The sequence below is a fragment of the Stegodyphus dumicola genome, chromosome 2 (assembly GCF_044657685.1).
Source record: "Stegodyphus dumicola isolate Sdum_Otavi_A_Nest chromosome 2, ASM4465768v1".
Classification (NCBI taxonomy): Eukaryota; Metazoa; Arthropoda; class Arachnida; order Araneae; family Eresidae; genus Stegodyphus; species Stegodyphus dumicola.
Window position 1 is genome coordinate 174,685,841 of NC_140769.1, and position 288,358 is coordinate 174,974,198.

Genomic DNA, 288,358 nt, shown 5'->3' on the forward strand with positions numbered 1-288,358 from the left:
ATAATCACAGGGTATTTTGGTGCCCTATAAGACCATATATTTCAAACCTGGTGCCATGCTATCAGTGTCAGATTTTCAGTCATCTTGCCGTGGAATCTCTATGTATTTTCGGTATTGTGTAGTGAGGCATGGCAGAGGAAACTGCACAGCTCAGCCACTGTATGCTAACTGCAAAGGCGATAATACGATATTCTCTAACTCAGACAGAAATCTGAGAAGCAAGTTCAAGTCATCAAAGTTATTCAGAGAATTTCTTATGCAAAAGCTAAACGAATAATACCCAGCACTCAGCCGAGAGAAAATGGATCCTGTGCCAAAGCCGTTAAAAATACTTAACAAATAGCAACCTGAAAGCATACAGCAGAAAGATGTTCCTGGAGACATACAAAAAAAATACTAATCTTTTTAAGAATGCAAAAGACAAAACAAAACACTAAAACAACATAAGCTAGAAGAAGAGAGAAGGACTGATTACAAGCCTCGGTACATCTCCTTCCACGTCTAACAAAAAGTAGAAAAGAAGAAGTAAACAGTTTTAATGTTTCTATAATTTCTTAAAATCGTAGTGGTCTGAAAAAAAAAAAAAAAAAAAAAAAAAAAAAAAAAAAAAACAACTCTTGTTCATCTCAAAGGCCTAATCAGCGTGCACCGCCTAGTCTGTTTTGCAGCTGAAAAATGTTAAAAACCTAAACAAAAGAACGCAAGCGGCAAGTTCTTGAGTGACAACATAACTATATATAACTAAGGTGGGATACCTGAACATCTGAAGTGCATAAAAAGATATAAAAATATGTAATAATACACACAGGCAGAATCAGACTTATCGTAGCAATATGATTCCTGCCACACCTGAGCCGATCACCGTACAAACAATGGGTTTAGTGACAGTGAATATAGTAAATGTTCCTCTGGCCTACCAATCCCCACGTAAAAACACCACAAGTGACCAAATATGGAGGGAGAGTTTACTATATCATCTATAAGCAAACGTTTCTTCAGCGCAGATATAAATGCAGTAGTTACGTTTCCGTATATGCTAATGGTTGAAAAGCAGCCAATCATCTTAAGATTTCCTTTGTAACTTGTCATGCTGAGACTTACTATAAGGATGAAAAGAAATACAGCAAAGTCGATTGTGGAAATCACTCGACTTCCCCTCCTCCCTCCATCAGCATTATTATGAAAAGAAAAATCATGAGGCAGCTACTATGAGATGTTTACGTCAACAAGTTTCGTTAGAGTAAAATATGGGAAGGCTATTAAAAATAAAAGAAGGCGATATAAAATATGTAATAATTTTACATCACCATGAAGTAATACTTAATGCTTCATACATGAAGTAATTTTACATCACCTTAGAATTAATCACTCTCTAGTCACACGTAGTTACCTTTTAAAAGCAAACAGTGTACCTGTTTTCTCAAATTGTAACACTGTTATGTCAGTGTGTTACTTTTTAATAACGTGTGCATATTTTAACAGGTTTGGAATGAAGTATTTTCTCTGCTGAGACTTACTTCTTAAGCCTTTAATCTGGATAAAGGTGACATCCAATTTATTTCAGTACCTAAAAAGTATTTGGTTACATTATCTCATTTGATCTGGTTTTAAAGTAATTTGCATAAAAACATACTATGCATTTCAGTGTATTTCAAGTTTGGGGATTTTTATCTTTCTTATGTTCGAAATTCTTATCTCTGTTTTATGTAAGAGAGCTGGGGGCTCATTGTAACATTTTTGGTAAAATGTCTGTATTTTTAAGTATATTTACGATTCCTTGATTAGAACTGCTATTTTTTACAGGATAACCTGTCCATTGATCATATACATCAAAATAATTCGACAATTTTGTTCATTTTAGCAAAACTATTCGTCAGGTGCAATTTTCCCCCGGATTTGGGATAAATTGTAACTGACTTGGGACAAATAGTAACAATAAGAATGACAATGTTTAAAAACATTTGAGGATTATTGTTAGAGAAGATAATGGCTAGTTGAAGCATTTTTTGAAAAACAATATTTACACATTTAAATATATCTGCAACATTTTTATTATAACTACTAATTTTTATCAGATAACTATTAATTTATCATGTGCACAAAATAAATATTTGGAAATTTTGTTGATTTTAGTAAAAAAAGTGTTTTATAGAAATGATTCATCCGCTAGAATTTGCTCTAGACTTGGAGTAAATGGTAACAGACCTGGGCAAAGAGTAACATTAAAAACGACAATATTTAAGAAGTATTTCAAGAGTATTGACAATAACTGATATCAAGTGGTTTAAAGAAAACACAAAAAAATTTTTTAATCAATCACCATAAATGTCAATGTTTACTATAAATGCAGTTAACAGAGAAAAATGACAGATTGTTTCCTCTCACGCATTTAACTGTGTCCGCCTTATGCAAATTAAACACTGCGTCCACTGTTCTTTATGAGAACTTCTGCAGACATCTCCGAAAATTTAGCACAAATTCTTTTCTGTTTCAGATCTCTTTATTTTTTTTTGGGTATTGTCTTTAACAAATACTATATGTCAGATTCTTTTCTCACGTCTCCTCTTCGGTTGTATAACTCAGAACGGCAGATTTCCTTTTGTGTCAGCCTCATTTAGACACTTTCTGAGGTGAAGCATTAAGGAGAGGTTTAATCGTTGAAGATGATAAATTGATGTTTCAGTTTATTAAAGATGAAAGAAAACTAGATAGAATAAAGTAATTTACATGTTAGCCTTTAAAAAGGTAAGTTTGATTTCGAGAACGAAGATCTCGGGGCAAGTCGCAACATGCTACAACGTGCCCTGAGATTTTATTCCGACTTGCTCCATCATATGGTTTCGGATTTTTTTTTTTAATTTATGCAAAAATAATGCAGATAGTAAAAAAATAAAGCAGTGTTCTAAAATATAATACATAGTCAAAACAAATAGATTTAAAAAAAAAGATTAATTAACTTGATTTAAATCAAAATTAAAAAAGTATATTTTTCCTAGTAACTAGCTGAGACGGAGCACGTGAATACTGGCTCTCATTATCCAATTCTGTTGTGCACTGTCTGTGCTTATGTGATAGCACCAGGAAAATTCTAATGAAAAATCTTAAAAAAAACCACCGCCTAACATCAGTGTTATTACTTAATCTTACTACAACTAACAGCTAGCCCATAGCTCCTCTACCTATTCATCTCAACATTCATCATTATGTTGTTTGATTTCGTTTCATAAATCAGTTTTGCTTTAAAATGAAGAAATGTATTTAATTGGTGTTTTCGTTAGAAAATTTATCAATAATATTACTACTAAAGTGTTCATTTAGGATATGAATGTGTGGCCATGCTGTGCAGCATCTTAGCTATCGTTTTCTAGATTACTGTTCTACTTTCGCATTGATGACGAAGAATACAAGACATATATCTCCTTTATGTATGAAATAAAAGTGTTATCTCGGTTGTGTTTATTAGATATATTATGTATGAGATGTGTTTATAATCTGGCTGTGAATATAAAAAGGGAAATAAAGAGGGAATAATCTGAAAACGCTATTTTAAGATGAAAATTTTCTAAATATTTTGATCAAAGAAGAAATGGTCATAATATTATCTATATAGCTCATCAGTTACTAAAACAATGACATTTATGTTTAAATTATTAATTAGAGAGCATTAATTCCTTGTGAAAATTAATTGCATAGTGTCTGAAAACATGTTTTTAAATTAATTAGGAATTTCCTTTTGCACGAAAAAACATTGTGCTGACAGCACAAGTACATGCGCACATTAGAGTGGAGTGAAAAGAGAATTCTTTTTTGGAAATTGAGTTCGCCAATATGGTAAAACTTTGACATTTAGTAAAACATATCTGATAAATTAAATGTATGATAAGTTAAATTTGACTTTTGATGCCTCAATTTTTTTAAAACGTTTTTCACCTCTAATGAAATTACTACTTCATAGTTCGCATAATAATATTCTATATATATAGGCTTCGCAAAATATCTAACTTTTGGATTTTGTCTGTGGTAGTTACATGCAATCGACGTTATGGAAACATCAGCTCCAAGTGTCTTCTGTTACAGCACAGAAAAGAACATACTTTTCCAGACTGAGGATCGACGTTCAAAATCCTTAAGGTATGTATTCATATATCTATCGTGTTTATGGCACTATCCAAAGAACTACGCACAGGACATTTACAGTGGTTCAAAAACATGAAAACATTACTAGTGCCTTCGTTCTCCAAATAGAACTGATTCTGTCAGCGATCGTATTTTAGATGGCAATCCATAAGACGTAAAATTAAAGGTGTGCGAATAAGGTAACCTACAAAAAGTAATAAAATAGTGATGTAAGCATATTATTGAAGACGACCTTAAGTCTGATGAAGTTAGTAACAAAAAAGCAATAACAGGAGGCTGCCATCTTAAAATGAAAATTTTATTTTGTTCTGTCACGCAATTAAAGAAACTATCCTTTTTTAGATGATAATACCTGGCTTCATCGAACCAAAGAAATAGAGAATTTCTTGAAGATTGAGGATATCCCTCTAATGTAGTGTCCTACATGTTTCCTTCACTGATGGACGCACAATGGGAGCAAAGGAAGAAGATTTAATTCATGATCTGAACAAATGATGCAATAGTATGTCCTAAAGCTTCCTAAACCACTTATTAATAATTCCGTTATGGCATTATGATTGCTGCTTCACTGTTGGATATGGAAATACGAGGGTTGGAACTTTAATGGTGGTAACTATCTATTTACAAGGAATACAAAAGTGATTCATGTCACCATGTTTTACAGTTCTTCAATATAGTCGCCAGCATTGTGTACAACCCGTTTCCAAAGATGTGGAAGTCGCAGAATACCTGTAGCAGCTCCTGTTTTGTTGATAGTTTGAATGGACCGGTTTACTGCCGCAAGAATCTCAGGAACAGTTTGGAAGCGAGTGCCACGAAGTGGTTCCTTCATCTTAGGAATTAAGTTATAGTCCCAAGGGCTTAGATCTGGGGAGTATGGTGGATGGTAAAGCACTTCCCAGCCCCATCGCTTGAACAAATCAGTGACAGCTTGCGCTGCATGCGGCCAAGCATTGTCATGCAAAATGAGAGGAGCGCTCTGCAGAAATTGTCGCCGTTTTTTTCTCAAAGCTGGTCGGAGATTGTTCTCCAAAAATGAGCAGTAATACTGCGCAGTGACGGTCTGCTGTGGGGGAACGGTATGCGTTAGGATGACACCATCACAGTCGTACACGAGAATCACCATAACTTTCACATTGCTGGGGTTCTGACGAAATTTCGAACTTCGTGGTGACCTGTGATGACGCCATTCGTTTGATTGGCGTTTCAGTTCTGGCTGGTACAATCGGGCCCAAGTCTCATCCAGCGTAATGATACGGCGTAAAAAAGCATCTCCTTCGCGCTCATAGCGCTCCAGGTGGGTTCGGGCAGCATCGTATCGTAGCCATTTCTGCATTTTCGTCAATTGATGTGGAACCCATCGTGAAGCAATTTTTCTCATGGACAGGCGTTCCTTCAGAATGTGCAGCACAGTCGTATGCGCTAATCCTTTTTGTCCGACCAGCTGACGAATCGTTTGGCGGCAATCACTGTCCATTAGTGCGGAAACAGCTTGCACGTCTGCATCGCTGACACTCGGACGACCTGGCCGCAGCATGTCTGCCACGTTTTGGCGTCCTTCATTGAATGCTTTCACCCATCTTGCTACGGTTCTGTAAGGCAATGCAAATTCTCCGCAAGCCTCTTGAAGCCCTTGATGACACTGTCGTGCTGTACGACCTCTGGCACATTCACTTTTTATCCAGCATCGTTGTTCTTGTTTTGAAAACATCCTGACAACTCTTACTTTAGACCGCGAGCTAATACAATGATTCGTTCTTCGCGTCACTCCGCATGCGCGTGACGTAGGCAGGACGAGTCTTTTTACTGAGAGGTAAGGTAGGTATGTAATTTACGTGTGGTATACTCGATATTTTTTGGTTTTGTTGCGTAACGTTGTTTCAGCTGTGTTGCCACTATTAAAGTTCCAACCCTCGTATTTCGACATGGGATGTCATATTGCCTGGACATGGGTAAGTATAACTTTTATCGCTCAATGACCTAAGCCCAACACTAGCGTATAGTGTTTATGCAAAAAACATCATATTGTAAATATATCTGGGAATAACAAATCACACAAAATGAATTTGTAACTTAAGAAGAAAAGCTCTTAAGACATTACAAGTTTAACTCTATTTTAAAGACATAGTTATGATAAGTAAATTTAGTTTAATTAATTGAACTGTTTAAAAATAGGCCACCGACTATGATGTGACATACTGAAAGAAGAAGAAAAAGTAAACAGACTTATCAATAAATATAATACTGCTTCCAGATGAAATTATAAATACATAGCATGGAAAAAGTTAAATGGGTAAGAAAGCCATTCCGTGAGCATAAATACAAAAATTACCAGGAAATAATTTCAAGTAAAATAACAGAGAGAGAATTTTATGGCTCACATTATTTTTTCTTGAGGTGTAAGAAATGATAATTACCTAATTTAAGGTACTGATATAATTTCATATGATAAATAAAGTTTTTATTAATTAATAAAGTTTTTAATGGAATATTTAAAATAACATAACCATAAATTTTTTATAAACAGTTTTTAGAGACATTAGGTATATTTTTGGAAGCACGAAAGATGAAACATTAGCAACGACCTCGCCGGGAATCGAACCACGGACCTCTCAATTACGCGCTGAGGGTTCAGACCACCACACCAGGAAGGCATGCCAAGAAGGCGAAAGAAATATATACTCCCCCCGTTTTATAGGGCGACTGGGGCTTTTAGGGGACCCAGTCGCCAAATTCTGAGTGAGGATAATCATCATCCTCTTAGTTCGGGTGCCACTATAAAGATATTAGTTATTCTTTTGGGAGCAGACAAAATGAAAAATATGCAACGCTTTCGCAGGGAATCGAACCACGGACCTCTTAATTACGCGCTGAGCATGCAGACCACCATACCACGAAGATATGCCAAGGCGGGAGAAATACCTTATAAGTTATTAAAAATTTTAATATCCTGAAAAGTTATGATTAAACATTAGGACATAGGCTTATTAAATGAAACAAGCAATACGACGAGTTGTTCGTTTCTGTGATACTCTCGGTCCTTTAATTATATGTAGCGTTAATTATAACCCACAGTTAATTCTTTACTTCGAGACATAGAACACAGTTGTTCATGCTACGTATTATAAAATTGATGTTTCATATCGCAGATATTTTTCTTCCAGATTCTCAAAGACATCGGGCTCAAAGGGATTCAGGGAACATTTTGAGTAGCAAAGATGAACGTGTATGTATATGTGTATTTATTTATTAATAATTAAAAAGTAAACTGCAAATGAAAGTTCCATGAGTATGTCTATTATTAGACGAGACATTTATGTCCAAAATATAGGATACACTGAGGTGAATTAGCATCTGGACCATAAAACCCACTATTCGAACTATTTATAAATTGAGCTATATAATTTGCTCCCTTATGCCTGTTCTTTATTGACAATGCTAAGATGATATATTTGCTCACATACCTATTGGATGTTAAAATTCTTAATCGAATAGTTGATAAAGGCTCATGAATTAAGAAAAGAGATAAGCCTTTTTAGGAGACTTTATTTTAATTTAGTCCATACGGATAGAGCAGCTGGTACACTTGGAATTAGTCAGTGACTCTAACTTCGTTAACCATTCCGGAGACGACGCCTGCTTGGAGCTGTTTTTATAAGAAAGGGCAACGAAAGTACAGTGTAAATGGTGAAGACAGCTTAAAATACGACTAAAAGCATTCCGTTTTCATTGTTCCAACTGTTATGCTGAAGGAAGCAGTGCATGTTGTGTTCTTTTCATTAAAAATAGAGCTCTCCTTTTTGAGGTTCACGAAATACAATAGTGTTAAAAACCTACTGATGCGTTCATTTGAACATAGATAAATAGGTACATGGCAATAAACTATTACACATATATAAATTGCAATACTGTAAATGCAAAGAATATTACAGAATTATTATAGAATCAAAAATTTCAAAAAAAAATTAAAACATATGATAACATGGATTTGAATTTGCGTACTACGACCAGTTACACTAAGAGAAGGGGACGAACAGCCTTTGTGAGGTAATTATTCAATCAGATTCCTGAGAGATATATGAATTGAACAATTAAAAACTATACAAAAGTTATTCTATTAGCCATTAGACAGACTATGGTATAAACAATTTCATTCTTAATTTTAATATACTATACATATGCATGTGCCTATATATATTAGCAACAGTTAGGAAGTATGTTATATAAAAATAATAACTTCAGTCTAATGGGTTAAAACATGCTTCGGAAAACTAGGAATAAACTTGTAAATAATATATTTCAGGAAAATTTAATATAATTCCTAGTAAAAATATTTTGTAAAAAAATTTAAATAGAAATACGTGTTTTAATTTAAATATTAACTTCGAAATTACTTTATATGGCTGCAAAATATCTTAACTCTTTTTTTAAACTATTCCAATAATTTAAAAAGAAGTGCACAGAGCTGTATAGTAGGTTTGTTCAGGGAAATAACAATTTTTAACACAATCCCAAATAAGTGAATTATACAAAATTTTTTTCTTTGAAGACACATACCATATTTCTATTCATAACTACGATATAATAGTTGTCATTTACTCATATTTTTATAGACAGATGGTGCTGTAAAATAATATGTTCTTGCTCTTTCCTAGTTTTATTTAAAATGCATACCTTAACTTAACAAGGACTACATGACACTATTTTTTTTAAATGTCATTAGAACAGATGGTAGGAATCCATTGGAGACTTATAAAATGCACATTTTAAACTATTATTCTTCACAGATCACTGAGGTTTTTGAAAGATGACTTCAGTAACGTTTGCGTTTCTCCTGGCAGCAGTAATTGCTGTCAGCGGTAAAGTTCTTGGCCCAGGAACCAATAGCAGAAGAATTTCCTTTAGCAGAAGATCGGAAATTAGAGCAAGAGAAGATCTACCAGAAGGTAAATATATTTTAAACATTTAACTTCTTCATTTTATATTATACTGCTTCTGTCTTACTTCATTACTGTAGTTTGAAAATAAATGCCTACAAGGGAAAAAAATCCGATGTGTACACTACATGACTTCCTTCTACGGAATAATAAATTATACGCATTTCTCCTTGCATTTCATTTAAACTTATTGGATTGAATTAAATTTATTTCGTCAATAGCGTATAAACCACAATAGAATAAACGCACTCTAAAACTCACTATATTTATTTACTATAGCGACACTCCGGACATAGGTTCATTTAACAGCATTACATTTCATTCATTTTTTAACTCAGAATTCACAAAATTTGTATAATATTAAGAATTATCTAATCGTTGCCATATGTTTTATCTAAATACTATAATAAACCTAAAATGATGTATAAAAGAAATAAAGCAAACAACAACAGCCCCCCCAAAAAAAGAAATAGTTTTTCACAGACGATTCAGTATTTCTCATTCAATTAATTAAGTTTTCACTTCGCAACAAGGCGAAAATACATAACAGCTCAAAATATCTGTATTGAAAATTATAAAGTAAATCTTAAACACTTATTTCCTCGAATAAATTCCAGAATGGATTAAGCATGATTTAATTCGCAATAATAAAAGAATGTGTTATCCTTGCTATTGCAAAGCTTACTTTGTCTAGATTAGCAACAAATCTACTATTCTCCTGCTTCAAATGTAAACAAACGTTGCCGCCATTGCAAAAATAATTAGGCTTAGCGGCACTTAAATAACTTTTAAACTGTTAAATAATTCTAAAAATATTGCATGCATATTTACTAAAGATATAAAAACCTTCGCCGGAAGATAAGAATAATATTTATCTAAATTAATTTAAAAAGTTCTGTTCTTTGTTCCTAAGACACTATTCCTATTGGAAAAACGGTTAATTTCAGTAAGTTTTAAAAATGCGCATATTAACAAGACCTCGCAGTCTTATTAAAATATTAACTTAAAACAGTAAATTATTTATCGGTTATAGCCGAAACAATCAGCCATTTATTCGTGTTATCAACAAGAACTTTGACCAAGTGTGCACTACAGAGGGAGGAAAACATTGCATCTATTAAACCAGTGTGAAACAGCCAAGACTTGTATGCCAATCGAACTGACAGGCTAGAATTTGAATCAGCTGTCAGCCTTTGTTAATCACTAGATTGTCCAAGATTGTGACATGAGGGAAATTACGTTTGTAAGCTAGTAAGTAGTGATGCTGTTATTCCTCATTGAATAGTACCGCTAGTTTCGCGTGCTAACTCTTCTGTTTATTTGTGAATCTTTTATTTCGCTTTTGAGCAATATTGGAGATGTAACCAATTCCTAACACATTCTAAATTTTGTGTTTTTTTATAGCATCTTTTTTCTCATCTTCCATATAACGCAAAGGGCTACTATCTTGTTATATGAACAAAGACAACGAGAAAACCGCTTTTCGAATTATAATTGCAAAAATAGAAGGCGTAATTTGTGTAAATAAAATATCATTATTTCAATACTTTATTAAATTAGCTTTGTTTGTTAATACTGGTTAATTATTAGTTTGAAAGTGTTTACTATTTTATTTTGGGATCTTTCAGTTTTTTCTTTAAGTTTTATCAATTAGATTTATTTATTCATCTAGATATTTTATGTTGTGAGAGAAAATGTTTTCGACATCTAAAGTGGAATATCCTTCGAATAATGTATGAGATTCTGAAAGAGAGAACGATCTTGAACCTCAAAATGCAATAATGCTTAATTAAAAGCATTTCCAAGGAAATCAAAAATAAAGTTTTGCACATTTTAACCCAGGTTTATATAGGGTTAGTGCAAGTGAAATGTCAGCTTACATACTGCAAACTCCACAAGAATTGGTTCACTGATATCATGACGTATGACGTCACGTACGTCACAACGAACTCACGTGACGTCACGCATGAAGAAATGCCATTCACGACACAACATCACTACAAGAACATCACACGCAGATCTATATGTAACACTAAAGCTATTAATAGGTTAAAAGGCCATCGAAGAAGATCCTGTAAGTGTTACTCATAGAGAATATACAATTACGGTTGCTTTTATTCTAAGAATTGAAACTGAGATATTATGTAAGATTTGGGGCAAAACAAAATTAGCATGCGCACAAATTCTTAGAAGGTAGGAATTTGAAGAAGAAATCCTTTCTATTTGTCAGATTTTCATGACTCATCTCCCACTAATTAATACCTGACTATTGCTTCGCATCATAGACTTCTTTTGCCAAGAAATCTAGTTGCTGACAAAACGGTAACAAATGTGCATGAAAACAAGGAAGATCGCTTTGACTAAGCAAGTGCTAGAGATTGCTTTTACTTAGTGAAGACGAAATATACTTGCGCTATACCCCTGTAGTATATGGAAAAAGAGCATACACTAAAACATACACGTTACTTTTAAACTGCATTAATTCCATACAGTAAGTTTTAACTGTGATCATATATTGCTAAATTATTAAATTTAGCTTCTTTTCCTAAAATATCCATTAATTTATTAAATTCTAACGAAATAAGAAGTTAAGTCATTAAAATATTTTCAAATTCGAATTCAACTAGATTTTTTATTCTTTATATCATTATAAATGATTTTAAAAAAGTTGAAGAAATAAGTATTGTTTCATTATTTCTAACTTCTGCAGTCCTTACCTATTAGTTAAACATTTAATATCTAAGACTATTTCCTTTTACGTGTTCGTAAATAAAAATGTTATTATTCTCAATTCAGTTATGATACCTTTCAATTTGAATACATTAGTTCCTCTTTGAATGCATTAGTTCCTAACTCGTGATTGTAGAACCGATTATAGAAGAATTAAAATTGTTTAAACTGGACATAAAGTCTTCCATATGCCATCAGCATTCTATCTAGTAAAATAGGAATTTGTGTCGAAATACATTTTCCATGCAGCTTTCAAACATATGCTCAAGGATTTCAAAAATGAACTCTATGATCTGTTGCTTTTCATACAATAATATCTCAGATTGTTTATGTGCCTTGTTTAGCAGAAAATTGCTTAAAAAATAAATTTTTTACTTTAACTTACTTATGCTTAATTCATTTACAGTTTTTAGTGTGCAGGAATGATGATTAAAGAAATTACTAAATAATTTATTTTGATAACCCTGAATATGCATTCTCTTTGGTGGCAACAAAAGAGAGGTGAGAGAGAGACTTTGGTGTATTTCCTCTTGGAGATTCTTCTTCAAAGCTGAGAAGAGCTGAGGAAAGTTGCAATACCTCCTAAAAAACCACTAAAGACCCATGCCAACGACAGACGCAATTATGCACTCCTCCTTATGATAAAATTTGTTAACCTGTTCTGAAGGTATTGTCAGACAAGTGAGAAATGCACAACAACACACTACATCGTTTCAAAATGGATCCTCGTCATATTGCTCCTGTATAAAGTTAATAACACAGGTGCTTACATAATATTTCAGTCAATAATAATAATAATTAGGAAATTAAATCTTTAGTAGCCAATCAAAACTAAAGTTAATTCAAAACTAAATCATTCTTAACCTAAAATTCGAAGTACAATCTTGCGTTTCGTTTCAGATTTGATGTCTTGGTGTCGTTAACACTCTTTCTTTAAATATTTACAGAAAATATAAGACGTACATTTGGAGCTCTTAAAGAACGAGTACATATTTTCTGCCGGCTTACATGAGCGATATCAAGAATTATTTCTGAAGAAGTAAGAAGTGCGAACCGACCTCAATTGTATCTACTTCTTCATGAATTGGCTTTCATCATTAGCAACTATGGTGTTACAAAATGTGTTATCATTCACCTTATTTCATATATATATATATATATATATATAATTGGCGACTTCAAAATTAACATTCTAAATTTTGCGCTCTGTTTCCCCCTTAAAACTAATATTGACCAATCATAGCTTAGAATACTCTCTTCCCCTACTAAGTATAAATACTGAGTCACGAGCACTAACGCTTCCCCTATTTTCCTAATTTCTGCCATCAAATAACTCTGCGCCGCTTATGCCTTCCTGCCTGAAATGTAGCTTTTTATCTGTGTATATAAAAATGATTTGTGTTCAACTGTGATCAAAAAGTAATTTGTCTACCAAAGAAATAATTTTTTATGTACATCAAAATAAAGATGGTGATTCGCCGAAATTGGTTTTGTCAACGATTCGATTTGTTAACGAAAGTGGTTTATCAACGATTTTGATTCCTGCCTTATCCACCCAGCCAAGTCTACAGCCAGAAGTTAAAAGTTCCAAATTTATGACTGCGCACTTAGTATATTAGATACATAAAGTAAGAAATGTAAAATCATTTTTTGCAAAGACCAAAAATTTAAATCCATAAGTAATAAATTTCATAAAATCCTATAAATGTAAAAAATAATTTAATAAATGTTAAATTTAAAATACTTCAAACAAGTAATAACCTACTTAAAAAAATCAACGAAATTTCAAGAATAAAGAACAGAAAATAAGAGGAATTCAATCAACTTCAATGCCATTTCGTAGCAAGAACATAAATAAATTGAGATCTTTCTTTCATAAAAAGTTCTTCTTGCTTTATTGTATCCACAATTAGCCAATGAACCCAATCCAATGTACTTTATTTAAAATAGTTCACCGAAACTTCTCGTCACTTCCCTAATTTTTGTTTAAAGGTAATCAAAAATTACTTTTAAACAAAGACAAGTCTATCCAAAGAATTGAAACGGAAGTGAAATTATAAAATACTTTAGTGAAAAATTCAAATCAAACGTTTTGACTAAAGTATTTTATTATTTCACTATCGTTTTCAATTCGTTTTCGATTCCTTCAATATTTCGGATATTATACAAATGTTTAACTGCAGTAGCTGTCATTTTAAATCTAATGTTCAACCTAAGATGAGGACACAAAACTTCTTCCTAGAATCAATTAACATATTCAAAAGAAAAGAAAATTGATCTGGCAGTCGATTAACATTCACTTTAAGGGTAATGTAGATCATGAAAAAAATCTGATAGCCATTTTTCATAGAGGCTGAAAACACTTGTTTGAACATTTACACCATTTAGCTATTCGATGGGAAATCTGAAATTTTTCGGAGACATGTACTTGAAACCTAGGTTCGATCATTGAGACAGTGAAATTTTCACGAAGTTGAGATGTCAAAAATGACTTTTTCTTTTGAGTAGCCGAACCTTCTGTATGGGATATTATAAAGTTAAATCTTCTGACTTCGAAAACGTTTCCGAGTTACCGGAGAGGTAATGGACGGGAAAAGCTTAGCCAAAACTCTCGCCGGGCAATTGCTTCTCATCTAATTCTTGTTCCGTTTTCAGAAATTTCACAAGGTAAATTTCTCTGTTTTACTTGTTAAGGCTTCTTAGTGGCTCCAATAATTGATTGTACCTTTTTTCAATTTCCGAAGAATCTCAATTTCTGATATTCAAATCATTCATTCTATTTTTTGTTAGTTTCAAAATAGCAATAAAATTTAGCTTACGACACAGAGACAGAGCTTCATGAATTTTACTGAAATTCTCTTACTCGTACGAATCTTGCCCAAAGCAGATTTTTCGAGATAAATAACTTTGAGCAAAGTACCAAACTGCGTGCGTTTCCCAATTTCAGTCGAAATTCCCAACGCACGATTTTGTCAGAAAATTCACAATTCAGCTTATAAATAACCAGAAAAATTTACTTCAAATAATATAGATAATTTTTAGGGAATTCCTCATTAGCCATGTTCTTTAGCATTCAAAAGAAAAAAAAACGCTTTAGTGAACTTTTCGAAACATAATGAACCGACAAACCTATTATTTAGAGCGAAATATGACAAAATATATTCATCAATGTTTACTGATCATTTATCCTTATTTTCCACCATTATAGTTATCTGTTGTAAAAAGAAAAAGCGCTGAAAGAACTACAATAATCAGTATATTTATGGTTATAATTCTTTCTTTAAATGAAGTAGAAAATATTTTATACGTATCACTAACATTTTAATAAGCAATAGGCATGATGAAATAGATCTATTTGACTTATAAAAGTATAATCGAAACCTACTTTTTGGTCATATTCGATCAATATTTTAAGAATACTAATACGTTTTCTTTTATATTTAAAAAGTTTTTTTCCAAAGTGAACTACATCAGTATAATAAACATCATAAAATTGCAGTAGCTAGTAAGAGTTAAGTAATAAACAACCAGAAATTAGGACAATTTCAACGAAAATGACTGGTCACAAACCATTATCTCATTCGGAGAAAAATAAACATTATACATTGTGAATAATTATGTTCAAAATTCTGTGAATAACAAATTTAAAACTTCAATCAGTGAAAAATTCCCTTCTTCAGTGAAAATTGTACAGAATAAACTTGTTGAATGATTCAATGAAAAATTCGGAAGTAATTCACTAAAACATAACCTTCTTCAGTGAAAAATATAGAATATTCGTAGTCTTAAGTTGGCTCATGACGGTAGTGAATTCATTGCTGGGAAATAGCTAATGCAATGTGTGTTTATTTTACAGAATTACAAAGAGAGCTGGAAAGAGAGGATTTCTGTGAAGAAAAATTAGGATGTTTCAGTAACTCAGAGCCTTACAATCAGCCAATCAGCGAAAGACCTTCATTTGGCTTATACTTACCTGATTACGCAGCAGACATCGCAACTGAGTTCCGTCTCTTCTGCCCAGGACATACTGATGAGCCTGAGGTTATTATGTCGTCGACTTTTAATGACTGGAAAATAGCTGACAGCTGCTTCGATGCTTCTGCGAAAACAGTGTTCATTATTCATGGATTCAATGGTGGAAATGCAGAATGGCCTCTGGTTAGTATGAAACTGATATAAAAATGTGCTAAATTTTCAGTTTAAAAAACTCTACCATCAAAACTAAACTAATCTAGGAATTTTCCTCAGAGTAGGCTGAAGGAATCATGGAGTTAAGCTTCTGGGAATTTGCACTTAAGTAACTGGAATATATAATCACTTCAAAAATTCGAGAAACATGAAATACTAATTTTATTTAAATTCAAATTTTCAAAAAATAAAACCAAATAGATTTTAGTTTTCTGAAACATCTTCATCAGGGTATTGTTACTCCAATGGTAAAAGAAAACTACCTTATTTTTAATTTAATTCAGAAGATTAATTAACTAATTTAGAACACATTTTTAATTAAGAAAAAACAAATCAAATTGCAGATAACTAGTTCAACCTCGACAAACTGAAATTGGAATAAAATAGAATACAAAGGAAGGAAATTTGAAAGGATTCAGATTTTAACAGGAAGTTTAAAACTATTTATCAGTAGAGTTTAGCAAATGAGACCCCTCAAGCGGAACAGCGGAACGTTTTATAGAAAACTAGAAAAATTACACTTACACTGGACATGGAAACATGAAGCATTACTTTTATTTTGGATGTTTGGGAGTAAAAAAATGTATACTGCAATTCTATAAAATATTTAATATTTAATATTTTTAATTTGATATAGCATGAATTAAATGCATTTTATTTAAATCAATCTGATCAAAATAGAAAAATGAGTAATATCTTAGGTACGGCAACTATTGTTTTTTTAAATATCCTACTATGTTAATCATATTAAATTTAAAAGGGAAATTACTTATATTTTACTAAATGGCAACAGACTCAAATGAAAAGTGAAACAATGCAAAATCGCATTCATAAGTTCTCATCCATAAGCGTTTGGCTGATTTGGAAAACACTAGTTGTGCTTTCTATTCTTATTTAGTTTCAAAAAGAGACTTTTGTGACGTTGTCACGTTTCATTTGTTAGTTTAGATTTAAGTTAAGAATCTCTTAACGCCTACCAAACGTTTGGTCATTGTGAAAAGGCTGCAAAATACGCCAGACACTGAAAGCTCAATACAAAGTTATTTCAATACCTGAAAAAGACGGGTGTTTATCATGCAATTTGACTTTGTTTTAATTTAATGTGTTGTACTTTTGCCCCTTGTATTTTATTATATTTCATGATATGTGTTTTTATGCCTGTTTTTATATCTGATATTATTGTCTTAGTTTCATGTATTTGTTTCAGCTCTACCTGTCACCATTATATATATTTCCGTTCCATTTAATAATTTCATTTTGCTCAAAATTGCGAGTGGTAATTATTTATTTTTTATGTAACCTATGTTTTTCAAATCATAACCTTTCAGAATATGCGACAAAACCTCCATTACTACCACCAACATTCATTAAGCATTAAACTGATGATGCCGAAAGTTTTATCTTGCAAATTTCGCAAAATGTTCAAGAATGAATTTGGTAACTTTGGTCATTCTTTCTGCGCCTATTAGAGAAATATGTTAAGGTGACAGGAATTACAGGAATGCATTAAGGGGACAGGAGTTATTACAGGAATACATTATAAGCATGGAGAATACCCATTGATCACCATGGATAACCTGGTAACGTCCCTATATATTATTTAAGTAACAGCTGCAAAATTAAATATTGTTGTTTAAAGGAAAATCATTTTCATTCTGAATAACAAAGGATTAGTTAATAAATTTTTTAACCGGTCCATCAAAAACATTTAATAATTACATCTTAAGCTTATACATAAATTTCTGGAAATATTAGTTTTTACTGATCAAATGTGATGAATATTTTGTTTGAATGTTCGTGTTTCTGAATCAAACCTTTCACTTGGGAGCAATGCAGACTAAGACAATATAAAATCAAAGAAGCAAATCATTTACGGTACAGTAAGCAGCTTAGATTTATTATCTAAACTAGCGGAAGTATCCGATGCCAGTTAAGTGAGATTGAGAGTAATGCATCTAACAACAAAGAGAGCGATACCGCTGTAATCCTTCTCTAGGTGTAGCGATATAAGAAATACGACTCATAATCATACAGTTTTCAGTCTGATGCGGTATGGAACTCACATAAAAAATTTGATAGAAAAATGTTACGAGGTTACCCATGGTGATCGACTTCGAAAAATAAGCTAATTTTCTCTCATTATATCAGCAACAATGGCACGCAGTTTTTAATGATTTTCGTCTTTCTAACCAAATGGTCGTAAAAGCTAAAGTTCCATCCAATAATTCACCCAAATTGAATTTTATTCGATTAAATGTGGCAAAACATTTATCATTAACTGATCATAAATCAATAACGCGAACAAACAGACATTATTCTTTATATACATGGGTTTTGTAAAACTTAAACATTTTTAATTATCAAACTCTACAATTTGAAAGCGATCAGTAGCTACACTTTTTGGAATAAAACATTTTTTATCACCATCGCACGAGACTGTTGCCACTCAGAAAAATGAGTGCGGAAATTAGCGCTTTCAGAGTTTTTAATTAATATTTCGGCTGATTAAAGTCGTACGAAAAGAGGAATAGTCAAAATGGCTTCCCACGAATTTTTTAAATCGGGAATAATGTATTTAATGTTTGGAAATTCTATTTTTATTTCATCGTAAAACTTAGACATTTTTTATGAACGAACTCTAAGATTTGAAAATGAGCAGTGGCAACAACTTTCGAAAATAAAGCAGATTTTCATCTCCAGCTTGCGAGACTGTTGCCACTCGGAAAAATGAGGGCCAAAATTATCATTTTTCTGAGTTTTTAATCAAGATCTGTGATTTAAGCTACTTTTTTTTTTAAAAAAAGTGGACGTCGAACTTTTACAGAGCCCAGAAAAGAATTGTAGAAAAATTGGTAATGATAGCTACACTGGTGTGCAAAAATTAAGGACGAAGTCGAAAAATTAGCATATCAGCTGAACGAAGAGGCAGAGCGGACAGAAAGACCAATCAGGAGATTAAGTAAGGTGATGTACGGTAGCACATGCGCAGATATGCAGGTAGACGTAAAGGGGGAGTGTCTGAGTAGTATAAAGCATGTTGTCGGTGTAAGATCAGTATTTCTGGCAAAGAGATTGCACGCCGTATAGCAGTTAAAATCACACCGAATTGCCGCCTCAGCGAGAAATGGCGAATAATCAATCTGTTAGACGACATCTGGATGCTTTTACCCGAGGTCGAATCATTGGGAAGTTGGAGGAAGGCCGCAGTGTGACAAGTGTGGCTGCAGAGTTCGGAATTGCTCACAGCATCGTTTCACGACTTTGGAGACAATTTCAAACTACAGGAACAGCTATCCAGGGGTTTAGTAGTGGTCGTCCACGAGGAACCACACTCGCAGATGACCGGTATATTGCCTTACAGGCCAGAAGAAACAGGCGGCAGACAGCTTGAGAAATCGCTAGACACACGACACAGGCGACTGGACGACCGATATCGCGTTTTACCGTGGTTAGAAGACTGCACGGTGGTGGTCTGTTTGCACGACGCCCTGTACGGTGTGTACCTCTAACGCCTGCCCATCGGAGAAGGTGTTCTCTGTGGTGCCGGGAACACCGGAATTGAAGAGACAATGAATGGGGACGAGTACTCTTTACAGATGAGAGCAGATTCAGTCTGAGTAGCGATTCTCATCGCATACTCATCTGGAGAGAGCGGGGAAGCCGCAATCATCCCTCGAACATCATTGAAAGGGACAGGTATGGAGGTGGCAGTGTTCTCGTTTGGGGAGGCATCATGCTTGGTAGTCGTACAAACCTTCACATCTTCGACGCAGGTTCAGTCAACGGGACCCGTTATTGTAACGAGATTCTTCTTCCATATGGGCGTCTTTTTAGAGGTGCTATGGGTCCGCAGTTCCTTTTCATGGACGACAATGCACCATGTCATCGCACAGTAGCTGCCGAACAGCTCTTAGAAGGTGAGGATATTGAACGTATGGATTGGCCGGCACGATCTCCGGATCTCAATCCCATCGAGCATGTATGGGATTTTCTAGTAGACGCTTGGCAGCTCGTACCTTACCACCAGTAACGATTCCGGAGCTTCGATTGGCGCTGCAAGACGAATGGGCAGCAATGCCTCAACAACTCATTGACACCCTCATTCTCAACATAGGCAGACGCTGTGAAACCTGCCTAGCAGTCAGGGGAGATCATATCCCCTATTAAAGACCGGATGTTTCTTGCTGGACACCCATCACAGGGATGTTTCGGCCTTCAGTCCCATTGCGCTCCATGCTATTTTTTCAATAAGGCTTCTTTTTATCCCTCTGATTTCTCTTTTAGTAAGTGTTGCTTACATTACTCATGTCCTGACGTATTGGGGATCTTACGGTATTAAATGTGTTGATTTAGAAAGCTTTTGTACAAAGTTATATTGAAAAAACCGTCTCGTCCTTAATTTTTGCACACCAGTGTATAATAGTGACTGACTTAGAGGACAAACAGTTTCTTCTTTATTATACATACGTATGAGTACTTTCGTGTCTTAACTTACTTTAACTCAGGGAAGTAATTAGGCTTTCATTGATCAAAAAAGAATGTTGTCTAAACTTCTGGGTAAATAAGAATTTTGTTCCAGTTAAACTAATTGCGATAGATGAGTTGGGAATTATCTCCAATAGTTCAACGTCCCGGATTTATTTTCAAACACCTGTCGACTGCGATTATAAATAAATTATCGCGCGTTTGTATGACCTGCGAGCAACAAAATTTTTAAGTAATACTGAGTTTTACATAATGAGTAGAAGTTTTGTTTCTATTAAATTTCCGCTTGCTTAATAACATATCAAGTACAAGTAAACTAATCGTCCATAGAATTAATTTAGCAAAAGTTAGATCTTACAATTGAATTAACTAGTATATGAAATATCTCCAGTTTCTTTTAACTTGAAAATCAAAGCCATGAATTTTATTTTAACATTCATGAAGTGCTAAATATATTTTCAGGATGTCCGTTATGTTCTAAGTAAATATTATTGATATTTATTCATTTAACTGGGAGCTAAATATTGAGAGAGGTTTAAGTGTTAAATGCCTCTTGGTTATTTCTTATAACATCCATTATTAAAAATCAAATAAAATGGAATTATCTAATTTCTATCTCTTAAGTAACTCTGAGTGTCAGAAAACCGTTAAAGAATTAAAAATAAATTTAAATTCATTTTTAACATCTAACATACTGTATAGATGTATTGTTTGCTCTAGATTTAAATGGGATATTTGTGTTATATATTGTCTCGACGTGGAAAAGAATAAATATATTAAATTTTTATTGTTCATTTTCTTTTTGCTGTATGCTTTTATTTTTTGTTTTCTACGTAAGTTCTAAGTGAGTTTCATATCTGTTAAGTTAAAGGCATTTATTTGTATAATATCTATATTCTGATATTTAGATAAGCAATTCTATAATCCACTTTATTTGTCTTCTAGAGAATGAAAAATGCTCTTATCAACAAAGAAAATACCAACGTCTTTGTCGTTGATTGGTCAAATGGAGCTTCTCCATCCTGGTATTACGGAGTTCATACTTATGAAAAGGCTGTTGCTAATACTCGAATGGTTGGAGCTGACATTGGATATTTCATCCAACAACTGATGGTATGAATGTTTTTAGTTATAAATAAATTTAAAATCTTCAAAAGAATTTAAAATATTTAATAATCAACATTTTAACATCTGATATTAAATTGAGCGTAAGCTTTTAGAATTAATCATCTCGAATTCCTTAAAGCTCTAAAGTAGAAATCAAGCAACTATTACCATTTTGAACTGGTTGCATTCCATATATTTATTTTTGTAAGTATTATTCATATTTTTTTCAGTTTTATAAGTTATTTTTCTGTCTATATCATTCAAGTTTTAGCATATACGTAAATGCAACAGATATACAAATATATACATATAGTCTTTTACCTCAGTCCAATAAAATTTTACTAAAATTGCATTCTGAAACTTTTACATAAATGTAAAACCATTATGCATATTCATTATTCTATGCATAGTAATTATTTCATTCAACATTGTCATTATTTATTTATTTACTCTTATTCATGTTATTATTCATATGTTTCTACGCGTACATCTATTTGCCTATCCAAATGTACATATACACTAGAATTTAAAACAAAAAATGTTACATCAACCTTATCATTATATTACAAACTAATCACTATAATTAGATACACCAACTTAATCATAATAATTATTTCATTCAAAATCGTCATATTTTATTTATTTACTCTTACTCATGTTGTTATTCATATTTATTCGAAACTTTTGGTAAATCATTTTCACACGGATAAGCTCTTGAACAGCGTTTAGATTATGTTAGTTAGTATACTTTGTTAATAAAGGGGACTGGAATGCAACTATACTGATTGGCTTTGAAGCAGAGAATATTAGTGGATAGATGCAGGATTTCTCAACATTTTTTTATTCATGCACCTCTTTCACACTTTTTGTAGCTTTTTTATATTAATAAAGTAAAACTAAATACTTAACAGCGAAATACAGGCTGATTGCATCCCCCTGAAACTATGAAACTTCTTCCAGGGCTAGTTTCCTCCTGGTGAAAACCCAGATATAGAAGTCTGTTGTTTATTTTGAAGCCATTAGTTTAAAAACATCAGAAAACTCAGTTGCTATGCAATGTAATTTCTTATCAAACTCTTTTTCCTGAAATTCGTTACAATTTCAAATGATATTTAAGACTAAATTGAAATTTTAACTTACATAAAACCGTACTTTAAAGAGAAAACGAAAGATTAAAACAGTAGCGAAAACTGTAGAAGCACCATTGGTATGACGTGCTACAGGCTGTGAACCTTTAAATCATTCTTTTTTAACTAAACCTTATTTTTTATATCGAATACTTTTGGCACATAAAAAAATCAAGTTATCATCCTGATAATTTAGTGTTATTAAGTTTTTAAAGCATTATTTCTAGTTTTGCTTTCAGAAATAAATACTAATGGTTATTCAAAAATAAAATGTTTTGAATTAACCAACCTTTCCATTGTTCAAATAAATTAAGTTCCGCAGAAATATGATAAAAGAGAACGAAAACGTTCCTAAAATTTCATTTACACTTTTAAATGTATAACCAACAGAAATACGTATAAATACGTATTAAATGTATAACCAACAGAAATACGTATAAAATTTCATTTACACTTTTAAATGTATAACCAACAGAAATACGTATAACTTAACAACAGAAATACGTATAAAATAAAGTATAACCTTTAAAAATATAACTGATTTAAATTAAATTTCAGGACGCAACAAAAATCGATCCTAAATTGATTCATCTTGTTGGCCACAGTCTTGGTGCTCATACCGCAGGATATGCTGGTGAATGGGTTTTGCGCAATACAACAAAGTTAATTGGAAGAATATCAGGTAACATATAATTAAAGTTCATAATATATTTGTTTATATTAAAAACCTTTTCTTATCAGCTCTCAGTCTGATACATAATGATTTCGGGAAATTTTAGTGTCAGCAAGTATTCTTTCGTTATCAGCAAAATTAATGTTTTGATTCAAGTGTCTTGATTCAAGTGTCGCATACATGTCAAGCGACTTTTGACTTCAAATATACTGTCCAAATGTCATGGCAAAAATGCTTCGTGGCTTCTTTAACTGGTAAAATTAGAATGAACGTAATATATAATTTTATAGTAATATAGTACGCTTATAGAACTTAGTTCTATCATTCGAGAAGAAGACAAAATAAATTTTCTTATGGTTCCATACTTTTTTCTCTAAACTTTATTTTTCATCCAAAACGTTGAAATTAATTTTAGAGATGTTTATTTCGTATCAAAATATATTTTCAGATTTTAACATTTCAAATGAATAACTCTGATAGAACCGTAATATTTTTTGTGGCGAACTTTAGTAGCTCTTCTTTGCGTTAACCCCGCGACTGATCGATTCGCTGTGTTTAGTTTTTATTGTATGAAAGTTCAGAATTTTTAACTGAACGTTTTCTACACATAACAGTCATTCAATCTCTACATTTAGTGAGATACATTTTAATAAAAAATTCTCTCTGGACATTTAACATGAAACAAAAATAACGTTTAACTAATACAGGGCTATCAATAAGAACAGCTTCATTTTGCGAAAATGAATTTTGTCGAAAGTATAAAATTACAATCTTGAAACAGAACTCTGTGGGATTCAGGTAAGTGTTCTATAGTACATCCCCTTTGCAAACACATACAACATATGCCATTTTCATGTCCTGAACAGCTTCTAATTCCTTAAGTCCTGGACTTTTTTAATTTCACAAATAGTAAAATACGTGGTGACTAAAATCTATGTTTCGCCTCTAAAATTGCTCGGTATATATTTAAATGGGAACTTAAATTTCATTTTGTAACCATGCTTATCATACATTACATAAAAAGAAATATGTAATTAAGAAACACATATTACTTAATTATGCAATTTCGTTTACGGCGAAAAAATTAATTAAAAAAAGTTGAATGCAGTTTACTGAAACTTAAAAAAGAATATATCAGTAACATAAAAATAAAAGGCGTCTGACAGACCATGAAATTCGAAATTTTTAAATGTTTCATTTCATTCATGTGTCAGTAGACGTGGGTAATGACTGATGCACCTGTAAGTGCCAAAGCTTTCATTAGTCAAATTCAGCTCTTCAGTCTGAAGATGTGATCTCAATATTAAGTGGCATAGCGAGTGATAGTTTTTAAAAAATAAACAGAAATCGTTAGTGCTGTGAAATGAGATTTAGTATTGCACAAAAGTTAAGAATTTTTAATTGAACAATTTCTACGTATAAAACATTTGCGGTAAGTCTGGGTTTCATTATGAAAAGTACTTTTAAAACTGTACGAATTTTGATAAGTGATATGGCATACATCTTTTATCTTCAAAGTAAAAAAGAACTTGCGTGGAGCGTTTTGATACCTTGTAACTCTGTTGTGCTGTTCTATATAGGATAATAAAACAAAAAGCAGCATTAATGCAGAGTAAATAAAAAAGATAGAAACTTTAATGATAATCTGAAATAGATACTCTTTCTTCAGAAGCAAGAAACAATGCATTATGTGGTTTCTCGTTTTGTAGCTGCGCTTTTCTAAACTGCAGAATTAAGCTAAGAGGCAATGCTAGAATGCATAAATTGGGATGAACAAAATACTGGGCGAATTTCAAGGGATCTAGTATAGAACCTTTTTCTTCAGGAGCAACACAAATTGAAAGCAATCGAATTCTACCTGTGTTTTTACCTTTTTATACGATGGTGCAGGGTATGATACGAGGTAAAACTATACTAGATGCATTAAAACTCTTATTTTGTTGTGCAATATTGCGGAGTTTACAACCTTCTCTCCTGGCATTCGCGCAAAGTACTAAAGCATCAATACAAGAGATTTCAGTGACCCTCTTACGATGTAAGAGTTCAATGTATGACTCTCGTAGATTCCTTCAAACTTTACTTCATTTCTTTCAAAATTTGTGCTAAAAACATAAAAACTGTTATACAACTCAAATACCTTGGGTCACAAGAGATCATCATCTAAACTGACAACCACATATTAGATACTTTAAAGAAAAAAATTATAATTTGGTTTACAGTGTGTATGGAACCACAGCAGCATATTGGGTGTTATCCTTGATGCTCATGGTTTGATATCAGAAAGTATCAGAGAAAATAGAATTACGTGAAGCCTCAATGTATAGAACAAACATCTCATATGGAGAGTCATCTTAAATCCGTGAAACAGTCATTCCTCAGCCGTGCGTCCTGCTGAGGTACCACACTTCCCCTTCCAGTGCTCTGAATACCCATGCGGGTATTCCTTCTCAGCATTCTGCGGTCCAGACAGAATACATGTGCACTCTTATATTAAAAGTGAAGTTTACGCTATGAAATAATGAATTTATTCCTTACAGATAATAAATAAAGTATTTCTTTGCCCCTTACAAACATTATACCGCTGTTATATTTTAACCGGCTAAATTTGATATTATAACAGAATAACCAGCACCTGCTACATTAAAGGTCATCTAGTCCGATGGATCCAAAGGTGAGGTAGGAATAGGAAGTATATAATACATCCTGAATGGCAAAAACATAGTAAGCACGTGAACTGAAAACTGAACCATAATAACTCTTTAGCTGCCTTGAAAGCAGTACTACGCTTCTGCAACTCTAATGGTTCAACTCTCTTCAACATTTATATTTAATCTGGATCAAACCTGAAAGTAATTCAAAGAAATTGATGGAGAAATTCAATCGTTAGACTTACTCAAAAACTTTTCTTCTCTTTGAACCAAACCCTGAGACCGCAGCTGCTTTGGATACCGGCACATACCGGAATTTTGGGCCATGGCATAGCTGACCAGATTGCCAAATTAATGGCTACAGGCATTAATTTTAGCATCCTTAGTATAAAATTTCCAGCTTCTCATCTAAAATTTTCCCACGTCAAATTCTTTAATTGGTAGATCAGAGTGTCATTTCATTCTGAAAGTAAGTGAAGTTCTGAAAAGTGTCATCCCAGATATTCGCACTCGACCATCTATGAGCTATATTAATCGGTTTGGTTTCCTGAAAGTGATCTTTGCCTATGTGACGAGATTGGAGACCCCGATCAATAATGCACCTTTGCGTGCCCATTTAACACCCACTATCATTTCCTGGGGCCGATACCTGAGAGTTGTCGTGAATGATCAGCTAATACCTGAAAAACAGGCGTAAAGTATTCTATATTAAGACGTATACTTCCCTTGCTGTCATTGTCACAAGTAGGCAAAATTTATAAGTTAATATCAGCAGCCACACTGTAATATTTTGTAACTACTGAAGCCCCATGCAACACCCTCAGCTGTATCAATCTACGTACATTCTTAATTTAACTTTCTAAATTTTTCTTGCCTGATGTGTGATGCTTAATGATTTTGCTCATTTCAAATAAAGATGAGCTGTACTTGAACCTATAACCTACCTTTAATACTGATTTATGCCCTTCCAATGTACAATACAGTATTCGCAGTTTCCTCATCATGTAATTTTTCTGATTTTTACTGTCCTGCTTTCAGTATTCCACCTTTACATTCTAAATAACTCTAATTAATTTATTTTACTAATAATTTAATTATTTTTGTTCAATCGACGGTATTCAGCAGGCTATTGAGAGTCTAACGCAGTGAAACACCTGATCTGACAATGGCATAAAGGAAAAATAATCTGATTCTTTTACGGTAAAAACATATCAATTAAAATTTTAAGCTTCTTTTTGGCTCTTCTCTATAGATACATATTTTGAAACAATACGCTTCTAGCTCACACTTTGAAGATAATCATTCGATTCTCGACAGACATAACGCATCTGTCATATAAAGACAAAAATGTTTTCACAGTTAATTATCAATTATTTGCTTGAAATCTTTAAAATTTAGTGAGCTAGTTGATGATTAGTAAGAAATTATTCTGCAGTTTACAATGTAATTGCTTTTTAACTCATAGTACGTTCAAATCATAATTTAACTCAAATTAATTTATGCTAAATTACGCTTTAAGTTGTTTTATAACATCAAATAAAAAAATATACCAATATATTCGAAATAGAAATTTATAAATGTGTTTAATGAAAAAAAATTAAAATTAAATTCAAAATTACTTTATTTATTTTCATAAAATTTAGGTATTCCTTTTTATTTTATTTCGATGAAAACTTGAAATGTGTGCCTCAAGCATTTGTTATGTTATAATAGGTATATAACATTCTTTTAATTTTAAAAAGTTCAAAGCAGCAAACAGTATCCTATTTTTCAGGTCTTGATCCAGCTGGTCCATTGTTCAATGGCGTTCATCCACTTGTCAGATTAGGTAGAGAAGATGCAGAATTTGTGGACGTCATCCATACGAACTACGCACCAAATCGTTTTGAAGGTATTCGTAGATGTATTTCACATAAAACCTTTAAGTTCTATTTTAGTCTTTTTTAAGAAGCGATGATTGAATGTGAGAAATTTATTTTAGACCTTATTATCATTTCAGAAGCAATTAACTTCACTATGTAAATATTAAAACAATATACCAATACATGAATAATGAATGTAGAATTTCAATAACTAATGATACTTAAAACTCCTCAAAATTTATCTATCCATCATGTATAAGTACATCTCTCTCTCTCCCTCTGTATACATACATACAGATATCATCCATATATATATATGTAGACAAAATAGTAAAAAATTTAGAACCTAATTCAAAAATACATGAAAGAAATAAAATAAAAACCAGCAAAATATCAAAATTTCCCCATAGGGAATTTAAAATGGGTCATCAGCTAATATTGAGTGCACAGAAACACAATGGATTTCCTCGAGGAAGGGATTCAATTGAATCTGATCTACCTAACCTTGATAACTTTGGATCAGATTATGATTGTATTCCTTTTATTATTTTTAGCTGTTTTCTAAAATTCTTCTGCTTTGAAAATAAGTAGTTGATCTAATTTTATTATGAAATTTACTCGTTTTGATTTTATTTCTTTCATGTCCTTGTGAATGATATTCTAAATTTCTTACTTTTTTATCTATAATTCGTTAAATTTTCAGCAGCATATTGCATAGAAATAATATTGGGTTATTGTTTTTTTTTTAAAAATGTGATACTCTAGTATATATGTGCACATATATACTACTATATGTGATTAAAACAAAGTCATAGGTAACCGAAGAGGAGGAGGAATTTGAATGGCATAGTTGTATTGATCTATAATGACTAGGAAAATGGAGGCGAAGGCAACTTAAGTCTTCATTTTTATTTCAGCAAATTTGTGGCCGCAAACAAGTTGGCACATTAATTGTGCCTATTCGAAAAATTTACATTTTTGATAACTTTGTAGCAAGAAAGCAGCAGGATAAAGACAGCAGTGTACCTAGGTCAAAGCGTGGAAAATAAGTGCACAATGTTCAGGATAAAATCTTAAGTCAAACTTAGTTAGTTTTGGTTCTCAAAGCATTTTGATTGGGTAGTTAATATTGCTGTAAAATTATTAGTGGCTGCTTGAGTTTTAGTTCAGTTTACATCACCAGAATTACGTAAGAGTCACATGACATAGATTTTTCTCGAAATGAAGCAGTGCAAATAGAAGTTTCTATTTTTAGAATAGAGAAGGGAAATTAATTTACGCTGCTAATTTAATCTTTTACATATTATTTATATTCTTACACATATATATATATATATATATATGCCATAGGCTTCCAAAAGTTAAGCCACAATGCAAATTAGAAATTTTCAAAAGAGTATTTCAATTTCTGTGGCTGAAAATCCTTTCGGATATAGATTACAATATGTTATTTCGTATGTTAACATGCAATTCCGATTGATTGTAGGAAAATATGTTAGATAGGAATTCGTTAAGATCCAGCATTCTGAAAAGGTTTAGGAGATACGAAAATGCTGATACGAAATATTTATAACATTAGTAGGGTAATTTTTGATGGCGTTCGTATTTCCGTGGCTGGAAGAAGAGGAATAGCAGATTGTGAGCGCTAAGGCAAGACAGTCAATTTAAAATGTCGATGTTTTCTTTTGCGTTTGATCATTCTGTAATTTCTGAGAAGTAAAAACGATTCTAAACATGTCGAAGTGTTTTCGGCAAATTTGTGTCTGTCAACAAAGTATCTCTTCTAAACCATTTCCATATAGCCAACTTCGTTAACGAATATCTAAATGTATCCTAAATGTAACGAGTATGATAGTATGTTTCATATGGTGTAGCCACCGCATTTCTTCAGCTTTAATTCCATTGAAAATCTAAAGGTTGCCCTCAAATATGCAGTCTCTGCACGTTTTTTCATCCAGCTAGTTTCAGACATTTGGAAACAGCCATAAAGAAGGAATGCCATTGCTTGTATGAATGTGTTGGCCGATCAATTGACTGAAAGTGTGGACAGTCGCTATAGAATTTGTGTGAAGTTCCATGATTAATTTCATATATTTAATTAATGTAGGTTTCGTTTGTTTAAACATCAAGTTGGTCAATGACCTAAATATGACCTAATCATAAAATTCGCAAAATTAAATACACACACACACACACATATATATATATATATATGAGACTTACTAAACATTTTTAGATTATTAAGTTGGATTATTCTATTAGTGAAATTACGTTTATAATCTCAATTATTATCGTTTGACGAAACGCGCTGTAGGTATTAACTTGATTCGTGTCTTGAGCTGCTTGGTTTATCCGTCTCAAACATTGTGTTGAGCTATATACCATTTATTGCAATTTTTTGTACATATTTACTGTGTCTTTGAAATGTATTTACTTTTACAAGATTTCTTTTTAAAATTGTTTGTGCGTTAAAATTTCTTAATTTTTTCTCACCCATTTTGATTTTGAAGTCATTTCGACTTGTAATTTTACATTTAGTTTTTACGAGATAGCTTTTACTACTTTAATATTGTTTTTAGTTGTTGCATGAATTTGCATTTTTGCTAAGGAACTATACTGTCAATACTTTTTAGCATTAGCTTTTTAACATTCCTCTTATAAAATTTTTAAAAATTTTGCAGCTTAATGCGGAAAATTCTTGACCAATAAGGTCTTTCTAATTCATGTTGTCTTGCTGGTTTCGTATATATATATATATATATATATATATATATATACATACATACAAATATACATATATATACATATATATGTATATATGTATGTATATGTAATTGGTATATTAAATGAAAGTTTCAGCAGAAAGAATACTGTGCAATACATAGAAGATTTATTTGAATGTAATATATAATTGAAAGGGAATAAAAAATTACTGCTTTTGGTGTAACATAGAAGATTATATGTTGAAAGAAAACATGCTATAATAATGTCTAAAACGTATCCTAAATTATTAAAATGTATAATATTTATTTTCAGGCGCACAAAATGAAATTTTCGAAAGTAATTTTTTCAATGAAATTTAAATAAGGTTTTCTTTCTTTTCTTTCAACTTCAAGCATAAGACGTAGTTAATTTTGAAATGACATTTCAGTTTGAAGTTTTATATTTACTAATACTTAACTCAAATTTTATAATTATTTCAAATAATATATTTCATTGCATTTTGGAAAGGATGCAGTTTTTGTTCTCTTGTAGTAAATAGTTACGACTTAGGGAATAAGATCAAATATTTGTCTGTAAAAATCTATAGACACTTTTCATGTATAATAAACAGAAACTAGAATTTTTTCAAGTTTTCTGATAAAATTTAATTTGTGTAACCTTATTGACTTGAGAAAAATTAAGAAGACTGCATCAAATTTTAGCTTGAAAATTTTTTTTTTTTTTTTTTTTTTTTTTTTTTTTTTTTTAAGGTTACGGAATTAAAGAAACCGTAGGTCATTTCGATTTTTACCCTAATGGCGGAGAAGATCAAGCTGGTTGCATAACAGCGAGCGAAGCGTATCTTCAAGTCTTCTCCTCATGTAAGTAAATTTCTTAACATTGATGAAAAATTTGCATGTAAGCATTAGAAAATCACAATTTCAGCTGTATTCTGTCTTTTAAAATAGTTCTATTTACATCTTCCTAATTACTAAATTACTTCCTTGAGCAGGTCTCTTTTTAAAGTAATATACTAAAGACGTCAAAAAGTTATGTATCTGAGAATTAAAATACAACTTTGGAGAGAAAATTACTTAATTATGTTTTAGTATCATCTCCAATCATAGCAACACATTTTGTCCATTTTGATTCGAACGAGCGGATTTTCTCGGAATAAAAGACGCCATCATACAAGTATTTATCGAAATCGAATCTATCAAAATGAAAATTAGTCTTTAAGGATTACTAATTACTTTTCTTTAAATCTTGGTACAAACAGACTTTCCATGAGAACGCAGAATTAATAATGGAATACGTGGAATATGATTTGACAATTGTTGCAACTGTGGAGCAATCTAAGCAATAAGCAAAACCAGAAATGAAATTTTTTCATAAAAGCAAACACGAACTCAAAACTTATTACATAAGCTTTTAGTGGACATCAACGAGTTCAATTCGCATTCCAGTTACACACCATGGGAAAAGGCAAACAAACGCAGCTCGTATTACGTATCTTGGAAAAATGAATTGTTTAATCTCACAGCCTCCAAAGGATTTATGTGTAAAATATCAATACATTTACTAGCATAGTTAAAAAATGGTTTGGTTTATTCGATCATGGCAAATCAGACGAGGGCTATCTGACTAAAGGAAGGGATCCCTTCGTGGACCCTCCCTTTATCCACCTTTTTGAATCACGGGATGTGTCTTAACTTTTCTTTGCTCTCAGCTTTTTGTTAGAGCTTCAGAGAATGAATCTGATGTTGAAGAGTTTCATTCAAAAAGCACGAAATTCCTTTTCTTGGGCGGATAAAAAGGAATTTCGTGCCACCGGTTGAGAAACGCGACGTTACTTTTGTACATGTACGTATTACCAGACAAAATCCTTAATACGAATCTCTAGTCTTGTGGACTAACTCTCTCGTCACCGGATGTAGCAAGACAGCATTGCCAGTCTCGCATATTCTATAATCCAGTCCCATGGGTTATTGAAATGCTCGAGATTCAGCAAAGTCTGGATGTAACTGATCGCATAGCTTTGCTGTATCAGATCCTTTAATAAAACAGAAAATGCATATTATTATACAATCTTGCAAACTATTCCAGATAATGTCTGTCTACAGTATAGGCAAAGGCGCTAACCTTAGTTGCTATTGTCGCTAGTAGTATTTAAACTGGAAGTCGAAACGTGTGAAGCCTTTAGCTGTTACCTTTATTGTCAAATCATATCTTCAAATTTGACGATTCGTTATTTGATACGCTATACATATTTTCTTGCCTTGTAATACAGATGTATAGGATTATCAGTATCTCGTTTAAATGAGAATAAGTAAGTCCGTTGAATAATAAGAGCCCCCTTTTATTGAAAGTTAAGATATTCAGATCTTGTGCTCTAAGTCTCTTGACTATTAGATCAAACGGTACACACACACACACACACACAAAAAAAAAAAAAAAAAAAAAAAAAAATTCTGAAATGTTTCAGATTTTAAATTACGTGCAAAGGGGCGTTTTTTAACATTTTGTGTGTTACCTTTCTTTATTAAATATCATGTTCCTCGCACTTAAACCATAAGATCCAGTGCAACAGCAATATCGCAAAATAGTTTTAAAACGAGCATATCTTTAGAATTTCCGATACAGAGACTCACGCGCTGGAGATAAAAATGTTTTTTCTGCACAACGTTGCCATTGCTCGCTTTGAAATCCTTGAGTTTGTTAATCAAAAATTCGTCAAAGTTTTAAAAAATAGGAAATCGATCATAAAACAAATTTCAAATTTCAAATTTGGTCTTCCACATGCTCATATTCGTTGGAGGATTACGTTATTCAAAATTCGATGACTCTATGTACCGTTGTTTTATCACAATACGAGAAATATACATAAATTTATGCAGATTTTTCATTATTTAATTTCTACAAATATAATGCAGGATTCTAACATTTTGTGGCAACAGTTTGAAAAGTGAACCGACATTTATGAGTCCGACGCAAAATGCCAAAACGAAACTAATAGTCCTTCGGGATTCAAATCCCTTTGGACTAAAAACACTCTTCATTTATTGCTGTGCTATAAATTTTAATCTCTATTAATCTCAGAGGTATTCGGATCATATTAAGTAATATTTATTGCTTTTGATAGATTTATTTAAGGATTGGCGTGCCCTCTGATTTTGATGGATTTGAGAATAAAACTTATCATATTGCTGTTGTTTCGTTTTTTTCGCTGTTTCGACTTTGTTATTAAAGTTATTTTAATTAAAAATATTTGTTTTATAGTATACACTTCGAATCATAACTTAGAAGAAAAATTTGGCACAGCTATAAATATGTAAAATTACTACTTGGAATACATGATGGTATTAATTTTAATTATTGAATATGTATTTTATAAGTTATAATACGCATGTTTTAAATTTTATGAAGTGTAGCATTATCTTTATGATTCAGAAGTATTTGGAATAATATTTGATGATAAGGTTTCTTTCCGAGCTGGTTGAATACTCGCAAAATTCCGAAGGAGTACGTATCCAGTTCAATGCTTTGTTTGATTCAACAGACATCTCAAATCATCTCTTAAATAGTATGCAAAATGTTTCTTCCTAAACCTATGTTTTTATTTTAATAATCATCTGACAATTTATGCAAGGCATACTATAATAGCAAGAAAAATAAAACACAGTTTAAAATTGCTCGAATCTACAGTATGATGCACACTTAAAGAATAAAACTTTATATGATTTGTTTTCGTAATTTTTATAATTTTTATATATTTTGTATATATTTATATAACACAAAATAATATATTAATATATATATTTGTTTATATATACTTTGTATTGACTTCTAATTTTTAAATTTATTATAGTGTCATCTGATCCTCTGACATGCAGCCATTCGAGAGCCTATGAATTGTTTACTGCCAGCATAGAAGAGCCAGAGTGCAAATTCAAGTCAGTGCAGTGTGAAAATTTGGATCAAGTAGCGAGTGATACATGTGGTACATGCGAAGAGAACTGCGTTAGTATGGGTTATTACTCAGTCAATTCCAAGGCTCTTGCTCAAAAAGACAGTTCCATCATATTTTATCTTAAGACAACTGACAAAGATCCATACTGTTTGGAGAAGCAAAAGAAATAGATGTACATTTCAAATGTAAACAAAAATCAATAAAATAGCCAAATTTAATGATAAAATGCAAGCATTCAGACTAGCCTAAATGTTTACATTGGTATCGTGTATTCCGCAATTGGAAATTAGTGGACTATGTTATGCAGACTTGCTGTTTTAAACCATCAGTTAGTAGAACTCAAATAAATCTTAAACAATTAACTTTGACATAATTTATTTCTTTCTTTCTTACAAACATCATGTAATCTTAAGAACGGCGGTTCGCCAAAGACGGTGAAAACTCAAATTCCACCTTGCTTCATGAGGTTACGTTAATTTATTAAGGTAAAGCAGCTCGAGGGCTATCGACCTGGCAAGGAATGCCTTCGTGGAGGAACTTTTAAGGATGAATCGTATACATGTTATAGATGTGGAAAACCACGAAAACAACCATGCAGCCTGCCAGTTCCCCGAGATTCGATTACAAGTTCAACTACCAATGTTAGCGACTTTAACGTTAAGTCGCTGGTGGGCCCTTAGTCCATAAGAGTACACCTTATTAGAATATCAAAGCCGGTTGGAATTCCAACAGCTAGTAAGTTAAGCTCCAAACGTTTGCCAAAAAACCTAGCTTATTTTCATCTGCTCCGCTCCTCAACTTAGCGACTGAAATACAGTTTGCATAACATCAAATATATCCCCAGACTGAAAGCCTCAGGGGGGGGGGGTTAAAGAGTAAACTATTAATAATCAGAACTAAATACATATAACTAAAAATAATCAATTAAAATCTATAATGATTTAAATGGTAAAGAACATAGCTTCGCTCTTGGTCGCTTCATTTTTACCATTTGGATTGCCTAATTCCGGTACTCGAACTTTTCATCTATGCCGTGGATATACTTATAATTCTACCAAATTTACAGCTCAGCGAAAGTAAATTCTATTATTAATGAGGCTGTAGGGTTTATATTTATTTTAACTAACATTTATTTTAAGTTTAAACTATCTTTCCTGTCAAGCCTTACTTTCCCCTGGAACTGCCAATGCCAGAATATGTAAATTTTAGTAGAACGCGCAAGGATTCAAATTATCAGCGGAAGTATTATGATTTAAATAGAAAGGAAACAAGTTCGGTGTGTGATATTCTTACTTCACGAGCGCGGAGGTAGTTAGCGAGAAATTGAAGAACCCCGCGTTTCGGCCTATGTGCTTGGCGGGAAGTAGTGTTAATTGTTCAAGTGAGCTTCAAGTCTGCTGAATTAGCAGCGGTATTGTAAAACGCGGTGAGTTAGTTATTTTAGAGAGCCTTGTAGTTAGAGTCTTGTCTTTAGTTTCTTTTCAGGTTATTATTTTTATTAGACCGCCGAGTTGGCGCAGTCTGTGAGCGTCAAGAGCACGCAATTGTAATTTTTACGTTGAATAAAAAGGGACTTAAACCCTTCACAAGACTCTGTATTTTATCCAGTTTTCACAGTCACCTCTTGGTTGCGTGCAAGTTGGAGGCGCGCAACGTTACAAGGCTCATATCACGAACTTTCAGATATCGCTGCAACTTCATCACTTAGGTCTCTGCTACAACCTAGACAAATACTCACTACTCCATCCCTTCCAGAACAGATGGAACAGCCTGTACGAGTTCCTCTAACTACAAATATAGCTTAGCTTAAATTAGGTTACGAAAGCACTCAAAGCCACTCCTGTTGTAAAATGTCCTGGTGTTATAGCCTATAGGTCATTGCACTCACTTATTGCTGGTACCAATGGCTTAGGATTAAAACAAGATTCAATTTAGGTTATTAAAATGCCTTGTATGTTGGAATGAGTATTTCTTTAAGTGGTGTTTTATAGATTTAGTCCCAGCTTCCCAAAGTCCTCCAAAATGAGATGCAGAGGTGGATTAAATAGCCACATGAGATATATGGTGGTCTTGTCATTCATCCTCTTCCACAAAAAACGCTGTACTATGCGAAACATATGAAAGAAATCAATCTTCCAGTAACTGAGTTGCATTTTGTCCTTGAAATCTACGGCAGATAACGCATTAGTTTAAAAATTTTCTTGTGATGTCTTTAGCAGTCACAATCCAAAATCTATATCATATTACACAAATCAGTAGTTGAATACCTGCTTGAAGACACGTTTCATGATAATGCTCAATAATCAAATGCATAATATTATAATTCTTAGACAAAATTATAGGATGTTTCTGAGTATCCGGAATTGTTGCATTTTTGTGACTTCCGCTTATGATTATTCCTGCGGAATCTAAGAAAGGATTTAAAGATAAAAGCTTGCTCAACGTCTTCAAAAGTTGTTTAATTTTAAATAAAAAAATTCCTTCGAAAATTCAGATCTTTGTGCATTGCTAGCTCATTTATCTGTGCTTAAATCATATACCCCACGCTAATAATCTACAGAGTTTTAACCACGAAGAAAACTTAGAAAATACACAAGGCTTTTCAAAACTAGAAACATTTGAAATGAAATTCTTTTTAAAGTGCTTAAGGATCTGAACCTCTGCACAGCTGTCTCGAGTCTCTAATTTTGGGATAGGGAAGACTGAAAGGGTAATTTCGCTGTATACTACTTTTTCTCTTGTAAATTTAGATTTGAGAGATCTTCCTCGCTTTTTCCGGTTTAATAAGAATACCAAATGCAGGCACGCCATCTAATTTTAAAACGTCAGACCGCATCTACTCCTTCTCCACTTGCATATTATTTACATGCATAATAGATTTAACCTTAGATGAAGTGTTCACATTACTCGAAATAACCCATCTTAAGAGATATCTAACGCCTAAGAGTGTATCAAATAAGTCCACTCATGTAGATTGTTGGTTCCCCCCCGCTGTATCTCATCATATTTAATAATATACGAGTTATCCAATGTAGAATGCAGCAGTGTTTTAATAATTCCTATAGATAGTATAGTATTGGAACTATCCAATAGTAAGCACGGGGTTATAAATGACATTTTGCTAAAATGCGGAAAGAAATTTATCTGCGCTGTTCCATTAGTCTACGTTCCCAAAAATCCTAGACATGTGATAAAAATATTGGCATTTCTTCTCGATAACACTGATCGCTTTACACACTGTTCTGCAATAAAACACATTTAACGGCCAGGATCAAGCAATGCTCTACACAAGTGGAGCATTACTTGATCCTGGCCATCTGATCCCAGATTCCGGGATGCTAGATTATCTGGAACAAGTAATGCTTTACACCATATGAATTCAACATTTTAATAACAGAAGTATAATAATCACTCATGCTGAAAATTAAAATCTGATACGCAAAATTTGTACATAATAATCAAACATGCTTAAAATTAAAGTTTGATAAACAAGATTTAATTACCGGTCTAGAGCTCACGATATTCTCCCATAATTTAGCCACTTGAGTAATTGATTCCGTTCCAAGAAAACATTGCGAAGTCGAACTGTTCCCAACACTTTTACTCGATGTTAACTATTTCTGAATTTTCGAATTGCAGTAATGTAAGAGGACTTTTAAATCACTTTTTACATTTTGGATACTTCTACACTCCAAAGCTCTATAATTTGAAGTTAAGTAGTTAAAGCGCAGTTTGTTTTTCTTCACAAAATCAACACGATCATGATGGAATTTACGAAACGTGTACTGTGTGTGAATCTCTGAAGTTAACGAGGTAAATGTATCTCTCGCATTTTGTTTTTTTAACATCTTTTTGTTTACCAGCTTGCAGAGTTCTTGAGTGAGATTTTAAGAATTTCATCAGGTCATTAAGGCTCTACATGTTCTTTCCTACCACTCTCTCATAGACGAATCTTTTTTAAATCGTATTATTCACATAAAAATATTATTCGCGAATAGCTCTTCCTTGAAACCCGATGTCTTGAAGAACATACCCATTCTCTCACGGTAGCTTCGAAAGCGAATATTTGAGTGGGATTCTCAGTTTTTAAATTTGGTAAATATAAGAGTATGATTTATGATATGAGAGTAGTTCAAGAATGAAGATAGCATTTGTTTTTACGTGAAAATCTCTGATACAGTTAATTTGACACAATTTCAAAATTCCTATTTAAAGACTGAAAAATCCTTAGAGCTTCACCCTTTAAAGAACATTTTAAATATTGCACTTTTTGCGAGCCGAATAGTTTGTCATTATTCGTTATCATAGTTTTAAATAAATCACTAAATAATAATCGTTCTTCAGGACTACCACTAAATATATGAAGAGTTAACTTAAGTAAGTGCATGCTTTTTATTTTATAAGTTTTAGTATCCACACTAACATCTGTAACATTCTTAACATTATCTTTTAGCCTTAAAAATAACTCATCGTTAGTATCTAGCATGCATTGTTTGTTTTTCAATAAACGTCATCAATATCTTTATCTATTACAACTTACTTTTTTAAATTGTTGATAATTCTACAACTGTTGAATGCAGATTTCCTCAAAACATAAAACCCTTAACCAGAACATAAGAATTACGTAACTCAATCACTTTTATAGCAAGAGATACCTAAATTACCAACATATAATAAAAAACAGAGTTCACTGAGCTGGGTAATGGAGTAGATAAATGCATATATAAATAATGTGTGCTTGTGCCCTATATAAATAATGTGCCCTATATGACTTCATCAATATCTATCGCAACTTACTTTTTTAAACTCTTTATAATTCTACAAATGTGGCATGCAGATTTCCTAAAGCATCAAATTCTTAACCGGAACATAAGAGCAGAATAATGCAATCATATTTAAAGCAAAAAATACCCAATTTACCAATATATAAGAATAAAAAAGCAGAGCTCATTGAGCTGGGTAACAGAGTTGCTATACATATACACGTTTGGTGCGGCCGATGGCAACAAAAAGCGGAGGTGCATAGCCAGATGTTATAGAAGTCCCATATACAAAATTTCAAAGTTCTACGGCCAACCGTTTTTGAGTTTTGGAAGATACATATGTAAGTACATATAGCCGTCACAGAAAAACGCTATTCTGAATCCGTTTTGCAAACCATTTTGGAAAAGAGTGTCTTTTAGTCTGCTCGTATGCACAAATGTCATGCAAAAAAATCCTTCAAATAGATTTGAGAGTGGCCAAAACAGATACTATCGTTGAAATATGATACCCGAAATTTTTCTCGATTATAATACTTCCTTTACTTGTACAAGGAAGTAAAAATGAATTAATGTTGTAAGAGATCACTAGGTATTAACAACATAATGTTTATGAATTCTCTTTTTGATAAGAACCAAGCTATATGAAATTTGTAGAATTTATCGTATTATGAATAGTAATATGTTACTGAATTAAATTTGACTTTTCACAAGCTTTAAACTATAATTAGTAAAAATACTTTACAGATTGTCTAAAATTTTACCTCTTTATAATAAAGGATGTTGCACTATGCTATAACTTTAATTAAACATAGGTAAGAGCATGTGCGTCGGAAGTAGCTGTATGCTTAAGCGTTAATTTACTTGTAAAAACAGTGTGCGCAGTGGTAACTATATATAAAAATAAATTATTGATAAGTTTTCATGTCATTTGATTATTTATGTTTTTAAAGTTTTGGTCACATTTGAGCTTACAGTTAGATATTGATACAAGAGTCGCAAGTATGCAGCTGACTTACTTAAATTTAGGTTTAAGTTAACTGAAACCGTTCATATGATAGAGTCTATGACAAAGTCACCAAGCACTTCAAGCAAGTTGCAAGTTGCTTGTAGTTGTCGATAGGTTGCTTAGCAGTCCAATATCCCACGGCAAGTTGCTCGTTGCATTCCATGGCAAGTTGTTTATAATTCAACATTCGATTGAAAATTGCTTCCATGGCAAGTTGTAAGAAAGTTGCTTGGCAGTCCAACATTCCATGGTGAACAAAGAAACTAAATTCCAATTTATTAGCTAGTGAATGCCTCATTATGTTGTGTACGGTGATACATGACGTTGATTGTATTAAGCAAATCAAAATATCCCATGAATGCCGTTCATTTTTTAGTTGTTCTCTCTGGCTTTCACACCCAGTAAAATTGCATTGTAGATAAATGCGAAAACTATGGAAAAATTCACTAACTATAGATGAGTGCATTTTAAGAATTTGCTAAACATTGATATTACGAAACGAAATTAAAACAAATTAGTATCAATTAAAAGCATAACACACTATTGTAAAGAATAAAACATTAGAGATACAAGATTATAATTAAATCATCATTGTATTTATCTCTTTATTTACGTCATTTAATATTTTGCTCACTTTAAGTTCTTGAAATATTTTCATATATGCTAGTTTAATATCTATCACTGGATTATCGCAATTATATTAATTTATGTTAAACTAAAAGAAACGCAAAATTAATATATCCTGATTATAATATAAATCGCAAGATGGGTTATAAATAAAAGATAGATTAAACGAAAAAGTAAAACTAAACGGAAGTAATAATTAATACAGTACAGTTAGAAACAAAAACAAATACGAAAATCCATGAGATAAGTATTACAACATTACAATGTAAATGGCTTCAAGAATGTAGGTTTACTGCCGTAACTGGAAGTCCTGCAGACCCTATTAAGCAAATAGCGAGTTATCTCAACATCTTAAAAAACTCACAAAATACAAAAGAAGATTAAAATAGTATTTTGTTTAGGTCTTAAACTAAGCATATAGCCATACCATGTGCTTCATGATACTACTAACTAAAGATATATAACTTGTGAAATGTAGGTTTACTCTAATTACTCTCAGTCGTGCAGACCTTATTAATCAAATAGCGATATAAGGAATCTTAAGTTTTACTAACGTTTATTTTATTTTAAAACTTTACTGTCTTCGTTTATTTATCACTTCCGGCTAGAATAAACGCCTCATTCTGTTTATGCAAATTGTGTTTAAGTATTTAAGTTGTAGCTTTTCGCCAAAAGAGAAAGAGAGGAGCGAGCCTTCTCGCCACTTTATTTCACAGTTGCACTTTAAGTCAGTTGCTGTCCGCCTTTACGGCCAGGAGTTTAGTCCTCTTGTTATTGAAGATGTATTGTAGTTTTCCCGCATTCTGCGTACTTATTATGTAGTAATCTAAAAGACCAATCTTAGTGTTATTCATCTGTGCATTCGAGTTTAGCTCATATTTAAATTTAGTTAGCTAGTCTTATATTAAATCTATTACAGGAATTACATGACTCGACTCTGGCAGGGCATAGCGCCATCCGGAAAACAATCCAACGTGTACACGAAGTAGGTTATTTTCCTAAAATTGCAAAAGTTATCAAGGGTGCATGTCCAGGCCTCCCCAACATGCCAGTTAGTTAATTATGTTAATTTCTGCTCTGTCGTGTTTTCTAAATAGCATTCAATCAGAATTTAGAAAAAAAAAAAAACTTAATACCTCTAGAGTGGCGCCCTAGCTAAAAGGGTGCTGGATGATGATTCTCCACACCCAGGACTTGGCGATTGGGTCCCCCTAAATCTCCAGTCGCCCTTAAAAGGGGGAGTAAATAAGGTATTTCTCCCGCCATCGTGGTGTGGTGGATTGCACTCTGGGCGCTTATTCCAGAGATCCGTGGTTCGATTCCCGGCGGAATTGCTGCTAATTTTTCATCTTCCCTGCTTCCAAAAAAAAAAAAAAACTAGTATTTCTACAGTGGCGCCCGACTTAAAAGGATGTTGGATGATGGTTCTCCACATCCAGGGTTTGGCGATTGTGTCCCCTAAAACTCCAGTCGCCCTTTAAAAGGGGGAGTATATAAGGTATTTCTCCCGCCTTCTTAGCGTGCCTTAGTGGTATAGTGGTCTGCATGCTGTGCGCGTAATCCAGAGGCCCGTGGTCCTATTATTGGCGAAGGCGTTGATAATTTTTCACTTTTCCTGCTTCTAAAAAGTACGTTATGTCTCTACAGCGAGTTATCGCTAAATCTTAGTCACAAAAGATTAAAATAACATTTTTTTAGTCTTAACATATAGGCATAACATGTGCTGCAGACGAACCTTCTGCTGCTTGAGGATATGTAACTTGATACTACTAACAAAAGATATGTCACTTGTAGAATGCAGGTTTACTACTGTGACTGGAAGGTAAAATCGTGCAGACCCTTTTAAGCAAATAGCGAGGTTTCGCTAAATCTTAGTCAGAAAATACAAAAGAAGTTAAAAATAATATTTTTATTTTAGTCTTAAGCTGAACATATAGGTATAACATTTACTGCAGACAAACCTTCTGCTGCTTGAGGATATGTAACTTGATACTACTAACTAAAGATACGTAACTGTGGAATGCAGGTTTACTACTCTAACTACTCTCAGTCGTGCAGACTCTATTAAACAAATAACGAGTTATCGCTAAATCTTAGTCACAAAATACAAAAGAAGGGTAAAGTAACATTTTTATCTTAGTCTTAAGCTGAACATATAGGCATTACATGTGCTGCAGACGAACCTTCTGCTGCTTGAGGATATGTAACTTGATGCTAATAACTAAAGATATGTAACTTGTGGATATGCGGAAATTCAGAATATGTCATAAAAGTCCACTGCATCCTAAGACGAGTCGCTGCCCTCAGACCACCCAGAATGGAGGAAACATAACAGATAATGCGGAATAAAGATGTTTCTCTGCTAATCCCTCCTTCGATAGAATACATGGTAATAGGAGGTGAAAACATCCAGAAGAAGTGTATCAAATTTACTGCCGCAGGAATTATGAAAATAATCATCGGATGGAGTTGATTCTAAGAGCTCCGAAGTTCCACGTCTCTGCTTTTGATGGAAAAGGAAGGTGGGAACATCCCTTCCGTGGAACGCAGATTACTATGCAGGTCTTTATAAGTATATATAGATGAAACCTTCCTGACTACGTTTAACGGGCAAACTATCCCTGGTAATATCGTTAAGACTCTTTACAGCTTCGCAAGGTCGAATTTAAACGCAGAGTGTTTACTTAGCCCTGACACCAGAATGCGAAAAGCCCAAGTGACCAGATTAACACTTGCAACTTCTATTTGATATGACGAGACTGCCACATTGGCTGTTAGCCAAAACGCCAGAAATTGGGAAAAAAACCAGTTTCTCAACCACCGCCTTATGATCTGTAAAAAATTCTCCTTTTTAAAAAATTTCTTTCTCTCAAAAAAAAAAAAAAAAAAAAAAAAATAACCATTTGCCGAACGATCGCCAAATTGAAACAGCTGCGAAGGACAAAATGGCCCACCGGAAAATCCCTTATCAGAGTAGGCAAGAGAGTTGAAAATTTGTTAAAAGTTGCGTTTTTTCCAGTTCCTCCCTTTCACTTTCAACACAATGCAAAATGAAAGTTTCAGTTAAATAATTAACTGTATCTTAAAATCTGTTAGGGCTAGATTTTTGAGAGTGATCTTAAATTGAAGAGCTAATCTTTCTGCTTCTAGTGGTATAATTTAAGAATGGGTAAACTTAAGTTAAGTAATGCAAAATCAAGATTATTAAGTAGAAAAACACCTAATTCCATTGTATGTGTATGTATGTGATTATGGCAAAGCCTCAAGGGCTATCTGCCTAAAGGGAGGAATGCCTTCGTGGAGGACTTTCTAAGGGAAACTGGCTCGTATATACGTTACACATGGGGAAAACCACGAAAACGCCCATTCAGCCAGCCCGTTCGCGGGATTCGAACCTCCGACCGAACTACCAGTGTTCAGCGACTTTACCGCTCGGCCGCTGGTTGGCCCCTAATTCCATTGTGTGCTCAAGCTCATATTGAGTAACGAGTGAAAATGCGCGTACAAATTCTTTTGTACCAAAAACCCTAATTAAAATTAAACAGATTAGCACAGAGATTAAATAAATACACGTTGTGTAGCATTAATTTAGAATATTAATAAATTAATTTTTAATAAGTCATAATTTAAATAATAATCGGAATTTGCTACACAACAAAGGCATAAAAAACAACGAGCTTGACATTCCAAATTATTCCTTTCCTCATCCACGGTTTTAATTTCACAATGCTCAGAATGTCAGAATCGTGTAGTTTGTTACAATATATTCCAGCGGTCGTCAATCCTTAGAGCTTCACGGAGCACTACATATATAATTTTATATTTGGCTGACCAGTAATTGAATTAAATACCTTAAATCGGATCTTAAAAACAACATATTAATACGTAGAAACAATATTCAACTTTTCAATACATGTAATTCTAATTTTCATTTGTTAATATAATTTTTGAAACATTTGGTGTTCAGCAGCATGCCTTTATGCAAATTCAGGCTATGCACCTGATTATGAGAAACCATTAAAACACTATTAACATCTCACTGATGCACATATTTTGTTCACATTGAAAAATTATATGAAAAGTACAAACAACTCACCTTCTTGTAAAGAAAGCTTCACCATATCACTGAAAAGGAACTTCACGAAAAGCAAAAACAAACCGGCAAACGCAAATCAATATCAAGAAGCTGAAAGTGTTATACCGTCAATTTTTAATTATTGTAAACCAGAATGCAGATGGTTCTGCTAAAAATTCATCAAGTTACCAATTGACACGGAGAAAAACTGGGTTATCAACGACTACAATAGTATATGTTTGTAATTCAAAAGGAAACAGAATTCCAGTTCGCGCTATTATTGATAACAACAGCGTATCCATGGATGCCCGCTTTGACTTTCAAATGTCGCTAGATACACTAAATTCAGAAGGAATTTCGTTTAGTAGCTAAAATTAAAAAAAAAAGTATAATCCATATTCCATAAGAGGTTTTGTTACTCGCCATTTTTTAAACTGAATCTTCATAAAAATAATGTCCCGATTTTTCTGCGGACCATAGAAACGAAAGCAAAATATTATGACATTTAGTATGATAGTCCTTAAATAAATTAAATTTATGCTTAATTTATGAATTAAGGAGCATTGATAATAGTGAACATTATTTTCATTAGTCTCCAAATATGTCTCTTAATTAATTTAGGACTCGCCTCTTGCCGAGGACTCGTTTCTTTCCCGAATAGTGATTGCTGTTGCAGACTGAATTTGCACTTAGATTCGCATTTACGAAATTTATGAGATATGTGTCGGTGCATCTCACGGCTTCGTATTTCATATTTATCGAAAACACTTTCCAATCTTAGAGGCAGTGAAAAAGGTAAATTAGCTGACAAAAAATGTGCACATGCATCTTAGCTTGGCAGCTTAAAGAAATTCATGCTATAACAGGAAGCAATTTTGAAGGTTTTAAATTTTTATCCATGCCTTCTCGACTCTCTCTAAAGCTGTCAAATTATGAAGTTGAGTGACACGAAACCAACCTTACACTGCTGCAAATGAGGTGGTAAGGGTCATTTACTAAGTAACTTTAGAATAAGGCATGGAAAATAAGACTTGTAAGGTATTGAAAAGCTCCATTTCTTAAAGCACTTTAGATTTCTGCAATGAACTGGAAGATACTGGAACTAATATTACCATCATCCGGAAAGATATATGTCAACAGTCGGAAGAAGAATTCATCTGGGCCCCGCCCTGCATTAGCCTCCAGATTCTGTCCAGATTATGTATTAGGGAACTCATTTGCCAAATGATGTTGATGAGGAATTATCGTCCACCAACTTATAGTTCAGACGCCACTGTAGAGCCTTTAGGTTATTTTGAAGCAGAAGATGTCAAAAATGTGTGGTGCCTCGCTGGGACTCGAACCTGGACCAAAGAATATGTATCTTTAAGAAGGAAAACTTCTGCACAACAGGAGTATCGCAGTCCCAACATAGAGGGAAACAGCTGAGCATACGCGAACTGTCTGTCGTCAAACCCGGCGTCGAAATTCGGAGGTCACGTTTATCAAGAATCCATACAACGAATATCGTTTAAAATTTCTTTAAACTTTAAATGAAAATATTTTCTTTCACAAGTAAATTAATTAATTAGTCATTATGAGCAAAAAAAGTCTGAAAATCCGAGTTTAAATTACTGCGAAAAGTCAAAAAAGAAACGTTTTGTCAAAGAACCTTTCTTTTTAACAAGTGTTCTTCAATTTTCTGTACACATCGCCGAGGCGGGAAATTCTCGCCTCCAGGTTCCGTCGCCAAATGCCTTTGCGAATTTTCATTCCGCTTTTCAGCGCCGTAATAGCAAACTGGTTTACATTACGTCTATGGAACCTTTCCTTCTTTACATGACGTTCTTTGCCTGGACCTCTCGAATATGCGCCGTGTATGCTACCGTTATACCATGAAGGCATGCTGGAAGGAGTGAGAAAATGCCATATAATCTAATATCTCCAGCTTATTAAAATCAGATGGGCCAAAGACTGATTCTTAAGCTCCAAAATATCCAATTTCAACCTATCAGAGTTTTTCTTAATTTATTCATTTAACGAATTCTTGACATTATGGTTCAGGTATGTAGTATTTCAATAAAATTGGTTTGACCAAAATGTTTTCTAGCTACCTCTCTCTATACCTGTCAGACACTGTTTTAGAAATTTGTGTTCGCACTGGACTTCAGAGGGTTGGAATTCCCTTACCCTAACGTTAACAAAAACAACTCTCTAAAGGACGAAAGGTTTCATCAGGAATACCAGTTGATAGAAAGAGAAAATGATGCTTCTTTACCTCAGCTTTAAAGGTTTCTGAATTTAAATCTTCCCTTTGAGGCAGACACGTTATATTCACAGAATGTTATAAAAATATTTATGAAATGTATCTAAAAATTGCTGTGCATTAAGAGTCTTTGAATGGAAAGGAAGCTCTAGGTATAGACTAAAGTAAAAACAAGGGAAGCATTTAGTCATGGTTACAAACTGGTGGTACAGTTCGACTAAACAGACCAAGGGTAATTTCTTTGATTGCTCGAAAAGTAAATTTTGAAATTTGAATAAATCAGGGGAAGATCCTTTTTTTTTTTTTTTTTTTTTTTTTCATTTTTCATAGAACAAGTGTCTTATGAAGGAGGAAAAATGATGGAAACTTAACCGACGTTGAAATTGCTTTTCTAGAATGGTTTCAAGCTAAAAAGCAAAATAAAAAAAGGTTCTCTTTTACTGCTTTCTAAATGTAGGAAAAAACCTTATGTTAACTGAAATAAGACTCACAAACTGGAAATAGCGAAATCTAACATTTTTCATCAGAAATTGTGTGGTAAGAAGTAAAAAGCGGATTGTCATGCAACTGATAACTGAATCAAGACATTTAAATTGGGCTGCTAAATGAATACAAGCCACACAAAATTTATAATGTAGACGAAACTAAACTGCGTTATAGAGCATATATTAATATTTAAAAGTGGAACAGAAGTTGGTTTAAGAAGCTGAAAGAATAAATTATTGTGTTATTAACGTGCGGTACTAACACAAGAATTAAGGATACAGCACTGTTTATTGACAAAAGCAGAAAAATTCGAGATTTGAAAGGAAAAATATACTTTTAACTTACCATACCTGTAACAACAAAAATCACCTTTACTGATTTTCATTTGAAATCAGACAGCTAACTAAAAAGTGAAAAAATTATTAACTGACTAATTGTGCAGCAGGCACACCTCTGATCTCTTCCAGGAAAATATTAGTATCCCCTGTATTAATATCTTTCTGAAAATACAATTACTATCATTCTACCTTTAATTTTAGGGTATTATAAAAGTTTTCAAATGTCATTACAGGAAGATGTTTAGCAAATGATGAACAGAATTGCATTTTGTGAAAATGCAAACTCTCTGGAAAAACCTCGATAACTCTGTTAGAAGCTATGCATATTTTAGTCAATGCATGGTGTTAATCTCTTAAAATTAATTGAAAACTATTTTCTAAAATGTGGATTTTAGGCAGAAGAAGCCTCAGAGGAATTACAAACTATAGCTAATGTTTCAAACATCACTAAAAGAAGTTATTAAGATTCATCTTTAAATGTCAAAGTAGTGTCAGTGCACCACAATATTGAGACAACGTGTATACAAACTGACAATCAACGTATTAAAAGAACTGAAGAAACTGACAGTGAAAGTAATGCAGAGAAAAAGAGATATGTCATCCTCAATCGAATCTAGAAAAGCACTGCCAATTCTAAGAAATGTTCTTGAGCTGAAAGCTGCTGTTCAAAAAAAGGCTTCAGTTTTACGGAGCAATGTGAAACAAACACGGATAGAATAGTTGTTTATACGACATAAAATTCACGAAGAACGTGATTATAAAAAGTATTTTTATAAACAATTTAATCATAAATTTAAATTTGCTCAAATAGTATAATTTTAACACTAAGATTTCATTATTAATTTTGTGTTAATTTATGAATTTGTTAATTTTATTTGAACAGTTTAGAACTTATATAAAGGTTTGTAACACACAGATAGACGTCTTCTGAACTCAGTCGCTTAATAAATTCAAATACTTTTGGAACAGAAGTGATTTTAATAAAGGACACATACGGCTATGTCAACGACCAATGATTCCAAAATAAAGGTCAGGTACGGGCTTTTGTGAATACGGTGTATATATATATATATATATATATATATATGAATATATAATTACAAATCACTTGAAACTTGTTTAAAAATATGTAAAAAATGCTTGCGTATACGGATATATACTAAGTTTCAATTAATATCAACAATTTAATATAATTTTAGGTTAAAATATTTTTCAAAATTAAGTTTAAATTAAGATACGTATATATTTCTAAAACATGTCTGACATTTTCAAAACATTTGCTTTCTTTTGAATAATGGAATCTGTTTCAATAGGTTTAAAATAATGTAGTTGGAGAGGGAGACATAACTTGCCTTTTCCGAGGGAAAGGAATTTTCAGTACAATCACGAATAACTGAATAACTACGAAAGTCATTCTTTAAAGACTTCTAATTTCTTATTCGTTTGGATCAAATAATGGCTGTCTCTTCTTGATATGCCTGTAGACAGATGGTATTGCTTAATGCTATGCTTTTGCTATTTTAGAGGAGTTTTTAAAATAGTACTTCTTTTTCCAAAGAACGACATGACACTGGCTTTCATTTAAATGTCATATTAACAGGTGGTAGGATTCCACTGGAGACTTATAAAATGCCAGTTTTAAAATATTGTAACACACAGAACGTTGAAGTTGTTGAAAGATGGCTACAGTAACTTTGATTATTCTCCTGATAGCAATAATTGCTGTCAGTGGAAAAGTAGTAAACCCCGTCCCTCACAGGTTCCCCTTTGCAAAATTGGAAACAATTACGGCAAGAGAAGATCTACCAGAAGGTAAATACACTTAAAATATTCTAATTTTCCTGTTTGAATACGAGTATTCTTCCTTAGTTTAAAATGTCTTTAAGAATATGCATAATCATTTGAATAACATCAGTTAAATTTACCGATCACTGTACTCCCTCTGATAGTAGTATTATAACTGCACAGAGAAAGCATCAAATGCTATACAAAATGTCGTCTTCTTAATGACTCAGATATCTTTTTCCAGTTATTACAGTATTTTTCTCACTAAATTATTTACATTGTAGTTAGCATCCTTAATATGCCGTTCAAACGATATAGGAATGGACGATATCGGTTGGGGAAACCTACTGCGGTACCAAAGAGCCTGGATTCGATCTCGGAGAAGACATAGACGTAAATTCTGTATCCCAATCAATAGGAGGTAACGGTGACCGCCAGTTAGGTGTCTTCATAATTCATTCCAACGCTTCCGACTTTGTAGTGGTGGGAAAAATTCTTAATGTTATTTATCTGGAATTAAAAAATGAAATAACAAAATGAAACTTCAGTTTGAATTCCGTTTTCTAAGTCTTCATTCCTAAAATTACTGTACCAGACGAAAAATACGTTCAAATCCATCAAAAATTTTAAAATACAAGAACGATATTTTTGCCGCGATGTATTCCGCGGACACCAGGCAAAATATGTATAAGACCTTCGCTCAGTGACAGTTCAAAAAATTGTAACCATGATTTTGCGGCTTGTTACACATGCAGGTTACAACGCAACATCTTCTCAAATATTATAAAATGCTCAACCCTTCAAATATTATAGGAAGAAAAATTCTTTTAGCTGTATTCCGAAAGATACATTAGTCATGGAGATTTTGGTTTCTTTTCTTGATATAACCATTATTTCCGATTTAAAGAATATCTTAAAATTTCAGTGATAGGGAAATAAAAATGACCTTGAATTATGTTTTAAATATAAAGATTAATAAATAGATAATTAACTGGTTTAAAATTTTACGTGTCTCAGAGGTGACTGAGTTTAAGAAAAATAGTGGAATTTCATAGTTAACATGTTACATAAAGTTCCTGGCAAACAATTTAATCGCTTCAGCGGTTATAGCTTTGAACTCCGTATGATCAACTCCTGTTCTTGAACAATATGGAATGTTCAATGTCAATGGTGAAAATAAATATATTTTACAAATTAGGTTTTACATTTTGCACTAAATAAAAAGCATCATCTCTCAGAGGAGAAGAAAACATTAGTAACTATTTTTCATCTCTCCATGGTAATTCCAGTTTTTTCTCTACAAAAATTCTTCTTCAAATATTAAATTAGATTTAGTTGGATTCTTCAGTGTTCATCAAAATCCATCAACATCAATAAATAATTAAAAAAATACTCTAAATTTTCAGTAGATGTTTAAATGCTACCTTTCAGTTTTGGACTCTGCGCTTTATCTTTCTTAGATTTCAACTCTGTATTCATACTTATGTTTGAATTTTATACTCTTAGAATAAATTTTCAAAACATTATTTTATATAAAGAGCAATTCTTATGAGACATTATCTTAGAGTAAGTCGTTTATTTAAAAATCGTGTCAAATTAAGTTAGAATATTATTTAAGTTTAAAACTCAGTTTTCTAAAAAAACATTATATTTAATGACTAAACGAGGATAAGATTATTTCCTTGAAAACTGCTCTTTCTCTTTTAACACGAATGATACTTTGCACAGGCTGGGTGGCGATTCTATCAGATGCCAAAGCATTGTCGAAAAAATAGCAATGAAATATTATCCGTAACTGCATCTTTCATACTAATCTCTGATTCATGAAGATTCAGTTCATAATGTTTAGGTTAAACTAAATTAGAAGAGAATGGAACTCAGTCAATAGTACATAATGCACAACAGCTTTCTTCGAGCCATTTTTTTTTGCAGTAAGAGAGAGCTGAAGTAGCGGTTATTCGTCTGAAATATAACGTAGTAAAATAGTATTTATAAGCCAGCCCATTATTAATGAACGGAGCATTTTGTGACATTCATAGTACCTAAGTAAAATGTTTTCAACATGATTAAAGAACTATCAACTATGTAATGCAGTAAGCATTTTAATAAGGGAGCTTGACATAGTGGTTTTATGTTTTCTCGCAGTCGGTCAGAGAGTCTCGTTTAGTCTCACCAGTCATGAACACAATGCAAAACGTGATATACTTGATCACCAAATTTCGTCCCATTTTAAAGAATTACCATATTGCTTTCATATCCTCACTATAACCGATAATGCGAATTCATCAGAGATACGTAGCATTAGTGGCTTTCATAGTATAAGGCAGCGGTCTCAGACCTAAATTGCATACGGGACAAATGTGCAATCTAAAAGCAGCTAAACAAAATATTAACAAAAAAAAAAAAAAAAAAAAAAAAAAAAAAACATACATTTTGATTTTTAACAAAAGAATTAATTTTTTTTAAAAAACAAGAAAACTAAACATCTGAAGTTTCACTTACCCAATATTTTTCAAAACGTACATGAACATTAATAATAACATAAAAGAAAAAAGTTCAAATTTATATTTATTTCCTATCTGAAATCTAAAAGTTGGCTCCTGCAAAAAATATCTATTGATTACACTTTTTAACTCAAATGTATCTACAGCTAAATATTAAATTTCAGAGTAACATTTATTTATGACTCATATGTTTAATTACTCATTAAATAACTTGCTTTTAACCTTAATCGGAGAACCAGAAATTTTAGAATGCTGAAGCACTACCAACTAAATAGCAAACTAAATTCACTAACTGTACCAACATGGGTACTTCTTCCACCTAACTCTAATCATGAGACTATCGTATAAGCAGACAATGGCAAAGGCAAATCCCTAACCTACTCAGTCAATACGTACTTTTATGTCAATAGCAACTACGCACATGAAATCAATACGTTTATGTCTCTGAAACCATATGCACGGTAATCGCAACAAATCAGTAATTGAAATGTATTCGAAGGCCGCATAAAATTACTTCAAGAGCTGTATGCTTCCTGTGCGTTCCAAGGTTGAGATTATTAGTATAAGGTATGAATATCTTGACATCTTTTCTCACAAATTCTTTACCGCATTAACTGTGTTCAGATCAATCTGAACCAGCTTGGAATTCTTAAGTTAAAACTGGTTGCCGGTGATCCTAAGACGAACAATCTTTAACTGTAAATTCTGGTTCAATTATTCGTGATAAAGACTTTTCACAAACTTCTTCTTGAACAAAATTCATTGTAATTTCAAAGTATGGGAACGTTTGATCACGGCTGTCAATTTACCCACATTCGGGATTAATATCGTTGTAATGCTAAATTATATTTTTTTTATTTAGCTAAATTCGTTCTAAAATGAAATTTAAAGTTAGGTTTGTAAAGAGCATATTTTAACAATTATATATATATATATATATATATATATATATATATATATATTAAAAAGTATGTAAATGTTGTAAAAATATTTATAAAAAGAATTTAAAAATAAACTATTAATATAATGTAAACTCTTTCAATAAAATGTATGGATTTAATTTGCCTTAACTTTTAGTTACTGGCTTCATTTTGTTTAGATATCTCATACAATGCATCTCTGTCTTACAGAATTGCAGGAAGAGTTGGCACGAGGAGAGTTTTGCGATTTAAAGTTGGGCTGCTTCAGTGACACAGCGCCTTACAATGAGCCAAGCAGCGAAAGACCTTCGTATACCGTATACTTGCCTGACACCGCAGAAAATATTGCACCCGAGTTTCGTTTCTTTTGTCCAGGACACACTGATACTCCTCAGAAAATTATGACATCTAGTTTTGATGCCTGGAAAGTAGCTGACAGCGGCTTCGATGCTTCTGCAAAAACAGTATTTATTATTCATGGTTACATGGGTGGCAATGCAGATTGGCCTCTGGTTAGTAGATATTTGATATAGAAATTAGTTTATTAATTTAATAATCGAGGAACGTAATCCGTCAATATCCCTGACGGAGTACTAAAGGGATCATGAAGTAAACGCTCCGAAATTTACAAGACTTTAGAGAAGGCAATAGCATCAGCATGCTAATGATCGCTCCCTTTCCCTTTCCAAACCAAATTTGATACGCATTAATCATTCGACTCGAAGGACCGGGAATTTCACCCCTTACAACAACAACAACGCATTAATTGTAAATTGAGAGAGTAGCATTGTGTCAGATCCGTGCCGAATATCAAACACCAATATTTATATAGTATAAGTTTATTACAACGACATTATAATAAGTGTACAGTCTACGGGGAAAATGAGGTGATTCTGTGGGATTATTGGGATTGAGGCAAAATTCGCTAAGGCTGTTTATCTAAGGAAAGCGATGCCTTTGTGAAGAGCCTTTTAAGAGAAACTGACTCGTACTTATGTCAGAGAAAGGAGAATCACGAAAAGTCCATGCAACCAACTCGTTCGCAAGAATTTTTACCTATATAGAATTACCCATATTCAGCAGTCTTATTATTAATTCACCGGTGCGCCGATTCTACAGGGGAAAATAAGTATTCAAATTTCAAAATATGATTTTCGAAGAAAACATATATAAAGCATATGATGGGTTGTTTGAGTTCACAGCAGTGCTCGACAGATTTGTTTCAGTTTTATGTTTTAAGATATGGTTGTTTATCTATCATTATAACTGGAATAATTCATTTATTTGAAATGTGATTTGTCTAATACCAATCAGTGCATCAAGCATCAAGACCATCAATTCGCAAAGGATGAACTTTCCCTTTGCTTTGTAAACAATGGTTTTTCACAATTAATGTGTATTTGATCTATATTCTTTATTTAAAACTGTGCACGTTTTTCTAATTTCATAATATTTATTAATTTTTGTAAGAAACTATTTCGAGAAAGGTTGCTTCTTGTCTTGATTTTGACCTCCTCTGCATGTAGAGATCTGTGTTAATCGAGTTTTGGGGAACTCAACATTTAAAATCCATCTATATATAATCTCATTATTTAATGAAATTAAAAAAATTGAAGAAAGAAATGAGAAATTTTTATTGAAATTATCATTTTCAAATTGAAATATTTTAAATTATTATGGCAAATTATTTATTTAATACAGTTCATGTGCATAACTGTACATCATTTTAACATTTATCCCTTTAATTTTCATAAGTTTAATGTTAACTTCATTTGCATTCAGAATTAGTTGCTTGCGTGACAGCCTGCTAATTACCATCCAGAATGTTAGGAGGTCAAAGACTTTCCAAGTAAGGATTACTTTAATGTTTTAAGATGCCCCCTTTTATCAAGAAACGAGTGTATTTCGGTTTCACTTTTTCAAGTCAGAAGAACGTCTACATATACTTTTGTATAAAGCAAAATCTCCATCCTAAATTCGAACTGCACATTCATGAGTCCAGTAGGCGATAAACAAGAAGTTTTAGGTCTGATGCTCAACCAGAAGGTCACCTTCCTCCCACATATACTATACTTGAGGAAGAAGTACTCTGAAATACTGAAACTTAAGGTTCTAACGAACTTCTCCTAAAGTAAAGATTGCTGCAAATAAATTACCATATGTTAATAACATTAGCATGTTCTAACCTGGACTTTAGCTCAGTGATTTATAGTTATCTTCATTATCTTCTTTGCTATTCAATCTAGATCATGTTCATCATCATGCTTTGAGGATATGTTCCAAAGATTGGCCTTTTAGATCTTTACGTATGTAACGCAGAATGCGGGGAAAACTACATTATGTCTTCAATATCAAGAGGACTAAATCTTTAGCCTTAACCCTTTCCGGCACGCTACCTTTTAAAGTCGGAGTTTTGATAAAAAAAGGTAGGCAGTCTAATTAGGCCTAGAGGAGTACACAAGTAAAATTTTGTGAAGATAGCGCTTATCGTTTTAATTCTGTAGGTGTGCCCAAAGTGGCACACTGATTGAATAAAGCTTCAAAAGGATGCTGAAACGAGCATTGTTGTCAATGAACTGACCGATGATATGCGGAGAAACAAATAATACAGACTCTCAGTTGTCCTAGATTTTCAGTGAGCCCGGTCTGGGCACACCTAGGGTTAGCAGTTTGATTTTAGGCAAGATTTCAAGGTAAAACTTTAAAACTAATATAGAATAAGGAGATTAGCATACAGCCAAAACATAACATAGAAATTTCTTTTCAAACAATTCCTTTTATACCCTAAAAAAATCTGGAAGATTTCTTTGAAAAATGAGGGTCTTAAAAAACTAAACATGGCTAAAATATATGCACTGGTTTGTGATGAGCCGCCAACTACTATGCATAAAGAAGTTTCAGAGTAACCTATAGTAACCTATAAATCCTTTTTCATTCAAAGGAAAATTTTAGGTGGGTCCAGGCCGGACATACAGTGTCGCAAAGGGTTAAAGGCAGACAGCAACTGACGGAAAAGCGCGAGTGAAATAAGGTAGCTAGAAGTCTCCCTCTCTAACTTGGATAAAAACCACAACTTAAATACTTAAGCTAAATTTAACTATAAACTTAAGTACCCGTGAGTACAAGTTCCTTTACGTTTGGTTCCTACACATGTCTGGATAAAAGGTAACAATTTGGCCGGTATCACAGCAAAAAGTGGTGTGGAATTGTCTAGTCAGCTCCTTTCTTTTGGTGATATATGGGAGGTCATCAGGCAAAACATCTTGAATATATGGCAGCTACTCGGGGACGTTCAGTTTCATAACAAGCTGAATATGATAGAACCGAGAGTGTAATATTACGAGATTTTTGCCTCTTCATAGAATCTCTCAATCTCGAGTTAAATAGATTAATCTGCTCGACAACTCTAGTGCTCGCAATTACTTTGCAGAAGCAATATACTAAAGCAAGGCAAAACTTGCCATATCATTTAGATAAGTAAAACAAATTATTTTCTCTGTTAGGAAACTGCTAGAGTTAAAAGTTAGAAATTATACTCTAGGCTTAAACGTCATGGATCTGTGCTTGGTAAATACTTGTTAGTTGTTCTGTAATTTCAAATAAATTACTCAATAGTTTCATAACTTGAGACTAAAAGCTATGCCTACATGGAAACTGAATTTTTTTGTATCGTTGATTTTTACTAAATCACAAGTTTCATTTTGTTTATCCTAAGTATTCAGAAGATTTTTGCAGGTTCAAGAACATGCGCACGCGGTGATAAGTTAGTCAGAGATTAGTAAGAACATATACTAAGGACAAGCTGCGCATAATGAGCGTACATTAAGAGAATTTCTATTTTCCTTCAACTGGAAAACTAACTGGGAAACTTATGCTACTGCGTTTAAGGTGTGGATAATAGCATTATTATGTCTGTGTTTAGCAAATTTCTTGTGTAAAATATGTATTTCTCAAAAATATTAAGCTTATAATGGCTATTATTACCAAAAGCAGTTTACGCCCAAATGCACTTATTTTCGATTATGTTCCGGTTGCCTCTAATATTTTTCTATTATATTATTATTATTTTCTTCTTCTTCTTCTTATTATTATTTTCTATTATTGCCTCTAATATTCTATTATTAACATTTTTATTATAACATATTTGCAGAATAACAGAAAAATTTTTAATAGAAAAAATATAAGGAAATCTACATGCATTATTTATAATATCGTATGAAAATAAAGTATATTTAATGTTAAGTTTTGATTTGCCTTCAGACTGAAATGATTAATTGTACTATTTTTTGCCTTGATCTAAAAAAAGTGTAAACATTCACTATTTTTTTTATTTTACTTTACAATAAATATACATGCAAATATGGATGCAAATATTACTTAATCTATACTGTTTGTTTTGTAGAGAATGAAAGATGCCCTGATAAACAAAGAAAAATGCAATGTCTTCGTTGTCGATTGGTCAGACGGATCTTCTCCGTCTGTCTGGAGGTATGGCGTATTTACTTACGAGAAGGCTGTTGCCAATACACGAATGATTGGGGCTGAAGTCGGACTTTTTATCAAGCAACTGATGGTACAATTTTTATACGTTTTAAAGAAATTTTAAATGTTTATTTGAATATGCTGTACCTGTTACACTTCTTTTAGGATCCGAGATGGAAACTTGAGTAAAAATTCTGAATAAAAAGCACTTTTAAACTACCGCTTTTAAAACTATTCATATCAAAATTCCTAAACTTTAGAAACAAAAATTAAATTAATTAAAACCCATTTTAAAATACAGTATTAGTCGAAGATTTTGTAACACTGACGATACATTTACGTATCTAATCAGTTTCATCATCTTTTATCCGCATATTGATAATTCATATTTTCATCAGTTATGTAGTTCACATTCCTGGGTTTTGTCTCATATTTTCCAAATGCCTTTTTGAAACTTTTTCAAATATTTTTAACGTTCAGACAAAATTTGCCTCTTCTATTCTATTTGTATTATTACTTTAAACTTTTTTGTATTATTACTTTAACTAAGATCTATTTAACTAAGATTCTATTTGTATTATTACTTTAAACTTTTTTGTAGTTAATACTATGTCTTCATAAATTTAATTAATTTTTAGAAAACATATAGATATGTTACACAGATGCTTAATATATATATATATATATACCCAGAGCAGCGTAGTTATTACTTATTGATTCATACAGACATATATGAATTTACAAATAAGTACGTATATATGGATTTTGGTTTCACTAAATCTTATGACCTATTCATAAGGAAAAAAAAGCAATTTCTCTACTACACGAAAATAAACTTATTTAGTTATCTCTAGATTAATAGCAAAACATATATTTTGGTATATTTTTTGAAATAATATGCACAGACTCAAGTGTGTAAGCAGAAAGAAAAAGGCTAGAGGCGTTAAGTTATGATTAGTTAGGATATTTTGGTAACAAATGTGCTCCTATATTATTCTGATTTGTTTAAAATAACGTTAGTTTGTTTTTACCATTTTTCGTTAAGCCTGATATTATTTTAGAATCTAAAAGGAAACAATCAAATTAAAGGGAATAGTTTAAAGATTAAAATTTTGTTATACATATTTCTCTATTTAAGAAAAGAGTAGAGAAAGAACGTTTTTAAACAGTATAAAAATAGGGTATTATAAATATAATAGTGCTAAATAATAAAAAGTTCAATTATCCGTAAACATTTAAAATAATATTAGGCTATATACAATATTATTTATAAATTGATTTTTATTTTAAAACATTTCTAAGGAAAAAATTATATTCCTTTTACGAGCAATTTCTATTATTTACAAAAATTAATCTAATGTAACAAATCATGACGTACCGAATGTTCTGCGTCAGCCAAAGCAGGATATAGAACGTCAAAAAGGATATCTTTCTCCATATTACAAACAATGCAGATAATATAATCATAACAATTATAAGGCGAAGATATGCAGCACTTTGTATGAATATCGATTGCATTGACAAACAATGCAATCAATATTCATACAGAATACTGCATATCTTTGCCTTATAATTTGCCTTAGTTATCTAAGAAAACAAACTGCTATTTAAAAGGACTCCGCCGCGTTATTTCAAATAAACGAATTTCTAGTGTAATGCACACTGCAGGAAAAAAAAAAGACATTTCTAATTCTCCCGTTCTACTGAGCCAATTGACGAAACTCAGCTTGCGTTTTTCATGTCTCGAAAGCGACTTAGGATATGTATTAGATTTATACATAGCATTGTTCTGATATAGGTATTTTGATACAAAATCTGACATTTTTCCATATTTCGAGTTTGTGACTCAAATTATGACAAACTGCTAAGTTTTGTAAAGTCGCACGAGTAAGTTTTAAAAAATTAGCTCTCAAAATTTTAGCTACTCCATGTTATTTGAATTTGATATTTATTTATCTCTTTTTTTATTAAACTTATTTTATTCTTCCTTTCACATTTCAAAATTTAGGTTCATTCCAAATAAAATTCCCCCATTTAATATGATTAATTTTTAAAAACTTGTATTTTTAAATAATTTTTCGAAAAACGTTTTGAACTATAACCTATAATATTTTCCCATCTTCATAAATTAGATATATTTCTAAGCATACCTGCAAAAAGTTAGATATTTTTATCAAAATTTCCTAGGATATACTTGAATTTACATTTTGAAGTTTGGCATATTCGTTATAAGCGATAATAACGCCAAATGTATTTTACGAACTTTATTAAAATTATTTGAAAGTATGAACGATGACCATTTTTTCGCTCGTGTACAATGAAAAAAAGGAAAAAAAATAGGCTGCCATAAATTAAGAAGTTCGCCAAGTAAATTGTTCTTGACGAAAACTGAAAAAAAATGCACCAAGATAAATTTTTAAATTTCTTCATAAATTTCTCACCTAAAATTACAAAATTTTATATGGCAAGATTTGAGTCGTAGAATTGAAATATGGAAAAGAATTGGTGTTTATAACCAGAGGGCCATGTAAACTTTACATTTAACAAGCAAATAAGAAAGAATTATAATTATAAGAAAAACACTACATGGAAGAATTACATGTCAAAAGTAATAAAGGTAACATAAAGCAATTACTCTTGGATAAGAGGAAAAGTTATGTCCATGCAAAAATCTGTCGAATCTCTTTTTAACTAACGGTTCAGATGTTAGATGTTTCAATTTTTGTTGACTGTTGCCATTTAGCGTTAGGTTATAGATGCTATTTCAGAAAAAGTCCGATTTTGTATCAAAATAACTATGTTAGAATAATGGCTGTATATAAATGTAACATATCGAGCTTTCGAGGCAAGAGAAACGCATTTTGAATTTTGACAATCGGCTCAGTAGAACAGAAGATATAGAACTGCCCCCTTTTTTTTGCTCAGTGTACAGTATTAGCAAAGAACACACATGTTCAGGAAATCTTATTCAGATTATTATAAAATATAGCTAACACTAATTTTCTGATTCTTTGTCTAATTAAAATTTCAGGACGCAACAAAAATTGATCCTAAGCTGATACATGTTGTTGGTCACAGTCTTGGGGCTCATGTCTCAGGGTATGCTGGTGAATGGGTTCTACGCAATGAAACAAAGTTGATTGGAAGAATAACCGGTAAGGTATATTCAGTTGCCATATTCCACCAAAACTTATTAACAACAATAACCTGAATTTATCAACAATCTAATTTTGGATAAATTTTGTGCAGAAAGATTTTACAAAATTCGTTAAATAAAGCGTTAATGCACGAAAGTTAAGTGATATTTCTCACTTCAGTTTAAACAGAGCCATTTCCATTCATTAAGAGATCGAATTTTATTGTTATTCATCTAATTCTATTTGTAATTTATTGCTAATTTAGAGTTAAGTATTTCTGATTTATTGTTATTCAGCTAGTTTTGAATATAATTTGTGTTGAAAATTTCTGCAAAATTCGTTTGATATTGCCAAAAAGCATTAATACACAAGATTTAAGTAATATTTCTCACTTTAGTTTAAATAGCATTTTCGTACATAAAGAGATCAAACTTTACTATAATTCACCTAATTTAGGAACTCTTCTTAAAGTAAAATTTACTTTACTTTATCTACTTTCAGAAATTTAGTGCAAACTGCGTGCGAAATAGTACTTTTTCCCAAAATCTGGAATAAAACATATTTAATTTATAAACCAAAATAGTTAGTCTTTTTTATAATGAGTTCTATATACTTTTTTATAATAATTTAAATTTATATAATAGGTATTTTCTGTAAGAAATGATTGTAATATTTTACAACTGTTCTGGGTTCTTTAGAAATTATTAGGGATTTTATTGCTTGATGTTTTTATACACCAGAATAGTGAAAAGACTAATTTTTAGCATGTCAGATGAACGTCATCTCTGTTTACAGGCATGCGTAAAAGGATACAAAAAGAATCAAGATCTTAATTTTTATTATTATTGAACAATGAAATAAAATATTAGGAATCGCATAATATGCAACTAATCAAAGACTAAATATGGCTCTATATTTAAAACTGTTATTGAATCTGGCTCCGAGTGCTCGTTATCTACATATTTTCTGCAAATACTAAGGGATTGATCTCGTTCGTACACATCTCGAATTTTCTAATCTGTAATTATTTCATACGCCCCGTTTTATAAGGCACTGGACTTGTATGTGTTAGAGCGATATTTCATGCCAGTCATCATAATAAAACAGTGCGATTGATGCTATTCATTTTGAACTGGCACTGCACCTGATACTTTACTATATGAATTGCTAGTAGACTATGATATTTATCGTCAGGTCTCCTTGCCATGTGATGACAATTAAAACACATGAGAATCTTAAATATCAATAATAAATGAATTCGTGTCTCAGCTTTAGTGAGCGAACGATGGTATTTAACAAGACGAATCAGTTTTAATTAGACATCTTGATTGTTGAAGGAAATGGTATCTTGTGTGCAGAAGAAGTAGAAGGAAGTGATAGAAGAACAAAACAGAAAGGCAGAGCACGGTCTCCTACTGAAGTACCTCAGACATCAGCTTAAATACTAGTTTTTGCTTTATTTGCATAAAGCGCAATACTGAAAACTCATTCTGGTAAAAAATGTAGGTGGAAAACTAAGAAAGTAAAGGAAAGGTTTGTTCAGAAATAAAAATAACTATTATCAGAATAAAATAAACCTCTACAAAGTTCAGATCAGAATGAAGATCTAGGTAAAGAGTTTAAGACACTTTAAGGCGAAGGTCAACATGTATGTGTTATTTTCAACCAAATGTTCAAACGCATAAATCACAAATTCTCGCATTAAAACGTTTAGAACTACCGAATTCTCAAATGTGTATATCAGTCATTTTTACTATATAATGTTGTTTAAATTTTCTAAACTTTGATCTAAATTTATGAAGATCTTGACAGAAAATGATATCTATTGTAAATCTTAAAAATAAATCAAGAATTTACAGTTTTTTTGGAATGTAAGTTGTAAAACGAAAACTTCTGTAGGAAACGAAATGTTTTCCAATTTAAAACTATTCAATAAGCCTGAATTGCGCTCTCTACTTCACTGAATAACAGTAGTTCAACCCAGGCGAATGGATCGGCTCCTTGGATAATTTCCATGGCTTTTCCATGAGAACATGAATACTAGTCAGTTTTCCTAAAAACATTCTTCATGACAGCATCCCTTTTCATACATACGTAGCCCTCATACTTTGCCATACCCCAAACTTAAACCCTCCTTTGTCAGCAGAAACTGAAAGATTATTTGCAGACGTTTTAATGAAAAAATATAAAATACGAAATCAATCACGAAACTCCCTTAAAGAAATGCTCCTTTTGATGAAGAAAAAATTTAAACTTTCATCGGCTGCAAAACTTTTGTATCTTAATTGCATTGCTTACAAAATAACTAACTAAATAAATTAATTAAGTGAATAAATTAAGTGTCTAAGACTGTAATCCTTACTGATGATTATTGTGCAGTGTCTAAAACATTTCCTTTTATATTTGCCAACTATTCATTAATTTAGAAGTTTGACAGGGATTTTATTTATGATTATTGATAAGATTATAACATTGTGAAATGCCTTAAAAAGTGTAAACAAAAGTAAACCTAAATTTAGTTTTTTTTTTTTTTGTGTTTAACCTGGATTTATTTTGCAGAAATTAATAAGAAGCATTTTTGTAATATATTTGTCAAGATATTTGTAATATGTAATTAATATTTTTGTTAAAATACGAACCTCGCTATGAAATTCGCGCCCTTCAAAAGTCACGGTCTCTTGTTATTGATGAATTACATGCCAGTAGTTGTGAATTTATTAATAAAGTTATTACCTAACTTCACCCTTAATTCTCAGCCATTTGCTTTACTTTTAGAACGAATAGTCGCTGGCTTAATAAGAAATAATTTTATAGTGCATAACGCTTTGCTTTTTAAACGAAACCTTTTCCCTTTGATATGCTGTTGTTACAAATCTCACTTGTCTGACAAAAGTCAGCACAAGACGACGACAATCATCGTTACAAAGATTCAAATGCTCTTTTCGTTGGCAAAGCCTTGAGTACTATATTGGTGATAGTCCGACTTAGTTCCGCCCCCAATTTTGAGAGAGAACATCCCGGAGTCACGGGACCGAGAGTCTCCCATACCTTTTTTCCTACAATTAACCTCTTGAGATAACCTTCAATTCGCCGCATATTTAGAGTCCTCCCGTGCCACACAGACTTTTTATATTTACCAACATCCATGCGTTATCCGGGATTCGGACAAAGGCCTTCGGAACGGCAGTCAGCATCGCTAACCACTAGCGGTTCGGCAGGTTCCTCTGATATTTAAAATAAATTGTTTGCTAGCAATTTAAAATAATTACGTGTATACATTCCAACTAAAAGTCCAAAAACCTTGTTTAATATGTAAATTTAAATTTTCTTATTACGTTGCTTATCTGAATGTATTTTTGTGTAATGTATCGAATTTAATTTTTGTATGTATTTTAAATATATTTTTTAATATATTTTTTCTTGTGAAATTGCATGAATACCGTAAAATGAAGATATATTTAAACTGTTCTTTTATTTTCAGAATTTTTTACATTACATAGTGAAATTATCCTAATTATAAATAGTTTAAGCAGGAATGTTTTCCCCCTTTTCTCAGGTCTTGATCCAGCAGGGCCTCTGTTCAATGGCGTTCACCCACTTGTTCGATTAGGTAGAGAGGATGCCGAATTTGTTGACGTTATCCACACGAACTATGCTCCAAATCGCTTTGAAGGTATGCGTATATATGTAGTTCAATACAAAAACGAAACCCTGGAGAATGATTTTTGGAAATTTAAACTTTTCCTTTACAATTGTAATTTCGATTTTAGAGCTAAAGCAACTTGGTACTTTAAATATGCGAAATGTATTTTAGACAGTATGAACAAGTTTTAATGTTTAAATCTTAATTAAATAAATTAGGCATTTGGACAAACAATGCATTATTTATATATAAACATTAAAATACAGGATTTAACTAGTTTTATTTTAGAAAATTTCAAAATTTTCCTCTCTTATAAATGCGCACTCGTTCAAGCACAAACACACATATTGTCGCGTGCGTACGGTTTGTAATAGATTGAATGCACACAGGTCCGATGATAAGTTGATAAAATTTATTTTGTCAAAAGCAACACTTCAGATGTCTGGAACGTTCCACAAAAATAGTTCGGTTCTAGTGTAGAATTAGATGCCCCTTCGATTAGCGACTTTTTTTTTTTTTTTTTTTTTTTTTTAATTTCGCGATGAAATTTCATTGCTGGTTACCATGATAGTTTTATATCATGGTAACCAGAAAAAATAGTTTTAACTTTGTTTTAGCTTCTTGATTTTTTTAAAGTGAAAACAGATCGATGTGTACATGGACACAGCGTTCGTGCAATTCTTTGACTTCTTATTTTGGTTTTGTGTAGCGGCCATCTTGAGATTGCGCCTTCCTGGCGCCGATCTTGGCGTAAAAGAAGAATCGCCAAAAAATAAGGGGCACCCAATTGTAAATTCTTCTCAGTATCAATAGAGTACATTCAATAAGTAGTTACCTTTCAAACTGCTAAGAACTTTAAACGCAACGCAATCCAAAAGAGCTACTAAAACCCGGAGATACTTCCGTATTCCAAACTCACGCTAAATTAACAACTAACAATGACAACTCATCTAATCTCTCCTGTAATATATGGTTATCATCCTGCAGCCGGGAAATGTCTAGTACTTCTCGAAATTACTGGAATGCATATCAGGCCAGGTACGATACAGTTGCATATGAAATCAATTACAGTTATTCAATTACAATACCTATTACTGTGATACAGAGACCGTACCAAAATGTCACAAGATGGTTGCAAATTTTGGCGAAAAAAATTAGTCACCATTGCTACCTTGGCGATATCTCGCTAATTTGGCGAGATAGCCATTTACTCAGTGTTAAATCGATTTGCCTTGCTTTCTTATTTCCAGACAGAGCATCGTCTCTCTAGATTTTCATGTTACATTATAAAGAAAAATAGTACAATTTTACATATACTTTCACTAAAATTATCTATCTACGTACAAAATTCAGAACAGTATGAATACATATATATACAAATGTAATTTTAATTTTTAGTATAAATTGGTAAATTAAATAAAAGTTCCAGCAAGAATCGTTATCAAAAAATAAAATTTTCAGTAATTTAGCAAAAATAAACTTACTTCCATTGGCATTCTATCAAACTGTTATAATTATACGTTCGAAAAAAGACACGCTCTGGAAATGCCAGAATATATCTGAATTTTTTAAAACATCTGCCTAATAGGAAGACAAACATGCCAAAGCAAAACTTAGGTAAAATAACAACCATACCTTTGGCAACGATTTATGAAGAAATTTCTGTCGATTTCGAGGGCAATCCCTCTTTTTCCGGAGAAAAGAATTCAGCCGAAAAGATTTTTTTCTCCTGAAGAAGTGGGAACCTGTGTCTGATCGGCCCGAAATCGATAGAGTTTTATTTAAATCTATGCCAACATGAGGTTGCTTTTGTAAGTTTAAATAGCATTTAAATGTTTCTAGGCATAAATTAGAAGGCATATCACTTATAATATTAAACGTTAAACGTTAATATTTGAACTTTACAATACTATTAATAAAATTTGGCCAGTCTTCAGTATTATTCTCAAATGTGGATGTTCATCGTGTTTTCAAAGATAGAAATGTAGTTCCTATTCGTCTGTAGTAAACAGTAACTTCTCGCCCTTAAGAAACGAGATCATATATTTTGTCTCTCAAAATTGGGGACATTTATTCTTTCTTCATAATTAATTATGAATTTTTTACTTATAATAAACATGTTTGAGCTTTATAATTTAAGAAAAAAGAACATAATACGAGCATTTGTTACGGGATTCATTAGAACTAAATCTTTAATTATGGAAAAATTTAGAATATATTGCATTTCAGTTTGAAAATAAACTTTTTCTTCCTTTTCCTTGTAGGCTATGGAATCAAAGAAACATTAGGTCATTTTGATTTTTATCCTAATGGTGGAGAGGATCAAACTGGTTGTGTAACAGCAAGTGATGCGTACCTATCTTGTAAGTACTCATTTCGAACTTTTTTTAAAAAAAAGGATTTGAAAAGCAGATATATCTTCTTGTTACTTCTGCCATATCAAATAACAACCGCTCTGGGATACTTGTAAGTTTTCATTTGATATGTGACAAGAAATTTAATACACCTATGAAACAGTCAATAGAAATTTGGCTATTTAAAATGAAATCCAACTACACTGGGAACTATCTAATGGGCAAGAGTCAATGTTTACATAAGCATGATGTCCGTCAGCTCGTATTCAGTAACTCTGTTCTGACTGAGCTAAGTAATATATGGCATCAGAAACTTGGTTTATTACTTAAAATAACACTGCAAAATATCATAAAAAATCTGAAAGCTTTCAGATTTTATACTATGCTCAAACGGGCATTTTTTTAATGTTTTGTGTGTTATCTTTATTTATTAAATATTATGTTCTTCGCACTTAAACCATAAAATCTAATTCAACGGCAATATAGCAAAATAATTTAAAAAGTGCATATCATTTTAATTTCCAATACAGAGTATCGCGAGCTGGAGATAAAAAGTTTTATTGTTTTCCCCATACAGTTTTGCCATCGCTCACTTTGAAATCTTTGAGTTTCTTATTCAGAAACTCATAAATGCTTTGCAAAATATGAAATAGATAGTAAAACAAATTCCAAATTTGGGTTCCAGATGCCCATATTCGAGTGGAAAACGACGTTATTCAAGATTGGATGTCTCTAGGTAGAGTTGTTTTTTCACTGTGCGAGAAACAAATATACATTCATGCAGTTTCTTCATTATTTAATTTTTTAAATATAATGCAGGACTCTAATATTTGGTGGCAACAATTTGAAAAGTGAAAAGGCGTTTATAATGAACCAACGCAAAATGCCCAAAAAATTAATAATCCTTCTGGGCTAACGCCTTTTGATCTAAAAATTATAAATTACATTAGTTTGACGTGGTGTAAATTATATTAGCTAGCAATAAAAAAGATCTGCTAGAAATGAAATACGGATATAAATAATAAATATTTGCTTAAAATAGAATATAATCTTTAAATTACTAAGCAGTATGTATATTGATCAAAGTCACTCAAAGTGTCACTAAGTCACTAATTGCACTCGCTAAGTGCAATTTTATTTTAAAAGAATACATTTAAGATATTTTGTCATATCAAATGACAACTCCTCTGGGAACTGGCAATTTATTAAGCACGATGCGTTATAAATGCACAGGTTGAATAATACAGCAATAATATTATATAATGAAAACTCAGGAGGAAAAAAATACTACCTAGTTATAAACTATTTCTAATAGCATGCATAACAAACATAAACACAAGTATATTATCTACAGAAGCATAAAATTAAGAATATAAAGCTATTCTATATATCTGTGGACTTTTATTGTTAGCGATGCATTTATGTATATAATTATACCCAGGATACGTGAAAAGTTGACTATATTTTTTTTTTCTCGAAATACCGATTCTAGACACACGTACTTCCAATTATAACATTTTTCAAAGTAAGAAATGTTTCCTGAAAAACAGCTTTAATCCCGCGCTTCGAAGAGCTAATGGTAGATGGTAAACTAATATTCCGTTCGGTTCTCGTAAATAAGCATATAAAATTAATGAAACGCCTATTATAGCGTAATGAAATTAATATAAAATATTTCATACATTTAGGAGCAAAATCTGTGGGATATTCGAGAATGAATTTACTGACACGTACTTTTTCCTGACTCGTTCTTTATTCCTTTTCAATAGTTAATCTTAGGCAATACTGAAGAAACGTTTAGCTAATTTTAACAGGAATTCCAAAGGAAAACAAAAGATGCAATTTTTGTGATTAATGGTCACGTATTTGGTAGAAATTCTTTCTTTATTATATTCGTATCTCTCCTATGATGGTAATAATTACTAATTACAATTAGCTCAGGGTAGTTTGCGTGTGAAAATGCTGAAGCTTTAATAATACGTATCGAAGTATAATGAATTCTCTTGTGTCTTTATAATGAATGTTTTATTAAATGGATCTTTAGTTCGGAGGAAATGGCATGAAAGGTAGTATTTTGCATTTAGAGAAATATCTTTGCCAGGTATTGAAAACGCTTTTGTATTACTCTATCTGATTCTTGAAAATTTGAGAAACTTGAAGCGTATGGCTCTAGTCAAAACTTATGGACATAGCGACCTTTCTAGGACTAACTTGGATAACTTATTTTATGCCCGTAGAGATAAATCTGCCTAAGACGGTCGCGATTCTACCCGATTTTGATCTTTGCCAGAAATTATAATCTTAAGAGAACTGACTTCCAGAGACGTTCAGCATCTTTACATAACCCATAAAAGAGATATCTATGAAAGATCACTGCTTTTCAACTTTTATTACTAAGTAATCTATAAAAGATCATTGCTATTGCAATCGAAATCTATTGCAAGTTTTTCCCTCTCGTTTCATATTGTGACGTCGTGGATGCTTCAGTATCAACACTGGTAGTGGTTATCCATCACTTTTATTCACACAGCATAACACAGATACAATACTTAATTAATACATTTAGAAAACTATAGTGGATATCCGAGCTGGTGACACGATCAGAGACGTTAACGAAGATGGCACTCGTCATCACTGGACGAACTAAGTCTCCACAAATCAGCTCGTTGGCGGAGCTTCCCAAACTCTCTCTGACAGGCGTCTGACCAGAAGGCTCATCTCTTTACGCATGCGTATTACTCAGTTAAGTCGTTGCCATTCACAGTTCTTTAAAATAGGTGTTAAAATGAATTACAGTACTCGTAGTGTGAGGAGTTTGCTAACGACGTTCTCTCTAGTCAAGAGCATCATAGGTCTTTCTAGTCGAGAGTTCAGGAACGTTCTTTACAGACTAATTCCTTCCGCCTCCAGATTTTGTTTTCCTCGGACACAGAGGAAACAAAACTTTTTTTTAAGTTCCTACGGAATAAAATACAAGTTCAGGCAGGCGTTCGCTACTTCCGCCTCCAGGTTTTGTTTCTCCGGACACAGGAGAAGTAAACCTTCACAGTTCACAGTTTATGGTTTCAATAGATTGTTCAACATTTTACCAGTTAATTTTAAACCACACTGTTAAAAAGGCTCTCCACTCTCATTACCAGGCCATCATAAAAAATACATATAACAATACATATACAATATATGAAAAACCAACACAGAAATTTTGTCTTTATTAATAAAGTTAACAATTTACTATATAGTATGAATTTAAAAAAAAATACAATATACATAATCAAACAACAAGATAATTTAAAAGAAATGATAACTAGTCTATTTAACTGGCATGTACAGAGTTTCTACTTAAGCAGTCTACATTTAAGTTGTTACTTCCCTTTTTATGATGTATCGTAAAATTATAAGATTGCAAGGCTAAGGCCCAGCGTAATAATCGATCATTTCTACCTGCATTATTTTTTAGCCATACTAGGGGATTATGGTCCGTTTGAATGGAAAATTTAGTCTGCCCATCTATATACCCTTTCAATTTTTTTATTCCATACAGAATTGCGGCACACTCTTTTTCAGTGGGGGAATACTTCCGCTCACTATCTGTACATTTTTTACTGAGATACAATATGGGATGTTCTTTCCCTTTATCATCCTTCTGGGCTAAAACAACACCATATCCTTGATCTGATGCGTCTGTCTGTAGTATAAATGGTTTAGAAAAATCGGGTGCATGTAGCACAGGCCTACTAGATAGCTTTTCTTTTAAGGATTTGAATGATTCATTACATTCATCATTCCAAACAATTTTACCCTTTTTTTATTCCCTTTTAACAAATCTGTCAAAGGTGCGGCTATAGCAGAAAACATAGGTATATATTGTCTGTAGTATCCAGCTAACCCTAAGAAAGCTCTAATCTCAGTTTTAGTTGTGGGAACAGGAAAATTTTGAATCACTTCTATTTTTAGTTCTGCTGGAGAACGTTTTCCTCGACCTACTATGTGACCGAGATATTGCACTTCTTGTGCAATTGCACTTAGAGGGTTTAGTAGTTAAATTGGCTTTTCTTATTCTTTATAAAATTTCATGTAAATGTTGTAAATGTTCCTCCCACGTTTCAGAAAAAATAGCAATATCATCTAAATAAGGGGTCGCATATTTGTCACATCCGCACAATATTTCGCTCATCCTTTTACTAAAATAATAAGGAGCATTTTTAAGCCCAAATGGCATTCGCAAAGGCCTATATACGCCAAAATTTGTAGCAAATGCAGCAATTTTCTGAGCCGTAGGGGTCAGCGGAATTTGCCAATAACCTTTAGTTAAGTCTATCGAGGTGATAAATTTGGCTGCTGCAACAGTTTCAACACGTTGCTCTATATTGGGGATCGGATAGAACTCAATACGCGTTATTTCGTTTAACTTTCTGTAATCAATACACGGCCTAGGATCCCTACCTGGTGCTTCAACAAGGATCATGGGTGAAGTATACTCAGAGGGTCCTGGTTCAATAATCTTGTATTTTAACATTTTTTCAATCTCGACTTAAAGAATTTCGTTCTGTCGATTTGTCATTCTATAAGGCTTATGCTGTACGCATTTATCACATTAGTTCGATATCATGTTCGACTAAATTTGTTTTCCCTGGAATATTCGAAAATATAGCAGAAAACTTTACCAACAACTTTCCCAACTGCAGGATTTGTTCATAACTAAGTCTTTCTTTAAGATTATCTTTTGCTATTATTTCATTAAAATCAAACACACTAGGGTCGGTTAACATATAAGGAAAATCCTCCTCTAATTCAGAGAGTTCAACTATCTCCTCATTGTCAAAGAGCACCATATTCAAAAGTTCAGGTCTCTTATGATAAGGTTTTAACATATTGATGTGATACACTTTATTCCCTTCTTGATTCCCTTCAAAACTAACCACATAGTTTGTTTCTGATAATCTTTTCTCTATTTTTCCCGGCCCTTTCCATTGAGGAGCGAGTTTATGGGGTTGGTTCACTGCTAATACTAATACAGAATCTCCTTGCTGGAATTCCCTTTTCACGGCATTTTTGTCATACCATTTCTTCCTTTTGTCTCTCACCTCTTCCATTTTCTCTGTAGCTAATTCTCTACTTTTCTTTAACCTATTGATTAATTCGAAAACATATTCTATTACGGTATCTTCTTTTTACTGAGGATCTAACCATTTCTCATACAATAATGCGACAGGTGTTCTGAGGTTGGTCCCGTACACTAATTCAGCTGGACTAAATCCTGTACTATCATGCGTTACTGTCCGCAGAGCAAAGAGAGCGGCAGGTAATTGTACTTCCCAATTTGGGGCAGCTTCAATACATAATACCTTTAAGACCCTTTTTATTGACCTATGGAACCGTTCTACAGGATTGCTCTGGGGGTGGTAAACCGAACTTCTGGAAATTTTTATACCAAACCTCTTCAAAAATTCAACGGTTAAGCGACTCATGAAAGATTTCCCTTGATCAGTTTGAACCTCCCTTGGAAAGCCCATCCGACTAAATACCTGCAAGAGTGCACTTACAACAGATTTCGACGTTATATCCGGTACCGGGACGGTGTCAGGATATTTAGATGCTAAGCACGTAACTGTAATAAGATATTTATTATCGTCAGTAGATGTAGGCATAGGTCCGCAAGCATCTACATTAATCTTACTAAAGACTTCAGATATCACAGGTACTATTACCAACGTTGCTTTCTTTTTGTCACTTGCTTTTCCTACACGTTGACAGGAGTCACATGTTTTAACGAATTCCTCAATGTCTTTATAACAATTTGGCCAGAAAAAATGTCTTAGTAACCGGTCTTTTGTTTTCAGAACTCCTAAGTGACCTGAAGTTCCTTCATGACAAATTGCTTTAATTTGCTCTCTGAGGTTTTCTGGAACAACAATTAAATGTTCGTCTCCTCCTAACTTATTTACCTTCTTTTTTACTAAAACCCCATTTTTAATCCCATAACTTGTTTTACTTCCGCATTTTACTAGTTCTAATAAAGGCGCAAGTTCTTTACTTTTTTGTTGTTCATCAATAAAAGTACTTGAGTCTATTTGAATCGCAGGACTTGTGGGGACACAAAGGTCGACAGGAGCCAATACCTCTCTGTTTTCAGACTTCTCATGAGCATCGTCCTCCTCTTCCAATTCTAACTCATTCTGCTCAGAATTTTGATTAGTCTCACTTAAATTTTCCGCTTTCTTAAATTGCCGTGTTTAAGATCGAGTAACGACCGCATTAACATTCCCGACATACGACGAATAATTTTTCTCAGTTCCTCTGAGAAGAACCGCTGTCTGGTTGCCTAATATATATCGCCCTTGGTCTAAGTGGTCTCCTATAACAGCTGCTTTGGTGGTTACTGTACCCAAATCGCATTCAATATCTACTTCAGCAACAGGTAAACAAGTCTATGATCATCCAAAAAATGTCGAACCCACACGTGTTCTCCCTTCATTCGATCTATGTCTACATATTTCTGACAAATAATATCTACCGTTGCTCCTGTATCTCTTAGAACAGGTACTTCAAAATCATTTACTCTTCCATTTAATGTATAGGGATCTAACAGATTCTTCTCTGATCTCCCGCTTATCCGATACAAATCTGCCTTTTGAGTTTTTAAATTAGGGCACTGAGGACGTAAATGGTCAAAAGATCCACATTCATAGCACTGGAGTCTTTTTCTCCTATCAAAATTCGAGTCCCACTTTTTCCCAACATAGCGTGCATCATCATCTCTTTTAAATTGTGTGCCTTGAGGGTTTTTTCTATTTTTGAAAACGTTACCAGTGGACTGAAAAACACCCATTTGTCTACCTGATATTTTCGTTTTCATTTCACCCAATTTCGTTTTCCCAACCATCGTCTTTTTCGCATCTTCAGATTCCTCTATTTTACCCACCAACTGTTTTGGTGAAGTGATCGTGGCCCATTCATCTATAAAATGTTCCTTAAACTCCTTAGGCGTGCGCCTTTTAATCTGATCTACCAACATTAAATCCTTGAGTTGCTCAAATGTTTCGATTTTTAATCCCTTGAACCACCCATCTAAAAATGTTTTAATTTCGTGATAAAAATCGTACCACGTAGAATCCGGATTTTTCTGAGTCTTAACAAGAAGTTGCCGAAACTTCTCAGCACTTAACTTAAATCTTTTAAGTAGTAATTCTTTAATATGTTGGTAATCTCTAGCCTGTTCTTCAGGTTTCCTAGCAATTATATTATTTACCTCAACCGGAAGGACACCAATGAGATATGACACCCATTGATCCGTGGGCAATTTTAAAACTTTAGCTTGCCTCTCAAAAAGTTCTAAGAATAAACTGATATCATCAGTCTTTAAATTAAACTTGGGCATAAGTTTCTGAAAATTCTGATTAAATACCGTTTCACCTCTAGGTTTAGCAGATTCAGTGTTCTGTTTTGCTTTAAGGCATTCTAGTTCTAACTGTTGCTTTTCAATTTCTTTATTTTGTTGTAGTATCTGAAATTCCCTCTCCCTAGCTTCCTGTTCTAACTGTAGTTCTTTCGCTCTTGTTTGCTTCTCTAAGTTTTCCTTTTCTATCCTATCAGTCATAATACTTTCTAACAAATTTTTAACAAATTCTTCCTCATAATTTTTACTATTCGTTATTAAATGTTTTAAATCTATTACTTTCATATCTTCTAAAGCTATTTCCCCAAGTTCTGAAGCGACAAGGAATAGATCCCTTTTCTTAGCTTTTCCCAAAAATGCCATTTTCACAAAAGTAATTGCTCAAAACAAATAAGAACTCAAATAGTTATTCACAAATAATACACATAAAAATATATCAGACCACATAAAAATATATCATACACATAAAAAACACTTTCTTCTTTCTTACAAAATTAGGCAAATAAAAATAAAAGTTTAATAAAAACATTAATCATTTTGGATTTATTTCCATTCAAACATAAAACGAATAAACAACCTTACTGAATACTTCGTATAAAAAAAATAATAACAAATTCTTTTCATTTGGTACATCCAGACAGAAAAAAAACCAGAGTGGCGCCAATAAATATAAACACCTTTAATTAACTATCGTTTCAGATACTTCCGTTAGCAACCACATGGCCAACGCAAATACTACGTAAATTCGATAGGCGCAGGTTTAAATCAGAACACTATTAGAACTTTTCTTTACTGCTCAAAGCTTTAAAATGTAAAATGAAATGATAAAATTTAACATTCTACTTCTCAGAAAATACGCATCCTATTAAAATACAGCACTGGTGTGCTTTCATGAGAAAACAAAAGTAACAAGTTTTTAATATATTCAACAACTTATTTCTTTCATAAGAATTTAACATAAATTTTCTTCTAATGATTTAGAAATGAAAATTGCAATATTGCACTGATGTGCTTTCACATATACACAAAATAAACAGTTCAGATTCTATCACACCAATTTATAGCGAAACGTTAAACATAAATACACTGATGTGCTGTTTATTTACGGGAATGGATTTTTCCCATTATCATACAAAAGAAAAATATCTCGTTAGATATATAAATGCAACACTTTGATTGTTTTAAAAAACCTTATGCACTGACGTGCTATAAAATGCACTGATGTGCTACGTGTTAATGGGAAAATGTTTTCCCGAATATACCACAAAAGGAAAATATCTTGTTAGATATACTATAAACCAAACACATTGAGTGTTTAAAACTCTTATGCACTGATGTGCTACTTCTGCTTTGGGAATTGATTTCCCGAATAAGTAATAAATAACTACATTATACACTTCAGGCCTGGAAATGAATATTGTGGAGAACACATACCTGGTCTCTTGTCACACAAATCTCGGTGGAACCTCCAATTCGTTTATTTCTTTTCGTCTATGACGTCGTGGATGCTTCAGTATCAACACTGGTAGTGGTGATCCATCACTTTTATTCACACAACATAACACAGATACAACATTTAATTAATACATTTAGCTGGTGACACGATCAGAGACGTTAACGAAGATGGCACTCGTCATCACTGGACGAACAAAGTTTCCACAAATCAGCTCGCTGGCGGAGCTTCCCAAACTCTCTCTGACAGGCGTCTGACCAGAAGGCTCATCTCTTTACGCATGCGTATTACTCAGTTAAGTCGTTGCCATTCACAGTTCTTTAAAATAGGTGTTAAAATGAATTACAGTACTCGTAGTGTGAGGAGTTTGCTAACGACGTTCTCTCTAGTCAAGAGCATCATAGGTCTTTCTAGTAGAGAGTTCAGAAGCGTTCTTTACAATATCTTTTAATCTGAAATAATGTTTCATGAATAAATCAACTTTTCAAATAAATAAACTTAAAAGAAACTCAATAGAGGAAAACACGCTTAATAACTGAATGGCTTTAACTGACAAACTATAAGAAGATCGAGTTAACAAACCTCAACACCATCAGGAGTATCCTGAAAAAAGAGGTAACAATTCTGAAACTGTAAATCCTATTGTTTTCACTATCCGTGACTGCAACCTCAAAAGACACAGTTAGGGACAGAGATGAGAACACGTTATGATGAAGTATTAATTTTGAAAAGAGAATGAAATCTGTTCCTATTTAAGAGGTAATCTTATTTGAGCGATGCTCCTAAGCAGAATCTACATTAAATATTTATTGCTAGTTTCTGAGTAGTGCGTACATTTCAACAAAAAGAAAAATCCCTTTTGCACTTTTCAAAATATTTTTCTTTGAAAACGTGCAAGTAGTTACTTTTACAAAAACGGGCAAAATATATAACATTTTGTAACAGTGAATTTTAGAATAGGATATCGGTTTTTAAAGCATTGATCTCTTTCAAGGGACTTTTCCAGAAATAAGCAAATGTAAGAAATTTAGCTTACTTTTCTTTCAAGTTCATAAGCATTGCATTATATTTATACGATTTAAGAAATACTACACTTATTTAAAGTTTTCTATAATTTCGCGAAGTTTGAGCGAAATCGGTGAATCTCTGTAGCATCCTGATAAAAAATTCACCCTCTAAACAAATCTCTGTAGCATCCTGATAAAGAATTCACCCTCTAAACAAATCTCTGTAGCATCCTGATAAGGAATTCACCCTCATTAATAACGAGAAATACCTAATCTAATGAGTCATAAAGGTTGCTACATGAAGTTATTATATCCAACTTTCTAAATTCAAAGGAACGCAAAATGTGCAACACATTGCGTGAGAATCAGATACATAAAAACGTTCGACATCTGGTGCTTCGTTGTTCGCATTAACTACTGTAGAAATCTTACTTTTCGGATATGCTCAAATTCTCTTACGGGTTTCTTTTGTTTTCGACCTCATAGTCTAAGAAATTCATCAACAGCTAAGTCTGAATTGCGATTTTAAGTCGTTTTTTATTTCAAGGAAATCGGCAGAGGTGTTACCACTACATTACAAATGTATGCTTATTTGTTTTATAATATTTATGCATTTATTTAATTTTTTTCTACTTATTAAATATGTTCTACTTCCTCGTCATCCAGTAACATCTGCAATGGATATTTTATGTTGTACATAGACGAAGCTAAATTGACACATGTAGAAAAGTAAACATAGCTAAGGCAGACCTTCATATACTAACAAATCCTTGTCTCGATCCTCACATTTTTCTGCGTATCACTTAAAAAAAATGATGTTATTAAAAAGTGTTATCTTCACATGTATTATTTTTGAAGAGATAATATAACGAGTATAAAAAAATTAATTGCAACACTTGACACGCTATCCGGAATTCTAAAGATATGCTATTTTTAAGTATTTGCCATTGTGCTGTTCAATTTTATGTGGCGCAAGAAAGTAGTTTTCTTAAATAAAGCTAAAAATAAAACGTTAATAATAAAAGGATAAAACAAATGTGTAAGTTATCTTATTGGGAAACTGAACATTGATATGGTGACTTGAGAAAAAGACTCAACAATGGTGTGATTAAAAAAAATCAATGCCGACACCTAACATTTTATCAAGAATTCTAAACGTACGCTGCGTTCAAAATTGTTATGATTTTGCTGTTAAATTTTACGTCGCGTAAGTGCGAAGAAAACGATGTCTAAAAACGATGAAGTTAAAAAGACAAAAAAGTCTGTTCTATCAAAGTGAATCTAAGTAAACTGCAAGTTCAGCGAGATGGCAAAAATTTTAACCAACCTTCTGGTGCGATGTTAAAATCTAAATCATCACAGATGTTGTTCTGTTATTATGCTGTTTCTTTAAAATAGGATCATCAAAGTTATTATCCGCTGCCGGATTTGACTTGTAACCATGGGTATAAACAGGTACTGAAAAGAATCGAGTGGCTTAATTTTTTTTCTCACTTCATTTCCATTTAGCATATTTCGCATAGGAGGGTGCTGGCATGTCATTGAAATGCTTAGTTTAAAGTAGCAGGGTATAGGAAAAAAAGCATTAAATATTTTAGTTGTCATATATCGTAGACATGAATCAAAATAGGATGGCGTTAGTTTGAGTTACAAATAATCTCAAAAAGTCTCTGAGATTTCATTGCATTATTTATACAATTAAATATTAGATTACGCATTATAAATTATTTTCTTCTTTACTTTCTGAAACAATACGTATTAATTACTTCGCGAGCTAGTATTCTGCATCGCCATATTCAACAAAGAAGATAAATTTACTAATTAGATTAATTTGCCAAGACAGCTGCGACTTCTAATGAAAGAGAAAATATTGAAATCTTACTACAAACATCATTGAATAATTTGATACAACGATAGATCAGCTCAACAATTTTAGACAATTATTCTTTCGATGACAATTTCATCCTACTAATGCATCAAAGTGAAACGTTGTTTATTTATCTATCACTTAATCATTGAGACAGTAGAGTTGACAATCCACCACATTCACTACATTAAAAATAGCAGTGCCAAGCATTAAATACATTATTTTTGATTCCAAAAATTCATGAAAGCTATTCCGATCATTATCATCTGCGAACGACTTTAATCAACCGAGATAATAATTAAAAACTCTGAAAACGCTAATTTTCGCACCCATTTTTCCAAGTGGAAACAGTCTCGGGAGTCGCTGAAGATCAAAATATTTTATTTAAAAAAGTGTTGCCACTGCTCGCTTTCAAATCTTAGACTTTGTTAATAAAAAATTTATAAGTTTTACAAAATATGAAATAAAAATAGTATTGCGAAACTTTAAACATATTATTATTGTTATATCAGGTCATATTCTGACGTTGAAAAAAAGCAGGCGATTGAATGTTACATCATTGTAGGTCGAAAATATTTCGATAATGTCAGCATTTGAAACAAATAGCTGCTGTTAGCAACTCTTTGTTCCAGGTTAATATAATTGACGCGATATATTAATACCACGTTAATTCTTTTATTGGTATTGAGAAATTGCTGTTATATTACTTAAAATTTAAAATATGACGTCATATGTATTAATATGAAACGTCAAAAGTTTTTGTTTCCTGGTTTGACAATAAAAAAGTTATTATTGCTTCGGAAGAATTAACCGATTTTATTCCTACTGAAATGTTTCTACACATTTGCATTTCAGGAGTACATAGAACTTATAAATTCTGCTTTGGCCTGCAGCCCGTTAGACACGCTATAAATTGGATACATAACTGAGACTCGTGCGTGAAATTACAGTGTTAGTATAACACAATATTTATTATCCAAAAGGAATTATCGCATATATTAAATAAAACATTTCGCTTTGAATTTTTGCTAAACATCCATACAGTAAATGCGCCGCGAGATACGTGGACTTACGAAATGTTAATGTTTCAAATACATTGTTCAGGCATCGAAGGATACGAGGATAAATAATGTTATTTATATCTACATTTATTTATATGTAAAATATATAGTGCTATTTTAGATATTTTATATATATTAAACTTCCTTCTGAATATATAAATTAATGAATGATAGACTAGAAGAGAAACACGCTAATGTGACAATCAAAATCGTAAAAACAACCTTGTATTTAGCGTAGGTATAATGAAACACTCAATCGATTTCGAGGGCAGCTAAAGGTCCCTCCTCATCAGGAGAAAGAAATACGTAGAAAGAAGAAAATAAAGGAGAAGGAGTCACAGAAACAGAAACAGTGTTTCTATAACAATATTATTAAACAAATAATAATATTGTTCGTTTAATAATATTGTTATTGTGATAATATTGTAATAATGTTGTCTTATAATATTGTAATAATAATAATAATATTGTATTGTAACAATAATAATATTATTTGTTTAATAATATTATTCTATCAATGATAATATAATTTATTTAATAATATTGTATTGTATCAATAATAATATTGTTAATAATATTATTATATTGTATTGCAATATTATTACAATATAATAATATTGTATTGTAGTAATATTGTTAATATAATAATATTGTTAGTATAATAATATTGCTATTGTAATAATATTGTATTGTAATAATATTGTTAATGTAACAATATTGTTATTTTAATAATATTGTATTGTAATAATATTGTAATAATATTGCTAATTAAAATTCTTTTATAGTTTCTGTTAATGCTTTGACGTGCAGCCACTCGAGAGCCTATGAATTATTTACTGCCAGCATAGAAGAACCAGAATGCAAATTCAAGTCAGTGCAATGTGAAAATCTGGATCAAGTAGCAAATAGTACATGTGGTACGTGTGAAGAGAACTGTGTTAGTATGGGTTATTACTCAGTCAACAGCAAAGATCTTGCTCAAAAAGACAGTTCCATCATATTTTACCTTAAAACAACTGGTGAAGATCCTTACTGTTTGGAGAAACAAGCACAGACGTAAATGAAAACCAATAAAATAACTGTTAAGTTCAGATGAAATTGAAAAGTAATAAAATATTTGCAATTTAATTTGAATGATTTCATTTTGTTCTCAAGATGCTTATTTCTTTCACAAGCTTCTGTCAAATGCATTTTACATGTGTTAAACCTGAATGCATGAACCATGCGCTTTAATAATTGGAAAGTTTCAGCTCTTATTGCTCATTCACTTCATATGAAAATATTTCCTGAATGTCAAAAGTACATAACAGTGTCTTTCTTAAGGAATTATGCAATTTTGGTAGTTAAATCCTAGTAGCTTAACATCCATTATTTTATTAAAAAGGAATGATTAATATTTAGTCACATTAACGAAAATAGATGAAATACAGTTTTTTGTCATAAAGTTCAGAAAGGCAATTTGGATCATAATGGATGTCATTTTAAATATAAAAGAATTTGAAATTTTTACGAATTTCGATAAATATAGAAAGGTTTAAGAAAATCAAATTTATCACTAAATAAAGGCTTTGTAATAATTTTAGCTGAAAAATGATCCCAAATTAATGACCTCAGATGAGCAATCAAAATGCTGAATTTAATCAAAATTCAAGATTTTAAATGCTCAGAGAACAGATATTTGCCTTTTTTGCTTATTTCCTGGAGAGACATTGGATTTCTATTGGTTATTCATACACTATTATCAACCTATCATATTTAGAAGATAACAGTTTCTGGAGATTACTAAGGTAAGTTCAAAACGCGGTGAATTACGGACAATTCTCTAGTGTAAGAGCAGTAAAAAGGAGAAAAGTTTTAGAAGTTTGCAATAAAATCTTACGAAAACCCTTAGCTTCAAACCTTAGCAGGATATATTATTCCTCTAATACACAGCATTAGAATCTATAATTTTCTAGATTTCTTGTGTTTGCGTAAAATATTGAATAAATTTATTTTACTATATTCTACTACGCGACTTAAATGTAAAAAATCTGATGTATGACGTGACTTCCTTGTGCGGAATAACATACGCAATTTTCCTGCATTTTATTTAAACATATTGAATTAACAGTTAACGAATTTTGAATTAAATCTACTTCGGCGATAGCGCATAAACCACAATAAAATAAATGCATTCTAAAGTTCACTATATTTATTTACCATAGCGACACTTCGACACTCACATTGATTTTTAAACTCAGAGCGGACAAAAATTATATCATCTGCAAAATTGCCACCAGTTCTATTCAAATACAATAATAAATCTAAAACGATGTATGAAAGAAATTAAACAATTAAAAAAGAAACTTTTTCATAGACGATTCAGTGCCGCTTACCTAATGCGCATGCGCTACTAATTAATTCAATTCTCACTTTGCAGCAAGTCAAAAATACATAAACATTGAATATATTTTCATTAAAAATTGAAAAATATAGAAAAACATAAAACACCAAGTAGAGTTAAAACAATTAAAAAAGCAATTTTTATAATTAAAATTACATTTTCTACGTAAGAACAAGCTAATAACTTAAATGATAATTCCAGAATGAATTAACCATAATTTAATTCACAATAATAAAATAAGACACTAATTTGTTGTTGGGAAGCTTAGTTTCTCTGGATTGTCAACAAGTCCACTATTCTTCTATTTTTCAAATGCAAACACATATGGCTGCCATGCTAAACAAAAATTAGACTTTGCCGCACTTAAAAAACTTTTAAATTGTTGATAATTCCACGATTATAGCATTGAGGTTAAGGCATATAAAAACCTTAACCGCAAGATAAGAGCAACATACTTCAATCATTTTTAAACCAAAAATGCCGTTTATTACCGCCTAACCGTGGCCTTCCTTGTCCTATAGGCGTATACAACTGTCCATTCGACCTTTGGCTATAGCCTGATAAACGCGTACTTTCTGAAACTCTCCTGCTTTCAAACTTTACGGGGAGCTCAACCCAACTCTCCGGTTTTTGAATTCGTAAAAATCCTAGATGTGAGGTGATAACTTAGGTAGTATAATTTGAATGACTTCTTCATCGGGCTTTATCCCATAGAATAAATTTACCAATTATATTTTTCGTAATATAAATTTCATTAGTTCTTCGATCTTAATCGGGTAGCTGCTAAATAATTTAATTTCTAATTTCGCCTTTTCTTTCACCACGGGACACGTTTTTATCAGTTCGGTTTTAAATAATTCGAGTTTCTAACTCTCGTTGCCTCGTCCTTCGTCTTCGCCATAGCAAGTACAGCACTTGCTATGGCGAAAGTTTTGTATTTTCAGAACTATATAAAGCAACAGATGCGAGTCCAGACGTTCAAAAAAAAAAAAAAAAAAAAAAAAAATGTGATTACGGAACTTCATCGACCGACACTCCGATCGTATCCACGATGTGTCAAAACATTTAAAGTAACAACTGAAAGATGAAAGGATGTAAAAGGCACTTAATTTAAAACTAAGCAGAGCAGAATGCATACCTGATGCTTACAAATCAGCTAACCGCTTGCGGCGAGATAACGTAAACTTCAAATGTAAACTTCAAATGTAAGTCTAAATTCAAATAAGCTAGTAGCCAAAAGTTATAGAGATCAATTAACGCGAAGTTAACTTCAAAACTTAGCCGGTGTGTATATTCAACTACCAGCAGTTGTAATTCAATTTCGAAGATTATAAATCTTATCTAAGCTAGCAAACCTAGCAACGTGGCCTCGATATGCTGAATTCACTTTGTCTTACAATCCAAATCTTTAACTTAAACACACGCGAACTAATTTGCATTCCGGCCGGAAAACGAAAGTTAGAAATGACAGAAAAGCTCCAAAACATAAAATAATTACTTAATTTACATAAAGGAATCTTATACTTTGATAAATTACTACTACGACATTGGGGCCCACCAGCGGCTGAGCGAAAGTCGCTGAACACTGGTAGTTCGGTCCGAGGTTCGAATCCCGCGAACGGGGGCGTTTTCGTGGTTTTCCCCATATGTAACGTGTATACGAGTCAGTTTCCTTTAGAAAGTCTTCCACGAAGGCATCCCTCCCCTTAGGCAGATAGCCCTAGTGTGCTTTGCCATAATTAAGTACACCTACTACGACATTTTTGTAGAATACATACACTAAAATATATACATTTAACCCAAATGTTTTCGCCTATATGAGCTAGTATCTCCCCCATCTGAGGCTTTTTCACTACTGAGCTCTAAAACATAGTATTTGTGGATTTAAATATCCAAAAATCTGAAAAATTTGGACTTAATTTCAGAAAGAAAGATTTTGAATCCAAGAAACAATAAATAAAACGAAATGTCAAAGTACACTCAACAAAATAATATAATAGAATTCCCCTTTAATTGAATAATTTGGATAAATTTATTATTACTTAATAATTAGTAATTTTGAAAAATCTGCGGTTCTGAAATCTCATCGATTTTAGACAGATGCAAGTTGTTTTCAGCACATTTTATTTGTGAAAGTTGCAATAAATAAAGCAGAATCTAAGGAATGAGGTAATCCTTTCATGATACAGGTATTTTTTGAACATATAAAACTTAAAAAAAAAAGTAAAAAACGAGCAAAATGTTTTGGCTAAGAAAATTTTCAAATATAACATTAGGGCAACTTTTACATATTCGACACATATAAAAATATTGGTACTCTTCTGTTATCAAGACAGAATAAATATATATATACATTGTAAGCATATGTATATGCCTGTATGTGCTACACACACATACATACGTAAAGAATGTACACATGCATACATGAGCACCAACATTTATAAATTCATGCATATACACATACATTTCTGAATCCGGTCCTGATAACAGAAGAGTACCAAAATATTATTAAAAATTTTTAAAAATTTAGTTTATAGGCACTTAGAGGTGAATAGTAATATTTTGTAGATATTTCTTAGAAATGAATAATAAAAAACTGTAATCTTATATTTTTAATGAACGGTAGTAAACTGATATCTTATATTTTTAATGAACGGTAGTAAACTGATATCTTATATTTTTAATGAACGGTTTCTTAGTATTTTCAATTTAATGAAAATTTGTATATATTTGCAAATCCAATACAGCAATTCAGGTGTGTTTATTAGGATAAAAGACACATTCTTTGACATAAAAATTTAAACCATGAATATATCTGATAGCGTGCTTCGATCGATATGACAAACTGAATTTGAAGTATTGAAATTTTTCAAACAAGGAAAAAATTGTGATATGTGATTTGTTGACACGGTAAAAAACTAAATAAGCAAAATGCAGGAAAACTAAAAATTCATCTGAATACATTTTAAAAAGCAGCAGGTGCACACAGTAAAAGATAGTTAAAAGCAGATGTTAAAATGAAAACCATACAGAATAACACATTTTCAATACTACTTTCACTTACAAGATTAAATCGCAGAGGGATGGCAGTGTTGTTAACGTTGGTTACTTTGGTAATAATAATCAGTATTGTAAAAGGAAGAGCTATGCTGGATGCTGTCCGAGGTATGATTTAAAATATATAGTGATCTCACATTTAAGTGCATATATTAAGTACCAATTATTATATATATTATCAATATGCATATTTACTTTTAACATTGCTTGCATTCCATTATCTAGTATTCATGTTTAATTGATTACGTAGAAATGCAATAATACAATGTGAAGTTAAATGCATAATGAATTATATAATTAATCAAAAGTAAATAATGAAAATCCATGGAATGTAGAAAATTGTGTTCGTAAATGCTCAAGATACTTGAAAGAAACCGACAAAATGTCCGACTCTATGTCTTCTAGGAGAAACATGTGGAGTCTTGTTAATAAAAATATTCGCTAGCAACCCTAGAATAATATTAAGAATAATAGCAATAATAAAAATAGAAATGAATAACTTTATCATAGATTTTATAAAAATGCGTGCAGTTAGTGCTGATGTCATCGGATATTTAACTTTAGCGCCTGCAGCAAAGCAAACTTAGCTTCTGTTATGGCGTCACATGTTTGTCTAACACCAGGTTTTTCAAAAGAACAAAGCAAGAAGTGATATCTGAATTCCGAATATTCATGTTTTCCGGCAACCAGCCACAAGACAGAGCAGATTTCACGTTTCTGATCGTTTTACTTAAAACTATCATCCATTCTTTATCAAATCCATTGGCCTAATAGTAATCTCCAATTAACCAGGATGCGAAACGTATAGCAAAAGAAATTCAAAAGCAGAGTAAACAAACTTAGTCGAGAAAAAAAATCCAAAGGGTTTCAGATTTTAAATTATGTCCAAAGCGGCGTTTTTTTTTTTTAACTTTTTGTGTGTTACCTTTATTTATTAAATATCATGTTCTTCGCACTTAAACCACAAAATTCATTTCAAGTGCAATATCTCAAAATAATTTTAAATTGAGCATATCTTTAGAACTTCCGATACACAGTCTCACGCGCTGGAGATAAAAATATTTTTCCGTGCAGTTTTGCCATTGCTCGCTTTGAAATCCTTGAGTTTGTTAATCAGAAATTCGTTAAAGTTTTACAAAATATGAAACCGGTAATAAAACAAATTCCAAATTTCAAATTTGTGCTTCCAGACGCCCATATTCGCAGTAGGATTACGTTATTCAGAATTGAATGACTCTAGGTACCGTTGTTTAATATGAATGCAAGAAAAAGATATACGTTAATGCTGATTCTTCATTATTTAATTTCTTCAAATATAATACAGGGTGGCAACAGTTTGAAAAGTGAAATAGACATTCAGATTCGAAGCAAAATCGCAATGAGGTTAAAAGCGGTGGTCATTTTATTATGGAGACACCTAATAGGTGGCCAGAGATTGTCTATGACGTCGATGACCACCTATTACTCCTTATGAAGCGACACATAGAGTTTATATCCATGCTTTTTCTGGGATTCGAATGGTCCTTTGGTACAGCAGTCACTAACTACTTTCCTATCTGGGTGGCTTAAAATTAGTTTTAAAATATAAGCTCGTGAAATTTGCGAGCAATGCAAGAAACTGCGGTAAATTTTATGCAGGAATGCAGAATTTTGCTGAAATGCTTCTAAAGCAAAAAACAGGAAAATACGTTTCCTAGATAGTCGCAGCTGCCGAGGATTGCACGAAGCTGAGTCTTCGCAATTCTCTGGTGTTTTTTCAAAGCGAAAAACAGATTGCTATGTGCTTCGAAAGAAGAACAGCGCAAAAAACTTACAAAATGATTTGAAGGAGAATGAGCTTTGTCTTCAAATGTATCATGTAATCCTTAATTAATAATTCAAATTTTTATTTTAAATTTCTAAAATAACTTTTCTTTTCATTTGTTGATAAAATTTACAGATTTCTGATAAATACTCTAAAAAACAATTGAATTGCCTTTTTTTATTTCTCTGCTTACATTTTTTTTAAAAAAAGGCATTTGAAACTTTTAAATTCTCATTGCGTATGCTTTATAATAATCCTCTGCTTCTTTAATTGAAATCTGTGTTGCAACTAGCTGAGTTACTATTTGAATATTCATGCACAAAAACGAAACTGCATAAATACAATGCATACAAAGGAAAACTGATTTCAGATAAAATCATGTACAAACTATGTTAATTTTTTTATCTGATTCCAGGATCATATAAAGCAGAAAACGGTGTCATTTGCGAAGACAATCTGGGTTGCTTCGGTAATAAACCTCCGTATAATCATATGATGTTACCAGATCCTGCAGAAGAGATTGGTACAGAATTTCGACTTTTCCGTCTGAGACAGCAAGAAATTCCACTGTATATTACGAACAGAAATTTCTCATTATGGGCTGAGAATGAAAATACCTTTGAACAAAACTTAAGGACAGTATTCATCATACACGGTTTTAGAGATGGCAATGCAAAGTGGCCGCTAGTTAGTAAATATTTGCACTTCTATTTACTGATAATTCTTATGTATTGTTATTTAGTAAAAATAGAATGAAATGAATTATAATATCTAAAATATACAACATAGATACATTTTATAAATAAGTTAAATGTACAAGGAATCTAAAATACCAGAAAAAGTAAAAATTCATTAATTTGAAAAATGTAGACGGTAGTGGCATGAATTGATTTTCACATAAATGCACAGAAAGACATGGTTGTTTTTTAAACATTGAAATACTTTATTACAAGATGAAATACATCTTTATTTAAAATTACAAGGTACTTTTCTCTCCTTAATGCATGTCTTCAAAGTGTAATTGAAAGTACTCCCGATTGACAAATGAAAGGTTCGCAGTTTGAACTCTGGAGAAGGTATAAGGTATTTCTCCCGCCTTCTTAGCGTGTCTTCGTGGTGTAGTGGTCAGCACATTCGAATCGTATTCGAGAGGTCCGTAATTCGAGTCCTGGAGAGGGCATTGCTCATTTTCCCTCTCTTCTGCTTCGAAATAACCTAATGTCTCTATAGTCGAACTAAAAAAAGGTGGTGGATGATGATTCACCACCACGGGGATTTGGCTAGTGAGTACCCTAATCCCCAGTTGTCCTTTGAAAGGGAGTACATAAGGTATTTTCCTTATTTTTAGCGTGCCTTCTTGGTGTAGTGGTCAGCACTCTCGGCGCGTATTCGAGAGGTCCGTGGTTCGAATCCCCACGAGAGTATTGCTCATTTTTCATTTCTCCTGCTTTCAAAAAATACCTAATTTCTCTATAAAGGCACTGCGGATTTCTTCGGTTTTCTACCTCAGAAAATTTCCAGATGCTCTGCAGTGGCACCAGAACTAAAAGATGGTGTACGATAATTCGTCACTGTCAGTATTGGGCGGTTTCCCAATAGTCCCACCTTCTCAGTAGCTCTTTAAATAGGGAAGAATATAAGGTATATTTTCCTTCATTACCTTAAGCTTAGATAGGATTTTGGACAAGATTTTGGCTACTCAACTTAAAAACCTACTAGACCATCCTAGAGATAGTTATTGCCTTTCGTTTGACTATTGGATACCGCTGCCTTTTGGTTAACCTCTTTCGATTTGGAATTGTCTTGATTTGGATCGTACACTTTCTGTGATGACACATTTTTGGACCCTTCTACGTTGCCTCCTATTTCGCATTCTCTAGCACTACTCTTTTCACCTAATATTGACAAAAGCAGAATTACTTGCCGATTTGACGAAATTTGGAACGTTTTTATGGAACATTCTAAATTTTAACATTTTCGTTTCTTTTTTCTTTTTTCTAATTTTAAATTTCCTTGTTTCTACTTTTGGTATATTATGTTTGTATTTTGTATTACATGACAGTTTTGCTTATATGGCATTCGCTTTATTTGTGTCTGAAATATTTTGTCCCCAGGCTTTTTCATATGAAATAAAATTTACCTACTTATCATGTAAAACTAACATATCTGATTTTAAAAGTTGTAGGAGATTTAAAAATTTGTAGGAGATGTCAAATTTCCTATGTGCTGTACTACAGATTTGCTATATAGCACATAGGAAGAGCCATCTAAGTAAATAGGCTGAATATTTTGACTGAAGTACTATGACGTGTTAATTTACTTGAATCACATTATTATATTTAACATAATGTTGTACATAAAGAGGCAAGAAAATTGTAGAGTTATAGAAACATTTTTAAATGTTTTGAAATTTTACCAGCCCATGCTTTTTAAGGACAACAAGATCATTTAATGTACATACTTCCCATAGACACTTTTTTAATACCTTTTTTCGGAAAATACGTAAACATGCCCTCTGTCAAATTTTCAGTGTTATATCATTTTTTAAATGTGCTATTTCTAAAGTCATACTAAAATTCTTAGTTAGTATTTTAATAAATGGAATAGTAATGATCATCTGACTATTTCAAGTATTTTCAAAATATTTTTAGTAGTGCATAAGTATGTACTACATTTTAAGAGGAACAAAACTAAATTCTAGTATATAGTATCTTAATTACTTTAAAATTATTATAGAGATCTGCTTAAGTATAAATGTAAGTAACTATAAAATTCATTTATTTATCTTTCAGCTAATAAAGGATGCGTTATTAGAAAAAGGAAACTTCAATGTTTTCATAGTTGACTGGTCAAAAGGAGCAGCTGCGGAAACGTACACTTTTCATGACTATGATAAAGTTGTATCTAATACAAGGATAGTCGGAGCTGAAGTTGGACTTTTCATCCATTATTTAATGGTATGAATTTACATTAGTTGAACTATACATTTATTTGAATTAGTGTGTTTTATCTAACTTCAAAATTTTAAAAGTTTTCCTTTAGCATAAATATGAAACTTCTGCTGGAAATCTAAAATATTTTATGATTTTATATCGAATACTAGTTATTATGGTCATAATTTATAATATACCTTACAATAATTAATTCCCAGTTACTAAATTAAATAGAATGAAAAGAGGTTTTATTCGGGTAATAATATTTTAAATAAAATTATTACTCTTATTTGTCAGTCTACTTAGTACCAGTAAATTTCCATCAAAGTATATCAAGTAATATTCTTACCTGAAGATTGAACACATTTGGCTTTAAATACATTTACTTATTTTAGTATTGAATATACAACCTTTATGACAAAACAAAAGTACAGTTAAATCTATATGGACCATTCTTGCTTTAACGCTTTGCTAAGTCATTCTTGCTTGATTGATAACCGAGCATCACATATGAACATCATAAGCCTTATTATATCCTCTCTCCGTAAAGCAAGTTACACTTCATTCGTCAGTGTCATTTGCTATTCGTGTGTTAAATTCGAATACACGACACATTCTTCAATGCCAAAAGCATAGCTAAGTTATAGAGTTTGACTTGCTTTCGGACCATATACTTAGAAGATTCTAGCTAATTTGGTTGTTCTTGGCAACTAGAATACTGTAGCGACTAATCGCTTACTTCTAAAGCTGCAAGAAAGAGTCCAAAGAAGAGTTAAATTTCCCTTTTATTTTACGAAGCATTTACAGTTGATCCCTTTCCGACTTACAGGAAGCCTCCACTTGGGCTTTTAACTTAGGATGGAAAGTAAGAAACTAATCTAATGCTAACTAACTAAAAACTACTCGAAGCTGCACAGAAATAACTAACAGAGTTAGCCTTTATTTAAAGCTCACCGACGAATACTAGCAGGCACGTAACAATGCAGCCGAATGTGGTAAAATTTGGTTTAAAGCAACGACATGGCCAGAAGGCAGAACACGCTTTACTAAGAGCTTATATGATCTTCTACGGAAGTGACCGAGATTTCTCCTTAAATACTGGTTCTACCTTATTTACATAAAACGCGAATCTGAAAACTCCTTCTGGCAGGTGAGAAAGAAGAAAATAAGGACATCTGTTCAAAATTAAAAATAACTGTTAGAAAATTAAAATAACCCTTACGAACTACGATATCCAAATCCTAACAAACGTTAAGCGAATTATCGTTGCGTCTGAAACAACTACAGAAACTTGAAAAGATTTAAAACAACCTTTTTATACAACAAAGCTTAGAACTTAAAGGCAGTTCTCGTGTTTACAGAAACCAATTACCACTTATGGCGGTGCAACTGAAGCGATAGTCAAATTTAAATCAAAACGTAAACTTGCAGGCAAAGACGACAAAATTAAACTTAAATTGAAGTTAAGTTGAAACTCTATCCCGTGTAACAATTTAAATGTTGACAGCAAATAAAGCAACGCCGAATAATTACAAAATTAACCGGAATGGAAAACACCTGGTCTCACAGAGGCAGAAACACGCTCTGTCTTAAGGTCCAGAAATCACAGTTTAAACACACATTAACATTTCTAGAGAGAAACGGAAACGAGAAGTTGGAGTAAAAGCTGAAATTATAAATAACTGATTAATTTAAACAATAATTCTTAGAAATTGAACAACAATAAATTATTGCATTAATTGTTCATGTTTTATCCATTTTCCTATTTTTTAGAATGATTTAGCTGTCAGGTTTTAGGTTCAGCCTACACGGACATTCTCTTTCAGAAAAAATATCAGTACGATGGAAACTTTTTGTAGCATTCTGTAATTATGTGCATAAATTAATCCACTTTACGAGAAAGTATACTGCTTTCTATCAAAAATAAAATACACTTCGCCAATATTATAAAATTATTGTTATTTATAAAATTCGAGCTGAAGTTTGGAAAAAATTATTAAATAATAACAAAGTAGTAGTTATTTTAACAAACGGCTAATTAAGCTTTTCAAATTAAACAAAACTAAACTAATTGTATTCATAAAAATTCTTAAGTTGACAATTGTTCTTACACATTTATTCATCTTTTAGGATGTGAAAAATCTCGATCCTCAAAATATCCATATTATTGGCCACAGCCTTGGTTCACATATCTCAGGATTTGCCTCTAAGTGGATTCAACAAAATGACACAAAAGTTATTGGTGGGATAACAGGTAATAATATTTTTTAATTTAGTTCTTTATTCGATATTTATTTCTATATTAAATTTTTGTACGGTCCCCAATTTTGATATCATATTTTAAAATTAAATATCCGAGTCATTTGCTTATAGGAGCAACACTTCTTGGATTTGATTTCTTTTAAATTTCCTTAATATCGGGAAGTATAAAATGTAGGATTGCAAAGTTTTTACCGTATTGAATTTTCTTAATTTAAAAATGCAAAATATGAATATTTGCGACATTTAAAACATTTATGCATTGGAAGTGTACGTCTACAATCCACGCTTACGAAATTAAAAGATGTGTAATGACTTTAGTGGAACTGATGTATTAAGATACACAGTCTAAGTCGCAAGTGCTTTACGTATTTCACATTATAAATTCATTTAACAAAAGTGTTCACTTCATGGTTCAGTCCAGGATAATCCATATTTTCTTTCCCGAGCTCTTGGTAATGTCATAAACATACAACCGGACAAAACGTATTTTCCATCGCAATGTAGCCTTATAATTTCTAAACTTAGAAAAGTGATTTTCTAGAACAATCAGAAAAGATGGTAGTTTTTTATTCGAAGTTTGAATAAAATGGAATATTTAACACGAATTATTGGATTTTTATTAAGTGGGCAATTCCAGTTTGATTTTTCAAATCCTTCTAATCAGAGATAAAGTTTTTGAAGTAAGACGATATATTAATGCATACGACATGAAAAGTTTTCATATGTAGTATTATGAACAGAATATTTTCTTTCATTTGTAAAATTTTTCCAATATGTTCTTTGAGAAGTCATTTCCTTGTTTCCTTTTTCGTTTTCTGTATAAGCTTCTAATTGTCAATATTCTATTCCTAACAGCCTAGAATCCTGAAAGCCTGCCAGCAAATGACTTACAAGATTGATAATTTGATCTGGTGAAAATCCTGATCACATTTGATCACTAAAGACTTCAGAGGCTTGATGCTTAGTAACACGCTATCTTCTCCTTTCCAAAATTTAAATAAATAATCCTCTGGGGTTTAAGAATTAATTCATCCATTTTGAATTAATTCCAGTGGGAAAAATTGTGTTGGGTAACAAATATAGAAAATCAGAAATTACAAACTTAAAATCAGAAATTACAAACATTCTTCAGAAATTACAAACATAAAATAGCCTCCTAAAAATACAGAATAATTGCAAAAAAAATATAGAATAGCCTTCAGAAATCAATTCAGTTCGTGAACCAAGGTTTCCTGTATAAAAATTTTAATGTATAAAATAATCAAAAATTTATTATTCATTTATATTAGAAAATAATTAAACATTCAAATTACTGAATTTTTCCATTTCGCTTAAGCATTGATTAGTAACTTAGATTAAAATGAGCGTATCTAGAAAGTTACTATTAATTCAAATTAAATAAGGCTTGCTTTATAATAAATGCATAACATGCTTTTGAAATTCTGTTAAATAACGTAGTGTATGATGAACAGGTTTTGTACATCTTTTAGGCCTCGATCCAGCGTGTCCGTGCTTTTATGAATCTCCTCCAACTGCCAGACTTGATAGAACAGATGCTGAATTTGTTGACATTATTCATACAATTTATGCACTGAGTCCTGAGGAAGGTAAGTATGTTTATAACTTTAAATATATCGCTTAGTATTAATACATAAGTTAAATCGAATACAAAAATTTTAAATCACTTTCACACTAAATTTTCATACAAGAAATTGCAGTATTTTATTTAATTTTTGGGTAATATATAACAGCAATCAGGCATTTTCGTAAATCTAACATGTGTGAGGTAAGCTATGCTTGCTGATATCTAAAATGATTACAAAAAAATAAGAATAATACTGGTTATATAAGCCTCAAATTAGATTTTTTTCATATATTTCATCCCTTTCCTCACAAAATTATCTTTAAACCGTAGATGTTTGTAAATTTCACAGTTTTTCCTTTTTTCTGTAATAGGTACGTCTTCATAGATTATTTTGGATTAATGTAGCTAAAACAATTCCACTTACATTTGTATATTACTCTTAGATTTCGTTTCTGAGCAAGTTTTATTTGTAATTACAGTTGTAAAACAACTAACAAAGAAGGTCTTTAAACAAGAAATATTAAATGACAAAGACAACCAAATTAAAATAAAAAAAGAAATAAGTTATATTTGTCAAAATTACCCACAAAATTTCTACAACTAATGGGAAAATATTTGAAAACACTTTTTAGCCAAAATTCATGTTTAGATTTGTGAAATCCAAACACAGTTTTTGCATTGGTTTTCTTATAATGCCTTTTAGTTTGATTTCCAATTTATAAATAAGCCAGAAACGCAATGTTATGAAATGAAAAGACTTTTTTTTTTTTTTAAATGCACCATTAAAGAAGGACTTCAGAAACTATCTAGTGCTAGCTCCTACAGCACTAGGAATTAGGACTGGTACAGCAATATGGCGCAAGCAAAGAATCCTTTATTCAGCTCGCATTTCGTTGCTGAGGTGAACGAAGTTTTAGCTCCTAGGTTACCGCACTTCGCCACGATCACACTCTTATACTCAAAAAGTGCATTCTTTAAATCTAGGCAGGAGATATTAACTTGTTGACAGAATGCTAGGACAAAGATTAAGTAGTTCGAGCCTTGACGACACGAAATGAGTCTATCTTTGTGTTGTAAAAACTTCTTCTACTCTTTCTTAATAGCTATTTCAGTATCTCCTCGTGAAAACGCGATATCGCCAATCACCAGATTTGTTGGATACTTTATTATTTTGATTGGGACTGCAATATGTGCGAGTATTCATCGTTTGCGAGTCGCATTGTTTCCAAAACACATGTTTATTTTCTGGTCCTTTGACCAGCTGGAGCGATGGTTTTCATGATTTTTATTGTACAAGAATATGAGAACAGTTTAGTATATCTAAACTCGATATACATCCGTAATGGAAGTTAAAGATCTAAAATTCAGAATTACCTCTATTTTCAAAAGTAACGTAAATATTCTTCAAATGTTGATATTCTTCAATACAGACTCTCTTATAATTCTTTTAGGTGAAACTTTAGATTTAATTCCACTTCACCATGCACCCTGAGGTGGGGAGAGCCAGGAGGAATGGTCGCCATTAAATACCAAAAAAATCCCCAAAAAAGTTACTGAATTCCTCTGTTATGTCAGTTTCTCTAAAGTCGTTTCCATTTCACGCAGTTTTCCTGTCCCTACAACAAAATTAGCCGCATTATCACTAAAAATGTGTCAGGGTGAACCTAGAGGTGCAGCAAAACTCTGCACTAAAGTAATGAAAATACACTCTTCCACAAATATATATATATATATATATGCACCTAGAAGAAATTGAGCCACAATCACGAAATTCGGCAGGAATGCAGGGGCTGGTAAGAGATATGCAAATGATTTAAATTTCAACGCCAATGAGACAAGGGTTGGTGCGTTAAGTGCATATGAGATGCGCGGCTGTGAGAGTTCAAAAGCATGATTGGTCTTGCCGTAAAGCTATTCAAACGAATCTGTCAACTTGAATGGACGGTATTGCGACTAGAGATGCCTTTGAGAGCGCGGGCAGTACGAACAGTTGTCGGAGTTTGAGAAGAGGCGTATACTAGGCCTCAGAGAAGCAAGTTGGTCGAACAGGCGTAGCGGACGCCACCTCGTTCGGAGCGATATGGTAGTTGCTCTGTGTTGGCTACAATATATGACGGAAGGGATAGTCTACGGTCGCGGAAGGTCAGAGCGTCCCAGGAACACAAATGATCGCGAGGATGGCGCAATCATAACAGCGGGCACATTCGCGCCAACACCGTGGCTAGCATCGATTTACTGTCTTCCATGTATCCAGTGATATCAAGGAAACCCCTCGAAGACAATTGGCCGACGCTGATATGTGGTGCCGACTTCCATTAAGATGCCTACAACTGACTCCACATCATAGGCAGTGTCAGCTAGGTTTTTGCGAAACTCGGGCAAGCTGGAGTGTGGCCGAGTGAAGGAGTGTGATCTTCAGCGATGAATCCTGATTCAGTCTCAGTGCTGATGATCAACGCACACGCGTGTGAAGGCGGTCAGTGGTCTGATCCGGGATTTGTTGTCCAACGACATAAGGCGATTACACGAGGTGTGACAGCGTGGGGAGCGAGTTGTTGGGACATATGATCACTTATAGTCGTCCTTCAAGGCATTATTTTAACACCGGTTGTACTGCCTATTCTGTCAAGTCCCCCAGATACTGAGCGACTGTTTCAACAATGTCTTCAAGGATGTGACGTATTCCCGTAACCTGTCAGGTCATCATTACTCTTAGCAATAGGCATGTTTGGAACATGCTTGGAAGGCAACTGCAGCCGTCCCGGAATATTGGTGATTTGGTTGCCCAGCTGCAAACATGATGGTGTGATCTTTCGAAACTTAATTCGATGCTATGCTGAGATTCGGCTTGTATGGCTCCTAGAGGCGGCTATAGTACTTACTGATTTGTAATCTTTTTCATGCCATAACTTCTTAACAAAACGATCTTTTGTTCTGAATTTGTAATCATTAATTTGTCTCATACACTACATACAGGTTAAGTTTCGTGATAATAGTTCGTTTCTTTCTGGGTGCATATATTTTTGTGACACAGTGTATCTGCTGTATAGTTTGAGACTTTTCTGCACTGTTTTAGGCAGTCGTTATATCATTTTCATTTTATAAACACTTCGGTGAAGCAATGGTCTATCGACAAGCGATACGTAACTTGCATTTCGAATCCTGTCGACTCACTGTAGTAGGATAATTGGATATGTCACTATTAAAGACGAAATGTTTATCTGCATCATAATTATCTGGAGATGCTTTAATACGAAGATAGAAGGATGATATTCACAGCAGTTTTATCCAGGAAACGTTTAAATATCTTAACATTTTTTTAAAATTTTCTAAACTATAGAGGTTAATCCTTGGTAAGTTAATATTTCCTTCTCGTTACTATTATGTTTTTTATACCCAAATAAGGTGCTTTCAACAATTGTGTTATTATTTTCTTCATTGTCCCTTTCTTCGAAATCAGAATCAGAAGTTTTTAAATCCAGAGTAGTTTGCTGCTTATTCATTCGATTTCATTAATTTTGATCTTTTTTAAAGAAGATTCCCAGACTATCGATATTTATCTTAAATCGGGAAACATTATCAACAAATGAAAAGAACACACATTTAGTGATTATAATGAATATTTTAATTATTATATAAGGTTTACGTGATATACACACAAAAAACAACAAAACAAAAACACTTATATTTTTCAAATCTTTCTGTATTTTGTCATGCTAATCTACTCCCAAGTACACAGCAATATATTTTCTCTTAAAAAAATCAGACAGTCGCCAAGATTCGGCATCGCGCAAACCTCGGCAACAGCGGTTATCTACGAAACGCACTCCTCGTTGTTCCTTTTAAAAGTTTTTGGGCCAACTTCTGTATTTCTGCACAAACTTTACTGCACTTTCTTCCATCGCTGACAAACTTCACAATACCACACTTTAAAAATAATTTTAAGGCAAAAAAGGTTTCACGATTTTTTTTTTTTATAAAAACCGTTGAAACTTTCCATATACCAAATGAACACGTACAAAAATGGTAACGTTACTTCACTGAATAACTGTTATGCATGTAATTGCCTGAAGAAATGACATGGTGGTCAGAGTTTGGAAAGTTTTGAAAATTTGGCAGACGTCTACTAAATTGATTGCGATAACACATACGAACACCATTTACTACAGTTACAAACTGTATTTCAGAGGAACAAAATTAAGTCTTTTAAAAGAATGCGAACTAATCAATCTTCTAATTTGTGAATAAACTTGAAAACTTGTTCAAATGCTCATAGCTATCACTTTGTTTTCACTGAGTTTCTTCAGTTATTTTCCAGAGATTTTCCTCTATTTACCATTTAGGATAATTTGCTGCTTTTTTTATTTCCCAAGTATTAAAATTAAATGCCTAAAACAATGATAAGGACATTCAGATCATAATATCTCAATGTTATGATCTTGAAGGAGATATTGTCACCACTTGTCACCCGGGACCCTAATTGGGGCAAATCTCGATGTTCTGGCTAGTACCTGTACCTAGACAGACTCGACTGCTGAAATCAGACTTCACAGTGGCTAGAACCATCGTTTATACGGTGGTAGGTTCAGGCTCGGCAGGGCATATGATACTGTCTTGTCTGACTCTTAGTTATAGGAACGCTACATTGTCTAAATCAGCGGTTCTCAGCCGATGCTCTGCATACCAATGGTGGTACGCAAGAGAAAAATTGGTGGTTCGCAAAGAAACAAAGTATGTTTAACTGTTAAATTAAAAAATCTTGTGAAGAAAAATAACAATTGATAGAAAATTCCTGTGATTTAACTCTAACTCAAGATTTAAAAAATAACACACTTGTTAACTTTTGTCTGAACAAAAAAAAAAAAAAAAAAAATTAAAAGCATTTCAAATAAAGCTATTACATTTTTATCACCTTTTTGCACAACCTGTTTGTGTGAACAAGGATTTTCTTCCATGTTTCATTCGAAAAATAAATACAGAAGAAAAAGTGGATCTTAATTTACGGTTAAAACTAAGTGAAATAAGACCAAACATAACGAAATTGATCTGTCTTAAACAGGCCCAAATTTTACTCTAAATTTTAGAATTAAAGTACTGTAACTTGAATTTTGATAATTAAAATGGTAGCCAATTTTCAGTCTAATATTTTTATGTGTGTACATTTAATACAAATAGCCAATAAGTTGTGCAAATGACAAAATATTTTTTAAAATATTTTTATTGAGAAATTGAAAGATTATCATTGTAAAATGTAATGTTGCTACTTAAAGTTTTTCAGTTTTCGTTTAGGTGGTACTCGTTAGTCAAAAGGTAAGCGTTAATTTTACTCAGACCATGAGCATTTCTGTCTCCTAGGTTGATCGGGGTGTTATGCCTCCTTGCATCGTCTCTAGGGGTTCAGGCATTTTAACCAAGTAAGTCAACTTAAATGTTAGCCAAGTCTGGGAGCCTCTTCTCCCTAGTATACTGTCACCACTTGTGATGACTTAAAGGAATTTCCTCCAAATATCAGGGGAAATGTATAACATATTTCATCGACAAGTCATCCATTGATTTTTTTATATAATTTTATTTAAATGGAGTATTTTTTCATATACTAATAATAAAATGGTTACATTATGTAAAAGGGAAACTGGAATTAGAAGCAAAAATAAAGAATTGTTACTGAATCTGAAGTAGTAATATTGCTACTATTAATATTGTTGTTAATAATGTGAAATTTATGTTCATTTTTGCATTTCAAAACATCGCTATATTCAAGAGAAACTTTGAGTAGTTAAATATGAATACGAAATATACAATATAAAGTTTAGTAAGGTGTTAAAAATATAGTATAAAATTTAGAATTATATTACAAATAAATATAATACAAAATCTTATAAATATAATGTAAATTTTATTATAGTACAAAATCTTAGTTATAATACAAAAATAAAAAAAAATATTCAGAATACTGGAAATTATACAGAAAACATTTTACAGTGAGGATTATAATAGAAAATCTTAATTTATGGTTAGGTCATTAACGCAGTGTCTTAATGAGATTTCCATACAATCGAGAGATCAAGTTGTAAATCCGCTAAACGCTGAGATGAACTCCAAAGCTCAGAACTTGGGAACTTGGACTGACTGCTTTAGACTTTTTGTGGTTTTCCCCATATACAATGTGAAAACGAACTAGGTTTCTTGAAAATTAATTTGCAAAAAATGCCTCTCTTTAGGCATATAAATCTTTTGTACTTTGCTGTGATCCAAAATACTTAATCTTCTATTAATGAATGATGAAGATCCAGTACTTATTAATAGACACTTATATTAATATTTATAAGAATATGCGAATTTTGACATTATTTCCCATACCGTTATATTGCGATCACAGTATCCTTTGTAAAATCGGAGATTTTTAAAATCATCCGTTAACTTATTTGATTTCTCTGAATTTAATTTTCTCTAGTATTAACTTCTAGATAAAGCATATGTCTTGGAGCTAGAAATTGGCATAGTTGAAAATAGAGCTACTGTTAAGTTATATTATAATAATAGTACTGACACTGATAAAATAATTAAAATTTTATATGCCTAAAGTAAAATTATACGTATCTCAATGTTTAAAAGTATTCCGTTTAATTTTCTCTACAAAATTTTATCAACGAAAATGATTGTCACAGAAATTTTAATGAAATATTATTTTGTGTTAATCCTGTTAAAAGGTGGTTTTACATCGGCTTCTATGTAGCCATTAATTCAATTAATTTTTTAGCAAAAATTCTGCGAAATATTGTAGTAAAATGAACATCGTTAGAAATATTTTAATAATATGAACATCATTAGAAATATTTTAGTAAATCGTGTTACATTTTTTATTTGTAACTATCTCCTTCCCAGACTGTTGTTGTTATTACGCATAGATCTACCCGTTAGAATTTTGCAATTTAACAAACGTTTAATTTTTGTTGCTACCGACAGATGGCAGCATATCATTTTCTGTTATTAAAACGAGAAATTTAATTCGACTAAAATTTATTTTCCGCAACAAATTTTTCCGCAATTATCTAAATAAATACACAAATTTCAGATTTTCTTCCAATTATTACGAATTTGCATTATAATTATTGGAACATTTTTCATATAAAAATTATTTTAGCATTTATTTTCATTAAAACAAGAATAATATAATATTTTTTCATTGAAATTTACTCGAAAAATATTTTACAAAAAATTCCTTGTCCAAAACTACAAACTAGCAAAATAAAGCCTTAAATTGTAGATGTTTGAATTGGTAAATGAACTTTAACATACCGAAAAATTAATTTTTTTTTTTTTTTTTTTTTTTTTTTTGAAAATTTAAAGCGTAGCTTTTCACAGCTAGCCACAGATAACTTCTGAGTAAGTAATACGTTTGATACTGATAATTTATGTTCTTGGATCTCTTAGACGATGATGGAGATTTATTTTGATAAAAATAGACTACCTAATTTTATTCTCTAAAACGAGTGTAGAGTAATTTCACATAGAGGAAAGCTGACAAGATTTCTGGAATACGGAAGGTGGTAGTTTTTGAAAACTGTGCAAAATCGTCTGTTAATAAATTACAGTATTGATAATGAACGAATCTTTTTTCCAAATTAAAAAACTTCTTACAAGTACATTATATTAAACTTATTAGCTGAAATGCAGAAAAACTGTCATTTAAAAGTTTAATTTCGAATAATGACTTGAATAACGGTGCTGGAGTTTCTATACGACATCTTCTTTAAGACAAGATATTTTATACGCGATGTTTCTTTGCATTTCTTACTGGATATTATATTACTAGTAACGTAGCGGCGCAAAGACATTGCAGCCTTTAAACCCTTCCTTCTTCTTTTCGAAGGAAAGTTTTATTTTGAGTTCTGTGGAACTTCGAAGACAATATTTTCATTTCAAATACACTAAAATTGTTTACAAGACAAAAGTGTCCAAGAATACTTGTAACAAATACAATTAGATACCAGACCAAATAATTGCAAATGCCTTTCATGAAAGCATTTTAAATAAACATGCAAAATTTAATATTCTTATATTAGAAAATTTTAAACAATGAAGCTTTAAACTTCCTAGTACATACATGCTTTTAGTTGTGAGATGTCTTTATACAACGACTGGAACAGTCACCATATTGATGGTGCTTCCTATTTATATGCACAACTTCATGGTTTCGAAGTTGTAATATTAAAGCCCAACATAACCCCAACATAGTCCCAGTATTTTTATCCGACCACACTAAAGGATTGTGATCAGTTTGAATGATGAACGTATGGGGTCCGTCTAGGAAGAATTTTAACATTTGTACTGCAAAGACAATGGAAGCACACTCCCTTTCGATTATAATGCACTTCTGTTATGTAGGTGAAAACGTTTTGCTAAGAAACATTATTAGATGTTCTTTGCCCTTAGCATTTACCTGTAATAATATAGAGCACCAATACCAATATTTGAAGCATCGTACTGAATGATAAATAGCTAAGAAAAGTTCCGATTGTATGAAACTGGTTTTTCTGTTAACAGTCTTGAGTTCATCAAAAGCTTCTTAGCAAGCATTAGTCCAGTTTATAGTTCATTAGCAACATTTCCTTTTGAAAAACTTGTCCATGCTGCAGAAATCGTAGAACATTTAGAAATATACATTTGATATTATCCCGCAAGTCCGAAAAATGACTGGACCTGTATTTTCGTGATAGTTATAGTCCGTTATGGATATATTTTTACCTCTGGTCTTCTTTGACCTTGTCCTACTACATTACCTAGATATTTCACGGTCGTATGATCAAACTGACATTTCGAAAGCTTTGGTACACAGTTTAGAAACTTTTATCTTCTCCAAAATATCTTCGAGATGAAAAAATGTTCTTCCCAGTTTTGCATGAATACTGCGACATCGTCAATATAGCGTACAGCAAATTCTTCACAGCTTCTGAATAATCCTGCCATCAATTTCTTAAATCATATGGCGCGTTTTTTAGCCCTAATGGTAAACGTTAAGGGTTTAACCCTTTGAAGGTGCATGATGATGTTTTTTGAAAAAATAACTTTATACATAGATAATTAGCCCCTAACACACCGTTATTTCATGAAAAAAAAAAAAAAAAAAAAAAAAAAAAAAAAAAAAAAACGTAAACCTTTAAGGTAATTCATGGACGTGGTGGGGATACACCGCTTGTCCCAACGCGCATCTGGAGCAGTAAAATGGCATCTTTGCCTGAGCGTAAATTCTCCTAATCTTATCTAAAGTGCTAGTTTTAGCAACAAAATGAAAATGCAAGATATAACAAACGTTTTTGATTAATTATGTAGAATATATTGATCATATTCGTAAAATAAAAAATCTGTTCCCAAAAAAATACATAATTTAAAAAAATCTCTCTCTGTACGACTTTTTAGCTATTTTTTAATGATTTCATAATAGATTTGAAACAGAGATTTTCGCGCCAGTACTTTATTTAGTACAGGTTTGAGAAGGAAGATATTTAGAAAGATGTCATATGTTTATTTACATTTCATCTCTCTTTCCTCTTCTTAGGATACTTTTCTATTGTGGCCCACCAGCGGCCGAGCGATAAAGACGCTGAACACTGGTAGTTCGGTCCGAGGTTCGAATCGCGCGAACGGGCTGGCTGCATGGGTCTTTGCGTGGTTTTCCCCATGTGTAACGTGTGTACGAGCCAGTTTCCTTTAGAAATTCCTCCACGAAGGCATCTCTCCCTTTAGGCAGATAGCCCTCGTGTGCTTTGCCATGATTGAATAATCCTAATCCTATCCTTTTTCTATTGTGAACCAACCACACTCACATATCGATTCAGTATTCAATGACATTTCATGTTATACAGAGTTATATTTTCGTTTCTTTCGGAAATATACTAAATATTTTTCAAGTTTTAACATGATTTCAATTTATTAAAAAATTTTTAATTTCAATTTATTAAAAAATTTTTAATTTGCATTATCAACGTATAAAATGAGCATGATACTTGAACTTAAAAATATTTGAACGGTGCTGCCATCTTGTAGCAGCAATTCCTACATGCGCGGTTGGACGTATCTGTCCCACCTTTTAATTTCACCCATTCTTAATTTATATATATGAATTCAAATAATATTTTTTATTAGAAAAGGGAAACTTTCACATAAAAATATTCATTCTAACACCAAAAGTTCTTGTTTGGACGATTTAGATTGCATTAGAAATTAAGAAAAAAAAAAGCTGCTTCAAAATTAGACTAAAGAAATTTTTACATATTTCCATGAATGAATACTTGTGCTGACATCTGTTATACATTTAGAGAACTAAAAGGTGCATTTGTATGTATTTTAAATGGAATTTTGCAGCTTTCATCTGGGAGATAAAAACTGATAAAAAAGGTGGGACGCCTGGGGTCCCACGACTCGTAAAAGCGTTAAAATTTGTCCCAAAAGCAGAGATAATATTGCAAATTAATACATTATAGTATATAATTATATTTCCTGGACGCTGCACAACTGTTTAGAAATCTCTTTACTTGACATTTCTTTACTATCTATATCTTTTTCCTAGCCATGTAGTACTAGTCTTTAATATATTGACTTCTAAGACATATAATAGGTCTATGGGGCCCCACTGGAGGAGCTGATTCTAAGAAGGGCTCTGCGAAAGAAAAAGGCCTCTGGAAGCAGCTGCTCTAAAATATTACTTATGTCGTCTGAGAGCTAACATATTGCCTGTATCCATAAAACATAAGATGTTATCATCACTAGCCCTGCTTCGGACAGAAATTCTAAAACATTAAGAATTTTATCGAAGCTATTCAAAGTCTAATCTGGAATAAAATGAAAACTTATTACATCTGTATTCTTGTTATCATATCTTGAGCCAGTAAAGAATTCAAAGGCGTTATCTTTTGCAGTGCAAGTCGTTTATAAGAATGTGCTTTTGTTCCTTTTTTAAATGATAAGAAATCGGGAGACATGTTCATTTTTTCATATTTAATGCTCTTAGATTAAAGTTTTATTTTCAAAACAAATCTCGTTAAATAACTGAAGCACAGCTCTGATTTGAAATATTATTTTAATATTGCACTGCATTAATTAAATTGTTCCCACAGAGGCACGGAAATAATGTTAATATAATGCTGAAATGATAATGCTAAATATAAAGTGGGTCGTTATTGGGTTGTGTCGTATTTCACATGTCTGACAGTAACATCAGAACAAGCCCACAAAATTCATCGGGGCAAGGAGGGCAAGATTACGCCTGTTGTTGGCAATAGCCTTGAGCATAGTACGTGTGACTGTACGACTTCGCTCAGTTTCGTCCGCAATTTTGAAGGAGATAACCCCAAGAAGACGGATTGAGGGTATTCTTTCTTCCCATACCAGCAACCTCTATAAAATACTTTCGGCTTGCCGCATATTTAGAATGCCCTTATGCCGCGCATACACCAGACATTTGCAAGCATCCATGCTTTTCGAGATTCGAACCTGGCCTTTCGGTACGGCAATCAGAGTCGCTAACCACTATCTCTGCTAACCATGAAGTAAAGTACAAAAGTAATCATGCTGATATCAGATAAAAATCTTAACTACTCGTAGCATATGCAATTACGCATCGATGCCTCAGATCTTGGGAGCATTCTAGATAATGAGCTTATCTTACTAAGGTTTTAATTTTAACCAATAGTGCGTCCACTCATTGCTTGATTAATGCAATCATATTTTTCAACTTGTAAAAAAGGAAGTTAAAAAATAATTCATTTTAACGAACGAAGATCATAGAAGAGTAAAGATAAAAACAAAGAAATTTATTATACACTGACTAATCACTCGAGACCCTGTTAAACATCCGCAACTTCTTGAAGTAATGTAAATTCAAGCAGATGCTTTCACCCCTTATTTGGGAAAATTATATGAAAGAGAGTTATTTACAGCAGAGGTTTGCAAATATTCTTCATAATGGTTGCTTATAGTTTTCCAACGATTCTTACCCCCCCAAAAAAAGGTTTATACTCCCTTTAATTGTCCACAGTTGTCTCGTTAGTTTTGGAGTTTAGTGTCGCAATAGTCAATTTCTTTGTTATTGTTGCAGTTAATTTTAAGTACGAAGTTGTTCGTACTTGTCGCTCGTGTTTAAAGAGCTTTTGTATCTGTTGGCTAGACACTAGAGATAGCACATCAAAAACGAAAAGTGCTCTTTTAGCTTTGAGGTGCATTTTTGATACTATTACTACTTTTGCACCAAAAATGTTTGAATCAATATTTATACGTCTGAGGAGAGCTGAACCTCGATTTATTTCTCAACTCCTCTTCATCATAGTTATGCGATAATAAGGGACATGATTATTCCCCACGCCTGAGCGCTTGTTCTGAACATGTTTAGAAGTCCTGTGAGTTCATATAATTAGTCGTTACGCTGGAAGTCAGTGAATTATCCTACGTTGGAAGACAATGCCGTTTAGTTGGTTCTTTGTTGCATTATGAAGCATATAGTGAAGCATTGTAGCATCTGTGATGGCCTAGAATCGTTTTCATCTCGCAAGTGAATTCTCTTTTCGATTTGTGAGGATTTCAGTGTTCTCATCGCGTTTGAATGACAAATGTGTGAAGCTAATTATTGCGATCATTAATGCAGTGGGATAGTGGGGCGAACTAGTGGTCAGGATTTTAAGTATGATAAAGGCAAAATTTCTTTTCATGATGCTCGAGAAAGATTCTGGGTCTGTTGATTAAAACACAAAATGATACCTACCAAAGTACTCCTCAAATCTCTCTCTTTCTCAGTGCGAAAGCTGGTTTATCGCCTATTATATTACGGAAGAGAATACTTTTCACCTGTCTGAAGCTGTTTGCTGTTGAGAGAGAAAGTGAGGCTATCCTGCAGGTGAAATTTTCCTCTAAAAATGGCACCAAGAGCGAGGCTGGTGTTCGTCATTTCTCAGTTATTGACAATGCAGTTATTGCTCTAGATTAAACACTAAAGAAATCACCTTCCTTCTGAGTGAATGGTACCATTTTCATTTGTTAAAATATTACTCCGAAATGCTATATAAATTTTACGACATGCTCCTGCAGCTGTTTTATACAGTGGGTAAATATGAAACAAAGATGATCGAATAAGGGGGCTTTAATAAATATTTAAGATGTGTTATAATACCTAAAAGAGAAATCAAAAATAGTATAACGCTTCTAAATGCACTCACATATATTACCGCACTCTAGTATGTGAGCTATCCAAATTCTTTTCGGACGAAATCAGGTACTTCATCGAGTTTTTCTAACAAAGTGTCAGATGTTTTTTGATTACCAGATGTGTTCTTTGCTATGAAATGCACCAGATATTTCCATAATTTATTTCTTCACTATTTTATTTTAGGTTTTGGGCTCAAAGGTCCACTTGGGCATTTTGATTTTTACCCCAACGGTGGAGTAAACCAACCTGGTTGTAAAAGTGTAGAAGAGGCGGAATCAACTCTCTTCAATGAAATTTCAAGCAATCCTTTAAAATTATTTACTTTAATTAAGAAATTAAGCAGCGGAAAATCTCAAGAAAGTAAGTATGGAAGCTGAAATTCGATACCCAATTCCAGATTTTTTATTTAAAATTATTACTTACATATAATGAATTATTAACTATTAAATCCTTAATTTAAAGTTATTATTTATTTACGTTTGTTTACTTAGAGTTCTTTAAGTGTAAGAATTCCTAAATTGTAATCGAAAAACCCTCCAAAGAAAACACAAAACACGAAAGTCCCCTCCAAAGAAAACATGAAACGCGAAAGTCTATTTCTTCTATATCCAGATCCATTTCATATCAATTTTTTCTACCTGTTAGACTTGACCGCCATCTTACGTAATTTCGCAGTTACGTAACTACCAAATGTTGTAGCATTCATTCTGAAACTATCAGTTAGAATAATGGCCTCCATTAAAAATTCTTGTTTTCCCTGACCCCTACTGTTTTCATTTAAACAATATTTGTATGAGTAGTTTAGTCATTTGTTTATTACCGACAGTGTTCATTGTTTACTTACTTTTAAAAGGAATACGAAAGACGAAATCGAATACGCCGGAAACTTAAAACAACACTTTGGAAATTATTTAGAGGAAAATTAAAATATGTTACATTTGTATGTTTCTTTCCTGTCTTCATACATTTGTACGAAGGCAGAAAAACTATACGGACATTAGCTCAGGTTATAAATCGACCTACTTAGGAAGTGGAGAATTAACACGATAAAGTTCGTTTTGTTGAAATTACGAAAGATGTCGTAACATTGAAGGACATAATTATTACCAAGAGCAGACTTGTCCGATTTCAGAAATGAAAAAAATATTGTCGCACTAGAATTAAGAATATGGCTCAGAAGAGTATACTGTAGAGGTTTCGGATTATACAGGAAAAGAAAATTCTTTAGGAAAAAATCTGCAAGCCAAATATTAATATCACGGAAAGTTTATTTAAAGCTATTGCGTCTACACATCACCAAAGTTACGTGGCAAATATTGATACAAATACTATAAGATAATTTCCCGCACTTCTGGCAGAAAGAATGGAAGAGGGGGATATCTGCTTAAGGGAAATACTTAATGCAGCTGAAACTGCTGTATTATGGAACAGAATGTTAACACAGAAATTTATCTTGGAAGAGGAAATATCTATGTCTAAATTCAAGATTATAATTATGATGGGAGGACATCAGGGATCTTGAAACTTAAAGCCAGAGAAGAGCAATTTCTCTTCACAACCTTTCATCTTCAGGATCGACTTCCTCCCTTTCCCTAATAAAGAACCAATTAGCAATCACAAGACAGTTTTTTTTTCATATTTTTATATTTTATATCCAAGTAAAGTTTACTATGTGATGTTTCATTTATCGAATAATATTGCATAAATTATACTCACACACTTATATATGTATATAAATATGTAAAACATTTGTCATTAAGAAATTTAAAAATATAACTAATTTGAAAGGTCTTTGAAAAGTTAGTTCCAAAAAAAGTATTACATTTTTACTCTATAATTAATTTTTCAGTAGTATTTTGCGCAGAAATAATATTAAAATCTTTTCGCCTTAAAAACAGGCTTCTACAAAGTTTATATATGCATGTATATATATTTAAGAGCTGAGTATTTCAAATTAAGATGATGTAGATTATTAAAGTAGCGCAGTATGCTCCGAAATTAATTTATCAAGAGGCAAGAATTAAATCAAAATTAAATTACGAAACGTAAGTGCTGCTCTCCAAAGGAAATACTGAAAATGAAAGATAAACTTTTCAAAATACAAAAACAATTAAAAAAATAAAAGTATAAATTGTAAAGAATATAAAATTGTAAAAAAAATAGCTGAATGTGTATGTGTGCGTGTGTGTATATACACATACACGTGTATTATATATATAGTAGTATACACAGTAGGCGCCGCTTAAAGTGATCGGGGTTACTATTATCATTCAAATATTGTTATCGAGTTGCCAAATTTCCTCCTATTTGTATACGGAAACATGTAAAATACATCGGTGAGATTAATAAGCGAGTTAAGGAAGCAGAATATTACTTTATGATTTTCTGAAACTGAGTAATGTGTCCAAATAAAGTGATAAAATAAAGTGTCCAAATAAAGATATTGCCAAATAAGAGAGGCATGTAGCTAAATAAGGGGTTAATTAACCAGGCATCTTGATTCTGATTTAAGGCAACATTTGAAACTTAAAGTCGTATCTAATAAAATACAATAAAGAATTATTATAAGCATGCTAGTGTTTTAATAAATGATGAAATAAAGAAATTTAAAAATAAAAAATAAAAAAATAAAGTATCTTCAACTAACACGAATTGCACGAAATTTAATTGCTTGTGTGTTTATTGATATAAAAACTCCACAACCAAGTGTTAGAACCAGCATGCATGGCGTGGAGCCTAACTGTTAAGTGAACTGTTTCGCCAGATGGAAACTGAAAGAGAAAACGCGAAATCTGTATTTTAAAAGCTTATTTTTTCCACAGGTGTATTTGAACTTGTTTGTGAAGTTCCTAACGGATATACCTTTTTAGAGTAAAGTATTTAATTTCTTTTTCCCAGAATCTTCGTGAGAACTATACATTTAAGTTACGATTAAAAATAAAGTTAATAAATTCAACACATTAAAACACTTTTTGTAAAATGTATAATGAAAACTTTGCTAGCATTTAGTTCTGTAAATCGAAAATGTTCCACAACGTACGAATGTATTTATGCTTCAGTTTTCGTTTGAGATTATTTCAAGGAGCCAGCCAAAATATATATTCGGGGGATTTTCATTTCAAATACCTCTATTCGATGTTTCACAAACTATCATTATGCGCTTTTACGAAATATATGAAAAATTACTTTTTCCCACTTAAAAAATTCGGAGAAGATTATTGCTTTATTGAAAGAAGAAATGCAAAAGAAAGAAAAAAATCAGAACTGTTTTATGTCACTATTGTAGAAAGATCATAAGGCATTTATCCCGCCTATTTAGCTTGCCTTCGTGGTAATGGTCCGCACACTCCACACGTATTCGAGAGGTCTGAGGTTCGAGTCCCCAAGAAGACATTGTTCAATTTTCACAAATTTAAGCATCAAAATATCCTAATGTCTCTAGAGTGGCGCTCTAACTGAAAAAGTTGGTGGATGATGATTCTCCACCAACAGGATTTGGCGATTGGGTCTCCTAATCTCCAGTTGCCCTTTAAAAAGGGGGAGTATATAAGGTATTTCTCCCGCCTTCGTGGTGTAGTGGTCAGCACGTTCAGCGCGTATTCGGGAAGTTCGTGGTTCGAGTTCCGGCGAGGGTATTGCTAATTTTTCATCTTTCCTGCTTTCAAAAAAAAAATATCTAATGTCTCTACTGTGGCGCCAGAACTAAAAAAGGGTGTTGGATGATGATTCTTCACCAACAGGATTTGACGATTGGTCCCCTAATCCCCAGTTGCCCTTTAAAAGGGGGAACATACAAGGTATTTCTCCCGCCTTCTTGCTGTGTATTCGTAGTGTAATGATCAGCACACTCGACGCGTATTCGAGAGGTCTGAGCCCCAGCAAGGGCATTGCTCCTTTTTCGCAGCTATCAGCATTAAAATATCCTAATTTCTCTACAAGATTAATTATGAAATATTTTACAGGTCTAAGGTAGTTTACGGGATATTTTAACGCCTTGAAAGAGTTATTCGTCAGAAAAAACCATAATAGGCTTAACAGTCAAGTCTAAAAGCTGCCCATATAATGTAAGGCAAGCTATAAAACACCGGATTTTTATTTAACGTCTACGCTGTGATTTAATAAATGAAAATAACTATAGGCATGACAAACGTAAAAATGTCCAAAGTCTACTTGAATAAATTCTATTATATTATTATTCTATACGACTTTTTTATCTGAGCTTCGGCCGATTCAAAAATATCCTTTAGACTTGTAGGTAACCAATACTTGAAACACAACATTTATTTGACAAATGTTCGACATCTGTCCAACAGTAGCATCACTTGGTATTCAGTCAGAATTAAATTCAAAAGTATTAAAAATCTAAATTTATATTAAAACTTCCTTTAGCTGTATAATACTATTAAATAAATAATGCCATAACACACACATGCATACACCACAGACGCACATGCACACAAAATAAAGTGGAGGCTTAATCAATGAATGTAAAAATTATAGAGACAGTAACCTTGAATTTTTTTTTTTTTTTTTTATCTGAGCTCAATACTGTTAACGCAGATGTAATGTCATAATTGAAAGAATAAGCTCACTTAGATAATTTACATATTAAGGTTTGTTTGTTTGCATATTTTTACACCTTAAGCATTTGTAAAAACTACAGAACTAAAGCTGTTGCGCTCCAAGAACTCAAGGACAAAGAAACACTGAAGAGTTTCTTACTAAATAATTTTAACGCAAGAGTAGGAAAAATAACACTAGCAAGTTAATATAAAAAACTTAATTAATGTAAAGATATTTCTGTCAACTAGATTATTGAATTTTTTTATTACATTCCTTGTGCAGTAACTGTGTTTAGTCTTGAATTTTACGTATTTCCTATAATCGGATTTCCTAATATAAATATAAATCTCTCAGATTGCGGCATTTTCCGTTTTCATACAAATTACTGCTGCCATAAATATTTAAAAAACCTATGTTTTAAATTCTTGGTTTCTTCCTCTTTATCGATTTCTTTGCATGGCTGCTAAGGTACTGTAAGCCTGCTAAATTACCATCTCAGAACTACTTTTCTATCAGCATATCCTACATTTCCAGCTCTAAAATATTTATTCAAAACCTAATAAGGAGTTAAAAAGTAACCCTATTTCCTTAAGAGATGAATATCACGTTTCTGTACTATATAACCAGCCCATATGCACCTTATACTACAGCCCTTAACACACTTTAGACCCCCGCCCAGACTGTATAGTGGTTAGGGAAGCCGACTGTGATACCGAAGGGCTCGAGTTAGAATCCCAGAAAAGGCATAGATGCAATTGTATGCCTCCTCAATTGGAGGTAATGGTTACTCTTATTAGATGCCTCCGCAATAAAATGACCACCTCTTCTGGCCTTAGTAGTCTAAAAATAGCTAGTGCCTGCCGTAGAGAGACACCTGATACTAATTGATTGTTAAAAGGTATTTTGAGACAGAAGTGTGAATTAGCTATGCGTAATTATTTTTGAAAGAATAATGATATATTAATAATAATATGAATTTCTACCAACTGTGATATGCTTTCAATATTTTATTTTTATTTTTGCAGTTCCAAAGAGTATTTATGCCATACTGTGCAGCCATACAAGAGCTTACGAATTGTTCATTGCCAGTATAAAATATTCCAGTTGCAAATTCAAGTCAACACAATGCGATAATACAGAAAACATCGTTAGAGACAAATGGGGTGTTTGTGAAGATAATTGTGTTAGCATGGGCTTTTATTCAATCAATGACAAACAGCTAGCTAGGAAAGACACATCCATTGTTTTTTATCTCGAAACAACTGAAGACGCACCGTATTGCTATGAAAAGGAAGAATAAAAAGTGCGTAAATGTTCTTTTTATCAGAAGATAATAAAATATGTGAACTGATATCCAATGTGTACGCGATTTTGTTTCTGTAATGAATGTATGTCACAGTTTGCAAACAAGGAATACGTCTATAATGTAAATAAGTTTTTGGCATCGAATTTAACATATTCTTAGACAGAAAGGAGTATTTTAGAATACTGTGGAAAAATAGGAGACTTTACTATCCGAGTTTCAACACAATTCGTTGCTACTACAGTATTTTTATTTCAAATAATAGTTCATATGAGAGCCAGCATCCCTCAAAAAATAAGGCTTGATTTCTAAGTAATACTCATGTTCGACTTTCTCTTTTTATTAGAAAATGCCGATAATCTGTACGGTGTCGAATGAAGCTTTAAGTGTAAATTTCGAAGCCAATAAAATCTGTCTGTCATTTGTGACTGTTTTATCGGCTTTATGAATTCTATTAATGTAATTCTATTTTGAAATAAAATTTATTCGTGAAAACTACTTTTTAGGAAATAACGTAAAAAGAATGTATTAGAAATATTTCGAATAAAAAATAGTAGTTCGTTTGATTTGTTCTTTTAATGTGTAATAGTGTCTAATGCTATTATTAGATAACAAAACGCCCAAAAAGTAAAATAACTGCAAATGTAAAAATTAATGTTTGTATTAATAAGGCTTTGTACCTATGTTTATCTTTCTCTCAGGCTTCACAGTTTGGCTAATCTTTGGAATATGGTAACAGGTAGTTTGACGACAGTTTGGTAAGGCCATAAAGGTTACTAGGTTGGACTTAACAATAATCTGAGAAGTACACAGTTCGAATCACAGATTATTTTGTCTCAGAGAAATGAGAGATCATGAGACATGTCATGTGACATTTTCCGGAAAATTCCGATCGTGATTTCAGCTAATAAGCACTTGTTCTCACTCAATATCTCATTTCAGCAAGGCAAGTTTGTAAAGGAGGAAGATGCGTTTCTCTACGAGGACGAAATGAACGGACAGTGAAACCTTGATTCACGAATTTTATTTGTTCTTGGAGATTGTTTGTCAATCAAAACAGCTTTTCTCATAACAAATTTTAATTTATTAATCGTTCCTGGAAGCATATGATTGCTCATTCAACTCTTTCACAGCGAAGTAGCCCGAAACGTCCATTAAGCCATCTGGCGGGTCTCCCGAAATCCTGCATCCATTTCCTACATGGTGCTTTCTTCCATCGAATCAGCGCATTGTTTATTGATTTCGGGATTTGCTAAATGACATTCCAGTCATTTTTTTGCGACTAAAAGCAGCTTTATTATGTGAATGTATCTTCTGTCTTCTCTACTTCAACGTCTAACTCACAGTTGCAAGTGTGAGAGGGAATTGTGCACAGTGGGGAAAACCGCAAAATAATCTCCAAGAGAAGTAATCGTTTCACTTCAGTAGGTTATTCTTAACGCTGTAGTATTCCAATTGCCAGGGAAGAAGGAAATCCATTCCAACAAAAAATCGTATAGATGGGAGTTTCAGATGTTTGACAGATATAGATTTGGCCTCAACCGATGCAAAAAGTTAAAGTTTTATAACAGTATTTGGTGTCTAGCCTGATAATCCAAAACCAATGGAAATCAGTAAATATAAATAAAGTATGATCAGTATAATATTAAACAGATAAAATGGATCAAAATAATTTAATTTTACCGAACTAGTGCAATAGTTCGGTAAAATTATATATATGGAATGTCAATATCTCCAAATCCCGAGTGTACCGTATACTAGGATTAAACCAAGCATTTTTAAATGCGTGGAGATGGACGAAAACTTAACAAACAGTTGATCAGAATTTTTATAGGTAATGAATTTCGTATTTTTGTTTACAGTTTTTTTAATTTTGATGTCAATATTTATTAGTTATTTATTAAAGCCATTAATTTTGTCGTTTTCCATTAAAAAGTATTAATATTTCTTTCTCCTTTCGCCTTTAAAATCGTTAATGTATCTTTCTCCTTTTCCATTAATTTTTCCGTTCTGCTTCTCCTGACTGTCGGTGAGTTTTCCGTCATATATATTGGATAGCCGTTAAATATGCATGGATATGCTTCGCCTTTTAACATTGGACGCTCCATTTTTATCCGTGAATACATCATCACGCACAATTATATCTTCGCGAAAATTGTACTTTTTGATCTGTATGCGGTAAAATGTTTCATAGTATGTCAGCATATTAATTTAAATAAATTCGTCCTTAATTGAAAAATAATAAACAAAGTCATATTTCAGCAGTGAAATAGTTGCTAACATGTGATTTGCATTTATTTAGGAAATACGATTTTTTAAAATATATAAAATGCATAACTTAATAACTTACTTTATAAATTAGTTTCATTTTTAAATGTTTTGGTATAATATTTATAAAAAAATATTTTAAGAATTAATTATTTTAACGAAATTTTAACAATAATTTAAAATTAATTAAATTATTAAGTATTTTTAAAACTAATTAAATTTAATAATTCAAATATTTACATTAATTTTATATTTCATTAGACGAATCTACCTTAGATTAATATATTTAGATGAAAGAAAGTAATGAAACATTGCAAAATAAATCTTATGCGGACTTCAGATTCTTGAAAGGGCAGATTTTATTCTCTTTTCATTCTAAAAAGTAACGCTGATGAACCATGAAAAAGACGCTAAAACGACCACTTCTAAAAGCAGTCATATCATGCTGTTTCAGCGACGTCGACAAATTGCCAAGATGCAACGGCAAATATTTTGCGTCTTCGCAAGGTTATAAAGACGTCGTTACCATGACCACTTTGTACCATGACCACTTTGTACCATGACCACTTTGTACCATGACCACTTTGTAACCTCTCGGACCAGTCAGCAATGTCTTCACGACGTTGTCGTGCTACTTGGGGGGGGCGTAAGTGGAATATGATGAAGAAGGTGTTATTGTTTAAATGCGAAATTCCTTTGCATGAAAACACCATAATAAATAATTTCATTAGAAGGCATTTTGTTTTGGCTTTGTCTCTAAGCACCACTCTGATTAATCCTCTAAACGGCACGACTTACATATCTGGCACTTAATATATTTTGTAGCATTTAAAAATAAATATATAAGAGTCGTATTTTAAGAGATTCCAGGTCTAAAATGCAAGGGGTACTTCTGTATTTTAATTAAAATATATCTCATTTTCATAGATCATGAGGAAATTTGGGGTTTCAGAATAAAAACTTTTGTCGTCTGGAGAGAACTCACTGGGCATCTGCTTTACTCGAAATTTGTCTGATTAAAATTTAGTGTTGGTTATATTTTAGAAGGTTTCTAAACTGAGCCGTACATTGTCAGTAAAATTTCTTATGCTGTAGTTTGCTAATGTATTATCAGGATGATGCCGATACTTGAAAACTTTCCATCTTAATCCGTTTGGCTGAATTTACTAGATCACAGAATAAAATCATTTTTCCTTCTTCTTTAAAAGGCATTTCTAGAGTCGCCATTTGTTGCTGCTCCCGAGGTTTTTGTAGTTCTTTCTGGATGATGTAAGTTTTGTGGTTCTATAGTGACTTCTCAATACCTTCATTGTTAACTTATTCCTAGTTCACGGTTTTACCTATAGGCGAAATGTCATAAATACTAAAAAGCTGCCAAGTATTAAAGCGCTCAAAGTTTCTACCCTGTCATAATTTCTCCACCCAATCTGGCCATAATTTCTTCCAGGATAAATGCACGATCCAGCAAGTCACCAAGCGTCGTTAAGCAATCGAAAATATTAAAATGATTTTTCCAGAAAACCCTCAATATTAATTATACGGCATACAATGACATTTTAATGCACTCATACTTCGAAATACCATAACCATAATAAAACTATATGTCGTCGATTTGAGAATTCGTAAATCGTGACACTTTTCATCATCCAAGACATAGTCCAAATAATTTGTTCTTGAAGTTGCGCATTTGTTAACCAAGGTTTCACTTCTTACACATTTTGCTTTCTAAAGTTTCAATGGATTAAAAACGGCTTGTATGATCTAAAGATGGGATTTTTGACGGAACACTTGTCAATAATCAGAGTTCAGATTGTAAGCCCAATGTTATTATTTATGGTAGCAGATGAAAATAAAAAGTTTTCCTTGGCATAAACAAAAAGGCTATATGCTTGAATCAGAATTTAAAACAAATAAATAAGTTTCAGCAAATTAACATTAATATCTTAGTAACGAAAGAAATGTGATGCATGTTAAATAACCACAGTCTTTTTTTTAGTCGGCGAACAGACTGGAAAAACCAGTGCAGAGTGCAAATATTAAGTCATAAAATCAAGCAAATATCGCATGCAAACAAAAGCATTATTGACTATTCAGACGTCTCCATGCTCTTTCTTGAGTTTCATAACGCCATTTATGGGTGATCGCGGGTTAATTCGTCTATCTTGGCAAACAAGCAAGCAATGCTGGATGCATTTCACGTGCTTAAATGCATTCTAAGGTAAAAAGTTAAGAAATTATACCCTAAATAATCTACCTTAATTCCAATCACTATATCTTCATTGAGCACATGAGGAATACCATCAACAGTTAAGCACTATGAATATGTCATATTCATCTCTAATCAGAGAAGCATAATCAGATAAATTAATGCAGATATTATCTACCAGCATTAGTTATGTAATACCAACACACACGTTTTCTACTAATTAAACTCGACTTCTGTATTATCCGCATAGAGGGTAGAAAGTGGTATTGTCTAGTTTTCTGCAATTGCATTCTCAATGGACGGAGTATGACTGCGTATCTGATATACAGTCCACGTATCCAAAGGACCAGTAAATGTATTGCTTTTTGCTGTGCCCATTGTTTTAGTGAAAATAGGTCTTTACTACTTTACTACAAATATTCACCTCACTCTCCTAGAACAACAATGGAGATTTCTTACTAATAATTATACAGACGATACTTTAATACTCTTAATTATAACATAACTGGATTAAGTAGGATTTGTGCATGCTAAAAGACCTAATTTCTAGTCCATACATTCATTTCAGCATAGTTTGTCTGAAGCTGATAATGGAATAGCATTAAACGAAACATGAAATAATTTCTTATCATAAAATTTTATCATACTACTTAAAAAGGATTATGAGGTATTACTGATAAGGCACATGGGATTTTAAGAAATGTTTAAAAATTCTTTATTGTTTCTATGATTACTGAGAACGGTTATTAAAGCAGTAGCTTTGCGAAGTCCTATCAGTAAGTCATTATATTTAAACTGCAAAACGAGCAGCCCATAAATCTAACCCTTTGCCTGTCAAAGGTGCGAAATATTTCAAATCGTTACATGTGGTTCAACTGCAGATAAGAAAATACGTAAATACAGATTATTACTCTATTGCTGACAAACATTAGATAAAAAGGACAATTCACACTTTTTTATATTAAAACAGCTGATGATTTACTCTGATGACATAAAAATTAATAAATAAAAAGTGAAAATTATAATTTTAGAAAGTATACAGTAATTTAACTGAGGCTTCAAAGTAAGTAGTCTTTCCTGATACCATAAAAGAATAAAATACCAGTTTAAAAAGATGTAACTTGACAGCTAACCGAATTTTTTAAATGCATCTAGCATTTTAATTTTAAAGTGGAATTAGAAAGCGTTTTGCCAAAGCATTTTGTACCCTATTTAATCTAGAAAATTTCATAATGTGTTCTGAATGAAGTCAATGGTCACAATCTTCAATTGTGTATGGAGCTAATGCACGACCTGAAAGTAACTGGCAATTTTTTTTTTTTTTTTTTTTTTTTTAACAAAAGGAAAACAAAGGAACAAAATAAAAATAAATAGCTGAATTTTTAATTTCGGTTGCTAAATATTTAACAAAATATTCGTAAACAATGAAAATAATAAATCAAAGGCGAAAAGAAACCAAATTTATTATATTTACTTTTATCTGAAAATCAAAATTTTATCAATCAAATAAATTAAAATTTTTTATCAGTATTTGCAAGAAATTTCAGTCGGTTATACTTTGTAATTCCATAATTTATACTGATTTCTAATTATGAAATTTCCGAACTGATAAGATGATAAAAATGTTCTTATCTCTATCTTACTTCAAATAACTCTAATATGGTAAATTAACTACTAAATTTCTTACTTTGAAATTAAATTGAATATAAACAAAGTTATTACTTATTTTCTTAATTTCTTACGTTTTCAGAGAATGCATTCCGAGGGGGGGGGACAAAATTTGACAGCAAATAATAGCAACATATACTTTTTAGTTTAGTTATTAAACTTTTCTTCAACATATTCATAAAAAAAATTTGGGGTTTGTATAAAAATAATTTTAATTTTTTTTTTTTTTTTTTTTTTTTTTTTTTTTTTACTGAAGCTAGACACTTTATAGCATGTAGTCTTGGAAAGAATTGTCTTCATTTGTTGAAAATTATCAGAAAATTTGTTGGAAATTACTTTCATCTCCATTCACCACATATTGTAATTGCTAATCGGTCAATCGAACAGTTTTCAGCTGCGAAAAAAATATTTCACATATTAATGTACTCCTCAACAACATGAAAAAAAAATGCAGATTTTTTTATTGCAAATATTCTTAATTGATGATGTATATATTTTCACAAATGCCAATGAAAGTTAATTAAATCTGTCTTCAAATCTTTGAATAAGATCTATACGGTATTTTAAATTAATTAGCTCCATTTTTAGATTTTCTGGAGCATTAATCTGGTTTGTTTTGAGTGGTAAAAAATGCTATAAAATTAGACTCCAAAATCTTTAAATCTTTCTTCAAATTGTTATCGTAATAATGGTGATTTTCCTGCATATTTTTTAGATATTTTATTTGAATAACAGGACAGGATTTAAACTGTAGGAACTATGTAAAATTTTTCATTCTGTTTCGCATAAATGAAATGTGTGTTTCATGGCTAAAATTTAACTTTGAAAGCTTTAGTACAAACATATATATTGTATCAATGGTAAGATTATCCTTTCCTCGCAGCTCTTAAATTTATTAAGTTAAGTAAACAAGAAATGCTAAATCTCTGCAGTGATTAGGGGAGCCTACTACGGTATTGAAGGGTTCGGGTTCGAATCCCGGGGAAGTCATGGATGTTTGTAAATGTATAGTGTCTTTGCGGCATGAGGGCACTCTAAATACATGGCGAGCTGAAAGTCCTTGGTTTGGTGGAAAGGGAGAGGGGTGAGAGACCCCTAGACCATCCCCTGGGGTCTCTACCTCAAAACTAGATTGGCAAATAGATGTCCAACCTCTCTTCTGTGTAATATGGACATAAACAACAACAACAAATGCTAAATCTTCTATCCATGTATTATTATGTAGTTCGTCGATGGCTTATTCTGTTATTTCATGAAAGTTTTTATTTCATTTATTATATCAGAAAAAACATTTTAATACAGCTCCTCAAATTATGAATCTCACTTCATTAAAATAAATCATTTCTCCGTATCCACTTTCAATTTCTTCAAACAATGTAATTAATTCTTGATTATTCAGAGTTCGTTCACGGTAAAGTTTAGTTTTTATTTCTGTAAGGTTTATCTTAGGTTTTAACACTTATCTTTAGTTGAAGCTACTTTCGTCTCCCTTCTAATTTCAGCTTACAATTTCCTGCCAGAGTGTGTTTAAAATCGCGGTTAACGCAAATGAAGGAAGAGCGGTACTTAAGTCGAAGTTTCACTGACTTTGTTAGAGAGCCAAAGATTCTAACTGGCGCGCGTTTGCCTTTTGGCTACATTCTTTCTAAGCTATTACTACGCTGGGCCGTATTTCAGGCCCTTGATAGCTTCGCCGTTTAGTCAACATTTAAGGGATAACTTCTTTCGAATTTTGATAACTTCGGCTATATCCTTTTAGTTAGGCATTAGTTAATTTTGATTTCTTAGTACTTTTGAGTTCAAGCCCAAGTGGAGGCTTTTTTGTATGCTTTAAGATAGGAGCGGTCTGTAAATTCTTATTTTGAGAAATAAAGGATTTTGAGAAATAATTAACCCTACTTGAGTTTACGTTTCTGTCTCCTGAGCTAAAGCGTTTGTTCGCTTACTAGTTCTCCAGGTTCCACATACACAGCTATAGGAGAAGAGGTTGGAACCTCATATTTCAATCAAATTAATCATCTGTAAATTTTTGACAAAAACAGCTTAATTATTAAAATGTAATATATAGGGCAAAAACCAGTCTAAATTTTTTTTTCCTTTCACTGTAGATTTTTAATTTATAACTTTTCTAATTTTTACCAGTCCTGGCAGCTGTACCATCACTTGCAATCCAACTTTTTTTATGACATCTTAATTTATATTTATATTGCAGTTTGTATTTAAGATAAACTATAGTATACACCAGTTTTTAATTTTCCAATAATTTCGCATTTACTTCAAATTATCAGTAATAATGCCTCGTACGACACGTTCAGATTGTGCTGTATAGATGATGTCAGTACTCTCAACAAATGCTATTGAAAAAAATACTGCATATTTACAATCATCTCTGCAAATGAGTTTGCGTAACGCCTTATGATATAAGTTTTATGTAAGTGAATATTATAATGCAGAGAAAACATAACTTACAAATTGTCGTCGTCATGATCAGATGTTTTGTTGGAGCCCTTTATTTCTGAGGAATGAATCATAGGGCACTTCTAAAGTAATATAAAAAATATTTAAAAAAAATTAATGAAAAGATAATTGGAAATAATATGTTCCATTCAGAAAAGATTGCCTTGCTTTTAATTAAGAAAGGAATATCAAAACTTTTTATGCAATTCAAGAAGAGATATTATACCCCATTAACAATGTGTCTTGATTTTCATGCCTATCAAAGATTACTGAACAAATTTAAGAATATTTTGTATAAACTTTTACTGACGCAAGGTGTATAATAGGCTTAATAGGTTTATTTGTCATACAAGCATATTCAGTCGACAGATAGAACCAACGTATTTGGTAATTTTAATTTTTCGAGGTCAAAATCAAGAGATTTTGTTACTGCTTAACATTTTCAGATTTCATCGATGTATCAATAGATGGTAGGGGACATATTTCGAACAGATAAAAAGATCCGGTTCCAAGTTCGCTTTGTATTGTTTCTTGAATTTAATCGATTAACGTTGTTGATAAATAACGCGTAAATAACTTGATTAAAAATTATTGTTCAGCCTTAAAAATAGCCTTTTTAAAAGCGATTTTTAAGGTACAAATCTCTGACATAAAACTATGTCCTGCCGAATACGCTTGCGTGCGATAGCAAGCTAAAGATTCATGTAGCGTTCTCATTAATAGATGGCTCGCACTACTAACAAAATATGACGGCCGCGCTGAAAAATGTTTCCTGAATCAGATGTTAAGTATAAACAAGACATTAAGAATTAAAAAAAAATAATCGATTACTGATAATGATTAAATCAGATGATAAATGTAAATAAACATTAAGATTTTCCAAAAATAATCGACTACGCAAGATTTAATAAAACTGAGTGAAATTACAGTTGTTTAGTAAAAGTCTGATGCTTAATAAATACAAAAAAGGATGCTTAGTAAATTTAAGAATAAAATAAAATATTTAAAAAAGTTAATCTAAAAGCTATTTCTCTTAGTTTGGTTCGCACTAAAATGTATGAAATAAAATACTTAGATGACGTCTTGACTACAACACTCAAAATCTGCTCTTACTATCTTTGTATTTATGTTAAGTCAATAGTGCACAATATGACAAAAATCAAAAACAAATTCAAAATTGTTGATATGTTCGATGATATCGAGGTTGTTTTGTTCGAGTGGAGGACTACATGTATAATTAATTCGGTGGCTGTAAGTGTCGTCGAATTTTAGTGCGAGGAACATATATACATGCATACATATCAGATTATTCATTTGTTATTTATTTTTATAAATACTACATTAAGATAACATTGCATGGTACCAATTTGAGAAGTGATACGGACACAAAAATGATACGGGAAAAAAGTGAGTTCTGAGACAAATAACGCTTCTTGTGCTAATAATGCAGAATGTATATATATGTACTTACACTAAACCCTTGCAGTACGCGGACTTGCGGGAAGCGATTTTGCGGATACGCTTTTTTTAATTCTTTCTATTTAATTCCTCGAACGTGAATAACACTTCTTATGCTAATAATGCAGAATCTGTATGTATGTACTTAAAATAAACCCTTGCAGTACACGGACTTACGGAACGTGATTTTGTGTATACGCATATCTTAATGCTCTCCATTTAATTCGTCCAACGTGAGAATTTCATTTATACGCGGTACGTTGCAGAGCGTAGGCCACGTTGCGATAACAACATGCTGTTTATCAAATTTCAAACATACAACAAAATTTACTTTCCCATTGGGAACTACAGAAGCAAATGGGGCGACTGATCATAAGCCTACTTAAAATCAACCATTTTATTTACCGGTGTATACGCACTTTTTCTTTAAAGATTTCGTGTGTAAAACTGCTTGCATCTTATACAATGTTGACTCCAGCACCAAAGGAAACGCGAATGGTCGCCGAAACAGAGGGTGAAACATTGTCAATGATGCATACAAGGCCAGCGTGTTAACCCTTAGAATGCCAAGGTCTTCACTCACTTGTTTCTTTAAAAACTATACAGTATACTAACTATATACTAAGTGTATACTAACTATATACTAAGTGTATACTAACTATATACTAAGTGTATACTAACTATATACTAAGTGTATACTAACTATATATTAAGTGTATACTAACTATATACTAAGTGTATACTAAGACACCTTTAACAAAAGATAAAAAACACAAAATAATCCTTTTAGGACAAGACTGCCTGAAATAAAGTTGAGTTGATATAATGCACTTTGGAAAACCGCTATTGTATAGTTTAAGGGGTATATAGTGAACTCCAGCTAATGCATGGTAGTTCTGATAATGACGGCTCGTTGTATACTGAATAAGCGTTGATGATATGAACTTGGATAGAGAATCATGTAAACGAAAAATGCGTACTTGGTGAATGGTTCTGTTATTAGAAACAAAGCGTTAGATTTATTTTCTTTCATTTCAAATACAGGTTGCCAATTTTCAAAGAAAATTACCTTTCAAGCAAGCAGATATTAGGTTGAGGACTTCGTTCGTTTTTCAATGTCGTTGAAGCATCGTTTTAATTTGCGCAATGTAAAACTGCAGGGAGAAGCTAGCTCTGCAGATAAAGAAGCATCAAAAAAATTCAAACTTAAATTTTTTTAATTAATTAATGATAAGAGTAACAACTTATGAATGTGCGTGTGGACAAAGGAACTACATCACAAAGACACTAAAGTTTCCTTATATTTTAAAGCTTTTAAGAATAAATACACTTTGCTTTTTTATGAAAATGCATACACAGATTTAAATTGCAAGTCTCTGCTCATCTATCGTTTCAGAAAGCTCGAGCATTGCAGGAAAAAAATTGAACAACTGCTGGCTGTGTGAAAGTGGAGTACAAAATGCTCAGAAACAGTTAATACTTCCTCTTTAATGAGTGGTTTGAAAGTTAATTCAATAAAGAAGTAAAGCATTATTTAGAACAGCGGAACCTTAAACCCTAAATTTCTTGTAATTATCGATAATACTCCAGCATAATGTGCTAAAGCCTTCATAACTTTACATCCAATTTGTAGGTGTCGTAGTCGCCTTCCACGGAAGACCACGTCTTCAATCCCGCCGATATATCAAAGAATCATAAAAACTGTCAAAGCTTATTAGGCCAGGCATGTTTGCATCTCTGCAAATAAAGCATCATGAAAGAACGCACGACTAACTAACGATATTTTGGAAGCATTTCAACATAAGACACTGCATAGAAATGCTTTAGCTTCCACTAGAACATGTTAATTCATCAACAATGAATGCTTTTTGTCATCACTGGCTTTGACCAGAAGTTGTTAACAATTTTAAAGGATTAATTGAAAATGAAGCCAATAAAATCATACCAATGACAAAAGCAACCGACTGCGAAGGATTTTCAGAATGGAAGAAGAAGAAACAATGAGTTAGTCGGGAAATACGAACGTGGAATGCTAATGGTGAATTGGGTGATTTTATAACAACTGAAGGTAAACGCAGTAATAGTGAAGAAATTATTGAGAGATCCACAGGAACTCTCTGATTCTGCGATGGAGTTTGACCCAAATGAAGAAAAAAGAAAACACTTTATATTAAAAATAATTGCATCCTGTACCTACTTATTTAGAAGCAACATAAATTATTTCAATTAATATGTGTTAAATTTTTCTTTTTAACTACGATACTAATTAGGTTTGTATAAATTATACTTATTTTCTTAATCTTTATTATCTTAATCTTTATAATTTATCAACTCGATTGTTCCATAGAAAGTTAACTTTTCAAGAATGCGATTTTATCGTCCACGCAATGTGTTAACGACATAAACCGAGCATTCGCAAAGGTTTACTGTATGTTCTTCTCATGTGAAAAAACGACGGCATCTATAGCCACCGAATTTTTCATACACATAGTTCTCCTCTCGAACATGGGCAATTCGAAGTTCGAATTTGTTCATGTTTTTCTGGAAATTTAACGAATTTTTGTTTAACAAACTCAACAAAATAAGAGTTTATTAAAATAAAATTCTGACTTCGAATTTAAAGTTGCCACAACTTTGTGCATAGCACTTTTTAATAGAGTTTTACCTCCAGCGCGCCTGACTGTTGCCATTCGGCAAAATATAAGATATTTATCGTTCAGTTTTAATCCAAATATTCGTCTAACTGAAAGCAATGTGTTGACAGTGCCTCAAATAATATACTTAATATCATTATATACAGTTTGCTGTCATTCAGTAAAACGCAAGACATTTAACTTTCAGATTTAATCTTTCTGTTACGGAGTAGCAAACCAAAGGATTGAAAAAGAAACGCAGATCTGAAAAGTACTTTTTCTGCTCTTAAATCTGATTTATTTAAATAAAAGTACATTTAAAGGAGATGAATGTTTAGAAGTATTATGTATTTTTATGAAACTACTCTAGCATACTCTATACTTTTATATTTTTTATAATAAATCTTTCAGGTGGTTGCCGCTCGAGCAGCTAATTTTCGAAGAAGGAATACAACGAATGATATAAAGTGTATTGCTACCCCTATCATTTTATCGAAAATTCCAAATATACTTTTTTGTTAAATAACTTGTGATTTTGCTCATGAATTTTAAGTGGCCTAAATATGAAGACAAAAGAAGCAGGATGTGTTAACAGGATTGAGTCCAAGAGCAAATTGGTTACCTGTGATAATCAGCGAGAGCATAAAAAACCTTAGCAAATCCTCTGGTGACGTTAAAATGTGAATCATTGTAGATTTTTTCAAGAATTTTATTACTCGATATTTTTAGTTCTTCTCATAAATTTTAATAAATTTTACTATTCCCTTTACCTTTTTCTATGTAACTTTAGATGCTTCATACTATATGTTGACTATTGAAGAATTTTTAGCATGCTTTGAGTTTGACTTAGGTTCAAAATAAGAATTTGGCATCTGTAATATTTTTGTGATGATGATCTGTGATGTTATTCGGCATAAGTGATGCTAATTCTCTACTAAATGATATAAAATTTTAATTTTTGAAAAAGTATTCCTCAAGATATAACCTGTAACAATGCAATGTATTTTATATTTAAAAATAATAATTTAACTTTTCCTTAAAATGAGGAATTATTTGGAGGAAGAGAAGTAATCTTACTTTTACAACAAAGTGAAACATTTTAAGAGAAATTTAATGAAAAATGTTAATTAATATAAAATAGTAAATTAAAATAGAAAAGGATAGAATTGTTCAGTTAATAAAGGAGTCCATCGTAAAAACCAAAATTACAAAAAAAAAAATCAAAACTACTCTATATTGGAAGTGAGTAAAAATGCGCAAATTATAGCAAAATAATAACCAAAATAAAAAAGGTGTTTAGAAAAGTTATTGAGTAAAACAAAGAGATGAAAACCAAAGTAAAATGCAAAAGCAAAATGCTAAAAACAACCAAAGAACCTTAAACAGCTAATAAGAATAAAGTGAAAACATAAACCAGAACTGTATCATTCTTAACCTGACGTTCAAGTTATTAGAATCTGTATTTGATTCTCTAGTTTGTTGTTCTCCCAACCTGTCGCCGCTTATCTTTCTTTTATCAAATGTATTGTTTGCAAAGATGTATAAAAGCACAAACATAATTGATCAAGATAAGACGCTTGTATTTGTCAAGAATAAAGGATTATTAAGATTATGAAACTGGTTATGGCTTCTGTTACCTTCATAATGCACTTCAGTTCCTTCATAAAACATTTACGTCCCCATCGAAAATATATATAAACATAGAAATTCGAATTAAATTATCATATTTTGCAAGCATTATTGCATAATATATATGAATATATATATAAATAACAACTTGGAAAACAGAAATAAATTAAAATAAATTGACACAAAAATTTTAAAAAGGTCTTATATAATTAAATAATAGTTCATAATTCTTTGGCTTTTTTCAAGGAGCAGTCGAAGGAGTTATCAGTAGAGTCATGTTCCTTAATTATATCTGGATAAACTGCGCAACAAATGAAAGATATCCTTAAATTTAAAGGATTAAATGGGAACAATTCTTTGGTCATTTTCAAGGAGCAGCCGAAAGACTTATCAATAGAGTCCTGTTCCTTAATTATATCTGGATGAACAGCTCAACAAATCAAAGAGATCCTTAAATTTAAAATGATTAAATAAGAATACATTGATATAAAATTTAAAGTTTAAAATATTTTAAGAAACTTAAAACTTTTTATTTGCCACCAACCTATTTATGTAAATAAGGGAGGTAATGTTCTCAGTTAAAAAATTCGATAGTTATTTTTCAGTGAATAAGCTGGAATAAGAGTCACAGAAGATATTTTTAACATTTTTACAATAATATGTGTGTGTGATGGTTTTTTCGTCTACGACAATTCTTGTATCAAACTTCAAACATTCATTTTTTCCATATTTGAACTTTTTGAATACATATAAAGAGTTGATTACATTTTGGGTTAAATTGGATAACCGGAAGCGGTACTTAACTTGAAGTACTTAAACATTATTAATGGACAACCGGAAATGATCTACACTTGAAGCTCGTAATAGGTTTAATGAAAAACTATATTAAGAGATTATACTTTAAATTGAAAGAGATGCTTTTTAATTTTAGTTTTCAAGACATTTAAGAAGACAATATATTAGATTTTTGTTAAACTTGATGATTCGTATGTGATACGCTACTTGAAGCTTTAAGCAAATTTTGGTGAGAACATACGTTTTGGTACAATCCAAAACTTAACGAGCATTGCTGAAATATTGGAAATAAATAAGACAATAAAGAATGTTGTTTACAGAAACCTAACCATCGCCTGGATATAAGTGTTGATCAAACTGAATTTAGATTAGTTAGTAGTAGATACATAACATAGAAAAAAAAATTATCGCATTCATCATAACGGTTACAATCTTTCAGGAGAGATAGTGTACACTTAGAAGATGGAAAATAACGTAGCAGTGCGTGGTCAGAAATGATTTCCTGGCGTGGTTGTAACGACACAAAACACAAGAATGGAAGGACACGAAAAGGGTGAGAAAACATGTTGATTATGCCATACAGTTTCCACATTCTGAGGTCCCCTTACTTTACAACCTTAATGTACGTTTTCACCCGAATGCAACGTATCGTCAACATTGGATCGGCAGGGGTGGCTCGGTGCCAGTAAGATCACCAACCCTCACTCGAATTGATTACTTTCTGTTAGGAATACGTTTACATTAAGACAATGGTGTACGAAACCCCCGTTAATAGTGCTGAGGAACTAATTGCAAGCATGGTGACAGCTTAATATTATAGGAATACGCCTGGTATTTTCCAGAACATCTGATCTTCCATGTGCCTGAGATGTGAGGCGTATATCACGATCCGATGTCGTAATTTCAAACAGCTTCTTTAATGACGATCGTTGTCTGTTTTTGTTCTTATTTCTTGATATCTGCTGTACTAATCATAATAAACATGTTTTCTCTCTGCGTTCGTATCTTTCCTTTCTTGTGTTTTGTGTTGTTACTACCGCTATCGTCTAGCTGTGCTCTGTCTCTTCTGAAAATTTGTAACTGCTGTGCCAAAACACTTGAGTGCCTAATAAAATAAAAGTTTCAGTTTAGAAAAGGAGGGAAAGCAATCATTTGATTATGTTAGTATAAGTTAAAAAAAAGAACTATTTTTTACACATGGTCAACCATATTTAATGAAACATTATCCAAAGTTCTATTTTACGGACTATTATACTTTTTAGTTTGTATGGTTTACTTTACTACGGTAAAGCAAGATAGTTATCTGTTTAAGGGGTAGGGTAGCCTTCGATGTGACTTTCTAAGGAAAACTAGTTCTCCGGAACATAGGGAAAGCAATGACAATCAGCTCGTTTAGCACGCTATAGTCAGCCCGTTTACCTGGAAACGAACACAGTTTGCACTGTGAACGTTCAGCGACTTTGCCGCTCGGCCACCGACGGGCCTATCTGCTGGAATAACAAATTAAATTTTGCAGACGATTAACCAGAAGTGATATTTCGCTTAAAGCTTCTTGCTATTTTAAACATGGAACTGGAAGAAGGTCATGTGCTGTCCAAATTCTAGGTAGAATTTAATTAAAAAAATACTGTTATTAATGTCCCGTTAAATGCTACGAAACTAATTGATTAGGAAAAAAGTCTGAAAAGTTTCAGATTTTAACTGCTGCTCAAAAATGAAAAAAGTCATAAAAAAAAGGGTTTGTTGAGGATTTTATGTTCTCGCTGAGCTCACAGTCTACCAGACTGCTGTTGCCGTTTACATGAAAATGTAAGAAAACATAGGTGTTTAATTTAGAGATACCAGCCCTTTTAATGACTTTTAATAAAAGAGATTTTCATGGCATATTTTCTAAATTTATAACAATATCAAAGGTATTTTAATTTGATTCTTGAAACACTGAATTATATTACCACTTCACAGAAATATCAACAAAATTATGCTGTTTCTGTTGCAGTTCTTCCTAATTTAAAACATCTAAAAAATCGAACGTTTTCAAGTTTCATTAATAAACAAATTTCCTGTGATTAAGTTAAATAGTTTGTATAATCGTTATTTGTAATATTTAGCCAATTTATTCCGGAATACCAGCCCGATCGCGATGGTGGTTGGCGGTGTCATTGCTATATTACTGAGCCCGGGTTCGGATCTTGGAAGAGACATGGATATATAAAATTGTCGATTATCATTTATTTCAGCTTTAATATTCTGTAGTACCGTAGTTATAACACCTTAAGCAAAGTATTTGGTGACGAGACAGTCAAATTACCAATGAGCTCAGCCATTTTCGACTAAAAGTTATCTTGTAAATGTCCGATCACTATGGATTTTAAATAATAATAATAATACAATTCTGCAAAAGTCAATATTAAAATAGTGCTTAATCTTAATATAATTACATTGAAGCGTTGATATTAATAAAATTCTTTTTCACAAAAGAAAAAATTTGCAACCATGTTACAAATAAAAACCGAAGACAACATATTTCCACTACTACTACGAAAGATATGACGAACTACGAAAGATATGACTTAATACTATGAAAACCATGAAAATACTATAAACTATGAAAGATATGAAAATATTACTGTACAATATACTCATACTTAAATACTGTACTATTCATTTTATATATTTATTTGTGATTCTTTTATATCAAACGAGATAAACAATCAAACTAACTAAACATTTTACGTTTTTTATTTGTAAGAAGCTATCTTTAAAATTGATATGTCATATCATTCAAAGTTAAAAATAATACCCTTTCCTGCAATCAATAATCTTATTTCAATTGATGCCAGCATCTAGATTCTAGAATTTTTGATAAATCGGTTTAAGAGGCGTTTGCTTTCCACGTGACAGATGAGATTCTTCTGATTTTTCTCAGCATTATCAGTTTGCACCTGTTAAGAATCATCCGTTTATATATACAGGTTTTTCTCTTCAACATCAGATACATTCAATGGACTGCATTACGGAAAGATGATAGCATTTAGATTCGTTATTTTGCTAGCAGCGGTTGTTGCTGCCACTGCAATATTAGACAAGCTTCCAAAAATCCCAAAGCCAAAAATTCCTAAAATTCCAGAACTTCCAAAACCAAAAATTCCAAAAGGTACCAAACATTTTATTTTTATTACTTTTATTTTTAAATAGCTAAGTAACTTATTTTAAATACTTATATTTTACAGTTGTTAAGTGCCTTATTTTAATATGATTCTAAAACTGCTTGATATACTTTAATATCTTACCTAACTAATCATAATTTTGTACATAGTGTTTCATGTAGAGTTTTATAAATATCCTTATAATATTTATTTAAGAAGCTAAATTTTGAAGGAAAAAATTGATATATTCCACTTTTAAAAGTTAAAATATCTTCATGTGAAATAAATGGCAATTTTTGTCAAATTCTATTTGTTTTGACATTTCTCTCAAAATAATTTGTATGTTAAAATTCACACTATCACTGCAATCTCAAATAATTTATTAATACAATTTTCATTGCCTTATGGTTTTCGAAAGACATTTTCTCAGGTTTTAAATTGTAATTTGTAGCAGTGTGGAAAATTTTTAATAGTATTTGCTTGTCGTTATGTGTCTACTAGGTGAGAGCTGAAAATAGGTTTCAGCCGATTCTTCAAATTCGTCAATATCTTCCATTTCATATTTTACAGAAGAGCTTCTCAAATATTTTGAGTTGTAATAATAATACAATAAATGAGGCTTCATCCTTGCATAAGAAATGCTATCAGTGCTGCTAACAAAGTGCTAGCATAATACAAAATTCCGTTTAATATAATATTTCCATAACTCCGAAATTTTATATCTGTAGTATTCACATTATTATTTATAATTTGCATGAATAATTATTTGGACACTAAATGTTACTTAAGAATATATTACGTTATGCACATTAATATAAGTTTCAATTAACTTAATTATCTCATATTTTCATAAGTTTTATTTATACAAAATTACTTAGTTTCCTCTAGCAAACAAGGACGCTGTAAAGCTTGTGTCAGTTTTACAGCGTTTTAGTGCTAGTTCAGTGAACTGAAGTATTTTTATCAATATGTACATATTTCTATATACAAAATGAATTTTTGTACTGTAAACTAATTTCTACGTGTATTTGTTTTCATATGTTTGTGTATATCATGAGTATTTATTTATGCATAGATTTTCACAAAAGTTAACATGCTTCATCAAATAGAAGCTGATTGGTAACTATCAGCCCTGATTGGGAAATGGATAAGTAAATTCCGGACTGATTTTATTCCAAAAGCTACTTTACGGAGTTTTTTCTTCTTAGGGAGCATAAACTAGACCCAAAGTCTAAAATACAAGTATCGAGTTATCTCTAGGCCTTGTAAGTACCACACAGACAGGGAAGGGATGTAAAGTATCCTTTCATTAACTCAAATAAAGGTTAACATTCGGCACCAGTTCGTTACAGAAGCCAACTGTTTTGCCTTAAATCAAAGATAATAGATGAACTAAAACTAATGTAAATAACTTGAGCCTAATTGTTTCACACCTGAAATAATGCACAAGCTAGCTCTTACCTAAGGTCAGCATTACAAACTTAGTGGCAGAGTTCTAATCGGAATAGAATCAAATTAGCAGTGTAGCCTTCAAGCAGGCAAGACCACACTCAAATTCTATACTTTAAAACCTTTCTTTAAACAGTCTATTCTTTCTATCTAATTTCAATATCGCGCGAGATGAACATTTACATTCTGCAGGAAAATGAAAATGAGATTGATAAGAAATAATATTAACATCAAATAACTGGTTAGAATGATATCTTATAACCTCGCTGCATATTTAAATACAATCTTGTCAAAGCCTGTATCCTGTAGAAAGATTTTTTGTAATAGATTAAATAGACTACCAGAAAACGTCTATTTTTTGCTTCTCATCAATTTTGAGGATACGTTACTTTATCTAGACTTTACCAGGGACATGTTGTGTGCATGTATATCCAAAGGTTTGCGATTTACAGCCTATTACGGTGCCCAAACTATGCTCAGTATACACTTTCTAGGGATTCTGCTATCACTTCAAGAAAATAAAATGACAAAAAAGGTTGAATAAAAATAAGTAAATTCGGAACTAGAGTTTGAATAAAGATTTGCCGGTTTAAATTTAGTGTCTCCTCTAGCAGATGGCACTAGATCATTCTGCTTCCACTAGTTTCAAAGATATTGTAGCGGAAGATAGACAAATGATGAGGCTGAGAGGAGCATCTGCCTGTCACTCATATTTCGCTGCGAGCCGGGTTTAAAACGTCTTTCCTGAATGGATTGTGAATCTTCGTATGATAGACCAAAAATTAATTACGCAACATATGAGAAGCACGCAATGAAAAAAAAATGAGTGATATTTTGATAGAAGTTTTAACTTCACATTGTAACATTTAAAAACTTCAGATTTTTCTCATTCTCCTTTGGAGCGTTCTTATTTACATAAATCTATACACCCAAATTTATTATTTATCGCAGATCAGTAAATTTGAATAAATATCAATAATTACATTTAAAAAACTATTTCTACTTAAATGCACGAAATGTTCTGCAATACTAGTAATTTGTATGGCACTAACATTACTAACATTTATTTTCAGTTAAAGAAATTAAGGAAAAATTACTTGGAGAAGTTTGCTATGGAGATTTGGGTTGCTTCAGTATTAGACCACCATGGAATTTGCCAATCCTTGAAAGAGGTTTGGTAGGCCTACCAGATTCTCCAGAGAACGTTGGTACTGAGTTTCGTTTCTACTCTCCTAAGAACGTAGATGAGCCTCAATACATTTCAACCGCGAATTTCAGTTCCTGGGATGTAAAAAAAAGTGGCTTCAGTAGACTTGCAAAATCAATATTTATCATACATGGTTATAGGGATGGCAATTCACCGTGGCCTGTGGTTAGTGAACAAAATTCATTCATTTTAAAAAATTTTCTGAAATGCCTTTTTAATACAAGTACCCTCTGCATGAGACTTTCCTTTACTACATCCGTATATTATTTAGTAAAATAATCTAAATTTTTAGAAATGGTATTTTAAGTACTCTAAACTATGTCAAGTGCAAGTACACAGAAAGGAAAATAAAGTCATTAAAGTGAAGGAAGAAAAATCGCAAAATCTCGAAATAAAAATGCTGTGTGGAAATAAAATATGTTGTGAACTGCAAATTATGTAAAGTAAAATAAAACTAAAAATAATAAATCAAAATGCAAGGTAATCAAAACTACAAATTTCACCGTTGTTTTTCTCAAAGTAACGAAATGAAGATTTCAAGAGTCGGAATAAAAATAATATTATGCAACGTGTTTTTTAAAAAGTAACTGAATAGAAGCATTCCAGAAATTCAAATAAAACACTAATTTGTTTCTTCGTTGTATAATTTATTTATTCAGTAGCTTATTTGTCTTTCTAAAGACAGAATAGATAGTGGAAACGTTAAAAAACAAATGAAAATTATTTTACATTTTTTGAAATTTAGTAAGGTTAGTTTTTTTTTCAGCACCTGTTATTCTACTTACTGTTTGAAAGAAAAAGCGAGGCAGAATCAGGGAAGAAGTGTCCAAACAGATAAAGAGTAACATGTTCAGTCACATAATTAATATGTATAAAATAAGAGCAATTAAATCTTCATTGACTAAGTATGCAAAAATCAATATTGCTATCGCTGATTATAGAAGTCTAAACCTTCTTGTTGCTAGATGTAAAGGGCTTATAACTTCATTTTGATTTCCTTCTTCCTGAATTTCCTTTGTGCTTCTGAGCAGTTTCAAGTATCCATGTGCACTTCTGTTTGAGTGGGGAAATTTTGGAATCTTATACTTGCTTGCTCCCGAATTCACAATTGAAAACTTTCTCTGATTTTTTGGGACTATATCAGCTGGTATATCTGTTGATGTACCGTCAGAAACCTTATCTGATTCTTCTGATGCATTCTTCGATATCGTGCCTCGTCTTTCATAAGCTGTTTGCCGCGTGAGGTCTGCTTGTGAAATCGTACATTTCCCCCGTCGTTGCAAAACTCTCTCGGCACCTCATTCCTCGTTCAAGTGAGCTTCCAATACGCATTGCTGATCACTTGGTTGATCGCTTCATCTGCTGGAGCTTTTCACCTTTCCTTTTCATTTTCTGGGATATATCCTTTTAAATACATTTATTTTCAGGAACTAGCTTTCATTTGACTCGTCGCACTTTGATCTTTTTTTGTCTCATTCACCATACCCCGCCTCCTTCCTTTTTCTTTCTGCACCTTGCACGCCCTAAGACAATGGTAATTCTTTTCGTATATCCAGATGAATTTTCGTTTCTCGTCCTAGGTGATTCCTGCAAAACATGTTTTAGAAGATGCATATCAACGAATTCGTACAAGGGTTTTATATGATCCACATTAGCTTTAAAAGTTTCACCATATGGCTCATTCAGATAACTACAGTTTTCCTTATTAGCTCAGTCACATATGAGGAACGTGTTACTTAAACGTATTACTAAACTTTCCCATTGTACCTTCTGGGAAGCTTGAAAGAGAATGACCTGTATTCTCAGTCCCGAGGAGGGCACCACAGGAGATTGCGACATCCTTCGAACCCATGTGCCTTGCCATTTTCCTCTTTTTTTTTTATTTTTGCAGCCTTTTCTTCTTGTTGAACGATGTTTGGGTGCCCCTTTGATTATTTCCCGCAGAGGATGAAAAGGCCTTGATGGAGACAAAGGAGGCGGCCTGGTAGCGAAGCGGTTTCAAAGAGAGTCTTTTATTGTCATAATAAGATTTCTGTTTTCCCTAGCGATATCCAGATTTAAAACCGCTCCAACAATCAATTTCTGTAAGTCTGCCATCTTAAATTTTGCACATATCTTTTAAGACAAAAATAAATTTGCCTAAAGGCGTAATTAACTTTCTGCTAAGAAATAACTCAATTAGAGTTTCGCCGGAGGATCATATTTAGCCGTCGTCAAGACAAATGCAAGTTCATTGATGCAGCTATTCCAGCATTGATGATATTTTATTACATAGCCTGCAAATGATTTAAACTATGTCCATGCTTATCCGCTATGGTATATTATATAGCTGTCGACAAGGAATCATCTTGAAATTGTGTATGCTAAGTCCTGAAGAAATATCCTCGAAAATTTGATTAACAAAATGCTTACCATTATCCAAAATTAAGGTAAGTGGAACTCTATACTTTAATATAAATCTATATACAAGTGATTAGGAGCAAATACTATTTTAAAATTTTTACTACGTGGGTAGGAGCTAGTATGCAAACCCCTATGAATTCACTAGGGAAAGTATTGTATATACTATTCTATATGCTATATATATGTATCTGACCGGACTAAAATTAATATGGTAAACTAACTGACAAATGTCGCAGGATTTAACATATTGAGTTGAAAATTTTTACAGCTATGGAAAATAAACAGCCTCTCGAATTCCTTGAATTGTTTTTTTCTTACCTCAAGACGGCCTGAAATTAGCGCACCAAGAAATTTCTGCAAAATATTTAATCTTAAGCTGGCCGAAATAACCGATTTTAATTCGTATTATTATTCGTCACTTGAGTAAAATAAAAGATGGTCAGTATTCTCAAAGTTTGCAGTTCTGTCTCTAATAGCATTCCTATCTTAGTTTCCAAAATGGTCAGGATGTTTTAAGCATGCATAAATATTTTTAGACTTCGGATCTGTTTGCAGTTCCGCGATAGCTGTTTTCCGAGAATCTAAAATACTTTAAGTTAGCATTGCACATTTGACTTCACTCCAATAATTTAATTTTATTATTGACAGAGCGTCCGTTACCACATTTGTCTTTGCCAGGAGGATGCTTAATTATGAATTCGTATTCTTGCGATTTTAAGGTCCATGTTACGAGTCTTGATCAAAAATTCTTCCCGTAATGCAAACGAACCACGGCCGCATGATTTGTACAAACACTTGTGGGTGACGTCCCAAGATAAACTTGAAATTTCAGAACAGCCAAAAAAACTGCAAACGTTTTCTTCTCTATAGCTATATTGTTTTATTGAATCAACTACCACAAGTGACGACGTAATTAAAATAACAATGAAATTCAAGTGTAAAGCGTAGACCTTGTACTCAGAGATTTATTCAAATCTAAGATGTCTCAAACTCTGACCGGTGTAACAAATTTAAATATCGGCAGCAAAAGACGAATAATTTCAAAATTATCACAGCTGGCAGGAACTGTGTAACGTGGCCACGAGGTGCAGAAACACGCTGTCTTACAAACCAGAAACCTCAGCTTAAATATTCTCTAACTCAATTTGCATTCTGCTCAGGAAACGAAAAGAAGTAGTAAAGATCTGAACGAAAAGTAATAAAGATCTGAATTATAATAATTGGTTAATTTCAAATAGTCCCCCTGCAATGTTATTGAAACTGCTTTGGTTTTAGATATTTATATCAGTATCTACTATCCTTTTAGATATTTATATCCTATCTTTTAAATTATTAATTTATTTCTTAAAAAGTAAAAAATACTGTAATACGCTATGAGGCTAATAACAATAAAATAATTTATTATTATAACATTAATACATTTTACGAATTTGCTTACCCTAGGAAAATTTTTTATTGTAACTCTTAATGCAAATGCAAAATGCTGTGTGTGTGGAAGTCTCTTATCCCAAACGTTTTTCGTAATGTAATTATTATGCATTAATCGCTTAAAACTATTAATATATTTGTTCTTATTACAGAGACTCAAGAATGCTCTTATAAAAAGAGAGAAAGCCAATGTATTTGTAGTCAATTGGTCGAAAGGAGCAGGTGCACCACCATATATTTTACTTGAGTATCAAAAGGTTTCTGATAACACAAGGGTGGCAGGAGCAGAAGTTGGATATTTCATCCAAAAGTTAATTGTAAGAATATTTCTCTAGTCTCAAAGATTTCTTATGCACCTGTTAAGATTTAGATAGCGTTACTTCTCAACTGGCGCTATGCTTATACACTTTGACCAAAAACTTGCAAAAGACGAGTTAGATATCATATCTCATTTCAGATAGTGCTGCATTACCTGGCCTAAAATTATTTTCTAATATAACTCGATTTCTGTCGACTTTGATAAATTTATTTCTTAGTTTTATTGTATAGCGATTTGTCATGACTCATAAAATAACAATCACCATTTCATAATATGGGGCATCTTAAAGCAATCGTAATGTAAAAACTCTAAGCACATTTAAAATGTTAAGATGTTCTAATATGCAATAAATCAATAATTCGTATGGATAATATTTGGTTATTTGATAATATCGATTAATATACTTTTGTATTAATTTTATTAATTATTATTTTTAATAAAATAACAGGCAGCTACAAAGTTAAATCCTAAGAGAGTGCATGTTATTGGTCACAGCCTTGGAGCTCACGTAGCTGGTTATGCTGGAAAATGGTTCAAGAATAACTCCACAAAGAAAGTTGGAAGAATAACGGGTAACTCATACATATACGTATTATGCAAAATATGATAATCTGTTCTGCCACTCAAATGTATTTTGAACAAACCTTATCTGTTCTGAAATCTTTTTATAAAACTGGTTATTTCGACACGATTAGTAAGAGCTTGGTGTGTCCATATTCTGGCGCAAAACCTTAGAGGTTATACGCACACGATTAGAAAGAGAGATCATGAAATAATTTAATATGTATTAAGACGATATAAATTTGCAGTTTTCTGAAATGCTTGTATTCAAGTATTTAAAGACTGAAGATGCTTCATGTCCCATTCTTAACCATGTCACCATCTCATACGAGAGATGTCGAGTTGCATAAAATGTCAAATGATGAAAACGATACTTAGTAGCTGGAAATGTTTTTAAGAAATCTCTAAATTTTCGGCTTTCCAAAGTAAAACTTTTCTGAGAGATATTTTATTTCCCAGCACCAACATAGGTGAGTTATCTAAAAGGAAGACAAATTTGCTGTAAGACATTTTTATAGCCTCGAAATTTCACAACAAATTAATGAAAGTAGCAAAATGATTCCTTTTAACTTGCATCCACCGCAGTTTCAAGCGAGATAATTTCTAATTAACTTGTAATCCCAAAAAGGTTTTAGGCAAAAATTGTAACTGAAACACGTACTTTATTAATACATGATTATAGATTAAGATAGAATTGTATCACAAATAAATATCGAAAAAAGGAGTTATATAATAGAAAGTGTCATATCGCTGTCCTTTCCTGAAGGAGTGAGAAAAGTAAAGTGTAAAAGAAAAAGCGAGTTAACCAATTAAACTCCTTTGCAGGGTTTCCAGTTCATAATGTTTATCGTGCTATTGGCGACAGTCCATCACTGTTTGCATACCAACAAAATTAAGTAAGAAAGATTAGGAATTCATCCAACAGAGGAAACGATTAACATTCAATTTTGGAACACGTCAAGAGACACTATTTTGAAGCATCATATTTAAAGGAAAAAAAAATTGAATTAAAAAAACTATTTATGATAGTACAAACTTATTGACTTGATAAGTTTATATTATCATAAATATTGTTAATAATTGATACTTTTGACACTTTCTGATACTATTTGACACATTTTTCTTTCTCTGTGCTTTATAGCAGATAGTGAGTACCTTAAAATATCTTTAAATAGCGACCCCAGGACCCAGAGCCGGATTTACGTATAAGCTACACAAGCTAAAGCTTACCTCCCCGCAAAAAAATAAAATGTAGTATAAATAGCATTAAAATATTTTATAGTAGACTTATAAAGGGCCTCATATCTCAGATATCTTAGGGCCTTATCAAGTCAAAATCTGGCTCTGCCAGGATCCCCTAATACACTCATGTCCATAAATTAAGGATAATGCAAAATCAGGCAAAAGAAGAATTAGAAGCAAAACAAATTTGACTTATTTGTAAAGCTTATTTATTAAACAAAAGGTAAAGAGCAAAAAAAGATGCTATATGTTTGATATTATTAAAAAATAGCGATTTTGTCTCCTTGGAGCAAATTACAAAAAAAAAACCTATTTACAAAAAACCAATATTACATGGTTGGTATGATTGTTAATACATTGTATGTCTCCCAGACGATGCAATACAGTCCGTACAACGCCGAGGCATGCTGAGTATCAAATTATCGATCTGATCTTGGAGGATATTACACCACTCATAAAGCAATGCTCTCCGAAGTTCCGGTAGACATGTAGGAGGAGGTTGACGGGCTGCAACTCGTCGCCCAAGCATGTTACACACGTGCTCTACTAGATTCAAGTCCGGTGAGAATGCTGGCCAGTCCATACGGGTGATATCCTCCGATTAAAAGCATTCGCTTACGATGTTTGCACGGTGAGGACGGGCGTTGTCATACATAAACACAAATTGTGCGCCCATGGCGCCCCGAAACAAACGTACATGTTGTTCCAGAATGACGTCCCGATAGATTTGGCTTGTCATGATTCCAATTTGAACATGCAGGTCAGTTCTGGAACCCAGAATAATTCCAACTCAAACGAGCACTCCTGCACCACCGTAACGGTGTCGTTCAATGATGTTTTCTTGGTGGTAACGGGTACCTGCAGCTCTCCATATCAACGTCCGGCGACAATCAGACTGCAAGCTAAACCTGGACTCGTCGGAAAACATCATACAAGCCCACTGTTGCGGTGTCCACAATGCATGCTCTCTACTCCAGGCTAACCGCAGGCGACAGTGGGTTGCAGTAACTGGAGCGCATCTGACAGTTCTACGAGCATATAGACCAATCTGCCCTAAGCGTCTGTACACGGTCTGCCTTGAAATTGCTGTACCAGTGGCTGAAGAGAGCTGACGAGACAGGTCTGAGGCTGTGGTCCGCCTGTTTCTTTTGGCAGAAACTGCCAAGTACCGGTCCTCATTCGGCGTTGTAACTCTGGGGCGACCTGTGCTGTAACGTCTACTCACATTACCATCAACTTGGAATCGTTGCCAAAGCCTGGAGATGAAACTCTGGGCAATTCCAAGTTCGTCTGATATTTCCAGTTGGGTACGCCCACATTCCAGACGGCCGATAATTCTACCACGTAAAAAATCATCCAAATGCGTCCTTTGTGCCATAACTATTCGTTTATTGCACTGAAATGCTTATAAAGTGCCTGCGAACAATTTTACTTCTTTGCCTTTATTCCTTATACATCGCTCTCTTACACTCTCGTCATTGTGACGTACCATCGGTGTCATCTGGTTACTTCCGGAAATTTGCATATGATTCTTGAAGATGTGTGTAGTGATTTTACAAGTGATATATTTATTTTAGAGTTCGATTTCCGCGTGACTCCGAATTATCCTTAATTTATGGACATGAGTGTATTTGGGGAAATTTTGTGGGAGCCTATAAGCATTGCGCAAATCCGACACACGCGTGAGTAAAACCGTCAATTTTTTCACTTGCACTGTAATATACTATTGCAGTTTTAGGTCATTATCTTTAATTTATAATTTTAAGACATCGAACAATGTGAAAATTTTAAAGTAACAGACGAAATGACATGTCACGTGCAAAACAAGTAAAATGAACGTTTATAATATATAAAAAAAAATGCGTCGAAACATTTTATTTTTTTCTTTGTCTGTATTTTCTTATCTTTACCTATTTTCAGATACATTATGTAAAAATAATTGGTAATTATTATGATAAGTTAAAGCAATATCAAAACTGCTAAAATTTTTGCTGCAGGCCCCGCGACCCCACGGGGGTCGCTACTCACAACTTAAGAAACACTGTTTTACATCTATGTTTACTTTCCCAAAGGTTTGAAAAACCATAGGTTTGCGCTTCTAGCCATTAGCCTTGTTTAAGGCGACGTTTACGAGTCTGAGCTTTCTTGCCTGTTTTATCTTGTGAGCCCCGTTAAGGCTAACTTTACTGCATTCAATTTTAAGTTTATCGTTACTTTTTGAGTTAAGCTAGATGTGTTGGTTTTTATGTACGCCCAAGTTAGGCCAACTGAAAATTATATTGAGTTAATAAAGCGTTCTTTATACCATTCTTCTGATTGTTGGAAGAATTTGAGGATAGTTCCTCGCACAGTCTTTTAGGTCTCGTTAGTTTATGCTACCGAAGAAAACGAGAACACCCGTGTATTGTAACGTCTGAACACCCGTGTTGGGTGAAAGGAAACAGCAGTTGCCTTTTAAATATTTATTTAAAAAACTTAATAAGAATTTCTTGAATACTAATAAATAAAATAATCAAACCATTACAGCTATAATACAAACAATGGCCGCTGGATGCAGCCACGATGCTGGCTGCGTCTTCTTCCAAGTCTTTTACTGCATAAAAATCTCTCACAGAAAGGGCTTTCTTTCGTTTTGTTAAACGTCTCATCTGGAACCCAGAATAATTCCAACTCAAACGAGCACTCCTGCACCACCGTAACGGTGTCGTTCAATGATGTTTTCTTGGTGGTAACGGGTACCTGCAGCTCTCCATATCAACGTCCGGCGACAATCAGACTGCAAGCTAAACCTGGACTCGTCGGAAAACATCATACAAGCCCACTGTTGCGGTGTCCACAATGCATGCTCTCTACTCCAGGCTAACCGCAGGCGACAGTGGGTTGCAGTAACTGGAGCGCATCTGACAGTTCTACGAGCATATAGACCAATCTGCCCTAAGCGTCTGTACACGGTCTGCCTTGAAATTGCTGTACCAGTGGCTGAAGAGAGCTGACGAGACAGGTCTGAGGCTGTGGTCCGCCTGTTTCTTTTGGCAGAAACTGCCAAGTACCGGTCCTCATTCGGCGTTGTAACTCTGGGGCGACCTGTGCTGTAACGTCTACTCACATTACCATCAACTTGGAATCGTTGCCAAAGCCTGGAGATGAAACTCTGGGCAATTCCAAGTTCGTCTGATATTTCCAGTTGGGTACGCCCACATTCCAGACGGCCGATAATTCTACCACGTAAAAAATCATCCAAATGCGTCCTTTGTGCCATAACTATTCGTTTATTGCACTGAAATGCTTATAAAGTGCCTGCGAACAATTTTACTTCTTTGCCTTTATTCCTTATACATCGCTCTCTTACACTCTCGTCATTGTGACGTACCATCGGTGTCATCTGGTTACTTCCGGAAATTTGCATATGATTCTTGAAGATGTGTGTAGTGATTTTACAAGTGATATATTTATTTTAGAGTTCGATTTCCGCGTGACTCCGAATTATCCTTAATTTATGGACATGAGTGTATTTGGGGAAATTTTGTGGGAGCCTATAAGCATTGCGCAAATCCGACACACGCGTGAGTAAAACCGTCAATTTTTTCACTTGCACTGTAATATACTATTGCAGTTTTAGGTCATTATCTTTAATTTATAATTTTAAGACATCGAACAATGTGAAAATTTTAAAGTAACAGACGAAATGACATGTCACGTGCAAAACAAGTAAAATGAACGTTTATAATATATAAAAAAAAATGCGTCGAAACATTTTATTTTTTTCTTTGTCTGTATTTTCTTATCTTTACCTATTTTCAGATACATTATGTAAAAATAATTGGTAATTATTATGATAAGTTAAAGCAATATCAAAACTGCTAAAATTTTTGCTGCAGGCCCCGCGACCCCACGGGGGTCGCTACTCACAACTTAAGAAACACTGTTTTACATCTATGTTTACTTTCCCAAAGGTTTGAAAAACCATAGGTTTGCGCTTCTAGCCATTAGCCTTGTTTAAGGCGACGTTTACGAGTCTGAGCTTTCTTGCCTGTTTTATCTTGTGAGCCCCGTTAAGGCTAACTTTACTGCATTCAATTTTAAGTTTATCGTTACTTTTTGAGTTAAGCTAGATGTGTTGGTTTTTATGTACGCCCAAGTTAGGCCAACTGAAAATTATATTGAGTTAATAAAGCGTTCTTTATACCATTCTTCTGATTGTTGGAAGAATTTGAGGATAGTTCCTCGCACAGTCTTTTAGGTCTCGTTAGTTTATGCTACCGAAGAAAACGAGAACACCCGTGTATTGTAACGTCTGAACACCCGTGTTGGGTGAAAGGAAACAGCAGTTGCCTTTTAAATATTTATTTAAAAAACTTAATAAGAATTTCTTGAATACTAATAAATAAAATAATCAAACCATTACAGCTATAATACAAACAATGGCCGCTGGATGCAGCCACGATGCTGGCTGCGTCTTCTTCCAAGTCTTTTACTGCATAAAAATCTCTCACAGAAAGGGCTTTCTTTCGTTTTGTTAAACGTCTCATCAGAAATAGCTGGAATGGGGAATTAATAAATCCCTTATGTCCGGAAACCGCACCAGGGGATTTCCACAACACCTTTCCCCAGAATTCTAACTGACAATTAGTCTCTGGAAAAAAGAGAAAGTTCTTTTCATTAAGCAAATGTTCGACAGAGATGTGCATATGTCACATATATATTCATATATGTAATATGAAAACAGTAAGCTTAAATAACAGGTGTCGAGGAGGAAGCCAAATTAGTGTAATTTGTACTAATTTAAGAATAATAATTTAAAATTAAAATAAATTTCAAGCGTAATCAAATAATTCAGATAAGGCTATGTTGTACTAATAATAATGAGTACAAAATAGTACATGCAACTACCATGCAAAATTGATATAAGCGAACAATCTTTAAATATAAGTACTTTTGTGGTGAATTTAAATTAAAAATAAATTTAAAACCTAAAGCAACTAAAAAAATATTCGTATGAACTCAGATGAACAAAACAAAGTTCGATCGAAAACTTTGGTGTCCTCAGAAATGTAAAAGAAAATTAGTTTGTTTCTGAGCGAACAAATGCACAATTAAAAAATTTAATTAATTGATAGAAAAAATAATTAGGAATGAAATTGCACATATTTAGCCCAATCTGAACAGACTGCAATCAGTAAAAGACACTTTAATTAAATTTACAAGAGCAACAAATTAGAAAAAACGAAAGTACAATCACAAATAGAATAAAGAATGTGATATGAAGAAAACTTTTCCACTTTGAAAACTTGAAATATGTATGAAAACAAGATCTTATGATAGGAAAAATCGAAAAACTATCTGGCAGTAGAAGACTGTATCAAATAATACAGAGCTTGAATATATGAACTGCATATTAGAAGTCTGTTTGAATATACCAATAAAACAAAATCCATATTTAAATGAATAAAATTACATCATTAATTAATAATTAATAAAATTATACCGTTAATTAATAAAATTATACATTTCGACATTCTAACGGGTAACGAAGTAGTGAAACGTAACGATTCATGTATATAGGTAACTGAACTATAGGCATTCAGTGCCAAAATATCTGTACATAAAATAGTACAGATATGAAATTTGCATTTAGATTAAAAGCATTATGACTCTGTAACTCAATCATCAGTTTACGATCAGTTGCAGTTAAGACATTATTGAAACAGTATATTAATTGCTTATAAACCCTGATAATGTACTGCGTTATTAATGAATGGTTTTTGCAGCTTCATAGTTTTCTTATTTACAATGCAAAAATTGCCAGCAAACATAAATAAATTCATATTTTTAATTTCATCAGGTCTTGATCCAGCAGGTCCACGTTTCAACCGTGTTGATCCAATTGTTAGAATAGACAGAGAGGATGCAACATTTGTTGATATCATTCATACTAATTATGCACCAAATCGCTTCGAAGGTATGTAAGTTTCTCATGTTAATCTGAAAAAAAAAAAAAAAAAAAAAAAGAAATTTTCAATCTATCAGTTTCAGTTCTCTTTCCTAAATCACTCATTTTCTCAATCTAACATTAAACTGCAAAACAAATATATTGATGGGCCTATAATGTTATACCATATTTTCTACATAATCTTTTCTAAATTTTGTGATGAATTAAGGAGTAGTATTATCTGATGTTTGAATCTCCAATATCTCCTAGTTTAAATTTACTAAACTAAACCTAAATGGATTATTATAATGCCCTCCCCAAAGCTGCATGTAGAAATTTAATACTTCTAACGACGACTTCCGTATTGTCGCTGGCCACGGTTGAGACCTTGATTTCTCACCCTGGGCATAATGCCTCGAAAGATCAAACACTTCGAGTTTAAGTATTAAGATGTTAATGTCTTTCGGGCGACAAATTTTACTGCAGCATTTTTTAAATAAATGATTCTTATTATAAACAAGTCCGTAACAGAAACCGATGTAGAGTAATCGTATATTCAGCAATTTAGAATTATACGAAGAATTTAATCTTAGTGTGCATATAAGCAAATCCCTCTTCATAATCCCATAAAAATAAAATCATTTCTTTTGAGGGATATTTATATCATGGTATGAATTTTACTTTAATTTTTTAGGTCTTGGCATCAAAGAAACCATCGGGCATTTTGATTTCTATCCGAGTGGGGGAGAAGATCAGCCAGGATGTATAAAAGCTCGTGAGGCCAGAAAAAAAATCATTGGTGAACTCACCGATCCCAGTCAACTCTTTGACGTTATATGGAACATTAAGAGTGGGAAAAGCGAAAATAGTAAATATATCAACAATTCTTATAGACTCAAACATATGAAACCTATTCATCTCTGTTTACGTAAAAATTTTATGACTATTTTACACAGTTAATCTGTACAAATATCTTCAAATTTACATAATATTGCAGGATATTTTTGTCTCATTAATAGACGAAATTATTTTTGTCACATTTTTCGATTATCTTCTTAACTTTTTTTTAAGACAGCAATTTGTTTTTTAGCTTTTATTTCAAGCATATCAGACTGCATACATTTTATTAAATATACTATACTATATATATATTATTTTCTAAAATATATAAATATATATGATTTTCTAAAAATATATAAATATATATTATTTTCTAAAAAAATATATAAATATATATTATTTTCTAAAGATATACTATACTGGGCGATGTCTGAGAACAGAACCCGTCGGAAAATCGATGATTTGAAATTTCGAAATTTTCAGGTTTTTAGATTTCCAGTTTAAAACTAGTAAGATTACGTGCAGAAACACACAGTTTCAGAGCGACTTTGAGGCTGCTTAATTAATGTTTGAAATGCAAAGTGCTTTTTTAAATGTTCGATCTGATAGCGTTATTTAACTATAATTCTGCATCGTGATTTCCGTGATAAAAGATCTTTTCGCAAAATTTCCAGGGGTATTGATTTCCATTCTTCTTCCACTACTTTCCAGATTCTATCAATCATGATGTCCTTACCCTTAAAAATAGCTCTATCTAAGAGACAAAACCTTAAAAGTCCAAAGATTCTTAGGTATTGTCCATAGGTTGATAGTTGTTGAATATTATATTTCGCCGCCCAACTGTTATAGTAGTAGCGTCGTTGACCGCCGCGCCGAAGAGCCCGGTCTCCAATCCCGAAGAAGGCATGAAGTTTGTAAATGTATCGTGTCGGTGCGGCATGGCGGCACTCTAAATATGCTACGAGCCGAAAGTCCTCTCGTGTGGTTTGGTAGAAAGAGAGAGTGGTGGGAGACCTTTGGAGCCGTCCCGCCCCCGAGGTGCCCTTCATCAAAATTGAGGCAGAACTGAGTTAAATCTCACTATCACCTAAATGATGCTCAAGGCTGTTGCCAACGGGAGGCGTTATCTAGCGCTCTTTTCTACAAGAAATTTCGTGGTCTTGGGTTGACTACGTCAGGCAAGTGAGCATAAGCAACAACATATTATATTTCAGGACTTCGCAAGAATAAATTGAAAAGCTGTATACGCAATACCCGTATAAGTTTTAAATTTTTCAGTTCTACCTTTCGAAGAATGACTTATAGCTTTCTCAAAATGAAGTTTTGCTCCTTGAAACTCAATGTGATACAGAAATGGAATTTTTCCTTTAAATATCGGATGCCGAGTTTTCCATCCAGATCTTTGATTTTTTGAGTATTATCTGGACTGACAGATTTTGTTTCACAAAAATATCTCATCATCTTGGTGTTTTGATAATTTTTAATTTTATTCGAAATTTATTTTTGTTTTATTGTAAATACAGTAAAATGTAATGCATTTAATTACAGTTTATAATTTTCTTAGTTATGTACTCCCACAATATTGATCCTATTTTGTAATACTTTAGTTGTTTGTACAAAATGCTACAAATGTGAAAGAATTGCAAAGTTTTAACAGAGTTTTACAGTGAAGTTTTCTTTCGTGTTATATGCGCAGGCTACTGAGATGGCGGTCTTTATTGTACAGTCTTTCGTATCGTTTATGGATTTATTGCATTATTTGGGGTGATAATGATGCAGTGCTTATAAATTATAATGACTATTTCTATCTTATATTAATGAATAAGTACCTTATTTTTTATGCAAATCGAAAGGGGATTTTCTCTAAACGACGAGCATACTGTCGCCAGTCTTAGTCTCCGTGATTCAGTTCTGCATAATCTTGCCAAATCGCCATCCTCAGTTTTAGATTTAACAATGTAATCCCCTCATTTTCTTTCTGAAGCAAGTTCGATCTAGATGGTGAATTGAGATCATTTCATTTAAATTGAGATTTAGATCTTTCATACAAAAATCATCCCTGAGTTTTGGTATCAGTTGCATAATGCGAAAGATGGCCATTAAAAACTCTGAATAAGATATTTTAGCAAACTAAAATTCTAATTATTCTGCCTCACTATTTGGATAGCGTGGAAAGAATCTTCTCCTAATCAAACCATATAAAAACAAAAGTCATAAACTTATTTAAACAAAAAACTGTGGAAGACTAACTAATGGTAAAAAATAGGCAATAAATAGATTTAATCAAAATTGCTGTATATGGAAACCTAAATTTAAACTGGGAAAAGAAATCATACGGGGAATGTGTTATAGAATTATGAAGAACGTTTGAAACAAGGAATTATTTTTCAAAACATAAATGTGGGAAGAACTGAAGGAGATGAAAATTTTGAATTGAATTAAATGAAAGATTTTTATGCTTGCTAAGCTTTAGTTTTGTGTGCTGCTATATAAAGAAAACTAGTTTTTTTGCGGCTTATTTAAGTTGTAATTTTGTTTTACTTTTTTAATTTGTGAAAGGGAGCTCTGATCGGATGTAAAGCGGTCTCTAGATAGTATATAGAAATAATTTAAATTTTCCCCCCAGCCTCTCATTCTTAATTTCATTGTACGAGAATTCTGCGACAATCATAAGCTTCTTACTGAAAATTGTAATTGCATTGTGTTAACCAGACTTATACATTTTGTGTCTCATTTTCTAGAATAAATAGACTTTCTTGTTTTGCAGTCATTTAGATAAACCCATGCTTCTTCAAGGGTCACAATGTATTTCCATTTATCTCATGCGAAATAAATTTTATGCAGAGTTCTACCAAATTGTTCTGCGTTGTGCAAATATGCTTCGGCGAAAGGTCGTGAGAATCATGTGTTTTAGATTTTCTAAATTGTGAATCTTCGTTTCTTAATTTATTATTTTTTGTTATAGATGTGTTTAAACACTTTGCACTTTGATTTCTGTGTTGACGAATTCTCTCTTCTTATCAAAGATTTAACTTAGAATGTATTAGAAACAGTACACAACTTTTCGAGTATTCGTTTGGAGTCTTCTTTCTATGTAGAATTAGAACCTGAATAATGTTTCTCGTTCCGATTAAAAATGTTGCTTATTTTGAACTTAGAATTTCCAATAATGTGCATTTTACGACGTTTTTTTGAATTATGGAATAGGAATAATTCTCTTCGGAAAGCATATATCATTCAATTCAATTTATTCATTCCTGTTTACATATGACGTTTTGAAAATATTTCTCATTTTAAATAATAAGCTGTTAGGAGAAAGTTTTATTCCGAAACAGTTGCTTTCTTTTTAAATTTCCTTATAGAAACAGTTCTAAGAATGTGTAAACATATTCTGTAATTTTTGTATTTTCAAAATAACAGGTCTGAGAAGATGTAAAGATGTATTAAATGGGGTTTAGCTATAATTTTTTATGTATATAGTAAGTACTACCTAAATATAATAAATGATTAATATTCAAATTATTTATGAATATTATATACAATAATATAAAAATGAATAATTAATTTTAACTTAGTTAAGTGATTACTCTATAAATAACAATATATTAAACCATCGGCAGGCAAGCTATTCAAAAATCGGACTGTGCGAGTAAAACCCACCAAGGTGGCAATATTATTTTTGCTATTGAAATTAATTTTAATTATAATTCAATAAATAAATAAACCTTTTTAATTTTAAGCTAGAATGGAAAATGGAGTGGTATGAAATTTACTGTGATCTAAATGCTATTATTTCTCCCAAATTTGATAATGGTTATGTGATTATGATGATAAATACTTCCGCTGATAGAATTGCAGGAATTGTACTAGGAGACTCATACTACTGTACCTTCGAGGGTTCTTCAGCTTCTATCTTAGAAAATTAAAAGCAGTGTTAAATAAAGCAAAATGTTTTCAGTTCATCAAAAATAGCTTTGCTTTTACCTTCGCCTACCTGTGCTAGCTTTTATTCTCTTCCCGAATTTCACAAAATTGTCATTTTATTTCGCGCTACTGTTTTCAGTTAACGAACTTTTAATTCATGGATTTTAATTCAATATTCATTTTTTGCTCCTTAAGCAAATCAATTCTTGTTATCCAATTTTAATATCAAATTTAACACAGTAGAAGCAGGTGGTACCCGGTGGAAAAGCAAACTGGAAAATGTCAGCTGTGAGAAATTTACGACGCATTTTATGAAATAATGAATGACAACAATTTTAATAATGCAGTACAACACGAAGCAGAAAATTTCTAAGATAAAACTAGACATTTTAAAATTTATTTCTTTTGTGAAAATTTGACGCAATGTTCTTAACACAGTAAATCCTATCAGCAAACAACTTCAAGGTAAAACTGTGAGTATTATACTTGCTTTGGAATCCACTAAAGGAAAATAAATAGTTTTATTGCAGTAAAAATCAGATTCTAATCTCAGCATACACTTAAAATTCCAAATAAGTTTAGTGAAGATGTATATCAGGAAAGTGAATTTTATTCTGCAGATTAAAACAGAGTAAAGCAAAGCACACATCCGTTTCAGTATCAACAGCGCGATGAATCACTGAAAAAACATGAAGACAAATTTAGAATTATATATCTTATGAATTCTTAGATATTGCATGGACATGCTTAAATAAGCTACTAAAACTGCACAATGGTAGTTTTAGTTTCATAAACAGTTTAGCAGAAGCTGATAAAGAAGATCTAGGAAAAAACTATTACAGTTTTATCCTGGGCGGGGGGGGGGTAATCTAATGATATGTGCTTTTAAAGATGTTTAAATTTCAAACTCAAAATCCTTTCCAAATTCTGCACTTAATTGCGTTTATCTATTTATCTTTGCTAACTTACGTCTTTTGTTAAAAATACGATTGGCTTTGCCTGTTGGTATCCCTTACTAGTATGTCTCAAGAAAGATTTGTGAAACTTATATTAATAGCAGTTGAAAATTATGTTTATACTAAATTAGACATAAAAAAATTTACCTTCATTCATATAAAATATAGAAAAGTGAAAATTCAGATGCAAAAACGTTTATTGTTTGATTAATTAACTTTTTATACACTAATGTTTAATTTTTAAATTATATTTTTGACTAAAATACAGTTTAATTGTTTGAAATATGGTTTTGTTGTGTTGTTTGTTCTAATAAATTATCTTCTACCGTCAATAAAAAAAAAAAAAGGTAACATTGAAGGGCTTTTCCATTAATTCGCAGGTAGGCGCCAAAATATATATATATATATATGTGCAAGGTATAAAATATGAAAACAAATTTTTTAACAACATCCGCTTTCCGTTCAAGTGTATCACTTGAACACTAATCCTCATTATGTCTCCTGCAATATGGTTAGTTGTTGTACAATCACCATTTAAAATTTAAACAAAGGATTCAACTCACGTCATTCACATCGACGTTTTCCTGTCTTCCTGTCTCTGTGCTTCTCCATTATCATCCATTTTCTTTTTGAAAGGTGACAAGGTGTTTATTGAAGTGTGGGTGCTTATCGCGCCCATAGTGATGTGTAAAAGAGAGTATGCGTCCTAAAATCCAAAAGAAATAAAATTATGTGATAAATAAATCAACAGCTACATTTACTCTCCATCTCTCTATTACGCATCCCATCTGTATGCCAGCAACATTTATATTCATCTCAGCCATGACTAAAAAGTAACTCGTGTTTTTTCTCTCACGAATCCTAAAATATTGTTATCAAATGATCATCTACACTGAATTATTAAACAATTACGCACATATACATATAATATTATGCGTAAGAAAGACTATATATATATATATATATATGTGTGTGTGTGTGTATGTATATAAACATAAAGCCTCTAAAATTCTTCTGTATAATTATAAAGCTTGTAAAGTTAAAGGTAAATTGGAGTCAAAGCAAGGCAATTCCTCAACAATATTAATAAGTGCATCCTTTTATGAGGAATTGCCTTGCTTTGACTCCAATTCAATTTTAACTTAAGAAGCTTTGAGTTTATTTTCTATAATCCGGAAGCTATAGCGCAGGACGGGTATAATTTTTTTGTTTTATTTTTATTTCTTATTAGTTTTTTTATGTACTTATATATATATATATATATAAATAATTATTTATAATATATATAAATAATTATTTATATATATGCATATACACATATTTGTGTATATGTATCATGAAAGAGTATATTTTGTGTATACATATTTTATATATATATGTATACACAACATACACACTTTCTCACGCACACACACATATATTTATATGGAAAGAAAGAAAAGAAAGAGATAACTCTCATTTATTTAATCCGACTCGTTAGCTAATTTCAAATCCTTCATTCAACCAGAACGCGATTTGAGTTTCAGACCACTGAACTACACTGTATTTTCTTCTACTTAATCCATTTTTTTTCATCTTTTCAGTTTCCGAAGGTTTTAATGAATTTGGATGCAGCCATGTAAGAGCTTATAAACTATTCACTGCCAGCTTAGAAGAGCCAAAATGCAAATTTCAAGCTTTGCTGTGTGACAGTTGGAAAGATTTCCAAACTGGAGCGTGCGGTGCTTGTAAAGGAAGCAAGTGCGTGAATATGGGTTATTATGCTGCGAATAAGAAGATTTTGGCAAAGAAAGGCAAATCTCTGGTTTTCTACCTGGATACAAAGGGGAAAGATCCTTATTGTATGGAAAAGCCGTGAATTAACTTTGGAAAAGTTACAAAAGTTCTTTCTGTATAGAAAAAGCAGTCAGCTAAATTTATAAAAATCTTATAAATTTGGTGCAGAATAAAGTGTTTTTATTTATGTTATTGCGCATGTTTTTCTTATATACTGCAAATTTCTCTTATGCAATTTCACATTGTCACTCATTATCTGAATTAGATGATCATTAATTATCGTATCCCAATTGGACATAGCTATTCTATAATAGATACAGATTTAATATAATGAAAGGAAAATTTTTTCTCTCGTTAAAATGAAGGCATTGTGACAACCTTTAAATAAACACATCTAGGAACTGGATAATGAAATTTTAAGATTTGCATAAGGACTGTAATTCTTTATTAATACGTATAGGCTTTCCTTTAGACGCAAATTCTGCTGTTTCTTCATGCAAACGATTGACACAAGTCTTTTACAGTCTTTAAAATTATTCTTATCCTTTCTATTGCTATTTTACTTCATAGTAGTTGATGGAAGGGAGAACTTTGCAACTCTGCCCTGTATTATACCTCCGCAGGTACAATGATGTTGATTAGGATATCGTGGAGGACGCGAGTGATATTCAAACTTTGTGATTTTTAAGCCACTTTGTCTCCAGTTTTGCTCTATAAATTGCTATAATATCATCTTTTTACACAGCTTTTCATTTGAAATAAAATGTTTTAACAAACAAGCCTACTTGTTCCTTTAAAATACTCTAATAATCCTGACAGTTATATGTCCATCAAGAAATATCACTGTTTTCAGACACTTCCATGGCACTTATCAAACTTGCAAACTAATTTACTTCTTTGTTTTTCCGGGCATGAATCAATAGGGATCATGCGCCTGAGAAAACGATCTTAAAACTCTTTTAGAACTGGTAAAGACAATAAAGATTTAAAGGCAACAAAATGTCAAAAATACGAAACAAGAAAGGTTTTGCAATCTGTTCTGTCCGAGTTATTTGTTACATCGAAAATTGCGCCTATTAAAATTTCTTTACTTTTCTAGATAAACTGACAGAGCACTGGTTATTGCGCCCTTCGGTACATTAAAAAAAATTCTGATGCGGACACCACATGACTTTCTTATACAGCCTATTAAATTATGCACATTTTTAGATGCATTTCATTTAAATTTATTACCTCGAATTCCTTTAGAGATATATTTCTCATTCAATTAATTCAGTTCTTAATTCGCGGCAAGGCAAAAATACAAAAAACCTCCAAATATCTTCTTTAAAAATATAAAACACCAAATACAGTTAAAACAATTTTTACAATTAACAATTACAGTTTCTACAGATAAACACGCAATTCACTAAGCGGATAAGAAGGCAGATTTTTCAATGCACAAAACTAAAACAAATTTTTTTCTGGTCTCACAAGGCAAAAAGGCACGGAAGGGGCAGAAACTGAATTCAGTATTCTGCTATGTTCAAATGTAAACAAATATGCCTGCTCAGGCTTAGCCTCACTAAAACAACGTTTAAATTATTCATAATTCTACAATTATTGCATGCATATTAACTAAAAGCATAAAAACCTTAACCAAAACATAAGAACAGCATAATTCAGTCACTGTTAAAGCGAACACGGCAGAATTTATCAATATATAAGAATAAAAACTGAGCTTATAAAGCCAAGTAACAGAGCGTATGCGTATACATACTTTTGGTGTGGCCGATCGCAAGCAAGAAAGGAGGTGCACAACTACATATTTTAGCAGTCCTATATACAAAACTTCAAGGTTCTGAGGCTACTCGTGTTTGCGTTATGCCAGATATATACAAATATAATTGCCTGTACGTACGTGTACGTACAGACGTCGTTCAAAAGTCTCTTCTGAATGCATTTTTGATCCATTTCGGAACCCGTTTTGGAAAAAAGAGCCCTTTATTCTATCCGTACCTACAGATGTCACGCAAAAACATCGTTCAAATGGTTTTGAGAGCGATTGAAATGTATATTTTCTTTGAAATATGATACCGGAAAACTTTCGCGATTGCAATACTTCCTTCCTACTGTGCAAGGAAGTAATAACATGTCTACTTCAGTCTATTTTAATGAATATTGCAATATTAGGATTTTGACACCACAGATATGGGGAAATCATTGGGGAACATTTTAATTTTAAGAATTACCTAATGCTTATGACAAGAATCGTTGGAGCTAATAGACCCTAGAATAGTTTTCTCCAAAAGCTCTCTGAGAGAAACTTATGCGTATAAGTTTACGAGGGCAAGTTATTAAAGCTCTCTAGTTGGAAATTTCGCTCTATCTCTTTTCATTTTCGATTTGCATTGCCTATCTTCCTAATTTCGTCACTAGAGGCGCTGCTGTCATTTGCATTAGGTTGGGCGTAGTCGTTTCACTATACCGTTACCTCACTTGCATAGCTGTAGCTCTCTCCGTTCGCAAGAATTTCACGTTATAGGGACTTCTCTATGCACCGTGTATATTTAAGTGTGTGTGTAAGATATGAAACATAAAATAAAAATTTAATTTGGCTACATGTGCTTTTTGGAATCTAAACTGCATCACTCGAACACTAACACGCATTATGTCTCCAGCAATGCGGTTAGCTCTTGTACAATCACCATTCAAAATTTAAACAAAATATTCAACTCTGCGAATAAAGTTGCTAAATTTGCTAAATAGAGATGTGATAAAGAAAATATATGTCCTAAAAAACTGTCCGTCAAAAGTAAAATTATGTTATGGATTTATAGCTGCTTAAATACTATAGGCCTGAACTCCAGTGGGTACCTGCCCACAATGGAATACTGGGTAATGAAATTGCAGATGCAATAGCCAAAAGAGCAGCAACTGACCCCCACGTTCGCACACTTGACGTGCCTCTCCCGGGTTCGTTCTTAAAAGCTGAGCTCGAGAGAGAATTACTTAAACGTTGGCAACATCTGTGGGAGACAGAAACCACCGGCAGAAGAGTTTACGGATTTTTTCCAAAAGTCTGCCGGCTTCTAAAATCTGGCTCGTCTCACTTCACTCAGTATCTAACAGGACATGGTCCCTTCATGACTTACCTGCATCGCTTCAGACGACGCGAAAACGAGCATTGCTCATGCGGGATGGTAGGAGATCCGGACCACTATCTGTTCGCTTGCAGAGAGACCGCTAAATATCATCTTAGGCAACCAGTAGCAAACCACATCCATGCATGGGCCGAAGCTACTTCAAAAAATCGCAATGCATTGAAACGCATATGCGATTGCATAAACATTGCACGCATAATCTCAGACAGGCTGGAGTAATTCTCAGCCACCATCCTCGTCACCAGCACAGCCCCTGTATGCTCTGTACCTGTAGCGAACTAATTTTATCTTAAGTTAGCTTATTCGGCTTTTCTTATTCCCTGTATATATTTATATTCTTGAACTGTAAACCTTGAATTATGAACCTTGAACTATGTATTTTGCCTTATTTTATGTATTGTTTCCACTGTTTTGCCTTTTTTTTATTTTATGCATTGTTTTACTTTCTAGTTTTTTACTTCTTATTACTTTTAGTATTTGTAACCACCTATCCATTACTCTGTAAATATGTAACTGGAATTGTTCTTCACGCCCGCAATGCACCCTTCTTCCATCATACACTATCGTCTTCGTCCAGCATTTGTTTGCACTGCCCCCAGCAGTCGTCTTGAGCACAATATGTATTTATAAGTGTGTCTTTTGTTCAAGTTATTTCCGTCAGCGGGGTTACCTGGCCGATATGCTAACCACCCAGTGGACCGGCTGCCTCGCTGTCGGTGGAAAGAAAGAAAGAAAGAAAGCTGCTTCTGGTTTCTGAAGTCCACCTGTCTGTTATGCATCCCATGTATATGCCGTCAGTGCTTATAGCCATTTCAGCCAATCCTGAAAAATAACTGATGTCTTCTCTCTCACGCATCCAAAAATATTTCTATAAAGTCATCGTCTACACTGAATTATTTCATATACATATACATACATATATACACATATATATATATGTAGAATTTGACTTAATTCACAGCATGAGAGCACGAAGTAATATTTAAATGGTTTCTTTAATAGAAAGAAATAAAAGTAAATAAAGATGAAGTTAACGGTATGCAGGATTAACATAATGATGTAGTCCTTTTACACCTAAAGGCATAACATCAAAAGCACAATCTAAATTCATAAACTCTTGAAGACGTGTGAGCCGTCTGCTCACGTCTGCCCTCTGCTCTCGACCAGGTCTCGGCGCTGTCTGGGATGATTCTTACTGCGCTGGGTGATGCTATACTGATGACGTCATAATCCTGGTATTCTAATTCAGCATTGGACGTTGATGACTCCCACAGCTTCGGCCAGCCTGAAGAGGCATCGTCCTCGATGTTTGTTGAATGGACATCACCATCATGTACCTGCAAAGAGAATAAAAAAAAAAAAGAAAAAAAAAGAAAAAAGAAAAAAAAAACAGTATCAGGTCCTTAGGTTTTGAGCTGATACAAGCATTAAATCAATTTGACTATGGCTTCATATGGTCAGCCGCAGTAGATGTCAAATTTGGTCCTTCATGGCATCCTACTTTCTCGACTTCATATCTGTCATTTGATCGAACAGCTATGATTTTATACGGTCCATGAAACTTAGGTCGTAGTTTCAAACCAGTCCCATATTGAGTTCTCTGAATGGCTACCAAGTCGCCAATCTTGTATAGTTTCGGTTTCTTACGTTTCTTGTTGAATTGTTTACGATTCTCTTCTTGAATCCTCAAAATGTTGTTTTTCGCATCTTCTCTCATTTCATCACGTTCTTGCATCAATTGTTTTAGATATTCTTCATTCAATATCTCACTAATTCTCAAATCTTCTTTATTCTTCATTTTCGTGCCTACGAGAAGCTCAAACGGTGAATATTTCGTACTTCTCGTAGTTGTACTGTTGATTATTCTCTGAACATCTGGAACATACTTAAACCATCTCGTTGAATCTTCATGTGATAATTTTGACAAAACAGGAATAAAAATTCTATGTATTCGCTCAATTTGTCCGTTACCTCTTGGAATACCAATAGTAATTTTGACATGTTCTATACCTTCTTCAGTACAATAAGCTGAAAATTCTTTCGATGTAAAGGCACTACCTCGATCTGAAATGATTCTGGTTGGATTTCCAAATACAGTCTGTTGTTGCTTCAATTTTGAAATAACTTCTTGCTTAGTTGGTGATTTCACTGGATAGAATCAAGTAAATTTCGTAAAAGCGTCTACAACAGTTAGAATGTGTTGGTATCTCTTGTTCGTCAATGGAAGAGGTCCAATAAAGTCGATATGATACGTACTCAAGGGAACGTTTTCTTTTGGTACAGGATGAAAAATCCTTCTGCTTTTCCTTGCTTCTTGTTGTACAGTATACATTCTATACAGTTAGCAATTACTTTTTCAACTTTGCATTTCAATCTGGGAATATAGAATTCTTGCTCTACAGCATTCACGGTTTTATCTACAGCAAAGTGACCTTTTTTATGTACCTTCTGTATGATTTCATTCTGTAGGGATTCTGGCACTACTAGAAGATCTTTACCATTTTCAAATTTGTGCAAAATATCATTTCTCACGAAGAATCCATTTTCTTCTCCCTTCTCAACTATATTCTTGATTAACTTCACATGTTCATCTTCATTCTGTTGTTGTACTAACCGAATCTTCTCAGTTACATCGGATGTGTATGATGTTAAAATTAGAGCATTTCTACTTAGAGCATCAGCATGTTTCATTTGGCTTCATCGAATTCTTCAATAAACATTGCCCATCTCGCAATTTTAGGAGTTAAATCTTTCTTATCTAAAGTTTTCTGAAAAGCGCTACAATCAGTTACAATTTTGAATTTGGAGCCTAACAAATAGTTTCGAAATTTCTTCAGGGCTTCTATAACTGCAAGGGCTTCTAATTTATAACTACAGAGTTTCTCTTGCTGTGGTGAAGTCTTCTTACTCATATACTGGATTGGGTGATAATTACCATCATCAGACAATTGGAGTAATACCGCACCAAAGCCTTGACTACTAGCATCAGTATGAAGTTCTAATGGATATCCTTGCCTAAATATGTGTAGAACAGGTGCCTGAGAGAGAATTTCTTTCAATCTGCAAAAAGCTTCCTGTTGTTCGGAATTTAACTTAAAACCAATACCTTTTCTAAGTAAGTCACTAAGAGGTTTAGCTATTTTAGCATACTGAGGAATGAATTTACGAAAATATCCCGTTAGTCCTAAAAAGCTTTGTAGTTGTTTACAGTTACGCGGTTGTGGAAAGTTTCGAACAGCAACAGTTTTGGAAGACGATGGTCGAATAATTCCGTTTTCAATTACATGTCCCAAAAATTCAATTTTACGTTTTAAGAATTGGCACTTTTTGAAATTTATTTGTAACCCATACTCCGAAGCAGTTTTGAATACTCTTTCTAATTTGTCTAAAATTCAACTTCATCATTAGCCGGTATGACTATATCATCCATATAAATAATTAGTACACCTTCATTTAACAAGTCACGAAATACTGAATAAATATATCTTTGAAAAACATTTGGACTAATACATAAACCAAAAGGAGCTTTAAGAAATTCGTAGATACCATTATGTGTTACAAAAGCGGTATATTTGGTGCAATTTTCGTCTATGTCTACATGGAAAAAGCCATTTTTCAAATCTAGTGTCGTGAAGACTTTTGACTGTTCTAAGCGATCAAGTACTTCCGGAATTAAAGGCAGTGGAAATTTGTCTTTAATAATCTTCTTATTTAATTTCCGATAGTCTATGCATAAACGTTTCGAATTATCACGCTTGTTACACAAAACAATAGGCGCCGAATAATTAGAATTGCTAGGCTTTATTATGCCCTATTTTAACCATTCCTTAATTTGATCGTCAACAACTTTTTGTTCCGCGAAAGACATGTATCTTCTATTTTGACAGACAGGAATAGCATCGCATAAATTTATTTGCATTTTGAAGTCAGATTGTCTATTTTTCCGAGGCTGGTACGAATTAATTAAATTACACAGTCTTTCTTTATGTTCTGCATTTGAAATATGCGATAAATCAATCTCGTTGACAGAAATAGCATTCACCAGATGTGAAAGGTAATTAAACGTCGAGCTACTTCTGCTTTCGGGACTTTTGTTTACATTAACAGAGACGCCAGACGATTGCGAAGGATCATAAACATTCTTCAATGACATAGCAATATTCAAATTTCCCATAACGCAACGAACGTTAGAATTTCGATATGACTCAGCAGTTATCAAGTTTACATTACTTTTATTCCGACGAGAAATTATTCTGAAGGCCATTCTCGGTAAAAGAGAAGTTAAACTGACTCGATACATCTAAACCTAATACAATTTGATTACATAATGACTTAACAACATAAATTTTCTTACGAAGTGAAAAACTATCAATTGAAATATCAGAAATGAAAAAGCCGATGGGGTACGTTTGCTTTGATTCAATTCCGTTTAATGTGATATCGCTACAATTTAAATTAGGAGAACCAATCTGCTTGTGTAACTCTACGCTGCATATCGTTACATCTGAACCAGTGTCAACTAAACTAGCAACTAAATGATTATTTATTTCTACAGTCTTCATAATTCTATCCTTGTCGGAAATTCGTTGTAATAAAGCTGCTTGTTGTGTCTCGGGGTTCCGCTCTGGACAGTCCGTTGAATAATGCCCGAACTTCTTACATTTTATACAGTTTACACAATGCTTTGAATAATGCCCAAATTCCTAGCAATTAAAACATTTTACCTTATTAACGTTAGATTGATTTCGGTTAGATGAGGCAGGCTTACTTCTATCTTTAACTTGAGTGTCTACTTTCGGTTTCGGATTTTTAAACTTATCATTGTCCGATCTCATTTTATCATAAATTTTAAGCCTTTGTTTAAATTCAGATATTGTTTCGCAAACATATAATATAGTTTTCCTAACCATCGAATCGGGAATACCATCAATAACATATTTAATTAATGAAGCATCTTCAATGTTACCTCGCGAACACATTTCTTTCATTTTCAAAAAATAGTCATCTAAAGGTTCATTAGGCATTAATTTACGTTTATGTTCATAACGTTTATATAACATTTCATGCAACTCAGAAGAATTAAAAGCTTTACCATATTCAGATTTCAAAAGCTTTTTTAACTTACACCAATCATTAACTTTAGGTTCACTCTGAATAAATAGCTTCGCTTTACCTTTTAATGATCTTTTAGCAAAAACTAATTTATGCAAATCACTTAATTTCAAAGAATTTATAACGTCTTCAAATTAATCAATCCATTTATCAACATTTTCATATGCATTACCAGAAAAAGGATTAACAATACTTTCAATATCAGAAAAACTAAGATGAGGTTTAAAATGATCTTGAATTGGAAGCTGCATACTGTTATTTACTTGAGACTCGTTAAAACCAGGATTGCCTCTTTGATTATCATCAAGCATTACTTCAGAAATTTTATTAATAGTTTCATCTTCAATATCGCTATTTTCTTCATGCAAAATATTTTCAAATAGTACAGATAAATCACATAGGAAAGAGACATTTCGGGTTACGACTTCCGATTTCAAACCTTCTCAATTTATGCACAATACATTGCAAACTTTAATTAACTCATTCAAAGTAAAACTATTCTGCACTGTATCTATTTTCTTATTAAATTCTTCAGAATATGGTTTAAATATAAAGCCAGAAAATTCACGTAATCTTTTCCGGTTATTTCGGTCTCCATCAGTATTAAAAATAAGCTTATGCAAACTTTTGATTTCAGAACTTTTACTGTTCTTTAAAGCTGCTTCCAATTCTGGAATTTCTACTAACTTCATATTGGAAAGAAAGTTTTGTACTCACCCGACAGATGATCGTCGTCAATTGGGTAATCCACACCTTATACGAGTAATCCAATAAATCGAATAACTTGTGAGAACAGTTCACTCAGTTCACAGTTCAAAGCACAGTTCTACTACTCGCACATTTTGGAATTCGAGGCCCCACGTTGGGCGCCATGTTTTTTGTAGTATTTGACTTAATTCACAGCATGAGAGCACGAAGTAATATTTAAATGGTTTATTTAATAGAAAGAAATAAAAGTAAATAAAGATGAAGTTAACGGTATGCAGGATTAACATAATGATGTAGTCCTTTTACACCTAAAGACACAATCTAAATTCATAAACTCTTGAAGACGTGTGAGCCGTCTGCTCACGTCTGCCCTCCTCTCTCGACCAGGTCTCAGCGCTGTCTGGGATGATTCTTACTGCGCTGGGTGATGTTATACTGATGACGTCATAATCCTGGTATTCTAATTCAGCATTGGATGTTGATGACTCCCATATATATATATATATATATATATATATCATTTATAGATATATGATATATATAACATACACATGTACTCTTTCTCATGCACACGCTCACATACATTTCTATACATAGAGAGAAAGAGATAACTCGCATTTTGATTACAAAAAATGCGACCTGCTAGCTGCTTTTAGATCGTGCCTTCAGTCAGCAATGGATTTGAGTTTCTACCACTGATCTACCTTTTGTATCATTTATAGCAGCGGTGCCCAACCTTGTGCTCGCCAATCGTTTTGTATGTGCTCGAACTATGAACAAAAAATATTTTATCAATAACCATTCATTTATATATTTCTTAATTGTTAAAATATGCATTTATAGTCATAAGAGATATCTTGCAAGATGTTATAAAATAAATGATTGCTGACTGATGGACATGGATTGATAGCGAACGTGGAATCTTATTGCTTCATTCGATGTTAGATGGCTCAGCAGGGAAAAAGTACTTCAACGATTTGTAAAACTTCTTTTGACAATAATGCAGTTTTTAGAATCCGGAAACGAAAGTTATAAAGAATTGGAAAATAATAGTTGGTTATCCGATTTGTATATTTTCACGGATATAACAGCTAAACTGAACAAACTAAACGAAGATCAACAGGGAAATGAAAAAACCCTTTTGTAATTGACTGGGACTGTAACTGCTTTTTAGATAATGTTAAATTTGTAGATAAATCTGATGAAAGAAACAGATTTTACCAATTTTAAGAATTTATCAAGCCATATTAATAACCACAAGGCAGAACAGAAGATTGAAACAGAGAAATAGTCGGTAAAACTAAATGCACTGAAAAATAATTTTGAACTCCGCTTCTCTGATATTCATAAAGTTCAACCAATATTATTATTCATATCAAAACCATTTTCCGAAATTAATATTTCAGATTTATCACATAAGAATGGAAATATGTTTAACAAAAATGTTGATGTTTCGGAAATGTGCTCTCGATAGGCCAAAATGTGCTCGCGAAAAGCCAAAGGTTAGGCACCACTGATTTATAGATTTGTAATATACAAGTATAGAATACATTTATAGATATGTAATATACTTATATATGTAACATACACATGTACTATTTTTCACGCACACACTCGTACACATTTATATACATAGAGAGAAAGAGATAACTCTCATTTTGATTTAAAAAAAAATACGATCCCCTAGCTGCTTTTAGATCCTGCATTCAGCCAGCACGCGATCTGAGTTTCAGGCCACTGACCTACACTGTATTTTCTTGTATTTTCTTGCGTCTAATCTAGTTTCTTTTTCATCTTTTCAGTTTCCGATGGTTTTAATGAATTTGTATTCAACCATGTCAGAGCTTATAAACTTATTCACTTCCAAGCTTAGAAGAGCCAAAGTGAAAATTTCAAGCTTTTGCTGTGTGACAATTGAAAAGAATTCCAAACTGAGTCCTACGGTGCTTGCAAATGAAGCAAGTGTGTGAATATGGGTTATTATGCAAGTGTGTGAATATGGGTAATAAGAAGTCTCTTGCAAGGAAAGGCAAGTCTCTAATTTTCTACTTGGATGCAAAGGGAAAAGATCCTTATTGTATGGAAAAGCCGTGATGAAAATTTAGAAAACTCATAGATGTTCTTTCTGTGCAGAAAAGAAGGAAGGAAGTATTTTGAAACTCTGCCGTCTCTCATATTTCACGCAGATTAAGTGGTGTTAAAATAGAAGATCGTGCAGGTATTGCAAATGATATTCAAACCAAACGTCGTGAGTTTCAAATCACGTTTTCGCCAGTTTTTCTCTATAGATTGATATACTGTTACCCGGCTGCACAGCCCCTGCTTTGAAATAAAATATTTTAACAAACAGGTCGACTTGTTTCTTTAAAATATACTACTAATCCCTTAGAGTGATATGGCCAACAAAAATTATAAATGCTCTGAGAACTTCCTGCGTCGAATTGAATACAAACTCATTCAATTTTACGCCATTATGGACATCACTGACTACAGATTATGCTCCTGAAAAGAATTCTTTCATGTATAAAACTTTCAGAAGTAGTGAAGACAATAAATATGGAAACACAACGCATTTTTTAATGTGTAACAAGTTCAAGATCGTTTTTTATAAAAGAATTTACTGCAACTGCTTAGCATAAACACTAACACTACGAAGTTTCTAATAGGCAACCTGCAGTAAAACACAATGAGCTTTAGAGTTACTTCTTGTAGAGTCGGTATTTCATGTTTATTGAATACAATTCTTTTGAACGTTCTAAAATCCTTATAGATAATGTTCTGTTACATCCAAAACTACGCCTAACAGAATTTCTTTACTTTTCTAGATAAACAGACAGAGCATTAGCTATTGCGCCATTCGATGCATTAAAAAAATCTCTTATTTTGGTTAAAAGGCTAACCAGTCAGATGAGAACCAAAAATATTCTATTTATTACGACATATCTTAAATACAACTCTCAATGTTTTAAGACATTGGATCTGAAAATGCTCATTTCATTCTCTACTGATGTTGACGAAATTCAAAGTCATTCAGAGTTTTTTACCAAATATTCATAAGTTTGCTTGAAATCTGGAGTGCTGTATTAGTCATTTCCCTAGTTTCAATGACTAATCCATGATTATTGCTTCTGTTGGAACAAGATATATTACTCTAATAATTTAATACAACAAAGAACATGTTTGTATTAACATAATGCGTGAGTTTTATGAGCAAATCTAGCTTCATATGCTTCTTTAATATGTGGGTAGTTCAATCGGACTTTTAGCAAGCTTTTACCCTAGCCGTCAATTAAAAAAATCAAAATTTATATAAGAAAATCATTTCAGAAAAGTGTAGCATTTTTCAATGCATTTGAATTTATTTAGATTGATTAAACCTTTTTTCATTAAAGGTTTTAAATTGAATTTGTGTTCCTTGGAAATGGTATATGGAAAGTTTTCTTATTATAAATTTTTAGTTTATTACTTTGCAGCTTTAGCGTAAGTCATAGGCTTTTTAATTTACTTTTAATTACTTTATTTTGAATTTAGTATTACACACACATATCATTTTAAAGAGAATGTATTACTGAAATCAATACAAAACACAAAATTCAATTATTTGCAATACAAAAAAAGTTAAGCGATAATAGTTATCGATATACATTAGATAGTGATGATTGCAGTTAGTTATCAGTACTTAGTAGGATAACCTTTATTTTTGATTAAAGCTTCACATCAACGTTTCATTGAGCTGACAAGAGTTTTAAGCTCTTCTTTCGTTATTACACGATGCCAGGAAACAATTATAGCCTCAATTAGTTCCCTTTTATTTGATGGGCGCCTCATTCGGACAAGAGTTTTCAAACGGTGTCACAAATTTTCGAAAGGATTGAGGTCAACACTGTTTCCTGGCCATGACAACAATTTAATTTTCTTTGTACGAAACCACTCTTTCGATATTTTGGCCGTGTGGCAAGTAGCAGAATCCTGCTGAAAAGTAAACGGAGCATTGTTGGAAAGAGATCTCTGATGGAAGAAGTTTTGGTTCTAGAATAGTGTCAATATATTTCTGGCATTCAGTGTCCATCGATGACATGAAGGCGACCAATACGATCTGCTAACATGCATGACCAAATTATAACACTAACTGGGTTCTTCACAGTTGCTTGAATGTAGTCAGGATGTAGCTCTTCTCCTATTCTACGTCTTACATATTTTCGCCCATCAATACCGAATAACTCATCACTCCATATAACTTGTGACCACTGATCATCTATCCAATTATTGTGTTCCTTTGCCCACTGTAGTCTTTTTTTTTCGTTGCTGAAAATTAAGATAAGGCTTTTTTCGTGGAATTCTACTTCTCAGTCCAACATCTGTTAATCTTTTCCTGATTGTTCTTGAACTGACAGAAACACCAGCATCATTCAGATCACTTCTGATGGCCGCTGATGACATTTTTCTATCTTGGATACATAGTCGTTTTATTCTTCTGTCATCAATAGATGTGGTGCACCTTTTTCGGTCTTTTCCTTCTTTGTTTTGTATTGAATTTGTCTCCTGATATCGTAAACAAAACTTTCGGACTCCAGATGTAGTCACTGAACCACCCACCTGTCTTACAATTTCAGCATAGGAAAGACCACTTTCTCGTAACACAATAATATTACATCTCTTTCTAGCTGTCCAATCTACTCTTTTATTAGATATCTTTGCTTCTTCACAAAATATTAAAAAATTGTACAAAAATTCCTTCTTGTAATTGCAGTGTATAAGAAACAGGTTCTCCTTCTACAGAACAAAGCAAAATAATGAATTGGTTCAAGTATAAGCATGATCTCAGCTTCTACTGGCAGTTACTAACATTTGATTGGTTCTCAGAACAAGAACAGTGATTGGCCAGGAAAGCTAGTCATTACAAACCATTTCATAACTAGTACATATAACGTTTTTGTATTGCAAATAATTGAATTTTGTATTTTGTATTGAATTCAGTAATAAATTCTCTTTAAAATGATATATACAAGTTTGCATTTTTCGAAACGTAACATTTTCTATAAGCATACAAAGTTCAAAAACAAAAAAATTTCCAAAAGTATCCACAATTTTGGCCACCACTATATATAGGTAATGACTCGTAGATAATATATATATGTATGATGGTGTGTGTGTGTGTGTACGAGTCATTTTGTTTCCATTCTTTTGAATGTAAATGTTGTACCATTTTAAATGCTTCAATAATACCACAGATCCAGAATAAGACGAGACAACTGGTGATACCGCGGACTGTGGCAGAGCTTTTCATGTCGGTTGCACCAGCCAATATTTGCACCTCGGCACCAGAGAGCCAGCGTGGGCCCTAGAAAATCGTCATTAATCTAGCTAGCTAGTGTAAGGAGCAATTAACAGGTAAAATAATTTGTGGTCCATGTGCTTATATGGAACCAAACCTTATAAGGTATTTCTCCTACTTCCCTAGCGTCCTTTGTGGTGCAACGGTTGCACGCTGGGCCGATTCCAGAGGTCCGTGGTTCGATTCCCGGCGAAAATGTTGTTAATTTTTCATCTCTCCGGCCTCCAAAAAAATCCTAATGACTCTACAACCTAACCTCACGAAATGAATAAGCGAACACGTGAAACTCGCTACGATACGAACTCCATGGGAATGAGAATGGGGAATTAAAAAGTAAAGAACTCATTCAACTTTAAAATTATACATACGTTTGGGGACTTCTGTAAAATTTTGCATCAAGTTACTTTACCGATCGTAGATACTAACCTTTGAGATAAGTCAAATAAAGTTCTGGCTCAAATTACCTTTCCGTACCCTACTTGCTACACATTGGAATGTCTAAAATCAAAGTATGTAAGACTTTGTATCATATCCCAAGCTTGTTCATATATGCCTTAAGTTGCAATGACTAACAAATGTACATGTGCCTTGTTCAGAGTTCAACCTTTGTTTTCAGTTCACAATAATCAATCTCGAATAAATTTGGTGCGATAATAACTCGTCGAATGTACGAAGAGACTTAAACTCTATTTGACTGCACAATGTTGGTGTTAACTCGTCAAGCTTACGGAGAGAAGCAAAATTTTTCGATTGATCGATGATCTCTCTCAGACTACTTTTGATTACTTTTATTTTCGAAAACATGCCCTATAAACGTAAACTTTGATGAGTTAAATGCGTCCATGCGATGAAAGTTACTTTTTTTTTCTTCTTTTCAGTTTGCCATTTTTTCTCTTCGCCTTCTTGAATTATATTAAGTAAATATACTGATGACACTACTAATGCTGGAAATAATAGCTAAAGCAATAACTAAATCGAACAATAACTAGTGGAGACAACTTACGTCTTAAACCTCATTCTGCTCATAATTTCTTAAAACTAACATTCACAAACATTTTCTAAGACAGTTCGCAAAACGCAGAACATAAATTTGATCATAATAATAAGGGTTGTAACATCCTATTGACTGCATTATTGGAATCTTAAAATTAAATATTTTAAATATGTAAAAATAAAATCTTATCTGTTTTCCAAATTAAAAGCCTTAAAACTTACGATTCGATTTTAAATTATTTTAAATTGCTTTACAACTCGTTGCCATCCTCAGCCAAAAAAAGTTAATTAATTAATCACTTGAATTTTCTCCATTGCTTTCAGATACTGAGTTATCATTTTTGGTTTTAATAGTTCATGTAAAATTTTAAAATAAACATGCCAGAAGAGCGAAAAAATCAACCAAAAAGGTTGAACCATTTTAGAACTTCAAGCAAGTTTCAGTTTTTACAGGTGAAGTTATCCGGAACAAATCAGGATATATTCATTAATTTATATCCCAAATATAAATAGCAGATATTAAAGCAAAAGGATGACAACACTTAAACGTAAACATTGATCAGTTGAGTGCGTCCACAGCAGACACATTTTTTTCTTTGCTTTTTCTAATATAATTACTTTAGAAATTTCAAAATTAAAATTATTAACTTAATTAGACTTCAATAAAAGTCTCGCAGTATGCTTTGAAATTAACTGTATCATTTTATTTATACTAAATATTTTAATAACAATACATATGATTTAATTATTATCTCTTAATTATATGTACGTAAGATAAAAATTATGCAAGTGTAAATCATACTTTAAATTTACAATAGCCTCTTAATTCCTCTTTTTAATATGTGAACATCCCCTATTTATTCTAAAAGAGAATAATTTTTTTAACTTCGTTATATCTGTAACTTAATTCCACATTATGTCATCTTAATGTTGTGCACAGCGTATAGCTCTCAGCCAATAAGATTAAAGAAAATTTTTACTGCTAAAGCAACTGCAAACAGCTAAACATCCTCTTTTGACATTTTGTCTCCGCTTTGCTTAATGCTAGTCAACGTGTTCCACAGAGCTTTCATTACTAAGATTCATTGCTTTTTATACAATGCTAGTTTAAAAAATAGTAAAATATCATGATATAAAAATAAGCTACTGAAAAACTAAAGGTAGAATTATAAAAGGGTAGTTTTTGTTAAATATGCTAAGTGAAATCCACTAAATGTATTTTATTGGAAGATCAAGGTGAATGACATAACGTAGTCCAATGGGCTTCATCATTGCTACAAAGAAATATGCAACTTTTGCTCACATTCTTTCTCGACTAATGGTAATGAGTGTTAAAGTGTCCTTCAGAATCTAATTTCAAGGACTATACGAGTAGTCGGATAAAGGTTTCACGTGAGGAACGTCTTGTTTAAGAAAATATTTGTTGGACTGGGAAGAAGTAATGTACAACTGGGTGAATGGAAGCAGAACTGATATTGCTAAAAGTCGACTAAAAAGGACAAAAAGTTAACAAAGACGAAAACGTTGCCACAAACATAATGTGAAGAATATAGAAACAGTTTAAGAACACTGGTGATGTATGCATAAGCAGAACAATGACAAAGGCATATCAAACAGACTCTCTGAACCGTTATTTGGCATCAACTGCTAAAAGAAACAGACATGTGACGTCAGGTCACATTGCAGAGCAGTTCAGTGCGGTATGCATTTCTTGTAATTGGCCACGTGAGGGCCCCACGTTTATAGAAGGTTAATTTCTAGGTCCGAATGGTCTCGCAGTCTCCAAGTTTATGCAGTACAACACACTTAGAGTGCTTTTGACGGGTGACAACCTAAATTCAGAAAAAGTAAATTGCATTAATAATAAGGTATCATTGACAATGTAAGTGTCCCAAAACTAAAATTAAAATCACTAAATCAGATAGACAGATAAAGGTTCTTGATAATCTGACTTTACAAACGTAATTTTTTTTAGAAATACTAAAATAGGTCTACTCACAGCTCTTAACTTCCTTAATCGTCAGCAAATCAAAAACCGTTAATATATTTTGAAAGAAGAAAATATGTAAATAATTGACCTATTCACTGCATTTCTCGAGTGAAATGACTAATTGGGTTATTGTTATTAGTGTAAATGTCAGTACAACTTTCAAACAGAAGATCGTAAATAATGCTGAATACAACAAGATTTATTGAAATTACATTCCAAAATCGTCTTCCTTTCGCTTTGTTATAGTTTCAATTTCAATTTTGTTACTTCAAGACAGTGTGGGTGGCTGGTAATTGGATTCTCGTAAAGCTTAGTTCCGCTTGTTAGTTGAGGGGTCCACTTTTCTCACGTTATGTGTAGAGGTGTTTTTCGGACTGCATTGTCAGATCTTCTGGAGTTTGATTCGTCATGGATGTGTCATTTTCTCAGTTTAGATAACGTAAAATTCCGGGATTGGTAAGATTTAATTTTATGATTTTTGAAAGCCTATGAACTCACAGAGGCGGAGAAACCGAGATTTCCTAGGTGCTTGCACGAGGCTAGAGTTGATGATTCCTGATTTCGATTTTCAAGCGAAGAATAAAAGGAGAAAGGAGTGGGGCTTGACCTCTGCTGGTCTTGCTCTCGCGACCGTCGGCTATTGCGTCGTATTTGGAGTCTGATTTGAGTCCTGCGATGTGAAGTTAAGCTGAAAAAAAAAAGATCGGGACGTCTGCCCTGTTGCGGCCTTGCCTTGCAGCGAGTGGCGTGTACCAGCGGGCTGCGGCTATGGATTCCCGGCTTTGATCAGATGAGAAATTACATTTAAAAATAGGCGCTAGAACTCATCGCAAAAATTTATAGCATCGTCGTTTCTCCATTATAATTTTCCGAGAATTGTAAATATGTATTCTCAGGGCGATGCAGATTCTCAGGGTGATGCAGTGCCTTTCCTGTTTGGGTCCTTTCAAGGCGTTTTTTCCTGGTTGATTGAAGCGTTCCTGATAAAGACTGTTCCGGATTTAAAAGAAGCATCCCAATACCTGTGTCTTCCTTGGGTCTTGATTTTGTTGAACAGTTAGCGTTCCTGATTAAGAGTGTTCCTGATTTAAAAAAAAAAAGTGCCTGATACCAGTACTTTCATCGGGTTTTGACTTGGTTGAATTGTTCCTGAATGTAGTGTGCATGTAGTTCCTGAATGTAGTGAATGTTTTGTGGATTTCTTCGAATGGTCAACGAAATGAGTTGGACGATCTGTTGAACTCTTTAAAACTCCGTATTTATCCGTCGATAATGACACGCGAGAAAATAGGAGTTTGATGATAAACTTCACCCTGTGAGTGAATTTTTCTGTCTTTTCTATTTAAACTGTTACCGAGTAATGATACTTATATTAATATACGTGTAAACGAAGTGAATAGAAGAATTAAATAATGAGTAGTTATATTAAATTACCTGTAATATTAAAATACCTGTTATTTAAATATACCTGTAAACGAATAATTAGAAAATGTGTACAACCACCTAAATTGTGAGTTATGTAATGTTAAAAAAATAGTACACCTACACTTAACATGAGTGTAAGATTTGAAATGATATATATGTTAATTTACATCTTAAGGTTAATTGGTAGGGGACTGATCAGTTTACCTAGTTATCATATGTTTGAATATTCTAGAAATTAATAAATGTGTTTGATATATATTCTATGTTTCATTTGTTTAATTTAGTGTATAAGTTACTGTGGTCTGTCATGTCCCTCCATTTGTTTGAGCCGGGAGGCTTTTAAGAAACATGGAGTTTAATTGAATTTTGGGTTATTAATATTTCCTTTTGCGTAGGTTACTCAAAACGCGAACCTAAAAGTTAAATTGTACTGCCACTATACGAATGTTCATATGAATATATATTTTTGAGTTAGTGTGTCCGGCACCTTGAGATAAGATGAATCAAAGTTAAGAGTTTTAAAAAGGTATTAAAACACTTAATTTTCAGATACATAACACAATAAATCTGAAAACATCAGTGAAAGGTTTTTGTAAAAAGGGGTGGAATCATGGTATGAACAGGAATCATTTAAATGACCGCACTGACTTACACAATTTTTAAGTGCGTCTGTGAATGCTGAAATATATGGAGGTGAGGTTCACAAACCTCATTTCAAGTTGCTTAGCAGTGCAATCGATTATGACTTTCTCCTAATGGATGTTAATGCTCACTCCTATTGCTTTGCACTAGATCATCTTGAGGGTGAAGGAATCCAACGAAGGGGTCACCATATTCTCCAGATTTAAAACCAACAGGATATGTGAAAATCCTAGACAGACGGTTCTACACAGACGGTTCAAAGCAGGAGAATGGTGTAGGCAGTGCTTTTGTGCACTATGAGAATGGCAAAACTGTACACGACTGGCAAGGACAACTTCGCACTCACAATAGCATCTTCCAGGCGGAAGTACTGGGAATTACGGCAGCAGTGCAACATCTCATAGATTGCCAGATCCCACGAGCAAATATCTATACCGATAGCCTTTCAACTTTACTTGCACTTGAGAACCATCATCATGTCTCACCTCTCATACTCAGTCTCCAACATCTCCTTATACAACACCCTCATTACCATTTCAATCTAGTCTGGGTTAAAGCCCATGCGAATAATGAGGGCAACGAGGCTGCTGACACGTTGGCCAAAGATGCAATTTCCATCACCGTACCTGCGCCCTGCTCTTATCTAAAGGGCCTCCTACGAGAGCAAGGAATGCACCAATGGCAACGTGAGTGTACCAAATGCGAGACAGGCAGACGGACTTTCACCTACCTCCCGAAAGTTTCCGCCGATCGACTCTTTGCCGTAGCACCTCTCACCTACTTCATCACGGGTCACGGCCCGTTTCCCAGCTATTACAATCGCCACGGCATCTCAAATACAGATATCTGTGTCTGTGGATCAGAAGGGTCACCAGAACATTACGTATTTGAATGTCCTTTGACGGCTGCACACCATCTTCCGCTACCTACAAATAATAGGAACGCCTATCACCGGTTCCTTATAACGCATAGAGGAGCGGTTAATTCAATCTCCAGCATCATGAATACCATCGCGGCATTGGGCACAGACCTTTGCCTACTGTGCTAAAATGACGCTATGGTGTACTGACGATAAGCTCTAAGACTAGTCCAGTGAATTTTACAATATCTGGGCTTCACCACAACTGTGTGTTTAAGCTCCCCTGCCCACAATCTAAAGTGGCAATACTAACAATTCGCAAATATGTGGCATCTCCTTAGAGAGATGTGTTATGCCTCCATAATGATACGTGTGTAATCCCTTCAACAGCATGTGAACAACATCTTCTTACGAAGTGTTAGTGAACGCTTGTGTGCCTCACGGTGCACACATTGCTGGGGCACTGCCCAATAATTAGTGCTACAACATTCTCGTGCCTTTTATCAGTGTTTTTATCTATGTTCTTAGCGATGCTACAATAATCAACGCCTTAGCAATCTAACCGCACTCTTCTTCTGCACACATGAGTATTCATGAACTCATCATTCATCATTCAAGATGTACTTGTACTTATATCCAACAGAACTGCCTTACACTAACATTGTGCACCTGTTCTTTGTGCTCTCTGTTTATGCATTTTACGCATTGTGCTTTGTGTATTGTTGCCTATGCATTTTTATGTTTTTTTTTAATGCGTCTTATTATCCAAGTATTTTTAGTTTAACTACCTACTATCTGTAACACCACAGCTTTCCTCTTCAAACTGTAATACAATCCTACTAATGCCCTTGTAAGGCCATGTACTTCCCTTTGACAACCTCAATAATCTCCTGGTGCAGCCTCGTGTGGTTCCAGGAAGCTTTTGCCGTAGTTAGAGGAGGGTTTGGAACACATGCCTGTTTACCTCTGTTAGACACCAGGCGTTCCAGTCCTCCGTAAATCACCTACCTACCTATTCACGTAAAGCAGAGTGCAGAGTGGCCAATATTTTAAAGCTGCTTTCCCGCATGACTTAAAAAAGGTGTACCAAGGACTTACCATTTGATTTAATATGATAAAGCCTACATACACACCGTGAAACAAAATATGCTAATTTTAACCTCCTTTACAATTTTTTTACTAAAACTGCATAAGCATTCAGTTAAAAATTACACATTAATACATATCCAAATAATATTATACATGGAAGACTTTTTGTGAAACGCTAGGTCGTATTCACGTTACGCAAGCAAAGACCTAAGGAAACCAACCATGTAAGCAGCACATTTGCCTGGAATCGAGCCCTGGTGGAACTAACAGTGGATTTAACCGCTGGGCAACTGTTGGAGCAAACGCCAATTACTCAAGTATGCTATAAGGTAAACTGCAGTCTGCTATACTTTATTATGAAATCATTTCAAACTGCATAATAGTGTTATAATTTCCTTATACATCAACAAGTTAGAGTTATAATTTCCTTATACATCTCGAAAGATGCTCGAAAGCATCTTTCTTTGTGCTCCGTAGCACTATTTTTTGTTTGGACTCATTTTCCCTCTTTCTTATAAAAAAAACAACCGTATCACTCTCAAAGTTGTTATTAATTTATTATTTCTAACTCAGCTTATCTCAATAAAACTTCAAATAGCTTTTAATTCATTAACCCTTCAATGACAATAGTAATAATATTAGTAAAAAATATGAATAGGAAATATACTTGAGTGTTACGCCTCTTAATTTCGGGACTGACAGATCATTACCATAATAATTTGACGATAAATTTCAGGCCTAAATGTAGTTAAGTAGTTGCTTATTTCCTTTTAAAACTACTTTTAGATAATTTATTGCATTTCAAATTATTTTTGTATCATTATCTTCATTTGAAATACGATATAATTATTGCTTTCGGCTAACATTAGTCTATTAAAAACTAACGGAGCATATGAATGGAACAAGTATACTTACTCTTCATTTCAAAATTTATTAGTCACTACATACAGGATTTATTTGACTTAAATCTCAAAGGGTTTATTTTTTTGAACTTAATTATTAATCTTTCTATTATTTTTCCATACAATATGGAGCTGACTCTTTGGTTCTCAAATATAATTTTACAGATCCTTTCATTCCAAGTCCGTACCCATGCCTATCAGCGTAATATCCCATGTTGATGCAAGTATAGGTTTCACACGTGCCGCAGTCACCATCTACATACGCATCCCAACTGTTACAAACCAAGGACTGGAATTTGCGTTCGGGTTCTTCTAAGCTGGTGATGAAATATTCGTATGCTCTACCGTGACTGCAAGACATATCTTGGGCGTTCTTCTCCACTGAAAGACGCAAAAGTGAGAAAGATTAAAATAAAATAATATTGAGAAACTTAATAAACATCTTCACGGCAAGACATTTTTTTTTTTTTTTTTTTTTGTTTCCACCAGAATTCATATTACATTCAGACTGCCATTATCAGTAATCACGCCTAACTGCTGTACATGGTAATTAGTAATTAATTCTTCATGGCTTTCAAGAATTTATAATACAGTACATGCATAGAAAAATTGGGCAAATCAGAACATAAAGAATGTTTCTATATTTAGTATGTACTGTGCAGATACATAATATGTACATCACTGATACGTGGCAAATATCAAACCAAAATTTACCCTCCTCCCCGTACATCACGATTGATACCAGTGACTGCATGCGGGATTCCGTCTCTTTGTCATGTGAAATAACTTGGCAAAAGGAACATACAATCTTTAATTGAAAGTCACATGGAAAAGTCACCTGAGCTTGGGTCAGAGTGAGGAGATTACGGAAGAAGAAGGAAGACATCTCGAGGAGGAGGACTATTCCAACGCCCATAGATGTTCAGTATTTAACAGAGCGCATAATTCTCCTCGAAAGTTTGGAGGGCAGGATACATCTTGTACTGAAGATGAATGTTTTTCTGTTAACGTGACATTAACAGCTGTTGTAGTATATCTGAGTGCACGCGAAAATGTTTGTCCTTCAACGAAAAATAATCCTCAGCGGCTATATCTAAAATTATATATTATGGATTTTTACGAAAAATGCATTTCTATTATACCATAAAATTTTGAAATCACGGAGTGAATTGTAAATCACCGTATGTTTTTAATATTAAAAAAACTAATTGTGGTGTTACGTCTTATTAAAACTGCAGTGTTTACGTGGAACCGGTACGTAAGTGAAGCGAATCATCCAAAATCTATGGACGAAGCGGACAATTAGCCCCTTCCAAACCGAATCCTCCCTCATTTTATGAATTCCAGGAAATTAATAAGATGAGAGTTTATAAAAAAAATTCTCTTCGCTTCTTAGAGCCCCTCCATGTCATTGTGAATGATTGGTCATTTGCTCATCTGGTCAAATTAAATTTGAAATGTTAGTGTATAAGTGCAAACTGAACAGTTCCTTACTGTGTCATCCGAAAGTAATTTGAAACTCAGTCAGCGCATTTGCTTAAAATTTCAGAATGAAACCTTTTAGGCTAGTGTTACCTAGAAATGGTAAATCTTTTTTAAACGTTGATGGATATCAGCATCGTATGCGTAGAATATACGAAGACTGCTGTATAAAATTCTAAGCCGAACAAACCAATTCTAAATACCTAATATTAGAGCAAAAGGAACAATTTATGTGTGCAAAAAATCAGTTAGAAAAGTTCAATGCAAGCATAGGAAATTTTTTTCCAAACCGTTTACCAGGACTCAGTATTCAAGAGGATAGATATTATTTGCTGAAATTCGGAAGCAGAAAAATGCAAAGATAAAAAATATATGCTAAGAAAGAAAAAAAATACATTTACATCATGTCCGTTACATTGCCGGTAATTTTATTAATATCGCTTTTACGCGCGATGTTGAATTTGATTTATCAATAATGCTTTTATTTATTCACAACAATTTAATATAGGTTTAATTATCTGCTTTGCTCAACTTTGATATTTCTTTCAAAAATTATTGTATAAACATGAAACCATTTTCTTGTATCAGCGTTTGTATCTTCCTCGACGGGAACTTGAAATTTGGTTTGTTTCATTTCTCATTAAATTTTCTTGTTACTGTTAGCTTCATTCATTATCTTATACTACAGGTCCACTGATCCTGATAGAAGGATTGATATTGTTCATCAAGTACAGATTGCTAATTCTGCATTTATTTGGGTTGTCGAACCAGAGTCAAATCATCACCTATGAGCAGCTCATTTTGTTGATACTATGGATATTTCGTTTTAGTCGATTTATAAATTTTTTTTGTGATTCAGCCTGCATCCTCCGATTTAACTATCTTAAACAGTAGAAGTGAAAATATTAAAGGACAGATAACGAAATTAGCTTGTGCTGTTGCAGAAGGAATCGATAATCGGTGCTCTCTTAGCAGTGTTAGAAAAGTTTGAAAATCAATTCGAAGAATTAAAGCATGAATATTATCTTATTATTCCTGCAGAAGAGTTAGAAGAAATAGAGTAAAATCTTTGAAGCATTAACGAAGCTTTCAGCAATTAGAAGCAAGCCTTGAATCTTTTCTTTAAAAAAAAGAGTAATTCTTCTAGTGAATTACTTCGACCTGTTAGATTGCCAGCCATTCTAATACCAATATTTGCGCAAAAATTTGAAGACAGGAATTTACTTAAATATCAGTTTAAGGAGTTAATAGCTCAACCAAAGTTTAATTGAAAGTCAAAAGTTAGATTACTTGCACGCATCTCTAAAAGATAATGCAAAATACTTAAAAACTTCCGAGTTTCGTCCGCAAAATCCGCTTCCGTTGGTGAACTGGCTGTTTCACATTACTAACATGTCTTGTAATCGAAACAATGGCACGTTTAAAATAAATAACAAACAATTAATGATTGTTACGAGTGATGTTGGTAATAACGTTGGTAGCTTCTCACAGTTTGAACTTGCTCCATATATTAGAGAATAGTTAATGAATTAATAGATACAAAATGTTTAGACGTATCTCGAAATTAAATTTTTCATAAAATGTAATCTTTTTTTTACATTTGGGAAAATTGAAACTAAGATATATAAAACTTGGAACTTAAAGGTTGCTGCTATCAATGCAGACGTTTGATATGCAATGCAGACGTTAGCTGCTACATTAGCAGCTATGAATTTGCGATTCGTGGAGTTCTTAGTAACATATGGTTTTTAAAACGACCAATATTATGGCTTTGTCAAAAGTTTTAATATTATTTATAATTAATTATGACTTTTATTAATCTATGTATGCAAAGCCTACATTTAATTCCACATTTCTAGCAAAACTAAAGACTCACTATTTTCAAAAGATGATTGATTATTTATCTGCTTAAATTTGAAATGTTTTAATATTCAGATTAACAACTCAAAAGTTACTTAATAGCTGCAAAATTTTAAGAACATTAATAAGTAAACTTTAATAATATTTTACCTTGGAGAACTACACTTCCTGTCGTAGCATATTTATAAACCAAAGCCCAACCGTTTATGTAGCTGAGGGCTTCCCCTACAACCCCAAGCGTAGCCTCTAATGCTGTTTCACAACCAGGCTGATCTTCGCCTCCATTCGGATAAAAATCTACATGTTCAATAGCTTCTTCTAGTCCATAACCTATAAAAGAAATTACACAATGATAGTTTATTTTAAATCTGATTAAATTTGCTTTTAAATAATAGTACAAACGTATCTTTTCAACTTTGGTGACGTTTACTTTTTGTTTTCCTCCCAGTCATGCAAATATACATACGTGTATAGACAAAAATGTTTAATCAAAAATAAATAACAATTAATTATTTAAAAATTAGTTAGATATTATACATAAACTATTAGTACTCTATCAAGATTTAATCGAAAATTCGCATGCTTAGATCAAAAGATGAATAAGAATATTTATGCTTTATTCTTATATATTTATGCTATATGGAACAAAATAACATTTGAGTTAAAAAGTTTGAATATTTAAATTTTATTTACGATTTACCTTCAATAAAATTTGTACAGGAATCAGTCTCCAAAATGAGACTTTAAATTAAGATTGTCTCATTTTCATCTCCCAAAACGAGGTGTTTTGCTTAGTAATTTAAATAAGATATATGATTTTATCCCCTAAGGGACTTGTATAAGGATTTGAAGTTTTATACGTTTTTATTATTTACTTAGTAAAGCTGCCGATGGCTGAAAACCTACCTATTATTATTTTATTCTTAAACTGGAATTATGTGTCTATCTACATAATTTCTCAAGATAGTCCAGCAATATTTTCTAGGAGCTTCTGTAATGGTAATACATTAATTTCTTAAATGGTTTACAGTAATAATTAATAAAATAATGCAATTGCATTGCAGCAAATGCTTTTTTTACAGTAAATTAAATAGAGTTAAATACTCGACAGTGCTTCAGTCAGAAATCTAGAACTTCTATCTTAAAATAAAGCCTTAAATTGTGCACTTAGCAGTCCGCATGTATTTTGAGAGAGAGGGAATAAAAAAATAAAGGTCTTGTTGTATGAGTAGTACGGAACATGTGACAATTGAGCAGGTATGTTTTCTCTTGCTGCTGGATTGCATGTAATTGTCTTCCAAGCTTGGTTGCACTACAACATTTGCATTCATGAAATAAAATATATGGGCAAGAAAAGCTATAAAAAAGTAATTTTAGTGGAAATTGAGAAAGAAATCTTCGAGGAGCACAAGAGAGTTATGCAAATAGCTGACAACACACGATTTTGTAATAAAAGTTCGCCGACAGTTTGGGAATATTGAAAACGAAAGAAGTAAAGTATGTGCATGAACGAGAAAGAACGAGCAGGAAATACTGTTAGTGAGAACTTTATATTCAAGCAGAGAAAAGATTTGTATCTCTATCTCCAAAATAAACTATTACGTATGTAGAGTCATTAGAATTTTTTGAAGCAGGAGACGTGAAAAATGTGCAGTGCCCTCCACGGAACTCATACCCCCGACTTCTCAATTACGCGTCGATTACCCTTTATTCTAACTCAAAATAACTAACGAATGATCCGCCCGAAAAGGCTTAAGATGAGCCTCAACTTAGGCTTTAACTCGGGGCTTAAGATAAGCCTCAACTTAGGCTTTAACTCAAGATAGAAAATAAGAAACAAAACTAATACTAATACAATAAAACCAACCGAAGCTGCACAGAATTAACTAACAGAGTTAACCCTTATTGAAGATTACGAGCGAATACTAGCAGACACGTAATTATATGGCCGAGTAGTAGCAAGATTAGACTAGCAGCAATAACGTTGCCGGAAGGCAGGCAAGCGCTTCTAAGCTTTTGTAATAAAGTGACCGAGGCCTTCAACATAAACACTTGTTTCTACCTCTTTTACGTAAAACGCAATTTTAAATATTCATCTGGTAAGAAGACTTAAGTGGAAAATGAGAAGTAAAGGAAAAGTTTTTTCCCCCTCAAAATATAGAAAATTAAAATAAAACCTACACCTTATATACTCTTCCTTCTAAAGGACCACTGGGGATTAGATGACTCCTGGTTGTGACGAATTTTCATCCACTACCATTTAGTTCGGGCCACGTTTAGAGCCATTTTTTCTAAACAGGAGAGGTTAAAAATGTGCAGCCCCTCCTGGGACTCTAACCCTGGACCTTTCGAATGCGCGTCAAGTATGCTTCCAATTACATTACGAAGGCATGCGGAAAAGAGGGAGAAAATACATATAAGTACACTGTTAGAAAACAAAAACATCTTCAGGGAAATCAGGGGTTGTTTGATAACTCTAAAAGAAAAAGCGGCATCCACTGTTTTGTGAAGTTAAAAAGTTTTGATGCTACGACAGCTGAGGCATTCTCCGCCAATATTCAGAAGCTCATGTTTTACAAGTGTTATTTACCAAAACAAAATTTTAATTGAGATGAGAGATAGCTATTATCGAAATATATGCTATGATGCCCTATTTTGCAGTAGAAGAGAATGCAATGTTTTGACATAAGTCTATGAAGGCCGTCTCACTCTTCCGTTGGATAATAATACAACCAGAGATTTCAAAGTCAACCCCTTCAACTGTATAAACAGTAAATCTACGAACCTTCAATGGGTGCAAAGTGTGCAGAAATGCCAGTCAGTTGTCATATGGGGGTTCAACAGCAAGACTTGGATCGCTCGTATCTTGTTCGCTGAGTGAATTAATGAGACGTTTGATTCTGCAGTGAAGAAATAGCTTTCAGAAAGGAATCTGCTAATCGATAATTTGTTAGATATGGTAATGTTCCCATTGAGTCTCAAAGACTTAAAGAAAGTTTCTAGAAATTCGATTTCATTTTTTTCGTTCTTCACAACGCCACTTCACTACACCAACATGTGAATCGGCAGATCGTTTCGAAGTTTTAAAACATTTACAGCAAAGCTGTACTTCAACAATATTCGAGGTGACCTCAAAGACAAACTTAATTACCACAGAACGTTATAAAGTCATTTATACAGCAAGAATAACATCAAGATCAACAAAAGGCCTGAGATGAAATTACCAAAAGAACCCTCAAATTTGCTTCGAGAAAACTGTCGTTTTATTATGTTCCAGGGCATGATTTTAAGATATTTGCTTATGAATAGAAGCAGCTAGTTATAATGAAATTGCATTTTCGGAGAAGACTATTAATTAGGTATAAATAAGAATGATATTCAAGTGGTGGTGGAAGGACGAGATAAGGAGCTAAGCACCAATGAACCTATGGATCTGCATCGCAAGGAGATATTATCTGAGAAGCAGGCGAAGAAAGACGAAGAAATCCCGCGAAATCCTTCAAAGGAGGTAAAACGAAACTGCCATTGGATAGGTTTCTAGTTAAAGTACAGCACGAGAAGAATAACATTTCAGTGAGCAAGTTGATAGCAATGTTTTTGTTAGTAAACCATAATTTTGTTTTTTGGTAAATTAATTTGTTTCATGTATTTTTCCTTTATATGTTATATTAATAATTTTATATGTATATTTTTGGGATGTGGAATGAATCATCTGAATTTCCAATGCTTCTTAAGCAGAAATTTGCTTTACTATAAGAAAGCTTTGTATTACAGGCTTGTTTTAGGGATGACTTCACTCGTGAAAGAAGGAACCACTCGCATATTTCATGTTAAAAATGTTAAAAATCCTTTAATCATGTTTAAAAATTCAAATTTACAGGTACTACTATTAAATGCATCTAACAAGTGTTTAAAAACACAGAGAGAACAATATGAAGCTACTGTGCAGAATTAAGCGTATTATTAGAATTAAGCGTATTATTAAGAATTGTTGAGAAAGAGTTTCAGGTAAAAATAAATATTTTATTATTATGATACTAGAAAAGAAGCAAACAAATATACCTGATAAGCGATGTCCTGCCCAGTTTGTATGTATGACGTCAACGAAACTGGCGTCACCTTTATCTAATCTCACAATCCTTTCTACTCCATTAAAAAAGGGTCCTGCTGGATCCAAACCTACCAAAAAAATACATAAATGCACACATATCTGTACGTGTGTCTATACATATACCTACCTATCTAGCTATATATATATATGTAAAATTTTCGGGAACATAGAAAAGTAATCAGCTTGCAGTCATCGTGGCTGGGAGTGTAAAGCGGTATCCAAATGACTTTGCTCAAACTCACCATTGAAAACCAGATGGTCGTTTTGTCGTACAAATGCCATTTGATAGTTAAACAAACATAACTATGGGCAGTTCCAAAGCTTCAAAATTCTTAAATCAGCTTTGAAGACGTCTGGAAACCAATCGAACAATGAAAGCGTTCTGTACTGGTTGTATGCATGAATATGAATGTTTGAGTCCTGTGGTTAAGAATGAAGGGGAAGCTAGTTCGGAGGCAGTTTACTATCTATCTTATCACAGGATCTACAGACCTGACAAGAACACCACTCGACTGAGTAGGGTGTTCAATGCTATTGCAAAAATTAGTAGTAATCAGTGCCTCAATGACATTCTTCTGAAGGAAGGTGACATACAAGAAGACCTTTTCTCTATCAGGTTAAGGTTTAAAAAGCATCTTTATGTGTTTATTTGGTTTCGACAATTGAAACTGGCAAGTATCAAGTCGCTCTCCTAAAAACTAAAATTGACTTGCTCCAAGTTGATCTTTAAAGAATTCGTTAGACGAAGGGTATTGACTCTCCATAGAGGCCTGCTCTCTTCAGACGATTACGTATGGATCAGAATGTTCTCCTTTCTTAGCTCAGTGTGCACTTCTCCAAATAGCTTTTATTAAAAAGACTTTCCTATATTCTCATCCGTAGTTTTAACCAACTTCTACATTGACGATATCTTGTTGGGCATTTCAGATTTTACTTAAGTCTTCAGAGAGAGTTCACCTGATTGCTTGAACATGGGGAAACTACACAAAGAGCACGGCAATAAGCCTGAATTAAATCAAGGGGAGTTTGAAAATTATTTTACAACACACACAGCCATTTTTATATTTCAAGATGTCCATCGAACCTGGCAGCACGTACACCAGAGCAGTAGTGTTGTCATATATAGATGGCATTTACCATCCTCTAGAGATTAGTTAGAACAGTCATTACCAGAGCTAAATTATTTATGTAATGGCTGTGGTTACTTTTAATTAATTGGCACAAAACACTTCAAGAACCAACATTTCTTGAATGGCATAGCTTTGTCTGGTTCCCATAATCGTAAGCAACTATATTAAAAAAAATTATCATTCAGTTGTTTCACGATTGCTCTCAGTCTGCGTATGGCAGCAGCGGCTTAACTTCAAGCTATTTCGAACGAAAAGCCTGTATATAGACATATTTTGTGCAGCAAATTGTGGGTTGTTCCAATCAAGACAATGCGGATTCTCAAACGTGAATTGTTAGTTTGCTTTCTTCTATCCCAACTGGTTATAAGGACTCTGTCATTACTGAAATTACGATTTGACCACGTTTATATATGTTTCCAATATCGTTTTAAGTTGATCAATGTATATCCTCATTGAATTAAGACATTTGTAAGCAACAGCGTTTCAAGTATTCAGCATCTCACAGAGAACACCGAGCTCATGGAGGCTTGTACCCTCTGAGAATAATTCTGCAGATATAATCTCATTTGAACTGGATACTAGGAGCATATCATAGTTTGCTGAGCTTTTACAACAACCAACAGTTTTTACAACAACAGATATGTGAGCTAAAGTTAGACATGACAAGTTTTACAGATGATCTTTACATAAATGAATCCCGACCTTCTGTGAACACTGTATTGATTTTGATTGTAAGTAATGATGTCTTAGGCAATCTCATGAATTTTGCAAATAATTATTTGAAATTAATCTGAGCTTCAAGCTTTGCTTTCATGTTTATACGTAACACAGGAAACCTACTTGACCAGCACAGAGAACCACTAACATCAGAAGAACTAAATAACTTTCAAGATGTTATATTTATTAGAGTTCAATTTTGTGTTTTCTCGTTGTAAATTGTATCCCTTAAAACAGGAAAATCTCTCATGTCAAAAAATAAGTTGAGATTTCTTTATTTCGTTTTAGATAAAAATTGTTTCATCCTCAGACAAAGTTTGAGTCAGACACATTTGTGCTATGATCAGATCTATAGTTTTGACAGCTGGCCAAAAACTAACGAAACGTATCCTGAAATATTATCATAGAAAGTACTTACACGTAGGTTACCCGATAAGCGCAGTTATACAGCTAGAATATTTAGACCAAGGATGGCGAACCGTTTTCGATTAGTGTGCCGGTTAAATTACGTTTAATTATTTTCAGGTGTCCAGTGTGCCATTTGTCATATTTCTTTCTAAAATTCATCTTTATCCCCTTGACATGCCCTGCTTTGATTTCAGGCTATCGACTGTGACAAATTTTCAGACTGTTATACTTTCAGCCCATTATATTTTGTAACTATATTTGCTGTTCAGTTATTACTTTGCATGAAATTTGAATTAAATAAACAGTATTTTAAAAATAAATATTTCAGTTTAATATTAAGATAATGTAAAAATATACTAAATCTGACACCCATTTATTGTAAGTGAAAAAATAAAATAAATGTTATTAATGTTAGACGTTTTTTATGTTTTTATAGTATGAAAAATTAGATGTATCAATACAATTCAAAATATATTATTAATTGTCTATATTTTTCACTTAAAATTATATTCTCTTTAAGACACTTCACTTAATACACTTTCCGCTTTTCAAAATGCATTAATTTAAAATGGATTCATAAGCAAATACTACAATATTACATTCAAAACCTACGTGCATTTAATCCCATTTAATGCGACATCTGTTGTCTATTCTTATTAGCCATGCTATTTATATTTTGATCATAACTTGTTGTCTTTAATTACACACAAGTTTCACTTAAATCTGAATCAAAGTGGTTCCTTTCAGTAGATTTTATAGAGTTCATTGATAAAAACAGCTGCCCGCAAAATCCCAAATATTGTAAACTGTGCTATTGCAAATTTTGTCATGGCCGAAAACTGTTGTGAGAAAACATACCTCGTTAAAGGATTAAGTTTTCTGACTTTTCGATGCAATATTTGGAATTCGCACAGTCCACTTCTTCTAATGCTTCATCAAGATTGAAAAATTTGTTCACCCATGTAGAATGACCTCGAATTTTTGTCAGTTTCATTTCCAAATTGTAAGTATAAAACAACTAAAAAATCGTCACTTTAAGATCACCTATTTTCGCAAAGTGAAATCTTAAAAAACAAATTGCAGTGTTTTAAAATAATCAAATATCTCTTAAATGTATTTTGTCTGTATTCGGACGATAGTTTAGCATCAAAATTTAACATTAATTCTAAGTGTATTCTAAGCGAAGGGAAATATTTCACCTTCTTTGTTTCAATATCTTTAAAAAAATGGGTCAGATTTGCGCTCTGAAGATCTTATGATCTCAAACAATCTATTCGGAATTTGTTTTTTGCCTTGCAGTTTATAATTTATACCATTACATAGTGCTGTTAAATGGCTGAAAACCATTAAATCACACATCCAAATAGGATCAATGATCTCTGGGAATTTTTGCTCCTTTTCCATTGTAAAAAAATAGAATTTCATCCAAAGCTTGACAAATATGCGAAGAACGTATCCTTCGGAATACGTATATCATACGTATTCCGAAGAACGGAATATGTATGTACAAACCCATTACATATTCCTACCATAGTGAAATCGCATAGTATTCACCAATAAATTCCGCTTCAGTTTGGAGCAGATGACCATCGGTTACGCGTAGGAAGAGACCGGGACTAGCGGCTCCAATCAGCTCTAGTTTTACAAAGGAAAAAAGCTATTACTTCTGCCGTGATGGTGTGAAGTGTTGTCTCATATGACAGCAAGTTGAGCCTAATCATCCTGCTTACAACTTTAACAATTTAACTATATATTGATGAGATCTGTGGCCATTTGCATTGCTCTTCATGGCAAGCCATCCAAGAGGATCCAACAGGATAATGCTAGACATTGTACAACTCGGTTATCTCTGCTTTTTACTTTACTCCCCCGACAAAGCAGTTGGTTTACTTAAAGGATGATGCTTATCAGTCTGCTAAGACCTGCCAGCGATTTTAATTTAATTCAGAAGTCCGGAGACACGTCTGATGGGAGCTGCCTTTATAGCATCAAAAGGTAACGAAAGTAAAGCGTAAGGACTGAAATTAGCCATGCAGTTAAAAGTATTCTATTTTGATTGTACAACTCTTAAGCTGAAAGGGTAGTGCATGTGCTGGTTTTTGGTTTAAACACAGCGTTGTCGTTTTCGGGGTTCTAGAAATACAATAGTGTTACAAACATATTCATATTCTGATCTGAAAACAGAAATATGGCAATAAACTATTATACATATAAAAACAAAATAACACTTTACAATATATAACGCTATTCATTGGATAAGCATTTGAAAATATTACGCACTTCTGTATACCAAAATACTGTTGCATCTGTACACAGATATAGCAATGCGATACAATTATAGCATTAGTACAATACTATGATACACCATTATATTCCAACACTAATGCACTTTTCAAATCTATTCTTCATTTAATACTGTTACGCCGAATTTACATTGAAGATATAAGTTTGAAAAGAACTTCAAAAAACGTCTGGTGCGCTAATATAATATAGCACTGTTTTGAAAAATATGCATATTGTGTATCTTTCAAGTTCATGGCATTTCTTTCGTCTGGCAACTTGGCAATTGGTCCACTAGAGTTAACGGTTCTGAACTGTTGCTGTCCTTAGCTATGGTAGGGTGCTGTCTAGTTATTTAGTCGTTTGAATATCCCAAGAGATATTTCAGTGAATTTCCAGATACATCTGAACTCGTATTTTGTTTGTTTCCAGCTGATAGAATGCGAAGATGATAAATGCTTCTTTCTGGGCAGTCAAAACTATAACGATCCCTCCAAGTATACACTGCAAAGTGTCCAGGAAGCCGAAGCGAAGCAGCTCATGTAATGGACATGGCAATAGTGGCTGCTTTCATGTGCAGCTTGGGAATGACATGTAAAGTATTTGCCGCGGTTGCCAGTTCGGCAATTTTGTCTGCATTTTCATTGCCGTCCACTCCATTGTGTGCAAAGACCCTCTCGAGCTTTGGTCTGATATTTGCCGGCAAGGAGAGTAGCAATAAAGTCTTATAGACGGCTTGCTTGCCAATAGTCCAAAAGTCCAATAGACGGCTGCTGGAAAAAGTTGTAACAAAGATGGTTGATTTCCTTTGACCTTCCAGCACGCGCGTTTGCGAAAAATTCTGTTTTTAATGCCCATTTTTCGAATATCGAAGCTGAGACATCTGAAGATCATCTCTATTCCTCCTTTCTACCCTTCCCCACATCATGGAATGTAACAACAGTATGTCATTTTACTTTTCTTTATTTTTGGGGGGCCTTTGTACTACGTGGCAGCTTTTCGGTAAAAGTTACGACAAGCGCGTGGTCGTGGGTGAAAATTCGAAAAATATTTTTTCTCAAATATTTTGTAATGTTGTGTTATTAATGCCGTGTATTATTTTAATTTTTATGCATTTGACTCTAATTTTTATATCGGTTTTCATGGCAAAAAATATGTGCATTTTACTCGCATTCTTGAAGAATTATCTGATGAGGAAACGTAAGACAAGGAAAGCTTTGGATGGGAGAACGATAGCGATTTTCATTCCTTATTTTCTTTTATTTCGATTCTTTAGAAAAAAATTAAAAATATTATAGTTTAAAGTGCGTTTTTGTAATTAGTAAGAAGTAAATTTCCTTGCAGAAGTAAGTAATGCTAAACTTACTTTTTTATCCTACCAAGGTGAGTGTGTTTTCCTTTTTTATTTGTCTATACTTGCCTTTGATGAATAATTAGCTTCGATTTTAAAATGTAATTATTAAATAATAAATTTAAATTTTTCTATAATGAAATACATCATTGCATTTCCATCTATTAATAAAAAAACTTAAAAATAATTTACTTATATTTGAATGTGATATCATTTGCATTTTGAAATAATAAGGTTAATATTTTATTTCTTAACAAATTTATTATCAATATTCACTCATTTCTGTCATTTTTCGTGCCAAACACGGTAAAATAACGGATGTCGTAAAAAGTATGACTCGCGCGTGCTCATGTCAAATTGCCAAGCGCGCGTGCTGGAAGGTTAAATAATTTAAATTATTATAAGATATCTGTCTACTAGGCATCTGTGATGACATCTGTCTACTAAGTTTGAGGAAATGATTGACTTATTTTTCCAAACTATTTACTTATTTTGTTTCAGAAAATAAAATAAAATTATATTTAAGTTCTTTTTTTAATTATATTATGCGCTAAGCATTTTTTAGAATAATTATTAAACGTTAAAATAAACTGACATATCGAAATTTTACTGTAATATTATTTATACCAATAGCCTTAAATATGTTACAGCTATTATGCAAATCGGAAATCGAAATCACTATTAACCATCTTCTCTGAGACGACCGTTTCTACAGAAGTTAATATTATCTAGAATAGCGAATGCCGGTTTAGAGAAGGCTGATTACACATTTAAATATTAAAACAGTGTTCGTTATTGTGAAATTCCTTTATTTTTCGTATTAAATATTACTTTTCAGTAGGAATATAATGATGTTTTCCCTAATACTAAGATTCACATTTAGAGCTAAATCTCACAAAAAAAAACTAATATTTTCCTTGATTTTTTTCAACATTTAAAGGTAGATTTTATTTCATAAGATTTTATTCTCAGTTCTTATATATGAACGTTATTAAAGAATTTTAAGTCGTCAGTGATTACTGTTAACTAAGCCTAAGAATTTATAAATTTTGTTTCTCTTTGCAAATATGTTTCTCAAGTATATACTGTTTCATTATACTATTTGTCTGCATCATATGTAATTATTTTTTTTTATAAATCTTGTTTCTTTTGATAGATATAAGTGTGTAAGTAAACAAGCAATTTGAAATTAAATGTAGAAAAAAACCTTACCCGTAATTCGATCAATTATTGTCTTCTGCCTGTCGCGAAGCCATTTTCCAGCATATCCCGATGCATGTGCGCCAAGACTATGGCCAATGATATGCACGAGATCTGGATATAAATTTACAGTATCCTAAATACATTGTTTAAAATTAGTAACCTGTAAGCATAGTTACTGTATTTTAGAATAATAACAAAAATACAAATCACTATCAGTAATGAATAATAAGAAATGTTAATAATTTGCTTCGTAACATACTGTGTAAACAGGCTAAAATATTTTCTGTTAAATTTGTAAATGACTCAATGTAAATGAAAATATCTTTGAAAATATCTGCATATGAGGTGCATGACATCGTGGTACAGATTATAGAAAGTGCGTAGTTACTGAATGCATAAACAAACGCATTCGAAGCACCAGCTAGTTTTTTAAGCTAATATTCTCATGGAACCAATCTAGTACTTATAAAATTTAATTCATCAATTACCAGTAAAAGTAACTTCTTCTTTCAACATTTATGATAAAAACTGTAAACCCAAACGTAAGACTATAAAAAACATATTACACTTCGCATCTCGCGTACATTAGAGACATTGTAGATAAGACATTATATAATCTAGAACGTAAGAAGGCCTGCTCATAATAAGTGACATAACTATGTAGCACTAGAAGTAACTAAAAATGGAAACATCAAACATTTTAAAATAAGTTGCAAGGTTGTTTATTATTTTGCTTGTACTTCGCACGTTTTAACTCAGTCTTCTTAGGTAATATAAATATATTTAAAGTGTTAAACAGAAGTCGAACGATTTACTTAAATACCAGCTAGTTTTTAAGCTAATATTTTCATGGAACCAATCTAATACTGATAGAATTAATTTGATCAATTACCAGTCAAAGTAGCTTCTTCTTTAATGCCAATGGCCTGATGCTAAATCCAATGCAGAGGAAATGTTTGCATTTGTTCATTGATCTAATACAGCATCAATTCTAGGAATAGGCTCAGAATCAGTTTTTATAATTTGATTAAGCTTTTTGTAATCAGTACACAATCTAGTTTTTGCCTGTTCATCACGCTTATAAGCTAAAGTTACAGCAGCAGCATAAGGGCTATAAGAAGGTTTAATGATTCCAGCATTTAACAACTCATGTATTTGTTTTTTAATTTCACTATTATCTTTAGGATATATATGGTATATAGGCTATTGGTAATTCAGAAGTTAATACAACTCTGGGGGGGGTATCTTTATACAACCAATATCATATTTACTTTTAGCAAATATATGATTATAACTATTCAACAATTTTCGTAATTTACTATCAGAATTTTCACTATGTTCAAAATAATTACCAGAACTTTTAGTACTAATATCACTTTTACATACAAAATTTTCACTATTTTCAAAATATTTACTAAGTTGTTTAGCATTGATATCATTTTTACATACAAAATTATTTTGAAAAAACTTACATAATTTAACATTTTTACTCACCTGCTTTCCAAACTGATAAACTTTAATTATGAAAATTCAATTGTAATTTGAACAATGAAACACAACATAAGGATAATAATAAATAGTTCAAATTAGAATTTACCGCATAAAATATTATATCATTAGTGAGTTTGCCTATTTTACATGATATTTTAATAGTTTTTCCTACATGAATCTGACTAGATAGAGAAAATAACTTACTACTATATTTATCTTCGATTTCTTTAAAAGTTTTATCAATACCCTTAAAAATATTAAATGGCAAAACATTTACCTGAGAGCCAGTATCGATGATGCTGGGAAAATTTAGTTGCCCAATTCGGGCATTAAAATCATTTTTTCTGTTCACTTTTGGACATTGTATTATAATAATTTAAAGCCGGATTTTTGTTGATAACTAAGCGGCCTGTACAGATATTGAAAAGGCCGGGAAGGCCCTTGTTGATAACTTACCGGCCTGTACGGATATAGAAAAGGCAGGGGCCTATACTGATTTGATTGCAAAAACCGGGTAAAATACTTGGGTACAGTTTGCCTCTGAGCAATAATTACAGATTCTTCGTGAAACTGCCATTTAATATTTTTAAGGGTATTGAAATAAGCCATAAGCTAAAGTTACAGCAGCAGCATAAGGGCTATAAGAAGGTTTAATGATTCCAGCATTTAACAACCCATGTATTTGTTTTTTAATTTCGCTATTATCTTTAGGATCTATATAGTCTATAGGCTATTGGTAAATTGAATAAAAAAGAAATTGGGAAAAGTTTTCAAGCAATTTCAATCTATTCTCTGGGTATATTTAGTTTCTAGATAGTGAGCAGCATCCGCTGTCATTCCGGGAGACCTTGATTGAGGGCCTCAACTGCTGTAGCATCATTTAACTTCAAACTAAATGCAAATCTTAATTTGTTGCGAAAATAGAGGTCAACATTATTAAATGTTACCTAGGTGATAGACACAAAATCATTAAAGGTCACTGTCTCTGCGCTGGAAAAGTACGTCTGGAAATTGTCTTTTACTACTTCCCAATCTTTCTCTAGACATTCTCGCAAGAAGTATGCCAGGGCTTCTCCTCTTAAGCATTACGAAAAGATGAAGGTTTTACTTTATCCTGGATATTTTTGGCAGTACATTTTTGCTCAAACAGCAGAAGGTAATTGTCTATAGGAAAATTACTTTTTGATCCGTCAAAGATTGGAAAGTGAAATTTTGCTGCGTCGACAGTGCCTATTGATGCCTGCGTATTTGACATCATTGTTTTGGATCTTGTATTCATTTTTTAAGCACCAAGAAATATTTTACACAAAATTTAATTTGGAAACACCAGTCTTGAATATGAAATCAACGCTAAAAAGTTTTCGCATTACACCCAAATATTAATCTGAACCACGGTACACTTTGAGAAACACTTCATTGCGTAGCCGAAAGCAAAGCACAGGGAGTAAGTAGATGATTGACGCACTGTCCTTGAAACACATTTCAGTAGATGTTGAATTTAGAAGCGCATTAAAATAATCCAAAGGAGCTCTTTCCCACGCAGAATGTCCTGATGGCTAATTAATAAAGCTGTGATATTTCGGCAGTCGTGGCACATGAATCGAGGCTTGCCATCAAAGTCCAGGCATTTTCTATAGCATAGTGTTAAGGCGGTATCCAAAGAAGACACAGGATTTCCCTTTTTACGATTCCATAGCTTTATTTCAGTTTCAGAAGCCAGATCAATATTCGTTACTAAATAAGATTACTTTAACTTTATTGCATCGTAGAGGAAAGGAAGATGGGAGCAGTAGCATAGGTTTTAACACCACAGCGAGAGGAAAGCTTCTGTTCATAAAATGGCGCGCATTCGTTATTTATACTAGCTGTTACGTAATAGGCTAAAATGTTCTCGAAGGTACTGGTCTAGGGGCAGATCCTAAATTGCAGAAAGTTAATTAGAGGTTGCCTGTTCGCGTAGAGCAAAGCCATCGTATTTTTTATATTTTAAATACATACAATTTATTTATTAATTATATATATATAATTCAATATAATCTTATTAAGAGAATAATGATCTCAAATTTAAACATTAATGCCGCGGTTTGAAAAGCTTTAAGAATGAGTTCCTATATATTATCGGAAGCGAACCATAAGAATAGCTGCCATTAAAAATACTCGAAGAATTTTGGAAAGACTTTTGCCTCTTTGACTTTACAGTGTCTGTTATTGATTTTATTGCTTGATAATATAAATTGGTAAATATGCGGCAGTAAAAATCTAACAGCAAATTCTAAGAACATCCATTTCAATTCGGTTAATATTTGCATGTATCTAGGAATATCACCTGCGAGATGTAGAACACAAAATTCTCCATAAGTTTATTCTCACAGTGAGTATAATAAAATCGTCACACAGATCCTAAAATGTTGCTCATATTGAGATTATTTTGTTTGACCGTGCTCAGGATATTCAAATATTTATTCATAAATAATACATAATTAACATAAAAACAAATTAACGTAAATTACGAAAGTTTAGTTTTAAAGTAACAGGATTGTTGACGTTCAGCAGCTTTCTCTGCTTCATTCTCTGATTTGAAATTTCGAGCATTCTTCGAGTGAAATTTCGAGCAGTTCTGATTTGAAATTTCTGTTGTTTTAAAGCAAATCTTCTTCTCAGAATTTTCTGTCAAAACAGCTTCAAGAAGCTTCGGTCTTTGAGAGCACAAAATGCATGCACAAAGTTCTAAAATTACTACGCTACCTTTCGGGGTAAAGTATGAATAGGATTATATATAAATTTAGAACAGCACAAAAAAAAAACTGGGAAGATAATTGAATGAATACGAAAACTACCTAATTCTCGACTGAAGGTCACGAATACTGTTTTTCTGCCCTTTAAAACAGCTTTCTTATTTATTTATTTTTTTTTTTATAAAAGACGTTCTTTCATTTTGATATGCATGAGTTTTATAAGAAATTCGCCAAAGTTCATTTTTGTTATCATTTTGAAATTTTAAAATTTTGGTATAATAAGGCATCTTTACTCTTGACAACTTTTTTCCAGTTTTTGCTCTTTAGAATGTTTAGGTCATATTGAACACAATCGGTCCATCTCACAGGGGGTCTACCCCAAAGTCTGGTTCCCATGGGTTTTGCCAGAAAGATTTTCTTACAGAAAGATTCTTCGTGAATTCTGGCCAGATGACCAGAAAATTTAAGAATCTGTAGTATGAACACTTTTGCTACATCAGGTTGTACAGCTCTAAATTTGGTCTCTTCCACTATCCATTCACAAGGCACCAAGTATGCAACACCCAAGCTTCCTCATCATGTAAAGTTGTTGCTCAAACTTCCGAAGCATAAAGCTGAATAGATCTTATACGATACTTGTAAAGAAGTAATTGAGTTCTTAACTTGATAAAGTCGGATTTTAAATAGCTCTTCAGGCCATGGAAACATCTATTTTAAGCAGAAATTCTTTTAAGCATTTCAGAAATTATCTTATTTTTACAACTCATCTCCGCTCTCAGGTAAGTGAAACTCTAGAATTTTTCAAATCTATAGTTATTAATTTATAAATGATTAAGTGGTAAGTCAAATTTTAAACAAGGCATATATTTAGTTTTACTTTCTTTAATAGGAAGGTTAAATCCTTTTGCAATTTTTTCCAATGTCATGAATGCCTGTCTAAGAGCAGGAACATTAAGGGCAACAGCCAAATATCAACTGCATAAGCTAGTAATTGAATAAACTTATTAGAAATATTTCCTCTAGTACTGATTCTAGAATCTCTAATAACTTTGAGTGCAATATTAATCAGAAGATATGCCAGAGTATCCCCTATCTCACTCCATTCTTAGCCTAAGGTTGTTCCGTAAAGTACCTTGTAAACGAAATTGTATCTTGGTTTCCATAGGAATGGAAGTCACCAGTGTAACAAGTTTTTCTGGAATATTTAGTTCCCGCATTGTCTCAGTAAGTAATTCTCTATTAATACAATCATAATAAGTTTCGAAACTGGTAAAATGATTGTGTGTTTCTTTTCCACCACTTCTGCATTTTTCAAAAGCCTTAGATTGAAAATCTGCTCCATAATCGATCTTTCTTTAATAAAGCCGCATTTACAATCGCCGGTTGTTTCTCATAATTCCAGAAGAGTTGAATTAAGTCCCTGATTTGTAGAACGCAACAATGGCCTGCAACTTTTAATAGTTCTGAAGAAATATTGTCTGGCCAACAGATTTATTGGTTTTTAACTTCTTTGTAGCATGATTTTCCTCTTTCAGAGAAGGGACTCAATAGGCCCTAAGTTTCTGCTTATTATTTCACTATTTTCTTTATGCAGATCGGAATTCAGCCGCTCATCTAGATGCTTCCTCCACCTCCGTAGAATGTCACTTAAAATAGAACCGACTTTCCCTCTAGAATGTGTTGTCCTAGCGTTAAAATTTCTCCGTCCATGATTCATTTAATGAGAGAAAGCTCTGCTTTCCTCTACTCCTCTATTAAAGTTTGACATCTCATAGAATATTTTCATGAAGGTTCTTTTTATCACGGTGGATCATTTTAACACATTTATATTCGTCAACAACTGATCTAGTACGTTTCCTTTTAAGCATATTCTTATATGCCTTAGTTTTAAGGTCATGGCAGCCCTATACCTTGATCGGTGTCCGCCGATAACATCGCGGCAAAAACATCGTGGACGAAAACGTCGCGGAGAAAACAACGCAAGACGAAAACGTCGTGCTACATAACATCGTGGGAGAAAACATCGCAGTTCTAAAACATCGTGGTACAAAACATCGTCGTAGAAAATAAAGCGGTTCAAAAACATCGCAGTTCAAAAACATCTTCGTCGAAAATATCGTGGTAAAAAATAAAGTATCTACAAATCATCGCATGACGATAACATCGCAGACATGCTTTTTTCAGGTTTTAATAATTGTAAATGGATATTCCCATAATGATTTGTGAGCGCAAGGTGTAAAGAAGGATAAATTTTACTTTCACATATTTTATTAACTAATAAATTTTTGCTGAAAACGTAAGAAGGAAACTTAAGCATAGAAAATTAAATGTAACTTATAGATTACACTTTTCATGAAATACGAGTATTACCAGTAAAAACTTTATAAAAATGATTTATTAATGGCCTTTTTTAGTTAACTATGTCGGTTTAAAATTCTATTAAGTGCTATAAGTTGCATTAATTTTTTATGCTTAAGTTTCCTTTTTATTTTCTCAGCAAAAATTTATTAATTAATAAAAAATATGAAAGTAAAATTATCCTTCTTTCCATCTTGCGCTCACAAATCATTATGGGAATATCCATTTACACTTATTAACGCATGCCTGAAAAAAGCATGTCTGCGATGTTATCGTCATGCGATGATTTGTAGATACTTTATTTTTTATCACGATATTTTCGACGACGATGTTTTTAAACTGCGATGTTTTTGAACCGCTTTATTTTCGACGACGATGTTTTGTACCACGATGTTTTGGAACTGCGATGTTTTCTCTTTGCGATGTTTTTTCCCACGATGTTTCGTAGCACGACCTTTTCGCCTTGCCTTGTTTTCTCCGCGACATTTTCGTCTGCGATGTTTTTGCTGCGATGTTTTCGGCTGTAACCACCTTGATCAAACCAGCCGTCACTCATTCCCTTCTTTGCTCCAAGATTCTATTACCAGTTTCAGTCATAATAATTTTTAACGGATTCCATTTCTTAGCTATATACTCCAGTTCTTCCAGTTTGAGGATTTTTAATTGTGTTTCCTACTCATTCTGGTATTTCTGCTTTATAGGTTTTCATTTAAGAGTTAGCAGTTAAATTTCTCTCATCTAATTCTTCATCCCTGATTTTTACGGGCATTAGGGATAAGCCTGTTGTCTACAAAATGCAAGATCGTCGAGGCTGCAGTTCTATCAAGAATAAACACTCATAGAAGAAAGGAATATGATAATTCCCCATCAGTTCTGTTTTCACAGCTGCTTTTCCACTAAATATCAGCTCTACCAATTATTTGAAAACATTGCTAAACACCTTCTATAGAAAAATTTACAGCAGGACATTTCCTATATATAACCAAAACTTTTGATAGGTTCTAACTGGAAAGCCTCAGAAATCAGGTTTCCCAGAGGACATTACGAACATCATTATATGCTGCCTGACAGATAGAAACTTGGTGGTTTGCTTCTCAAACACATACTCCTCCCTCCGTGCTATCGTAGTCGGTGTATCTAGATATAGCTTCCTGTAAGCTGTACTTTTCAATTTGTATGTGAACGACATTCCACAAAACTACCACGCACTAGCCCTTTTACAAAGTGCGTTTCTTCGTCTAGCATTACAAGCATTACAATGCCACATCGAGGCACTTGAAACCTGACTAATTAGATGGAAAGTCGAAACCAATGCAGACAAATCCACAGATGATTTCTTTACAAGGAAAAGTAAGATTGATGGAAATATAAAAATGTATGATTCCTCTCTGTCCTGAGCTAGGCCTACCTCGGGCTAATCCTTTACAAAAATCTCACATGCTGTCCAAGCATAATGTCTCTTATCCTGGACATTCGGGAGTATAAAGCTAAACTTGACCCGTAACTGCCTGGAACGACGTTTCATCTGTAGAAAATAAGCTACACATTTTCAGAAACATATTACGTTTCCTGCTCAGTTATGCCTGCTCTGTTTTGGGGTTTTGGCCCCTGTCTGAGATTAGTTTTGCCTGCCCTGTGCTCAGTTATGCCTACTTTCTTGCAAAACCACCCGGAAGCAATTTCAGACTGTACAAAATTGCATTATAAGACAAATTGCCCGCTGATCTTAGTTTGTCAAGAATAATGTAATCAATGAAGAAATGGGCATAGCATAGTTTCTTGTACTAATTTTCATCATTTCTAAGTCATTGACTGAGTCAGAATTCGCTTCAGTGTATGACCTGACATACAGTACGTCTGAGGCATGTCTAGTGTCAATTGAGACATGGTCACACATTCCATGTCACACACACTTCTGATTGAAAGTGCCACAATGACCACTATTATATTATGCTCCGTAGCAAAAAATATCAGTTTCTGTCCATTATCATTTTAGTCGTAATGTAGGCTATGTCCACCAATGATAGCATTATTATTATTATTCATTTATGGAGAGAAGAATGGTAGTTATTACAGAAAAATAATTAAAAAAAAGAATTGTCCTTGAAGCTCAAACAAACGTATCAAAATTGGGTGAAAGAAATGTATAAACAGAAGGTATTTGATTAGTGTATCTATATTGCAAGAAAATTGGCCAGCCTGATATCAAAACGAAAGTATTCGGTCGGAAACAAAACCAAAAATTAATTTATAGATTTAATCTAATGCCATTATTTTAATAAGTCTATTTCAAATTCCCTAGACTGAGCAGATTATATTGCATTAATGGTGAGAAATTTTATAATAGTTCTAGAATATAATATTTAAATCTATAATAATTAATAAAATAGATTTTTATCATATAATTGTGATTATGATATAGTCATAGAAACGAAAAGCTGATTAGTACAAAATTCGGTTCACATCCTTTTGAAGTAGATCTGTTTGCACAAGGGATTAATATCTTTCACAATTCAGTCTAATTTATTCTTATACATAACTTTGAAGTTATGTGTAAGAATGTAAAAGAATATTTGCCCAATGAATTTTGTTTCCAGTATCACTCTACCTCTGTTTCATAACATTTTAAAAATTTAACAGATTATATAAACGATCTAAGATATGAATAACAAAAAATATTAACTGGATGACACTTTAGTCTTTTTGTGTGTGTGTGTGTGTATGAGAGTGTGTAATATAATATTACGATTTTTCGTAAAGAGATAAACATTGAGAAACCAAAGATTTCGTTCCTTCTTCGGCTTGTGAACGAAATTGAGTTGCATTGGGCCTCCTGGGCTAAACCCTATCCCAGTCTAACAAGTAGATCGGTTTCCAAATATTGCCGATCGTAGAAATTCTTCTTTAGTCATAAGGTAGCCAAAGAACCTTAAATATCATCTATTTTCTTGCAGTATCGCGTAGAAAGATTTTTTTTTTGCTCTCGATCCCCACCTGTAGCGAGTGGTTAAGACTACCGAACACTGGGAGTTCGATTCTAATTGGATGGTAATCGAATGGGCTTAGTTTTCATGGTTTTTTAAAATGTGTAATATGAGTGTGATCTATTTCCATTTATTTCTTTTCGCTTCTTGAAAGAACAAATTAACTACGTGGTTACATAAAAATTTTGGTACTAGAGGTTTAATCATTTATGAACGGAAAATAAATTCAAGTATTGTGATTCTGTAATTTTATAGAAGACTGAAGATATGAGATTTAATTCTCTCTATATTACAATGGAAAATTGAGTAGCTAAAACTTACCATCATTCGTTTTATGAAAAGACCAACTTCAGCACCTACTACTCGTATATTTGCAACTGCCTGCTCATACCAAGGCCCATCACCCTCTGACTAGTCGACAATGAAAACGTTACATTTCGTTTTATTCAACAAGGCGTTTTTCAGCCTCTGTGAAAGAAAAATGTGAGTTAAATCCTACCCATGAAAGTTACTTAATATATTATCATAAAATGAAAAAATGTAGGATTTTGCCTATGTTTAACTGTATTTACTGTATGTAACAATACAGCTGCAGATACAGCATTTTTTATTTATTTATTTTGTTACAAAAAATAAATAATGTTTTGGTGAATATGTTATTTGCGAAAAGGTTCAATTTTATTTTTGAAATAAATGTTACCGAAAATCTGTATTTATAGACATCCATAAATATGTACGCAGGAATGAATAACACATATTTTCATAATTTGAAAATTTCCAAATGAATTTTTATTCTGAAATGAATTAAATTTTTAGGAGCCCAAATATTATATACTTTTGTCACCTTTTTAAACTCGTATAGGTTTTCAGCACAGAATGTAGTGAACATTAATTTCAAAGTTAAATATGGAACTTTTTAACTTAAAAATAATCCGTAATTTAGTAGAAATAAACATACAGCAGTATAGCTTTCAGGACAATGAAAATTTGTGCAAACTAAAAATAAAAATTACAATAAGTTTATTCTATGGTTGTAGTTCATTTTAAAGATATGAATATGAGTATTTGAAAATAGTATTCGATCACTGTAAATAACGACATAGCAAATTATAAGCTCTTGCCATTCTATTAAAAGGTGAGTATTAATATAAAATATTAAAAATTTCAGATAGCAAATTATAATGATGAGGAAAATAAAAATTAATTAACTGATAATTGTTATGTATATAAAATTTATTGAATTAAGAATATGAATAAAAAATTCTGTATTAGAATAAAGAATATCCATACTTTGTAATACTATAAGAATTTCATATTTTGTAAAACTTACATACATAAAAATAACACATATGCATAAATTATATGCATAAAATATAGTTATATAAATAAATTCCGCATTGGTTTGGAAGAGCAACAAGCCTGCTGAAATCTGAAATTGGGCAAATATTAATCTCAGTTTGGTGTAGTTTGAACACCACTCTTTCGATTACGCTTTAACGAACAGATTTTCTATTCTTTTGGAGCGGATGAAAGGAATACTGGAGTATCTTGAGCTATTTTTATTTCTATAAACGGAAATAAATAAAATCACAACTAGAACTCAAATACTAAAGATATACTCAAATTTCGAAGCTGTTGAGGAAAGGACATCTAAAAAATATTCAGTGGAAAAATTAAAACTTCAGTTCTCAGAAATGGCTCTTTAGTCCAAAGGAGCGTTAGCTCAGAAGCGCTATTTAGCCTCTAAACGGCATTTTGTGGCGTTTCACTATAAATGGCGAATCACTTTTTAAATTGTTGCAACCAAATATTATCGCCCTACATTTTATTTAAAGAAATTAAATAATAAAGAATCTGAATGAATGTATGTATATTTCTCACATTGTGAAAAAAAAAAACAACGGTACCAAGGGCCATCAAATTTTGAATAACATTATCCTCCACTCGAATATGGGCACCTGGACGCTCGAATTTCGGATTTCGAATTTATTTTAATATTTATTCCATAGTTTGTAGAACTTAAGCGAACTTTTGTTTAAAAAACTAAATGGTCTAAAGGCGAGAAAAACTTAATGGTAATAAAAGAAAACTTAATGGTAACACTGTACGGAGTAAAATATTTTTATCTCCAGCTCGCGAGACTGTGTAACGGAAATTATAAAGATATGCTTTTTTAAAATATTTTGTGATACTGCTGTTGAGCTTATGTGGTTTAAGCACGAATAACATGATATTAATAGACAAAATGAACACACAAAACGTCAGAAAACGCCCTTTTGGGGGTAAGTCCAAAGGGACAATTTGCCCCGAAGGACTATTAATTTGGTTTTGGCATTTTGCGTTGTTTCACTTTTCAAATTGTTGTCACCAAATATTATCGCACTGTATTATATTTAAAGAAATTAAATGATGAAGAATGTGCATATATGTGTGTATGTTTCTCGCATTGTGATAAAACAACGGTACCAAGAGCCATCAAAATTTGAATAACATAATCCTCCTGCAAATATGGGCATCTGGAAGCCCACATTTAAAATTTTTTGTTTGGAATTTGTTTTATTTTCGATTTCATATTTTGTATAACTTGAACTAATTTTTGATTAACAAACTCAAGGATTTCAAAGTGAGCTATGACAACACTGTAGGAAATAAAACATTTTTATCTCCAGAACGTGAGATTGCCTATCGAAAATTCTAAAAATATGCCGTGTTGAAATATTTTTAGCACAATGTGGTGTTACTCCAAATGCTTTCGAAACGTGCATGTGCCTGTAAATGAAAAAAACGCCCGATTGGGCGTGAAGCTTTAATTTTGTTTTCTAGTAATGGACCACTTACCTTAATAAATTTAACAGAATCATGGTTTAATGAAAATCAGGAGGACAGTACGCTAGAAGGTTGAGACTTCCTGACCTGAACTGTAAAAAAGCCCTTAACACTCAGTGGCGCCTTAACCTCTGGAAATGTTCCACGGCGCGACCAGGCAGTAACTGATCACCGAAGAAACTAAGGCAACGTCAGACCACGTGAGTACCCCTAAGCCGACCAACGGAGGCAATCCCTCGAGGACAACCATTACAATATCTACCATGTAGCAATCACTCAGCCCCAAATAGACTTGACAGTACCGTTCTGCCTGGCGCGTTTGAACTGATCACCGAAGAAACGTAGACTCTACTCCTGCGAAGACAAATTAGTACTCCAGGAGCTGAGGCTGTGGAAGTACAGGTCTTAGCCAGAACGCCGAGGGTTGCCTCCAGTCACACCCCAGGGAGGTGAAAAATCCTTTCGATGACTTTTGGTGTGGAATTTACCTGTGGGATTATCAGGCTTGAATAATGTAAATGAGGCGGAATTTATCTATAGAATTACTAAGCGAAGATCTTTGGAGATGAAGACGTCTTCAGGCAAAGGCATGAAATATGATGGCATAAATGTGAACTAAAAGTTATTGAAAGGAAAAAAAATGACAAAACAATAAACTGTTAAATAAATAAGTCGAATAAATTTATTTACCGGTTGCCATTTTGAATTGCCTCCATTATAGCCATGAATGAGGGAAAATGTTTTCCAACCGCGGAAGAAGCCACTTTTCTTCACATCCCAGGAGGAAAAATTCATATTAGTGACATATTGCGGAATATCTTTATTCTTTGGACTGAAAAATCTAAACTCTGTGCCAATTTCTTCTCTACTGTCTGGTTCTGCACTAAAAAAACTCTCCAGTCGATAATAATCGAATGGATAACCAGTATCGAATGTCTCCAACTCTCCCATGTCAACAACACTTCGCCCCTTTTTCCATGTCGTGCAAAAACAGCTAAATAAATAAACACCAAAAAATACAACATACTATCACATTTAGAGTTCTTATATCAATTCTTAATTAAATTTAAGAGACTTTGAAAATGCTACGACATGCTATGAAAACGATAATGACATCATTAATTTCATTAGTTCATTAGGTATGATTATTGTTATATTTCGCATGATGTGTATTCCACACGATCTAGCGTTGATTGCACAAATTTCAATAACATGTTTACTTCAAATAGTTGTAAATTCAGATATGCTAGCAGAAAATGTACAAAGTGATATGAAATGGTTTGAGGTTTACAATTTCAGAAATGGCTACTTGAGAGTGGAAATAGATATTAAAATTCGCTAGGAAGCACTCTTTACTGCAAATAAAGGCGTCTGGTAGTTGAAAGCAATGTTTGTTTTTATAATATCCTACACTTAACTTCTAATGCAAACATTTTTTTTAGTTTCGATTATTCCATCATAATCCAGTATTATTTTGAGAATCATCATTAGCCATTGGTTTAATGACGTTAAAATGTAAACCAACCAGGAAACTGAACCATATATAGAACGCCGCTTCCATAGACAATAAATAATTAAAGCAGCTGGAAGTTAAACAGAACTTCGAGGAAATACGTAGAAATTAATCAATTTAAAAGAAGATACAGTGACACTGTGTCTTAGTTTCATTTGATTCTTTCCTAAGTATTTCGTAGAAGAAAACAACTGAACAAAAAATATTAGAGGAAAAGAAATATTTTAGAAGTACATGTGAACTAAGATCATTCAAAATAATAAAATTTTCATTCAAAACTGAATAAAAATAAATACAAATTAGGGATAAATTTGTGCAATGAATTACAACAGAATAAAAACGTTCATTAAAATTTAAATAAGCTATCATACTGAGTTCTTAAACTCTCTGGAAAATTTACTAATTTAAGGTAAAGTGTCCTTCTTAATATTCGTAAGTATATGAAGCTCTTTTATAAATTACACAATTAAAAGCTGAGCATTCTTTACGGTTTAATCACGCTTTTTCATACAGGAACATTGAAGAGATCGCAACAGAATAGTTTTTTTTCATTATCATACTCCATTTTTTATGTAATAATAAAGCTTAACATACCAGGGATTTCATAGAGGGAACATAGTTAACACAAAATGAACTGTAAAAATTTTCCTCTAAATTTTTAAAGTTGACAATATTTTTATAATCAAATAGGAAAATTTATAATACCTGTTACTGTATCTTCAATTGCTTTTCCATTAACAGTAGCTATAAAATACAACACAATGCCCCATACAAATCCAACCATCTTTCTAGATTATCATTTGTTAAAGATGTGAATCAAGAAGGAACAACTGAGTTTTTATTATAAATAAAGAATTAAACCAGCTGCTATTTCACATATGAAAGTGACATTTCATCAGTTTCATTTGTAAAACAAGTGCAGGAGAAATATTTCTTACCAGATTTTTGGAATTTGTAACAAAAAAATATTCAAGGTTTAACAAAGTCGTGCAAAAATCGAAACCCTTGTAACCAACAGCCAATCATATTAGCAGTCAATATATGTTAAAATCTTTTTTCAGGAAATGATATGCAGTACATTTTCACAAACAGAACAATACATTTGCTCGAAGCTTGCTTCTCCCTTGTAGATTATAGATGAAAAAAAACAACTCTCCACATTGTGAGAAAAAATATTAGCCTCTCCATTAATATGTGCTCCATATTAATAAATAGATGCATTGTCTTATGCTTCGCATTAATTTTGAGATTAAAACTCTGAGCTAAAGATATGGATCCTAAAATGGATTAGAGTTCCGTAATGATTTCCAAGATAGTATATACATAGCTCTTTGAATAATCGAAGTATTTAAATTCTCGTATTTTAATACTGCACGTTTCCCATTACTTTTGCCAAATGAAGAAAAGACAAAATATATAAAGCACAGGTATGTAGAATATAAAGTCATAAATATCTTTTTAATTATATTAAAAGGCACAAACATTGATAAAGTATTTAGTAATATGCAAATTATTTTTTATCCGCAAAGTTTATTAAAAGTAAATGTTAGATACTTATTTAAAAATCTTACTCTACGTAGACGCATCAGTTCAGAGAATGTTCAGCACACGTGTGGGATTAACTCAGTATTAAATAATGAAGAACCTGTATGTATTCATGTTCTTCACATTGTGGAAAAATGGCTGTATCTAAATAACCAAATTTTGAACACATATTGATAAATTAATTGTGTGTTTCATATTTTGGGTGAATTTAACAACATTTTGATAACAATCTCAACGACGTAAAGTCATATGGGGGCAATTGATAATGTGCAAGCTATTTATATTAAAAAGACTAAAAGACTTGGTCGTTTTAGCATTTCTTTCATAGTTCATCATCGTTACTTTTAGAATGAAAAGAGATTAAATCTGCCCTTTCAAGAATCTAAAGTCCGCATAAGATTTATTTTGCAATGTTACATTACTTTATTTTATCTAAATATATTAATCTAAGGTATATTCATCTAATAAAATATAAATTTAATATAAATACTTTAGATTTATTAAATTTAATTAGTACTAAAAATACGTGCTAAATAATTGTTTAGAATTTTGTTAAAATAATTAATACTTAAAATATTTTTTTACAAATGTTATAGCAAAATATTTAAAAATGAAACTATCTATAAAGTAAGTTATTATGTTATGTATTTTATATATTTTAAAAAATCATATTTCCAAAATCAATGCAAATCGCATGTTAGCAATTATTTCACTACTGAAATATGCCTTTATTTAGTATTTGAATTAATATGCTGACATAATATGAAACATTTTAGCGCATACAGTGCAAAAAGTACAATATTGGCTAAGATGTGATTGTGCATGAAGATATATTCAAGGATAAAAATGGGGCGATTTTAAGAATTCCGAGAAAACAACTAATGTTTTATTACTCTTTACTCGTAAACGTGCTGAAACACACAATGGAATCGGGTGAATTTCTAAGTAATAAACTTGATTTTATAGTACTTAAGTTTAACCATCATGAATTTATACCACTAGAAGCAGAAAAAATAGCTCCTTAATTTAAGATCACTTTCAAGATTCTAGCTTTAACATACTTAGATATGGTAATTTATTTAACGAAAATTAACAGTTTCCATTGTGTGAAAAGTTTTGGGGGTTGAAATTGTAAAAAACGATAAAAAACACAGTTTTTAACAAGATTTTTGGACGCTGCTAGGTGATTTCCGGCGGGGTGAATTTATATTTGCCAGCTCGACCTCGCAAATGTTCCAGGCTTGGCGAGAATTTGGCGCAGTTTAAATTTGAGTTTAGTTCAACGCCGCGGAAATGAGAAATTTTACATAGCGTGAGGCGGTGGTTGTAAAAACTGATTTTGTGACAATTTTGAGCGTGTATTGGCGGCGATGGTAACTTTGCTTAAACGGGATGATTTCCGGGTGACATTTTGCACACTTTTTACTAGCTCTCGCATGATGTACACGACGAAAAGATAAGGGCAAAACAAAACATGTCTAATTCTATGGAAATCAGACTGGATATGCCTTCGACTTTTTGGGAGTTTGAGATGCTTCTCGCCGAATTTATGGGGGCCGTTCGCCCAAGTGGCTGTGCAGGTCCTTTTGGACATTTATCTACTTTCGTGAACTGTGAAGGAAAGATAAAAAATTTATAATCTACTTGACCACTCAAATCTTTGCCTATAATTATGGTTCTGATTAGCTAAATTCTTCAACTGGTTGCAGATTCACTTTTCAATCACTTTACATCTACAATGGTCCTTAACAGTTAAAATCTTTTTTTCGACTCAACCGTTAAATATCTGTTTTTAATTTTCGAATGGGCTCCTTATGAGGTTTCTTTAATATCCAAGAAATGTGAGCGGTGGAATGTCACTTGTCCCAGAAGAGGTCCAAAGGAGGTTCTGATCTTCAGTGTGTTTTCTGCTGAGCGTCTTCAATAACTGAGGTAGAACCGTGCCTGCCGCATGTCCTTAAAGCTACCTGTCATCGAAGCTGTCCTTAAAGTTGCAGGTCATATAAGCGGTACTCTAGAACTTTCGGTTCTTCTCATCAGGCTTCTGTACAGTAATTCTGCTCCTGGCTTAAAGTTGTTCCTGCTTCTAGCTGCCCCGTGTTTCAAGTAATCGAATCAGTTAAGTCAAATCTTTACGAAAATTCTAGTTTCTTAAATCCTAATTAATTAATTCTCATCTTAATTTCTTCTGAAAGTCTGATTTCCATAGAATTAGACATGTTTTGTTTTGTTCATTACTACTTATACGCGTTCAATAAATTATTATGTAGGAAGTATTAAGTAATTTCCTTTATTAGCTTTAACCATCAATTAGTTTGCCACTATTATAGAGCTGTAGGTGGATCAAAATGAATAATTTTCTAATCCAAAACCTTAATTATTACCCAATTTGTTTTAATGCTTAAGAGCTAACTATACCTAAAGAAATGTTAATTATTTATTTCAAGTTATTTAATTATTAAGGCTTAGAAAATTGACACGACTTTCAAGTACCACTGATAAAGTAATATTTATTAAAAATTAAATTCGTGCAATAGTATGAACCTTCTAGGAACTTTGTTAAATGCTATGTTTTGATTGGTTTTTATGTGCAATATGTTGGAAAATAATTTGTTCTACTAACGTGAAAATTGTTAAACTAAATAGAGTTAAAGGTTGCAAACCCAAATTATATATATATCCTCCATTTTTGTTATTTCATCTGGATGGAAAATTTTTATATATATATATATATATTATATTTATGATTTAAATAGGTTAAATGTTTATGAAGTACTCTCCCATTGATTAATAAATATCAAGTTTTCCTTGAAATAACAATTCTATGTTTTATTTAATCATTACTCATGTTGCTCTCTAGTCACCTACACGGAGTTGTAGCGGTTCTTCCACACAATTCTGTTTAGTTAGGGTAGGATTTTAGGAAAATTTAATTTGGGGTTGTGGTGCCCCTCTTTAAAAGGCACCATAACACTAACTACTTACTTCAACTGCCTTCAGCGAGTGAAGTTCCATTGCTATAGACTCCTGTTTGGAAGCCTCTGAATTGAAACTTTCATGAGAATGCTAAATTTGTGCTTATTTTGTTTGTGAATATCTACTCTACAAGAAATGCTACAATGCTAATCACGAATATAGTGTTGCTTTACGGTGATTAAAAAGTTATGTGATGGTGTTCTGCAATCTCTGTGGTTCCAGCGGTGCATTACTTGGATACCCTGATTAACTTTGTGCTTCCGTTATAACGTGCTAAGTGCTATATCGTATATCATTCATTTTAATCGATTATTGTATTCATATTGAAAGGTTGGTTCTCAGAATTAATTCGTATAAAACCAAAATTAACATACAAGTGTAAGGCATATTCTGGTTTTGCTGAAAATGCAATCAGTACAGAAGCAACAATTCAAGCTCTTACGGCATGTTCATTTGTTTCAAAATACAAAGAAATTATTGGACTGGTACCAGTACTCAGTACGACTGAAGATGAATTAGATATATGTAATAATAAGAACCAATACATTAAAATTAATAATAATGCACATTCTATAGTACGTTGTCTTTTGTATAATCATTCATTTCATAAACAGGTTAATGATTTTAAATAGAAAGAAAAGGTTAATGATTTTAAATAGTTTATGAAATAAATGATCGCAAAAATAGTGTTAAGGAAACATTAGCATTACTATGAAATATTGTAATCTATAATTACGTGATATTTAATTGTGTAATATTAAAAAAACACTAAATATTTTTTATTGATTTCAAATTGCAGTTTTATTACTTTTCGTTTGGCATCTGTTCTTCCAAACACTGTGTAATTTGCGTTTTTTTAAATATTGCCGTTATGTATGTTTATTAGATTAGTTCAATAAATGAATGTTTGAAATTAGGTTTTATTTTTTATTGCAATAAAGTATACTCTATTGCCGTTATGTATGTTTATTAGATGATCTCAATAAATGAATGTTGGAAATTAGGTTTTATTTTTTATTAAATTTAAGTATATTCTATTTTATTCGCTTACATTTTATGTGCTTGTGATGACAAAGAAATTCATAATAAATTGAAACAAAAAGTTTCATCGTGTGCTATTTAACAAAGAGTTTACTTAGCTTACCATCGTATACTATATTATTTAAATTATTTCTGTACAGTAACAAAAAGAAAGTTATTGATTATAATAAGTGCATGAAATAATCATTGTAATCTACCACTATTCTAAAATGTAGAAACTAAAAATAAGTAAATACACAAAATAACATATTATCGAAAGAAATGGTGTTAAGAAACATCAGCATTACTAATAAATACTGCAATCCATAATTATTGCACTTTTAATTCCTTACTATTCAAAATGTACAAATAATTTTTTATTAATTGGAAATTTTAGTTCTGTTACCTCCTTTCTGCTATTCATACTTTCAAACAATGCTAGTTCATGTTTTTTCTTAAATAGTGTTGCCAAGGTATGTTGTTTGTTAGATTATTATTCCATTTTAGATATGAATATGGGAATTTTTTTCTGGTTATTAGATTTGGGTATATTTTTGTATGAAATATTTTGATCACATTTATTAACTACTTCATAGAGCGTTTCATTTGTATATATTGGAGATATAGAAGATAATGGCTATATTTTTTACTACGAAACGCGAATAAATTTATACTTGAGTTCAGGTAAAATATTGATTATATTACCTAAAAACCGTTTCCTAATTTGTCATGACAGGAGCAATTTTCAATGTCTCTGAGATTTAACAGAAATAAATGTGATAATGCTGTTATAATCAGAAACGCTTATATTTTACCCACATATATATCTTTACTTTTATTTATCTCTGATTGAGTTTTTTTTTTTTAACCTAAAACCTACTATTAATGATATATATTTATAATAACCAACTTCTTAATTACTCTCACTTACATACTAAAGGGTTAAGGAAAAAAGTGATGAAATAGCAAATAATCGTAACTTGGAACTTAACTTACGTAAAAAATATAGTTTAAAGTACTGAAAATAATTAAGGCTATTATTAATTATTCATATATATTCTAAAGAGAAAAAATTATTTTCTTCGGTTATTTAGGAAATGATAAAATATTTAAAATTTAGAAAAATAAAAAAGAATACAAAATTAAAAAAAAAAAGAAAAATACATTAATTATTAAGCTTATTTTTCTGCATAAATCAATATGTAACGCAAGGACATAATAACGACGTTTTTACAACTGTTGCAAAAAGGTTAGATTTTGCGAACATTTAGGCGTCGTTAAGAAGTTGTGATACGATGCTTTCACAACCGACATATAACTTATGAAAGACGCAATAACGACGTCTGTGCGACAAAAACCTCATTTGCAACGGTTGCAAAACAGTGAAGTTTCGTGGACATCTGGACAATTTAAAGACGAGATTTTGCAACGACATCCGCGACGAGTTTGCAACGTTCGTTACGACGTTGCTGTACTACTTGGGTTTACCTTTTCTGTCATTACTATTGTAGTGTTATGTTTTGTGACTTTTGGGTAAAAGTATTGTAGATGTGGGTTATTCTTTTAATTCATCACTGTCTAGTTTGCTGTTACAAATCAAACGTAATTAAAACCCATAAAACTTTGTGCTTAACTAAATACATTAAATAAATTAGTTTTAATTTCGTATTGCATTTTCATGCTAGATTATAACTAAGTCAAGTAATACCTAATTAAGCAAGAAATACTCTATGGCATTATTTATTTTCCTTTCGATCTAAAAATGCATGCATAAAATATCTTAATTCACTTGAACATAAAATTTTCACAACTTAAATCGATAAATTGCTTCAACTGCAATTTTGTTAACAGACAGATATCCTGAGAGAGAGTTCGAAAGTTCCGGATAACAATAAGGGGGAGAGGGTTTCGTGCCCAGAAAGAGTTTTAAAGGGCTCTCATTTTCTAGGTCATACGCGTCCAGGTTTGCATAAAATCCCATCCTTATGCACGCGTTGTTTTCGCAAGATCCGCAGAAACCTTGAAAATAGGATTCCCAGCTGTAGCAGGACAAAGATTCTAATTTGCAGTCTGGATCTTCTATAGTGGCAATGAAATAATCACAGGCTCTGTAATGGCTACATATTAGATCTCCCATATTCTCAAGCACTAAAAGAAAGTACAAAAATTAAATTTACGATAAATATTATTAAAAATATTATAAATAATTGTAATTTCCAGTATCAAACTTAACACAGAATTTCTGTTTTCCATTCAATCCATTTTGTTTTCAGTTTTTAAGCTGCGCTGTTAAAAGCAGTAGGCAATAAATATTCCGATTTTAAACAAATAGTTATTTAACTAGTGATTTCCTTTGTTCGTCTTTTCTTTGTAGTACAATTGCGAAGCGGCTGAGCAGTGAGATAGCTTCTCCGCAAAACAGGCGAGCTTAGGGTTGCTAGAAAGTGGAAACCAGGTTTGCAAGATTTCGCTCGAAATCCCGATTTGGAGGCAAAATTGGCGATATGTCAGAGACGAAGTGAGAAAATTCTAGAACGCATTCTTAGCGGTTCCCTGGAAAATATTCTCGAAGGTAGGTTAAAGCTATAGATATCCTGCTTGTATGGAGAGAAAGTATGTCTTGAGTTCAGAGGTTAGCTTGAGTGCGGAGCTGTACTTTAGTGCTTCGCCGTGCCTTCGCCGTTATAGCTTGAAGGCTGTATTGCTGATTGTTTAGAGCGTTTATTGTAGTTTATCGACGAATATAAAATGATTTTCCTGCATAACCAGCAGCCGAGCTGCAAAATCACTGAACACTGGTACTTCGATCTGAGGTTCTAATTCCGCGAACGGGATGACTGCATGTGCGTTTTCGTGGTTTTTCCTATATGTAACATGTATATGACGCAGTTCCCCTTAGAACGTCCTCCACGAAGGCATCACTTCCCTTAGGAAGATAGCCCCGCTTTCGTGGAGGACGTTGGGGCTTTGCCTTAATCACATAAACCGAACCACATAAACCTATTCGATGTAATAGTGCTAACTGGCGAATAAGTTGTGTTTTGATTCTTCATCAAGTGTTATCCACGAACCCGTAGAACGCAGCAGTATGTTTTATACAGCTGATGTTCGTTATGATGCAAAAGGAAAAAGAACATTATTTGCAGTAGTTGCTTGGTTTGTCAACCGATTTGCTTATTTAGGAGTGTATGCTTGATCCTTTTCGATCAACTCTTTCATCATCATTTTATACTCTGATCATCATTATAAAATGGTAGCTACATTGGACGAAGGTTATAATTAACGTCAACTCCATTTAGATAACTCCAATCCTTCAGAAGTATTTGTCAATCTGAAAAATAACCTAGGATCGTTTTCTGCCGCCTGGACCTTTGTAATGATTAAAAAGATAGCTGCTACAGATGATAATCACTTTATTTCATGCCCCACTTCATTCCCCTTTTACGTGTTTTGCTTTAAAAGAAACATGAGAATTAAGGCTAACTGACAGTCTCACATGTGGAGGAGAAATTAATTGCTATGCGGTAATAGCGACACGCGATACGATCGCAAATGGGAAGGCTTGACAACGGCCTTGAAATTCCTATTTTAAGGAACAGACTGTAGTGCCAATTAAGATACGAATCATATTTGTTAAGACCTTTTAGTAAATAAAAATAATAGTGAAACAAAGCCGGTGAAAAAGACTAATGTTGGAAAAATAACAATTATGATACATCAAATTTTTAAGCTTTGAAAGTTTTAATAATAATTTTTAGTCTTTAGCACATTGTATAAATAATATTTTAAAGTAAGGCAAATTCAGTAAATAAGTTATTAATTATAAAATAAAGAAAAATAAAAAAAATTAAAGCTACCAGATTTTTATATTACTTGCAAAGGAGCGTTTTTTAATGTTTTTTGTGCTACCTTTATTTATTAAATATCACGTTATTCGCCCTTAAACCATAAAATTCAATTCAGCAGCAATATCACAAAATAATTCTAAAATGAACATATCTTTAAATTTTTCGAAACACTATCTCTCGCTCAGGAGATAAAAATGTTTTTTTCCCGTACAGTGTTGCCATTGCTCGCTTTGAAATCGTTGAGTTTCTTAATTAACCCTAAAAACTCATTAAAACTTTACAAAATATGAAATCTATAATAAAACAAATTCCAAATTTGGGCTTTCAGATGCCTGTATTCGGATGGAGACGTGCGTTATTCAAAATCTGATGGCTCTAGGTACCGTTATTTTATCACAATGCGAGAAATATACATGCCTTATGCAGATTCTTCATTATTAAATTTCTTTAAATGTAATGCTGGGCTCTAATATTTGGTAGCAAGAATTTGAAAAGGGGAAAGTCGCTTACAGAGAATCAACGCAAAATGTGTAAACGAAATTACGATTTTTTTTAAACTCTAATTTTTTAGAACTCCGCAAAGTGTACCACGAGACTTACACAAGTAAGTAATACCACTAACAAAATAAACAAATGTACAGTAGTACTGCAAATGAGTAAAAATAATAAATAAATAAAATCTAAAAGGTTTCAAATTTAATTTATGTCCAAAGGGGCGTGTTTTTACGTTTTTTGTGTTACCTTTATTTATTAAATATCATGTTCCTTGAACTTAAACCATAAAATTCAGTTGAACAGCAATGTCGCAAAATAATTTTAAAATGAGCATATCTTTAGAATTTCCGATACACAGTTCCGCGCACCGTTGTTTTATCACAATGCGAGAAACATACATACATTTATGCAGATTATTCATTATTTAATTTGTTCAAATATAATACAAGACTCTAAATTTAGTGGCAACAATTTGAATAGTGATACGCCGTTCATAGGGTTTCGACACGAAATCGAAAAACGACAACAGTAGTTCTTCAGGGACAAAGCCTCCTTTGGACTAAATAAAATACTAAAGAAAGAAAAATAAAAGGAAATAAAAAGTAATAAAGTAATGATAACTCAATAGTCAAAATTTATAATAAAATTTCGAAAAGCAGAAACTGTCTCTTTAGTGCGAAAAAGTTCAGAAAAAATTGGAGGCCAAGATACAGACAGGTGCTTCAAAGTTGCCTGAATATCTTCCTCTCCCTTACATGACGAATGCACTCAAGAAGAATAAGCTTGACATCTTCATTGCTGATGCTGCAGCTTCGCAAAACACTTGAGGCCAGTCCAGATAGATTTAAACAGATTTTAAAATACACTGTTTCGGGTATTTAAGAGAGAGAGTCCTACATTTTGTGTCCAGGACATCTCGACAGTAAAATGTGTATGTGTGAGAGGTGAGGGGGGTTCGTCTGGGATCACCCTGAGATATGACAAGCTTAGCTCAGGGTAATGTGGTTTCGTAAATACGGAGATGATTACTAAATTTCTTTTGCCTGGTGAACGTAACTGCAGTTGATTAATTTATGTTAATTAAAAACTTCCAGCGTACCATCCAGGTTTCCTGTGAGTCGATATGATTTTCCTATGCTTGTATATATTGAAAATTTACACAGTAGGATATATAGCTTATCCTCTTTCCCTACACTGGGGTATTTTATTTCTCTGCTTGTATGGTGTTCTGCAGTCTGCTATAACGTTAAACATCCTAATTTCACTAGTATAAGGACGTTAGGAAAAAAGTGCTTACCTACTCCTTTTCTTAATTTATACAGGACGTGCATTTTCACTTTTCTAAAATATGCAGAACTTTTAAAATCATATGCTTGCAAAGCAAAACATTTTCTTAAGGAATTTCTTTTGATACCTATTATCATTGTAAATTTATAAAACTGATAAAAGTTTAAAATATTTTAAAGCAGTGCTTGCATTCGAAACTGAATGCATCAAACCGTTTCGTAAATTTGGTCTTTCACTTTCTTGTAAATTTAACCGAATCATATATACATAACATTCAGCATATCAATCAAATATTCAGCGTTCCTAATACCCATAAAAAACTTTCGATTCAGTGCTTAATATCCTGGCACTCTGGAAGTTATGTAATTACCTAAAACAGTAAAAAAACAAGTTCTTTATCAATTTTCTAATACAAGGTGCTAGTAGCGTTCATAGCGTTATTTGACTTGCGCAGTACAATGACGTACTGCATGAATGCGCGCAAGCTTGTGCCGCTTTCGTATACTAATATGCTGCCATTTTAAGTGTGACAATGGTATGGATCGGTGGAGTGCACAGCATCGTGCCTTTGCTATTGAAAGTTATTTCAAGAATAACTACTCTGTTATTGCAACCCAGCGTCTATTTAGGCAACATTTCAACTTGGGACATCATGAGAAAGTTCCAGATGGACGGACCATTGCAACAGACACTTCCAGGTAGAGTAATTTCCCGTTTTGGTGACATTTCCTGGCCGCCTCGCTCACCTGATCTTTCATGTGCAGACGTTTTCCTTTGGGGCCACCTGAAGCACGAAGTTTTCCGAATACGTTGTGCCACCATTCCTGAGTTGAAGGATCGCATCAGAACTGCCGTCGGCAATGTTCCAGGGATTCGTTACACCGAGTTATGGCAAGCTTCCGACCCCGCCTAGATGAATGAATTGTGCAGTGGGGGCATCAAGTGACAGGCATTATATTCAAAAAGTAATCCACGCAATGGACAATAACTTACACATTAGTAAATGGCATACCTTTAACTATTAATTGACTTAAGTGGTATTAAATATATTACAGCTACTGGCTTATGGTGTGTTTTTAATATACTACTATGAACGCTGCCGCACCCTGTATATGTCGTTTCCTAAAGCCCTATCGAAGAAAATGCCATCAATATCATTAATCCAAAGGGGCAGTTTGCCGAGAGGGACTATTAATTTCGTTTTGGCATATTGCGTCGATTCATGATAAGCGTTGTTTCACTTTTCAAATTGTTGCCACCAAATATTATCTTCCTGTATTATATTTAAAGAAATTAAATAATGAAAAATCTGATGAATAGGTGTACGCGTCTCACATTGTGATAAAACAACGATACCTAGAGCCATCAAAATTTTAATTAGGAAATCTTTCATAGAATATAGGCATGTGGAAGCCCTAATTTGAATTTGAAATTTGTTTTATTATCGATTTCATATTTTTTAATACTTCAACGAATTTTTATTAAAAAACTAAATGATTTCAAAGAGAGCAATGGTAGCACTGAAAGACAAAATTATCTCGACCGCGCGAGAATCTATATCGGAAATTCTAGGGATACGCTCCTTTTAAAATTATTATTTTGCGACATTCCTATTAAACTGCATTTTATGATTTGAGTAAGGGGAACATGATATTTAATAAATAAAGGTAATACACAAAAACGCCCCTCTGGACGTAATTTAAAACCATTCGGTTTTTTTTTTTGTTTTGTTTTACGATTAATTTTAAAGTAACTTTTTAATATTAATAATCTGGAAATTCCTTGACATTGCTGCATTTTGTATGGACACACAAACCTGTTTTTCTGCTCTCTTTTTCTGTTCGATTATGCAGTCCCTGTTCAACGCATTTGAGTGTAGGTATAAAAGTAGCTTTCGCAACACAGTTAAAAAGCATTTTTTTATGCGATGAATAGAAACCGCATAATCGCACAATCAAAATTCCGGTTTTTGTACTTCTAAAGAATTTCACTTTAAAAAGAATTTAAACTGCAAAATTCATTTTCAACGTTGGGATTGGCCGGGATTTGAACCCGGGACCTCGTGCACCCGAAGCACGAATCATACCCCTACACAACCAAGCCACACTAGCATCAGTCCATTTCATGATAAATTTATAAATTCAAATATTTTGCTAACATCTTGAATAAAATATAAGAGATTCATTCAATCATATATTAACTGAATTGTTTTCAGTGAGTAACATTGTTTTTATCAATATAATAACGATGCTCTTACGCATCGTTGATTTATTCAGTGATGCAGCATAAAATACAATGAAATGTTGGACTGCATGTAACTGCAGTCAAGTTATAAATCACTCTAATTACATGAGGACAGTTTTCATATTCCTCTTCATGCATACTATTCACATTTAGCCTTGTCCAAACTTTCTTATTTTTGTTTGAAATGTATCAGAACTTTCAAATAATTCTACAATTCAGAAACAAGCATCTTCTGTTAGACGCAAAGGCTAATTAAACAGGAATGACAGGCGATACGGTTGCGCAATGTAATTTTTTAACAAATATTTAAGGACTCAGATGATTTTTGTGAATATAAACGTTTCTATGAAATCTAGGCCGGTAACGAAATCGGTATTCTGAATAATTTTGGTTGCAGAGAAATAGAACTGTAATTTTTTTAACAGATATTGTGCAGCAGAAGATTTATGTGTTTATTTTTCTCTCCACATATATCATGCTCCTTAGAAAAACATTTTAAGGCTCTCTTAGTTCTATATATATTAAACCAGGTTAGCAAAGAATACTGTATATACCCAGGAATTCACATCTGGAATGGAACTTTTAAGTAACAAACTGTGAAATTTATTCATAGCAGAAAAAAATAATAGGAAAGTTAAACTTCTGTAAAACTACGAGAAATTCTATAGCTAATCGATGGTTCGTAAGGAATGGCAGCGAGTTCTTATAATATCTCAAAATGAGAGGAAGCTTTTTATTATGTTGAAATAAAACATTTTAAACCTCTTGGTTTATAATGATAAGTGAAAAGTCTCAGCTACTTGCTAGTTACCCAGCTTTAAATAGTTGTTCAGTTCTTGATCAAGAACTGAGTTGGAACAATAGACCTAAAGTGCAAGGAAAACGAAAGACTAAAATAAAGGCAACTTCTTTTTCGTCAAATTTGAGAATTTGAAATGTTGTAAAAGGCAAGCAGATGAATATTTGCGATGCATAGTAGTACTGAAGTCAAATATATGATTATGATATGATGTGTATTATATGATTATGTAAATATATGATTATGAAATATATGAAATTCTTATGACTGTCACGTCAATTATATCGAAAGAAGTTAAAATGTTTGATTGAGAAGCCTTTGCTTTAACATTTTAAAATCTCGTATCTACTGAAATTACAGTTCAGCAACTGATATACATCGATCAGAATGCGATGAAATATCCAAAATCTATTTTGTATCTCGTTGCATTTGTAGTTTAAAATTGAAGAAATGCAAACAGCATTTCCAAAAATAGGACTTGTTCCCTTTTTATCTTATAAAATGAGCTGTAGAGAGACATTTCCATTTATTGCTAATGTGAACAGTAAATGATGTATACTTACTAGCCTCATATGCGGCCAATCGATTGAAACTGTTATTTTAAAAGAGGAAGAGAAAAAGTCTGATGTGGCCAGCACACGATCGTTATCAACGAATAACAGAAACCTTTAGTAGCTTTCAGTAAACTATCACTTTCATTTGATCGTTTGGGGGGTAAATAAATTCTAATTTGTTTATAAACTTCATAGCTCAATCATAATTATATACACTATTCAATTTTATTATTCTGTTCTCCCATATAATGTACAATAATAATTTTATAAACTCATGTACATATCATCTCCCATATTTTGATTTAAAAATATCGCATCGATCGTAGTGTATATATGCTCTGGTAATATAGTGTTTCGGATTCACAAATCAATGACTAAAAAAATTAGAACATTTTTAAAAGCAGTATACCTTTAGAATTCATGATAGAGTGTTCGTGTTGCCATATATTTCCTTAAAAATAATTCATTGCAATAACAGTTGATGGTAGCGTCTTTTTATTTGAAAAGTGATTCGAGACAAAAACGAAACGAACGCAAAATTGAGGACTGAAGCTAATGCATTTATTTAATTGCTGAGCTCGTCTTCATAAATGAGATTATTCTTGCTGCCTTCATAAATGAGATTATTATTATACTGCTTGCTTGTATAATTCCAAGCATGCATTTAATTGCCTAATTTACAGCTGCCTAATTTTACCCAAAATTTAATCATCTCTTTATACGAACGCAAAAGCCTAATAATATATTATAATAAAATAATATATTATAATAAAAGGAAAATATTAATTTTTGCAAGTTTTATATATGAAATATCGCCGACGAAAAAATCGTCACATACATGCAAATACACAGACATCATTGTAGAAAACCGTAAACGCGTGTTCATATATTTTTACGTGTTACGTGTTACTTTAACACGTTAAGGGAACCCTAATTCCTGGTTATTCACTGAAAACTAACTTTAACTGAATTTTTGGACCGAAAACATTAACCTTTCTTACCCATGTCAACAGGTTCAGTTAGTGTAATTTCATTGTGTTCAGCACATAAAATTTTATAACGATATTTAATGTGTTTAATAACAAACCGATATTACTTCTTTTTTAATTGCATTAATGTAATCAGTCATTCCAATCGAATGATTCTAGACATTAGATCAGGAGTTTTCAACGGGCTCTTTAGTCATCCCTCATGGTCCATGAAATTTTAATGGGGATCAGTGATGATGAAGAGATCGACTGGGGGTCGATGGTTTAATATGCAAAGGCAATTGTTCGGTATAATGAAAATCTCACTGATTTGTAAATAATTAACTATATTGAAAATTACCAATTAATTGTTTATTAATATAAGGCCATATTATGTAGTCAAGAGGAAATCATATAAAATATATAATCAATAACTAATAGGAAAATATGCAAAAGTTAATTAATAATATACTAAAAATCAATAAAAGTTTGTCAATGTGCAAATTTTGTATGTAAAATATGCTACATATAAAAATTAAGCGCTGGAACATAAAACATACCCAAAAGAAAAAATACGAAAAAAGCAAGACTTATATATTGTTCTTTACAAGCCTCTTGCAAAAAGACTTATGTATTGTTATATAGAAGCCTTTTGCAAAAAGACTTATACACACTTAGACAAAGAAAACGACACACAAAAAAGGAGTTATCCGAATGGGACGAAAATCAGCAGAAGTCATGTACATGTACAGAAAAACAAATGATTAAAGTTTGAGAAAAATTTGATGATTTATTGAAGTGATAGAGCTTTACAAAGTGAAAAAGTCAGTAACGCGTTTGTCCACCTCTGGCCCTTATGCAAGCAGTTATTCGGCTTGGCATCGTTTGATAAAGGTTGCGGATGTCCTCCTGAGGGATATCGTGCCAAATTCTGTCCAACTGGTGCGTTAGATCCTCAACATCCCGAGCTGGTTGGAAGGCACTGCATATAATGCTCCAAACGTGCTCAATAGGAAATAGATCCGGCGACCTTGCTGGCCAAGGTAATGTTCGGCAAGCATTAAGGCAAGGAGCAGAAACATGTGCAGTGTGGGAGCGCGCATTATCTTGCTGAAATGTAAGCCCAGGGTGGCGTGACATGAAGGGCAACACAACAGGCTTTAGAATTTCATCGACGTATCGCTGTGCTGTAAGGTTGCGACGGATTTCAACCAAAGGGGTCCTACTATGAAATGAAATGGCACCCCAGATCATTACTCCTGGTTGTCGGCCATTCTGCTGGAAGACAGGTTGGTATCACACCGCTGTCCGGGGCGTCTCCAGACTTGCCTTCGCTGGTCATTGGGGATCAGTTCAAAGCGGGTCTCATCATTGAAGACTATTCTACTCCAGTCAGTGACATTCCAGTGCAAATGAGCGCGACACCACTGCAAACGGGCTTGACGTGACCTCAGCCCTCTTTCTGTGAGCCGTCTATGAATGGTCCGTGAGAGCACTGAAGCACTAGTTGCACGTATAAGTGATGATAATGATGCATCTGGGGCTGTGAGTGCCGCTCTGACGACTGTTCGGTCTTCACGTTCTGTCGTTTCTCTAGGCCTACCGCTTCCTTCTTGACGCTGTGGGCTGCCATGGTTCACCCATTCCTGCCAACATCATCTGACAGTGGTATCGCCCCTGCTCAAATGTCGAGCTATTCGTCGATAAGACCACCCGGATTCTTTGAGAAAACTACACGACCTTCTTCAAATTCTGACATCTGCGCATATCGTTCGCGCACCTGTGTGCGAAGCATAGTTACTGTCTACCAGAGTACACGGAATGAAATTCGTGAAGAGTTTATGACCTGGAATCCTAATTTCTCCTCTTAAATAACCTGCCAGTTGCGCAGATCAGATGCGCTGTAGCAACAACCGTTCATTCATTGGCAGTCAAAATGTAAAATTTTGCATTTTCTCTCGAAACCTGTATGCATATCAATTTGTGTCCAATTTGCTTTATATCTTCTCGGTGCGTCGTTTCTTTTGTCTAAGAGTGTATATTGTTATATACAAGCCTCTTACAAAATTTAGAAGATTTTAATGTTCGCTTCTAGGACATTGAAAATTTGAATATGCCAGCATGGCTCATAGAACCCCTGAGCTGTGATAAATTTAATCTTGATATTATGATGTAAGAACAGTTGGTTTCATTGAAGAAGGATGTTCAAGTACAAGCCTTATTCAAAACACATGCATACTTATGTATATATACTGCAACTGATTGCTATTAAAAGGAATGTCTCTGAAACTTCAATACCGGCGAAGGGCTGTATGTATGGGTATCCGAAGGAAACATCGTTTCAAATACATCGGGGACGAAAACGTCGCGGAGAAAACATAGCATGGTGAAAACATCGTCGTTCAAAACATCGTGGAAGAAAAGAAAGCAAAGAGCAAATACCGCAGTTCTAAAACATCATAGTATAAAACATTGTCATCAAAAAAGTAAAGCAGTTCAAAAACTTCGCAGTTTAAAACAATGTCGTCGAAAATATCGTGGTGAAAAATAAAGCACATGAAAATCATCATACTACGATAACGTCGCATACATGCGTTTTAAGGCTTTAAAAATGATTTGTGAGCGCAAGAAGGAATGAGGGATTTCTTTATTTTTATATTCTTGAATTAATTAAAAGAGTTTTGCTGAAAAAATAAGAAGAAAATATAAGAATCAAAAACAGAAATTGAGTAGAAAAGTAATTCTAGATATAGAGGATAAAAGAATTTTAAACTTTTACAGTTAACTAACAAAGGTCGTTAATTAATTATTATTTTTTATAAAGTTTTGCTGGTAATTTTTCATGAGAAATACAGTCTAAGAAAGATTAGACAAAATAAGATGAGTAACTGCATATAATATATATAACCTCTATATAATTGTTTAATTATCGTATTATAAAATTATGTTAACTGAAGTAGCATTAATTTTCTACTCATTTTTAGTTTTTGAATGCTTCAGTGTCCTTTTTTATTATAAGCAAAAAATTATTAGTTAATTCAAAAATATAAAAGTAAAAATATTCCTCGTTCATTCTTGCCCTCACAAATCATTATCTGAACATGCATTTACAAGTCTGAAAAACACATGTCTGCAATATTATCATCATGCTATAATTTGCGGTTGTTTTATTTTTACCGCAATATTTTCATAGATGATATTTTAAATCCGTGAAGTATTTCAATCAGTTTATTTTGGACGACGATGTTGTAGAACTGCTATTCTCTTTGCTTTCTTTTCTCTCACGATGTTTTGCCCGACGACGTTTTCGCTTTGCGTTGTTTTCTCCGCGTCGTTATCATGCGCGATGTTTCCGCCTGTAACCATCTGCACGGCTTTCTCCATGTGTAAGGTGGATATGAGCCAGGTCTTAAAAGGCCCTTCATGAAGGCATCCCTCCCTAAGGGCAGATAACCCTCGTATTCATTGCCATATCAAATTTAATTATTTTGTTCAAATAGGTATTTTAAAATATTTCATGGAAAATTATTTTTCACATGTTCGTTTTTGCTTATAATTCAGTAAATTTAGGGTACAAAGCTTTGCTTGAATAATATTTAATTTTTTTGAAGAATTAAAATAACTCAGCATGTAAATAAAGTACTCTAAACTTTCATGGTTAAGGCCCACCTGCGGCCGAATCTTAAAGTCCTGAAACCTGATAGTTCAAATCTAAGTTCAAATCTAGGCGAATATTCCAACTGCAAGGGAATTTTCGTGGTTTGCCTCAGGTGTAAGGAGTACAAGCCAATTTCTCTAAAATATTCCTTTATTAAAGTATCTCTTCCTTTGGCGGATAACTTTGTATGTGTTACCATAATCCAAAATTTTGAAAAATGAAAAATATCTCTGCATTATAAATTTAGGAACAAAGAAATTAGGCATAAGTGAATAAAATTTATCATATATATATGAGTAGATATTCAAAGTACCTGAAAAATGCAATCTGTCAGCATTAACTTCTTGTATTAAATTAACGCTGTTCTTATAACTCACAAAATCTGGTATAATCTCAACTGTAGCATTTGAACAAAAAGGCTGCTTTTGGCCTCCGTTGGGATAAAAGTCTATATGACCAATTGGTTCTTTTAATCCGAAGCCTAAAGAAAAATTTAAAATAAATATTTGTTTTAAACAAGTTGATTTACACATATAGTTAGTTACCTTTGGTATTTTATCATAAACATTTTATTAACAAAAATTGTTACGTTATCCTTATACTATTAAATTCATACACAATGGACTACAATAATATAATATTTTGTTAGGATAATAGAAAAGCACAAGCATACATTACACTCATTAAACTATATGAAATCTGCTAAATTATTATTATAATAAGTCCCGAATTTCAGTAAAGACAAAGGGACTGTAAAAGTTTTATGAATATTATCATTACGAAAACTTTGGCACAGCAAAGGAATGACTAGAATTTGGTAACTAAGTTGTTAATTTTTGATGAGTTCTCCGGATGTTACACATGGCAATTTTATCAGGGTTATTTAAAATGTTATCACCTTAAGCTTGGAGGTGATCTGTAGAAGAACGTTTTAGGTAAAAACACTGTGTGAGGGATTATAACAAAATGATTGGAGTGCCAGTATTTCCCAAGTCATACATATTGTTGTTAGTTAAGCTAACAACAATATGTATGACTTGGGAAATATAAACCGATGTAGATAGTCAGGGAATGGCCCATAGCTAATCAAGAAATGCGTGATACTTGCGTCTTTGGAGTTTTACTTGCGGAAAATAAGTTCTCCTCATAGCGTCTGAAGTTTACCAGATATTTTGCCTTTGCATCATAAGAAGTAGGGAGAGTTTCAAAGTGGAAGCCCAGATGGTTAGAAAAGCTCATCAGTCATCTTATTGGCTAAAATACGCAAATGTCCTGCTACCTATCCTAAATATGGACAACAAAGGCAATTCCAAAGCACTGCAAGAAGCTGGCTATTGATTTTCTGTACATGTTAACTATTGAAATTTTGGTTTAACAATTACTGCGATACTAGATGCTGAATCTATATATAAGGAGTGTTCAAATGAAAAGGTACAAAATTTCATAACAAATAAACGGGTTGAAATTTGAGTGTGCCGCTTTCGCCTAACGTAGTGAGACATCAAAGGACGCGAAGGTAGTGTCCGGCATGGTTGTGCCCATGCGTTAGGCTTCTGCACATGACGCATGAAAGAAGCAGGCAGTTGTGCCCTTCATCCAATTGATGCAGCAGTGCGTGTGAGAACATCATGCCCTTTACATTGCAAAATTCGATGTTTGAAGAACAGCGAGGTTTTATTAGATTTCTGACTGTGGAAGGGTTAAACCGGCCGATATTCATCGCCAGTGGTGGCTTTATACGGGGGAGACTTTGCGTCCGAAAAATCAGTGAGAAAGTGGAGAACCAATTTTCGTGAAGGCCTAGAGTGTTTAAGTGATGAACCGAGACCAGGTGAGGCAAACACGGCAATCACGGCCGAACTCATTGACAAGGTGAACAACGTAGTGGGAAGTGACATCTCAAAGGGCAACGTTTCAACTCTGACGACGGACTCGAGAACTGGCTCCTGTCACATCTACAGGAATTCTGGCGAAAGGGTATCCTTGGCTAGTAAAACAGTGAGATTGTTGCGATCAGGCCTCTGGTGATTACTCGTCAATAAGGACTTCAATACATCCATAGCGTCGTTTCGTACCTTTTCATTTGAACGCCCCTAATATATATGTGGCTTTGATTTTTTATTGTATTATGTGCATTAGTGATAGCCTCTGAAATTTCTAAAAGTTTGCACTGAAAGATATGTACACTGAATTTACGCTGCTAAGCAAAAGAAAGATTATAATTTGAAAACCACAAACTGCACTTCCAGTCCCAGCATTTGATCTTTATTCTTATTTTTATTATATACTGCAGTATGAGTGGCAGTTGATGCTTTTTTGAAGGTGTCTTCGAAATTATTGGAGTAGGTAGGATGTGGTGATAAAAGTGCTGAGCGCTTTTCAAAGGCCGAATGAATAAATAGGTGTTGCCAGATTTCAGCATTCTGGATGACAGAGAACGACACGGTATATAACTGAAGATTTCAGAACTGCTAATTACAAAAGTGAAATGGCAGTGAGAATTTAAAGTGCAGAGGTGCCACCTCTTTGTGCAATCACTTCAAGAGCCTTTGTAAAAACAATTTAATTTTCTTTCCATGAAAGTGTTAGACTAAGTTATCTGATAGAAGCATATTCTACTACGTTTACCTCTACATACACATAACATAATATGAGACGTGAAAGTTGTCAATACAAGAGTAGTTGTTCTGGCAAATAAATGAACTAATTTATGAAATTTTCTGTTGATTCTTCAAATGTGCAGAAGCCAAGAGAGTGTATTATCCACTGTTATGCCTAAATACTCTAATTCATTTACTATTCTGATTGCTGAGTTTCTTTATTTTGATGCGGGGAATTCGTATTTCAGAGCGTTCATCCCAGAACGTAATGGCTTGTTCCTTCTTAATAGTTAATTTTAACTTATGGCCTTTCCCCAGTTTATAAAGTCTTTTTCTGCTTTTCCTTTCAAATGCTTCCTGCAGAATTCGAAATGTCAGAAGCATACGTCTGTAGGCGTAATTCTTATGGAAGAGTTTCAGAAGTGCGTTGTAAATTAGATTCCAGAGAAACGGACCAAATCAGGAATAATTCTGTGAGTAGACTTGAGTGGATTTCGCTTTGACTACTCTTGGATTCACAGCTATACAAACCCTTCTTTTATTTAGGTAACTATATATAAGGTAGAAAATTTATTTAGAGTATTTAATTTGAGTAAGTGCAAACAGTGTTTTCGATACTAATAGAAATCACTATCGCAAAAACGGTAACTATCATTTACCATTTTTATGATTTAATTGTCTGTGCCTTCTGAGTCTGGTGTCTTTCTAGTGCCAAGTTTTGAAATTGCGTATTGGATTTCTAACAAGCAAGTGTCCGGTTCTGTTCTGTCATTTGGGTGTACAGTTGGTTCTATGAAAAAAGTCCTTAAATTTGATTTGTTAAGCTATGATTTACAAAACCAGCTACATTGTTTTCGGTCGAGATGAGTAATCTGAAGCCATATCACAGATTATTATTTAGGTTATATTGCGGGAGTTGATGTTGAACGCGACTCATTATAATGCACTCAGAGACTTTAATAAGTGCTCGAAGTGAGCATATTGGTCTAAGAGCTGTTGGAATGACCAGATCTTTGTCGTATGTGAGAAAAAGGCAACTTTGGCGATATTCATTCCACGAAGGAAGTGAAGGTAAAGTGTGAACAGAAGTCCTGGGCATATATCATTTACCATTTTTGCGATTTCATTGTGTTGGCCGTCTGGGAATACAGGAAGATCTGCGAAAAAATTCCCAACTCCATACAAGACTTGAATGGATCAAAGCGCATGCCGGCCACCACGGCAATGAGTTGGCTGACCATCTAGCCAAAGAAGCTGTCACAGAAGCAACATCTCAACAAATCAACATCCCATGGCCAGTGTCTTACCTGAAAAGAACATTGCGCTTAAAGGCAATCGGGAAATGGCAGCAGACATGGGATAACAGCGATACCGGCCGACGGACTTATTACCATGTCAGCTATGTGGACACTACCAAAAATTTTGCAAACATGCAATTGGTAAGATACATTACGGGTCACGGACCATTTCCCGAGTACTTTAACAAACGCGGGATAAGTAACACTAGCCAGTGCGCCTGTGGACAGACTGGCTCTCCGGAGCATTATCTAACCTCCTGTTCCCTTACAGAAGGGCTACACATCAACCTTCCGTCGACCAATCGACAAGCGTTCTGTAAGTTTTTGATAAAACAGAGGCACTTGGTTAGAAAAATAGGGCTTTTAATGGATAAACTGGCCGATCTTAACACAGACCTGCGCCATACTTAGCCATATAGACGAATAGTAATTCAGTATCTAGCACCAACTACCAACACCACAAAATAATTGTGAATTATCGTAAGGAGTGTCCAACACTCCTAGTAATATAGCAAGAATAAACTATTTAATCAATTTGCATTATGCCAACCAAACGAATTATGTCTATTATCTGTACCGCAATATGTAAATAAGGACCATCTGTACCTGTTTATAAATGTATCTTAAGTACCATCACCATGTAGTTATGTTTTATGTATGTATATGTATAATGCACCCAATGCTTCTATACTCAATGTAATTATGCGCCTTGTACTTGTATATATATGTTCTAGTATAAATGTTACTGTATTGATCATTAACTGTATTAATCATTGCTGCATTATTGTATTAATATTATTTAGCATCATCAAATTAATAGCACCATTTGAACCTTATTACGTACTTTCAAGTCTACGAGACTAAGGTACTATGTGCATTAAGATTGTGAGCCCAATGATTACTATGTGCCTAATAATATGTATATATATCCTCGTATATATGATAATGTAACCATGCATCCGAATATAACATCACGCAACATGAACTTTACCGCATAGTGTTAATCTAAAGTCTTAATTCTAAAAACCCCATTGCATTAACTAACTTCTATAGCATTATTATTATATATATATTTGTTTATATGTTATGTATCGTCTGTATATGTACCATGTATATAATGCTTATAAATCCAATGATTACTGCGTGCCTAATAATTGTGTATACGTGTTTTAGTATGTATATAACTGCATCCATGGCTCCGCGCATATCATCCTGTAGTATGGCACTGTACCACATAGCGTTAAACTAGGATCTTACACTAAAACTTACAGCACCAATGAATTGTTCCAGCATTGTACTAATCTTATGTATTATGTACGTATATGCATAGTGCATCTAATAATTATGTATCTTATGTTAAGTATGCACCTAAAAATATTTGTATATTTTTATATATATAGTATTAACAAGTAGAAATATTACTGTATTCATGCGTCAGTATTTAACACTGTGTAACATGAAGCCGTTTCGCATAGTGTTAAACTAGAATTTTACTATAAAATTAACTGCATTTATTACTTTCCATAGCACTGTATTATGAACCATCTGTTTATATATGTATATGTATACCATGTACCTAATGTCTGAGAATATAGTGATTATTATGTGCCTAAAAGTTGTGTATATGTATATTAGTATATATATTAGTTTATCCATCCAATCGCCTACAGCATCATGTAACATGTAAAAATAACAGCACCAATTACTTGCCCTAGCATTGTATTAAGAAACTAATATATGAATATGTATATGTATTATGCGCCTATTGTATATGTACCCAATGACAATTATGCACCCTATAATTGCGTATAAATGCATTATTTTTAAAATACTATAAAATTAATTGCATCAATTATCCTAAACGGCACTCTACAATGTACCATCTGCTTATGTACATAAATGTGCCATGTACCTATTGATTATGAAATCGAATGATATAAGCGTTGTAAATAGGTAAGCGTTGTAAATAGCATTGTAAATAGGAAAACAGTATAGCATTGTAAATAGGAAGCTGTACCCATGCACCAGCATACATTTCTACGTAACGTGACACAGTAAAGCAAAATATCAACGTTCTGTCCTATTATGAAATTAAATAAGCACCTATTACTAGTTATAACATTATTTTATGGATCTAGAGTTTCAGTATATGAAGTAAGTACGAAATGTTTATGTCACCAATGACTATTGTGTACCAAAATATAAGCGTATATACCCTTTTGTCTACATGTAATTGTGTATGTCCTTGTTTATATGTAATTGTACCCATGTATCTACTAGTGTTATCACATATCTTGGCACTGTATAGTTAATATACATCTATTACGCACTGAATAATCATGTACCTAATGTGTCTGTATATATGTATATGAATTTATGTTCTGTATATATGATAATGTAACTACGCATCTGCACATTTTATCCTGTAACACGGCACAAATCGCAAAGAACTAACTAGAGCCCCACTCTAAAATTAATTGCACCAAAGACACTGTACTACACAATACTAATCTAGGGTCTAACTTTTAATTCACTGTACTAATTACTTATTCCAGCATAACATTGCGCACCTAATATTTCAGTATGTACATGTCTTCTGTAATCTAATGATAATGCTTCAAAGGGTCATAGTGTACTCAACATATGAGTACACACGTTATGTATATATGCTACCGTATCCATGCTTTTGCATACACGTTGTAACATGGCAATGTATTATCCAGTGTCTAACATTAATTAGCTTTAACGCCACTGTATGAAGTACCAAATTTGTATGTATGTTTATATATTAGTATATTAGCACAATGAACACGTATGGTTATCTAGATAAAGGTGGACGTCGCGCTATACCGATTAACCGTATTGGTAGAGGGGTGGTGCCCACGTCCTCCGTCGCATGTCGCATGTGTTGGCCGTCTAGGATCGGTATCGCTCTGGTGGCAAGACTTGAATTTGTGTATTGGATTTCTGATAGGCTAAAATTCTTTTCTGTTCTGGGTAAAAGGTTTGTTCTACGTCACAAGACTTCTTTCCTGATTTCTGTATGAAGCTGAATGTCTTAGGCAAGGGGTATCTATTTGAAATAAATTCTCAAGTTCTATCAAGAGAACCCGCATGCTTGAAGTTTCCCGTAGACTGATATTTGCAGCACAAAAAATGTTTTATGAACAGTCTGAAATACAGTCTAGAATTTAATTTGATTATCAGTGCAGAATTTGATCTACGAACGTTTTTTCGCTCCCGTAATTTTCAGTTTATAGAGAGAAAGTTCACTTTATATACTTGGAAGAGGGCTTACTCTTTTTCCATTTTCCCTTATTGGCATCTCTTCAGTACAACTTCATGGAATGATGTTCGGTTTGGTGCTTCCACCTACTGTTAAAAAATGAACTGATGTTGGGTCTATAAGCGATACATTTTTGTTTTCTCACAAAGTTCTCAGTTCTGTACTTTGAGATATATACTATGTTTTTGAATTATCTTTAATAGTAGTTACATCTTTGGCATGTTCTTACTTATTCTTAAGAAAGAGATCTTTTAGAATAATCATCATACCTCCTTACAATACTAATTATAAAGGTGTCTAGAAAACGATACTCTTTTGTGCCTTCTATTCTTTTTGTGCCTTCTAATAATTGGATACGTATTATAATAAGTCATTCAGTTTTGTCATCCAGTTTTTGCCTCTTCTGCTTTAGCATATACACACATGCCAGACTACTAAATGCTTGCAAATGAGCTAATGATGTTTTCTTTCGTCTGAAAAGCAATTCTTTCGTTGGTAATCTATTTTGCAGGTAGTTTCTTATCGTAACATCTTCACTTCAATACTTGTTTGGAAGGTAAGTGTCTTTTAGCATTGCTCTCGTTATTTCTATGAATGATTCTTTATTCCAACGATTCTAATTTATCGGTAAAAATAAGAAGCAGTTTTCTCATATATTCTACTGTTTTTCTTTAGCAAAGTTATAATGTTTTGGCTTATATATTTAAATCCTCCATCAGATCTTTGTCATTTTGAGGCTTTCCCCAACTGTATTAATCCTTATTTGAAATATAGATATACATTATTGTATATAAATATACATTATTTAATTTTTTATGCCTCAGGAGTTAGACTGTACAATATCCACTGAAATCATATGTTATTGCTGTTAGTTTATATAGATTGGACCACCTGAAGTTACAGTTAGCATTGATGCGCGGAGATCAACATGTACTCAGTTGAAGTTTTCGTGAATTTGACTTCCTGGAAAATGGTTCTGTTCATGTTTCAGTTGCGCTACAATCCTCGCAATTCAGTATACTGTAACACCGGGCAATATTCACATCTACAGTCATAGTTTATAGATTTTTATAATGTCTGCAGGATATCAATAACGTAATTTTATATGCCAGTCATGAATACATTTTAAATTGATTAGTTTCTTGGTCTCATTCCTTAACAAGATATAAACCTTCTTGATTAATTTTCATTATTCAATCAAACTGATACATCTTAATTGTGTCTTTAAGATAGAATTATTTGAGGTTCTCAAAGCAATAAAGTGGTTCCTTGATAGAAACTAAAGAACGGTTTAAAGCATACTAAGCTTGTCTAGTAATTTAGCTATTAAAGGGAGTGCCTCTGAAAACGCTCTGGTCAGGGGACTTCAGCAAGATAGTCTCATCTCCCATCAATGAATCAAAGTGCACGTAAGAAATGGGGAAATTAAAGGAAGGATATGTTGAAAAAGAAGACGTACCTTCTTTATCAACATGCACGTTCCCGACTACTGGTACTACAATGCGGATGTTGGCTTTAGGCCATTCACACAAAGTATTACTGTTAATTTAGAATTTTATTCTAAGAAGCATATTGCTTGGCCTTACATATATTTAATCTTTATCATATTTCTTATTTATCTATATTTTAAATCACCGGTAATTTATGTTTATTCTGTAAGTTCTCCATTCGTATACTTTGTTGAAATGTGATCTTGTAAATATGCAAATATTTCGGTAAATTATTATTCTGATATTTGTATATATTTTGTAAAATTTTCCTGTAATACCTATCGCAATGTGTGTTTATATAAAACCAATGTAAATCTATGATTTCTATACCTCAACTTTTATGATTATGATCTTCCCTTCAGCTGTGGCAAAACATAGTTTTATTTCCGTTTGAGCCCTAAATGTAGTTCCTATGAAATAGGTTTTATTTTCCAGTTCTTTAAAGTTAGTCTTCGAAGAAACCTTACCAATTGTTTATCACTTCTAAATATTAATTTTGATTATGAATCTTTATTTTTTATTAATTTATTCAATATTAGCTTACATGTGATCTTTTCTCATGGTTTATGAAACAGAACCACCTGAAAACAATACGAAACTGCATTCTTATGACATGATTAATTTAATTCCTTGCAAATCTTCCAGAAGACATTTATAGTTTCTTGACTAGAATTTTGCATATCAAAAGAATTGTGTGATCATTAACAAAAAAATGCAATTACCATTGTGTAGGATGACCGTATACGTGATGCAAAGGAATTAGACGTTATACTATTTCAAAGGTTTGCACTCATGGAGCTGGATGCCATTTAACAATTATATAGCACTGCAGATTATTCATAAAATTTTCTTCTATGCTTGTTTCCTTTTCTAGAACTTTCTAGACGTACCAAAATTTGAGCATGTATTACATTTTTTAAGCCAGGTCAGCACTTAACAAATGTTAGGCAAATCTTTGTTTTTATACCTCCAGCTGCAAAATTACAATTCATTTAGTATGCAATATTCTCCTAAATTAATCAAAAGGCTACACAGTACTTGTTACTCTATCTGTATTTGATAAATTCATTTAGATTTCACATGTTACTTCTTGGACTTCAATCGAAGAATGCTGAATTATTTTCAAGAAAACGAGGTTTAGACCACATATTGTCCGAATATCAGCCAAACTGTGCTCACAGGAGCAAAGGAGGAGTTTTGCAAGAACATCTTCTCTTTTAGGCAGAAATCGTTCTAGCAAGTTATAAAATTATTTGCACGCATTACGGTGCGTACTTCCGTAATTCAGTGATCACCAATTGGTCAATAATTTAAAACACTCTATTATGTTACCATTTCAAGCTATTAAAATGAGTAAAAATAAATACAAACGAGCATTTGTAACAAAAAGCGTAATTTCATTTGACATATAAAAAAAGGAAATCTAGCGATTACAATAATTAAAATTCCAGATATGAAAATCGAGTATTTGGAGTTTTTCTCCTTGTTAAAAGACAGAATAGAACTGCCGTACCTGCTAAGCGTTTTCCATCTGCATTAGTATGTATAACATCAACGAATCCAGCATCACGTTTATCTAACCTTACAGCTTTCTTTACTCCATTGAAATAAGGGCCTGCAGGATCCAAGCCTAAGGGTATAATATTCAGATATCCAAATGATTTTACTATATTTTACATAATAAATTACATTTTTGTGTAGAAGTCATAATCTGAATTCAGTAATTTATTAATGTTGTAAGTTGTAATCATAATGAACATCTTCAAATGACCAAATGTCTGTAATAGTGGTCTTCTTAGAAAAATGTTGATAATTTATAGAAAAAATGGTGATACCGTTTCCGGTGATAATTGATTTGCATAGTTAATATTCTTATGAGATAGAGAGTGCGTTGGTCATCTTAGGGCCATGGTCGCTACGAAAGAGTTCAGAGTTTATAGAAGATGTTAATACCTTTTATTTCACATTACATATTATGCTTGCATTTTGTAGTATTATAATATGTTTGAATCCCAGAAGATTACATTGTATGATGTTTATGAGATAATGAGTGTGTCTCAGAAACAAAAACAAAGTGTACCATCGTGTTTTTGAATTTCTACCTTCTAAGTAAAATTATTTAAAGAAATGTTCCTTTAAATGTTATTCTGCAGGTTAAAAGCAAGTATACTTAACTTACCTGTAATTCGACCAATCAGCTTGTTCTGTCTTTCTCGAAACCATTTGCCAGCATATCCCGCTGCATGTGCACCAAGACCATGTCCGATTATATGGACAAACTCTGGATACAAGTTCGAGGCATTCTAAAACACAATAATTATATATTATACATCTGTATAGATGTCTACTAAGTTTAGAAAAACAGCAAAAATTGAAATGTTCTACATTAACCCTTCGTTGCTTGCGAACTTAATCAATTCTTTCTTCCCAAATACGCGAGATGCTTCTCAGTCTAAATTTGTAAAGCGAGCTGTGTACCTTTGCTAAGCTTATTGATTACCATTAAAAGGTTAAAGCAGGGGTAGCCAACTTCTGTACTAATTTGATCAAATTCTTAATGATATGAGTTTTTAATTAACACATGGATTAACATGATGTTTTAATAATAATATTTATTAATTGAAACCTAGCTGTAGAAAAAACACAGAATAAATTATTTTATTATCTTATCATTAATAGGAAATCTGCATCTGAATGTCTTCAACAAGACATTAATAATTTGGTGTGTATTGAAACAAAGATGTTGATATTGAATCTTCAGTATAAGAGTCAGTAAATAGGGATAAGCATTTAGCCTTCGTGAACTTTAAATATGAAAACGTCGACTGATATAAGCATGTAAAACTAAAAATAAGAGTAGATACATTTGCTACATTTGGTGACATTGGATAAATTTCTCGAATGATGTATTTCCAAAAATCTTACTCAAGGTATTTGGATAGTGTCGTTTTTATTTTTCAGCACTACATCATGCAATGTTGAAAAATGGAAATGAATATTACTTCAAACGAATGAATAACACTTCAAATATTAATTTGTATTAATATGAAATTGAACATTTGAAAATAAAAACAAATAATCCTTTAAATAGGAATTTTTACGACATTATGTCTTACCCTTACGTCCTTTTGAAAAGGAAAAGACAAATACAGCACAATAACCTTTGCAGAAACATGACATTTGATCTCGGATATTTTAATCTTCTCTTCAAATTCTGCAAAGTGTTTTTCAATGTTATGGTTACATTTTAATGTTTTGTAGGTTATTAGAGATATCTGGAAAGTGATTCAGTGGGATTCAATATAGAATGTCATTCAAATTGTTTTGTTGAAGATATGCTATTAGCATAATCAGTTTTCGTTTATATGCAACAATGCTATTTAATCATTATCTTATTTTTCTTTGCTATTGGAAATAGCTAATTGGAATAACTTAATTTAGGTGTTAAATCTGTAAGGAATGCTAAATCACTGTCTCAAGTTTCATTTTTTAATTTGCAAATTTTTGTTCTTGCAGCTCAAGGATGTTTTTCTATCTCAATTAATAAATCACAAAATCATTGCAGGCTTTTATTTGTATGCGGCCAATTTACATCACACAATGTTTGGACATAAACATAATCTATACTACCAAATAAACATAATCAATACTACTAAATAAACATAATCAATACTACTAAATAAACATAATCAATACTACTAAATAAACATAATCTATACTATTAAAATCTGTGTGCGTATGTCTGTTTGTTTCTAGCATTATCTCCTCCGGAAAGGTGAGTAATTGAGTTTCAAGAAAGGTAAATTCGGATTTCAAAAATTCGTGCGAAGACATTTCGTCCATTCAGATCTTCGTACGACTTTAATCAGCCCAGATATTAATTAAAAACTCTGAAAACGCTAATTTTCGCACTCATGTTTCTGAGTGGCAACAGTCTCTCGAGCTGGCGATAAAAAGGCTTTATTTTAAAAAGTGTTGCCACTGCTTATTTTCAAATCGTAGAGTTTGTTAATCAAAAATATGTAAGTTATACAAGGTATGAAATACAATTGTCGAAGCCAAATATTAAACATATTGTTATTACATACGGTCTTATTCTGACGTTGAATAAAGTATGCGACTGCATATGACGTCATTGCATGTCGAACATTTTTCGTTAATGTCAGCATTTTAAATATTTAGCTGCTAACTGGAAACGTTTTTGTTTCAGGTTATTATAACTGGCACGATATGCTAGTGTCATGTAAATTGTTTTTATTATTACTGAGAAACCGTTGTTATATTGCATTAAATTTAAATCATGACATCATGCGCATATCTTATTAGGTATTTATCCCGCCTTCTTGGCATGCTGGCGCGCATTCAAGATATCCGTGGTTCGATTCCCGGCGAAGGTGTTGCAAATTTGTCACTTTTCTTGCTTCATACAAATACCTAATGTCTCTACAAGCTGAAGTGTTAAAAGCTTTTGTTTCCTGGTTCGGCGACAAAAATTATTATCGATTTCGTTGTTGCTTGGAAAGAATGAATTTCGTTTATAGTGAAATGTTTTTATACATTTTTACTTTATTGTGCGAAGTGAACGAAGTATTGTAATCACGAAATATTCCAAGTACCATATTTCAACGAAAACATCCGGTTTGACAGCTATTGATGCAATTTAACGATGGTTTTGCGTAATATCTGTACATAGGGACAGAATAAAGGACTCTTTTTCCACCAAACGAATTATAAAACTGATTTAAATGGGTTCAGAAGAGACTTTTTCCTGTACGTACGTATGTATTTCGCATAACTCAAAACCGAGTAGCTTCAGAACGTTGAAATTTTGTATATAGGACTGCTATAACACATAGATGTGCACCTCCCTTTTCTGTTTCAATCGGCCGCACCTAAACTATATATATATATATGCCCGCTCCCTCAATAAGCTCAATATTTTTATTCTTATATGTTGTTAAATTGTGCATTTTTTGCTTTAGACGTTGTTTTTATCTTCCGGTTAAGGTTTTTATGCCTTTAGTTAATCTGCATCCAATATTTGTAGAATTATCAACAATTTAAGAACTGTTTAAAGTGCAAGTAATCCGAATTATTTTTACCCTAGCAGGCATATTTTTTTTTTTTTTTTTTTTTTTTTACATTTGAAACTTAGCAGAGTAGTGAATTAATTCTTTCTGCACCTTCAGTGTCTTTTTGCGGAGTAGGACCAAACGGAAACTTTTAGTTTTATGAACCTAAAAATCTGGCTTCTTTCCTGCTGGCCGAATTACTTGTTTTTCCATAGAAACTGTAATTTTGATTGTCAATTTTTTTTACATTCTTTTAACTGTATTTGATATTTTAAGGTTTTCTATATCTTTCACTTTTTAATGCAAATATTTTGAGTTTTTATGTATTTTTTGCCTTGCCGAGAAGTGAGAACTGAAATAATTGAATGAGAAATATATCTCTAAACAAATTCGAGGAAATATGTTAAAATGAAATGCAGGAAAAAACGCGTATAATTTAATATTCCGTACAAAGAAGTCATGTAGTGTACACCTCAGCCTTTTTTTCAAGTGTGCACAAAACTTGTAAATTTTGCTTTGGTCGCACATAGCTTATATGGCGAACTTGACTGCTAGTATTATAATAACGACCGAAATAATTGCAACTGAATTACCCTGATGTTCTTATTGGAGAACTGATTTTCATCACAGAATTTTTTAAAAACATCGTATTATCGATTGAATGTCTTTTAACAAGTAGTTCTTGCACTGTGATTCTTGATCTGAAGTTTATTTTATGTAAATGTTTCTTTTGCTGAAAGAAATATATAATCTGATTAGAGGATCTAGGACAGAAATAAAGCCACAGTAAAAATGCTTATTTCCTTATATGGATAAATATCTTTCCTTTTTTTAGTATTTGAACTTTCTTTCTTTAGTTTTTGGCTGGCATTTTTTACCACATTTCTTTTATTATTTTCACGAACTTTCCATCCTTTTGGAACCTATATCCGTTTTGTCACATTCGTCAATTTCTCTGTAATTGATCGCCAATCAATCTTTGCACCACTTTTATACCATGTTTCCAAATTTAAAATTCTTATACTTTACTTGGAAGACATCTTACTAGTAGAGATTAAGCATTATAGGATTGGATTGGATTGGCAGATCAAGGAGGGATTGATTGAGCGATTTATGTTATGACCGGCAATTTTATTCATAGTTTTACAATTACTGGCCATAATTAGAGAAGCTCTTCTTAGAATAAAATATGTTCGTCTTGAGAGATTTATTTGCACTTTTATAGGTAACTAACTTTCTATTGAAATATTTATTAATAATGATGATAATAATAATAATTTTAAAATATTTCACCGAAGTAATGGTTTCATAATTTTATAAAAGTTACAAAATTTTAAAATTATGTAAGTTACTTTTCTAATGAAAATATCTGGCAGATATACCTTGTATTAAAATAATGTAAACTTACGACTAAGCGTTGCATAAAAAGTCCAACTTCAGCTCCTACTACACGTATATTTGCAACCGACTGTGGGTATGCTTCCCCACTGCCGTCAAACCAACCGACGATGAACACATTACAGTCCATATTATTCAACAGCGCATTCTTTAGCCTCTGAAAAACAAAATTTTAATTGCATGGTATGAATTGAATGAAAATACGCAATAATGTAACTTGCAGTCTTAAAATATATTTCGGAATTTTACCGTAGAACAAGTTTTGGATATTTGATTATACTGATTCGTGTTACTGAGCTTTAAACGTTAATAAAAAAACGACAAAAAAAACTATTTTCGCACTCTCACTAAGCTTTTCACTCCAATAGTTTAAATACTCTCTTTCATCTTAATGCATTTACACCCTGGGAAGGAAACGCAGGGGCAGGCATAAGAGAAAGCAGAAAAGGCTCACAAATTAAAATAACTATTAAAAAATAAATAAAACCCTACAATATAACGTTCATGAATGTGAAGTAGGTTCCCTTAGTAAATCCTCCACGAAGATTATTTTACAAGTTCCACCTAATTCCCATTTAGAAAACCGTTATTAACTAGCCCTCAGCAATAAGTGAATAAATAAGCTGCCGAAAACGAAAGAGGTTTTGAAGCAACAATTGATCATGCATATATATGCACATTTGTAGAAATCCCAGCATTTGGACTCATTCTTACTAATTGAGATTCATATAACACTTATAAATTACATAAATTATTGTAAATAAAATCAAGGCAAATAAGAAACAATAAAAAATTAGTTTATAAACACAAAAAACTAATATAATTGTTATATGTTTGTAATTCTTCTCCAAGGCGTAATTTCATCTGATTGATAAAAAAGGATTTTTAAGCATTATAAATAAAAGAAATATAAAAAAAGTAAAAATTTCCTGATTAATAAATGTGCTGTAAATTTTGCTGAGGAACTGTATAATTTAACGCGTAAAATATCATATGAAAAAATATATGAGAAAAAGATCTTATAAATGAAAACTGCAATTCAGAAATCAATAAATGTTTGATAAATTTCGGTTTATTTACCAGTTGCCATTCTGAGTTTCCTCCCAAGTAGTCGTGTATTATAATATATGTCTCCAAACGATTGCAGAAGCCACTTTCTTTTACATTCCATGCGGAGAAATTCATATTAGAAATGCTCTGTGGAATATATTTATTGGTCGAGCTGAAAAAACGGAACTTTGTATTTATCTTTCCTCTGCTGTGCGGTGGCAGACTATACCATCTTTCTATTTGAGGATAATCAAATGGTGATCCAGTCCTGAAAATACCAAGCTCTCCCTTATCAACAGCATTTCGGTTTGGTGGTTCACTTCGGACAATAATGCCTAAATAATCAAAAACATACAAAAAGCATAAATAGCACGTGTTATATGTAAAAGTATAATCAGAATTTGAGTTTTCGTAATTATGTTTTATAGAATTTCTTCATTGGAAGCTATAAAACACCCTTTCTACTTTGCAGAGAAATCAGAGTTTGAAATCTATGGAATCATATATTCACGTAAGGATAAGTCACATTTATTTGTGAAAATATTAGCTGGATGTTAAGCAAATAAAGAGAAAAAAAATTTTTTTTTTTGGTTTCGGAACATCATAAAGCAAATGTGTAGAGTACGAGATTTTTTTTTAAATAAACTGTTGTCTTGGCGCTGTCCTGATCACACCAGAAGTGAAAAATACTGTGTTGCCTAAGCTATCTATAATTTCCCAAATGTCATTAAATTGATTCGTATAGATGCAAGCAGTATCTTTTCAGCTGCTTTTCTGGACAGGTAATATAGATATAATAATGTTATAATCTATTTATATAACGAAAAATGTCTGTGTATTTGTTTATTCGTGATTAACTCAGCTACTACAATCGTCACCAAACTTTCTACCATTCGTTTCTGGGTACTGGAAAAGGTCGAAGTCAAGCGTTTTCCAAGAAAAGTGAAAATCAGGGATATTAATTAAGAACTCTGAAAACGCTAATTTTCGCCCTCATTTTTCCGAATGCCAACAGTTTCGCATGCCAATACCAATGAGGTAAAATGTCGGAATCCCTATGGTAATCAAACCATCTACCTCTATATCAGAAGAGTAATGATAAGCAGGGCTGAGGAAAACCAGAAAAGAGGGGAGGGAGGAGAGGAGGAAAGACTACATGGCTGGTGAGTTCACGGTACAACATGAGATAGTCGTTCCGAGACGGTGAGTGTTGGGAGAAATCACAGCTGAGTAAAAAAGAGGATAAAGAATCATTGGCAATGACAAATCTGAGAAGAATAAGGGTGGTAGGATGAAAGAGAAGATTGAGAAAGAGCAGGTAACGTACTGGAGGCGGTGCTGGTGACAAGAAAAGTTCGGGTTCCACGATCATCTCCTGTGGCGCCATCTATCTGCGTGAATGGAAGCTTACCGGAAAGTCGATATTGGGGTTAGCTGGTCAGTGATGGAGTCGTCATCTAGTGGTGGTTTCTGCAGAGATTAATCTTCTTCAGCAAATATGTTTATTGTCATCACTGCTTGGAAACCAAATCTGAGTTTATCGGAGGCTGACTTTGCTTTCTGTATCTTTTCGATAAGAGAAATCACAGTTTTTAAAAAGTTCATGATTTTCCATCTTGCATCCAGGTGAGGGCTTCATTAAAATCTTCAAGTGGTGGTTTAATGTTTCTTCTGATTTTATCACTGTAAGAAATTTCTGGAAGGGATCGTTGAACTGCATTCATCTCTTTGGTTGAAATACCAGGAAAACTTTCAGTATTCAGTTCAGGAACTTTTTGCGTGGGAGTTTGTTTTCTTCTGCTCTGCGGGCTGCCTCTTTTGCTCAAATCTTTTCTTGTAGGCGCTACACCCACGGTAGCTGCTGACATGGTCGGATGCGTAAAAAATACACTTTGGCTTTTCTTCCATTTTGAGGTTACACTGGGTGGTTCGGTGCCGTTCGCCGCACTTATAGCATCTTAGAGGTTTATGGCAGCAGTCTTGTGAGTGCCGGAATTCCTAACATCGGAAGCACTATATTCGGCGTTTTCTAAGCGAGAACTTTTCAATGTTAACATTGAAGCTGAACATTCTGTTTACCAGATGGATAGCATGATCTTCTGCACTGTTCTTTAATTCTAATAGGTAAATGGGTAGTTTCTCAACAGTTTCTTGACATTTACGAGTAAATTAGTTGACTTTTATTATTGAAAACTTACGTCTCGCAAGTTCATTGAACATGATTTCTTCCTTCACTGAGGCTGGGATTCCCTTAAAGGATTACACGTAGCGGCTTTTTGCCTACTAGGAGAAAAGAGTAAAACGATATGCTCTTGTCCACAAGTATTTTACACATTTTTCTATAGTCCGTAGTGTTTTTTGTGTAGATAAAGATGTTTTTTGCCTTCAATGCTGATTCAAACTCCTCGGAACAGTTTTCCTGGACAATTTCCAACCAGTCTACGCCATCATGAGGACAATGGGGGGAGGAATTTCTTCGTAGTTAGCTCTTCCTTCATTCTCTGTTGGTTGCTCTGCAAGGGTTTATAATCTGTTTTGATGTGGAATATCCATAGGTTTGGGCTCTTCTGGGATTTTAGCAACTTGTTTAGGCTTAATCCATTCATTCTTTGGGTTTTCCTTCGTCTGTTGATTTTCTGGATTATTTTCAGTCGAGGAGTTGTCGTTACGAACTCGTTTTCTCATGGTTTCCGTTGGTGACATCTTGGGTGGATTGAATCCGATCGATTTGAGGTTTCCCATAAAATTATCCACTCCTTGTTGCAATATCATGTTCCTCAAAAATTATTCGGTTTTCTGATTTGTCTCAACCTGGTAAACTTCAGTCTTATTTCCGAATTCGTTGTCTGATACATCAGTCACAATGCATTAGATGCAACAGCTTCAGTTTTATCCTTTGTATACTTCTTTACTTTAGCTTTCTTAACCGGTTTGGGAGTTCGAAAAAGTTCTTGAGTCTCTTTATAAATACATGCTGGTAATCCGATAGCAAAAGAAACATCCGATTCCGCATAGTTGCTCTCCTCCTGTAAGCTCAGTCGTCCACTAAAAGAGTAACTCATAGTGATACCCGAGGGTAGCACTGAGCTAAGAAAATTCTAACAAAATTCGATTGCAATATGCATCCGCTATTTAGTTTCGCATGCTGGAGATAAAAGTCTGCTTTATTTTGAGAAGCGTTGCCACTGCTCGTTTTAAAATCGCAGAGTTTGCTAATAAAAAATTTCGAAGTTTTACAATGAAATAAAAATAGTACTGCCAAACATTAAATACGTTATTCCCAATTCCAAAAATTCGTGCGAAACCATTGCGACTGTTCCTATCTTCGTATGACTTTAATTTGCCAAGATATTAATTAAAAACTCAGAAAACACTAATTTTCACCCTCATTTTTCCGAGTGGCAACAGTCTCGCGTGTTGGAGATAAAAATGCTTCATTTTAAAATGTGTTGCTACAGCTCGCTTTTAGATCGTCGAGTTTGATAATGGAAAATTTCTAAGTTTTACAAAACATAAAGATATATATAAAAGAATGTCTGTTCATGTATTTGTTTGTTTAATTTCTGATCAATTAAGATAATTTTTTTTGCCTCATTTAATCGATTAAAATTAAATAAAAGTGAAATATTGGATGGAGCTAGAGCTTTTGCGAACATTCGATTAGAAAGATTAAATCATTAAAAACTGAGTGCCATTGCTGCTGATAATGAGAGAGAATTAGTTTATTTTCCTATTGAAAAATTTCATATCGCATCAGACTAAAAAATGTATCACTATGAATCGTATTTTTTGCATCGTTATTAGAGAAGGCTTACAGCATTATCGTTCTCTCCGTTGCTAGATATATTACTCTCAATCTATATTAATTGATACCTTGTACCTCCGCTAGTAAATTATAAAAGGAACAACTCTATAGTACATAATATCTCTCACGAACAGGTTGTATCCAGTGTTTGTTAAGTTTGTGGAACTGCTTGTAGAGAAGTTTTATTTGACATGCAAAAATTATTAACTACCTTTGGTGGACGTAACGTTTTCAAACTAATATCTACTAGACACATACATATTTACTTCAGTAGTCTTGATATTTCTAGAAGGTCTTTTTGGTACCAGTAAAAGCTAGATGTCGCATCTTTGAGATAGTGTGAATTGTCCAAAAATATCAATTGCATAAAACTGTTTTGATAAGAGAGGATAAAGGGTTCTATAGGTGAGAAATCTGACACCGTTTGGGCTCCGCTTTGATATATTTTAGAAAAAAATTATATTTAGATTTTTAACTGTTAAATTAATTAATTAATGTTGACCTTATACTGTCAGTCAGTCATGACAGTTAATGTTGAATTAGACTGCAAATACAATTAGATTGTACACATAGTACAGTATTGATACATATATATAATATATAAAAACTTAAATTTTTTAATAGTCAAAAGTAATTACGTAAAAATGCCGAATCAAGGGACTGGGGATGAAAATAATAATAAGATTTTACCTTTATTATTATTTTCATTGTACAAATAAATGGCTTGGAATACACAAAATGTAATACTTTTTTAAAACAGGCATTGCAATATGTACTACAAAAAATATTTCATTTTTATCATATAAATAACATTTTCTTAAATGATTGAATCTTTGAAATTTCACTGCAAAGAAATTCTTTCAAAAAGCATTGAATGATTGTAAATCAAATGGAAAATAAAATTGTAATAGCATTTCAAATGTTTCTTTAGCTTATGTTTTGATGTAAATTGGCTTACATACTTAATCACCTGTAATTCATTTCCAGGTAATTCATTTCCAATCATAATTAGAAAGAACTTTAGAATTGTTGCTTTCGTGCATTGCTTCAATTAAATTTCTGTTGAAGTGGAAACCGTAAATACGCTTTTCTTCACTTTTGTGCTTGTTATTGTTTTTAACGATTCAAATACTTATATTTCAGAAGATATTTGATTAAAATACTTATATTTGATAAGTGTTTTAAATGTTCCTTTGTTTGTTAATGGCAATACTTTTTATGAACCTTTTCTGTGAGTATTAAAAGAGGTGAATTTAAGAAAGTGAATTTCTTTAAAAACAATCAAAGTCTTGAGAAATTGGAATTTTTAAAGAAAATAACAGTAAATTAGTTAAAACTACCTAAATTAAAATGTTTTAGAATTAAAAGCAAATCTAAAATGATGTTAAGACATCATATAATAAGCATAAACTGCCTGGCTGAGAAAACGCTATACTAAAAAAATTATTGGAAATGTGCTGTACATTTCTATGTACGATGTACGCTTTCTAGTATTCTGCAAGATTTAATTTTTAAAGATATAAAACAATGTGACACTTAAATGCGCAGGAAATTAAGAAATTAAGAAATCTTCAGCATTTCGGACAACGTACTCTTGAATACGTCTATGCGTCAAACCAATAAATGTCCGAAAAATGTTCTGTGGTAACGTGCATAGTGCTTTGCTGATGTAATTCCACAGTTTACTTTCGTTTTTTTGGAGGAGAAGGAGAATTCAATCGAAGTCTGATAGTGACCAACAAATCCTTGATTGGCGAGAGGTAAGGGAATAATAAGCGGAAACAAACGTTCATAAAAATGGCATGTCACTCAACGTTTCGAAGGCTAAACAAGTGAAACACGAATTTACTTGCTATCAAATATGCCTTTAAGGGAGTATTGTGAAAATTTTGATTTCATCCAATACGCAAATCAATTAGTAAGGCTACACATACACACACGCCCTATATATATATGTGTATTGTAAGGTTTATCCTAAGTTTTTAACAGTTATCTTTAGTTAAAGCTAATTTCAGCTTACAATTTCCTACCAGAATGTGTTTTTAGGATTGCGGTTAATGCAAATGAATAAGAGGGGTATTTAAGTACCACTTACTTCGTTAGAGAGCCAGAGTTTCTGACTAGCGCGAGTTTGCCTTTTGGCTACGTCTGTCTCTAAGCTATTACTAAGCTCGGCCGTATATCAGACCCTTGCTAGTTTATTCGATAATTAGGGGCCAACTACCTAGACTTTTGATAGCTTCCTTTTAGTTAAGGAACTTTTAAGTCTTATTTCTTATTACTTTCAGTTCAAGCCCAAGTGGAGGCTTTGCTGTACGCTTTGAGAAAAGAGCCAACTGTTATGTTTTTATTTCGAGAAATAAAGGGTAATTAATCCTTCTTGAGTTTTACCTTTCTGTTTCTGAACTAAAGCGATTATTTGCTTATCTGTTAACGAGGTTCCTACACATTTAGCTCTTAGATGAAAGATTGGAACCCCACAATATCATGCACATTATTTGCATATTTTCAATTAGTACTAATTAATTTTACAACATATTCCCCCTAATCATATTTTATGAAAGTTCGAATTTACTGATTGCGTTTTTTCAGAAAAATTTATATTCTATTACTGGGCATTCAAAATACGCAGCAAAACGCATGCCTGGTCTAATAAAGCTAAACAGTATTACAGTCTTATAAACCATTGAAATAAGAGAACGAGACCATATTAATAAAAATATACGACCAAAAGGAAAACTGGATAATAATTCAGGAAATAAGAAATTAAAATAACCGTAATGGAAAATAAACGGTAGTTGAACTGAAAACAAATTAATAGGAAAAAGAAAAGTTAAATAGCAGAAAAGAGTAACAACACACTGATAGAAAAATGCCATTACAATAAACACTTTTATCGAAAAATACAATTATACTAAATTCGACTTCATTTAAAATTGAAAAGTGACATTTATGCACTTGAAGTGTGCACAAAGATTTCTAAGAAAGATACAAAAGCTGTAAAATCTTTTTAATTTAAAAATTTTCATAATTATTTGCTTTTTTTCAATGCGGTTAAAATTTAGGTTAAAACAGAATTAAAATATTTCACCAAATAAAAATCAATTTCCGCATTTCAAATTACATAATGTTTAAATGAATAATTATATGTTTGCATTTAAAAGAAAAATTTCATTTTACCTGATGTTGGGTTTTCAATCGCTTTCACATTAATACAAATAATCCAAGTGAACACAGCTTGCAGTAAAAGATGAGCCATTTTTCAAGTTTCTTCAGCTAATTTCTAAGGGAAGATAACTTATAAAACATATATAGAAAGGAAAAAAAAGACCCTTAAAGGTTTTTCTCTATTTGAACACAAACAGAAACGTCAGACCTATGGCAACATTTTGTCGGAATATAAAAGTTTGTTACAGCTGTTTAACAATCCATTTTGTTTCAATGGATGTTAGGAATCCTTTTATAAAAAATGTGACAAACATATGGTATAATGACACGTAACTAAAATACTATGTTTTTATAACGTTAAAGAGGAGAAAGTATGGTCCATATCAGCTCTAGAGGAAACATTTAAAAGTGCATTAACATAGTGCTTCACAGTGCAAATCTTTTAAGCGAAAGATTGAGATCCCAGCAAAGAAATACTATATAACGTAGATAGAATAGATTTTCTTGCAGTAATAAAAAGATTGGTTAAAAACTAGTTTTAAATCTGACTTTAAAATAGTCTGTTAGTTTTTAAGACAAGTGTTAAATTTCAAAGTGCTGAATTAATTTTAAGTAAAATTTATATTAAAAAAGAAATTGTAGTCATTTAGATTTTTACAGGTAAATTAGTTTGACTGGTTTGATAATCTTTGATAATCAAGAAGCTTGTAAATTATTGAAGAAATTACACACGCTGTCTTTGAAAACAAGCCAGATTCATTCACCTCCGAAAATAAATCCTTGCATAAAATTTTTAATTCTAATTTGGAAATTTTAGGCTCCCATTCCCAATTTATCAATTTAACCTTTTTGACCTCCGCTTTATGCGTATTACTTCCGAAGTAGGTACATTCGCTTTGGCTTGTACTCCGCCATTTCTTTTCCGGTCTACTTCCTTTTGTATCCACGGACTTGCTGTCCATTATTTTCGCGCCGCTGATTGCTTTATTATGCGCAACATTTTCCTTGCATATCACCTGTTCGCCTTGTTTTCTATTTTTTCCGATCGCCAGCATCTTCTTGCCGATACTTTTGCACCTGCGAGCTATCCGTTGCTTATGTTAACTTCTACTTAGATCTTCTTTCGTCTGTTTCGTAGCTGAGACCTGTTCTGTTGTTTTACTGTTCCTTTTCCTTATTTATACTAACAAGAGGACCCTCTTTTACAAACTCCTCAACAGACTTTCTTCAGCATCCCTCTGCGGAATATTTGATTGCGTTCCAGACACTAACTTCTGCCTGAACACCCATTTCCTTGAAAAGGGACGTACCATTTCTATTGTCTCTTTAAGTAGTCCATATTTTTGAAATTGTCTGTTCCTCCCAATCCTGAAGTACCACTAAATTTTCCTTATTGTTCACAACTAAATATTGACCTCTCAAATTTCGGATGAAATTTCTGTATCTCCTCTTCATCCGGAAAATGAAGGCGCATATTGCAATTTTAATAATTTATCTCTGACTTTTAAACTGGTTTCATACGCCGTAATTGGTACTTAATTACTTTCCTCTGGCTTTGTTTTAGATTTTCAGTACCTCATCTACTAGATTTTGAATATTATTCTGCTTCAATTCTGCGAATCTTTTCTGTTTTTAAAGTAAATTATCTAGAGATATTACGATAATATATCGATATTATATTATATTTATAGCAGGAGACTGGATACAGTTAGTCTACGTGTGAGAGAGCTGCTAATCCGTAATGAAACAGTACAAAGTAACGACTGTGCATGAATTGCAAGACCTAGATAAGACGTAGTGGGTGGCGGTAAAATGTGAGTGGTTCTTGTTGTTCATCAAACGTATCCGCAACATCCTGGTGCTTACATGGTTCACAGATAAAGCTTGGTTTCACTTGTCTAGATATGTGAATTCCCAGAATAATTGGTCAACTGAAAACCCACATGCGATGATGGAGATGCTATTCCATTCACACAAAGTAGGAGTCTGGGGCGCTCTGTCCGCCACTCTCATCGGGAAACCAATATTTATCGAAAGAAAAATGAACAACGAGTTATACATGCACATTTTTAATGAATTTGTATAGCAGCTTGAGGACGTGGAACTGACTAAGGGGTGTTACCAGCATGATGATGCCACATGCAACACGTCAAACAACGTATGGATTTGATTAGGAATTTCTTTGGGTATCGCATTATTTCCAAAGATTTGTGGCGTCCGAAGTCACAAGACCTGTCGTCCCCAGATTTCTTCTCATGGGATTTTCTGAAGCGTCGTATCTATTATGATAAACCACGGACATTGGACGAATTAAAAACCAGCATTTCTAGGGAAATTTCAAACATATGGCAATTAGAATTTTTAACAACGTTTTATAGGCGCAGTCAATGGCTCCTTGTATAGCATTTCGCGGTTTTCAGTTATCAGGTTCAATGTTCCGTCTTACTTTCTTTGGGAACATGCAAGGACCTGACTCGGAACAGAGAGCTTACTAAAGCTATGTTCAATAACTTTAGTAAGTAGGAAGGGAAGTAGACAGGATACACAAGAAGGGTATACAAAACCCTTTATTTTTCTCTCCTCACAATAATTTCCGTACTTCGGAATACAAAGACCCACTACTTGTGGTCTAAACATAAGTATATAAAAATATAACTAAACTCTAACTTAACTTTGAAATAATAAACGTGGAAGATTGGCCTTATATTAACAGGAAGCCGTATGTAGTACAGAGAACTGTTAACACTACAATACGTTTAAAATTATCAAGAGGATTAAACCTCTGGCCTGGAAGGCAACCAGCAACTGAGTAAAACTTCTAAGGTAAGCGGCCTGCTTCGACTAACTCCTTCCTCTCTCTCGCTTGGCAGAAAGCCACAACTTAAGTACTTGGCGTTCGCCAGACAAATTTTGCATAAATAAGTTAACGCTTTTAATTCTGGCCGGAAGTAGAAAATTAGAAGTGATAGTAAAGATTTAAAATAAAATAAACGTTAGTAAAACTTAAGATCCTTACATACCTCCCGCCAGATTTAATTAGTTTGAAACTGAGGTCTAAAACGACCTTGTTGAAAACTTTTAGCTCTAGAATCTAACGCGAGGCCAATCTTTTACAAACATTTCTCACTAAAAACTAGAAATTTTAAAAAAAAAGAAATTTGTTTTTACAATAGCAGCTCCAAGGACACGCAATTTTTTCATTTGTACTGCATCTAAACAGGAGCTTTTTATTCAAATCTGGTTCCTTCCAGAGATCTGGAAGGAAAACTAGTTTAATGAAATGTTACACAATGAAATGGCAAGTAACATGCATATCTATATTTCTCTTAACATTCTTATTTCATTCATGACTATTTTAATTATCTCTCCCCCTGCTCTCTGACATGTGTTGTAAAAGAACACCAAACACGAATGTGTTTATGTATACGTGTTCAACACTTCCTCCTACAATCAAAACACTAACGTGTTAAAATTCAACATACCAAGATCTCGTAACACACCCTAACGTCAACTCCAAACCCTTAGGTACTATTCTGAAAGTGGCTAACTCTGAAGTGTAGCGTCAGAGAGCCTAACTACATTCATTCAACCTTTAACACATATTCACCATGATTTGGTCTTTTTACAGTCACACGAATAAAAAAAAATTTAACATTACTTTCACTTTTACCATATCACGGTATTTCTTAACATTTAAAATAACAGTTCACATTGTATATAAGAACATATTAACATGCCGTTAATTTTACGCATTTGAAAACATACATTAGTAGTACATTGTTAACTTCTATTCTTTTCAAAGCAATTATTATATTCTACATTGAAATAATACATTTCAAAAAGTCTTTCAGACTAAAACTTCTTTCTTGCCAGAATCTTTTAAATAAAATTTTATACAATAACTTTTACAATATTCAAGTATTTACACATTCCTGTTATATATTAATTTTAGTTTTACTCACGAGTAATTGAAAAACATAATACCAAAATAGGTAACAATTCATTTCTCGCCCTTTTGGCGATAAAGGTAGACCTCGCATGAGGTAAAACTTCTTGAAATCTGCCACTTGCAGTAAGAATGAAAGATTAACTTAAGTTTGCAAAATAACATAAAATTTTACTTATCTTTGTGATATTCGGACATTCTTTTCTGAGCCCAGTCCTGGAAGGTAGCGTAGATTCTCGTTTGATTTATCCTCCTTCGTGTGCGGGCTCGCCCTTCAGAGCCTTCCTCTAGAAGCTTTCTTTTTTCTCCAGTTCGGTCACCCTTGAATACCTTCTTTTTCGCCTCTGCCTGTGGTCTTGGCCGTTTGATGGCAGCTGGTCTTGGCGGAACCGGGAAACTTCTTTCACGTTCCTGCTTGGACCTCGTTGCTGGCCGTTCAAATTTTCCTTGTAACTTTTCCTCCGCCGCTGGTGGCCCTTCCGCAGTTCGGCGACATTTGCTGCGGAGAGTCCTGTCGGATGAGTAGATCTTCCGTTTTAGAGCCGGGTTATAGTTGCCGTCATTTCTCCTGGCTCTCTTTGCATACGTCATCCTTCTCCCTTCTTCATTCTGGGGGTGTTCGTAAGCTCTCTTTTCTGGACGGTGGAACGGCTTCTTTTTCTTGTTACCTTCACTTTTCCCGCGGGGAAACTTTCTTTTCACTTGTTCCTGCCTCTTAATGGCTTGCCTTTGTACTTGTCGTTGTTCCACCTCTGGAGCTTGTGCCTGCCGTGTCTGCCGTGCCTGCCGTGCCGGATCCTGCAAAAGATCTGTAAATATTTGCATTTTATTACGATCATAGTAGGGTTTGATTTGATCAATGTTTGCGGAGAAGGTTTCACCATTCCTGGCTTTTAACAATACTACAGCGTGAGTTATTTTTTCTATGACATATGGTCCTTCAAATCGTGGAAAAAATTTGGCAGTTTTATCTTCTGGTGCTGAAGAAAGTGAATGCTTAATTTTTAACACTTCATCCCCTACTTTATAAGTTACTCCCCGTCGTTTCAAGTTATAATACAGCTTTTGTTTTCTCTGTGCTACTTCAGTATTCTTTTTTGCTTCTTTAATTAGTTTTTCTATATCACCCATTTTAAATTCTGGGGCTCTTTGTTGCACATAAAATAATTTATCTAATAGCGTTATAATCTTTCTGCCTAAAAATAACTCAGCAGGAGTTTTGCCCGTTGTATCATGTTTTGCGGTCCTAAGGGCGAAAGCAAATTCATTGACATAGTTATCCCAGCTTTTATGAAAATTTTTAGCATAACTACGGATAATTTTCACTATATTTCTATTGACCCGTTCCGCTATATTTGATTGCGGCCGATACGGGACCATTTTTAAATGACGTATGCCCAGTTTTTGGAACATGTCTTCAAATACATTACTTACAAATTGAGGACCATTATCCGATATAACTTTTAGGGGCGCCCCGTATTTTAAAATATATTTATTTAAAATAGAATCAGTGACTAATTTCGTGGAGGCTCGTTTTAAGGGAACAATTTCGGTCCACTTACTAAAATGATCAACCATAACAAGGAGATAGCGACTTTTATTTAACTGACTTTTTGGGAAAGGGCCCAATAAATCGATGCCAATTATTTCATTTGGAAATTCGGATTTAATACTATTTAGAAACCCGGCCGGGCGGAAATTAATATAATTAACTGCTTGACATGTTGGGCAGGACTGGACATACGCCCTTGTTAACTTTTGCAGTTCAGGAAAATAGACTGCCTCGCGTACGCGTTGGATAGTTTTTCGAATACCAGCATGAGAAGCTAAAGGGCTGTCATGGAGCTCCTGCAGGATATTTAATCTAAGACTAGCTGGGATAACAGGTCGAAATTCGTTGTTGGAATTCGTAGTTTTTGTATAAATAAATAACCATCTATTAGTTCGTAATGGGCCGCCCTATTTCTTATCGCCACAATATCTTGGTGGCTAAATTTTCAGGATCCTTCAAATACTCATAAATGCTTCCAAACTCAGGATCCTTACCCAGTTCGGTTATTACAGCTTCTCGGGAATTTATTGTACATGCTGTAAGCATTGCCATCTTTACGGTATTGCCTTGTTCGTCTATTTTAATCCTTGATAGGGCATCTGCTACGATATTTTCCTTTCCAGGGGTATGCTTGATTACCAGATTATATTCTTGCAGCTTGAGTGCCCATCTTATTAACCTTGGGGATAAATTTTCCCCTGAGTACAATCTAGTTACCGCCGCATGATCAGAGTATACTGTTATCGGCGCCTTTCCAAAATAGACTCGGAACTTTTGCACTGCTAACAGAACTGCAAGTGCCTCTCTCTCTCGGTCGCGGAATAGTTTCTTTGTGTTTGATTTAAAGTTCGGCTAAAAAATGCCACGGGCTGCTGATTTTGCGAAAGTACCGCTCCTACCGCCTAATCCGAAGCATCCGCTGAAATTTCTAAATTCTCATCCTTTTCAGGAAATTTCAACACAGGGGCTTGCGTTAATGCTTGTTTTAATTTTTCGAAAGCACTATTGGCTTCGGCCGTCTACGAGAATCTTGCCTTTTTCCTTTTTAATTTTAACAATGGCTCAGCGATAGCCGCAAAATCTTTTATAAAGGACCTATAATATGAACAAAGTCCTAGAAAAGAAGAGAGCTTCTTTGCCGTGTTTGGAGTCGGATACTTTTGTACAGCGATTATTTTTGATTCCTCTGTCTCGATTCCGTTCTGAGATATTTTGTAACCTAAATATTTTAATTCAGGGGCTGCAAATTTGCACTTTTCGACATTAACTTTTAGACAGGCCTCATTTAATGAAGAAAACACCTGTCTTAAATCCTGTACATGTTGGTCGAGATTATCACTAGTAATAATGATATCGTCTAAATAGATAAATGTGGACTTTCCAAGAACAGGCCTTAACACAATGTCCATACATCGCTGAAATGTTGCCGGTGCCCCTGAAAGGCCAAACGGCATACGCAGGAATGCCTAAGTGCCAGACTTGGTTATAAAATCAGTCTTAGGCACGTCCTCAGGCCTAACCCCTATTTGAAAATAACCAGTCGTTAAGTCTAAAGTCGTCATATATTTGGTGGATGTTATGTTCCTTAGAATTTCTTCAATAATAGGTAACGGATATACCGGATATTTAGTTATGGAGTTTAATTTACGGTAGTCAATTGCGAATCTCCACCTTTTTGGATGTGTCAATGGATAGTCATTATTTTTCTTACATAAAACCACCGGGCTAACATAACTACTTGAGATGGGCGTTATGATCTTTTTACGTAGCATATCGGTGATATGCCATTCTATAATTTTTCCTTATTCTTATCATACCGGTATGCTTTGTGGCGAACTGGCATTGAATCTCCGGTGTCAATACTATGGTTAGTAACCTGAGTAAATCCTGGAATATCACTAAATAACGAAGCAAATTCACTTACCACTTGTCGGATTCTTCGTTGCTCTTCATTGGGCAGGTGGTCAAGGTTTAACATCGGCGGTTCAGCCTTTTCTTCTCGAACTGGTTTCATTGTCAGCTTAAGGGACGCTTCATTAAAATCTAGCGTTGCTTGTGTCTCTGAAAGAAAATCTATTCCTAAGATAATATGTGCTTGTAGATTCTTTACTATGAAAAACATAACCTTTACTTGTTCGTCCTTGATACGGACATACAGCGGTAATTTACCTATACACTTACATCTTTCTCCTTGCGCAGCTAACGCTGTCGTATTATCCGAATTATATATACGATATTTACGAAAATACTTCCTAAAAAAATCTTCTGCCACACAGGAACACTGCGCGCCTGTATCCAGGAGTGCGGTGGCTGGGATATTATTCACCAACACTTCAATCTTCGGAAGAGTCAAATTTTTCACCATTACTGTATTTAACTTGAAGGAAGAGGGGTTTTCGTGGCCTTCGGATTTCCGCACCCTCCCGTCAGCAGAAATCCGTTTTAGTTTAAATTATTTTTCATTTTCGTGCTTTCCTTCTTTTTCCACTGGCCTTGAGACTTTTTTCCTGGATTGCTATTGAACTGTCGACGTTCGCCGGCTGTTTTTGAATGCTCGGGTTTCCTTGCCCACTGATTCGCTTTGCTTCCGTAGCCGTGTGCTTGAGTTTGCTGTAGTCTTGGCGCACCAAATTGGTTTCGCTGTTGATATTGGCGTTTTCTTTCAATGTACTCCGTTCTTCTACTTTCAAACTGGATTGCTAGGTCAAATAACTTTTCCAGTGTAGTCGGATTTCTTAATTCAATAAAGTCTTGCACTTGGGGAAGTAACCTCGGCAAAATCACTTGAATTATCTCAGGATCCGGACGGTTTCCATACAAGAGTTTGAAGACGTGAATTTTTCTTAAAATAAAGCTTGAGAGATTTTCGATTCTTTGTTGATATATGCTGAAAAGTTCCGTTTCTAATTTCGGACGACCCCTTACGACAGGGAAGGCTTTTACTTGGGCAGTCTTGAAATTTTCGTAAGTATAGGTGCGACTTCCTGCTTGACCCAAGAGACTTCTGCCTATACATTTGAACCAGTTAAGGGCTTGGCCCCTCAAAGCGCTGGTAGCTAAGGTAACTTTTTGAAACTCGTGCACGGGGTAGAGCATGAAGTGGTCATCCAATTTTTCCAAAAAATTGGTTACCGGTGAGTTTCAAGTAAAAGTTGCTTCTGGTTTCATCAAAGCGCGCATGGTCTGGACAATGTAACCAAATCCTTCCAGGGCGGCAGCTGGCATTTCTGGATTCTGAGCCGCTTCTGCCGGCAGGACAGGTTCTTCTTGAAACTCGGCCATGGTTATTCTTTTTCGTTGGGCGCCACTATCCGGTTCAATGTTCCGTCTTACTTTCTTTGGGAACATGCAAGGACCTGACTCGGAACAGAGAGCTTACTAAAGCTATGTTCAATAACTGTGGGAAGTAGACAGGATACACAAGAAGGGTATACAAAACCCTTTGTTTTTCTCTCTTTACAATAATTTCCGTACTTCGTAATACAAAGACCCACTACTTGTGGTCTAAACGTAAGAATATAAAAATATAACTAAACTCTAACTTAACTTTGAAATAATAAACGTGGAAGATTGGACTTATATTAACAGGAAGCCGTATGTAGTACAGAGAACTGTTAACACTACAATACGTTTAAAATTATCAAGAGGATTAAACCTCTGGCCTGGAAGGCAACCAGCAACTGAGTAAAACTTCTAAGGTAAGCGGCCTGCTTCGACTAACTCCTTCCCCTCTCTCGCTTGGCAAAAAGCCACAACTTAAGTACTTGGCGTTCGCCAGACAAATTTTGCATAAATAAGTTAACGCTTTTAATTCTGGCCGGAAGTAGAAAATAAGAAGTGATAGTAAAGATTTAAAATAAAATAAACGTTAGTAAAACTTAAGATCCTTACACAGTATTTCTTATTTCATTCCAATTTTCAGATCAAACAACGGGGCAGACCACTAAATTTTCCTTCTTCCTGAATCTTTTCCCGCAAACTGCATTAAAATCGGATACATTGCAATAAACCTCAGTCCAATGAAATGGGTCAGTTCTAAACGAATCACCCTATATATCCTAATCTCTTTATGTCCTAAATCAATTTTTAATAACTTATTGATGTAGTGTGTACGATAGGATTGCACGATGAGCTGTAATATATAAACTCCAAATCGTTTGGAAAAATTCAATTGCTCATCTTCTCTACCTGTCTTTGAAAACTCTTATAAAGCTTGCAGTTTATTTTTATTTAATCTTTTAGGCTAGTTAGCTTAGGAAAGCATTACCAGTTAATCCATGGTATATCGCCGATGTCTTGATACTTTTACGAGTATCTATATATATAGAATGGCTGATATCGAGATATAGATATTTAGAAACGGTATGACTAATTCAACTTCGAGATGAAAACACTAGCTGTATGGCTAGATTTCTTTACTAACATTATGCGGACGAGGAAGAAGAAATTATATAGAAGTATGGTATTAAACAGACGAAATTGACACGTTGGGTACCTATAATACTATCATGATAACAAAAAATCCAAATGCCACCAAATGGCAGTATCTTTTCGAACTCTGCTGAAGGATCTTATAGAACCTATGTAATACAATGGATGTTCAGATGGACAACCATACTTAATATTATTCCATTTCTTTATTAAATAAAGATATCTTGAGATCGGTCGCGGACACTTAGCCGACGGGACACTTAACCGATACAGTTAGCCGACAAGACATTTAGCCGACAGAGACACTTAGCCGAAAGAGACACTTAGCCGACATGGACATTTAGCCGACACGGACACTTAGCCAACAGGACATTTAGCCGATAAGACATTTCGCCGACACTCGCACTTAGCCGACAAGGACAGTTACTTGACAGGACATAGAGCCGAAATTCTTTTTTCCTTTCGAAAATTAATTCATATTCCCTGACGAGAAATTTCAGCGCTTTTTCAGTTATATACACCAAATAGCACGATACATATCAAACAATGCTAAATTAACACAATAAAATTACAAGCACAATATGAGATCTTCAAGAATCGAAAAATGAATTTTAGTGATAGGTGAAAAATAACTTAAATATTGAACTTATGCATAAGTCGAGAAATTTTGTAATTCATAGCAGTTTAAATAATTATTGGTTAAGTGTCAGCTGAACTTCACTGTCGGCTTAGTGTCTTGTTGACTAAATGTCTTGACAGTTAAGTGTCCCGTAGCTAAATGTCCTGAGGAGTAACTCTCTGTGTCCGCCAAATGTCCTGTAGGCTAATTGTCCGTGTCGGCTAAATATCCTGTCAGCTAAGTGTCCGTGTCGGCAAAATGTCTTGTCGGCTAAATGACCTGTCGGGTAAGTGTCCGTGTCAGCTAAATGTCCTGTCGGCTAAGTGTTCGTGTCGGCTAAATGTCTTGTCGGCTAAGCGTCCATGTCGGATAAATGACCTGTCGGCTAAGTGTCCGTGTCGGCTAAATGTCCTGTCGACTAAATGGTTGTCGGCTATGTGTCAAGGACCCTCTTGAGATATCTAACCCTTAAAATTCGTAAAATTATGAATGCACTCTCTGCTTTGGGGAACGATATTTGTCTACAAGCTTAAAATATGGATGTAATAATAGTATAATGTACTATTTACCTCTTCTTTTAGAACCATACCTAGTAACGTTCTTTTATGAGCATCATGTATGAAAATTTTATATTAAAATACACATTTGTTTGGTATAATGTTCCATTTTATGTATGTTTGATGGAATTTTAAGGACTCCATTAAACCTGCACTTAATGAATTTATTTTTAATCTTCTTACATTTTATTTTAATTTTAGCTTTTTTAATACATGTGTAGATATGTTTAAAATTTTTACATTTCAATTAAGTATTTCAATATGAATAATGCTAAAATGTTATTATTGTAATAGAAAGAAAAGAGAAAAAATCCAATTACTGATGGTGCCGGACAATATCAGTTAAAAAGACTGGTAAAAACAAGTCTCCTCATTCATCTCTGCAAGGGTATTGGGGATTACTTCAGTTTCCTGACGAAAAATTCCAAATGATTTTACAAACTGAAGTCCAAGTTTACATTACTATCACATATACCAGTGTTTTCCAAAAAATGCCCTCACCCCACAAGGGGGTAATTTGAAAATGGACTCGTCCAGCCAAGAGATGTTCAAATTTCTTTTAAGAAGTTGAAAGTTTTTTTAATTTAATTTTTTATTACCAAAAATTAAGAATAATTTAAACTATGTATTATCAGGTTCAATGTTTCTTCTAACTTTCTTCGGAAACATACAATGACCTGACTAGAACAGAGAGCTTACTAAAGCTATGTTCACTAATTGTAGTAAGTGGACAGGATACAGACGAAGGGTATACAAAACCCTTTATTTTTTTCTTTATATACAATGACTTCCGTACTTCGGAATACAATGACCCTCCACTCGGGGTCTAACTTAAAAGATATCAAAATAAAACTAAACTCTAATTTAACTTTAGAATAAGATTGGCCTTATAATAACAGAAAGCGTATGTAGCACAGAGACTGTGAACACTACAATACGTTTAATTTATCAAGAGGATTAAAACCTCTGGCCTGGAAGGCAAAGTAGCAACTGCGTAACTTCTAAGGTAAGCGGCCTGCTTCGAACTCACGGCTTCCTCTCTTCTGCTTGGCAAAAAGGCCACACTTAAATACTTGGCGTTCGCCAGACAACTTTGCATAAACTCCTTCACGCTTATAATTCTGGCCGGAAGTAGAAAATAAGAAGTGATAGTAAAGATTTAAAATAAAATAAACGTTAGTAAAACTTAAGATCCTTACAGTATATGTAAAATAAGTTTTTAAATTGTGGTGCATTTTAAGTATTTTATAAAGAATTTTCGTCGCAGACAGAGACATTTAAATGCTTTTAAAATCCATATAAACAGCTGACACATTACGCTTTCCAGACTTCTTTTACGTATGTCAACCAACGAATTCATTTTATTTTTTACTGTAGGAACGGCAACAGGTATGTGACTAATCATTTGAACGACAATAACAGCTACTTTCAGGCTCTGTTTATATTCAGCGGTGTGACGAAGTTTTTAATTGATATTATATTTCTTTCAGAGCGTAGTGAAATGAGTCGTGCAAGCTAGAAAAAGTTCGTCAGCATTCGGAGGAATATTTAAATGTAGGTTTCATACCCGTCGTACTCAATGAACAGTCAACATTTTGCCTTTTATGCCAACAATACCTGACCAACGAATTAATTCAACAATGCCTGACCAGCCTCAAGACGAATAATGATTCGTCTTGAGGCACATTTGAAGGCGAAATATAATGCTCATATTAATTACGATTTGAACTATTTTCAAACTTTAAAGAAAAATTTTTAAAAAAGGGTAACATTAAAGACTTTATTTACTGCTAATAACGCAACTATTAATCGTACTCTTGAGGCTAGCTATCAAATTTCATTGCTCATAGCTATATTTGAGAAAAGTCATACTATAGGGGAGAATTCATCAATATCAGCATTTCTTAAAACGGTTCTAAAAAAGATGACAAAGACGTTAAACTATGTCGCTAAGTAACAGTACTGTGTTGGTAGAAGAATAGATCAAATTAGTAAATTGAAATTCAACTTGTTAAAAAGCAGAAAACAAGAAAAGTTTCGGTGCAAATGGAATGAATTAACTTTGAGAGAAAGTGAGGCGGTACTTCAGTATTAATAAAGGTGATTTTGACAAAGAAATGTTCTGTAAATCGTTAGAAACACTACTGTCTCCAAAGTTATTTATAGGAATTTAAAACATTGCTTAGATGTCAAAAATATATCAACGAAAAACATAACTTCGTCTGCTGCAGATTGTGCTCCTAATATGATGGGGAAGAGTTAAGGTTGCTTAAAATTGATGAAAGATGAGAATCCAGAAATGCTTCTTGTGCATTGTGTTATTCATAGGGAAAACCTGGCAGTTTAAAACATTTCGCCTGTTCGATATCAAGTACTAAATTTAGTTATAAAGTGTATCAATGATATTAAAGCTAGCTCCAAATGTGAACGTCTCTTCAAGTTATTTTGTTAAGAACAACATGAAGACTATATGAGACTTATGCTTCATACTGACGAAAGATTGCTGTCGAAAGAAAACTGCTTTAAAAGATTTATGGAACTATCTGATATTCGTAGCTATTTTTTAAGCGACAAACCAGAAATGAAAAATCTGTTAACGGTTGATAGTAAAGCATTTGTGAGATATTTAGCCGATATCTTTGAAAAACTAAATATATTAAATAAACAACTTCAAGGAGCAAATAAAACTCTTGTCGATGCAAAAGCGAAGATATTTGGTTTCATTAGCCTTATTGAATTAGGTCAAGCATATATTTACAGCAAACATTGTGCAAAGTTTCATTCCAAAAATCTGAAATAACTGATACCGCTACGCATATTATTGTTGATCATACCCCTATGGATGTTACTGTCGATCATCTGAAATTTTATCAGCTGATTTAAAGAAAAGTTTTCTGAATTGAAACAAATTGGTTTCCCAACTTGGATGATGCAGCCAATGCTAGTGGATTTGGCTGATATTTTAAATACGCAGTATCAAGAAGAATTCATAGAAATGCAAAATGATGAGTTAACTTCATTTAATATGAAAGGAGCGATGATATAGCTTTGTGAGGAAACCGAAATAAAATATCAAAATGAAAAAAAAATGTGCAAGAGAACTATTGTTACCGTTTCCATCATCATATTTACCTGAATGTGAATTTCCATAAATAATTTGCTGCTAAAAATAGAAATCGGCTGTATATAACAAAACAGGCGGACTTCAGACTGAAATTAACTAAATTGGAACCTGACATAAAAATCTCTTCGCTTTATAAGATATTTTTCCCGCCTACTTGGAATGCCTAGTAGTGTGGTGGTCTGCACGCTCAGCGCGTAATTGAGAGGTCAGTGGTTCGATTCCCGGGGAGGCGTTGCATACTTTTCAATTTAAATGCTTCCAAAAAATACCTAATGTCTCTACAGCTTCAAGCATCAGGCGCAAGGATCTCATTAAATTAAAAGAATAAATAATTACTGATACTTAAAATAATATAGAAAAAACGTTCATTCAAATTATTTTGTACTTGAATTTCAGTTCTCTGTTACATGTTTTTAAAGTTTACTTACTGTGTTTGCTCCCAAATTTTCTAGTGATTTCTTCCTAAAATCTATCAATCAAATTTCTTTCATCAAAATTTCAGTTTTCGAATATTAAAAATTATGTATTTGCTAGGAGGAGCATAAGAATTTTAGAAAGAATTAGGTGGAGCATAGCAAAAAAACAAAAGTTGGGAAAACCTGATCTTTACTATTAAAACCTTTGCGCGTATGTCTCTTTGTTTGTGACATCATCTCCTCCGGAAAGGTGGGGAGTTGAGTTTCGAGATAAGTATCCCCGTATTCTAAATACTCATGGGAAGCCATTTCGAAAATTCCTATCTTCGTTCGACTTTAATCAGCCGATATCTTAATTAGAAACTTTGAAAACGTTAATTCTCGTACTGAATTTCAGACTGGCAACAGTCTCGCTCACTGGAGACAAAATTCAAGGTCATATTCTGACGCTGAAAAAAAAAAAACTTGTTTCATGTGACGTCATTGCATCACGAAAATATTTCGTTAATGTGAATATTTTAAATAAATAGGTGCTGTTGGCAACTTTTGTTGTTTCAGATTACGATAACTTACACGATATGTTATTGCTACGTTAGTTCTTTTATTGATATTAAGAAAATGTGTTTATATTATAAGAAAGTTTTTGTTCCCAGATTTAGGGCCCACCAGCGGCCGAGCGGTAAAGTCGCTGAACACTGGTAGTTCGGTCCGCGGTTCGAATCCCGCGAACGGGCTGGCTGCATGGGCGTTTTCGTGGTTTTCCCCATGTGTAACGTGTATACGAGCCAGTTTCCCTTAGAAAGTCCTCCACGAAAGGCATCCCTCCCCTTAGGCAGATAGCCCTCGTGTGCTTTGCCATAATTAAATACACACGTTCCCAGATTTAGCAACAAAAAATTATTTATGAAATGGTTGTTGCTTAAAAAGAATGAACTGATTTCATTCATATTAAAATGATTTAGTGCATTTTCTTTTCAGGTGCACACAGAAGTATAAATTTTGCTTTGGCCGCAGACTTGTTATCTGGCAGGCTTGCCTACTAGTTGCCATTAAAAACGAACGGAAGAATTTAAAATCTGACATAAAGCTTATTCAAAGATTTGAACATACATAATTTTGTAATTTTTAATCGTACTTACAAAAGAAAATAAGTGCATTCAGTTACAAATTCCTGTAATTTACTTTGTTTGGGAATACATTTATATGTGGACAACATTAATTTGCAATTGAAAATTAATAAGCCCAATTTACCAATGAATAACTACAATCGGTGATTTCTAGTAATTTCTTTGTAAGGCTACAATTTTTATCAAAACTGAAAAACTATCAAGTCTCAAGTTTCAGTGAGAAATAAAGGAAGTTCGTTACTAACGCATAAACATATTTGCTCTATGCATGGACAAAAATAATAAATATGAGGAAAAAATCTGGATTGTCATTATTTATTCCGAAGTTTTGTCCCACCTTGAAAGTTTTCTTCAAAATTTAGGAATTTAGGAAGCTTTCATAATTTGCTTATTTTTAGCTTAAATTAAAGTTATTTAATGATTAATTCAACGTATTAAATCTGTTTGAAAAAAATCTCAATCTGAAAATTTAATATTTAGTTATCAATATATTTTAATTACAAAATGTAATAAAAATATCTTACAACTACTAAACATTATACAGACAGAAATTAATCATAAATTTGAATTTTTCCTTTGCAATATTATTATTATTTTTATAAACTTTGGCAAACATTTGTAAGTTAAATTAAAAATTTATAAAAAAAGTTTTTTGTAAAAGAAAAGTTTTACTTTGTTAAGGGAAAAAATAATCTGAGTCATCTGCTGTTTTTAGATTGTGCATTCAGTCAGCATGTAGTTGGAGTTAGAGCAAAACAAAACATTAATTTTGAAATAGAAGAATATATCGGAAATTTCATTGGGTCTTTTTACCCTTCAAGGTTTAACCTGTTCTTGTTTCAAAGGCATTCTTCATGTTTGATTATGTAAGATATGTATTAAGATGGCGCGATGGATAGCATGTATGGGTTTAATTGCACTTTAGACGTAAAAGATGAATGATGAACACACATACATGTCTAATCATGAAAAACACAGTTAATAGTTTTTTTACTACCGGTAAAGAGGTGGGAAGGTTGAATATGATCTCTTTACAGCATTATGTCTATCAGTAGATACTTGAAATACATACAGCTACGATTCAGCACATTGGTACACGGTAGAAACTTGCCGATACCGCATCTCCGCATTCCAAACAGTTTGTGCTGTCGCTACCACCACAGACACTGATGTACAAGAAAATAGCAAAGGCTGGCAAAAATATTCACCAGCTTTTTCTGATTTTTCCTAAAGATGTCTGCGAATTAATTAAGAAATGACATTTTTAGCCTTAAGAATTCTGTTGTGTCCAACCTAGGAGCATATATTTCTGTTTGTCTTTTTGTACTTGTATAAGAGTCATCATGGGCGAGTGCATAAAACTATTGAACATTAGTAGTTCGGCACAATTCCGATGGTGAATAGGTGATTGCATGACGCTTTCCATGGTTTTCCGCATGTAGAACATGAATACGAAACTTATGTGCCAGATTGCCTAATTTTCGGGACTGACTTCAACTAGAGCGTAGTTTTTCAAAGTTTAACTAAAGTTATAAGGTATTTTCCCCGCCTTCTTGGCATGCCTTCGTGATGTGGTGATCTGCACACTGGGTGCGTATTCCAGAGGATCGTGGTTCGATTCCCGGCGGAAGCATCGCTCATTTCTCATCTTTCCTGCTTAGAAATGACTTAATATCTCTACAATGGTGACCGAATTAAAAGGGTGGTGAATGATAATTCTCCTCACTAAGAATTTGGCGATTGCGTCCCCTAAAAGCTCCAGTCCCTGTAAAAAGGGAAGTATATAAGGTATTTCTCCCGCCTTTTTGGCATGCCTTCGTGGTGTGGCGGTCTGCACGCTAATCGCATATTCCAAATGTCCGTTGTTCGATTCCCGGTGAAAGCACTGCTAACTTTTCATCTCTCCTGGTTTCAAAAAAATACCTAATGTCTCTTAGTCAACTACAGTATAGTTATTTCTATAGTTAGAATAGAAATAGTCAAGTCATCTAAGGAACTAAATCTAGATAGAAAATGGAATTATTACTGTATTCGAAGTAAATAAGCTAAGAACTTTATATTGCTAGAGCAAAACATGTTGGTTTGGATTTTGAATAAGACAGAGTTTGCCCCTTTATTTCAGCATTCACCAGGTTTTTATTTATTCTTTCGGTGAATATGACATATTTCGAACCAACAGCATTGTCTCTGAAAGCGATGTATATGCTTCTCTTGGACTGATGCATGCAATTTTTAAATTTTAAATGATTTTTTTTTGTTGAAGATGATTAAAGAAATATGATCGAAAATTCGTAAATAAACGAAAAATATTATACTTTGCAGAGTGGCAGCATCAAAAAGTTACTTGAAAAAACTTTACTATAAAATGTAACAAGTTGAATATTTAAGATGAAGTGGATTATATTTTTGTACGTTTAAAGTTTTAAATAACCACCGGTAATATTGTAAAAACGGATTTATTTTTTTTAAACCTAGGCTTTGTTTTAATTATCTTTATATACTGAAATAACGACAAACTGTGAGGCTCACCACACACACACACACACACACACACATATATATATATATATATTTTACACATATATAAACAGCATAGAAAATAGAATGAAGTAAAAATGGTTACTGCATCTTTAAACAATTTTATTTTAGCACAATATTTATGGACAGTATTAAGTTAAATTCTTACAAAGCGAAGTTTTTTAATCACACTTTAACATAATATTTGTATTTCAAAAACCGCTATACTTCGAATTGAAATTTCACTTTGTATTCACATTTCTAAAACACAAAAGTAAGGGGCAACATAAATTAAAATATAATAATTTATTACCTTATCTCTACACATGTCCCACTTCCCATCGATTCGTTTTTTGCTAAAATTTATTAAACTATTTTAATGACTTAAATGGCACTGATAATGATGTGCTTTGGTGCAATGGCAAAAAGAAGAATTCAAGTTCTGAAAGTACTGAAAGACATACTGTATTTGAAAAGATTCTCTATAATTATGTGGTTTGTTATATTCATATCACTACCTATTTAGGTAAATATATTTCTTATTTTTCAATATGTTTAGTAAAATTATGTTTCATTTCATTATTTTTCAGGTTTTATAGTATAATATGTTTTTGGGCTTAATCTCGAAGTCATTTTGTAAACTTCAGCAATAGTTGCAGATGAAGCAGAGAAGGAATTTTCTATCTCCTCTTCAATATTCATAATACAATAGGGAAATGAAGGCTTAGTTTTCAAGTAAAGCTTCAAAGATCCTTCGATTTGCTTTGAATATGCATCTAACTCAGAATAAAACCCCATCCTCAGGCATATGGTGTTAGCGCAAGACAAGCATATACCAAAATCATATGCTCGCCAGCTGTAGCAACTCGTGGACTCAAAATAGCAGCCGTAGTTATATAAACTTGCAATGAAATATTCGTAAGCTCTGTAATGGCTGCAAGACAATTTTCTGTGATCCTCCTCTAAAACAAATAAAAATACAAAAGTTTAAATTAGACTGAAAATTTGAAAAAAAAAAAAAAAAAAAAAAAAAAAAAAAAAAAAAAAGCTTTTTTTCTAAATTTCATTATCCAGAGTTACATTATGAGTTCTATTCTCCACTTACCTCATACTACTTCTGGATTGTTAAATGTTGTACATACATCATAATACTACTTACTGATTGGATTGTTATTTTGTGTATTTTTTGTGATATTTTGTATCGTTTTATTTTTTCTTGGTTTGTTTGTTTAATTTTTTCTTTTAGGATAATAGTTTTAGGGTTTATTTTGCGTGCAATCGAGTTTTTAGCCACATGTTTTGGATATAATTGCTTATTTCTTGCATAGATGCAAAGACGTTAAATTTTGGAATCGGAAAAACGTGTAAATGATTAAAATATATCAACTAGAATGCAAAATATGAGCAAAGAGAGGCATCGGCGATAATTTTTGTCGCCACGTTAACGACAGAGCTGGATATCTGGTCAATTTGACAATTCCGTGGATGTTTAAAAAATACTTTTCGAAGCTCTAGAACGAATTTTCTGGGAATTAATGGATTGAATGCACAACATAACCACAATAGAATGACAAAATTTATTTTTTCAAAAGAAACAATTTACAATTAGTACTTTTCACAAAAGTTTTTGTATATTACTATATTTATATTTTTTACTGTTTGTGCTCTATCTTCTTGGTAGGATAGAGCACAAACAGTAGTTACCACTTTAAACTACTAAGAACGTTAAACACAAAACCTCAATGAAGATAGTTTACCAAGAGGGCTGTTATACAAAATCTGTTTTGTAAATCATCAAAAACGATTACAATCAGAGGCAGTTTAAACTGGTACTTGAGAAGCATCAGAAGAAATGTTACAAAAATCTCAAAATCTAATATAAATTTTACCTTTTGAAAATGGAAATTATTTTCCCGATTGGTTGTCTATTTTGGTCACATTATTACCTTCGCCGTATCGCGGTTATCACTATTCTTAATCGTTATCACTCTCAAAATGTGTATCAATTAAGAATCTTTCTCGGTTTTCTGCCCTTACTGTGGAAATTTTCTTAAACTTTTTAATGTGTTCAGAAGAGAAACTTTAGACATTGTAAAAGTTGTAGAGAATTCCCATTACTATCTTATGCCTCATTAACTTGTTTGTTTTCTAAACTTCCTCAGACTGTAAAACTAGATGGATACAGCAGTTGCAAAAATACGAAACGGAAACTCAACATCGAAAATACATTTCGCTCAGAATTGTTAATGCATTTATGATAGGGCTTATTCGAGAAAAATGCAAACACAAATAATAAGCCAACAAAAAATATAGATTGAAGTTCTAGTGGTCAGACAAATCAACACACAGTCTGATGATAGATATTATAGTCTGATGACAGACATTATTGTCGGATGCCTAAAGCTTCGAGGAACTCATAAAGGTCAAAATGGAACATTCGGAATAGAGACCAAAAATGATATAATGAATAGAAAACCCACCTCGTAAAAAATATCACTTTTTGCCAGACCACGAAACGATATTGGCTTAGGAGATCTTCCCTGCAAGATAGAATTGTCTACCGCAGATGGGATGCCGATGATGAAACTTTCAAATAGACACTCATTTTGCAGAGATTTCGGGTTCCTAATGTTACGTTAGAAATTCACAAATGTCTTACTGTAGGTCATTTTGGTGTAAAGCACACGCTGCGAAACGTTAGTGAACCTTTCTTCCGGAACAAGGCCAAAGAAGGTGAAGAAAATTAGTATACAGAATTTTGATGGATGTGGAACTCAAACACTTCCTTAAACAAGAACACAAGGAAATTTAAAGCGCTACTATGTAGAATCACCATTTGAAAGAAATCCCCCCCCTCCCAAATATTCTCGCGCTATAACTTGAAACGGTAAGAGAGCCAAATATATCTTGTTTGTCACGAAGTACATACATTTTGTTTTTCATGAAGTAAGTGGCTAGAAGTGTATGTTCTGATATAAAAGAGGGTTTCTTGAATGGACTGTATTATTTTCTCTGAGCAAGGAGAGTATTTCGCATCTGCCATATTTAAAGGACTGTGTAGAGCTTTCAGTATTGAAAAGATTCAAAGATCTTCTTTACATCCACTCTCTAACGATGCTGTAGAGATATTTAAGAGAAAAACATTTTACCATCTCTGTTTTTCGTGTCCCAAACGCCACTACGATGCCATTGTTTTGTTAGCTTATAGGAACACCGTTCATGAGAACTCTGCATTTTAGTAATTAGAAATGCTCTTTGGACGACCGACGAATATGAATTTCATATCTGAGGAGTACCTGGAAAATTTGGAAGCTTGTTCAGAAGATGTTCATCGGTTTGCCATTGGAAGGATGTATACAGAGACCAACAGGATAAGAGACCAGACACGATGCCAGTTTGAAGAAGAATAAACACAAAAAAGGAACCTTAAGCATTGGTGAGGTATCTTCACAAGATATATAGAAATACTCTGAGGAGCCCTGCTGTAAATCAAGAAATTAACGATGTAGGGGAACATATGCAAAGAATTCTTTCTTTTTAAGTATTGCACTATGATATATAGTATTTGGACCTTAATCTGACAGTGAAGCTTAGTGACTGGTGGTCTTGGAGATATCTCACCACGTTCAAAGAAGTGGCGATGTTGAAAATTAATTTAAATACTATAATTTGTTTGCATACTATAATTCGTTTGTTTTTCTATATATTGTTATGTTCTTTTGCATTGTATCATTTATATGTTTGCTTAACTTTGGCATTTAGACTAATGGTTTTAGTATTACTTGTGTTTCATTGAATTTGTAGAAACATGTTTTGTATATAAGTGCCGGTTTTATATAGAATTGTAGATTATTGCATTTGTATTCAAATAGTGTTTAAATTGTTAAAATGCTCCATTGAAATGTAAAGCATGATATTTCGCAACATTGAATTGGTAACTTTCTAGAACGTTTAAGAAAGGCATTTAAGGTTTAGAGAATATGTTTCCTGAATCTTCCAGGAGCTTGTTAATTATACTCTGCGACAAAAATGTCCTTATCCGGCCTTTAGTTTTACAACCAATGAGAAGTAGTCGCATACTTTCAATTACGAAAAATATTCTAAATGACATAAGTACTCATGTTTCCTGCCTTAATCAGTTTTACAATATTTACGAAATCTAACGATTTACGCTGTGTTCTGGTCAATGTACTTACATTTAAGAAAAATTTATCTTCATTGTAAAATTAAAATACAAAGAAATTTTGACGCCGGTTGGACAAAAATTGACCGAGATCCGGAATTTCGTATATAAGATATCTGACATCATTTTCAAGGGTCTAAATATTATTGCCTGGAAGGGTTAATCAATAAACATTAACGTTAAAATAATTCGAAGGTTGATTTTTCTTTCTTTCTTCTGATTTATTGCATTCAGTGATGTTCTTTTGTTATTTGCTAGCGTGTAGCAGTCTTTAGTTTATAATTTAATACAATTGCTATGCCGAAAGAGTTTTCACACAATAATTTATAAATTTTTAAATTCTAAAAGCACGGTAATAGGATTATAACTTGATTTAACTTGTTAATAAAATTATAACTTATTGAAAACTTATAACTTCAATGCAGTAATTATGCAAAAATTGACTAAATTAGAACTGTTATTAATTTATGCAAATAAGGTTACGAGTTGCCTATGTGCCAGTGCGGAAGACTGTCAGTGCTTTTTAGACTATGAACTCTATAAGATTAAAAATAGACGAAAGTCTTCTCATGTGGTTTGGTGGTAGGAGAGAGGCGTAAGAAACCCTCTGAGCACTAAACCTCGTAAAGACGTTTAAGAACTCGGTTTATAGTAGCATATTTAGCTCCTACTTCTGATTGTTAGTTTCATCATTTCCTTATGGAATTCATTTCAAAATTGTACCGATGAGGGCAAGCATTTGAGAAACAATAATTTAAGAGCAATTTATCGGGATTAGTTCACCATTTGCATCTTAGTGCAATCGCTAAATATTTGAGATAGGTTCCGCTCAAGACTTTCTTAACAAAATTATAAAAATGATTCTGGAAACATTTTACAACCATTTTTTCCCACTCTCCTTATAATTCAGTTATAGACAAGCGGAAAAACTCAAAATTGACTAACATGTTACCTAGTGTGTTGCAGAAAAGGAATTATGTATTAGACACCGCATTCTGCCATCAAGTTGCAATCATTAAATGAATTAAGACAGAGATGTTGTTACAGGATCTCTACACACATTTTGCAGAAAACTTCAAAACTCAGCTCAGATGTTCTATTCATTGCAATTTCATTAAAAACGTGTTAGAATTTACAATATCAGAATCCTGATTATCTAAAATATATGTAATATTTTATTAAGACTAATGATATTAATCTTCTTAAATATTTGAAAATTACTTACTCAACAAAGTCATAAAAAGAATCGAAGATCAGTTTTAAATATCATTCATTTTATAAATGATGCCTTACGCACCATCATTATAGAATTATATTTACTTTTGTAACGATACATCAGTTCATAATTAATAAAATATTAATTAAAACAGTATGTGTTACAGCGCTCAGGTATTCGCTATCCAAAATAATGGCATAACTTATTTATGAGATATATTTATGTCAATTTTGCATTTTTGTGGTTTTCAAAGTATGGGCCTTTTTCCATGCGAGCTATTTTCCTTGTGGGTATCTTTTTGTCGGCATTCAAGACAAATGGCCTTTTATATGAGACTTTATTCGTAGGAACTTGTTTTGTGCGAATAAAGGTACTAGATATGGTATTAAAATCGGGTTTTGTATCAAGAAAATGTAATTTTTCGCATACACCTGATATATTCTAACACATTTCAAATTATTTTTAGCATTGAACGACCAAACTTACATTTAAACTGAATTAAGTAGATATGAAATATATTTTACCTGTGATATGTGAAGTATTGAAGTGAACGGCTTTGGAAAATATAGCAAAACCATTCGTGTAACTCGCAATTTCATTTCTATTCCCAAATGCAGTATCTGATGCTGAGTCGCAACCAGGCTGATGTTCACCTCCATTTGGATAAAAGTCTACATGCCCAATAGGCTGTTTTAACCCATACCCTAATAAAAAAAATAATAAAAGTAAATTTGTTTTTCAACAATGAAATTTCTAAGCATCGTTTTACATTTAAATGTTTTCGCAAAATACTTGAAAAACTTTACTTCAGCTTATAAATTATATATTCTTGATCCTAGTGACGTGTACTACATTTATAAATAATTCAAAAGGATTGAATCAGCTAACTACATCCAAATAAATCCCCCGTAAATCCTGAAGATATGCTGTTAATTTAAAATCGAAATCTCAGAAACTATAGCACCTTTTTAAATTTTTGCAGCTAATTATGTAACATCATTATTTTTTTTTAATTTTCTTTGTAAAAACATGATTAATAAAGTTGTGCAATTCATTCTTGACAAAGATTCGACACTGTTGCAAGGATCTGTCAGAAATGTTTCTCTCTTACTGTAACGGATTACGGCATACAAGAATTTATTCACATTATAAGGCATTTTCTCCCTCCTCATTGCACGCCTTCGTGGCGTAATGATAGCATTTTCCTCGCGTATTCGAGAAGTCCAGGTTTGAGTCCCAGCGAGGATATTAAACATTTCTCACGTCTCCTGCTTCAAAGTAACCTAATGACTCTAAAACATAATTATTCTTATTTACTTTATAAAACTTGAGTGATTAAAAGATTAAAATGGGTAATGATAATTAATTTATTTATAAGAGATTATATGCGATAATAATCGAAAGCAAAAAATTTTTCAATATTAAATTTTAAAAAAATCTAAATTTGTTTCCACAATAAAAAACTGGCTTCCAAGTGCTCACGTTCGGCGTTTTATTCCACACTGCGTAGCTCTAGGCCAATCTGTCTCTGGGACGAAATTTACACATTCATAGTTTCTTCGTCTTATAATAATAAAGATCTCAATAATAATATAATTTTTTGTCTGCTAAATTACGACAAGGCACAAAACAACTAGAGAAGAGATGCCTTTTTGAGGTACATTTTAAAGAACACTGAAATGGATTCACGTTATATGTACTAGATAAAACTACGAAAACGCTTATAGTCAGGTTATTCGCTGTGTTTGCAGACTCGGGCGTAACAATAAGTCTTCAGTGGTTTTAACCATTAACGCATTGTGGGGATAAATGTGTAACACTTTAATAGAGACACCTAATACTTTATTTAAATATCTGAGAATTATACGCTAGATATTTTCAGAGAAAATATACATTATTACAAAATTGGCAATTCCTTTTGATCAAATCATTTTGAGATACCGTAATGTCTTTATGATTCCAGACAGGATGTGATAATGCGGTTCTTTTATCACTTGAAATTCACATGAAGATTTCTTAATATATTCCCATTAGACTGAAAGAAAAGAAGCTGTAGGATTTACATGCGTAATACCTTTAATATATCTTAACGTTTAATATTTTTACCTACGTGCCGCTTGGTCTGGCAAACTTATCTTTCAAATTATATGTAATGGTTTAACCCTAGATTAAGTATACATGTTACAAGTTAGGTATAAATTATATGTAATGGTTTAACCCTAGATTAAGTATACATGTTATAAGTTAGGTATAAATTAGGTATACATTCACAGTATACATAAACAGATTCAGACTTTGGAATATTACATTCCTTTGGAATACTTTAGACTTTGGAATACCAAGACAGAACGGAAACACGCCTCAAATGAATCATAAAGGTGAAGCAACAACCTGTGTGGATTTTTAGCATAGAAACTCTACCGATTTCCAGGGCGAAGAAAGTCCCTTTTCATCAGGAGCAAAGAAATCTGCAATTGAAATCCAAGTTAAGAACATATTGATACCCTAAGGAAGGCGACAGAGACGAGAGAGTTGTACCATCTGTTGCCAATTACTTGGTTTTCCAGTTGTAGATTTCTTTGCTCCTGATGAAAAGGGACTTTGTTCACCTTCGAAATAAATAAAATTTCTATGCTAACATTTTACGCCTAACGCAGGCTGTTACTTTGTTACTTCACTTTTATGACTTGTGAAACCTTATTGGACTAAAAGTAAAAAGAACATTACTACTGATAATATTTGTACTTCATTTATTCTTATGAATAAACTGAAGTAAAAGAATAAAACAAAACGCATACATTCACAACCTAGGAGCCAAAATAAAACATTCAAAGCAAAAAATTTCTGATGCTTTAAAATATTTCGATAACCCGCTTTATTTGGCGTCTGCTCTTAAGCCCAATGTTTGCATTTGGACAGTGAATCAGTGCAAGAAGAATAAAATGATGTTATTCTTAACATTCACTAACTTTACGGAACTATTAACATTACAGATAATGCCTAGAAACCAACCAAAAACGTGGCAATTCATAGCTCCACAAGGTATGGCACTGACATCCTAACCCAGTTAGGTAGGAAATGTTCAATCAAAACGTGAAATCTAGACGATCAATGCATGTGTTTTATAACATTACAGATAATGCCTAGAAACCTGCCAAAAATGTGGCAATTCATAGATCCACAAGGTATGGTACTGACATCGTAAACCAATTAGGTAGGAAATGTTCAGAAAAAACGTGAAATCAATGGATGTGTTTTATAATATTTTAGATTTCTCTCTGATCAATGCTTTGATTTTGAACAAGGAAGCTAGGGTAAACACATTCTCTAGCTGGGATTAGAGAGATTAGCCATCTTAAATTGTAGGAACGTTTACTGCAAATTTCCGAAAAGCTTTGAATGGCAACTAAATGCATTTATTATTTGTTCTACAAGCTTTCAGTTAGAAACCAAAATTTAATTTTTCTTTAAGATGACAAACTGTAAAATACGACATAAATAGAAGTATGTCTATATGTTACAAACGAAAAAAGTCATTTTAGGGAAAAACGTAAAACAATAAGCAGCAGAAAATGTAATTTGCGTTGATAGAAGTATGTGAAAGCAAAAATGTCACTTATTGGAGCTTGATCAATGAAAACCAGAAAGCTGAATATATCTTTCCTCTCAGTACCAAATATTAAAACGTTTTTAAGATCAGAATACGAAAAATTCATAAACATATATTACATTAAGATATGGTTTTATGTTCGCAGTGAGAAATAAATCTGAGTTTAAAATATTAGGTCATTGTTTAACCTGTCACAATGATAGTTTAATAATGGAAAGAACTGCGTTTTTTAAAGGTTTATAATTATAACGCAAAATTTTATGCAATTTAGTGTTTATTATTCTAAAACATGTGAAATAAATTTATAAATAATTACTTAGATATAATATTAAAAAATAAAATAAAATTATAAACTATGAAGATGAACGTATTACATTGTCTAAATGTCAAATGTAAATTAAACATCATTCTACAACAGATGTTAAAAGATCTAATAACTAGCAGTTTTCTAGGAGAAATATTCTGTTCACGTAACGTTAACGGGACTAAAAACACATTTCAGATATGTATGCTTTCTAATGTCAAAATTTCAATTTTTGGTAGCAAATTAACAACCAGTTTAATTTTATTTCGCTTAGAGAAAAAGGGGTTCAGATTCTTGGAAATACATATATTCTCTAAGACAAGGCAAACACGTAGAAACAAGACCAATATGTGTAACCGTTATTAATTTTATTGCAAGTTTTGGACTTAAAAACTTTCAGTAGCTCAAGAGTCATAGGACTGCCGACACATCCCTGATAGGACAATGCCAGTCTTCTGTCATCCCATCCTCACCCGCCAGTGTGATTTCAGAGACAATGCGTCTCATTGCTTTCTTATTTTGACTATATTTTATCTTAAGGTACACACCTTTATGGTGGACCAATTTGATGAGCCTTTATGTATGAGGCCCATCGTGATTAATTGCCCCTGTAAACCAGAATATGTAACCAAAGTATCAAGATACATCTGCAGTATTTAGAATCTGGATAAGCAGTTTTATAATACAGTCAAAAGTCGTTAATCCGGACTCGTCGGGACTTCGGCGATTCCAGATTATAGATCATCAGTTTAAATCTCGTAAGATGGCATGCAGAAATTCTAAAATTAAAAATATGAAACCGTAATTTATGAAATAAAGAACAATTATGATCTAAAGGGTATCAAAATTTGCAAAAAAAAAAAGCTTAATATTTATTTGTTTACTTTATTAAACATTTCTTTCAATGTAAGTTGTTTAAGTTTTGCTTCGTTTCATGTGATAATACTTTCTCTTTAATTCTATTAAACAGACATAATATCTTGTTCAGTTACAAAGTTCCGCGGTTCAAGTCCTATAATTGCTGTGTCAAGAACACCGACTAAATTGTCAATCGAAATTTTTTTGTTTTCAATAACCTCTGTCACTTTTCTTCGCTATCGGAAGCGAATTATAATGACGAGGAACTTGTTTTAAATCATATCAAAGACGGAGCATATCGAGATGAAATACTACATTTGGTAAGGAATTATAAGCCAAATAAAATAAAAAATCTGCGCTGAAGATAAGGATAGTGCTGACAAATCAACTTCCAATTCATTAGGCGCCCGCCGCCGAGCAGCGTGAAATTGATAAACAGATTTCGGATTTCAAAACATACTTTCGCTTTAGATCCTTTACATATTAACAAATATATATTGGAAATTCTATTTGATATAATCGAAAGTTTAAGCTTACTTTTATAAAATTGCTCTTACAGTCTGCAAAAAATAATAAGCCGGATGCAATTCGAAAATTAAGGAACAACGCAATCATCAACATTAACTGAAATAGATAATTAGATAATTTTAGCTTATACGTCCATTATACATAAAATGCGCACGCGAAAACGTATTCTGCACTTGCGCACACTCATATGCGCAGTCGTAAAAGGTCTTACGCGCACGCGTGAACGCCTCTACGCATGTGTCAACGTGGCGCATGCGCAGAAAGTTTTTAGTTTTGATGTCCGGATTATAGATCATTCCGAATTATGGGTGTCCGAATTAACGACTTTTGACTGTATTTGACAAAGAAAGATAAATCAGCATACCTGATAAGCTTTCTCCATCCATGTTGGTATGTATAACATCAACAAATTTAGCATCACCTTTATCTAATCTCACCACTTTATGTACGCCGTTGAAATAGGGACCTGCTGGATCTAAACCTAGGAACCAATTATATACATATATAAAAAAGGGAAGTCCATATATATATATATACATATATAAAAAAGGGAAGTCCATATATATATATATATATATATATATATATATATATATATATATATATATATAAAAGGGAAGTCCATATATATGTTTGTGTGTGTCTGTAATGATGTAAGCAGGGATGAAATGATGTAAAAATATCTATGGCGTAGATATTGATTAATAATGAAGAGCAAACTTGACAGCCGAAGCAGTTTAAATATTCACTTTTATTTCAATTTTCATTGAGAATACAATCCCCCTCTCACTCGTGCCTATTTTCTAAATATTTAACTCTTGATAGAACTGTCAGAGAAGTAGCACGGAAGCGTGTTAGTGATAACAGAGGTAGAAGCAAACTGCATAGTTATCCAATACGGGAGCTCACCAGGAAAAAGGTTTCATTTTCCCGAAATATCGAGTTGAACTTGCTGTGTCATTAGTTTTATGTAAGTACAGTAGAAGTCCGATAATCCGGCACGTTCGGGACCGGCTCGGTGCCGGACTACCGAAAATTCCGGTCTATCGGGCGGTAATTATAAGAACAATTAGGTTAATAATTAAACTAAAAATACAGTATGCAAATACATACAACAAAGTTTATTTTACATTTCATATAATGTATGTACACATACTGTAAAACATATTTTACTTAGATTTAAAAAAGTCACGAATGTCTTTTTGTTTTCTTGACTTTTGGCGTTTAGTATAAAATTTATTTCTAATGATATGGAAATCAATAATTTCTGAAGCACTGTAGCTAGTACTAGCCTCGGCAAAAGAGATAAACTTATTTAGTGATTCTGCAGCTTCTGCCCAGCTGATTGTTTCCTTTTCTTCCGTTTCGGCATTTGAGTCATTTTCTTCAAGATTTTGAGTAGGCTGAGGGTTTACTACAATGTTGATAATATCCTCATCGGTTAGTTCTTGTTCAACAGGCTCATTCTCGTCGATTAAAAGCCACTCCTCTACCTCATCTTCAGGCAGGTTTTTCAAGGGATTGTCAGTACTTCTAACGACATCCAAAACTTTGGTCAGAGCGTCTTGATGGTTTTCTTCCTCATCAGTCTGTAGAGTTAGGTCAGATGCAGGGTTTGCAGCTGGCCAAAGTTTTCTCCAGCCTTTTTGGAGTGTTGTATTTTTTACCAAGACTGGTTCCATGACTGTGCAATAGCATAGACGGCATCTTTTACTGTAAACGTTTTTTGAAAATCAGTCACGTCACAGTCGGCATTTAACAGGCCTTGAATAAAAGACCTTCTATAAAAGCATTTAAAATTTTGAATAACCCCTTGGTCCATGGGTTGAATCAAAGATGTTACGTTAGGTGGGAGCAGAGTAGCAACAATATTTCCAGAAACTAACTCATCTACTGGCGGATGGGCTTTGCAATTGTCCAAAAGAAGGATGGCTTTAGTATATTCTGGTAGACCAAGGCTTTTGAAGGATTCCTTGACCTCAGGCACAAAGTGGTGAAAAAAACCAGTCTTTAAAGAGGGCGGCAGTTATCCACGCATTTGATTGAGCATCGTATTGGACAGGCAAGTGTATAACATTCTTAAAAGCCCTGGGTTTTGCAGATTTACCTATCACAAAAGGGGTCACTCGGTGGTTTCCAGACGCATTAGCACATAGCAAAATGGTTAATCTGTCTTTGTTTTTTTTAAACCCTTGGCTGCTTTTTCTCCTCCCCCAGCTAGTGTAGATGTTGGTAAACATCGCCACAATAGCCCTGTTTCATCAGCATTGTAAATATGTTCAGGTGTTAAATCATTATCAGCCACGATTTTCTCAAACTCGTCTTTGTATTTTTCTGCAGAGTTTTGGTTTGCTGAAAGGGTTTCTCCAGTTACATCAAGTCTTCGAATTCCATGCCGAAACTTAAAGTTTCTGAGCCAACCATCAGAATAATTACATTCACTTTCAGCAACTCCTAAATCTTGGCCAAATTTCTTTGCCTTTTCAACAATCATTGGCCCTGTTACCGGCTTTCCTTCAGAACGTACTGCACTAAACCATTTGAACAATACACTATCTAGCTGTTCCAGTTTTGGTTTTTTTAATGTTTGTCTAGGAGCTAATTTTTCAGTTGTTACCGATTTAGAAGCAAACTTCATTAGTTCATCTTTTTGTTTTTTAATGTCATAAATAGTTGATGAGCCAATATAAAACTCATTCATTAAAACATTTCTGTTCTCGCCTTTTTCTAGCCGTTTGATGATTTCTAGTTTCTGATTGAGATCAGTGTTACGTGTTTTCGTTTCTCTCCTTTTGAACTCGAAGGCTTAGGTTTTGAAAACATGGTCACTGTACAGTTAGAACGAAAATCACTTTTTTTATAAACAGTTTCAAAAGTTACGTTTACTGCGATGTGAAAGGACACAAAACAACAGCGCACAAAAAAAAATGGCAAAGACGCTTCGTGATTGATTAACGGAGCTGCACTGCACCTGAATTTGTTGTGACAGCTGAGACTAGCCGGCCGCTAATTGTTTCCGAACAATACCGAGCGCTTCCGGATGATCTCGAACTACCCCGAAAACTTCCGAATAGTTCTCGAGCGGTTTTATTTGCTTTAAAGGCACACTTTTGGAGAAAACCAAACTTTTTACAATTTTCCGGAGCGATGCCGGACTATCGGGCATTCCGGACTGTTGGATGCCGGACTAATGGACTTCTACTGTAATATGATATGGAAAAGAAGCTTATTAGACACGTTTTACCGAATTTAAAATTGAAATTAATGTATTAATACAAAATATACTAGTAAAGTAACAGATGATTTGAATTTAAAATTTATTCAGTGGACGCAATCCGTTAGAGAAATTTAATTTCTTTTTGTTTCATTTGGCATAAGAAGTTTTACTAGTTGATGTTGCATCTTTCTTTAACAGTCTGGCACTGCATCGGAAAGGAGTTCAAAAGCTTCGGGGGAACTTTTATAATTACATAATTTAGAATGGTTCATCAGCTAATTTTGGACAACAGAAACGGAGTGGTTTTCAAAAGGAACGGGATTTAATTGATATTTCAAAAGGGGTTCGGTTCTGATGTACCTCCTCTTGATAACGTTATATCAGATTTTATTGCATTCATTCTTCATTATGTAATTATTTTTTGTGGTTTGTATTTTTTGAATTTTGAGTCTTTCACATTTCTTTAATTCTTCTGACTTTTGGTTAATTTACACATCTACAGGGAATTTTGAGATTTTCTGGCATTGTATTTCACTTCTTTTCGGTCTTTGTGGAATTGGTTCTAAATTTATTACTCTTTATCTATATATATATGTACATACACACACACAGTATATATACAGTACATATATATATATATATATATATACCTGATAACTCAATACCTGATAATAATATACCTGATTAACTACTTTGTGTTCCAAACTGTTTTTAACATACCTTATCAAATACATCCCCTTTATAGAATACGAAAACAATTTTATGTTTTGAGTTTGAGATCATTTCGGACGACTCAGTTATTGGGGTTTATCCGGTAGTAAAGTCCGTTTATTCCTACCCTTTATACCGCCAAAACAAATTATAATTTAATAAATGCCTTCTTTTGAAGAAAATATTATCTAAGCATGTTATTTCCTACTTGCAAATTTGTTTATAATTCGTATTTGTAGAACGCACCTCTCATGAGAATTTTTAGATTATCGGATGCAATACCACCGTTGCAAGAGATTAGAAAATTTTGCTCTTAATGGACATAATGGAATTTCTCTTTATTTTTCGCTTTACAAAGCAGCGTTTTTTCCATTCGTAAAAAGTTGAATTTTTTTAAAAATAAGCTATCGGACTTCAGTTGCTACTACACCTTCAGCTCTACCTCTTCCTCTGATGTGTAATAGCTTCCCACATATTCTAACCCATCTCCGCACACGCATATATGCATGAGAATGCACCATGAAGTGAGATGCACCATGAAGTGCGTTTTATAACTGCATTTTACTGTCAGGTGGGTTACAGCCGAAAGGGTTCGCCTACGCCTACGCCTACAGCCTACGCCTACAGGGGTTCGATGATCAAGATTGGCTCATAAATAAGTAGATAATAGTTGCATGGTCAGAAGAATTACAATTTCGCATTCATCAGGTTGATGGTCGTGTCAGGGTACGTCGTCTCCCAACGAACAGTTGCTTACTTCTGTGCAGCAGGTCATACACAGGCGGATTATGCTTTGGGGACGTCCTCATGGAGCGGCTGTGGGACCCTTAATTGTGATGGAACAGACCATGAAACCTAAGGAATATCTGACCATAGTTGCGGATCAGTTGTACCCTTATATGACGTCTGTCTTCCCGACTAGAAATGAAATCTTCCAGCAGGACAAAGCCCCATGTCAGAAAGTTCGAATAGTGTTGAAGTGGTTCGACGAGCATAAGAATAAATTCCAATTAATGTCCTGGCCACTTAACTCGGTGTCCGCCGATAACATCGCAGCAAAAACATCGCGGACGAAAACGTCGCGGAGAAAACAACGCAATGCGAAAACGTCGTGCTACATCGTGGGAGAAAACATCGCAGTTCTAAAACATCGTGGCACAAAACATCGTCGACGAAAATAAAGCGGTTCAAAAACTTCGCAGTTTAAAAACATCGTCGTCGAAAATATCGTGGTAAAAAATAAAGTATCTACAAATCATCGCATGACGATAACATCGCAGACATGCTTTTCTCAAATTTTAATAATTATAAATGGATATTCCCATAATGATTTGGGAGGGCAAGATGTAAAGAAGGATAATTTTTACCTTCACATTTTTTTATTAACTAATAAATTTTTGCTGAAAAAATAAGAAGGAAACATAAGCATAGAAAATTAAATGCACTTATAGATTATACTTCTCATGAAACATTACCAGTGAAAACTTTATAAAAAATGATTTGCTAATGGTCTTTGTTAGTTAACTATGTCAGTTTAAAATTCCATTAAGTGCTATAAGTTGCATTAATTTTCTATGCTTAAGTTTCCTTCTTATTTTCTCAGAAAAAAAAATTATTAGTTAATAAAAAATATGAAAGTAAAAATGCCATGCTAAAGCCTGAATAAAGCATGTCTGCGATGTTATCGTCATGCGATGATTTGTAGATACTTTATTTTGTACCACGATATTTTCGACGACGATGTTTTTAAACTGCGAAGTTTTTGAACCGCTTTATTTTCGACGACGATGATTTGTACCACGATGGTTTAGAACTGCGATGTCTTCTCTTTGCGATGTTTTCTCCCACGATGTTTTGTAGCACGACGTTTTCGCCTTGCGTTGTTTTCTCCGCGACGTTTTCGTCCGCGATGTTTTTGCCGCGATGTTTTCGGCTGTAACCCTTAACTCGCTGGATCGTAAGCCGGTAGAGCACATTTGGGATGTCATGGAGCAGCAACTTAGAACTCAGACACCAACATGTCGAAATATCTTGACTTTGCGGGACTGCTGCTTAGACATTTGGTTCAGTCTGTCTCCAATCATCTAACAAGAACTTGTGACATCCATGCCAAGACGAGTTGCAGCTATTTTGAAGGCAACTCGCAACGCGTTATTGAGTAGGAGGTTACAATGGTTTGGCTCTTCAGTGTATAAGAATTCAGTGCGCTCTAAATTATACTAAATGCAAAGGGAATAAATAACCTCACTATAAAGATCAGTTTTCGATATGAACCAATGTATTAACATAAATCCCCAATTTTTTATTTGTCTCATTTTTGTCTATAATCACCTTTTAAACAAGTGTATGCTGCCACCAGGTGGCATCGTTATGTATTATTTTTAGAGAATTAATATAACGAGTATAAAAAGGAATATATGACAACACTTAACACTATATTGTAAATTCGAGCGATATGTTGTGTTTAAAAATTTTGTGATCGTTTAATCGTTTTTTTTTTTTTTTTTTTTTTTTTTTTTTTTTGTGAATCAAAAACTCTGTATAACCAATGAATACACTAAAGTCGGTGTGATATTTTCAAATTAAAGCACAGAAAAGAATGGCTACATAAACACGTTTAATAATCATTGCCCATTTTATGGTAGAATAAAATTACAAATAATAGTAGTACTTATGGTTGACACTGAGCCATAAATTTTATAAACAAATTAGATTTTATTAACGATAAAACGGAAGTGATGGTTTACTTAAAGCTAGTGCTATTCCTCCATTTTCACGTCTTAAGAAGGAACTGGCGGAAGGTCATATGCTGGCCACATGAATTTTTTGCATTATATTTTATAACAGTACACAACGAAATCATATAAAATTACATGTGCATGGGGTCCTTCTGGACGACACAGAGATTCGCAGAAGCTGACTGCTAGTTCGAAATATCAGAGTGCGATTTCGATTTGCGAGAATTGGATTGTTTGTGCATATCTTTTATTTCTTCTCGCGAATGCACAGGATTCTACCATTTTGTAATACCTAGTACTAGATATGTACTCAATAGTGAAAAGGTTAAAAGCCAGACGGGTTCGGCAACTCCTAATAATTTTTCCTCAACAAATAGCCCTAAGATTTAAAAATAAATGGATATGATATTTTTAAGCTGATGAAAGAGACTTCCGTGGTTACTCAGAATATGGTCAAACTATTTGGAATAGTCGCTGTGTATATCATACAAACTGAAATTAAAAGGAGTACATTACGAATAAAAAGGAAAATTTAATTTACCTGTAATTCTACCAACTAGCTTATTTTGTCTGTCCCGAAGCCACTTGCCAGCATATCCCGCTGCATGTGCACCAAGACCATGGCCGATGAGATGCACGTCACTTGGATAAAACTCCGAGATATTCTGAAATATCATTCACAATTATATCCATGATCACTTGGAAAATTGTTAGTCCTGCCTTAAAATCGCAAAGTAATAATATAATTAAATCACTTAGTTACGTATTTCTTTTTTAATTTTATTCCTGAGATTCGGATGGATTGACTGTTTGATGCTGTCGTAATTTTCTCTATCTATACCATCTCAACCTTTTAACTAACGGTTACCATCTAAGCAAAAATTGAAAACATTTAGTACCACCACTACATTTTACAATTTATTATTTTTAAATTTCTCTATAGAAATATTAAAAAGTATATATTTTACCGTTTGTACAACCTGTTGCCTATTTGTATTAAATTTTCTCACATTAAAAATATTAGATTAAAAATTAGTAACCATTTTAATTGTCAAAATTTAAGTTATAATAATTTAATTTTAAAATTTAATGGGAAATTTGGGCCTGTTTAAGAGGGATATTTTCCTTTACGTATGATCTTATTTCACTTAGTTTTAACCGGGAATTGCGATCTACTTTCAGGTTTATTCTGCATTTATGTTTCAAATATAACATGGAAGAAAATCCTTGTTCATACAAATAAATTGTACAAAAAGGTGATACAATTTTTTTCTGTATTTATTTTTCAAATATAACATGTAGAAAAATCCTTGTTTATACCAGCCAAATGTTAACAATTGTGTTATTTTTTAAATCTTCAGTTAGAGTTCGATCACAGAAAAATTTCTATCAATAGTTCTTTTTCTTCACGAGATAAAACTTCAGATACATTTGAACAAAATGGATTTCTAATACAATTTTCCTTTACATAATCCTCGGGAAAATAAGTGTTGAAATTAATTATAAATGAAAAACAATGATTTTTAAAGTCGGATGCTAATTCTTCTTTTATTTTCAAATTATTTTCTGTTAGGAAACTTTCTAAAAGTATTCAAAAGCTTAAAATATTATTATTCAATTATTTGATTATTAGCTCAAGTTTTTTTTATAATTGCATTTATTTTATCTCTAACGGTGAACAAATTAGCATTTTGCCCTTATAATCTTAAATTTAATCCATTTAACTTTCCAAAAACATCAGCTAAATATGCTAAACGCGCCAACCATAATTCACTAAATAAACATTTATGCAATACAAATTTTGAATTCTGATCGAATTTTAAAAAGACGATTTAAAATTTGCTTCTGGATAACCACTTTACTTCGTAATGTAACAAAAGTTTTAATATTCACTGCCGTTCTCTTGGCATAAAATCGTAAATATTCTTAAATTTTAATCTCGGCTTTTAATAAAATTGAAATTTTCACATCTTGGCTCGAAACGATTTCCATGTCTTCGAGGATTGTTTCGATTATTAAAGCTGTACGATGATTGGAGCAGTTAGTAAATTTAGTTTCAAGTGCGAATTTATTTATTTGAGAAATAATACTGGAATGGTTTCTCGTCAAAGCTCTACGGCAGTGCTCTTATTCAAAGAAATATCAGACATAAAACTGTCAAATTCTTTCAAAATTTCATTTTGCAAATACTCTATCATGAAGAGATTTCCAAAATAAATTCTCTTCGGCAATTCTGTTATCTTCTTCGAAACGTATGTAAACTAATAATTGAACAAAGTTCGTTATATCAGTACTTTCATACAACTGCAATGTGAAATATTCGCTGTGTTTTATTTTTTGAATAAGTGTCTCTTTTATGAAATTTGCCCCTTCATGAATTCTTTGACTTGTATCATTTGATAATGAATTATTATTAAGTTCATTAGCCTCTTTTTCATTGAAAAATATTAAAAGGATATCTTTAGCAGCTGATAATATTAGGTTTCCTCTAATATTGTAAGCCTGCTCAGTCTTGGCAATTCTTAGGCTTACTATGTGACTTGCTTCCAAAGCCTTTTTCACTTGAAGTAACAAAACCTTTCATTACCTGTTTGTTATTTTTGAACTCCGATAATTTGCTCATAAAATATTCTTCAGATTTGTCCTTTAAATTAGCATGTTTAGAATCAAGATGTCTTTTAAGAAACGATGGTTTAATACTTTGATTGGAAAACTGTTCACCCCAAACAGCACAGTTGAGGAAAAAACACTCCCTTTTTTATAATTAAGTATTCATTTTTCATCTCCATTCCAAGTAAATCCAAATGATAAATAACTTTCATTATAATATGTATAAATAATATTTTTTTTCTTTTCAATATTCTTAGTGCTAGAAGACTGTCCTGGATCCATGACCTGTGAACCATCAATTTTTCGCTTACTCAGTCCTAGCTATTTTTTCATTTTGAAAATCTAGGTTTTGTTTATTACTTTTTCACAAATATTTAAATGCAGAATTTATTACAATTTCTTTCAAAAACAAACGATGATATTCTCAAATCGCTTAGAAAAGTAAGGAATACAAAGCAAAAAGAAGACAATATACCTATTTCTAATGACAGAAAATCGACGTAAAAGAATTATTCTAATTGAAAATAGTGCAATTTGAGGCCAGAAATGAAGGCAACAAAAAATGTGAGTACGCTAATAAATCGATGAACTCTAAGATAATTAATGAGATACTACTATCTTTTTATAGGAACTTATTTTTATTTCCTATTAAATACCAACATCCATTTCTGCTACTTCTTTTAAAAACATTATTTATTAAATTTAATTTTGTGTTTATTTTAAATTTTGTTACATCTATGAATAAAAGAATATTTGGAAAATAAAAATGGATTATTTTGCTAAAGTCTTATAAGCGGCTATTGAACTTGAACAAAGCTCAGATCGCATAAATTACGAGTGTTAGAGAAAAAACATGATCTTGAGATATTTAATTTTTGAATTTAATACTTAAAAATACTTTGTTTCTTTGCATACCACCTATTTTTGTCTTGCGTACCACCAGCGGTACGCATGCCAGCGGTTGACAATTACTCATACCACTAATATGTGAATTTTATTTAGAAATTGCTCCATGAAGACATCTTTCGCTTGGAAAAATAGTCATAACCTATCTTGACATAAATAAATAATCTAATCCAACCTGAGGAAATGTCTTAATATAAGGGTATGTAATGTGATTACCGATATGGAAAGACATGTCATAAATATCATTTTATAAAAGAAAGACGTGTTATGAATACTTTTTTCTTCTAAAACGTAAGATGAAATAGGAATTGTTAAAATATCCACACAAATTAATGGGAAACTGTATATGTTAATTCATCCATTAATTTAATAAGCCTATTGTATGCGGTTTTTAGACTAAACCACATTAAAAATTATTAATTACCTTCCAAAAGTTCATTTTCGAATTCCTTATACACAAAACGGCTTGAGTGGAAAATCATCAGCATTTTTTAGCTTTTTGGAATCCAAGCAATGCAGTTCGTTAAATGTGGAGATAAAAAGCGATTGTGTAAAGCACGCTGATTTCCTTTCTTCCTCAGTATTTTCGCGGAAAACATTTTCCCAACAAAGTATTTTGCTTACTTTGAGAGATAAGGTTATTTTCTTATGGTAGCAGTTAGTAAATATAATGCGAGTTTTAAAAGTAGTCTCATTCGAGAGATGAACAATTTCCAGTTCACTCTTCAGAAATTGATGTTGTATTTAATAGGAAATAAAAATAAGTTCCTGTAAAAAGATAGTAGTATCTCATTAATTATTTTAGAGTTCATCGATTAATTAATCGTTATCACATTTTTTTGTTGCCTTCATTTCTGGGCTTATATTGCACTATTTTCAATTAGACTAATTCTCTTACATCGATAATCTGCCACTAGCAATATCTTCTTTTTGCTTTGTATTCCTCACTTTTCTAAGTGATTTGAGAATAGCGTCATCGAGTTACGTGTGAGAACACAATTTTCTCACTAATGGATTTAATCGTAAGTTTAATCTTTATCGAATAGTAACACGCGGGAATAAATTCTCACAAACTGGTTTTTCTCCCTTTTTTCGACGACAGCGGCAAACGGGAGAACAGGGTTTTGGCCCCGCTCTTCTCGTGATGGAGTTAATTTCCAAAGTGTGCTAATAGCTGATGCTTAAAAGAAAGATACATAGGACAAATAAAAGAATAATTTTGAGTATTCCTGTGTTTTTCTGAGATTACTTTTCTGCAAGTCTTGCTCATTACAGCATGGAAACTGAAGCACATTACGTGTATTTATGTGGAGTTCAAGTAGCTGTGGTTCACCCAATGCAAAAATACAATGGGCGGTGTGGAATTGGTTACAACGTGTGCATTTTGCAAAAACAAGCGACACGTCGTGAAGTGTGTAACATCAAGAGTTCAAGTGTGAAATGTTAGGTGATTCAAAAGGTGAATGGTGAAGGATTGCGACAGATTAACTCCAAAACATTTTCGAGCACGTGGCTGCGCAGCTAATTTATGGAGTCACTGTAGCAAGATTTGGCCGGACGTATAATGTTGTTACGTATAATGCTATCTAATCTGTGGACCATCAAACACTGGCCATTATCTTTTCAAATGACAGGCTAGAAAATTTCGAAAAGAGATATTTGAAACAGTCTTCTTCAACTGGGAAAACTTTAACAAATTGATTCATGAGATCCAGTTTTTATGCAGAGGTGGAAATATAATGTTCTGTTTGTCGACAAATGGCTGATATGGAATTTTTAGATCACAAATTTTCAGGTCAGTTTTGGGGGGCCAGTTCGAGTGCACCGAATACTTCCCACGAGTTCTGCTGTCCCGCATGCACACACAAAAAAGGAGGAGGCAGACCCTTTTAAGATCAACAAAGAATATTCTTTGTTGCATGCGAAATTGCAACAAATCAATGATTTTCTTTGCGCCTTCATATTTTGGAGAGTTCCAAATTATTCAAGTCATGTTGGTCAAGTCTCTTACGAACGTTACTATCCTTAGTTTCAAAATCTTTGACGTTGTGGTTGGTTTGATATGTACCAGAATCGTGTTCCTGTATTTTCAAAGAGGGTAATTCTTTGAAAAGTGGCCCTGGGAGTGGGTAATTAATTGGACGTACAGCTGATGGTAAATTAGAATACTCTGACGTTTTCACTACAAAATTAACAATGACTTGGTGTTATCTTTAGGCTGTAGCCAAATCATAGATATTTAGAAATAGAAATTTAGAAAGTGATCCGTTCATCCACATTCGCAAACTCTCAATGCACTCCTGGCACATGATGGGAGGGACCCATGATTTATCTTGATCATCAGGTTTTATTTTAAAATACTATTTACCATGTATACAAACAAGAACTCGGACTACAAGTCGGAATGTTCTGCACTCTATTAAAGCGACACACAGCTGTATCATAAGCATGAATGAACTAGTCTAGACAGTATAACAGACTAGTATGCACCTATCGCTGGTCTCTAAAGGCATCATTCATGAGGGGTCAGTCGGAGGGGTTATATCAAGCAATAGGAGAGAAGTTGTACTTCGTATGTTCCACGTTCAATGACTCGAACAGTGGTCACATTCAAATAAGGTGTAGAAAAAAATCTTGACGTGATAGAATAAAACTAACTACAGTTATGAAGTCAGCATGCCTATTTAGCTCTAAAACAGCTCAAAAATTAAACTCAACAGAAATTGTGTTACAAACTGTTCCCAAGCGGTACAGGTCAGTTCTACGCCAACGTTTCGACGCCAACGGTTCGACGCCAGCGTTTCGACGCGTGGTCAGTTCGACGCCATACTTTTCGTATTTTTATTTATTTTTAGAATAAGTTTGCATCATCATTCAAATAA

At 32.9% G+C, this 288,358-nt stretch overlaps 7 protein-coding genes across 10 annotated transcripts in view; 4 read left to right on the forward strand and 3 right to left on the reverse strand.

Annotated features, from left to right (window-relative positions):
• The first annotated feature begins 8,909 nt into the window (after nucleotides 1-8,909).
• Nucleotides 8,910-34,940, forward strand: LOC118181536 (pancreatic triacylglycerol lipase-like). Its single transcript, XM_035350705.2, has 7 exons — nucleotides 8,910-9,083; nucleotides 15,661-15,962; nucleotides 21,423-21,590; nucleotides 23,270-23,393; nucleotides 27,807-27,923; nucleotides 31,368-31,478; nucleotides 34,466-34,940. The coding sequence occupies exons 1-7, from the start codon at nucleotides 8,945-8,947 to the stop codon at nucleotides 34,735-34,737; spliced, it is 1,233 nt and encodes a 410-aa protein (XP_035206596.1). The 5' UTR covers nucleotides 8,910-8,944; the 3' UTR covers nucleotides 34,738-34,940.
• A 14,813-nt stretch (nucleotides 34,941-49,753) lies between these two features.
• Nucleotides 49,754-80,844, forward strand: LOC118181535 (pancreatic triacylglycerol lipase-like). Its single transcript, XM_035350704.2, has 7 exons — nucleotides 49,754-49,919; nucleotides 53,527-53,828; nucleotides 57,719-57,889; nucleotides 60,830-60,953; nucleotides 64,492-64,608; nucleotides 66,843-66,941; nucleotides 80,502-80,844. The coding sequence occupies exons 1-7, from the start codon at nucleotides 49,787-49,789 to the stop codon at nucleotides 80,774-80,776; spliced, it is 1,221 nt and encodes a 406-aa protein (XP_035206595.1). The 5' UTR covers nucleotides 49,754-49,786; the 3' UTR covers nucleotides 80,777-80,844.
• Nucleotides 80,845-85,133: 4,289 nt separating this feature from the next.
• On the forward strand, nucleotides 85,134-127,111 carry LOC118181534 (pancreatic triacylglycerol lipase-like). 3 transcript variants are annotated; one of them, XM_035350702.2, is made up of 8 exons: nucleotides 85,134-85,264; nucleotides 87,376-87,647; nucleotides 89,753-89,917; nucleotides 92,024-92,147; nucleotides 93,646-93,762; nucleotides 107,122-107,298; nucleotides 112,527-112,804; nucleotides 125,906-127,111. In XM_035350702.2, the coding sequence occupies exons 1-7, from the start codon at nucleotides 85,183-85,185 to the stop codon at nucleotides 112,799-112,801; spliced, it is 1,212 nt and encodes a 403-aa protein (XP_035206593.2). In that variant the 5' UTR covers nucleotides 85,134-85,182; the 3' UTR covers nucleotides 112,802-112,804; nucleotides 125,906-127,111. The 3 variants fall into 3 exon arrangements, with proteins under 3 accessions (XP_035206593.2, XP_035206594.2, XP_035206592.2); XM_035350703.2 differs by lacking the exon at nucleotides 112,527-112,804; XM_035350701.2 differs by lacking the exon at nucleotides 125,906-127,111 and having other exon boundaries at nucleotides 112,527-113,370.
• Nucleotides 127,112-130,902: 3,791 nt separating this feature from the next.
• Nucleotides 130,903-153,290, forward strand: LOC118181533 (pancreatic lipase-related protein 2-like). The gene is made up of 7 exons (XM_035350700.2): nucleotides 130,903-131,072; nucleotides 133,587-133,885; nucleotides 137,704-137,868; nucleotides 138,319-138,442; nucleotides 145,516-145,632; nucleotides 146,297-146,470; nucleotides 152,906-153,290. Exons 1-7 carry the CDS (start codon nucleotides 130,940-130,942, stop codon nucleotides 153,178-153,180), a joined length of 1,287 nt encoding a protein of 428 aa, XP_035206591.1. The 5' UTR covers nucleotides 130,903-130,939; the 3' UTR covers nucleotides 153,181-153,290.
• A 22,015-nt stretch (nucleotides 153,291-175,305) lies between these two features.
• On the reverse strand, nucleotides 175,306-199,872 carry LOC118181542 (lipoprotein lipase-like). Its single transcript, XM_035350712.2, has 5 exons — nucleotides 199,728-199,872; nucleotides 189,848-189,971; nucleotides 182,701-182,817; nucleotides 178,789-178,968; nucleotides 175,306-175,677 (listed from the first exon to the last, which is right to left on the reverse strand). The coding sequence occupies exons 1-5, from the start codon at nucleotides 199,731-199,733 to the stop codon at nucleotides 175,406-175,408; spliced, it is 699 nt and encodes a 232-aa protein (XP_035206603.1). The 5' UTR covers nucleotides 199,734-199,872; the 3' UTR covers nucleotides 175,306-175,405.
• Nucleotides 199,873-211,016: 11,144 nt separating this feature from the next.
• LOC118181541 (pancreatic triacylglycerol lipase-like) lies at nucleotides 211,017-246,508 on the reverse strand. 2 transcript variants are annotated; one of them, XM_035350711.2, is made up of 7 exons: nucleotides 246,319-246,508; nucleotides 239,364-239,668; nucleotides 238,294-238,440; nucleotides 233,993-234,116; nucleotides 233,327-233,443; nucleotides 223,453-223,620; nucleotides 211,017-211,434 (listed from the first exon to the last, which is right to left on the reverse strand). In XM_035350711.2, exons 1-7 carry the CDS (start codon nucleotides 246,395-246,397, stop codon nucleotides 211,091-211,093), a joined length of 1,284 nt encoding a protein of 427 aa, XP_035206602.2. In that variant the 5' UTR covers nucleotides 246,398-246,508; the 3' UTR covers nucleotides 211,017-211,090. The 2 variants fall into 2 exon arrangements, with proteins under 2 accessions (XP_035206602.2, XP_085666458.1); XM_085810332.1 differs by lacking the exon at nucleotides 223,453-223,620.
• An 18,204-nt stretch (nucleotides 246,509-264,712) lies between these two features.
• LOC118181540 (pancreatic triacylglycerol lipase-like) overlaps nucleotides 264,713-288,358 on the reverse strand; it is a 45,128-nt gene continuing 21,482 nt past the window's right edge. The window contains exons 4-7 of the mRNA XM_035350710.2: nucleotides 282,502-282,625; nucleotides 275,659-275,775; nucleotides 270,519-270,698; nucleotides 264,713-265,557 (exon numbers count right to left, since the gene is read on the reverse strand). Coding sequence (XP_035206601.1) covers nucleotides 265,175-265,557; nucleotides 270,519-270,698; nucleotides 275,659-275,775; nucleotides 282,502-282,625 — 804 coding nt within the window. The 3' untranslated portion in view covers nucleotides 264,713-265,174. The remainder of the gene's footprint in view (nucleotides 265,558-270,518; nucleotides 270,699-275,658; nucleotides 275,776-282,501; nucleotides 282,626-288,358) is intronic.

Excerpts from the sequence above, each read along its gene's own strand:
- LOC118181536 (XM_035350705.2), top strand. The coding sequence starts at position 8,945 with ATGACTTCAGTAACGTTTGCGTTTCTCCTGGCAGCAGTAATTGCTGTC. Across the intron at positions 21,591-23,269 it reads ATTTCATCCAACAACTGATG|GACGCAACAAAAATCGATCC; the intron begins GTATGAATGTTT and ends ATTAAATTTCAG. Across the intron at positions 23,394-27,806 it reads GTTAATTGGAAGAATATCAG|GTCTTGATCCAGCTGGTCCA; the intron begins GTAACATATAAT and ends CCTATTTTTCAG.
- LOC118181535 (XM_035350704.2), top strand. The coding sequence starts at position 49,787 with ATGGCTACAGTAACTTTGATTATTCTCCTGATAGCAATAATTGCTGTC. Across the intron at positions 49,920-53,526 it reads AAGAGAAGATCTACCAGAAG|AATTGCAGGAAGAGTTGGCA; the intron begins GTAAATACACTT and ends TCTGTCTTACAG. Across the intron at positions 60,954-64,491 it reads GTTGATTGGAAGAATAACCG|GTCTTGATCCAGCAGGGCCT; the intron begins GTAAGGTATATT and ends CCCTTTTCTCAG.
- LOC118181534 (XM_035350702.2), top strand. The coding sequence starts at position 85,183 with ATGGCAGTGTTGTTAACGTTGGTTACTTTGGTAATAATAATCAGTATT. Across the intron at positions 93,763-107,121 it reads TGCACTGAGTCCTGAGGAAG|GTTTTGGGCTCAAAGGTCCA; the intron begins GTAAGTATGTTT and ends ATTTTATTTTAG. Across the intron at positions 107,299-112,526 it reads CAGCGGAAAATCTCAAGAAA|TTCCAAAGAGTATTTATGCC; the intron begins GTAAGTATGGAA and ends TTATTTTTGCAG.
- LOC118181533 (XM_035350700.2), top strand. The coding sequence starts at position 130,940 with ATGATAGCATTTAGATTCGTTATTTTGCTAGCAGCGGTTGTTGCTGCC. Across the intron at positions 137,869-138,318 it reads ATTTCATCCAAAAGTTAATT|GCAGCTACAAAGTTAAATCC; the intron begins GTAAGAATATTT and ends ATAAAATAACAG. Across the intron at positions 146,471-152,905 it reads GAGTGGGAAAAGCGAAAATA|TTTCCGAAGGTTTTAATGAA; the intron begins GTAAATATATCA and ends TCATCTTTTCAG.
- LOC118181542 (XM_035350712.2), bottom strand. Across the intron at positions 182,818-189,847 it reads AATAATTGATCGAATTACGG|GTTTGGATCCAGCAGGACCC; the intron begins GTAAGGTTTTTT and ends TTTTTTTGGTAG. Across the intron at positions 178,969-182,700 it reads GGCAGGACATCGCTTATCAG|GTTATGGACTAGAAGAAGCT; the intron begins GTATATTTGTTT and ends TTTCTTTTATAG.
- LOC118181541 (XM_035350711.2), bottom strand. The coding sequence starts at position 246,397 with ATGGCTCATCTTTTACTGCAAGCTGTGTTCACTTGGATTATTTGTATT. Across the intron at positions 234,117-238,293 it reads TTTTTATGCAACGCTTAGTC|AATGCCTCGAACTTGTATCC; the intron begins GTAAGTTTACAT and ends ATTGTGTTTTAG. Across the intron at positions 211,435-223,452 it reads TGACAGATTGCATTTTTCAG|TGCTTGAGAATATGGGAGAT; the intron begins GTACTTTGAATA and ends ACTTTCTTTTAG.